General features: G+C 36.6%; 16 protein-coding genes and 2 non-coding genes across 19 annotated transcripts; 10 read left to right on the forward strand and 8 right to left on the reverse strand.

Moving 5' to 3' along the window:
- Positions 1-19523: 19523 nt before the first annotated feature.
- Positions 19524-25048, forward strand: LOC146157249 (COP9 signalosome complex subunit 5-like). The gene is made up of 10 exons (XM_083388308.1): positions 19524-19657; positions 20804-20903; positions 21180-21262; positions 21475-21583; positions 21817-21942; positions 22422-22500; positions 22572-22687; positions 23153-23350; positions 24025-24173; positions 24657-25048. Exons 1-10 carry the CDS (start codon positions 19611-19613, stop codon positions 24760-24762), a joined length of 1113 nt encoding a protein of 370 aa, XP_083244434.1. The 5' UTR covers positions 19524-19610; the 3' UTR covers positions 24763-25048.
- Positions 25049-27147: 2099 nt separating this feature from the next.
- LOC146157250 (signal peptide peptidase-like) lies at positions 27148-31918 on the forward strand. The gene is made up of 11 exons (XM_083388307.1): positions 27148-27393; positions 27470-27568; positions 27755-27837; positions 28015-28103; positions 28374-28459; positions 28536-28635; positions 29142-29225; positions 29307-29390; positions 29555-29591; positions 29749-29937; positions 31310-31918. Exons 1-11 carry the CDS (start codon positions 27193-27195, stop codon positions 31401-31403), a joined length of 1146 nt encoding a protein of 381 aa, XP_083244433.1. The 5' UTR covers positions 27148-27192; the 3' UTR covers positions 31404-31918.
- Positions 31919-34605: 2687 nt separating this feature from the next.
- On the reverse strand, positions 34606-41175 carry LOC146157251 (voltage-gated hydrogen channel 1-like). Its single transcript, XM_083387484.1, has 6 exons — positions 40626-41175; positions 39920-40125; positions 39260-39424; positions 38411-38588; positions 37741-37860; positions 34606-35113 (listed from the first exon to the last, which is right to left on the reverse strand). The coding sequence occupies exons 1-6, from the start codon at positions 40996-40998 to the stop codon at positions 34959-34961; spliced, it is 1197 nt and encodes a 398-aa protein (XP_083243610.1). The 5' UTR covers positions 40999-41175; the 3' UTR covers positions 34606-34958.
- A 1248-nt stretch (positions 41176-42423) lies between these two features.
- On the forward strand, positions 42424-47537 carry LOC146157252 (protein Cryzl2-like). Its single transcript, XM_083387567.1, has 11 exons — positions 42424-42589; positions 42694-42805; positions 42867-42954; positions 43375-43486; positions 43697-43809; positions 44057-44166; positions 44610-44768; positions 45470-45571; positions 46251-46397; positions 46864-46945; positions 47354-47537. The coding sequence occupies exons 1-11, from the start codon at positions 42514-42516 to the stop codon at positions 47420-47422; spliced, it is 1170 nt and encodes a 389-aa protein (XP_083243693.1). The 5' UTR covers positions 42424-42513; the 3' UTR covers positions 47423-47537.
- Positions 47538-48425: 888 nt separating this feature from the next.
- LOC146157253 (protein FAM91A1-like) lies at positions 48426-63153 on the reverse strand. The gene is made up of 18 exons (XM_083388145.1): positions 63012-63153; positions 62358-62535; positions 61620-61733; positions 60785-60981; positions 59936-60089; positions 59486-59631; positions 59082-59190; positions 58945-59020; positions 58693-58790; positions 57484-57653; positions 55978-56129; positions 54212-54380; positions 52889-53095; positions 51968-52081; positions 51165-51483; positions 50192-50315; positions 49386-49455; positions 48426-48611 (listed from the first exon to the last, which is right to left on the reverse strand). The coding sequence occupies exons 1-18, from the start codon at positions 63081-63083 to the stop codon at positions 48426-48428; spliced, it is 2655 nt and encodes an 884-aa protein (XP_083244271.1). The 5' UTR covers positions 63084-63153.
- Positions 63154-65320: 2167 nt separating this feature from the next.
- LOC146157254 (monoglyceride lipase-like) lies at positions 65321-70048 on the reverse strand. The gene is made up of 8 exons (XM_083387489.1): positions 69859-70048; positions 69416-69521; positions 69056-69162; positions 68449-68585; positions 68085-68192; positions 67644-67733; positions 67152-67367; positions 65321-66064 (listed from the first exon to the last, which is right to left on the reverse strand). The coding sequence occupies exons 1-8, from the start codon at positions 69875-69877 to the stop codon at positions 65966-65968; spliced, it is 882 nt and encodes a 293-aa protein (XP_083243615.1). The 5' UTR covers positions 69878-70048; the 3' UTR covers positions 65321-65965.
- Positions 70049-72593: 2545 nt separating this feature from the next.
- Positions 72594-97065, reverse strand: LOC146157255 (uncharacterized). The gene is made up of 14 exons (XM_083388146.1): positions 96819-97065; positions 96305-96379; positions 95885-95982; positions 91011-91174; positions 90410-90486; positions 90114-90184; positions 89579-89661; positions 87445-87497; positions 84588-84798; positions 83232-83405; positions 81891-82057; positions 81349-81471; positions 79208-79393; positions 72594-72754 (listed from the first exon to the last, which is right to left on the reverse strand). The coding sequence occupies exons 1-14, from the start codon at positions 96963-96965 to the stop codon at positions 72716-72718; spliced, it is 1668 nt and encodes a 555-aa protein (XP_083244272.1). The 5' UTR covers positions 96966-97065; the 3' UTR covers positions 72594-72715.
- Positions 97066-98473: 1408 nt separating this feature from the next.
- Positions 98474-100473, forward strand: LOC146157256 (uncharacterized). Its single transcript, XM_083388543.1, has one exon. It carries the CDS (start codon positions 98523-98525, stop codon positions 99993-99995), a length of 1473 nt encoding a protein of 490 aa, XP_083244669.1. The 5' UTR covers positions 98474-98522; the 3' UTR covers positions 99996-100473.
- Positions 100474-100495: 22 nt separating this feature from the next.
- Positions 100496-150422, forward strand: LOC146157257 (phosphatidylinositol 4-kinase alpha-like). The gene is made up of 44 exons (XM_083388147.1): positions 100496-100637; positions 101041-101157; positions 101731-101821; positions 102450-102638; positions 103011-103226; positions 104046-104191; positions 105057-105279; positions 106319-106446; positions 108568-108729; positions 109753-109915; positions 110233-110335; positions 110964-111059; positions 111950-112040; positions 112451-112546; positions 114534-114646; positions 116328-116411; positions 117303-117615; positions 118542-118650; positions 120807-120955; positions 122266-122399; positions 122796-122946; positions 123853-123953; positions 125167-125272; positions 127583-127756; positions 128347-128514; positions 129231-129338; positions 129824-129924; positions 130258-130495; positions 130837-130958; positions 131296-131436; positions 133440-133669; positions 134181-134326; positions 135894-136052; positions 136626-136769; positions 137340-137473; positions 138085-138192; positions 139754-139880; positions 140642-140836; positions 141815-141976; positions 142549-142683; positions 143079-143203; positions 144875-144995; positions 146831-147004; positions 147784-150422. The coding sequence occupies exons 1-44, from the start codon at positions 100560-100562 to the stop codon at positions 148051-148053; spliced, it is 6441 nt and encodes a 2146-aa protein (XP_083244273.1). The 5' UTR covers positions 100496-100559; the 3' UTR covers positions 148054-150422.
- Positions 150423-153067: 2645 nt separating this feature from the next.
- On the forward strand, positions 153068-165000 carry LOC146157258 (calpain-1 catalytic subunit-like). Its single transcript, XM_083388149.1, has 11 exons — positions 153068-153178; positions 155928-156074; positions 156929-157057; positions 157627-157835; positions 158787-158918; positions 159439-159559; positions 160285-160376; positions 161152-161325; positions 162199-162314; positions 162759-162904; positions 164773-165000. The coding sequence occupies exons 1-11, from the start codon at positions 153068-153070 to the stop codon at positions 164998-165000; spliced, it is 1605 nt and encodes a 534-aa protein (XP_083244275.1).
- A 1585-nt stretch (positions 165001-166585) lies between these two features.
- Positions 166586-170239, forward strand: LOC146157259 (neo-calmodulin-like). The gene is made up of 3 exons (XM_083387821.1): positions 166586-167570; positions 168325-168437; positions 169980-170239. Exons 1-3 carry the CDS (start codon positions 167406-167408, stop codon positions 170161-170163), a joined length of 462 nt encoding a protein of 153 aa, XP_083243947.1. The 5' UTR covers positions 166586-167405; the 3' UTR covers positions 170164-170239.
- Positions 170240-171549: 1310 nt separating this feature from the next.
- Positions 171550-180572, reverse strand: LOC146157260 (uncharacterized). Its single transcript, XM_083388150.1, has 10 exons — positions 180350-180572; positions 178404-178542; positions 177446-177633; positions 176863-176936; positions 176123-176219; positions 175415-175550; positions 174627-174750; positions 173770-173863; positions 173266-173480; positions 171550-172626 (listed from the first exon to the last, which is right to left on the reverse strand). The coding sequence occupies exons 1-10, from the start codon at positions 180570-180572 to the stop codon at positions 171550-171552; spliced, it is 2367 nt and encodes a 788-aa protein (XP_083244276.1).
- A 6136-nt stretch (positions 180573-186708) lies between these two features.
- Positions 186709-191377, reverse strand: LOC146157261 (protein saal1-like). Its single transcript, XM_083387561.1, has 9 exons — positions 191196-191377; positions 190765-190866; positions 190453-190536; positions 190260-190339; positions 190014-190192; positions 189573-189665; positions 189382-189507; positions 188498-188747; positions 186709-188018 (listed from the first exon to the last, which is right to left on the reverse strand). The coding sequence occupies exons 1-9, from the start codon at positions 191322-191324 to the stop codon at positions 187559-187561; spliced, it is 1503 nt and encodes a 500-aa protein (XP_083243687.1). The 5' UTR covers positions 191325-191377; the 3' UTR covers positions 186709-187558.
- Positions 191378-191994: 617 nt separating this feature from the next.
- Positions 191995-198580, forward strand: LOC146157262 (KH domain-containing, RNA-binding, signal transduction-associated protein 2-like). 2 transcript variants are annotated; one of them, XM_083387314.1, is made up of 11 exons: positions 191995-192045; positions 194585-194702; positions 194992-195245; positions 195329-195421; positions 195546-195688; positions 195821-195909; positions 196112-196230; positions 196610-196716; positions 196984-197036; positions 197105-197261; positions 198512-198580. In XM_083387314.1, exons 2-10 carry the CDS (start codon positions 194606-194608, stop codon positions 197215-197217), a joined length of 1068 nt encoding a protein of 355 aa, XP_083243440.1. In that variant the 5' UTR covers positions 191995-192045; positions 194585-194605; the 3' UTR covers positions 197218-197261; positions 198512-198580. The 2 variants fall into 2 exon arrangements, with proteins under 2 accessions (XP_083243440.1, XP_083243438.1); XM_083387312.1 differs by lacking the exon at positions 198512-198580 and having other exon boundaries at positions 197105-197491.
- A 795-nt stretch (positions 198581-199375) lies between these two features.
- Positions 199376-199465, forward strand: LOC146157263 (small nucleolar SNORD12/SNORD106). Its single transcript, XR_014495260.1, has one exon. It is a non-coding gene; the product is annotated as a small nucleolar SNORD12/SNORD106 (small nucleolar RNA).
- A 688-nt stretch (positions 199466-200153) lies between these two features.
- On the forward strand, positions 200154-200242 carry LOC146157264 (small nucleolar SNORD12/SNORD106). Its single transcript, XR_014495261.1, has one exon. It is a non-coding gene; the product is annotated as a small nucleolar SNORD12/SNORD106 (small nucleolar RNA).
- Positions 200243-203786: 3544 nt separating this feature from the next.
- Positions 203787-214115, reverse strand: LOC146157265 (lysosomal cobalamin transport escort protein LMBD1-like). The gene is made up of 16 exons (XM_083387584.1): positions 213989-214115; positions 213366-213539; positions 212855-212915; positions 212685-212779; positions 212543-212610; positions 212345-212436; positions 212156-212229; positions 211329-211454; positions 209597-209746; positions 209069-209133; positions 208524-208626; positions 207564-207668; positions 206594-206755; positions 205641-205695; positions 205201-205304; positions 203787-204001 (listed from the first exon to the last, which is right to left on the reverse strand). Exons 1-16 carry the CDS (start codon positions 214046-214048, stop codon positions 203891-203893), a joined length of 1605 nt encoding a protein of 534 aa, XP_083243710.1. The 5' UTR covers positions 214049-214115; the 3' UTR covers positions 203787-203890.
- Positions 214116-215286: 1171 nt separating this feature from the next.
- Positions 215287-217394, reverse strand: LOC146157266 (ras-related protein Rab-19-like). The gene is made up of 3 exons (XM_083387536.1): positions 217178-217394; positions 216347-216524; positions 215287-215613 (listed from the first exon to the last, which is right to left on the reverse strand). The coding sequence occupies exons 1-3, from the start codon at positions 217361-217363 to the stop codon at positions 215363-215365; spliced, it is 615 nt and encodes a 204-aa protein (XP_083243662.1). The 5' UTR covers positions 217364-217394; the 3' UTR covers positions 215287-215362.
- Positions 217395-225994: the final 8600 nt, after the last annotated feature.

The following is a 225994-nucleotide window of genomic DNA, read 5'->3' on the forward strand; positions in this document are numbered from 1 at the left end:
TGATAGGTAAAATACTCTTTAAATAAGGAATTACGCACATCTAAAGCTGGCTGCTTATAGTCGTATATGGTTGAAAAAGAGTATTCACAACCGTAACCATAAAATATTGCTGGCAGAGGCAATATCTGTTTTTTTTTTTTTTTAGAAAGACAAACCGGAGCGTCCGCACCAAGTAAGTGAGTTTTCGGAAAGCCCGAAATCTATTTTTGTGTCACCGTCTAACTCTAAGGTGTCGGTTGCTGATGTCGCTATCCGATGTTATCAATATAATTGTTTGAGCTAAAAACGCAAAAAAAACAACTTCAATGGAAATGAACTGATGCTTACCGTACATGGAAAGTTAATTCTCACCCTTAGCCTATGTTGGGTTATTTTTCCACTTATATTATAACGAAAAAAACGTTAGCGAAATATTGTATATTGCAGCAGAACATTGCATGTAATAGTTAATAGAAATTTAAGTAAAATGATAAAAGAATATACGTTAAACACATCCGCAAATCACAATCCCATAAATCTTAACTTTTTTTGTAGATCTTCAATTTAGTGACTTATTTAATGCAAATATCTTGCAAACTTTAATTGAAACACTTTTTTAGTATCGCAATAATCCTACTAAAACGCTCTTTTTGGATTAACTAGTTTAATAGCAGTTGCCTTGTAATATTGGTAGCTTTGTGCAAACCGCCTTCGGATCAACCGTACGAGCCTAACTCCAAATCGACGCGAGATTATTCGAGATGCGGAATCAAGGGTCTCCGAGAAGAGGAGTCCGACTTTCCCCAGGAGCGACCCGAACTTGACTTCTCGTCGCTAACTGAGTTTGTTGGAGACCATACCATCTGCGGGTAAGGCAGGCCAATAGGTTATTTTTCGATTAAAAGCCATATTGAGAACTGTTCTATGCAGGGGTCAAGTAGACTTATTTTTTTGAAATGCAAAAAACCTTATAAAGATGACGTTACCAAGTTACGTCATAAAGAATGTCAAAAACATGTTTTAACGTTATGCGTATACTTGCACAAATATCTTACCGGAAAGCCGTTTCGAACCGTCCCGACTCACAGTACTTTCACCACTGTCCTATGGAATTTGACTGGGAAATTAGCCTTGAAGTTACTTTAATCACTATTAGAAACTGAGTAAAGCTTAGTTGGTACAGTGTAACTATATACACATCTGGTTGCTTTTTAAACCAACCTTTGACTTTAGAAAAGCTCAGCCCAAATCAGTCATGCCTGAATGAACAGGGTTTGCTTGGTCGAGCTTAGCTGGCCTGAAATAGCTTAATTGGCCTAAATGATTTTGACTGGACTAAAACAGGATCAAATAAGCTAGATAGATCCTAATAGAGTTTGCTCGTTTTGCTGAGCTACACTAGTCTTAAACTATCGTGGCTTACTTAGCTTAAATGAGCTTGGTCTAAGGCAGGGGTCGGGAACCTATGGCTCGCGAGTATATGGCTCTTTTTGTGACACCCTATGGCTCTTTTGATAAAAAAATCTTGCTTGCAGAAAAATCTATCATTTCTCAGCATGATCTCAAATAAAACTGCACGCGGGGCTAGCTATTTCTACTTTATTTTTATTTTTTTTGAATCTCTTAATATCTAAAAGGCCCTATTCTTTCAACGGAAATGCGTAATCAAAGTTGCGCAAATTTAGCTTAGGCCTATTCATTTTAGGTGCATATCTCTCTTTTTTTTAAAAAAACTTCACAAACGGCCTTGCTCAATTTACTATTTTTTGCCAATTGCCAACCTATAACTAGATGTTAAAAAAGTATTATATAACTCTTATGGAAATACAACCAAGAAGTATATTCTTATGTGGCTCCCTTAGCTAAAAAGGTTCCCGACCCCTGGTCTAAGGAAATGAGTTTTATTTGCCGCGCATAAGGATAAGAACAAATAAGCAAGTATCGAACAAAAAAAAATAAATAAACTACATTCTTAACATGGCTGGCACAACAAGGGGTCTAAAAAGACATTCAGGTCAGCTGTGCCGTGAGAATTTTTGGCATTCATGATAGAACTAAAACCAAAAATAACCTAATGCGAATACGTCATAAAATGTAACCGATCTAACAAGGTAATAACTTTCTTTTGCAAAACAGGAGCGAAAACTCGGGCTGCAACTCCAACAATATGGAAACTGCAACGGTTTCGGACCCTCAGGTTACCCGCTGGCCTTACAGGCTGGAAGCACTCACTCGCGAGGATTCACCGTATAAGTCGGTGGTGGCGTCATGCAATGCAGATATCTTTCCACTGGCCAGTGGAAGTAAGTCTTTTTTGCTGAATATACATATTTAAATTCGCTTGCTGAATACCTAGTTTTATTATATGTGGATAAAATAATCTTTGTAAATAGCCGTATTTGTCTAATTCTAAAATAAATGAATCAGGTGGCACTGTATAAAGACAAATTGAATTTTTTTTTTTGTATTGAATTCTCGACAAGCGTTTCGCACCTTTCTTCATCAGGTCAAAGTGTGTCCACAAAATTCAATGCAAATTGTCTTTATATAGTGCCACCTGATTCATCTTTTTCTTGATAAAATCTGTACAAATAGAAAAGAATTCGAAACCGTGTTATTTTCTCTGGTAAAACACAGGAATTTTTAGTAAGTGTGGTCTGGACGTGATTTGCAATTGTTGCAAATAACTTGAGTTCAACTTAAGTTATTTCTCAAATAACTTGACCAGTAGGAGTAATTGGTCTTGGGTCATTTAAAAATTACTTGCTTACAGCACTGAAAAGGCGTCAGGTATTTTTATACTATGATTTGATTACGGTTGGTCACGGCGACGACGATATTTTCGATATGTCTTGCTAACGTTTTTACCGCCGTTGCGTTTCACAATTAAATACGGTTTTATATTTTATCGGCATACGGCATTCAAAATCTCCAAGTATCCCAAGCTGCAGAGCTTATTAAAATTTTGCTCATTGCGTTTTGTCCAATCAGGTTGGAGCACGTGAAAAAAGCATTATTTTGTCCAATCAGGTTGGAGCACGTGGTCTGACTGCAGCGATTCTTGTGGCGGAGGAACGCGTTCGCGGAGATTTCAGTGCTCCGGATCAAACGGTTGTACGGAAGGGAACGAAAGGCAAAGTTGCAACGATGAACTATGCCCGTGCGTATAACTGGCGTTGATATATACCTCAACTGGAAATCGATTTTTATTCAGAAATATTGACGTTGCTTTTGTTGGCGAAATATATTATATATCTTTTAAGATCTGTTAATTGTGTCTGACCTGAAGTATTTTGCTGTTACTGATCAGGAATTAAGGTCGACATTTATTTTGCAAGGGTCAAGGTGATTGCTATTATTACATACTTAGTGCAACATTGAAATCACTTAATCATTCATACACATATATACTACTGTGATTTAGTGTATCGGATGTCGCACTTTTGGCCTATGATAACCTCTCTCGTAGTCGTATCATATTTTTTTAAGCATAAATAATCAAGATTCCAAATCGCAATCTAAAGATAATAATATAGGCGAAATGTGCTTCTCCTTTTGTCAGGCTAACTTTACGTAGTGAATCTATCAAACTCATTATGTCGTTTTTTTATTGGTAAATGTAAAGGTTATCTTTATTAAAGAGCAAAAGGGTCAATGCCAAAACGAACTTTTAAAGTTTTCCAGTGTGGTAACGGATAAACTTTAGTGCCGATAAATCAGCCAATATGTCGAAGGTATTTGATATGTAACATAATACTACAAAATTACGCTGTTCAAATGTTTCGAGAAAAAAAGTTTTAGCTTTTAAGCAGTATATATTTGCTTCACCGGTCATTGTATCGATTCATTACAAAGCTAATATTTGTCCATCGTGATAATGTAGGCTCCAAGGAGTTATAGAGTTTAACAAAGTAATTTTATCTGTTGCAGAAACTGCCAGATCTCCTCTGCAACCAGAAAACCGTGCGCAGGCGGCACACAGGAACAGTGCAAGATGCTGTGAGTTTCAAACGTTAGGGCACTTTGTTACCCTGCAGACCGAGACCTGAGAGAAATGAGCGCGCCAAAGATTTTTATAGAGCAATATCTCCAAAAGTGGTGACGTTCCACAGTTGAATTTTTAACACAGTCCATGTATTGGCTACACCTTTCCAGCAAACACACTTTAGCAAATAATAATTTAACAAATAAATATTTATAATATGAATATTAATATTCAGAGATATCCACCCTTAACTGTCGAGCAACAAGCTCAAACTTCAACGATTAAACACAGGAGGCACCATCTTCAAACAAACCATATGTCAAGTTCAAATTCATTCCAAAGAAGTGTTTAATGTTTCTTCGAAAATTCATAACTGATAAAGTCTAAAAAAATGCCCTTCGCAATTAAAGTACCGGTATGCAAAAAGCAAGGCATCTTAGTTATTGAATTTATTTAAGCAAAGTCAACTATTTTTGTTCAATCCAAAACCGTCGACTGCATGTTTTGACTGTAAATCAAAACCAGGAATGTAATTAATCCCATACCGATACCGATACCCGATATTTTAGACAAAAAGTATCGCGATACGATTGGATCCGATACAAAATGTCGTCACAGCTATAATCCTTTAGCGAAAATATGGTTAACAGTAAAACGTGCGAGGTCATTTGTTCTGTTTTTTAGGCGAGAATTTACTTTATCATTTTGAAGTTTAATAATTTTAAGTTGGTAACCTATATTGTGTCATACATTTTTTTCTTTCAAAGTTGAATCACTGCATTGGACCATTATTGATGGCTAGAGTTGCTACACTTTATTAATTTGGTATCGGACCGGCCACGATACCGCCCTGGTATCGGACGAGTACCGATACTACCGCTTGACATCGGGTATTGGCTCCGATGCCATATTAGCTTCTATCCCAATCAAAACATACGACTTTTTTAATCTAACGAAAAATTTGCATCGAATTTAATTTTTTTTTTTCGAAATTTATTTTTCAGGGGTTGCTGTTACGACCAAGGAAACTGCTACCAAAGTGACGGTAGGCTGCTTTTTATTGGGTTGTGGAACGTTTACCGGCAAGCGTAATTCCAACTATATAATCTATGCAGGTTTTGTGTGCCGCTTAAACCCGGATAAATCTAAAGTTTTTAAAAATTGTTGCATAAAAATGTACCACTATCGTGGAAATATCCTGGAGATTGAAGCTCCTAAAATTGTATTCAATTTAAATTTGACGCTACAAATGGAAATTGGTCGCCAAAAGGTTTAAATACAGTAACCTGGTCATTTATAAAAAGAAATAGGTCTAACCAGTGTTGTAAAAAAGTCTCAGTCAAGTCATTTGTAACCCATGAGAACAGGCCAACTTTAAGTCATGCCATTGACATAACACATAAAAACCATAGACTATTACCGTAGATTAAACTCGTACGATTGTGATCAATAAGGTAACAAAAACTAATAAAAACGCAATATAAAACAAGCAAATTGTTTCACGTGCAAAAATAGTGATAAAAATCCAATTTTATTAAGAAATGCTTAATAAAAGCACCTAATTAAAACTTAAGTCAAGTCAAGTCAAGTCAAGTCAAGTCAAGTCATTTTGGTCAAAAGACTTGTATATTTCAACATTCGTTAGGGATGAACTGGTCAGTTAACGACCTTGGTAGACAGGATCTATACGGGAAAAGAAAATATACCAAAGAACGATTATGAACAGACAAGCAAACACATTATATATTACGCACTTAAGTGCGCTTAAGTCAAGGTATTGAGTAACTCATTACGAAACTACGTCTAACTTAAGACAATCTGCCCTACTGTAACCCAATTTAGAAACAAAACAACTATTTTTTTCACAACGCCCTTCTCTTCAGAGCCCCTCGAGATATCTCCGCGCAATTTCGTGCCCACAGTGAGACCCAACTTGGAATTCGGGGGAGATCCGGGCTCCACCGGAAATCGCATTTCGAGAACTTGTTCAGCCCTGCCCTGCGCTAACCCCCAGGCAAAAGACCAGTAAGACACTATAGGGAGTACAACTGTTCTTTGTTGTAAAGACACCAAACCGAGATCTTTTTTTGCAGGTCTTCCTGCGTTTATGCTGGATGCTGCTGGAGACCATTGGGCCTTGCTGGGAGGTGTAACAGATACGAATACAAATGTAAGCTTGGAGTGGTGATTTCCAAAGGTTGATCGGTGATCCATTGATTGTATGTGACGAGCCTAATGATAGAAAAATAGCAAAATCGATTATCTCTAGTTTTGTAAAATGAAAACTGATGATCGAACACAGCGAAAATCTTGTTTAGCTTTCAAACTGTAGGACCGCATTATGTTACATTTGGGAAGGTTTATCTGACTGGTTTATACTAGGTCGGGGGTGGGCAATTATTTTTGGCCGCGGGCCGCAAGAGAAACTTAAAATGTTGCTGCGGGCCGGGTCAAAAATAAGATCTGAAATACACGCAATATGACGTCATACTCTGACGGTATAAAACATATAAGCTAACGAATTTGTATTACTTGTGGAGTTGTGCGCAAATATGCAATTTACGTCGAATTGAAATAAGGCCACAAAACGTCGCGCGAAGCGCTAAAAATGTGACTATGTGCTTGTTTGAAAATTTAACCTTGAATTTAGATTTGGAGGGGGGGCGTGAAGCATTAAGGACAGAGGGGGACATGAAGCATTAAGGACAGAAAACAATGTACATTGCTAGATATATTGGCGTTTATCATTAAGTTGTGAGGCGCGTTGACCCAAAGTTTAAGATTAAAATACGTGAAAATTTCGTACAAAAAACTAACAATGTTTAGTAAAAGCTTTAAGTTACCGATCTGTTACTTGCTGAATAACGGCCATATTGCAAAGATGGTATAAATCGGGAGAACACACAACATAGCTAAATTAGGTTGACAAAGTTCATATTTTAAAGATGGAATACTTTTTCGACGCGCTAAAAATATATAAATATTAGGCTAAGTTTGTTAAACTTTCGTTGGAAAGAGTGCCACAGTGCAGAGAACGCTATTTATCTGTAAAGTTGTCAATAAATCGCGTGGAACATACGAGAAAGACAGAAGAAATTCGCGCGAAGCGCGAAAACTGTTTCCGTTTTACTATTTGAAACGGCTAAAAATCGATTTAGGTGGGGTCAGATCCGGCCCGTAATGAAAATAAGCCGCGGGCCAGATAAAACTGCTTGGCGGGCCGTATGTTGCCCAGGTCTGTTCTAGGTCCTAACAGCACCAAACCGTTATTCTACAGAAGGGGTTCTTAAACTGGGGTTTATGGACCCATTGGGGTCCGTCAGCTAGTTTTAGGGGATCCATAAAAGCCTAATTGAAACATTAGTGTATTTCTAAGAAGGAATCAATTTTTTAAAGAAAACGGTTTAATTGAAAAACACAGTTTTGCACTGAATGTAGTTAAACTCTATCTCACTTTTACATTTTTGGAACCGAAATTATCAGATTTATAAAGTCTATTTGTATGGTGACGTCATTTTTGAAAATTACTTGCCTACCGTAATGGTCCTACCGTAATGGCGAATCAAAAAAAATTAAGGTTCCGCGGTAAAAAAAGTTTAAGAACCCCTGTTCGAAATGAATACTGTTAATAAAAATAATCAAATCATTCTTTTTTCGCAGTTGTGTTTCAGCGAGTTACCTGTGGTGCCGGCCTGCAAAACCCTCCACGATGTGACGGTAAGCGTCTAGCGATTAACATACTTACATGCAGTGTTTTTTTTAAGGTGTTGGTACCGAAACGGTCCCCCAAATTTCTCCAGCGGTTTCCCAAATTTTGGACTTGCAACTTTTTGGTATTTAAATGAAAACACTTGCGGTCTCTTAAAACTACTTAGCGGTCATCCAAACCAAACCTTAAAAAAACCCTGCTTACATGGGTGCGCACCTAAAGGACAGACTTGAATATTATATACCATCTGAGCTGATTATATCGACGTAAGGAAGCCGAATTTTGATATAAATTTAAACGAAATGCAGACTTTAAATATAACTTGGCTTGTGGGTAAATTGTGTTCTTTAATTTGACTTCCAGTCAAATCTCTTATCAAAAAATGCTACATTAGACCAACGGCGATTTAGTCTTACGCGTTTTTGTTCGTGCGAGTTGATCATGGCAAAACTATAGTCAACAATTGTGTAAATCTTCGCTATTCTCAAATTTCGAAAATTATTATCGCAAATTTTGTATTTTGAAGAAGTAGGATAAACTTATTTGAAAGGCATTTATTTAATTTGAGCTCTCAGCCGAATTTTATTCTATCTTAAGAAACATAAAACAGTAAATTTCATGATAAAAATTCTGAAAAATTTACTTTATAGTCAATTATCTCAAGCTCTTTCTATGAAGGTTTTTAAGATATAGCAATATTTTGTTTACTTTGTGCAGATATTGACGAGTGCCTTTCGAACCCGTGTCCTCAGGGTTACACCTGCAACAACCTTTTTAACGCTTTCTCATGCTCATGTCCAAACTGCGACAGTGAGTAAACCTGCATCATTAAGACTTCATTGTTTTTTGCTTTGTCTTGACTGAATTTTTTGGGCGAAAAATTGCTTGACTTGATATAGGTCGTTTGGACAAATGACCCGACTTTTTCGGACAAATAACTTGGATGTATTTCATTTTTTTTCATAAAGTTAGGTTATCGTAATTTTTGCACATAAAACAATTTGCATGCGATATGTTGCGCTTTTGTGCTTTTTGCTATTAAGTTCTTCGTCATAATGGGACGACTTTACCATCTTTAATGTTTAACGCTTTTGTCATATCAATGACTTGGCTTGAGGTTGACTTACCCTAATTATGAATTTACTGCGACGTGAATGGACAACTGGTCACTTGTACTTGTTCTTGACTTGTCGTTTATTCAAACTTTGACTTTGACTTATGTTACTTTGCAAGCCACTTGACTGGGACTTGCGACATTTCAAAATGGCTTGTTTACAACACTGGGCATCGGGATCGGAAAAAAAGTAAAAGAATCATATCAGGCATATCTAGCTTTGATCCAGCTTGATTCTTGTCTCCCCGGCCAACTATCACCACATATATTCCACTTGTTTCAGCTGCTCAATCCACTAGCTGCGCCAACCCACCGCTAACTACAGGCGGGACGATAGCGCCCGGTCAGTTCCAGGATGGATCCATTGCCGAAATAACTTGCTCGCCTGGTTACCAGCTTATCTCGGCCGGCAGCTCGATGTGTACAGCGGGGTCTTGGAATCCAAGTTCGCTGGCTTGCTCACGTGAGTGTGTGGTTCGTGAAGTGTTTGAAAACTGAAAAAAAACGCGGTTTAATTGTAGCTTTAATAAAATGAATGTCAATGCTAAATAGATCAAGGAAATCGACATCATCTTGATAAAGACGTTGTTAGCAGTGAAATAAATATATTTTGTTTTTTTACTCATCTGTATTTTATCGCATTGTAAATTTTACAGCGCGTACCGAAAACGAATGCGCCGACCGCGATCATCAAAATAAAATCTTTAATTACTCAAAATTTGGCAATGTGTCGAATTTGGCAAAAGGCAAAGTAAGCCGGAACAGTTTCCAGTATAATTATTATTACCGGTACGCCGCAAAAACATTCTTTTTTGTCAGTTCAGTCTTGCCAACCACATAAATGTATTTCGACTAAAAAATAAGTCATAAATTTGTTCACGACATCGAACGTTAACCTAGTTTTAGGCTTCCTATAAGTTTACTTGTTTTAGACAGCCCGTTATGACGTTACTTTGTGACGTCAGTTCAGAAGAAAAAATTACATCTTACTTTGTTTTTCGTCATAGCTTTTGTAACATTGCACATGAGAACAACAATTTTCTTTGAACACGGGCGCCTGCAGGTACAACTTCTTTTTCTTACATTTAGCAATGTCGTGCCTTCAGCCACCGATGGTAGACGGTGGAACGGTTCCACCAGGGCCTTATGCCCACGGCACCACCGCCAGGATTACCTGCTTACCCGGCGGCGAAACTGGAACGAATACAGCCATCTGTCTGTTTGGGGTTTGGCGGCCGAACATTTTGGTTTGCCTTTCAGGTAAAGTAGTGCTTTTTATAACCAGATTTCCCGTTTAATTTGGTTGGGTTGCCGACTGCAGCAGTTTTACCTATTCTGATTTAAACTTTGACAAAATTTTGGCAACGGTACAACGAAATAAGGCTAACAATAAAAAACGGGCTTTTACAGTTTACCGCATATACGTCCGGTTAGTGATTGTTTTAGTTTTATTTTACCAAGTTTTGTCGCTTTGTTGTTAATTTACGTTTTGTGTCCTGGTTGTAGCGAAAAAGTTTTAGCCGTATGATTTCGCCTTTTTGTAAAACTGCGATGTCGAAGAAAGAGAAACTTTAAACAGTGTGCAAAGAAACCAGCGATGGGTAAGCCAAAAATAAACTAAAAAATAAACATATCAAATATTAAAACAAAGAAGAGACGAGTAACGGATCAGTCATCATTGGCAGCAACAAGTAATATTACGAAAAAAGCAATACTAATTAGGTGTTAATATAGCCTACATCAGTGGTTCTTAACCGCCGGTTCGCGTCAACTTTCCTGCCGGTCAGCCAAATATATTACAATTTTGTATCTCAATTGCGAAATGCAAGATGTTAAAGATCAAATTTAGAACTTCGACAGCTCTGTAATTTGTAGCTTTGTGACGTAACATAGAGATAATGCTTTACTCAGGACTTTATCGTACGTCACAATACTGAAGTGTTGTGCCCAACTGTTTAAAAGTAGGCTATACAATTTGTTTAGGTCGTAAACTTTAAGACCAGTTGTATGTGAAAAACTTCAATAGAACCACGTATAACACGTAAGTCATGGACAAATCTACTCGCCTTAGTTACAGGAAGTTATGTTTCTTTAGCATTTACTGGCTGCCCGAACGCGCCTTCACTGACAGGCGGTACGATTTCTCTCAATGCTCCCTTTCCAAATGGCGCCTCGGTGACAATAACTTGCACTGAAGGTTACCAAGCCAATGCGCCAAGTAGTTCTGAATGCACAGCTGGATCGTGGAATCCTGCTGGACTGTCATGCTCTCGTAAGTATGTATGTTGGAAATGTAATTGAAAACAGAGGTTTATGACTTCATGTATGCCATGATAGTTTACGCTTTTAGTATCAAAATAACTCACAAAAGCATGCAACAGTTATTGTACTTTTTTGAGAGTTGTCGGGCTTACGTGAGGGTATTTGAACTGAATAGTAAATGGATTTATATTAAAAAAATGCTTACACATCAAAAGTTACTTTAGCAAACTGTTGTCCTATAAGCGTAAAATGTTGCATTAAAAATACCTTGGAACAGGGCTGCCACTCTGATTTTCAATTTATCCCAAGGTTTCATGTCTAAAAATCCCAAGAATTGGAAAAAAATCCCAAGATTAAAAAAGCTGAAATATAAGAGACTGTGGCGGACTTTGTGGTATGCACCCATGTGTATTGAAGCTCTAACACAGGTTTTGGCAACCCTTTTTCTAGTCGCGGATCAATACCAAACTGATAAAGGTCTCTGCGGGCAGCACACAAAGTTAACGAAGAAGCGTGATATTAAAATGTTAGAACAACTGTGAATAAGGCGGGCCTCGATTTTTTTTTTGCACTTGAAGACGTGTTTGATTGCATTCAAGGAGGCAGTAAATTGTTTTTTCGAGTCCACACCTCGCCATACATACTACTAATGAAAAGTGTAATAAACCTACTTCGAAGAAACGCAATAACTTTATACCTCTAGCGAAGCGAGCTTGATTTTTTTTAAGGTAAACCGTGTTTTTTTTAGAAATTTCTTGTAAGTTTTTCATTACATTGCCAAAAATACAAAAATGTTGATATTTTTGAATCCGTTTTTAGTTTGTCCGCAACGCAATAGCCAGCCTTCCACGTCGCAACGGTAAAGAAGCGCTGAGTTCTATAGTTTAAAAGACAGCATCAAAGCATAAACAAACCGAATGCACAAAGATTATTCGCGCGAAGCGCGACACTTTTTTGCACTAACGTATAGTTAAAATAGTCAAAAAGTAAAATTGACTCGTGTCTAGTTTGTCAAATAGGCGGCGGGGCGGATGAATTACATTTGAGGGCCGGTTCCGGCGGTAGGTTGTCGACCCCTCTAATAGCTCTCATTATCATCGATGAATTAAAATTTCCAAGATATGGAACAGATATCCCCAGATCCCAAGATCTTGGCAAAAATCCCAAGGAGTGGCAGCCCTGCCTTGGAAGTTCTTGGAAACTATGCACTGTTCTATTAACACAGGGGTTTCCCTAACTTGGAGTATATCTAGTATAAACTTTTATTTGAGGATTGCTGTAACTTCTTACCCGGTTAAAAATATCAGAACTAATTAAACTACCGTTTAGTTGCTCCTGCTATCAAGAAAACGTAATTTTTTGTTTTCAACAAAACATTTGCCAAAGCGTTGTCGAGACGAAGATTTCCTTTACAGTTACAACTGTTATGTTTTTAGAAATACCTGGCTGCCTGAACGCGCCTTTGCTGACAGGCGGTACGATTTCTCTCAATGCTCCCTTTCCACATGGCGTCTCGGTGACAATAACTTGCACTGAAGGTTACCAAGCCAATGCGCCAAGTAGTTCTGAATGCACAGCTGGATCGTGGAATCCTGCTGGACTGTCATGCTCTCGTAAGTATGTTGAAAATGTAATTGAAAACAAATGTTTATACTTTCATGCATGTTAGTGAATGTTTTTATGCCATGCTAGTGTATGTTTTTGTTATCAAAATAACTCACAAAAGCATGGAGCAGTTGTTGTACTTTTTTGAGAGTTGTCGTGCTTTCGTTAGTGTGTTCTACTAAATTATAACCGGATTAAATTCAAAAAATGCTCGCACATCAAATGTTACTTTGACAAACTGTTGTCCATGCAAGAGTAAACTTTTACATTAAAAATACCTTGGAAGTTCTTAAAAACTATACACTGTTTTATAAATACAGGGGTTTCCCTAACTTGTAGTATGTCTAGTATAAACTTTTATTTGAGGATTGCTGTAACTTCTTACCCAGGTGAAAATATCAGAACCAATTAAACTACCGTTTAGTTCAGGGGTGACGAACAAGTGGCCCGCAAAATAATTTTGTGTGGCCCGCGAAGCATTCGGGTGAGGACAAGGCAGTCTTAAAGTTTCTTTGACCCGCTTCTACTCTTTGCGATGCCATATCAAAAGCTGATAGATAGATTAAATAATCAGCGGTTCTTAACCGGAGGGGCGCGCCCCCCTGGCCAAGCAATTCTTCAGGGGGCGCGAGCTTTACTTGATTATTTAATTTTCTTCCGTGATTTTAATGGTATCGTTTAGGTTAGGCACCATTTCTACAGATGTACAAACTCTGTTTTTTTTCCAACTTTACCTTTGAAACTGCCCAAAATTGTCGCGCTACGCGCGTAATTTAAATTATCTACTTTTTTTCTTTTTAAGTACAAATTCTCTTTGAGTGCCATTGCATGTTTTCTGTCTATATGTTATACATATATCATTGAAGATATAACGGCCTTATTTAATTTCAGTTTTGCTAACTAATAGATAACTGATAAAAGTTCCCTTTCGAAATATTTTTGTTCCATATTTTATATATGATAACAGGCTAGCAACAGGGGGACTCTTTTTTGCGCAAATCTATAACGTTCTTTGTAATATAGCCGTTGTATTGTGTGTCGTCACATCTTTTAAAAAACGAGAAAGTAATGTTTAATTTTTGCGCTTGACTTTTTGCGCTCGACATCACAGCCTTACAACTTGTGGAGTCAATTTCCTCACAACACGTTTTTCAAAATCAGCTCGATGAAAATCAATGTGTCGAGCATAGTAATTTGTTGTGTGCCCAATGCTAAAAGCCTCCTAAATTGCAATTACGCTCAACTATTTTCATATTGTCTCAGTGATATTAATCAATAAATGCCGAATTGCTTTTCGTAGGGCCATAGAAAAATTGCAAAAGGGGGCGCGGCTAAAAAAAGGTTAAGAACCACTGGCGTATATCATGCAGGGATCGTAGAAACTGTTGTGTAAATCCATACAGTAGTCCATCAATTCAGGATTCAACTGTTTATTCATTGTTGTGTCATAAAATATACTAATAATAATGAAATTTAACACCATGAGCCTGTTGATGCTTCACTTCAGTACATTGCAGTAGTAACTAGTTGAGTGTAAGCTTAGCTTGCCATTGAACATTTTTTTATGATTTTAACAGGTTTTATAGCATGAGTTAAAAGCTGTGTGGCCCGCTTACTCAGCGATAACTGACAAAGTGGCCCGCGACAGCAAATAGGTTCGTCACCCCTGGTTTAGTTGCCCATGGCTGTATATCGACGTTTTTAAACGTTGGATGAACCTTGAGGTAAGATTCTAGCTGGCCTTGCTTAACTTAACGCATACGTTGTCTGCTTTTTATTCAGTCATCGTCTGCATGCCATTTCAAGTGATCAACGGCGTTGGGCCTTCAGAGATTATCCCCTTCGATGGCGTGCTAACCGTAACATGTAACCCCGGCTATCAACTTTCTCATTTTACAACGGTGATTTGCGATGGAACTCGGGACGACAACTGGTCCAGTATGCCGCCGACTTGTCAAGGCATGTTCGATTCGATACTTCTCAATTTATTCCGATACCGATACTCAATGTTTTAGGCAAACATTACCCCGATCCGATACCAAATGACATCACTACTAGGCAGGGGCGCCCGCAGAAAATTTTCCAGGGGGGGGAAATCAGGGGCGTAACCAGAAAATCAAAAAAGGGGTCCTGAATTTTCAACTTAGGGAATTCCCCTATTTTTCGCCTGATGTTATTGAATAACACAGAATTTTTTTGCAAGGTAAATGGGCCACGAAAGAAAAAAGGTTGAGAACCACTGACCTAAACAAATAACGAAAGAGAAAAACTATCCAGCGTTTACGGTCGACCAAACTAAAGAAGAAAAACGGCGTTTTGCGCTCGATTTTGGCTTCGCTTTAGATCAAGGCGCGTTACCCAATTACTTAAAAAGCACGCCGCTTCGAACAGTTTGCTAAACCATGACAAAAACGAACCAAAAACGATAATATCACTTACAAAAAGGGGTGGTAAGAACTTCCGCCCCCACTGGATACGCCACTGGGGGCAATGGATAGTGTATATTATTTTTAACCTTCAACAGTAATACATATTACACTTGCAAATAATACTAATAATCACATTTTGAAATTCCATGGGGGGGGGGGGGCAAGTGCCCCCCCTTTCCCCCCCTGCGGGCGCCCATGCTACTAGGCTATATGCTGAAATAGCCATAATAGATACGACAGTTTTTTTTTTCGGTTTGTTGACCACAAGTTGCTGTACTGTAAAAAAGTTTAGTGACTTCCTATTATTCATTAACCTACTATTTTGTATTGAATTTACCTTTGAAGTTATATAATTACGACAGTGCAAATAAGTGCACTTAATTAAGTCACTGTTTTCAAATGACCGACCTGACTTAAATATATTTGTCAAAATGACTTAACTTGACTTAAATCGTTTGAACAAATGACTTGGGATGAAAAGAAGTGTTTTCGTCAAGCATTTTTTTATTTATAAAATTGGGGTATTTATCTCAATATTTACGTCGGACTCGGGACTCGGGTAGTTTTACACGGTCTTACTCGAGTCGCGAGTCCGACTCCGGCAAAACAAATCCGACTCCGCAGTCCTGATTAGAGAAAGTCAACACCAAGTCAAGTCATTGACATGAACATAAATCGCTTAATTTTTACAATTGATAAAATTGTCTGAATATGAGCACTAACTTAACTAAAAACTAAATAAAAAACAACAGCAAGCTACTAAATTTATGTGCAAAAATTTAAATAAATAATTCCAATAAAAAACTCTAGTCATTTGTCCGAATAGGTCAAGTTTACTTATTTCACCAAAATGACTCAAGTCAAGTGATTTGGAAATAGTGACGAAAGTGTACTTAAGTTAAGTCTTTAACTTAAGTCATTAGAACACTGATACACACGGTCGCCGTTACACGTATATAACTTTAAATTAAAGTGAAAAGTCTTCAGAAAACTGTTATAGCAAATTATGAAAGTCAGTAATTACATCAGCTTTTTAGGTACATTTCGATAGCCAGGACAAATCCAATCCTCTAATGAGCAAAGCATTATATCCTACTTTTTTTCAGCATTTACTGGATGTTTGGAACCTCCGCGAGCGACATGTGGTACATTTGCGCCTGGTCCCTACCAAAACTTAGCCAAGGCAATGATAACCTGCTTTCAAGGTTACAAAATCGCAGTGGGCACATCTACATTTTCCACTTGCACAGCTGGATCATGGAACCCAGCAGAACTTTCATGCGCATGTGAGATGTGTTTTATTTTAGATGTTCTCCATTTTTGTCGCTCGCGACATGATTGTCGATCCCTTTCTAAGCATAATTGTCGAACTTTTTCACAAATACCAAGTTAATTGGTGTAACAAATTTATTCTACAAATTGTAATGCAAGTGATGTGCCCGTTTTGAGAAACCAATCCACTTAAACTTGATTTTCCCAGTACCGTACAATATTTGTAATGCGAATGCCAAACAGGTTTTATTTTTGGAACATGGGGGATTTAGGTAAACGTATAGAGGAAATTCTAAAGCCCAATATTAAAGTGGGTAGCACTTTGAACGTTTAGAATAACTGTTGAAGTTGAATACAGAGATACGCGAAACGTCTAAAATGTTACTTATGTCTATATGGCTTTGATATTTAAAGTTTTTTTCAAAATAAAAAGTTTGCGGTGACACGTTTATCGATCAAGGCAAAAGTTTTAAGAATCGCTGTATATCGACCTTTTTAAACGTTGGATGGACCTTGAGGTAAGATTCTAGCTGGCCTTGCTTAACTTAACGTATACGTTGTCTGCTTTTTATTCAGTCATCGTCTGCATGCCATTTCAAGTGACCAACGGCGAGGGGCCTTCAGTGGTTATCCCCTTCGATGGCATGCTAACCTTAACTTGTAACCCCGGCTATCAACTTTCTCATTTTACAACGGTGATTTGCGATGGAACTCGGGACGACAACTGGTCCAGTATGCCGCCAACTTGTCAAGGCATGTTCAATTCGATACTTCTCAATTTGTTCCGATACCAATACTCAATATGTTTGGCAAAAATTACCCCAAAATGACATCACTGCTAGGCTATATGCTGAAATGGCCATAATAGATGCGACGGTATTTTTTCTCGGTCAGTTGATGACAAGTTGCTGTACTGTAAAGAAGTTTATAGTGACTTCCTATTGTTGACCTAGTACTATTTCATATTGAATTTACCTTTCAAGTTATATAATTACTACATTGCACATAAGTGCACTTAATTAAGTCACTGTTTACAAATCACCGACCTGACTTGAATATATTTGTCAAAAGGACTTGACTTAAATCGTTTGAACAAATGACTTGGGATGAAAAGAAGTGTTTCCGTCAAGCATTTTTTTTATAAAATTGGGGTATTTATCTTAATATTTGCACCTAACACCATATGTTTGTTTTTTGCTTTAATAATGACTTGACTTAATTGTTATTTATTAAGACGGAAGTTGTTTTGCAAATGACTTGACTGGGATTTGGGTAATTTTAAACGGCTTGTTTACAACACTGGTGCGTAGGATCACAAATTAGTGCTGAAATTCCAATATTAATTTGGTTTCGGATCGGTGCCGATACCACCCTATAGTATCGTACAACTACCGATAGCACTCGATATCGGGCATCTATGATGCAATTGTACCAGACGTCCCTCTTAAATGCCTCGCTTATCTTTGCAGACATCAACGAGTGCTTAATGCCCTGTCCCCTCATCAACCACGTTTGCGCCAATACGCCTGGCTCCTTCACTTGTACGCCGGTCTGGTCCGACTGGAGCCTGTGGGGCCCGTGCAGCGTGGCATGCGGCCCAGGTGGAACCGAGTCCAGGACCCGTATGTGCGGCAACGACCTCCCCCCTAGCATGTGTGGGGGCGGCGATGATACCGAGGACCGCCCTTGTACCGAAATCAACCCGTGTGGCATGTAGAGGAAACTGTTGTTTGGAAAGTCTTTCCAAACGAAACGCACGCTGCTTAGTTAAAGACGTTAATCGCCCCAAAATAAATCAACATACTGAAAGATGCTTTTGATATCTCTTGATACTGATTATAAACGTTCTATAACAGTGTTTCTCAACCTGGGTATTATTTCCCTAGGGTGCCGAGACATATTTGGGAATCACTTTTTTGTATTATTGGTTAGCATTACTGTAAACCAATTATTAAAAATTATTGTAGAGGTGCCGCAATACATTTATCATTTAATCGTTTGAATATTAGCAAATTCATTTATAATACCGCAAGCCATAAAAAGTTGGGAACCACTGTTCTGTATACTACTTTTAAAAACAACATATTTTAAGCGGAATTAATGCGCCTAAAATATATCACCCCACCTTTGCAAATAACACTAATTAAAATTAAATTTATAGTCATAAGTCACTGCTGTAAAATGAAAGATAAAGACGATGCTTTACATGACACTAGCTTTCAATACAATCTACTCATTTTTAATTAATCGCCCAAATGAGGTCAAAAGTGCTAAAATATTCTACTAAATTATGAAGACCCGCCGATAACCGCCGTATTGTGTGTTTCTATATAAAACAGAAAACGTATTTTTTATGTTTTTAAAGTTGCTGTCAAACTATTATGTTCCTAAGAAAAGCAAAATTAAATCAAAGTAGAATAAATACCTCGGTCTTCGGTAAAGCAAACACTATTAACTTTGTGCAATAAATTGCTTTCCGAGTTAACACAAAAAATGCGGCATATGGTGACGTAACAAAGTTAGATCTCAACGCCATGTATAAAGAAAACCCTTTATGACACGGCATAAACCGTTTTAGGTTGGAGAAGTGTTCTTTTCAATAAACAAAGATACCGGTACCTTACAAGACGCAGCTATTTGCGCGAAGCAAAAGAGAGCCTTGTATGGGTTTATAGTTGCAAAAATTCTCATTTTTGAGGGTGCAATCAGACGCACTGCGCATTTGGTCGAAAACGGAAGGACATTTTAGTCTAAATACGTGATAGAGTTAGTGAGAAGCGTACTTTGTTTTTGTATTTACGTCGGTAGAATAGGCAAAGCGCCTGTCCCTAAAAGTACATTCATCGTTTAACAATTATTGAGTGTCAAATCTATTTTTTATTTTAATTTTTGAAAGACAGCATACGAACTATGAAATGAAACGGATATATTGCCTAAGTTTCGACAGAAAATACAGTTTTACGGAGCCGTTACGTTGCACATGAACATTTATTATAAGCTAGTTGCCATCATGACCTGTTTGAATTTGTTTGATCAAAGCAAAAAGAATATAACCTTTTGGATCAAAGTATTTAAACATGACAGATCGGTTGTGCGATTTTTTTATGTTTGCATCATACGCTTGACTAAGCCTAATGACTTTTAACCCTTTTAGCTTTTCATGCGTGACCATCGTCAATACTGATTTCTCAATTAAGAAAGAGTGAGACTTCTGTTCTCATATTAAGTAAAGTTTAACCTAAGTAAACTCGAAGAATGTTCCAAGAACCAGAGAAAAGTGGAAATGGCGATGGCGCAGAGGGGTAAGTTAGCACTGCACAGTATCAAACAATGGATTAAATCTTGATTTTTTAATTTTATGGAAAGGTAACAGTTTAGTCAGAGTTATTGTAATCTGCTACTATAAAAAAGAAATTTTTTTCTAATCAATCTGTCTGGAAAGTATAGCAGATCTCAATGAGACTTTGCGGGTGCACAGCCGAAAAAAAAGTGTTACCGGGTGCACAAAAGTTTAAAAGTGCATTCGCTTTGTGTATAGCAGGGGTAGCCAACACGTCAATCAATCACCACATTTCACCTGGTCCATCGCATTGAATATATGTGTTACATCATTACAGTAGCGGTCGCACAGTGAAACAATAAAATGACTAATTGTGTTCTGGACAAGTGGAATAGAGCATTCTTTAACGTAACAAATTAAGCTCCATCGCTGGCTTGGAATGCAATGAAAGCTTAAAACGTATTATAAGAGTTCTTGTAATTTTTTTAGGGAATCGGTCGTAGGCGAGTCTCTAGAAATATTTCAATTGATTGCAATCAAACATAAGTTGGCTTCACCTAGGGTTCCTCTCCGGGAATGTTTCGAAGGGAAATTCCTGGGATTTCCCGCGAATAAACAATCCCGAATCCTAGGAAATTTTTTTTAAATCCCGGTTATTCAGCAACATAGCAAAGCTTAAAAAAAGTGTTGTTTATGACTGATATAAAGAAAAAATTATTACCAACCCTGTTAAAGTCGTTGCCTGCGTTGCTTTATTTGCGCTTACCAGTGGAAAAACTTAATTAAATTTATTCTACCAATAAAAATGCGTTTTTTTTAAATAAAAACAAATCAGGGTACTGACTTTAATACGAGAAGGTCTAGTAAGATTGCAGAAGCAAGACTACAGAACATAAATGAGCTTAATTAAATGTATGGAGCTAATATAAAATAATTTTGAATATTGACATAATTTTAAGAACAATTTTTTTGCGTGAATCCCGGTATTTCCGGGAATTTTAATTTTTCAATCCCATTTCCGGGGAGTGACAAAATGCAGGAAAAAGAGGAACCCTAGCAACACCTGACATATAGGAAATCGGACAGCTTATTTGATTTTGGGCGGTGCATTTTAGGTCGGTTAAAAACGAACTGTGGATGCACATAACCAGGGTTTATGTATTTCCAGCACCCCTGCCCAAAGTTCATCAACTGATGCAGAAGCTCCTGAAATGTCAGCTGGGTCGTCCATGGCAATGAAAACCTGGGAAATGGAAAACAATATTGAGGTGGTCGCCCTATTTCTTTACATAAAAATTTCCTTTTTTAAGGATCTAAATTGTAGTGAAGTTTTATGTAATTATCTATAAGTTTACTGATTTTTTTGCAAGATGGATAAATTATTTTAATATAAGATGCCTATATTGCTAATTAATATATTTTTTATAAACAAAATAAATTGTCTTAAACAGTGTTTGTATTTATGTTTTATAACCAAGAAGGTTTAATTACATCTTTAAATTATAATATACTGCTACACATAGTTAACATTTTTTTGTTTGTAGCCAATTTCCTCTATTGACGAAATGTACAAGTTTGACCCGCAAGGCCAACAAGACATGCTAACAGCCAAACCATGGGTGAAAGAGTAAGTATGAGCTTAATTAAGTGGTAAAAAAATGTTTTTGATATTTATTAACTGGGCTGAGAATTTCTAACTCACGGAAAATTGAACTGTGTTTAAAGAATTTAAGCCCTATATTTTCAACCTCCTGATTTACTAGTAAAGCTTTTTTAGCTCTGTATGTTAAGTAGTGTAGTAAGACTATTGCCGTTTAAAGTTTGTCTGTAATGTTTTAGCCCACACTACTTCAAGAACTGTAGAGTATCTGCACTTGCTTTACTGAAAATGGTCATGCATGCAAGATCTGGTGGAAACCTGGAAGTCATGGGACTGATGTTAGGAAAGGTAAACTAAAAAATCAAAAAAAAATAACGTTTTGGTATCATTTTTCATCCAGTAAAATAATATAACCTGGATACATCTTATTTCATTGTTTGGTCCAAATTATTGGTTAAATAATGACTTTTCTTCATATTTGTTTGTATGGTAAAACTTTGAAAGGCCTTTGCACCAAACATTGCTTTTGTACAAACTAAGAAGTCAAACATAGGTTAAAAATGTTGCTAATGTGTCTACAGGTGGACGGCGACAACATGATAGTCATGGATGCATTTGCTCTTCCTGTCGAAGGAACCGAAACCAGGGTGAATGCCCAAGCGGCTGCCTACGAGTACATGGCTGCGTATATCGAGAACGCTAAGGAGGTAAGGCTATCCATTCTAACTTGGTCATTATATTATTTGTTATAAAAACTTACTTCATTTATTAACATGATAGTCCATTAAAGTGAACTGCTTTACCAGACTGTACAGGCTTGCCAATGAGATGTTAAGCAGTCTTTGAAAGTCTTTTTACTATTTTGCATGTTAAAAAATGTCTTTTAAACCTCCACTCTTTCCAATAGTCTTTAAATTATTGTTTTGCAATAACTATTTGTTATTGTGTTGACCATGCCATTTTTGCTTTAGAATTATAATAAAAAAATTCCGGCGATCAATTTTCTTTTGAAAAAGTATTTTTTTTACCATTGCTAATTTGCTAGTACAGCAATATATTTTATGCTTGCCAAGTTTCAAACTTAATTATGCTATTTAGAGTTATGGTTAGGCATAAAAAACGACTCGTAATATTGGGGAATATTTATTCATTTTGGTATTCATTTTTGAAAACTAATCAATTGCAGGTGGGAAGAAAGGAAAATGCAATCGGGTGGTATCACAGTCATCCTGGTTACGGCTGCTGGCTTTCTGGGATAGACGTTGGTGTGTTTCTGTGCTTTTATTAGTGAAAAACAAACCAGCATGGCTTTAATTCATGTTTTTTGACTTCAAAGGTACACAACTTCTTCACCAGCAGTTTCAGGAACCTTTCCTTGCAATAGTAATCGACCCGACCAGAACGATTAGTGCCGGCAAAGTAAATATAGGAGCTTTTCGAACCTACCCAAAGGTGAGTCACCATTTTTTTGTCTGCTTTCAATGTAGTACTTTAAGTTATTATCTCTGTTGAATATATGTACACATAGTAGATTTATCATGGTAAATGTAAATTTGTCTGGCATTAGATGTTTTTTTTATTTAAAAAACTAATTGCATACACTTGTCACATAAAATATTAAAATTAGAGATACAAGCAGTTTGACACTTTTCCGGTTCAGGTTCAAGGATTTTTTCAATAGCCGGTTCCTTTCGGTGGAAATTAAAAGTTACCGTTAGAATTCGGTTCAACTCCCTGCAAATTAAATTACATACATTTATTTTTCTTTTTAAAATACAAAAACAACCAATAACATATATTTATTCTGTACATATCGAAGTTTTAGCCAGAAATTAACCCGTTAAAAATTTGTTTGCATAACTAATCCTAACATTTTTTACTTTTAGATGAACTTAGAAAACGATTTGTACGTTACAGGGCTACAAGCCACCAGACGATGGCCCGGACGAATACCAGACGATTCCGTTGAATAAGATAGAGGACTTTGGCGTCCACTGCAAGCAATATTACTCTCTCGAGATGTCCTATTTCAAGTCGTCGCTCGACCGAAGACTCCTCGCGTGTCTCTGGAACAAGTACTGGGTATCGACGCTGAGTTCGTCAAGTCTGCTCACTGTAAGTCAATAGACCTTTCTGGTGTCTCTGTTTTATTCGCCTATTTTTTCTGGTATGGCCGACGTGATTTTAACCTCACTGCAGGCAAGATTTTTTTCTTGCAACACAACCCTGATTAGGCCACCCGTTTCGGCAAAACTAATCCGAAAATATCACTATATTATGATGAGTATGTTGTAATTATTGGTTAGTACTACGTTTACAGTATGTACCCATGTAAATTTAATAACTCAATTTCACAAATTTCTTTTTTTTTCCTGCAGAAAAATGGATGTTTGCTAGATTAAAGGATTTAAGGAATATAAAAGTAAATAGCACTAACTGTAAATTGGTATGGGTTTGAGCCCATTTAAGGAAGATGTTACGATTTTAGGATAACTTGCCTCACGGGTACCTTGGGAAAAATAGGTTACCGAGAAGTTTGCGTAAAAAACAACAAAAAAGTTTACAACTTTAATCAAATAAATATTTTTAATTTTATCGGCTTATTTTGTACGGTTCGGCATAAGTGGCCGATAGAAACCTAATGGGTCTCTAATATATTATAATAAGTACTGTTAATTCCCCTTCTGTAGTTACACATGTCCACTATTTTCGGAGAGACTGTCGGAGAATAAGACCTTTTTGGCCCTTTTATAAATCCAAAAATCATCGTGTCTCCCTCCGTATTACAGAACGCAGAGTACATGACTGGCCAGGTGCTGGACTTATCGGAAAAGCTTGAACAGGCCGAAACGCAGCTGAGTCGGAGCGGCAGCGGCTACACTTTCGACGCACACGACAAAAAGTCCGAAGACAAACTCACCAAGGCGGCCAAAGACAGGCAAGGACATAACACGTCTAGCACTATATTTGTAAAACGTGGTTAACATTTTCACTTGCATATTAGATTTGAATTGCTTTCTATACCGTCAAAACAGACGAAGGCAAAAATAACCATAGTCTTTTGTCCCTTGTTATGTTAGGTAAAGATATCACGTTTTACCTTTAAAACTGATGTGTTTACGCCTGTCACACAGAGGAAATTCAAAGCGGTGTGATTTGACGCTTTGTAATAAAACTATTAAAGTATTCTGCGCTATTTGTTAACAAAAATATAAACATATACTCTCCTTTTGTTGACTAAACTCTCCCTAATAACTACAGTTGTCAGATCTGTTTCCACACAGGGTTCACATGTGCTTTATAGCCTCGCCTTGGTCCTTATGCCTAATTAAAGGCCACGCTATACTATTATGCTTTTTGTAATCCTGAAACACATTAGTTATAGTTGTACTAAAACTGAATCGTTTTACTTTTCCAACAGCAAAAAGCTTTCGATAGAGGCCATTCACGGACTGATGTCGCAAGTTATTAAGGACAGGCTATTCAACCATAGACCGAGCAACAACGAGCAAACGCAGCTCACCTGATCAAATGGACTGAGTAGCCTTCTGTGGCTGTTTAATCAAAACTATATATTCTCCTTGCGTCGTTTATTTTTCTATTCATGTTCCAGTGCGGAGATTTGTTTCAGCAGTTGAATTTTAGTGTCAACTCTCACCAATATTGTCCAAGGGGTGTGACAGTTCCCGATTTGGGCTCATTGTTTTTGTTATTTATTTTAGTTGATTGTGCAAAATATCGTACCCTCGATTTTTTTGACGGTTTATTCTACAAATGTGATTTGAAAACATGTCTTGATGGTCTTAAACAGAAGTATTTTGCCGTGTGGCTTTTTAAGTGTTTCAGCAGGTGAAAAAAGATTCGTCTGACTACAGATAATTTACGTTTTGAACAGGCCATTAAATATATCTCAAGCAATAATATTATGCTATTAAAAAAAGAGAAAAAAATGTTGTGAAAACTCGAGGGGATCGCCAAAAAACGATTCAGGTTTAGCCAATTGAAAATATTTTTTAGCAGGGCTAACATTTGGCAAAACTGCAGAAGTATTAAGAAAAACCGACGCTACATTATTACTATTGACGTTTATTGCTGAAAAAGCAAAATATTTGTCAAGTGCCTCTAGCGTCACCTTGTGGCATTAATAAAACATTGAGCAAATTCCTGAAAAGATCGTGAAAATAAAAATTATACAACCGTTTATCAAATACCAGGACCACAGTTACTGTCCGACGTGTCCGTTTACACTTGTCTGGTTTGGATTGCGACCATATGGCAGCAGAAGAAGCGGTCGCCGTTTTTAAGTTTCGTCGTATTTGCAATGATACATCCAAACCCTAATGCCTTTGTATGAAGTCAGCCGTAGCGCAGTTTGTAAATGTAATCTAAAAGTCTTTTTTCATTCTTATCACAATATTGTTATTTTAGTCGAATTACTTTCCGGGTAAACTAAACTTTAGGTCTTGGCAAGAACAAAATAATTAATTGGGATTTCAGACAAAAGCTACGGTCCAGCTATTTCTTTAAACTACTGTAGAGCTAGACGTTAATCGTGTCAACTCCTAAATATACAAACGGGAATTTTTCGCCACGTAGCGTAAAGCATCAGCAATGTGTTGTTTAAATGACTGTAGTATTATATGATGGGGAAAATGTAGTTCATTACAGGACTAAATTGTTTGGTATTAATTTACTGTTCATTGACTAGCGTGTTATTGGAAAGAATGGTCTCTTGTTGTTTGTTTTAAATGGGCTAAATGGATATCGTCCTGCGTTCATCGAATTTACCAAATAATGCATAATGTTGAGGGTGTATCGAAGAAGGTTAATTATATTGATATTTGAGTTTATGTTTAAGTTAGTATTTTAACTCAAATGTAATGTAAAATTTAGTAGGCGTTTAAGGTTGAAAATCGGCGCTAATCCCAGAATCCTAGGCCTATACCACTTTTGGGCGCTCTTTCACTATTGTACGTAAAAATGGGTAACACTAATTTACGGAATGATGAATGGTCGGAATGGTCGGAACGCTCACAGTATTATTATTAAATATAATAACACTTGACCCACCTTCACCCAAACGCTAACTCCCACCCTAACTCAAAAATTGTGTGTTGGTTTAATAATTGTTTTAACGGGGTAACACTTAAATTAGTGAGCGTTCCGACCATTCCGACCATTCCGACCATTCCGACCATTCGTCATTCCGTAAATTAGTATTACCCGTAAAAATTAATAAAAAAAAATTTTCTTCAAATGCCGCATACCACAACACATATTGTTTGGGTTAGGGTGTGGGTTAGCGTTTGGTTGAGGGTGGGTCAAGTTATTATTAATAATAAACAGAATATTACTTGACCCACCCTCACCCAAACGTTAACCCTAACCCAAACAATATGCGTTGTGGTATTATTGTTATTTTTTTTTTTGCATAACGTTTCACGTACAATAGTGAAAGAGCGCCCACTTTTGTTTTACTGTAACAAAAACTATAGTTGTCAACATTGAAACTACAAGAAATAAATAAATATAATGGGATAATTAATATAATAGTAATACTTCACCCAACCCAAATGCTAGCTCACACCCTAACCAAACTATGTTACCTTAACACAAAATTTTGTATGTTAGTCTTAAGCAAAATAATTAGATTCCTGACAATCATTGAAAATACATTTTACACAGTATTTTATATATATATGTCATATAATAATATTACATTAGTATAAAGTAAAGTTATGTAGCCTAAATCTACTTGCTTGGATTTAGTGTTATAACTTGACATCCCAACTGCTGGTAAAGTCAAAAGTAGTATGTGAATTTTATAAACAGGGACTGAAAAAGCAATCTATGGCCAGTTAGTAAAGTATGCATTACAGATGTTCATTGTTTTTTTTTTATTCTTAAAGGACTTTAATTCTTTCCAAATTTATTTAAAATAACAAAAAAATCAAAGCATGAGTGCCGATACTGCTTCAGATGCAACAGCCAAGATGGGCGAGGCTGTTGCCGAAATGGTCAATGAAACTTTAAAGAATCAAACTTTCACAGCAACTCCGGGCGGCAAAGCAATGGCTTACTCCAGTCTGATTTTAATGGCTGTCGTACCAATTGTGATTGGTTCCTTTAGATCGGTGAAATATTTGGAGGAACAACAGGTACATAATCTTCAGTTTTAATAGATAGTTATATTAAGTTATCTTCAAATAATTGTGTTTGTTTCTTTTTGTGTAGGTTAACGGAGAAAGGCCAGAAACAATCACTAAAAATGATGCAATGAAGTTCCCAATTATTGCAAGCGCAATGCTCTTGAGCATATATGTTTTTTTCAAGGTACTTGTGGCTATGTTCTTTAATGATAAGGGGTACTTTTTGCTTTTGAAGTAATATATTTCTTTTAAATTATTATAGAAGTGCAAAAATTGTTTGACTTCATATATCAATTCCATCTATTTACCCTTAAGTTATTTTTGTTATCATTTTCCTAGTTTTCAGATTTTGTTTATTTTAACTTTTCAGTTTTTCTCTCAAGAATATATTGACATTGCGATTGGCCTTTACTTCTTTGTGTTGGGCGTCTTTGCTATGGCACACATTGCTGGGTAAGTTACAGTTTAATTTTTAAATACTTAAAATACGTACTATTGATTCAGTTTTAAGTGTCAACTTACTAAAAATTGTTGTTGTGAAGTGAGATATACACTTATTAAGTCAAACCCATGATAACTTTCAACAAAATTAGACTATTTAAACAAAATTTTGACAACCTTTTTCACTAGACCTGTTTTGAAGCCATTCATTCCTTCTGTATTTCCCAACATTCCCTACCACATGCATTTGACAGAGGGTGAAGGAGACAACAAGACAGGTTAGAATTTAATGTTTTTTGTTGTTGTTTAAACTTTAAGGATTTTGTAACGGTCAACATTGTGAATGTTATGGCTAGCATTGTGAATATTTTTTTATTTTTTTAACATTAAAAGTAGTTTTTATTTATAAACTTAAAACATACATCTGACAACATGTCATTTTAAACGAACTTTGAAATTTGTTTGCTTCTAACTAGTAATGCTTTTAAAACACATTTACTTCCATTAACTTGGTTAAACTTGCTCAACTTTATCTAAATTTGGTTTAGATTTGATGGACTGGTCATTTGACAGAAAAGATCTGGTTACACTTGGTGGATGTGCTCTTATTGCTGCCTGGTATGGCTTGAAAAAGGTATAAATTAGGTTTATTAGAAAGCATTTTCTCACATAATCTGTTACTATATCGATGTGTATTTTGTTTGTTGTAGCACTGGATTGCAAACAATTTGATCGGACTTGCCTTTGCAGTTAATGGGGTTGAGCTTCTGCAGTTAAACAATGTATCAACTGGTTGTATTTTGCTCTGTGGTAAGTTTTACAAATATTAGAAGTTAATGTACGTATTTACATGGTTGTTTTTAGTGAACTTCATCAAAACTTGTTAGCATAGCATTATCAAAATATGCTACTGATTTCTTACCCTGTTCATCCTTATCTTCGAAAAAAGAAATATTTATGGCAGGGGTAGCCAACACGCTGATCCCGGTTGATCGCCAGATTTCACCTGGTCGATCGTGTTGAATATGTGTTACATCTTTACAGTAGCTGCCGCACACAAGTGACATTAAAATGACCAATTGTTGTCTGGACAAGCCTAATAAAGCGCAATTAACGCTCAAAATGTATTATAAGTGTTCTTGCAATTTTTTTACTGAACCAGTCGATCGAGAGTCTCTGAAAAATATTTTAGTCGATCGCAATCAAACATAAGTTGGCTACACCTGATAGATAGTAATTTAAATGTAGTCAACTTTTTATGATGTGAAATATACCAGTTTCTTAACCATTGAAATAAATCCTTTGAATTCTGCCAGGTCTCTTCTTTTATGATGTTTTCTGGGTGTTTGGAACCAATGTAATGGTGACAGTAGCAAAGAATTTCAATGCACCAATCAAAGGTTAGTTTGTGTAAGATGGCAATTTAAAATTGTTGGGCCAAAATGTTTTAAACTAATTTTATTTTACTTGTGTATTTTTAGTGGTGTTTCCTCAGGATTTCATTGAACATGGAGTTTTTGGAAAGCATTTTGCTATGCTTGGTCTTGGAGATATTGTGATTCCAGGTGCTATTCTCAATATTAAATAAACTATAGATAATTACAAAAGTTGTTTTACATATACTTTGTTTAATGAAATAATTTGGCTAAACTTACATCACTGTCCTTTTTTGTAAAACTTCCACTTTTACTTATTTAAGTAGTAGCATAATTATTGTGTTTTGTTTCAGGTATATTTCTTGCCCTTCTATTGCGTTTCGATGTAAGGTGAGTAAAGTTGTATTTTTGTATCTTCTTGGATTGAAAACAAACTGCCTCACAAATAATTTTTCTTAATTAATTTTCAATTAAAACTTGTTTGGATAATACTAAAAAAAATAGTTTTTGTGTGTTGATGTTTGATTTTTATTAATGTTTTTTATAGCTTGAAGCGTAACCAAAACACCTACTTCAACTCTGGCTTTCTTGCCTACTTCGCTGGTCTGGTTGCAACCATCGTTGTAATGGTTGTTTTCAACCACCCCCAACCAGCCCTCTTGTATCTGGTACCGGCTTGCATTGGTGTTCCACTGTTTGTTGCCTTTGTCAAGGGAGATTGGGACAAAATGTTCAAGTAAGTTGTGTAAGAATACAATTGATTAACTGTAAGAGTTAAATCCACGAAAGTGTTAAATTGCCCCTTTGGTGGTGTGGATTTTTTAGTATAGGTTAAGAACCCTGGGTTATTTCAATAAAAGTTCTCAGCTTTATTACATTTGTTTGCATTGCCAAAATATTTTGAAGCTGGTTGCATTGGCAAGTTATGCACAGGGGTTAAAATAATAAAATAAACAGATGCAAATACAGCCTTATAACAGCAGTATTTGCAATTGAACTATTATAAAGTTTTTGTTTATGTTTTATCACTATTATACCTTGGCACTTGGCAGCCTAATATTTTATGCCTGTTTTGTTTTCTTTTTATTGTTGTTTCACTGGTTTGTCATATATAGTTATTTCTTTTTCTTCTGTAGTTAGCACTCTGGGATAAAACATATTAAAAGACTATTTTATCGGGCAAATGCCGCTAAATATATCTAATGTCTGAAACGATTGTTTTACTTAACTAGTTCTAGTGATTACATTAAATCTACGTCCTTAAATCTAAACCAGCCATTAAAAGTGCAATTTCCTAGACGCTAATCTCAATCAGAAGAGGTTAGTGTAATCCCAATAAAACCTGACAGGAAATCCTGCCAAAGTTTATCTCAAGCGAATAATGCAGTTTGGCCCCATATGCTCTCACTAATTCCCATATTGCTGTGTGTCCAGAAAATCATGGTTTTGCAACATGTGGACCTAACTAGCTTTATGAAACTTGCCTAAAAAATTACTATTTCAAGCGTTTTCTTTTTACATATGCTTTACTAGATAAAAAACTTCTTCTCAAAACAACCATATGCTTTCAACAAACTGTTTTTCCTAATGTGTTACACTGTTTGAAACGTTAATATTTAGTGTGTTTAATCAAAACAGATAGAAAAGCATCACACCTATTTTTTTACGCTTTATTGCAGTGCTTCCCAAACTTTTTTGGCTCGCGGCACACTAAAGATATCTGAAATATTTCGCGGCACACTTTTAACAGAACAACAATAAGAGTCATTTTACAATCGCCCTTAACACACGCTAAATTATATATAAATGTCTCAATATTATTAACTTGCAATCGGTAGTGCGTGTTCAAGTCTAAAATGCTTTCGTGTATGCCTATTCGTAATACAGATACTCTATTTACCAAAATTACAAAAAGTTTCGCGGCACATTTGACAATCTCTCGAGGCACATTGTTTGGGAATCACTGCTTTTATTGTTTTATTGGATTTCATAGGTATAAACTGTTTCAGCTGGGTAAAAAGTGGCCCGGTAGATTCAACCAATTGTCCTATGTTATTACATTGGTTCTGGATTTTCTACCAGTATTTCAACTTACTTTCCTGTTCTAGGTATTCAGATGAACGCAAATGGGAACAAGAAACAAAGTCGAACGGCGAGAAAAAAGACGGCGAGAAAAAAGATGGCGAGAAAAAAGATGACTAGAAGATATCGCATTTCGGCCAGTAAAGTTCTGTAACCTGTTTTTTGGGGGTGTGACACGCTTTTTCTTCGTGGTCTTTGTTGCTTTTTTTTATCTTGTACACAAAAAGGATGGTTGCAAGTCGCAGCCAGAAACATTTTTTAAAACGCGTAATCGTTGCCAACCGTGCGGGTTTTTTCATATGTAAAAGATAAATGTCTCGCTGTAAAGTTATACCAGTGCTTCTCGGCCTTTTTCGCCACACCAAGCATTGGTAAAACAGCGAAATTCTTTTTTACTAAACTTTTCGTCAAGGAAGAAAACATACATCTATATCGTTTTTAATTAGAAATTAATTCGAATTAACTAATATAAACTATATCTTTATACTATTCTGCAGTTTACTCGTATTTCATTTCAATACATCTAATAGTGAACTATTGAAGTCAGCGACCCAAAATTTGAGAAGCACTGTCTTACAGCAATGCTAAAGCGAAAACACTGTTCATGTTTTTCCGTTACGAGTTTTGAGCGAAGTTATTTTGATTTTTTCCTTATTTACGTTCGCTATTTTCGGATTCAGAGCACCATTGTTGTGCCGTGATCTCGAGCTTTTTGGCTAGTGTTAGAAAAACTTCGACAGTTCAAACTGATGAGATTTCCTTCGCCTCTTTGGCAGGGAACACGTTTTTTTTCTATTTACTAAAATGTAAAATCTAGGCAATTTATAGTAGATTTGTAAATATACGAAACCGTTTGCTACTATTTAGCGTTAAGGATGAGAAAAACGGTTTTATGCATTTTAATATCTACTCTTAAATAGCGTCTCAAAATATGTAAATTTGAACATCACTATAGCATAAACCTTGTCATAGCAGTTGTGTTATATAGTTTTCTTACGCTGGTTGTGCTTTTTTCCGATCGTTGCAGCAAATATTTCCCAGCATGTTTAGAAAAAACTTTATATGGGGGCCAATTTCACAAAGGGACAAATTAAGTCGTAGGGATGTCCGATGCTTGACATTTTATTCCAAAACCAATATTTAAAAAAAAAAGTAACGCGATTCGACCCGATTTCAAATGACGTCATTACTATGCTTGAACAATCAAATTGATAAATTCGAAATGCATGAAAGCATTTTTTAAGCTGTTTAAACCCAAATTTGCTTTAAGAGTGTAAGAAGTGCCGTGAATTTAATGCCTAAATCCAATATTTATTTGGTATCGGATCGGCATCGATATAAAGTATCGGACGAGTACCGATACTACCACTTGGCACCTGGTATCAGCTCCGATCCGATATTATCGGACACCTTTCTCGTAATGTACTAACTTTTTTTTAAGTGTTTTTTTTAAATCGGTCTAAATTAAGCAAATCGGATTTGTTTTCAAGCGGCGACAAACTGTCAGTTGAGCTTCACACGAGCTCTATAAAGTCGAGCTGAACTGCTTAAACGATTGCTACCCTTGTGTTTTTTCGTGCAATGTTGTGGCCGTGGTATTGCAAACAAGAATGGCAGACTGAGTCGGTTTGTGGTTTACTTTCCGCTGGAAAACTTGAACGACACGAATTAAAAAAGCTTTAGTTTGGTATAAGATCTGAGCTAATATCACCAGTAGAGATAGACCGATATATCGGCATCTGGAAATGTAGGCCGATATTTTATTCCTGTACAACAAACAACTTAGGTATATAATCTAAAACGTTATTTGGTTTTTATTTTCAATTATTTCAAAGTTTGAACATTTCGTAGGAATATAAAAAAAATCGGTATCGGTCCAAAAAAATGATGTCGGTCGATCTCTAATCACCAGAGTATCGATACTACCACTTGCTATCGGCTCTGATCCGATAATATCGCACATACCTAACCTAACCTAGATATATACAACACCCAAAAAAGCTGATTTATCTGTTATCATGCCTGGCAGCAACAGTTAATACATTTGGAACAACGTGGTCGCACAGCAGTGAAGAATAGAGTTGGATAAAGGCAACGACGTGTTCGTTAAGAAGCAACCGAGTACTACAGGCAACGACGCAATTGCACTTGTAAGAAGAACGTGATAAAAGCGAAATGTGGACGACTGAGTAAAATGAAAAAAAACAGCAACAATTAAATCGAAGGTACAGGATGCATTAGGCGGGAAGAAGTGATTAGGAAATGAACGCGAAGGGAGATAACATCTTTGATAGCAACGTTCAAGTTTTTATAGTTCAAATGCGTTTAGGTTTAGCTTTTTACAAGCAAATGTTCAATTGCTATGTCAAATTAGGGATCAAACTAGTTTTTGCAATGATTAAATCGGATAATACTATGGTGAAATGTAATTATTTAAAAATCGAACAAGAAAAAATGGTGTAATTTAAGCAGTTAGGGATGTTCAACTATTTCAAATTCTGGCCAACTTGCAGGAATGACTTTGTTAAGTTCTTACTAAAAGAAGGGACATCACGGAATATATTCAAAAGGGTAATAATAATTATTTACTTTAATTACCAAAATAACGTCGTTCATCGCCCCTTTTAAGCATTTTAATAGCCAATTATGTTTTGAACATCCCTTAAAAGATCAATTGCTGCAATCGGTTAGAAACACAATAAAATAAATCACAGATTGATAAAACACACACTAAAATACATTATGAGCGGAAAATCATGAATGACTTGCAACAGCTAATAAGGGCAACTGTAGGCTAAAATGAAAAGCAAAAAAAAACACAACAACCTTAAGGCACATTTGTAGTCACCACAGAAAAAAAAAGCGTTGACGATTGTACTGCAAGATCTCATTAAAAGGTTAAGAAACACCTACCAGGAAAAAAAGGGACGCGTAAAAATACGTATTAGATCACAGTCACACCTGATTGGCCGCGACTTGGGCATAAAGTGCGTCACTTCCATAATACTGTCACATCGTTTAACCAAAACAAAACGAACATGAAAACAGGACTCTGTTCTGAATCGGTCGCAAAATTTTCGAGAAAAATTGGAATGAAATTTTCGGCCTGCCAGTGAGGCGCTATGTATTATGGACAAAGGGACAATTTCAAACAAAGACGATCTGTACATTTTTCTAGTGTTTAGTATTATAATTCCCGGAGTTAATGAAATAAAGGAGACAAGGCTTGGGTAAGAACACTTAAGAGCACGGGCGTTCACGAAGCATGATATTAACTTAAAAATATCGTTTAAACAATCAATGAACAACTTTGGCTACCAGCAGCCCTATGATGTACTATTTACTGCTGAAAAGCGGTTAAAAAAGCGAAATATTTGGAAAGGCTTTGTCATTTGAGGCATGAAATTGCGTCAATGGCGACTAAATATTTGGGAAATCACAAAATATTAAACAAAAAGATGGAAAATCGGCATTTTTTATCCACAGGCTTAACAAATGCTATTGTCAATTTCGAATTTACCTAAAATATTTCTAAAGTGAAAACTCAAACCCTTTCCAATCAGTGCCAATGCCCAAAATTAATTCCGTGCTTGGTGCCGGCCAACCGTTTTATACGTATATCAAACCAGACGACTGACATTTTAACATTCGAGGGTCAATTTCGAACCCGATAAGTCAAACGCTCAGCGATAATATTGGCTCCTTGTTTTCGAGTTGGATTTGAGCCCCGCTCGAGTTACTTTCGGTAGAGGAAGATTTGCGCGGCGCGAACAGACTCTCGTTGATTTCGATGCCGTTCTGCTCCAAAATTTCACGAAGGATCTTAATTTCTGCGACAGAAGATAGAAGTTACTTACCTGCGGATGACATAACTCAAACAAAACACCCGCAATTCAGAGAAAACGTAGAAAAATCACACACACCGGGAAATAAGACGGAGATCATGAATGTAGCAGTTAGCAATTACGTGCACAACATAAAACTACTGCGTTACTTGCTGTAAATGGTGCAACATCTAAATGTATTCTTCAGTCGTTATCGTTAGAATATACACTATACCAGGGGTGTTCAAATGATTTCTGCCATGATCCACCACAGTCAAACCTGACAACATGATGATCCACCAAATACGAATAGTAAACATATTGGACACGCTTTAATTTTTATATTGCTTTATTTATGTAAACGCGATAACTTTAACAGTTAATCTTGTTTAGTGTCTGTTAAGCTTTGTAAGTCAGGGCGCACGTGGCGAGCGAAGCGAGCGCGATTTTTTTAGGTATACCGGCATTTCTTTTGAATTTCGTGCAAGTTTTTATTACATTACCGAAAATATAAAATGTTAAAAAATATATGTCCAGTATTTTTTAATGCGTTTTCCATTAACGGTAACGAAGCGCTGATCTAGTTCAAAGGACCGCATCAAAACATAAACAAGCCGGACGTAAAAAGATGATTCGCGCTGGGTCGAATGAATTACATTGGCGGGGCGCATCCGGCCCGCGGGGCGCATCCGGCCCGCGGGCCGTAGGTTGCCGACCCCTGTTTTAGACTAGGTCGTACAATAGCACCGAATTGGGGCTTTCTGTCGCTGACTGATATCCTCAAACGCTCACAAAGATTAGCATTTGGGAGCCTCGTTCTATGCTTAATTTTTTACAAAATTCATTAACACTGACAATTGGTATTCACATGAAAACACTGTAGAAAGTTTATTTTTTTAAGACTACATTAGAAGATCCGCACAAAACGCTGAAAAGATCCGGATGCGGATCGCGATCCGCCATTTGAACATGACCGCACTATACAGTCAACTGACTGTCGTTGAATCAATAATAATGCAAAAAAATGTGGTAAACTTTTTTAAAGGGTGACGTAGCAACTTGTATTTTAAGAAGTATGGGCTTGCTGTTTGATCAAAAGGTACTATTGTGCTTCCAAATTTACCCAAAGCAAATTGAAAAGGCAAAGGATTGTTACAGAAAAACGAGGTTAATGTTATGTTAAACGATACTAAAGCGAAGCTTGTTTGTTCTCAATCAAAACTTTAAGCTGTTGGACTCACTGCTATTTATACAAAGGGCTTTCTTGGGCCACCTGTGTGAAGGTTGTCAAAAAAAAGTCAACATCATTTGTTAGCCGCTTTGCTTGTTCCGGCTACACCATTTCGGGCGGCTGGGTTATATTAAGTGCTAAAGTGCGTAAACATACCGATATTTCTAGGTAAAATGGCGGTGAAAATGACCACGTATACGACATAACAATGCAATTTTCGTTACAATATTGCGGGAGGTATGACATTTTTTCTGCAAATCTGAAATTTTGTGAAAATACTATGTTCAATATACTGCAACTTTCAGGCAATGGATCAATCATAAAAGTGTTCGCCCGACAACTTTTACGTTTTGTAATTAATTACCTGATTTAGGTAGTACTTTTTATTGAATTAATTCAAAGCAAGAAACATTTCATTCACAAAAAGCCTACTTTAAGTATTTGATCTGCACTAAAACAAGATTATGTAATAGGCTATGGTAGTAGCCACTAATAGTCGACAAACGTTTTGTTTTTTTATGGCCCTCATCCCTCATTATATTCGCCCAGCTTGATTACAAAACCTAATCACTATAATTAATATCAAGCCATTCAAATCACGATTATGGTGCAAAGGTCCGTAAAAAAAACTGCTTAAGAACTGATTAAAATAGACAAACTTGGCATTTCGCACTGATTGACAATTTTTGTGGGTGAGTGCAAACACTGAAATAAACGGACATCCCTTCAACGCTCTACGTACGACTGTTTGAAACCGCCAGCAATAGGCGTTAATTTGGATATCCTATTATCCACAATGTGTTGCCAGATTCAATCAACCGAAACCAAAACAGTCCTTTACGATATGAAAATGATGTCTCACGTTGAGTCAGGGATATTTAAACTGGGGGGCGTGCACCTTTTGGTGGCACGTGGATAAGTATTAGGGGGTCTATGAAGGCCTAAATAAAATATTTGTGTATAATTTAAAAAAACGAAATTAATTTTAAAAAAAGAGTTTGATTGAAAATACGAGCGCCTTCTCCTCAAATTTATTTAAATACATTTCAATTTCACATTTAATGGATTAAAAACAGAAGGTTTCTTGTGTCTACTTGTTTTATGACGTAATCTGAGTAATTTCAATCCAATCCTGTTCAACAGGAACCAATTTTTATTTATTCAGAGGGCCAGTTAAAAAAGTTTAAGAACCCTGTGTTAAGTATTCATTCTACTTCGGTCTTCGTGATATCAGAAAAACATTTCATTCCAACCCTACACATTGTCTTATTAATTGGCCGCTGAAACTACGCTAAGAAAGGCCGTTACCTTTGGCCACCGTTTGAAGCTTACTGTTTTTTACAGTAATAACGTGATTTGCGTAAAAGGAAATATAGTTAACACAAAAAATATGATTTTTTACCGTTCGCTTGCGTTTTGATAGTTTCCGTGTCGTCTTCGTGTTTTTTCTCCAGCTTTGCGTTCTGTGACTTGATTTGGTGGACACGTTCGTCCGCCTTTGTCTTCACAGTAAGAATGATACCTGTCAGAATTTACGGTTGATAAATATGGAGCCTGCTAATCAACAGTGCACAGAATGTGGTGCAAGTGACAAACGTGGCTTGAAATACGTAAGCAACGCGACAAATTGTAAATTTCTAAGAGTCGGTTAAACAACCGGTTTTAAAAATGATGTGAATGTGACAAATACACTGATGAGAATCAACATGTTCATTTAGATATAACTATTTTGGAAAAAATTAGCGGAAAAACCCAACAGCCAACCAAGTACAGTACCATTTATTAAAAACCTGGTATGATACCTGACGGATTTCAAGTTTGATTAATACAGTTCTGCCGGTCCAAGTAGCACAAAAATTAGGCATGAACAAGTTTTGAATACACAAACCATTTTTTAATTGTATGTTAAGTTAATATAACAAAGTTCTATTCGGCAACACCCCAATTAGTCCCATAAATTTGATAGCCGTCTATAAATTAAAAAAAACAGACAAAACATATATTTTTTCTACACACCTGCAAAGCATTTTAAAAACATTTTTTTTTATCCTAGCCCACATAAGTTGGCCTACCATTCACGATTCGAAACACTCTCCACAACCGCAGAATAACCAGAAGGCCAAGAGCTGCCAGGGCTTCACTGTCTTCGAAGAACACCAGCGCAACATCAATTGCAAACGATATGACTACGACGACAGCATCTAGCACTTCAATCTTGTGATGAATAAAGTGTACTGGGTCCGCATAAATCTGGATAATTAAACGGGTTCTTCTCAGACAAATTTTGCTAAATTTTTTAGAAAGCAGAATTCAATATGTTACAAACAACTCCTATAGAAAGCTACGCTACTAATGAATTAATTATTTGCACACATAGGAATGCATGTTGATTGCAGAATTAAACTACGCTTTAAGTTGAAAATAAAAAATTATTTGAATATGCATACCTCTGAGACACAGGTTTATTCTTATTTAATTGTTTTCTTGTAGACATGAAAAGAAAACTGCAGTGAACTTAACTAAAACTAAATTGTCACGCTGTCAGTAAAACCTAAAATGCCCAAGTAGTTGCATATCATTTTTAAGGGCAGAATTTAAATGGATATACAGCTAATCAAGGTGCTGACTTTAAACAAGGGCATATATATTGTTTAAATGTTTTGATCTGGCACATGAAATGGAAACTGCAGTAAACTAAAAATCTGCCTGATTGAAAATGTAACCTAAATCCAACTTTTAACATTGTTCGAAATTGTATGATTTTTTTTTTCATTTAAAAATGAGAAAACCTGGTATAAAAATGTAAACAGAAAATCTAAGTTTTGTGTAAAGATATATATAAATGTGTTGCATCCCTAGACCTGGGGATTTTTTGTGTATCATCAATCACAGAGCTAGCAGGACTGGCAGAATTCACTTACCTTTAGCGTAATTTCCACCATAAAGACACTAAGAATAGCTATTGAAAAGCCGTGCAAAATCCCAGGAACTGGACTGCCATGCTCAAACTGAATCGCTTGTACGTCGACCAGGAGTTCAAAAACCACCAGAATACAATCAATGATCACAAGAACAATAATAATGATCTGTGATAACAATATAGTAAGAAAGGTTATTTAAAGTTATAAGCATAAAGGTTTATATATCTAATTTAAAACACTGTGTATTTAAACAAAAAATAAAGCAGACTTGGCAATATTTACCTTCTAGATTATTACACGACAGAACAGAATACTTAGTGTTTATGATTAATAACCTGTTAAATATGTGATTTCCTGTTTAGCGTGTACGTAATGGCATCCACTAATATAGTTTTAGAAAACCAAACAGGTGATAAATGAGTTTAAAACAAATACAACCCATATTTCAACAGAAATCAAAGTGTGTTTTAACGTAAATAATTTAAAACTAATAGCTTATTATTTCGCAAAGATATTTTAGAAATCAAAAAACAAACTTCTCGCAATATTATAAATATTTTATCTTATATTATTGGCAGTCACGATTAGATAGTGGAATTTAAAAACGGACTTTCACCTTCAAACTGACCCCAGTCACCTCATAATATAAAAAAATCTTACGTGGATTGGCTTGGAATGCAGAATGTGCTTGAGCTTTTCTCTTCTTGTCAGTTCTCCGTGTTCCTCCGTGGAAGCCCCGTCGACTTCATCCTGCTCTTCTTCATCACGGACTTCCACCACCGCATCCGCATCCCCATCACTGCCCTTGTCACGCTCAAACTTCATGTACTGAAACATTCCCAGTCTTCGAATGCTCTCCTGCCTTTCTGCAATGTCATGCAATGCTCTTAACAGATCGGTGTATGATGTTTTAATTGTATTCAAATTAAAAAAACGAGTTGATTTTTTATGAATGGAGTCCTGTCCCTAAATATGCTGTTTATTTTGAAGACACTGCACCCTTGACTGTAAAATCAGCTGACAACTGCAAGTATGTAAAATATCATCAGAATGAAGGGAGACATTTTGTATTGAAATTAAAGTGCACATATGTTTAACTTTTAAACTCATTTGTTTCTAGATTGTAAAGTGCTAAAACTTTAAATGCAAATCATTTAAAAACTTTTACACACCTCATATAGAGTTATTCAACACTTAATTGTATCGATTTTTATAGCACAGTCTGTCACATATTTTTTTTTTAAATTAAGATTGTAAAAAAATTTTTAAAATCATGATTGCACAATTACTTTGTTATGTATTTAATATAGTATTTCATTAATTTAAAATCATTTAATTATAGAAAATCATGAGGTATTTTTTTTACCTGATATGGGTTTGGGATTGCGAGAATCAGTAGAATTATCCTTATTCGAAATCACTTTATCAGATTTTGTCTCAGATGTTATTTCATTATTGTGATTGTTATTTTGATTAATACAATGATCCTCATAAGAGAGGTTAGTTAACAGCAATGGTTGGTTACTGGTCGATTGAACATGATCATGAGATATTTCGTTCAGTTCACTTTCATTGCTCAAATTCATTTGGTGATCTTTTCGATTTGACCGCAGTTTGATCACGGAAGGCAAGGGTTGGGTACATCTTACGCTGGCGTAATTGGGGTTCAGCAATTGTGAGCTCTTGTTCTTTTTGCTTGGAGTAGAAGATTGCGTTTCCTTTATGATTGCACTATCCATTACCAAGATTTATTTTGAAAAATTAATAGCACTCATTGGTGTTAAGGAATTGTGAATTATCTACTCACTTTGGATTAACCATTTACCGATTTTTTGACCTTTTAAAGAAGTATTATTAATCACAACAATAATGACGATGATAGTGTCTAAAAAACCTAGACTTCCTTACAGTAATTTGAAAGTGATATGCTATACATTAAAAAAACATGCATATTTTTAGATTGCACATAAACCAAGTTACTTTATACAATCATAGCTTAGACACAAACAGTAAAATCAAATACTAAAATAACATTTGGTTGAATATTATATTAGTAATTGTAGAAGTGGTAAATCGACAATAGAATTACAAAAATTTTCAATTCAGAAACACAAATTACTTGCACATTATTTTTTTTAACTCATTGTAGATTAAAGACCACGTTCTAACCGAACAACTAGCCTGGCAAACCTGTTCTAACCCTTCTCTCTCTTGCTAAATTGCTGAACGTATCAAAGCGGGCACTTTCTCATAACTAAAAATACCGCAAGTCAGCTACCGAGGAAAGAGTAATATGCGACGCGTTCGTGCTACAGAAGTGCGACAAACGCAACAGAAGAGGCAGCTACTACTGTGTGTGGCATGTTCGGCGTACAATTAGTCAGCACTAAGGAGACAACGTTTCTACACCGGCCGGACACTGCGCCTATGTGTCGTATTAGTCGAAATTTGGCCTTGTGCGCCTGTTAAGTCTCCTGTCAACTAATCACACGCAATGCTATGCTTTAAATTACTCACGGCCTGTGCATGACCTTTTCGTTCAATCGTTTTTACCTAGCAGTTCAGTATTGGATTAGCGCATTGGCATGACTTTAATTTTCCACGTGCGCCTTTGTATACATATCATAGGCGGTGTATTGTGAATTAACAATAGACATGCAAATTAATTTCCATATTAGGGATTTCACTGGAATCACGTGGCTTTAACAATGGAACAACTTTTTCCAGCGCGGATATTCTCTATACCACCCACGCACCCAGCTGATTGAGAAACATTATGTTGTTTATAACAAAACATAACACTCACACGCGATTCGTTACGGCAATGTAATGCAATTCGCTGGTTTGCGATGTTTTACTGTGTAACATCTCCTGTTGTATTTGGGGCGCAATTTGTTGCGCGTGCAAATCTTTCAAACATTAACTAGAAAGGCTCGCGTTAAGTCGAACAGCTCTTTTGTACTTTTGTGCAAGCATGCTATAAAATTCTTGGCATATTTAAAACCTATTTGTACATTTTGTAGAGAACAATTATCCGGCAAAAATACTCGAGTTACTAAATTTAATAGGCTACTTTTTGAAAGTAAATTCTTCTGGCAAAATATATTTTTTATATGTAACCATTTATACATCTCTTATATGTAACCATTTTATACATCTTTTAGCATACACACTTGACGATCTGCATATATTGCAATTTTAAGCCTGCAAGTAATAAAACCTTGCTTTCTAGTATAGACCAAATTAATTACACAATGTTGAATAGAGTTGCAATACGGTGTCCTCCAGAAGTTATTCTTAGAGAAGCTGCAAAAAGATCTCTGTCGACCAGTTAGTATATTTGGAGATTTAATGTAGTATAAGCCACAATTTTAATGCACAGTGACTTTATCTTTGTATCTCCAAACTCTTACAATATTTTTGTTTGTTTCTAGGTTGTCTTCAAAAGCAAACCAGTATTTCTGGAGTTCCAAATTCTTCTCAGCAATTACCAAGAAACCTGAAGCAAAATGCTGTAAACGCTTTAAGTAATTCTGGACAACGGAGGTGTGTTTTATTTATAATAGAATGAAATATCGATAACTAATTATATATAAATTTATTGCAGATTTTTTAAAGCCGCTATATGTACAGAGCTTAAGAAACCAATGACAATTGGTGTCAAAGAATCTAAAATGGACCTGTCGGATGGAGAGGTATAAAAATTACTAGGAAAAGTAATTTTACTAAATACCTAAATTGCAATGTGTAAGGAATCAATCATGCAATGTAGAATTTTCCATTCTCTCAAAAAAATTCTCAAATTGTATGGCAATGTAATTTAAGCTTTTTTAATTTACTTATTACAAACATTGGAGCATAATGGTTGGAGATTCTAGTGAGAGGTAATAAAAATATAAAAGCCATACAGAAGTAGATATCATTTTCAACGTTTAATTACAAACAGTTGCATATACTTGGTGTAATAAAATATCTTGCTTCCTATAACACAATAAACTAAAGTAAATCTGACAATTTAAGTTTTAGTTTTCCTAAATACTAATGATTAGATACAAAGAATAATATATATATATATTTTTTTAATTTTTGTCAACCCATCAGCATTTATCAACTAGGTGCGAGTGAATGTGGCAGCAGCAGGTGTGAACTTTGGTGACCTCCTACAAATCCAGGGAACCTATCAAATAAAACTGCCTACACCTTTCACCCCAGGAACTGAATTTTCAGGTTACAAAGTTCAATTATTGTGTGCAGGGTATACACATTCATTGAATGTTTTACAATTAAAACAAAATAAGCTGAAGCCTTGACTTTTAAAGCATTTAGTTTTAAAACAAATTGTAGCTTGATGTGTTACCAGTTTATTTCATAATGGACTATTTTTTAAACTTTTTTGATTTACTTAATATACAAAATCCAACTTTTGCTGTGTTTCAGGGACTATCCTTGAAGTGAGCAAGAACATTACACACCTAAAACCGGGAATGAAAGTTCTCGGTCTGGCAAGTTCCTTCGGTGCATTTGCGGAAGAAGTGATCACAGATGTCAATGTAAGCTTTCCCATTATTGTTATACTTTGCAACCTCAGGGCAATCAAGGATTTATTTAAAACAAATCAAATACAAACTGTTTATTTAAAATAAAAATTAGCTTCACAATCAATTAAACACAAAAATATGTTATTTTTCAGTGCAAACCTTTTTATTTCGTAATTTGGCTGTTTTCGTTTAGAATATAGTAAAATACACATCACAAGCCTAAAAATAGTTTGTTTAAACTTGACGTTTTTGTTGATAGTCGGTTTGGGAAATGCCTGATAACATGTCATTTGCTGAGGCCGCTGGAGCCGTTGTTTCTTACGGAACTGCAATGCTTGGACTTACCAGGAGAGCCAATCTCAAGCCTGGGTAAACAGCAACAGCTATTTGCAATTATATTTTAGTAGCTAATTAATTTTGGAGTTTTTAAGCCTCACATTATAATGCATTGCTCAGTTACCAAGGTTGGTATTAATAACCTGTGATTTTATTTAATGTTTTTTGTGTGTGACTAATTGGATATATATATTTTGTGTAAGCCAAATTGAAAAAAGATTTTTGGGGAGTTTTTTTAACCTCAAATAATGCATTGCTCAGTTATCAAGGTTGGTGTTAATACCCAGTAAATTTATCTTATTTTTTTTTGTCTATTTTATGTGTAAGCCCAAATGAAAAAAAAATGGAAAGCACTGTTCAAATAAATTAATTAGTTTAGCACAACAATGAACCCTGATTTAAAACAGTTTGTACACTAAGAAAATTTGGTCTGATTTTTGAAACACTTGTACAATTTAAAACATTGTTTTTTACAGTGAGCATTTACTTGTGACCGCTGCAGCTGGTGGCGCTGGTTTGGCTGCCGTCGACATCGGGTCTAACGTGCTTGGGGCTAATGTCATCGGAGCGGCTGGCAGCGATGAAAAATGTGCCCTTGTCAAATCTTATGGAGCAGTGGGCACAATCAACTACAAGTATAAGATTATTATTTTTACCTTACCCAGTGATTTCAAACCATTATATTTACTTACTCCAGTGAGTAATGCTGCACCCTAGGAGAAATATTTCAAAATCTTTTTAATTCCACTTTTTTCCCTAACATTGAGGTTACTATTTCTGTTTTTTTATATGCGATTAAAGTGCAACCATCAAGACTGTTTTTTACACTGTGCACAATTGATGTATGCTGTTTCTAAGGATGCTGCATACTTTTTGTATTTACTGTAGGGTGCCAAAAACCAAAAAGGTTGGCAACCACTAACCTGAACCTTATTATTTACTTACTTTGCAAGATTACTACCATTCTATTACTTTCTACATCTACAACTATAAATTATATATTCAACGCAGTATAACAAAAAAAAAGTAACTAGTAATTTCACCAATTGAAGTAAAATTTTTTTATATAAGATTTTGTTTGATTTTTTGCAATGTCTTAAAATGTTGTTATTTTAAAGCATATCATTCTATCCTTAATGATTTTCCTTGATTGTCCTGACTAACTTTTTCTGTAAATTTACATTTAATGTTTTGAAGCAAATTTTTACAACAAAATATTACCTTCAAATCTACAATCCACCATACAATATTAATAAGACTGTGTTTGATATGCTGACCAGGTAATTTTGGGATGCTATGCACTCTTGTATTTGTGGTCATGTTAAATTGTTTGCAGAAATGAGAGTGTTCATGACAGAACGAAAGAGATATCTCCTGAAGGGGCAAATGTCGTTTTCGATACTGTTGGAGGAAAGATATTTAAAGATGCATTGAGAGCGTAAGTTCAACATTTTCTTGTCAATCCAGAAAATTTTTTTATTTACATTGCAACTGTTGTAAATTACATTCACTCAGGTATGCGAATACATTTTAATAGCAATTTAATTTTGTAGTTTTATTTTAATTTCAACTAATGCATTGCCCTGTTAGAAGGTTGGTATTAATAACTTTTTGTCTCAATTGCAATAAAAAATTCAACACAAAATTGTTAAAAATATTATTATGGTCGGTATTTAAATTGTGAATTTCGGTCAAGTTTTTTGAAATCTTTAAAAAGAAAGGATGATTTTACACATTTTTGCACTAGCCTTATTACTAACAGTTTAAAAAATGTAAAATATATTTGAAAAACATAGTGCTTCAGAAAGTGGCACTGTTAAAATTGGCAATTTGTGGGTCCTAGCTAAACCTAATATTTTTGATAAATATCAAAGCACCATTCTTGTGGCACTTCACCTCTGGTAACGTGACAATTGTTTTAACTAAAATCCAAAAAGTCAACTATAATAATATGTAGTAGGATATCCCCTATAGAACGAACATTTTTAACATTTCCAATATATCTTTATTCAGTTTCGACACAATTAGAGGACACTGATTCTATTGAAATATACTATGTCTAAAATTAAAGTGTCATTTCAATTTGTTTATTATTAAACAACTTCTGTGATGTGCAGCATTGCATGGGAAGGTCGACTTCTGGTTATAGGGTTTGCTTCAGGCGAAATTCCACAAATTCCTGCCAATCACCTTCTGGTGAAAAATGCAGCAGCGGTTGGGTTTTTCTGGGGTGCCTACAACATGTTCGACCAAGAAAATTTCAGGTAATTAAAAATTTACTGATGGCTAGGCTAAAAAAACAATTTTCGTTGTCCCTAATGAACTATTTTAAGAAGTTTCGGTATATGAAACATGCACAGTTGCACACATATGCGTGTTAACAACTGAGATCTAGCCCTTCTAAAGCCGCTGTTTTTTGACCAACGATTACGGCTTACGTATCATTAGTACACCGAAAGTCATTGCAGACTCACCGAATCTGTCGATCAATGAGGAAAGCAGGGCAGGCCAAAAAAATAATTAGCCTGCAATGAGGTTCGAACTCACGACCTCCGGTCAAGCCGGGACCGTCGCTCTACCAACTGAGCTATACAGGCTCAGAGAGGAGCGAGTTGAAAAACTAATTAAATATAAGTTTGGTTATATTTACTTATTTTTATTGAAACCAGTGTAACATACATATATTGTTTGGGATTGTTATTTTTTTATTAAGTTTATGTTGTACGTTAGGTGGAGCATAGACGAGTGCTTAAAGCAATATAAACTCGGAAAAATCCACCCCCACATTTGCAAGACGTTTGATCTAGCAAAGGTAAATCCGTAAATTTTTTTGATTTAAATTTATATCAATGCTTACTTAAATTCTAAAGCAACTATATCCACAAAAACATTTGGAGATAATTGGTTAAGTTTTGTCTATTTTATCAAGTCAATAATTGGGTCTAAATTTGAGAATGATGATTATGCAAAAAAATATAAAAATATTGCTGTTTGACTTCGATATGCAATTATTTACTGAGTCATCCCTACCAATCTAAACATGATTTTATTGATAGACTGGCGTTCAAATTATGTATACGTTTGTTATTAATTGTGTTAGTCACAACTCACAAAAACCATTACCCAAAAGTTATTCCAAAACCTGATATAAATAAGGTTTGCTTTAAGTCAATTTCCGAGGACAGTTATACCCAGCTGTAACTCGGTAACATATTTTTAGATAAACGAAGCCTTCGAATTCGTGCAATCACGCAAATCCACGGGAAAGGTGGTGGTCAATATCCGATAACGTTTTCCTGTGAATTAAATACCTCTTCTACCCAGCGATTTTGAAGCTTTTTATTAATTTAAATTATAACAGCCTTGTACTATGCACTTCTTTGATCAACCAATGTGTAATACAGTTAGCAACTTAAGACAAACTTTGTTTTGCTACTTAGGCTGTTAAGTCGTAATTTTAAGGTTAGGATTGTCCTGGTTGGGTTTTACGACCAGTGTCCACTGTCCAAGCAGTAGCAATCAAATACTCTTCGCAAAAGGCTGCATTAAATTTGTTGGTTGGTACCCAACCGACCCTTTCTTAGCTTTAGCGTTTGGAAGCTTAGATCCTTCGACTTTTAACTTAAAATTTTCCACTGTAATTCAGAAAACTCTACATAAGATCGCAAATTAGGTCTGAAACGCCTTTAGAAGTTGGTGTAGGATTGAAACCGGTACTACTAGGTTTTTGCTCTGTTGTTGTAATGTCGGGCATCTCTAATACATTTGGACATAAGAGGAACCGAGACATCACAGTCTGTTACTTCTTCTGCCTCCTAAATCAGTGCTTCTTAAACTTTTTTAGTTTTGTTCACCCCTAGCATCTATCTCCAGATTTCATTCACCCTTGTCTCATGATATGATAAAACTATCTCGTCTATATATAACAGAATAAATCAACTCAAGCTAACTTTTGCCTTTGGAAATCTACAATTTCCCAAGTCCAGAGATATAAAGCTACAAAAGCACAAAACACAACAGTCACTGGCTATCATCCGTTTCTGACGGTTCACCCTTATTCACGCCTTTTGGTTGGTTGACCCCTGCAAAAAAATTATTCACCCTGGGGTGAATAATTCGCCTGATCAAGAAACTAAATGACTGTTAAGCAGACGCGCAAACTGACATAACAAGGCGGTAAAATTTATTTTCATTAGTTTCTCCGCTGTGTGTTGGGAAACCACTGTAATCGCGAAAGCTTGGCGACAAATTACGGATGGAAAACAAACGGCTAAGATAACGAAAAGGAATTACTATTGCACTGTGGTGACGTCATCGGGCGTTTCGGGCAGCTTCATTTGAATAAGGGGAACACCCGACCGGCCGTCCCAGGCGCACAGGACCCCGCGGTCGAAGATAAGAAGGGTGTTGGGAAATTGCACTTGGTTGGGCTTGAGTTGCGAGAAGAAGGCGATTTGGGACGGGTGGCGGTGTTTTTGCTGCAACAAACAAAATAACAAAATAATTGTGATAGTCGTGAATTTACTTCATGGTGGCTTTAATCATGAGCATGTTAGGAGTTTTGGAAGTTTTTGGCTTGTGGGTGCAAAAATCTTTAGTTTAATTGTCGCCCGTGTATAGAGAAAATTATTTACCTTAAAAACATCTGAGTTTTAGTAAAACTTAGTAAACAAACTTTTAATGTACTAGCCTTAGCTTGTCGGCCATTTGCCACGTTTGCGATTTTTTTATAGGCGGTTTCAAAGGGCTTGTGCAAGACAATGGACTACTTTACACCTCGACGGGCAAATTGTACTTCTGCATCTGTTCAGCATTACTAAAAATATTTGTTTCCCCAATGGTCGATTTCTTGCAATGTCATTTCGCAGTATGGGCCTGTGGCATTTAAATTTACGACATGATTTAGCTGCACAGTCATTCTATCAAAACCCATGGCAGACCAGCGTAACGGCCCAAAAGTTTAGTTTTAACATGTTTCATACGCTAAGTTTAATCTGCCGTTTGCAGATGGTGAAAAACTCGATTCCTGTATTAAAAAAGGTAACTTGGCAAATATAAGTACATAGTGTACATTTACACATCTTAGCCCCATATCAGTTTTGTTAGACATTAAAATCAAATATATTCAACATCTAAATCGGATGATTTTACAACTGTTTTTTCCTTACCATACATATCGAAAAATAGGTAAATTTAAATATGGATGGCTGTAACAATTGGGGAAAAAACACTGCATAACGTCGCACATTTACCTGGTTAGTTTGCACAAATGAATTGACATCGTCGCGAAGTTTCTCGTTAAAAGACTTAAGCTGGGGCAACCTGTAAAACAACACAAAAGAACTTTCCGTAAAACTGGCAACAAACTACTAAACAAGTGTATGGAAGTGAATTATAGCTTCGATTTATTGCTTCTATATAAAAGTTAGTTTGATGCACATTTACAGTCGCCTTGCAGAAATCATATTCCGGTTGACGCGAAAAGGTCTTTAATTACATTCTGGCTATGACATCATAACACGTATTTGACATTATGAACTCTCATGTTTAATAAAGTGTTTGCTCATCTCACGCATTTTGCAATGTACCAATGCTAATTTGCATCTAAACAGCATTACGACCAGAATAATAGACCAAGATAGTGCTTCTTAACTGGTGCGGCACAGACATATGGAAACATTTGAAAAAAAATATTTGATTTTAAATTTTTTGGTTCGCTTAAATATTGTCATAATTTGCTTTTCAAACAAACTTGTGTTGTGTGTTTTTAGAGCTTAAAGTTATATTGAACAACATAGGGATTTTCGCCACGCAATTTCTTTACCGGTGCGCCGGAGTTAAAAAGGTGAAAAAACACTGGTCATTACCTATTTGGATAGAGAAATCTTTTTTGCCGTATTTGTCTAATTCTAAATCTTAAAATCAGGTGTTTGTCTAATTCTAAATCTTAAACTTAGGTGGCACTCGATAAATGTATAAAAATCTAACAACAAATGTATTAAATCGAAGTAGAAAACTACTGTGCTATTGTGATATAACACACATAGAGCTTGCGTACCTTTCTGGTGTGAATAGTTCGGACGATACGAGAGACTCGCAGACTTTCTGGTTCAAATCGGCGTCGAAAAGGGGAATTCCGAAGTTCACGTTCAACAGTTCGACGATAGGGGAAGCTAGAATCGCTGCAAGTAAATAAAAGGGGTGGTTAAGAAATTAGAAGTTGCACAACGATAATGAGTAAGAAACTTTCGTTGGTTGGAAACATGCAATTGTCTTGTTAACAGGTTTACAACTGAATTTAGAATCTACATCGAAGAGCGAATATTTTATATTACAGCGAAGTTCTCGAACCCAATTAAATTATCGCCGTTTATGTAAAGTCAGCTTCCTCAGATAATCGAAAATGAGAGAGCTTTAACATACACAACGCCTTGGACGCCCGGAAATCGAACTTATATACCAGTAAATGAAAAAAGAACGACGAAGGTATAAACTAGTACACCGAAAGCCATCGCAGACTCACCGAATCTGTCGATCAAGATGCAAGCAGAGCAGACTAGAAAACCACTAGCCTGCAGTGAGGTTCGAAACCACGACCTCCGGTCAAGCCGGGACCGTCGCTCTACCAACTGAGCTATGCAGGCTCAGAAGGGAACGAGACGAGAAACAACCATACGCCAATGCTTGCTCAATTTGTTAGTACAAGCAACCTCATTGAAGGGGATCCACAGTACCATATCATTTATTCAATGAAACATTCACACATATGTGTGTTCATAGCTGAGATCTAGCCCTTCGAAGCTGTATAGTAACGTAAGCCATAGTCGTTGGTCAAAAAGCAGCTTCGAAGGGCTAGATCTCAGCTATTAACACACATATGTGTGAATGTTTCATTGAATAAGGTATAAACTATTCGGACTTTTCAATAAGTAAATCAATTTAAGGACATTAAAAGATTTGTCTCCAGGATTTAAAGACTTTGTCTAAGCCCTAAATCCAATGGCATCGCAGTTTTTTATGCTATACCGTACCTTTTTGGTCGCCGTTCCCCTTTTCTTCAATCGCGGGCGTGGACACTAGGAGCGTTACATAGCCGCAAGTGCACTGCAGGTCTAAGGCTGCGCGTAGCTTGGTAACAACCTCGTGGCTCGACCAATCAGCGTCGAGATGCGGTTTTACGTCACCGTCAGCTGCGATGTCGTCGTTTCGCTGTAGCGAAGTTTGATCCACTACGGGTGTAGAGTGTTCGGTTTCTGGCGGATTTTCTTGATTCTGTGCGCTGCTATGTGCGCTCGCCATAGGAAAAGGAACGTGCACCGGCCGGGTTTCGAACCCGTGCCTCTGGTAACCCTGGAAGAAATCATTCAGGTTAAGGCAGCGGTTCTTAAAGTGGGGTCCGCGGACAAACTGGGAATTAGTCTTTAGGGACCAGAATGATAGTTAATTAATCTTTAGGTTTTTAAACATTAGACTTTAACGAATGTTTTTAAACACTAGTTTATGTTTTAAACAGTATCATCAGTCATCTTTGTAAGTCTTTATTTGTGCTTTTTTATTCGATAATACAGCATGTTTTATGATGTCTCTGGTGACATCGGGCAATACAGGGTTTAAAGTCCAAGCAGGACTCGGGACCCGAAGATGTAGGCAACTGTAGCCGAATTCGAGACTCGGCGAGTAAGTTATTTGACACAATGACTTCAGTCAAAGTCATTTTGCCAGAAAGAGTAGTAGTCATTTGAAAATATTGACTTAAGTGCACCTAAGTCAAGTTATTCACTTACGTCTTTATACCAGTGCACATTACAGCACGTCTTTATTCACATGTTATTACCTGTACAAAGACTGGTGAGTGAAGTAGTGCTTCATTGAGCATTACGAGCAGATTACTGACGCTCACTTCGCCTGGTTCGTGGCCCAAGGTTATCACAAGGACTTGCTCGTACTCCTGCAAACACGAGAACTTGTTACAGTTATCCACAACGCGATAGCTTTTAGTGTCATGTTACAAGTCTTTAGGGATTTCCGATTATATTGGAGTCGACGCCCGATACCAAGTGGTAGGGTGGTATCGTTGCCGATTCGATACCAAATTAATATAGGAATTTTAGCAATTATTTGCGAGCCAAGGCAGCGATTCTACCTTGAAAGGTGCATTTATCAAACACAGTAAAAAAGTAGTGATTTGAATGGGGCTGTTTATTTTATTCCTATTTGAAAAACAGGACATATTATTCATGATCAAAAACAGCTCCTCTGGTAATTGTAATTGTTAACCAACGTTTAGGCAACCATGCAAGTAGCCTTGTTCAGGGTGAATGACACTGAACGCATTAATTATTCTTATTATCCCTGTTGAAAAATGTTATATACAGGACACATTAAGCGCGAAAATATGCATTGTCTAAATTTACAAAACTTTGATTACGGAGTGACATGATACGAACAGTCTTTTTGGAGAATAAGAGATTTCGTTAAACGGACTAAGAACCACAAACAGAGAAACAGGATAACAAAATGCCAACAAAAGTAAGTGATTCAATGAAAAAAGCACGCAAGCTATACGCTGTTTATCACTGCCGTGTTCACATAACATGCTTTGCTCTGTTTTTTTCAAACACTTATTAAGATTTAGCAAATCGAACAAAAGCTTCAACCAGGAGTCTGACTTTACGCCTCTGTTTTAACGCATCCATTCCACACAACGCATACGCCTTAACGGTTAACCAATCAAATAAACAAAAAAATCTCTTGCCTCGAACACGGCTGGAAGAAAGCACACCCGTCGACCCCTGGGGACGAAAATGGTGGGCGGTCCACTCCCGGTGAGCTGGTAGAGGAAAAGGCGGAACCAGACGGAATTGACGGACGTGGAAGGCGGACCTACAAGGTGAAACGCGTCCGTGGAAGGAATTTCTTGCACTTCGCTCAGAGGTGACATGGCGACTGCTAGCGTGTACTTCTGTTGGCAAGAGAAGATGGCAATTGGCGTTTTTGTCTGATTTTTCGGGATGTGTTGTTGTGTAAACAATTTATTTTGAAATGACTCAAGTCTCCGTCAAGTCATTTGTGAAATAACTAAAGTAGAAGTGAAGCTGTTGTTTTTTACATAACAAATTAAGTCCCGGTCCAAGTCATTGATATAAAACAAAAACGTTGGTCTTGCAAAATTGGTAAACTCGTCCGATCATGAGCAATAACTTAACTAACAAAATAACAACAAAAACAACATTTAGCAATATAATCGTTTTACGTGCAAAAATGAAGATAAATAACTCATTTTTATAATAAAATGTTAAATGAAAATTCTTCACATCAACCCAAGTTGTTCTATTCAAAGACCTAACTCCCAACTCAAGTCATTTGTCCGAAACGACTCAAGTCCAACCAAGCCATTTAAAAGTTCACTAAGTCAAGTCATCACAACACTGCGTTGTCGTTTGGCAAGTGTTACTGATCGTTGCTGTTCGGGTTTTAATTAGTTAAAATACCTAAACGTGTCGTGTTTCCGTATAGTTTAAGCTTTAAATACAGCAGGGCATAACGGGGCATTTTATTTCCAAATTTTGGATTAACTTTCAAGTGAATGGTCGCGAAGATTGTAGAACACTTCAATCTATTTTTAAGCAAATAAGCTAAAGGCGTCTCTTTATTTCAGGTAGATTTCTAACCCGTTTCATTTCGATTAGAGATTATTCGAAAAATGAAGTGACTGGGCTTTTTTGTGATGAGAACAAAAACCTACTGTTATCAATGTTACGCCTTTCTTCCAAGTTACGAAAAACAGTATGTCGGCAAAACCCAAAATAGCTTTCGACAGTCCATTGAAGGATACACACACAAACGCATATGTTCATTGTTCAACAACTGTGATCTAGCCCCTTTGAAGCTGATTTCTGACCAACGATTACGGCTTACGTATCATTAGTACACTGAAATGATGCAGGCAGGGCAGGCTAGAAAAACAACTAGCCTGCAGTGAGGTTATAGAACTTACGACCTCCGGCCATATGAATTGATCGACAAATTCTCGAGCCTACGATGGCTTTCGGTGTACTAATCTTCCACAGCGTTTTACCTTGTCGAGTAACCGCCCAAGAGTTGCCGAGTCGAGTCCCTTAAGGCTTTCACACCGCAGAAGGTCGAGTCCGACGGCCGAGTTGTGATCCGCAGACTCGTCCTCGCTCCGAGTCGACTCGGAAATGTTCGAGAGCTGCTCATTGTGACGTAGGTGCCGGATAGTCGACCTTGAGTGAACAGACTCAAGGTCAACAATTGATAAGGCAGGCATTTTTTCACCCGAATTTGATAACTTTGCTAAACAACAGTGTAGGCTATTGGTGGTAGAGTTTCATTCACAGAGTTATTACACAATTTCATGAAAAAAATTACTCAAATACTTATCAATTTATTGAATTGAGCACTTTATTCAAATTCATTTTTTATTCAAATACATTAAGAAAAATTGTAGCTTTTTAAAGACCTAAAATAAATCGCTCGACGTTTTTTATTACTATTTGAAAACAAACAGTATAAATTGCATGATCGGCACAATGACAAATAGTAGAAAAATTGGTTTTGCTGTGGAACTTTCTAAATGTGTAGCTTTAGCTGAATAAATTCAAATGCTATTCAAAGACTTTTGGAAATCATTGAGGTTTTCAAAGACTTTTTAATACGCAAATAATTTTTTAAAAACTTCTAAGGATTTTAAAGACTTGTGCCCGTCCGGTTTTCCAGTATTGCCATTGTAGTCTTGAAAGATTTTGCATTGGTAAAAACACTCAGGTACCACGTTTTAGTCTTTTTTTAACAATACTTTTTTAGTTCTAAGACGTCCGAAGATTACCTATCCCGGAACCCTACAGCAACGCGATTTTTGGCTATTTTGTGTTTTTTTTGTCTTGAAAGTGGTAAGGAAACGTTGTCTACAACCATATGCATACAAAAATGGTCATTCTTTTCAGAAACTTGAGTTTCAAAACAAGTTCGTCACGAATCCGACTTAGTCGCTGGAAAGCCACAATTTTAAGCACCCTCAAACACAGAGTAAAGGACTCTGTTTACATAATAAAAACCATGTTTACATAGCGATGTGGAACGCAACCACACATATGAAGCGGATTGTATCGATTTTTACGATGTCAGATGAGCTCGTTTAAACTTCACGAGCACTAAATGTACGCTGTAACGAGAATATGACAAGATAACGAATGGACTGGAATTTAGTGGCTGTTGACATGACACTAGGCTCAAATATAAGGATGCGTTAAAGTCATAATTCTTGCGATATGGAAAGTTGTTCTTCATGTCAAAATAAACTCATCAAAGATAAAGTGCGCATTTTGCACCACAGCAAGGCCGAATTGTCCCTCTTTTTATAGTTAAAATATCGTTAAATTGGGATGGTGCTGCGTCTAAATTTCAGTGAACTATACTTTCTCTAATGTGTTACAATTGAACCTACTTCTAAACATAGCCAAACTTTTCCTGGCCCAAACTATTAAGCTAATCATCTAGTGAAGTAACCGTGGCGATCTAACCGTGTCCCAATTATCCACATATTTAAATGACGGTGCAAATCTTCCAGACCTATCTAAAAATAGTCATTAATTTTGGCGTGTTGAAAAAAGTTAATGTTAAATTGTTTGCAAAGATTTATTTTTTTAAGACAAAAAAAAAAAAAAATTTAGATCAGAGCAAAATTCAAAGACTTGAAAGTCAGAAATGTCCTTTGTTAGTTGTAAAACCCCGTTTATTAAAGGTCCAATTATAATTGTTATTTACACAAATCCTCTCCAGTTTAAAAAAAAGTTCCGGACAAAAATACAGCATGTTTCGTACCTCAGAGTGATCGCGTGTTCGAAGTAGCGATGTGCGTCTCCCTCGTATCCCTCCAACTGTTTGACCTTGTCCAGTTCCAGCAGAAAATTGTCCAGCGCCTCGTCGGTCAGCTTGCCCACCTCGAACAGCGTCACCGCGTGGTTCTTCAGACCCTGTTTATTTTTTTAATATTGAGTATTTGACCCGGTTGAGTGTGAGATAACGCAATGAATTTATACGGACTCGGTGTGAGCGCTTTTTCGTTAAGTTAAAGCTACGGATTAAGGCGGACATTCTTATAAATCAGGGGTCGGCAACCTCTTTCTAATCGCGGGCCAAAACCAAACTCAGAAAGGTCTCTGCGGGCCGCACAAAATGGTAACTAAGAATTGTGTTATTAACATTTTAGAACAACTGTGCATCAGGCGGGCCTCGGATCTTGTTTGCACTTAATACGTGTTTATTTAAATTTAAGGAATCTGTGTTGGCGCAAAGCGCAAAATAAGCGTTTGTTTGGTTCAAAATTCGAGTTCACACGTCGTCATCCATACTACTAATGGAAAGTGTAATAAAACTACTTTGGTGAACGCGATAACATTTAAGCTAGCTCAGTATTTGTAAAAGTTTTTAAGTGAAGACACCACTAGCGAGCGAAGCGAGCGCGACTTTTTTTTAAGCGAGCGCGAACCTCACTGCAGGCTAGTCGTTTTTCTAGCCTGTCCTGCTTGCATCATTGATCGTAAGATTAGGTGATTCTGCGATTGCTTTCAGTGTACTAATAATACGTAAGCCGTAATCGTTGGTAAAAAAGCAGCTTCAGAAGGGTTAGATCACAGTTGTTGAACACACATATGTGTGTATCTTTCATCAATTAGCGTAAGGAGTAAAATAAATGTGAGAACTCTATTAGCTTAACACGTTATGCGGTTTCTTGTTATGCATATTTAAATTGAAAATTTACTGATCACTTCATTATTGCGCTTGAACCAAAAATATGCAAAGGAATTATAACATCATAGCCTACTTAAAAAATAAAATCTAAAAATGTTTGGCACCAATTGAAGAAAACATTTAGACTTGAAAATTAAAACTTATTTGAAAATCGTGTTATTTTGGCAAATGCAAATGTGCGTCAAGGCCAGCTTAAAAGTTACTGGCGGATAAGTGACCTTTACCAAGCTTAGTAAATGAAAATGGTCTTAGGGTTGCAAACATGACAACTCGACTAATAAATAATGCCAACAAAATATCTTCACCACAACATCAGGCTGTAAAGTTAAAAACTGTACATTTTTTAATGTAATCTGAAGTAACAATAAAATAGCTTAGAAATACAGATAAAACACGCCGCCGGCAAATCGTAAAATATCGCTTTGTATATCCAATAACTAAAAAAAACAGATTAAATTATAAAGCTGTGCTAGGTCAATGTTGCTGGATAATAGAAGCTCAAAATCCAAACCAATCTAACTGTTTTTCCCTTGATACTCTGGCCTTCATTTATGTTTAGTTTTACGCCAGTCTTACCGTAGACAGGTTTCCCATCATGAGAAAAGCGGTGAGACTCGAGTCGAAGAGAAAGGCGATTCTCTTGCCAGGAGAGCAGCTTAGTTCGGACGCTTCGTGCATTGAGTGTTCCATTAGCACACCCGGGTGTTTCAAGGACTCAGATATACCGTCCTGGCTGCAACTGGTGCCTGTTATGCGGGAGATTATTTAGGTACAACTTGTCGTTATAGGTTCGTCGACTTACATTACGGTTTGAATGGGGACATGGCGATTGGCGACGATTTGCGAATTCAAACCTTGTGAGGTTGGCATTTATCATATGGTTGGATTACAGTATTGTTTATCAACCTATGGGCCGCCGTTTGATTTTGTTGGATGGCCGACATCTTAGTTCACATGTGTATTGTGTATATATTGCGATTAGTTCTGAGCAAAGATTTATCCAATCAAGTAAACCACGGAAACAATATGAATGCATGGCTCACTATAAATAAATTTGGGTTTATTCATGCTTATGTCTAATGGACGTTCGCTCAAAAAAGTTCATTGAAAAAATAATAACTTCGAAGAAAGATAATGATAATAACAACGTAGAAGGATAATAACTTCGTTCAGTGAAAGATAATAACTTCGTAAAACTTTGTATTTATAGCTGAGCTTCGCATTTGGGTTGCTGCAAAAAAGGTTGAGAAACAGTGGATTAAAGTCTATCCCGCCGTTTTTATCTAGGTATGAAAAACCAACTACTGCCACTTGAAGCTAGTAAAGTTAATAAAATTACATATTTTTTGTTGATTCCTAATGGCTTTACCGCTTGCTTCACAATGAAAATGATATAAAATTCGCGGTTGTCGGTTTCTTAACTAACTTTTCACAGTGAACAAAGGTCTTGCAAGTTTTCTTAACTTGGGGTTGCCATTTAGCATCAATTAGCGCTAAAAGTACAAAGTACACGGTTCACAGGGTCCTAAATTCGGCCCTTTAGCTATTGTTTCTCCTTAAAAAATCTTTGAAAATCGTTGTAATCAGCCTGTTGTACCTTGCAGTCAATGCGAAAACATGTCAGTGACCTACCTATGGCTTAAAATAGCTTTTTAACTGAAGTTTGGGATCTCGTTTACTGTTGCCGGTAATTGTTAAAATCAAGGAAATCGTTCCGGAATTTAAAATATGACTTTTAACATTTGGTTAGAACTAGTTTTTATCAGGATTTTTTCCTCCACCCACCTAATTCCTCCATAGTGAGCGGATCCATGGATAGGAGGTCATTAAGTTCATTTGTAGAGTCAGCCTCCGATACTGTGTCACTTGATATTCCTGGAATGCTACAAGAAACAACACAACTTGACTTAAAATACAATGCATCTTGTATTGCCCCTGGCCATTTTGTTTTTTTCTGTATTAGCGATACAATCATTATAAAAAAAGAAAGGACGTAAAATTTCGTAAACTTAACGCAAAGAAAATGCTTTTGTGAACCTGATAGAATCCTGGTTAAGATCAAAATCCAACAACGTCTTTCCCTCTGTCGGAGACTTTGGAGACCTTTTGGCTTCTAAAGGAACAAAGAAAACTGCATTTTCTTTGGAATGTCGGTTTCAACTGAAGGAACTTACCAGATAAGACGGTCTGCCATGAGGAATGCGTGTCATTGCTACTTTGTCTTATGTTGGCATTTGGCTTCATATGGGCAAAACCTAGGCGGCAAAATATGCCAACTGCATTCTGAAAAAAAGTAGGGGTGGGAGCCTTGTCAGTACGATTGCTTTATATTTTCAGTAAAATTAATTAGTCAAATTCTGTTGCACCATATCAATTTCAATAATAAAATTCCTACAAGTTGAAATTCTCCAATTAAAAGAAAAACTACCTACAATTAAAAAAATGCAAGTCAAATAGCAACAGTAAGTCAACAAATATAAATCATCTTTCTTAAGAGCATTTTGCTGCATGAATTATAGTTGTAAATTTTTATTTTTCGAAAACTGGTCACCAAAGGTAGTGAATTGGTATTGGGCACCTGTGCAGTAGGCAAGGGTATGTCAAGTACACTGGCAAGTTCTTCCACGGTTGTCCTCTCGTCTATTGACACGAATATCTTGTAGAGCAATGTCTCGAGATAATCGCCAGACACACGATTCATAACAAACCCCTCAAGAGGTGGAACTACAAAAAAAAGCGACAGAGTTACAGAAAAGTCAGAATAAAAGCAAAAAATTAAAAACTGTTTTATTATATATTAGTTTTATTTTTTTCTTAGAAATTACTTTATGAAATTAACAGCAGTATTGTTTTAATTATTTCAAGGGGATCATTATTAGTACTGAATGCTGAACTTTCAGTTTTGCAATAAATATAGTTTAGGCCGAATTTTGGAATGTCAAAACTAGACTGACGACTTGCACCATCAAATAAATGAGTCATACATTTTCCAAAACCAACAAAAATAGGCTGGAAACTATTTTGTTACCAGACACTCTGTCGTCTCCCTGTACAGGAATTTGTACGTAGATAAGCCCTCTGTTGTAGAGAAGCTGCAAGATTTCGTAATCTAACTTTCCAGCGCTGGTGGGTCCATCATTAATAAGCTGGTCGACGCAACTCTTCATCTCTGGGGAGCAGCGCTGTGGGTAGGGGGATTTTTGTTAGTGTAATTATTAAAGAGAGAGGGATATATTGATTTAACAATAAATTCCACTTCTATCGGTATATCAGTAAATTTAGACCAATATTTTTGCTGATATTTTACTAGGACTGTTAAATAGTGTTTACTTAAAAACAGACAAACTTTTTATTTTTTAATTTGCAATTTGTCATTTGCTTTCATTTTGATGGTTCACCGATTTAAAATAATGTTTGGTTTACTGTTTTCTGCATTACAAAAAAGTAATTACTGCATCTTAGGTATATATATAGCAAAATTGGTTATGATATTTGGTTGACAAAAACATAAAACAATCCATTATAATTATCTGTATCAGTTTAAAAAGTCATATCATTTGACCTCTAGCATTTAGTCAAAAAATGGCCAAGTAGATATTTTGGTGTTGGTACTGCGTTTTTATTGAAACAGAAATATAAGGTGGTTAAACAAATCAACTTGTATACACTTACCAGCTATTTTTCCAAAGATGGTTGTTTATTGTTTATCATTTTTTAAAACAACTATTAATTTGTTAAATTAAACGAAAAATTGTTTTTGAAATAGTTCAGGTTTAAATTAGACACTAAAACTTGACAGTAACAATCTCATCACAGATTAAAATGAAAAGCAGACACTAATTGTACATTTAAACACACAACAAAATAGAATATTTACCCTAATGTCCTCCTCCATAATAAATCCCACATGGACGGTCCACCACGGCTCAATATTTATCTTTATTGGCGTCTTCGGCAAGTGGTCTTTGACGCTTACAGGTTTTCGAAACGCAGCAAGTCTAAATTTCTTGCTTATTCTTGACTTATTCATAATAGCAATGTACTGGTTCCTTCCTATGCCAAGTAGCCTTAAAGCTAAATGCAAATAGAAGTATGTCTCATTAAAAATAATTTCTACCGAAAATGTTATATTTTATACTGGCCAAGTTTAAATTTAATTGGGTTTTAACTTTATAATTTGGCTTTTTCTAAAAATTGTCTTTACTAGAGTTCGGATATCACTTCTTTGGACCGATTTTATTACAATTTTGTCAACCAATACCCAATGCCGATTTTTTTTATATACCTAGGAAGGTGTTCAAAACTTGAATTAATTAAAAAGAAAATCCAACTAACATCTTAGTCTATATACCTTTATTAGAATTCAACCATTATTTTGCATACCAACTTGGCGTGATGCTAAAACACAATTTTTTTTACCAAAAAATGAGTTAGCTATTTGTTGTACAACAAAAATTAAATCATATTTTTGTGGTAAAATATCGGCCAAAGTATTGGCCTACATTTGCCGATACCAATATATCAGTAGAAGCAAAATATCGGCCGATATTATCCGTAAACCGATATATCAGTCTATCTCTAAATAGAAGTATATCTTAATAAAAATAATTTCTACAAAAAATAATATATATTATTTTTATACCAAAAATAATACATTTCATACTTAAAATTTGGAACTTTTTCCATAAAAATGTTTTTACACAGAAACTTACCATCAGCGGCAGTAAAGTTTGGTAACGAATCATAGCTTTTCTCATGGCCCATGATCTCTTCCAGCATGTTGAGATAATAAAGAAAAGGTGTCACGCGAAGTCCGAGCATTTTTTCTGAAAATAATTTAATGCATACAGAGACCAACTTACATTAAAATTTATAAATTAAATCCTTTTTTGTACAAAAACATAAATAAACTTGGTTACTGGATATTTAAAAAACTCTTTGAACAGAAAACAGTTTTTTAATAGGGTTGGTCATATTTTGTTTAGCAAATGTTTTAGTTGTGATATCAATAAATAAACGGTAGTAAACTTAGTCTTTTAATTTTCACATTTTTTGGTTGTAACCCATGGTCACTAAATCACTTCCTTATAAATTTTAAGTTTGGAGTAAAAAGCCCATACAATAAAACTAAAAAGTGGCTATTTGACCGGATCGTTCTTTCCTGCTTGCACCCATACATTATTATTTATAGATTTGGGTTAGCGATTGGCTGGTAGAAGTATGAGATTTAACACTCCGAGTTAAGCACAATTTTTTTTCGGAATTCATTTAAATTACTTTGTAAGCTGGGAAAATAGCCGCAGGAGGTCCCTACATAGCTATTTTACTGGACTGCTCTTTTACGTGTGCACCCGTTAGTGATTATATGTAGATTTGAACTACTTTGGTGTCTGGGTGAATAGCTTCTTTCTAAAACTAATATGCTTTATAATTACTTCTATGATGAATACCTTGGAGATGATACGGATACAGAAGAAGTTTTTGCCTGGAATACTCCAGTAGTCTTTCATAATATCTCCTCTCATTTTTGACAACATGGCGCACTGACGATGTTTTATACCTCAGTTGATTTTTTATACTATAATCGACTAAAGCTTCATTGTATTCAGTCGAAGAATTGTCAACAATCTAAAATAAACAATAGAAAGTTTAGATTTGGATCAACTGCAAAATGATAATTTGGCGCTGGTCTAGAATCATACCAAAAAACATTATTAGGGTTAGAGTTGGTTTTGGGGTAGGTTAGGCAATATTATTTATTAAATAATATTACTTGACCCCTTATTGCATTTCACTGCCTTCCCGCCAGAGATCTTTGGCGTGGAATACTTGCCCAAAACTAATATCGCCGGCCTGGTGAATTAACTAAGAAAAATAGCCGTTTTTGGCATATATATTGTCTTATTTTGGCGTAGGATTTCAGCCAAAACAAATTTTGGCGTATATCTTTGGAGGCCACAAGTTATGGAATGCAGTCAGGACTTGACCCACCCTCACCCAAACCGACAATCTAACCAGAAAAGATTGTGCGTTGCTTCAATAATTGTTTCAGAGCTGTGATAGGATTTTAGACTAGCACTGATAATTAATTTTGTTTGCCTTACCTTTTTAATGTTTTCTGGCAACTTGTTCCACGTGAAACCCTCCTTGATATGTTTTGCCACTTCAGCATTCATCGAGACCAGAATAGTTAAACAACGTTTGGTAATAAAATAATTTAAACTACATAACAAACAACTTCTACCATGCAACTTGATATTCTGAAAAAACACAAATCACATACAGGACAAAGTCATAGTAAGTGAAAAATCTTAAAAGTCATTTTGATATTAGGGAAAAAAAACTCGAAATCAATCAACACAAAATAATATCAATTTTGTTTCCAAGTTGAACCAGTGACATTTGCTGTGAAGTTTTCGTAAAGTAATCTGCCTAAATAATAATTATAATACGTTTTGTGTGTTGAGTTATCAGATATGTACTTTGAATGACGTGTTTACGCATTTTTTAGCCAAGTCTAAATTATTAAAGCAATATTATTTAAGTGTCTTTGAAACCTAAATCAGAACCACATTTCGAAACTCTTTAAAATTGAAAACAGTTCGTAAACGTTTTATGTATACAATGATCTCAAAATATTGTTTAACTTAGAACTATAACGATGGTAGTCTTATTTCAAGACTTTGTAAGAATGAATTTATTAAAAAATTCCTATTAAGAAAAAGCTGCAGTTTAGGCTTTTAAACATAAATTGGTGTTGTTTATGGGGAATACCCGATTCAATTTTTAACACAACAAACACGTTTCACCTTTTATAGTAAAACAAATAAAAGTTTACTAAAAATAAGGCTAGACTAACTTGACAAGCTTCTGAAAGAAATAAGAACATAGCCTACCATACAGTAACACTGATGGTATAGGATAGGCTAGGCGTACAAAACTCATAACTTTGCTTTATCAATGAGCCTTTTTAGATGTGAGGTTCTGTAGCCATTTTTCTGGCGCAATGTTTGCCATAACAATTAAGAAGGTAGGGCGGGTAGATCAATTTGTAGTAAAACCTGTTTTAAACCAGCAATTCAGCATGTTTCATGGCTACATTATTTTTTTGGAAATAAACACAACGTCTCGCCTAAAAGTATTGTTAAAAGTATATAAGTAAGTAACTCGAAATGCGAATAAGAAGACATTTAGACATTTTTTTTTTGAGCGTCCTCGGAGGACCATTCAGTTTTCTTTAGAAAAGAGGACATGGTAGGCCTACTAAACATCATATAACTTGTCAATTGCAAGAAATGCGTACGCATTATTTTTAAATCCTGCATATAAATTGAATATTTGCCCACCTAAAGTTTTGTTACTACACTGGTCGAATAAAAAGGAAAAAAAAACAGCGAAGTGCGATAATATTCTAAAGGTGAATTCTATGGTGTTGGGAAAAAAATAATACGCGTACACCTAATATTGAAATAAATAGCATTTCACAATAAATTAATAAAGGAACTCACGCCATTTAAAAATAAACGTGTTCTATTTTTTTATTTGTAATTTTCGACTTTCGGTGAAAGACAGGCCATGTTCAACAAAACAAACAAATTAGGCAATAAATATGTATATCAGAAATGTTCCTTGATAATAGATTGCAAGGCCCAAAAGGTTGAGTAGATCGACATCATCTTGATTAAGACGTTTCGATACGAGCTTGTATCATCTTCATAAAATGTGACATTAACTGAAAGATGATACAAGCTCGTATCGAAACGTCTTAATCAAGATGATGTCGATCTACTCGACCTTTTTGGCCTTGCAATTTATTATCAAGCTACATTACCGATCCGTGCATAATGTACCCAAGAAATGGTCCTGTTCTCAACAATAAAACAATAGATTAACGTTTGTTTGATAGGGCTAGGCTATACCCAGGATAATATAAGGTTCTAAAGACATGGATCGTTTTTTGTTTGACTGGAAAGAGGGAAATGTGCAACCTAAATGTATATTGGTTCACAATTTGCGCTTCTTGGGATTAACTCTTAAAATGTGTTTAGGCATGATTTTTGTTAGGTTTTTAAAGTAACTTGTATCACAAACTCGAAGTTTAATGTAGTTCTGTGATATTGTAGGAAAACGTGGGTTCGAATGCTGCTGTTTGTACGGTTCGGTTGTTTAATCGGAGAAGGACTCAGGTTGGGCAAATATTGCTACCGCTAGAGATGTAAATAGTCAGTAGTCAATACACTAGTGTCCACATTGTCGTGTCTAAAAATTTCCGTGCATTCTATCTATCTATAGCAAACAAAGGTCAATTATTTCAGTCGTGGGTAACAATGTTGTTTATTTTAAATAATTTGGGTTCAAATATGAGTAGCTGAAATAGACAGACAAACAGTGAACATAAAACTGAGCAATTTATTTCAACGACAAACTGCATAAACATGTACATATTACAAAAAATAATACATTAAGGAAGTACAAAGTCATAAAAAAAACATTTGAATCTTGTGTTATTCTAGTTGGAAGACACCACACGATTCAATTTAAAGGTTTACAAATTAGTTAAAAACAACCCAGTGCACCAAAATCAACCTACTATGCACATCCTCACATATATACGAAAAGTAAAAACAATGTATGAGTTGACATTAATATGGCAGGTATAGATAAAGCATAACTAAAGGTTTAAATAATTTAAATTGTTAAGTTCATATAAACAAAAAAACGTTTGGACAATCAGCAATACATAAGGCATTTATCGACAAAAAAAAATAAAAAAATCAGACAAGCTTTTAAAAAATCAACAGTACTATATAGAATTGTATCTTTAAATTTTTCATCTTTAAAAAAAACACATTAAAGACACAGAAAGAACATTTTTCTACATAGTTTTTCATTCACACAATAGTTTACTACAATGTGTATATACGTAAAAAAAAACCTTGTTCAAGAAATAACTTGAAAGGTTGAAAGAGAAGTAACGTTTTGAATCAAGAGTTTCAAAAAAACAACACATTTCTGTTTGTACATATATTACGGATCACGCAGTTAAAGTTTTTTTTTTTTACATTCGCTTCTCCAACCAGTTTCGGATGCAGGACAGAAACTCTTCAGAAGTTTGTTTTTCGTCATGAACAAGCTCGTGAAATCCACCGGGAAAAATCTGGCGTTTAAAAATAATGGTTTAGCGAGCTTTTGTTATGTCATTTGCACAGAGTAAAATCTCTTAAAAAATTATTAAACAAATTAGTTGCTTAGGAAAATAACTATTTTCTACTCCAAGGTACCGGCGGGTCATAAGAAATTAAAAGTTTAAAACTGATAATTTTGTTTAAATGTATAGTTTTAATTGCATTTTATTCCAATAACTGATAATCGGGGACTGACCAAGGTTTTTGGCATTTGGAAATCAGCTAATTAGCCTACATTTAAAAAAGCGTTGATTGTTGAAGCGTTTGTGCGAAGCGCGAAAAATGCGTTCGTGTTTGTTTGGATTAAAAGCGAGTCAGCGGGGGCCTTTAGGCTACAAAGAATTACTTGAAACGGACCAAGATTCGCCCGAAGAACGCAACATTTTTATATTCATGTAGTTAAAATAGACAAAAGAAGGGGGAAACGACCTCTTGTCTAGTTTGGAAAAGAGGTGGGGGGACTGGTGGGCCGGATGATTTACTTTGGCGGCCCGCGGGTCGTAGGTAAAATATTGAGTGAAGAAAACTTTCCACCGGGACGTGCAAAGTGTTTGGTCAATATCTTGTTGTAGTTAAATATTACGGATTATTAAATTAAGATCTTGGGTGTCAATCAGCACTTGACCGAATTGCACTCACATGGGCGAGTGGTGAGTGCAAAATCTAAACCCTCGATTAAAACGTAATAATGATGACCCCCCCCCCATGTTGGACAAAAAGTACTGCGATATAATACCAAAAATTTAATTACAACTTAAGTAGACAAAACTTTAATTTCAAGGTATATTAAAAGGCCAAAATTACTTTTACGGGAACCCTATTCATCTCTAATTTTAGATAATATATTTTTTTCTATATTTAAATTATACAAAACAGTATAATGGATTGCAAACCATGGCTGTAGTACGCAAATAAATTTGGTATCAGATGGGGACCTCTACCACCCCAGTATCAGATGAGTACCGATACTATACCTCGGCATCTAGTTTTGGGTCTGATGTAATATTATCGCAAAACTTCTACTAAAATTAATAATTGCAATAAAATTCTGTAACTTGCCTTGATTTCCTTGTCTGTGGACTTGGCTTGTGCGAACAGATTCTTGGATCCAGATACCTGACAGAGGCCATCAGCCTCGCCATGCAGAACAAGGAATGTAAACTTAATGTTTGGCATTACTTTTGTAGCCTCATTTATAATTAGGTAAAGCTGGTAACCTGTACGACAGAGTACACTGCCGTGGTAGTTCAACGGATCGGTGTTGTACCTGGCAACCTGCAAAGAAACAATTTTGGTATAAAACATGTTAACACCGACTTACTTACTGCAATGGCAATAAAACCTTGTTTCAACAATTTATTAAACAAAACTATATGTAGCCGGGATATAAAAATACACAAGGTAAATTTGTGTAAAGGAACACTCCGCAAATAGGATTTTCTAAAAATTTATTGGCTCGTGATTTAATAGCCCAGAGCACTGTCGCACATATATTCAATAAACATGGAAATACTGCCCGGAAGTAACAAAAACAATGCATTATCAACCAACCTCTTCTTTAACTCGTGAGATTGCACTTGTGTCCAAAGCTCCAACAGCAACACGTGGCATCACGGGTGACAGCCATTTTGCCATGAAAACCTAGACAAGTCATATTTTAAGGTACATGTTTAAATTTAATTTGTGATTAATCATTCTACTGTCCAGCTAAGCCTGTTTATTTGACGGTAAACATTCATCATATTTAGAATGTAAACACTTCAATTTACTGAGTCTTTGAATCCACATGAGTATGTACTGTGATCAGCCCTACTGGAGCTAACCACTTTATGACATGCACTTCTAAAAATATTTATACAAAGTTTTTTTTTCTGGATTATAATACATGTAGAATAAATGAGTGTAAGAATATCATATTTGAAAGTTGATTTTTTTGTATTAATTTATATACACTACCAAGAGAACAAGGTAAGGGAAAACAAAGCAGTTTACCTTGAAGGGAGTCATGGCTTCATCTGTTACCAGCATTGGTGAGGAAATAACAACTTTGTCTGTCACATCGGGATTTTGGTGAACAAACAATGCTGCAAGTGCACCACCCTATACAAACAAAAAAAGGTTAAACAAAAAATTACTGAGGTGTTTCTTTCAAGTATTTTTAGGGTTGAATAATTTCAGCAATTTAGGAAAACATTTTTTAAGTTTTGCTTTAATAGTTTTGTAGATTGTTAAAGTGAATTATTGCACCAGTTAAATGGGAATTTTACATTACAGCTACTATTTCAATGGAAAACAAACAAGGCATGAAAATTGTTAGCAGGGTATTTTTCATTACACATCTCAGAGAGACACTTACCATGGAATGTCCATATACAAACAAGGGCAACGATGGATGCTTCTCTTTCATAAGCTTGCAGTGCTGCAACATGTCGGCTAGATATTGCTTGTAATCGACCAGATCAAGGCGGTAACCTTCACTTTCACCGTGTCCAGCTAAATTAAGATGTGCATTTATATAAGTGTTTAATTTTAGCGGTATTTCATTTAAATTGATTCGTTCTAGTTATTTTGACAGGATATTATCTATAGCAGTGCTACCCAACCTTTTTTTTTTCATTGCAAGGCAATTTGATTTCCTTTTTAGTGTAACACATAAAATAAGCATATGTTAGACACATATAAACAAGCCATTTACTTTTAATGAGAAACTTGAGTTTGTATATTAAACATTAGAAACAATGCACACTTTAATCGCTGCATAGTTATTTTTTCATGAAAATGTAACATTGGCTCTTGCTAATAGGGATATCATTACTTGTAAAAACTATAACATTTACAAATGCATTGCAGCCCACCCAAATAGCTTAATGACCCACCAGTTGGCCGAAAGTCCCGCAACCCTCGGAAAGCACTAATTCATTGCCTTGAAAAACTGTAAGAAGTAAAAGACATTTTGGCCTTACCATGATCGTGACAGAAGACAAGTAATCCCATTTCTGTGAACATTTTTGCAATGATGGCATGACGGCCACTGTGCTCTCCAAATCCATGCACTATCATGATCATGGCTCTAAAGTTAAAATAGTTTGTTATTTAGAATAAAATTATGAATTACATAGTCTTCATTAAAACAACTTTAATGACATAGGAATAAAATGTATGACGGCAAATATCAAATACCCGATAAAACAAACAAACAACTATAAACAGCTACAAAACAATTAAATGGTTTAACAAAACTGTAAAACAATTATATATCTTAAAAAAACAGTTTATTTTTTCAAGGACAAAAAAGCAGTTGTTAATGGCAATATATCAGTTACTTCGGTTCACATTCTGGTTTCCAATATCTGCAGAAAATACATTGCCCTGATGAGTTGACAAAGTGGTCGACATCTGAAAACTTCTTTCCTGAAAATGTTTTCTTATCTGTGCAAAAAATGAAACATGTTAGAAATAGAAGTCATGCCAAAAACTTAAAAGTAGCAATTAAAATATTAAATTAATTCAAACTGCCTATTGCCTACTAATTAAGTTGTTTCATTGGTCTATTCTGTAATTACCTCACTTTAGATTGCTGCAAATATTTTGAAGTGTTGTGCAATAAATTTGCCTTAACTAGCTGCAGTTTAAAACAGGCTGCCCAAACTAAACAGGCTTTTCTTCAATGAGAGTGACAATGCACAAATTAAGTCAAGCTCCAATACAAATTAATCACTTCAATGCACAGTGTCTGCTCAGCAAGAGCAACCAAGTAAGTACCAACCTGACACTTTACTTTCCATGATTAGTTGTCCAAATAGTCCCTTCGAAAGTGGCAGCTTTAGTTCACCGCGTCGACTGACCTCCTCGATTTACAGTAAACAAAGCTGTACAAGTCTGCCTGAAACATGTATCGTATGTAGTGTATTGACATCAACAGCTGTTTTTATTCGCAGCGTCTTTTTATAACGGTCTTGTAAATACGCTGTAGTGTGTTAGGTTTAATGATTTCGTTGTTTTGCAATACTGCTCTAGTAAAAACTTGTTTTGTTTTTGTTTAATACTTGCTCTGCTAAATACACGCAATTCTGCTGAATTTTTGTAGACGCGTTTTACCCGAAAGGATGTCGTTAAGAATTGTGGTTTCCTGTTGCAATTTTGCGGCTTCTGTGGAATTTTGCGGCTTTAAACAACTTAAGCAGCTTTATATCTTGTAAGTTGAAGCTTTATATCTTGCAAGCTTATTTCTCTTACTAAATCCGCAAGTCTTATATCTAGTTAAACAGCAATTGATTTTGAAAAAAATGTACACAACAAATGATGCAAACAGATCGGTAGATAATGAAAACTCCAAACGTCTCAATCAGCGTTTAGGCTCAAGTACATCTCTCAATTTTTGCAGTTCTCATGGCCATTCTAAAGCCTGCGGTTTTGCATCGGGGCACAATTACAGGGCAAAAAAGAAATTTGCGATTCAGACAACAGGTAGTACAACAAATAGCTCCAAGTTTGAAGCCAGGGAGACCGCAACTATTTTTTTAATAAGACTGCCCGCAGGGCATATGACACTTAAGTTACAAGAGATGCAATAATGTGACTAGGTCCGGTATACTAATCCCACACAAGCCATAGTCGTATCGTGACAAAACTTTATTAGCTAGGCCCATATAACATAAGTAGACAAAACGAGAAAATAACACTTATTTTATAACAGTTAAATTAGTAGGCCGCCGGTTGGAAAGAATATATTTCAATATTCAACTTGTAGAAAGCGGGCATCTGTATTTGTTCCATATTTAACTTGTAGAAGGAGGGCATCACTATTTATTAGTATTTGACGTGTTTGTTTTGCGTGCGGCTTCGAAAAGTCTGTTTGAAATCGTTAGGGCTGTTTCCTTTTCCCGTTTGCATCCTGCCTACAGAGATCTTTAACTGGCCAGTTCACTGTTAAACCCTAAAGCACGCTTTTCGTTGACGTGAGTTTTTATTCAAATTCTACTGCAAACCAGACTCGACAGTTTGTTTTAGTTTCGATGTAGTGGAGTTCTGATAGCACGGTGGTCAATGTCTTTCCCTTGTGGTTACCAAATATGGACATTAATAGGTTTAGACTAGCAGTGGTGATATGGCCTCATTACTCACTTCAGCCTTAAATTGTAATAAATCACACATAATTTATTCTGGGCTCTGGCGTGATTACATTATGTCGTATAGACACAGTTGATTCGAGTTTACGGGTATAGTTATTCAAAATAAAACCTCGTACAATTACATTCCACGAGTGGCTCGCTTAACCTTTTGGGCCTCGACCCAAAATCGTATCTGCTGTGTCAGTTACATTTCGTGGCAACTCAATATGACCTAATAGGACATTACTAAACAAACTTAGAAGTGTAGCGATCATAGCGTTCGTAATTGCGTTTTTCACCCAACGTAAAATGCATCAATCGATTTTGATAACATGTCCTTCACAAAAATTAAATGGACTTGTAGTTCAGGATCATACTTGGCGAGTAAAACCGTCAAACTTTCATTTTCTATGGTGCGATAAGACACACGGCGACCGTTGGCCGAAAGACATTTATTTAACATGGATATTTTTAGAGATACAAGGAACCTTAAAAAAACCTGTTTCTGGTAAAAAATCGTAAACGTCCAGCAGAAAATAAGATCCGAGAGTGTGGTAGCCTACTTAGAAGTACGAAACACTCGTTTACTGTATTTTTGTTTAAACACCAATCAGGTTTGAATCTGTTCTAAAAATAAACCCTTAAAACCACTTAAAGCGACTACTAAGTTAATTAGGATTCGTACAAGGCGCTAGAAAATACATTGACGTTAAAAAATTATAAGGTCTTACTCAGTGCTTCCCAACCAGTGGGTCGCGAAGCATTTCTGAATGTTACCGTTTTCTGTTAGATCGGGAAGTTATTGCATTATGATTATTACGTAACATTTATGCAACAATGCAACAAATACGTAACAATTAGATGTGTCGTGTTGCATTACCCATTTCAGTACGTACGCCAGTAGTAAAGATGCACGTTTTATGTTATGGTCATATCTCATTGTGGGTCGCACAATAAAACTTGCATGAAAAAGTCGATTGGATTGTAATACATCGGGTTAACAATGTGAGCATATATTTGCATGTTTAACGCATATTTTATAAGCACAACGAAAGTATTTGGGTGGATATTTTGGTACAAACTAACGCATAAGTACCGAAAGTCATACATAACAATAAAACATTTACTGCGGATGGAAAAATACAAACTTCATTTACAAACTAATTAGGAAAAAACACAGGACGGATTAACGGTTGAAGTGCACGTTATTTGTGTAAAAAGCTAGAAAATTTATATGAAATCAACAATAAAACATTTACTGCGGATGGAAAAATACAAACTTCATTTACAAACTAATTAGGAAAAAACACAGGACGGATTAACGGTTGAAGTGCACGTTATTTGTGTAAAAAGCTAGAAAATTTATATGAAATTAAGAAAAAAACATAATAGGATGGAAGCAAAAAGGATGTACACAGTTCACAACTTAGCTACATGAAGTGCGAAGAATTGCAGATTTGTTGGAAAACCATTGATAAGTTCACTAGTGGTGATATAGGATGTCATGATGACTCACTGAGCAGTAAGCAACTCTTCAATCATGCCTTCAGCCTGTAATAAAATTGAATATTGATATACCGATCTGGCGGGATTTACATATAAGCATGGCAGACCATTGCTTGCGGCCCACTGGTCGAAGGCTTTATCACAATTACAGAGAAAATGGTAAAACTAATAAATGTAGGAAAAAAAAATTGCGATGTTTAACATTTGGGCATGTGTTATTGGATAGGGTGGTCCCAGGGCCGAATTAACGGTTACTGTGGGTCTAAAGCTATTTACCAGGGAAGGGCCTAATTTTGCAACGAAGCTACGAAAAGTAGTAAAAATACATACATGAAAAATTGAAGTTATTTACTGCAAATCAATACAAACAAAGCAAAAAGTACATGTAATAATGTAATTAAGTTTCATAGACTCATAGTTTAGGGGAGATATGGGACCAGTAGGTCACTTTTGACGTTTTTGCGTTTGCAGGTTTTATTTGCGTCGTAAAATAGGATTTAGAGCAGGGGTCGGCAAAATTTTTTTAGTCGCGGGCCAAAACCAAACTCAGAAAGGTCTCTGCGGGCCGCACAAAAGATAACTAAGAATTGTGGTATTGAAATGTTAGTCCAACTATGAATTATGCGGGCTTCGGATATTTTTGCACTTAAAAACGTGTTTAATTACATTTACAGAAGCAGTAAAGTCTTAACGCAAAGTGCGAAAGAAAGCGTTAGTTTGGTTTAAAATTCGAGTTCACACGTCGTCAACCATACTTCTTATGAAAAGTGTAATAAAACTACTTTGAGGGAACGCGATAACAATTAAAGTTAATCTAGCTCAGTGTCTGTTATCCGTTTTAAGTGAAGGGTCACCTGGCGAGCGAAGCGAGCTCGATTTTTTTTTGATATACCAATGTTTTTTGTAAATTTCTTGCAAGTTTTTATCACATTGCCGAAAATAAAAAAGTAAAAACTGTTGGAAAAAATGAAAAAAACTGTTGGAAAAATGTCCAATATTTTTTAATACGCTTTCCGTTTTTTCGCGACCTTTTCGCAATTACGTAGTTAAAATAGTCAAAAAGTATGTGAAATGGACTGGTGTCTAATTTGTCAAAAAAGGCGGCGGGCCGGATGAATTACATCGGCGGGCCGTAGGTTGCCGACCCCTGATTTAGAGGTTGTAACGTGAAGTTTAATCTACCCTTCAACATACCACAGCCTTTAACTCAAAATGTAAGAAGAGAAAAGTTGAATAAATGCACCTACTTTCTAAACTATTTAACAAATCAGTCATTTTCAATTAAACTAACTTAGTTAGTCATTGCAAAAGCTTGTTTTTGGACTCCGCCGGAGCATTTTTTGTATTTGACTCTGTTTTGTCTCTACATTCGCCGAGATGATTCCTAGATTTTTATTTTAATAATGCGTTACTATTATTTGCCTAATACGCTGTTCATAACCTAGCTGAACATTGGCCTAAAAGTTAACCTTAAGTAACCCCGTAACAAACCTTGCGCGTTTCACGATGGAATGTTTTTTTGCAAACTCTTCAAGGAAATGGGGAAATCTCTGCACCAGGCATTACAAGTTGGTTGCTTGCCCAACAGAATTTAACGGAAACTTAAAGATTAGGCCAGGGGTCGGCAAACTTTTTTGTCGCGGCCCAAAGTACTCTTTTCAGAGCTACTGAAGGCCCACTACGTAAACCACTACGAAACAGTTGCGGATTGAGGATATTTAATTTGAAGGTTAAATATTACACGGTTCCTTGATTCCCCAAACAGTGCCATGTCATAATGTAAATTGTAAAACATACTATAAAAAAAGGTTATAAAATTTTTCGTTTACGTATAGTTAAAGGCAAAAAATATAGTTCGATAGGCTCTCAGGGACATATTTGACACGGATAGGGCTTTCCAAGCTGAGCCAATTTAAAAAAATTCTATGCCACACCGACTTCTAAAATAAAGTGCAATGAATGTAGGAGTATCACGCGGCCCACAACTATATGATAACACTGAATTATCCCAAAGTAATCGCGGCCCAAAAATGGCTCTGCGGCCCACAGTTTGCCGACAGCTGGATTAGGCGAAGGTTTTCGTTAAGTAATTGGCTGCCTGAAAAAACGCTGACCCCTCACCGCATGGCTACATAAAAGCAGCACAGTAATTGTTTCGCCACAGCGACATGCTTTTATTCAATCTTGCCATTCGCAAAAGTATGATTAGGCGTGAAACTTCTCGATAAAACGTAACAATAGAATACAATATTCTACTTTGACATCCCTACTGGCGAGTAAATCAAAAAACGTGTCAGAAAAATGAGTTACAATACTCTACAAGAAAGGTCATAATTAAATGAACAAATTTAATTTAAGAGGCAAATTTTATAAATAAAGACACTTGTGTAGTTGGGTAACTACGACCGTGGGCCCCTTAATAAATGACCTCTCCAATATTATGATAAATTTAGGAAGCATTTTGACAGATGTAGGTCGTAATCAGACGATTTTGATCTTATTCTGTACTGGGAAGTAATCTATGTATTTGGCTTTAGTGTGTCATTGGTCTTAATACTATGGGTTTATAGATAGGTATTGTTGCTTTTTAGGTTTTATTGTTTATTTCCCTTAAAAATGATAGCACAGAACGTAAATAGTTCTTAACTCGTTTGCAGCATAAATGAAACGATTTATTTATCTACTCACACACAAGGCACATATTGACTCGACTTATAGTCATTAGTTTTTAAGCAAAAACTGTACTGTACTGATACTGGTTCTGTATCACTATCAGCCTTACAAAAATTTAACCTTAAAAAATTTAGGGCCGAATTTTTCCAGGGCCTAAGGCTATAGCCTTATTAGCCTATTGGTTAATCCGACCCTGGGTGGTCCAAACCCAGGCGTGCGGGCCAAATGTTAACCGCGACAGTAAATAAACATCTCTGAACTTTTAATCGCGTACTATTAGAGCAGCGGTTCCCAAACTGGGGTCCGTACAGCAGTTTCAGAGGTCCGCAATAAGAATTAGTCTATAAGTTTTTCAACATTACGCTTTAGCGAATGTTTTTTAAAAATTGGTATATGTTTTAAACATTAAATGTCATCATTATTAGTCTTTAGTTATGCTTTATTATTGGATAATATAGCGTGTTTTATGATGTCTCTTGTTTACACCATAAAGCATCTATTATTCTGTACTACCTGCTATTGTGAATCGATTGCATTTGTTAGAAGTGAATCGTTCGCATTAGTTAGAAAGTTGTTACATTAGACTATTAGAGAGAATCGTGACTGCACCAGTGTAAACAAGAAACATGGGTCAATTGACCCTTGAATTTTTATAGGGCCGCGAAATATCAAAATAATTGCAAACCCAGTCAGAAATTATCTTGGAGTTATCCCTGGGCCTTACTAGGCATGTTCGAATTAGCAGTGGCCTATCTTAGATAAATTAAGATAACTTATCTTAACGAAATTTAGTGTAAGATGTTGTGTAGTAGATGTTTTGATACATAAACGTTAGTTTTTTGTTGTAAATTCAAAAATTGCAAAGGTTTTTAACAGCTGTTTCTATGATATTCTATGATAGCCCACGGGTAAATCGAAGATTAGCCCATGATATTTCTTGCATGGTTTTTAAGCTCAAATAATTCACTTTAAACAAAGTAGAAAGATTTTTAGCGACAAAAAAGTAGTTTTTTATTGCAAGTGTAAAAATTGCTGAGGTTTTTGTTAACTGTTTCTATGATAACCCGCGGAAAAATCGAAGATAGGTCAATGGTATTTCCTGCATGTTTTTTAAGCCCACATCAATGACTTTAAACAAATTGAATATCCAATATTACTTGTTCATCACGGGTTCCATTTTTTAAGCTTCCTAAGTTTTACCAAATTGCGATGAGCTCAAAAGGGTGAGGATAAACTATTTTTTTTGGAAAACATGTGATATAACCAATGTGTGTTTTATGGATCAAGCGTGAAAATGTCATTGTACTAATAATACCAAACAAATTGGATACCTAAACTGTTCTTAATGAGACTCCGGCAGGAAATCGATTTTTAAATAAAAATCGACCGAGCGTAATGTAACACTTTATGTGTTGACTCTTTGCCACTACCAGGTGTAACATTTTTATTTATTTAAATGTTTTATAATCTTAAAACAAAAATTCGTCATTATAAAATTTAAAATTACCAGCAACACTTTTAAAATCACCGTTAACAAATTTAAAACTGTTAGCGGGAAACGTTACGTCACAATGACAACCATTGTTGCGGGTTGTTCAACAACGAAATTTACTATGCAGCTAAGGAAGGTTGTAGGCTCGATGCTACATTGTCTTTGAACAGAAAAAATGATGAAGAAATGTAAAGTCCATCTCAAACCAAATCCCCATATAGTAAGTCAAAATGTCTGTTGTTTTTGTTTTTTTTTAATGTTAAATTTGTATGTTAAAATGTTTAACTATAAAATATCCCAATACCACTTAAAACTATATTGTTTCATCGTATGAGTTTTAGCTAAATTATTATGTGTTGATTTTAAAGATTTTTTAACAGAAAAATACTAGGTATCCATAATGAAAGTTCATAAAAACTATGCCTATAAAATGAAGAAATAATTCTTACAAGGACCTCGTTTTAAGTTATAATTGAAGCAGTTTACACAAGGACAAGTATTTTACTTCTGTATAAAAATATTAGATATTTCATGTATTCATGTATTTATTTTCAGAAAATGGAATACTCTTTATAATTGAAAGCCAGAAAAAAGTATGAAAGGTACAAAAAGGTATGGTTTATTTTTTTGTTACTGTGAGGATTATTCCAAGTTTTGTTGTTTTATATCATTATATAAATACTTGATTGTCTCTACATACATAATATATTGTGTTAAATGTGTTTATTGAATTTTTTAGTTCAATATAACCTACTCTGGAAAGTATGGCATGTTTTGATGAGATCTCACAAGTGCACAAAATATTAAAATTCACCCACTTATCATAGGCAAATTGGGGTGCAGGTTAGGTCTACTAAAAAAAAATTGTGTGCACTTGCCACACTTTCCTGTATGCTATATTGTTAAATATGTGTTTTGTGTGATTATTTGGAGGGTACAACTACAACCACATCATTTTTATATAAATTGTAACAATTTAACTGTTTTTGTTTAGAACTTGAAGTGCACCACTTCAAAAAGTCATCTACAGACAAGCATTCCTGCAAGCACTATTTTGTTAATCAGGCTACATCCACACAGGGATGCAGAGATTACACGAATGCTATCAAAGAACAAAAATAAACTGCCAAGTTAAGGATTTTTTCTAAAATAAAGTGACTAACATAAATTTTAAATTATAATTACATGTTTTATGAATTATTTTTATTAAGAAAAAGGCTTTATTTGGTTTGTTGCTTTTGTAAACATAGTTAGTTTAAACGTTTTACTAGCACATAATTTTAATACATATATATATATATATATATATACACATGTATACACATACATTAACACTAATTATGTTATTACAGATGTTCCATATCCTCACTCAACACTCAATATTGTGTTTGTAACCACCAAGAAACAATTACAAGTGGATATGAAAACCAAAACTCAGGCATAAATTGCATTAATATGTGTTTACTTATGAGTATACTGTCAACAGTTACATTTAGCCATTTATTGTTTACGAACCTCTTGGTTAAGCATTCCATCAACTGTCAAAACTCTGTGAAAGAATTGGCCATAACTTATGATTTAATTGTTTAGTATTTTGCGGTTTGTAACTCGTGTGATGTCATAAGTTCTATCCATGTTTTTTTTATTACAGCAATGTTTATAATTCTTTTTTTCTATTTGTGTTTATATTTAATCATTCCTAAGTTATTCTTTTAAGCCGTTTTCTTCAATTGTTTTTAACATTTTTTTTAAATAACCGTTTGATATTTTTGTACGTGCTGTTATTGTGCATCTGTGCGCGGAAATTTAATGACAATAAATATTGATTGCTTCTATTTTAAAATTGGTGTAAAGCAGGATTATATTTGGCCAGGCTAGTTTCACGCTTGAACCATATGTGGGATGCCATGTATGGGAAATCAAAGAAAATCTAACATGGACCGATGTTACCTTTCCGGTCTCCCAGCTGGGATATATCTATGGGGTTTCTGTGGTAATCTGGTAATGGGCCATACTAACACCGATGATAGTTCGAGTAAGGCCCGCATTAAAATTTCCGACTGGGAAGGGTCCACCAGACGAATGTTTAGAAATGTTTAGAAATGTTTGGAAACGGCTGTACTAGATGGATTTACCGGGGATAAGCTTTTAAACTTTTCCCAACTGCTACTGGATCGATTGACCAGCAATCAAATGATTAGCCACTGTCTGTTAAACATCATCAACTGTATCGCGCCTAGCAAACCAAAGTATTTCACAAGAAAAGTTCGATAAACCCATATCAAGAAGCCTGAGACGCAAACATCATAAAGTAAAAAAAATCCCCGACTTACCCAAACGAAAAAGGTGGCCGCACCGGCGCTGACGTCACGAATCGATTCCAGGTCGGCGTCGCCGAGGATGCGGCGCGCCCTAGTGGCCACATCGGCGCCGATGTCGTTGATCTTGCACTGAAAGATGCGCCTCTTCAGTCCCTCCTTGCCCGACTTGCCCAACAGCGACTGGACCGAAGTCCATTTCTGCAAAAGCAGGTTTATACGGACGTTTTTTTCGCGGGTCTTTTGCAATTGTAATTTAGTTGCATAACATGTAGGAATACAGGCAGATGGGTTTTGAGGAAATGTGTCGCAATTATTTTTTTGTGTGTGGTTTCAATAGTGCGCCGCAAGCTGAAAAAGTTCAATGACCACTTATTTGGAATTTAAACGTATAACGTAGCAGCGCAATATGATACGCTTAAACCGTTTTAAAACTGGCATTTTTTTTCACAATTGACGCCTTATTATGAAATGCAAAGTCAAAATGGTCGAGTAGATAGACATCATCGTGATTAAGACGTTTCGATACGAGCCGTATCATCTTCAGTTAATGTGACTGAGAAGTAATTCAAGCATCACTTATAAAAGGTTCTGAGTTTATATCGTTGGGGAATTAATGTGTCGCAATTCAGGTGTAACTTGTTCCCTTACTTTGAAGTATCGGACGAGTATCGATATACCACTTTGCAATGGATAACGGCTGCGAATTGATATAATTAGTCATCCTTAAAAATATACTAAACAAGAGTTATTTTAGAAGCGTATAGTCAATTCCCATCTTTAGCGAAATCCATGTCACCTTTTTGCTCAACTCAAGTTATGTATAGCCACAACAAAACTCAAATCGAGACAGGTCTATGAAAACAGCAGTGTCTTATACAAACAGCCGATTACAATAATAACCTTTAAACAAGCAAACGACAGCTGGTTTACAGTAAAGTGGGTGGCGCAGCGTGCCATAATCTAAAAGTAGCAGAAGGAAAACAGAAATAGAGATGAAATGTAGAAGCGGAGGCAAAGCGGAAGTGGACAGGGTCAAGTAAGCAAGCAAGCAGTAAAGCAGGGGTCATTGAACTTTTTTAAGGTTCCGTGTTATCGCAAAGACTGGTGATCACAGACTGGATATAAAACTTTGCGTCGAGTAAAGTAAACTTTTAAAAATTGTCGTTTAATTTATTTTTCAATCGTATTTTGGTTTTAGAACTGCAAGGAACAAGGATGGCGGGCCGAAAATAAGACTATGTTTTGAACTTTATTGACTTGGATATATTATTAAACCTAGAAGACATAAAAACAATAAATATATAAATATATATGTAAGCTTTATAAAATTGTCGCCTAAAATGTTGTCAACTCTTGACTTTTATTTTAATCCGACAAAAATATTTTCAAATCCGACAAAACACTGTTAAACTTTACTATTACCCATATTTTAGCTCAACTAAGAAAAATAATATGCTACGAATCGAATAGATGAACTCTGTGGGTCATAGTTTGGCGACCCTTTGGAGACAGCAGCGCAGCACCCGATCAGTCAGAAATTAGTGCAGTTCTAAGCAAAAAGGTCTACGACAATTAGTGCATCAAACAGGTCAAAAAGTCCGACTTTTACACTTTAAGGTCAATGCACTAAACCTACACAACAGATCTGTATAAGAAGATTAAGTTTAATAATACTTGACCCTTCCTAACCCAAAACGCTAACCATCACCCCAGCCCAAACAATGTGCGTTGATTTAATAATTACATAAATGCTTAAGGCCCCAGTGCATCAATGTTTGACGTAACAATCCTATATACCCTGGACGAGAAATTATCTTATGCCCATCCGAGTTTGGGCTTTTTCCCCAGCGTTCAGATAATCATTAATTAACGCACATTACTTGGGTTGGGTTCGGGTTAGCGTCCGGGTTCTGGTGGGTCAGGTGTTATTAATTCTATCTGACATTTTTTGTTATCTTTTGTGAATATTCAGCAAATATTTTTATTTTATCCACGCTGAGAGTTTACCCAAAGTTCCAATTAAAGCATAGCCACGACCTCAAGGTCTAAAAGTCAGACTTTTGTGCCCTTGGATGCCCTAATTGTCGTATAGGCCTTTTTGCTTAAAAATGAAATATTTTCAAACGGATCGGTTGAGTGTAGTGCATACAAACCTTTGTATCCTTCTCAGCTACTCCTAGCAGAAGATAGGTGGCCGTCATCACCTTGTGGATGATAGGAATCGGCTTCTGGTAGCTTCTTATTTCAGCTATAGTACTCTGCTTTAGTTCCAGGACCTGGAATTTGAGAGTTAGACATATATAGGTATTAAAATCGGAAAAAACCTCCTTTGTATAAAAACATCATTTAGGAAGAACAAAAAACGGTCAACACCAAGTAAAACATGAAAAATATCACCAAACACTTTTTAGATTTCCGTTTTAATGACTATAACTCCAGGCGTGGGCTCTTTATTTCCTAAACAGGACGCTCGGTGATGAAAACGAGTTATGTTATCGTCGGTACACGAAACAAAGTTTTGTTCAGTTTAAACGGCAGGTCAGTTTAGATTGCAAAACATTGAAAAACTTGTCAACACGTGGTTTGAAAAGATTTTGCAGTTCAGTTTACAGGCGCAATTTCGATAGGGGGAACATTGCAAGAGCATGGCTAACTGTTGTGTCAAAAAGGGACAAAAACGCGCAAAACACAGTACCTCGGCGCGCAGACGTTCAAGCCGTTTGAGCCTCATCACGAGTTCGTCTGCTGCATCGCACTCACGCTCTAGTTCGTCCTCGGATTTGTGGAATCCCTGATCCTTGGCCCTCTTCAGGGCTTCCTCCAGCTCTTCAACAACGCGACGAGCGCTCGCGTCCTTCAGCTCTGTAAAAAATATACTAATGTATACACTATAGCAGTGGTTCTCGACCGGGCCGAATTGTCAAAAAAAAAACGAATTTGAACTAGCATTCGAACTTGAATTACATTTAATTATTCACAATCAATTTCATTGAAATCGCGAACTATTGTAATAAGAATGTGAATGGTGAATAAGTGTGTGCTAAGTTTTATGCCTGTTAGCATATTACATGCTTTTCAGACGGTAAAAATCACCTACAAGTCATTCCATCCAAAGAGTTTTAAATTCTTTGTTTTGACTGAGAGACTAAAAATATCGTTGGACAAAGTAGCATTTTTGGTAACCAATTAGATTAGAAATTAGAATTAGAATTAGAAAACTAAAATTAGCTAGTTGTCCAAGTCTGCTCTAGGGTGCCATTGTTAACGCTCCAGGGTGCCGAGAGATATTTCACATCCTTTATAGGATTCCAATTTTTGCTCTATTGGTGAGCTTGTTGATACATTTTTTGTGGACAAAAAAAGTACCAAAATTGACAGGTTTTATCAACCTTGTTGCACAGGTAATGTGCTGTTTCAATCTCGTTTACTGCAACGTTATAGTTAACCGCTCAGCAAAAATACGAGCAACGGCGCCGCAAACTATTTATAATTTCTTTAAGGTGCCGCAAGCCCAAAAAGATTGCGAAACACTGTCCTATACAGTGTTGTAATGACGTTTAAAGTCAATGACTTGACTTAAATGCACCTAATCACTATTTTCAAATGACTTTACTTGACAGAAGTCTTTGGGACATGGCTTGGGTTGAAATGAATTGTTTTATGAAACATTTTTTATAGAATTGGGTTATTTATTTCAGGTTTTTCACATGAAACAACTTACTTGCTATATGTTGCGTTTTGTGTTATATTTAGTTGAGATATTACTCATAATAATCGGACGTGTTTAACAATTTTAGTGGTTTACCGTCAACGCAACTAAAATATAACAAAAACGCAACATGTAGCAAGAAAATTGTTTTGTTTCCAAAAATTAAGACAAATAACCCAATTTTATAAAAAAAAACTTGCTGAATGAAAATAACATAGTAGTCAACCCGTTGACTCAAGTCAAGTCATTTGTCCATAGGACATAATCCAAGTCCAACCATTTAAAAACAGTCACTTAAAAGTCACTACAGCACTTTGCCCAACCCACCGTCTTTACTGTTAAGCATCTTGAGCAGTCGTTCTGCCCTCTGCAGCAGCTCGTCGGACGCCGGTTTGCTCACAACCCCCTTGTAAGCGTCCATGGCCGGCTCCAGCAGGTGGCGCTCTTGGGCGTCTACGGCGTCCTCCAAGTCGTAACGAAGCTTTTCCTTTTCTTCGGTCGCTGAATAGAGTAATAGCTTATAAGGATATAGCTTAATATCTTATTGGAGTAATAGCTTATTAGCTTATTCGAGCAATGCTTGTTAGCGTTTGCGCAGTAGCTAGGGCCCCAGTGGTCGGCAAACTTTTTTGTCGCAGCCCAAAATAGTCTTTCCAGAGCTATTAGAGGCCCACTACGTAAAACCACTACGACAACAGAGGAGAATCCAGGATTTTCGTTACGGTTGGGGGCATGGAATTTTTTAGAAGTATACGCGTTAATGTAGTTCTACTACTTTTGGACAGCTGCTCGAAAGTTGCTGCTCGAAACTGTTTGCTTTGTTATCTGTGTACGTTACGGCAGTTAATGCAATGACAAAAGCTAAACAAAAAAGTTCAAACTTTTTGCCCCCCCCCTCCTACGACTGTCAATTTAAGGTATAAACCAGGGGTCACCATACTATGGCTAGAGTTTTAAATCTTTCGGCCCGCAGCTCATTGCCCTAAAGAAGATAAATTGAAATGTTGTCGGTTGCAATTTCAAACTAATTTTTTATTAAATATTAAAATAAACGACAATTTCCTAAAGCTGATTACAGTTTTTTTTGTTGACTATATAGTTATATGGTTTAATGATAATCAAGTTGATGAAGTTAGAAACAAAATTTTATATCCGCCCGCGATCGTTAGACTAGTTAGGGATTATTTTCCCTTAGTAAAAAACAACAGTGCATTTGCACCGCATATAAAAGGAAAGTTTGGAAAACCAAATACGCTTAGACTTATATCACAGTCCAAAATAAATACGCGATTGGCGGATTCACGTTTTTTCAGGTGTTGTCAAACAATGTTATACGGTGGCAACAACAGCTTCCACACTGCAAAGTAAACGCCGACTTCATATCACTTAACATAATCACTTGAATAAAATATATTGGTTTATCACTTTTGTAAAGCCCCGCTTTTGTGTCTTTTTTAACATTTTGGTCAGTTCGTCGACCATTATCTTGGACGTGAAAAAACGACACAAAAACAGTTTAAAACCAGCCTTTTGCCTTCGCGGTGCAAATACAGTGGTAAAAAAGCTAGATCTGACTGTTTACAGTCCAACCAGGTAAAGCGGCGGAAAACACTAGCCCACGTTCGCATAAAGGCATCAAAAGCACCAGCGCCGCTGGAAATTAGCTGTTATCAAAACAAAAACCTTTCGCTTTCTTTTCGGCTCTCTCCGCTCTCCGCGCCTCCCTCTTCAACCGCTTCCGCTCTTCCCGACGGCTCCTGGCCGCCTCCTCCTCTTTTATCTTCCTCTCTTCTTCTTCCGCCTCTTCTTCTCTTCTCTTTCTCCCTTCTTCTTCCTTTTCTTCTCTTCTCTTTTTCTCTTCCTGCTTCTTGCGTTCCGCCGCCTCCGCAGCATCCTGTTCGCGAGGAAAACAACATCGCGCATGATGTGACGGTGACGTAATGGGCCGATGACGCATATTTGGTGGTTCGCAATTTCGAAAGCTCCACTTCCATGGATTGGATCGAAGGAGATAAAGATGAAAAACTCTTTTAAGGGAGTTTCAGGTTTAACTTGGAGAAGTTGAGCTGGGGTTGACACTTCCCTAACACGCCACGGAAATTTGGTCTAATTAGATTCAAGGAGGCGGCGCCAAAGTTTTTTTTATTAAACTCTTTTTTTTCAAACACTATATACGGATCTGTTCATAAGTTTAATGGTGAAAATAACGGCCCAAATAGACATAAAAAGCGTCAGTGATCACTGATGATGGCATGAGCATTTGCCGAAACGTTTGAATAATAAAGCATGTCGCTTTTTATGTCTATTTGGGCCGTTATTTTCACCATTATTTTTTTTTCAGTATATCAATATACACCAAGATTTTAATTAAGCCTTCATGATCCCGCTAAAACTAGTGTGCACGGCTGCCAAATTAAGAATCCCTGCTAAATATTTAGGCAGATTTGAGAATTCGCATGCACAGCAATTTCAAACCATCAGCCTATTACCGAGGCAACCCTAAAATTAACCGACTCATTTCTCGGTACTATGTCAGTGGTGCTTTTTTATACCGCCAAGGTAAAAAGTAGGCCAGGTCCTGTTACATTTTTCCAAGTGCTCATGCCTAAAATCGAGCGCGCAGAGCAGCGTAGGAAACCGTGGGCTATAGTCTGTGTTGATCATGCCTGCTTATAAACATATTCGTGCCAGCTGGTTGATTGTAAGCTTCCTGTGTACTTCAAATAAAGTCAAACTGTCACAATGTAGTGTTATTTAAGACACTTGTATTTTAGGGATACGCATCCATCCCACAACCATTTTTGAAAAATTGTCTCTGGTGTTCGCGAAGAAAATCAGGGGGAAGGTAAGACTTTTTTGCGGAAAACGCCTTTCAATTATTAGGAACAATGAAGATGTGTTTATGTGGTTGTACAACTTTGATATTTTGGGGCTTTATGCGTTTGCATTTAATCAAGTCATAACTAGGGATGCCGCATATTTTCCAAACTGAGTCCATCACTAAAGCAAAATATTAGCATTGGTACGCCTCCGATAGCGGGCCGATACAATACCACAATATTATGGGCATTTAAGCAATCATTTGCGAACCAACGCAACATTTTCTACATCGAAAATGCATTGTTTTAGAAAACAAAACAAATTAACAGTTAAAATTGATTTGTTGTCACAGTAATTACGTCATTTGGTATCGGATCAGAAAAAAGATCAGGTATCGCTATCCGAACGAAACACGGCGTTTAGGACATCCCCATAGTTACAAGGTATAACTGAAAGCAATAGGTTTTTGATTTACTTTAGTTAAGAGGAAGGGAACAGAGCAGTGTAGGAGGAAACCGTGGGATGGCGTACTTTAGTCATATGCGTAAAACAAATATAGATTCGTAGCAAACTGGTGATTTGGAGTTTCCTGGCGTACGTGTGAATCTCCTTAGTCTGACTTACGATTGAGCAGTGTTGTTAACAGGTCATTTTAAAATGACTTAAGTCGAAATCTACTTTATTTACATAATAAGTAAAATCCATGTCACCAGACCCAAGGCGCTAGTCATCTCCAAGTCAAATCACTGACATAAACAAACTAAAAACAACAAGTGGCAAGCTAACGGTTTTACTTAAAAATTTAGATAAATAACCCAATTTTATAATTAAAAAAACACTTAATTTTTAAGTGTATGGCCCAACAACTTAAGACCGAGTCAAGTCGTTTGTCCGAAAAACTTTAGTCAAGTCAAAGTATTTTAGCAAAACGACTTGAGTCAAGTCAAATCATTTGAAAACCGTGACTTAAGTGAACTTATGTCAAGTCATTGATTTAAATTAACTCAGTTTTTTTTCCAACAGGTTAAACTTGCTTAGTTTTCGGCGTCATTAATTAAATAAGCATAACCGGATTTAGCAAATTTCTCAATTTGTCTCACATAAGCTAAGAAAGTTTGGTCTAGTGGTTTAGCTGTTGGCAAAACAGTTACAGTAAAACAAAACATAACAGTAATTATACAAGGTAAGCATCATAAACATTTTGCGCCAAAATACCCTTTGCGAACAAGGTCGCCTTTTATGGGATAAATGGTGGACAGAAGTTTGCTCATTCCAGAAGGCTATTACATTGGTTTGATATCCTTTTAACACATTCCCGAACCTGGAGCCTTGGAGAGCAAAGTATGCGATTTTTGAACCTGTGCTACCCAGTACAAATGTAGTACATTTCTCTCGCTGATTGGATAAAGTAAACGACAAAACGCACTTTATCTTAATTCGATGCAGTGTTTGGGCACAACTAAAAGCAAACTACTTTGGCCAAGAATTGCCCCCAACGGCGTAAAAAGTGAGGTACACCTTATGTTCCCCATCCCTTAGTCGTTTGCAAGACCCCCGAATGCCCCTAACGATGGGCACACAAATACCGTTTTCCCGTAGTACTCCCTATAGCCATAACCACGTGTCATTACATGTATCCGTGCCTGAAAATTCAGCAAACGGCAGAATTAGGCGACGTGGCATTCCGCGCACAGGAAAACAAAGGTGCTTTTCTGCTTACCCGTCGTTCCAGTTCCGTCGGATCATCTTGCGCCACGTCAGCTCTGCCGATATCTGATAAACAACAAGTCGACACAATAAGCTGAATGTAGTACTAAACGCAGCAGCGTCTTATTGTTTTAAGATGAGACGCGGTGGCAACTCAACAAAGCGGTGCGACCGGTGTTAAAATATTGTTGGGTGCGTTTATCTTTGAAGATAAATCCGCGTTGGTTTGTTTTGTTGGATGAGTCATGCGTATTTCAAATAGGAATTAAATGAACTTGGCTATGTGGTGTATTGTGAAACGGGGCATTCATAATTACAGATAATGTTATTCATGCCATCTACGAAAAACGCTCCTCAACAGAGTATCAACTGTCAACATAAATTTGTATGCCTGGCAATTGTCAGGCAGAAATTTCTTCCAAGATCATTTAACAAATCTTAACCTTTGTAAAACGAATCATTTACGCTAACATAAGCTATTCATGACTTTGCCAGAATTCCTAAACACAATGAGTTATGTCGGCAATTTTTATATTTTAATGCAGTTTATTTAGCAAACTTAGCAATTTCGGGCATACAGTTTTTTCTGGTACGTTTAGCTGTGGAGGATTTTCAACAAAATATAGCAACAAAGGAAATGTTTCCAATACTACAAATCTATTTTTCTAACACCTTAGAGAGGGGTGAGATATTTAGGACAAGCTTTCCCGTTGACAATCCGGCAACATTTTCGCCCTACACTTAAACCGAAGTCGAGCATATGGCAAGTTGGAGCATAAATATTGTGGCAAAGACGGCGTGGGCTTTTAAAAAGGAAAGCAGCTATCCTACGACAAACCGTAGGCCGCACGCCACATGCTTCATATACAGTTCCCATTTTAAACAAGTTCCCATTTTAAAAGAAAAATACGATTCAGACCTCAGAATGTTGTTTAATTAAACTGGGATTATTTGGTTTACAAATATCCATCGGACCAATTCAGTTTCAAATGTGAAACATGCTAAACAAAGTGGTCCTCAAGATAAGTTGTTTTGGGTGTAACTTTATAGCTTAAAACATAATTATCATGGCAAATTAGGCCCCATCCTACAAAACACAAACATATTGCTATTGTGAAAAAAACCTAACGCCACCAGAAAACGCGACGCTAAAATAATTTGCCGTGGTTTCTTCGCCGGTGTACAGTACAGTGGCCTTACAAAATGGGGAGGAATTGTTTCTACCGTGAATACATTTTTTTATGATTAGCTTGGACTGAGGGTATCTGCAAGAACCACGGGCATCCCAAAACCAATGTCTCGAGCTAGAGTATTCAACATTTTAGTCTGCTACCCTTTAAAGCAGGGTTTTTCAACCCCTGGGGCGTCACCCAAAGTTTGGCCGCTGTTTGATATGGTTGGTTCGCTGACTGCAGTAAGTCACGTGGTTAGGTTTATTGAGATTTGTTCTGAGCAAGATTTCTCCAAAAATTAAACAAAATTGTGGCCAAGCAATGCGAAGAAACGAATCATATGAATTAAATTCGAATTTATTAATGCTTTAGTCGTCGTTGTGTTGTGTTTAAATCAAGCCTATAAAACATCAAGTAAAGAGAAATGGATCGCCAAAACTTAACTGCTGTACTTAAGTTTAGTATTTGGGTCGCAACAGGAAAAGGTTGAGAAAAACGGCTTTTATGCATTAAATAACTCCGCGTCCTTATAAAGGTTAAAGAATGAAGATAAACATATTCCTCGCTGCTTTCACAGATTTCCTAAAAGCAATGTGCAGCTGAGTGGGTTTTTGTTTAAATTGTTTTTTTTTGACATTTTAATATCTAAAATCAAATACGATTTTTTACAAAGGTAACAAATGACTTCCTAAAACTCGTCTTGTGACACCCCAAGTTTGGAAAGATGCAGCTACCAAACGGGCCTGATTACAGTGGGGCGAAAGGTAGCACGGCGTATGTGTTTTTGCGTGACACTATAACGCAGCAGCGGCGGGAAGCTGGAATCGCGTCACCTCCGATTGTACGGGGAGCGATCGTCGCTTCGGCGAAAAATCTTCGTTCCTTGACAGGACAATTGCAGTAGGCCCTTACCAGGAACGACTATTATCATAGCTGTGACAAGCCCTATGCGCGCAATCTGCCGCTAATACACACAGCCTGTGTTCTGCTGCTGCAAAGCACTGCTGCTACTGAGGCACTTTGGCCCGTGGTAAAACTTAGCAGCAGGGCGACTTAAACTTTTTTTCGCAAAGATAATTTTTTTTGGCAATATTGCCGTTGTTTTGCGTGTCGTCACATCTTTTGAAACACGATAACGCAATGTTTAATTTTTGCGCTTGACATTTTTATTTGGGCTCGACATCGCAGCCTTACAACTGTGGAGTAAATGTCATTACAACACGTTTGTCAATATCAGCTTAATGAAAATCAATGTGTCGAGCAGAGCAATTTGTTGTGTGCCCAATGCGAAAAGCCCCCTGAATTTACAGTTTAGCTTAGCGCAAATTAAACCAATTAAACTCATCTTTTTTCGCGCTTCACGCGATCGACAACACACTTCACTATTTTCAAATTTTCTTATTAATATTTAATTTCGCGGGGGGGGGGTAGGGGGTGCAAGGCATAGGAAAATTACCAAAGGGGGCACGGCTGAAAAAAGGTTAACAACTGGTCTAAAGGAAATTTTCACTGATCTAAAGGAAACGTACCGCTGTTGTTGCTTTGCTGTGTTTTAGTCTCCGGCGTCGAAGGTCGAATTTTCTGCAAAACATGATTTTCGCTGGAAAATAACGCATTTTCATCGCACACACATGTAGGTTTACATGTAATCTTTAGTTTATGTCCTAATTAGTGAAACAGAAAATCATTTTAAAAACATATTTTTTTTTATCTTTTTCACCCTTCGGATATTTATCATTTTAATTTTGAAGTAGTTTACGTTTTTTTCAATGCGTTTTGCGCGATATAAATTCAGCACACATATACCTTTTTGCTGGCTTGAAGCGCTGATGCAACAGGTTCGACTTTGACGGGTAACTGGACAACTCTGGAGACTTGCGAAACTATAAAGTAGGTGCGTTTTTTACTAACAATTCATTCAAAAGCTTTACAAGCAAGAAACAAAACAAGAACGGTTTTATAAGAAATAACAATGTGCTAAATTTTTCTTTCAACGCGTTTGATCGGCGTTCAGCTATTTTATCCTTTAATTATTTTATAGTTCTTGGGTTATTATAACAAACAGTTCGTACGTCAGATTCTTTACAATAAAACGGTGTTTTTAGGATGTTAGGCACACAATAGTACTTAAGTAAGAGGTTTGATTTTGGCAAACTGTTGATTTAATTACTTTGTTATAGTTCTTGAGTTGGAATAATAACTAGGTATGTCAGATTTCTTTAAAATTGAGGTAAAGCAAAGAAAACGTTGCTTTTAGTATGTTAGGTACACAATAACATCTATAATAAGAGGTGTGGTAACAGTAAAAGTAACTGCCCTTTATAACTGGCGTTAAAAACGATACGAAAGTACGTTTTATCGCTCCTTATTTCTGTCGATTCGGATTAAATTCCTAAAAAGTCCCAACCTGGGGCTTCGTATAGCTCCCACTCGTCGAGGTGGGGTCGGTTGCAGAGCTCCACCTCGATTTCGGGGAAACTTAGGGGGGCAAAGGGTACGGGACGCCCCCTCAGAAAGCGGTCCCACCTACGCTGAGAGAAGAGGGACCCGTGCACAGCTTGGAACAAGAACCTGGAATATTAAGAAAATACAAACAATTTTATCATAATAAATCGAGAAATTTCTTGTTGAAAATGCCATGTTGGATATGGAAGAAAGTGTTTGAAATAAGGTTGGATCGGGGGAAAAATGGTTAAAAATAGTTCGATAAAACGTTTTTTTTTTATTATATGAAAAAAAGCTTCTCAGTCACATCAACTGAAGATGATACAAGCTCGTATCGAAACGTCTTAATCAAGATGCTGTCGGTCTACTCGACCTTTTTGGCTTTGCAATTTATTATCAAGCTACATTACAGATCCGTGCATAGTGTATCCAAATATGAAAAAAACATGTTGAAAATACTGTTAGGTCGGGTATAAAACTTTTTCGTTGAAAATGCAACATTTAATCAGGGAAAAAGTTGTGTTTATAATACTGTATTATACCAAAATCAACATGTGTAAAAATCCTATGTTAAATTGGGCAAAAGTTTACATTAAAAATACTGTATAGAATTAGGGAAAAAAATCAACTTACAAATACTATTTAGCTGGTGTTTGAAAAACTGCCGTACTTTACTAAAGCAGAATTAAAAATTATTATTACAAAAATTACACGTAGAAATAACAAATAAAAAAACGACGCAATAATTACGAATAAACCCTCGCGCATAGAACTTGTTGTTCATGTAACAGTCGCTTTAAAAAAAACACAATTTTTTTTAAATATTTCTATACAAAGCATAGCTTGGGCTTTAATCATTAAAATGTTTGAAAACCCGATTGATGATCCTCGCATAGACATGCCAAAAACCTATAGGTTTCAAAAGCTAAACTAAAACGATAAGCAAAGGGTGGATACGGCATAAAGACGGAATCGCAGTATATTGTAAACTATAGCTTGAAATGACAAGCGCCCGTTAATTTGTTAAAGCATTTATCACGAGGAAATAATGGGATTGTACTGAATCGTCGGGGAACCAAAAATCAGATTGAGGCCTAGAATAAGACGAAACACGACAATACTCAATAGTTGTTCTGTGTTTTCGCAAAGCGCAATAGACGTTTTGCGATTTGTCAAATTGTTGACAGAAGTCCTGAATTAAAACGCGCAAAGGCGACAGGTCTAAATCAAACAAGAGGGGAGACGTTTCGGTGCGGATGCACGCCAGCCACTTCGTATAGAGCCAATTGTGGAGAGATTATTGTACCCAAACACATAAGAACAATACACACATAAGCGTATACAGTTATACGTGTGCTATACAGATTATAGAACGAACAGGGGCTGTTTTTTTTAGGGGGGGGGATGACGAAACAATGAAGATGTCTAAATGACAAACAAGTGTCGCGAATAGTGCGCGCGCGCCCCATCCGCTATCCGTCAAACAGTAATACGTCGAAAAGCGACCAATCAGACCAATTTACGCATCGCTATAGGATCTATACGAGTTTTAGTTTTAGGGTGAGCGAACAATGACGAAACAATAGAAATATCTGAATGGCAAACAAGCGTCGCGAATAGTGTGCGCGCGCTGCCGTGCATCCGATTATCCGCCAAACAGAAATACACAGAACTGATGGGCAAAACAAGGCGGCCTAAAAAAGATAGATTGAGGGCCTAACTTAGCTACAGAAGCAGCCAAGCCAGCGGCAGCAGCAGCTCCACCTGCGCGTTTCCGCCCGTGTGGGAGATATAACGCGGCGCCGGCGCCTGCAAGGGAGCATTGCACTGGCGGCAGTGCACCACGAAGGAGCAGCGGTCGTACAAAGGGGTCGTTGGTTATTGCGAAGATGGCTTCTGCGGTTGGATGAGCGACTTCCAAACCGGGACCGAACGGAGGTGAGTTTTGCATTTAGGCCTGAAACCTACGCCGGGCGCGTTTTAGGGCTCCGATGGGTCGCAAGCTTTACACTCGATAGTTAAGTCTGCCGCTTTTAAGTGCACCTTTCGGTTTGTAGTACTAGAGACGCTGCTAATGTAGCAAACGCAGCGTGATGTTACTTTGACGATTTTAATGCTACGCGTGGACGTATGAATCACGTACTAAATATAGATAATAATTATTCATGCATATATACGGAAATCAGGTGCCATATTGGGGTATTAGTATTTTCTTGTTAGACGTAGAAGGAATACCAAAGCCCATATGAAAGTAGGCAACAATTTGAACGTTTTGAATATGTCTATATATCCATCTTTAAAAAATGTATGTATGGCTACTAAGTATTTTATACCTTCGCGAAAAAAGCTTCGAAACGTATAGGTTAAGTGAGGAATCGCAACACTCTTGTGGTATAGTGTATAGATTTTCTACAGCGCACATAACTTGGTGGGAGGCAGCCGCTTTGGCTTCAATAAAAGTTGTTAAACGTGAAACCGGGCAGGGTTATAAATCTCACTGGAGGCCAGCACCTCCGCAGCTTTTGCTGCATTAGTTTCCCTCAACGGCCGTTGTTTTAAGCGGACGCGGGACTGTGCAACGTAATGCAACAAAACTGCGGTTATGCTGGATCCAAGACAAGCATCAAGCTATACTTTACATGGGCCGAATTTACTCTGATCGGGTGTAGCGTTTGCAATGCAGAACAGCGTAAGGAGGCAGGCTGGTTTGGGGATGCATATAAAGACAATGTATCGGTTTCTGGGATATCATATAACACAATGGGCCAGCGTAGGAACTAATGCTGTAGCCACGCGTTTATGCATTAGTTTGGGAAATAACGACACTTAAACTGTCTCTGATTATTGCGCTTATTCAAGTCTATAATATTGGTGTCACTGGTGCAACCGTAATCATTTGCCTAGTTTCCGTTATAACCAAACTATAGTACATAGAAGGGCTTAAAAAGTTAACAAGGCGAAAGCCAGTACAGCTAATTTAACTATAAGCGTTTCGTCCAGCATGTTTAAGGTTTCAAATGTAACCAGCTGTCGGGGACAATGCGTTAAAGTTGTAATTAATCGGTAAACGCGCATGTATTGCAGAACGGTGAATTCTGACGGGAAAGGAAATGTGGACGGACGAGCTTGACAACTCCATTGTGTGACCGACACCTAATGAGGGCACAAAAGGCGGCGAGGTAAGCGCATCTGGATTAACGAACATATTTTGCGGCCCTATGCAGCGAAAATTCCAACACTTTATAGTGATCACTGCAGTATTGTATAGTGCAGCAATGACCTAAATATCACCCGTAACCTAAAATATTGCTCTTGTTTTAAAATGGGTGCTAAAGTATTTTAAAATCTACATTAACCCTAACAAACCCGACGTAATTAAAGCTTGCTTTGTTCAGTGCTTGATTTTACGTGGGTAGTTTGAAAAATATTTTTCACATTTTTGCAGACGCAGTGCATTGGGGAGACGAAGTGTATACTTCAGCTGCGAAGCGGGAAAAAACGAATCGAGATGATCTCATTTTTGTCGGGCTTTATTCGCGCCGTTCGGCTCGGCTCACAGAAAATACAAACCACCGTTACCGAGAAGCGATGTATTGTTTTTTGTCTGACTGGAATCCGGGCGCGCACATAATATTCGGTTAAACGCATACGCTTGCCGCCGACGGCTGCTAATCAACCAACCCGTATAAAAAACGGCAGGAAACGCGAGCGACAAGTGGGCGCGGATTCAGTGTGTTGGCGGCGGGCTATAAACCGAACAAAAGGCAAGTGGGTCGAATAGAGCCTCTTCGTTGCGTTTTCAGGCTTAAAAATGCGAATCAATAAGCTTTTGGGTATTCCGAGCGCACGGCGTAGAATAGTGCTTCTCGACTTTTAATTAATAATGACCCATGTCTTCGTATTGCATCCGCACTATCCTCGACTTTTGAAAAAACAATTTTTCGAACCAATCTTAATATATCTAACCATATAAAACTACTGCAGTCGGCGACCCAACCAAATCAACCAGCGGCCCAATTTTGGGTCGCGACCCATTGACTGAGAAACACTAGTGTAGAACAATAAGCCGCCCGTTTGTGTCTTTTGCGCTTTATTGCGAGGCGAAGGCAGTCGACTTGTGGTCATATCGGGTTGGCAAACGGAGTTTATGATAGGGCGCCTTCATCACAGCGATTTCCGGTCGGTTTTTACGTGACAGATGCCAACCTTCACACAGTGTATTTCGGCTCGGGTAAGTTGGAACGAAATAACAGGAAATTAACAGAAATGTGTAGTACGATATGGTAAGTTTCCTTTACAACATTTACACACATGTAACTACATAAAATAGGCAACCACATTGAGAGTTTTTTTTTTGCACTCAATAAAAATTCAAATTCAATAATTGCACCACAACTACAACAAATTGATTGTTACATCAAATACCTGGACTAAAATCTAGTTAATTATGCCTCATGATAAACACCACAACTAATACATTGATCCACCTCAAAAGGCATATATATATTCATTATTTGGGCAATTTGTTCTTACTGTGATACATAATTGACATAATATCTATCACAATATATCAAGTTTATCTGTAAATTTTATGTTATTTACCAAATGTATTGTTTTAGAAGAAAATGGATTTATTGAAACGATTTTTTGTAACAATGGTATTTAAGTTGCAATTAAAGTTTGTTACTACAAGTTTGTTACTACGACCACCACCTATCAATAATTCAGGTAGACATACGTTTCCTAAAACAAGTAAAAGAGTTAATCAAAATGAGCAAAAAAAATACAATAAATATTTGGTTTGAAACATAACATTATTAGCTTTTATTGGCTTACTTTGCCTTATCAGGGGTGATGCTGCCGGTATGAAGGTTATCGAGCAGAGCAAATTCCCATTGAAGGTCTTGTACCAAGTAGTAACGGCGGTCCAGTTCCTGTTTAGTAAAAGAAAAAAAACACAAAATCTGTTGCGGTCAAGCAAATAAAAGCAAAAAGGTCAAGCAAATAAATTTTGTCATAAGTCGCCAAAAAGTTGGAGAAATTTTGCGATAACGAACAAGCCTCTAATCATTAGGTATCGCAAAATGTTTTTAAACTTGTTATTGCTCCCGTTTTTTTTCCTTTGTGTTTTGCCATACAGCGGTGACAGCGGTCAAGCAAATAAGTTTTTGGGTTTTAGATATAGGCCAAAAACAGTAAATTAAACAAATATTCTACTTCAAAAAAGAGTTTTAATATCTTTATAGTATTTCTCACCTCAATCAATTCCCTCAGATCTTCAAATCCAACAAAGTCACTATTCCCACAAACATATTCCATTGAAGCAGCAACCTAAAATTAATTTAGAGTAAAGCTAACAAAACAAACATACTTCATTATTATATTTGCCAGTTTAAATATTCTGAAGATTATGTAAAATTAATACACAAAAAGAAGTAAACAAATCAGCTTAAAAACTTTATTTTGTGCGTAGATTTTGATGTGAATGTAATTTGTTTTTAAAATTACAGAAGGCAATATTTGGTTTCACATACTGAATATTGGTACATAAACAATCTAATTCAAATATTAATGACTGCTGACTTACTTAATGCCTATTTTTATAAAAAAGTATTGGTACCGTAAGTCATCATTTAGTATGTCTTAAAAGCAACACAGCTGCACTAAGGTGCTTTAAAAAAATGGTAGTTTATAACTTATACAGAAACATTAAATCCTTTATGTCGACCATTAGTTAAGAATACGGTTGATAAACAAGATCATAACTTACCTGTGAAATACTTAAACTCCCGATTCGAACATCAGAATAGAGGCCTTGTACCTGGTGCATGTTTAAAAAGTAAACGCATTGGTCATCGTGAATTTTGAACAGCTCTTTCAGAAAGCCATCTCTGTCCGAATTAGCTACGGTCAACATGGTCGTTGGACTTCCAAACTCGCGAGAAGCACGTATGGTCTTATATAAACAAATTTGACGAAATGTTTGAAACAAATGAGTGAGAACTGACAACCATAAGTCAACCAACTTTGCATAAGTTTTTGCCCTTTAATGAATCAAAACAATTGACAAACAATGAAAATCACGGTACGAGTAAACGGATGTAACAAAGTCGGCAAACCATGACAAACCTTAAAATAATCTGTAAGTTTTATTGCCCTATTACAAATACAAAAGAAATTGACATACTAATTAACCATGCTAAATGTTAAGTGATACAGACTTTAATTAATCCAGAAAGCCGTACATGCTACATAGGAAAAAGTCATGCTTGACAATATTCCGCTCTTTACATTCTTCGTTTTATCGTCAACAAATAAAGCTTCCCTAGTTTCAATAAGTCACTAAGAAGCGCTAAAGGGTTATAAAAGTCCAAAGAATTTTATTTTAAATCTCGTTGATTCTAGTTAAAATATAAATTAGAAAACATCGGGAAAATTAGTTTGAAATAATGCGAAAAAGCTAAGGTTTTTGTCCTGTAGTTTGTCTTTTGTGCTAAATTTGTTCAATTTTGCAACTGAAAATAAAAGTGTATTATTCGATTTAAATTTAATAAAAAATGATTTTGATTAAAAATGGCGCTTATATATTCAAAGTTTTGTAACCAATTAGTTGGTTACTTATACAAATACAAAAATAGATTTTAAACTTTATTGGACCAGCCAGCGTCACGTAACTATATTGCAGAAAGTAATTAGGCATTCCAGCCTCCAAGATATTTTGGTGAGTTTTAAGTTTTAATAAACTATATCAGACAAAAAAAGCAAATGTTAAAGTGAAGAGTAGCTGTTGATTTAAAAAGTAAGTAACTTGATGTGCCATGTGCATATGAACTTCATTTGGCGCTCTTTCACTATTGTACGTAAAAAATAATAAAAAAATTTCTTTCTTCAAATGCCGCATACCACAACACATATTGTTTGGGTTAGGGTGCGCGTTAGCGTTTGGGTGAGGGTGGATCAAGTAATATTATGTTTATTATTAATAATAACTTGACCCACCCTCAACCAAACGCTAACCCAAACAATATGTGTTGTGGTAAGCGGCATTTGAAGAATTTTTTTTTTTATTAATTTTTACGTACAATAGTGAAAGAGCGCCCTTCATTTTTATGTCTAAGTAAATAGTCTTTTTGTCAGTCACTAGTTTTCTAGGCAGCAATGCATCAAAATCACAGTTATTATTACCTACAGTTGATACTTTTATGGAAGAAATAAGTGAAATATTATAGCAACGAAAAACTAATTTTTATCAATTGATAATAAAAGTTCATAAGCACGTCTTGTCAGTCATAACAGCTACAGTCCATCCAAAGTTAGCACAGACAGTGAGTCACGACACAGTGAAACATACCTACTAAAAAAAAAGTAAATACCAGTTTACGAGTTCAAAACTAAAAGTTCCATACTTGTCGCCACAGATAACAAACCGCCCTTAGTCCTTAACATCAATAGGCCTGAAAACCTAGGCTCCATTATGTCTGTAGACGACGACATCGGATTGGTGCTCTCCAGGTTTGTGAGCATGGAGCGAGATCGACAGGACCACTTACTTAAGCAAATTCTACTCAAGTGCAAGCCGCAGCAGCTGCAGATGCTGTATAACGACACCCGTCAACTGCTCGCGGTCGACTTTGTCACGTTTGTCCCTCGCGAGTTGGTCGATCGCATTTTTTCTTACCTCACGGCGCAGGAGCTGTCACGCGCCGCGTGCTGCAGCAGCCAGTGGCGCGAGCGAACGAGCTCGGATAACCTCTGGAAAGCGTTATGCCGCAAAAAACAGTGGCTTCATTTCGGCGAAGGGCCTTCGCAGTCCTTGGAGCTTTTTTCCGCAACGCCGTCGTCGTTATCTCCTCACACGAACCTCACCTCACCCACGTTTCACCCCACCTCGTCCAAAGACTTTCCTCCAATCGGTAAATGGAAGGACATCTACATTCGCGCCAGTCATCTACACTGCAATTGGGCCACAGGTCGATATGTTGTCATGCCGCCCATGAGAGGACATAAGGACCGCATTAATTGCATGGACTGCGTTGGAAACAAGCTCGCCTCGGGTAGTGACGATAAATATGCAGTGCTCTGGGATATCAGCAATGGGGAGATCCTTCATGTCTTTAACCAGCATTCTGACGCTGTTACTTGCCTCAAAATCCAAAACAACCTTCTTCTTACCGGCTGCAATGACGGCATCCTGCGAATTTTCAACATCAGCACTGGCAAATGTCTGGGGCACTTGTTTGTGGAAAACGAGGCAAAGTCGCCGATCCGTTGCCTGCACTTTGACGGTGCCAAGGCCATAGTTGGCTATGACAATAAGACTGTCAAGGTTTGGAATATCAAGAACGGAAAATGCCTGTACGTGATGTCCGGTCACTCTGACGAATTGGTAAGCATGAGCTGCTTTAAGAAGTACGCCGCTACAACTTCATGGGACGAATCTATTCGCGTGTGGGACATTGAGGCGGGAACTTGCATCAATACACTATTGGGCCATACTGAAGTAGTCCACTGCTGCAAGATCAACGATCAGTATGTTGTTAGCGGCGGTGGCGATAAGGTCATCAAGATTTGGCTTATGAGCACTGGGGAATGCTCACACACCCTTGTTGGTCACACTGACGATGTTTACTGCATAGATTTTAACGAGGAGTTTGTTACCTCTGGGTCGGCAGACAGTTCCGTGCGCATTTGGAATTGGCTTGGTGTTTGCATGCACACCCTACGTGAGCACATTGGCGTTGTGCGGTGCATGAAACTTCGCAGAGACATGTTAGTTTCAAGTGGCGACCAAAAGAAAATCATTGTTTGGAATGTAAAGAATGGCAAGCTGCTCAACGTTGTGCATAGAAACCCCACCCTGGTCAATACTATGCTTGTAAATGACACAAAATTGGTTGCAGTGTCCCCCGAGGCGCCTGGTGTAGTGACAGTGTTGAGCTATTGGTAGCCTGAATGCAGTACTGCTGTGCCCTTGTGTGCCATACTAACCGCTATTACTTTGTTTGCTGTAGTTTCATACTTTTACATATATCTGCTCTTTTATAGACAAAAACAATTTGTCAAAATGTGTAAGCACTTTTCGATAAATTGCGACACTGTATACAACAGACTTTATTATATTTGATAAAATTTCATTCTGTAGTAGACATTTATCTTTAAAGGCTTTACCATTTTAGTGTACAACTTTATTAGATTTTAGTGATTCTATCTTGTGCACACTTGCTAGAAATCCTATGCAGTGTTCACCACTAGAAAATGTGTGTATTGAAATTGAATTAATAGATTGACTAGACTTTCGTTGTTCACAATTTCAAGCTGTTCCTTTTTGGGTGCATTTCATGTTCCTTGTTGTTTACCAAAAGTTTTCCTTTTTTTAACTTTGTTGTCATCTGTTTTAAGATGGTCCACATGGACAGCTTGTTCACTGTGCCTTCTGTGTGTTTTTAGCCAAGACAGGTTAACTAAATATCTAGACATGTTTGTGTAAACTCGGATTTCTGACGCGCAAAATATGGACGATTTTTACTGGAAGTCAGTGAGACAACTAGCACGGAATCTGGCAAAAAAAGAAAATGCAAAAATCGATGAGGTGTGTATGATATCTCAAATTAAGGGGTTCAAAACTTTCCAGTGTTTTAATTAATCAAACATTTTGTCACTCTTTAGTTTGGCACATAAACTATAAAAATAAAACATTTTCCTCATTTAATCGACAACTTAGTTGTGGATTTTGTTTTACCTTGCATATTGAAAGTCAACTAAATATATATGGATATACCAGTCTGTTTGCAATTAATGTAATCCCAGTTGCAACTTCTTAAACTTGTTTCACAACTTCTAGTTTGCCTACCCCTTTCTGAGGTTATGTTTGTTTTAAACTGCTGAAAAATGTAAATTAGATTATGTCTGTGGTGTTTTGGCATAGACACCACACCAACACTAGTTTGTTTCTGTCTTATTAAGAAACCACATAACCACGATTTGTTTTGCAGATTAAACGCCTGCTGCACATGTGCCCCGTAGTGCATGGCGGCACCTATCAGCTTACCCCAAGAAAACACTATGCACTGGTCGCCCTTGGAACATACTTCCTAGAGTCCAACTTAAAGGTTTGCATGCTTACAAATAAATATTGTAACAATCTGAAATAGTAAACTTTTAAGTTACTTGCATTTTATTAGTTTCTTTCATAAACTGGTAGTAGTTTGTTTAACTAGACAATAAAAATACAGTCAATTGTTACTTTGCAAGGCTGCAATGCCACTTTTAATATCAGGAGCACTCAAAATATATATTTATTGTATTTGTCATCTAGGCGGAATAGCACTTCGGTCAATGAGTATTGCACTCAAACAAGTTGTCATGCCATTTATAGAAAATAGTTGTTTTAAAAAGTTACAAAAAAATTAAAAAAAAAACGTTTAGGATTAAAATATTCCTTGGCAGCCAGTGGTAAACATCAGTAATAATTTAACTGACAATTGCAGTTAAACTAGTTGGCGTACCATCCACTGAAATTGGTGATTGGATATGTGTTTTGAAACGCAACTGATGGTTAATTTTATGCCTACCAAAGTGTCTGTTTTTATTCAAATATCAAGCATTGCATGCAGTATAATTGCATATTCATGTGTGTTAAGTTACCAATCAGCCTGTTTTTTACTGGTTTGTAATGTTTTTAGCACCATTCAGTCATACTGCACTACTTACTTGAACTTTTGCGCAACCTGCCATCTGCAACATGGGAACTGGGAAGTCAATATTGCGATAAAAGTATGTATTGATTTTTACAAGCATTTCCTGTATTATGCAACATGAAGTCAAAATACAGCTTGTACACTTAACAAATGATCATGCATATAAAGGATTTAATATTGGGTTGTAAAAGCACACATTTTTTGTTTTTTATTGTTATTAAAAGTGCTACTATAGACATAACATTCCTCTTTTTAAATTCATCTTTTCCAATACAAATTCTTTATCAATATCATAAGGGTAAAATTGCCCAATTATTAAGACAAAGGGTGTTATCCAAAATTGGGATAGTCCATGGTTATTCTGCTTAAAAGTGGCCCTCTTATACTGAAACAACATGAGGCTGATAAGATAAAACAACTATATATATATATATATATATTTATATATAGGCTGATATCATGTAAACTCTTGTAAAAAAGCTAGGTGAATGTGATGCCAAATTCTATTCATTTAAAAATGTCCCCTTATGAATATGTTAGGCATAGCATTATGTATATGTTTGTCCACCATAGAACTTGAACAATCACCCTTTAATTAAATATTAGAAGCTAATATAGGTAAAAGTACAATTAAGTTTGTTTTGTGTGTAATAGTTTGTTTTTTAAGAACAAATTTTTTTCTTTTTTACTCTTTTGTTTAATAGAAGGAAAACCATTTCCGGAGTGTCATGCATACTTTTTGTCCCTGATCCTCAGCGACGTTATCGTTTTATCCTCTCGCCATGATGACAACCTCAATGGACTGTCTTCTTCCATCAATAAAATTGTGCCCACTTTTCTGGAGACCCTCATGTCTTACAGAAAAGCCTGTTTAAATCCAACTCTATCCAAAGGTAAATAGGAGAGAAGTTGACTATGGTTTTGTTTTCATACCATAACAACATAAGTTACATAACTACACTATTTTGTACATGTTTCTGTTACATGTTTCACACTGTTGGCCAATATTTTTTGTCTGTACATGTTTTTTACTATTGGTCTTCATATTGATTTTTTGTGTTGACACCAAAGTGGGCAAAAATAAGTAAAAAATACATTATTATTTTTTGGCAATTTTTTTTGTTAGTTACTAGATAAAAACAAACAGTTATATATATAGTGAAGTAAAATTAATATATCGCAAGCCAAAATATAAAACAATTATTTACACAGAACAAAGTGTTAAGAGGCTGCTTATTGAGTTACAAGTTTAACTTGTGTTTCAGAAACGCTGTGCGAAGTTGTTTTGCCTTCGCTTATTGGACTTGTACATGGGTTCGCTTACCGTCCCTTCGATTGTTTTCCACTGTTGACCTTTGTCTGCTTGGACGACACAATGGCAACTTCAACGAACATGAGAATGTCATCAGATAACTCGTATGTCGAGCTGCTGTCAAAGTCGCTTCAAAAAGTTGCCGATTTTTACTTGACAGAAAAGCAGGGTAAGCTTTATTTTCTTGTTTGCGCAAGTTATGAATGATACTTTTTGCCTTTTTTTAAAAAAAAATTCAAGTTGTTTATTTTGATATTTTATTGGTGGATGCCAGCAAGTCACTTTCGATTTATACCTGTGTTGTGATACTTTTTGCCTTTTTTTAAAAAAATGTTCATTTATTTTTTTATATTTTATTGGTGGATGTTAGCAATTAACTCTTAAATTACACCAGTGTATTTTCACCATTTTTTGCGATGACCCAAATATTAAGCATAAGTACAACAACAAGAAAGCTTTGGCGAATCAGTTTGAACTTCTTGTAAACGAACAGAATAATCAAGTGCGGATATAATAAATATGAGCCATGTCTGTATTTTAGTTTTGCAATTTTCTTACAAATTGAAAAAATCTTACTCAGAACCAAACTTAAAAAAAGCTAATCTAACCATATTAACTGCTGCAGTCAGTGACACAATTAAATCAACTAATTCAGGGTAATGGCCCATGGGTTGAGAAACACTGAATTTGACCATGACTTTGTATTCCACAAATATTATACACAATCCACCTGTTTACTACACTTGTTTCGCTTTTGGTAGTCACTTAGTCACTATTATTTGGACAAACACAAATTTGGTTCACCGACAAATTGACTTGTCACACGCAGGCTGAATTTTCTGGTTATTGCAAATTAATAAAAAAAGTTAATATGGTGGAATCAGATCACAATGATTGATTCTTTAGCGAGTGTTATTTTGTTTGTGATAAAATCCTTTATAATTAAAGCAAACTTAAATTACAAAATTGTTGCTTTTATATTTTGCAGAGAACCAGTTAATTTCTCAGGCTAGAAAGTGCCTTGATGACCAAAACTCATTTTCAAAACAGCCTCGCGCTGAACTTAGCTATGCAGACAGCAATGAGCAAAAAACCTGGTTTAATCCATCTCAAATAAAGGAATTACTTGACATAGTAAGTGCTTTATGTTCTATATGTTTATGCTGAATTATACCCCTAAGCCTCCTCTGTGTACCTACATTTAGGCAAGTTATACAAAATCAATTTTACCTCCTTGACAAGTCAAAGCATTTAGGAAGATTATAGCTTTCACCCTGTTATCTATGTTTAACCTAAAGCATTACATAATATACATATACACTGTGTGGTATTTATGATATGCTCTATACTTAGTACAATGTCTGTAGATTACCATGTGTATTTTCTCTTTGGTACACTATGCACATATCTCTAATGTAGCTGGAAAATTAATGTCAAAGGCAAATAGGTTTGGTAAATCAACATTATCTTCAAAAAGACATTTCTATACATCACAATGATTATATAAGTCCATACTGACGTCTTGTGATTAAGTCGATTTACTCAACCTACTTGGCTTCGACATTTATTTTTAAGCTATTTTCTCTTCATTTGTGATTAGATTGTTCTACTTTTTTTCTAATTTTTGATCCTGTGACTATTTTTACTTCGTACCAAAAATTTATGACATTTTCTATAATAATTTATTCCACCAAAATGTTTTTGTGTTTGTTTTTGCTAACTTAACATTGCATATATATTTAAAAACATATGCTTTTAAGTTCCACAAGTTGCCCAAAAATATATATATGTATTTTTTTTGGTTAATTAAATCTAATTATTGTCGGTTACACATGCAAGCCTTATATATGTAAGAAAAAAAGTTAATTGTACAAACTTGAAAGTGATCTGAAAGTAAGCGTCATCAATATCTTCAGTCATCTTATGACAAGCCACATCCTCAACTTTACATACAACAATAGTGCTTCCTGCCTAAAGAGAAATCCATCAACTTTGTCAGGTGACGCCGCTGCTTAAAGTAGAAGCCTTGCAGCAACTTGACGACATTGTGGCGTCATGGTTGAACGAGGGTGGCAAACGGAGACGCCAAATGCTGCTCTCTGCTGTCACCACTGGTTCGGCCACCGGAAGTTTGTCGATGGTGAATTCCTCAGTATCTGAGGTCATAGTGCTTGCTGTTGTTCGCTTTTGCAGGGATTCAATTGATTTTACCACATTAGACGGTAAGTACCCTTTGTTTCTCAGTCACACATTAACTGAAGATCATACAAACTCGTATTGAAATGTCTTAATCAAGATGATGTCAATCTACTCGACCTTTTTGGCTTTGCAATTTATTATTATCAAATACCCTTATTTTATTTACTAAGGATTTCAGAAAGATCAACATTTTTTTTGCTTTACTGATCCCCCTTTTATTAATAAACTTGACCCGCGTTTATACAGTTTTGTATTATACAAAATATGGCATATTTACAATAATGTTTTTCACTGTCATAAACTATATTTGACGTGTCTTAAAATTTGAAACCTCTATGAGCATGAGCTTGCATGATGATGTAACTTTAAATTTTTTAATCAAAATATCAATCATGCTTTATACATCTTATCAAGGAAAGTTGGCATAATAAAATACCTAAAAAAAAATTTAATCTTGTTTTTAGAAACTATATATTGGTCAGATCAAGAAAATATGGCATAACAAGATACCAAAAAAAAATTGTTTAATCTTGTTTTTATAAACTGTAGGTTAATTTGATGGGAAAAAAGTGTTCTTCTCTAAAATATCGAATTAAACTATATTCTACGTTAAGCTGCAGCCTTCAGCAAATGTGCTCCCAAGTTTATGTTGAGGTTTAGCCAGTTGTTGTTTAAAAAACTTTTTTTTTGGTAATTCTCATTAAAAATCACATATTTCATGAGGCACAGTGGCTCAGAATGTATGCATTATTATGTGTCTTGCAGTTGCATTGATCCTTGAAATCCTGCAGATAAGAAAATACCATTCCGCTGTAAAAGTCAATGCAGCACTTAAAGCGTGTAGACTGTAGACGTTCCAAAATAATAAAAAAAACACGTTGACTTTCACAGAATTACGCCAAGTCTGCACATATTTCTGTTTTTGAAGGACAAAAAAAAAAGTATTCAACAGAAGCCATAGCTCGGCACTAAAGATGCTGAGAACAAAGTAGTATTGATTCATACTATGTCAAAATAAATTAATTTAATTTTCAACGGAATAAAACGCACCTGTTTTTCTAGACACGTCATGCAAACAACTATCCACCCTTGTCGAGTCTTCCTTCACGCACGGATACAGCAACATCGGTGCGCTTCTGCAAGACAAGGAAGACCTACTGCAAAATCACCTGCACAAGTTTCTCATGCAGGTCTGTATTAAAAAGCTCACCGCAAATCACGTTCTGCTATCGTTAAATCCTTAATACCGCCGCACGAAAGCCTTGTGATATATGCAAAAATATGCACACACATATGTGTGTTAACAACTGTGATCTAGCCCTTCTGAAGCTACTTATTGACCAACGATTACGGCTTACGTATCATTAGTATACACTGCGATGGCTCTTCGGTGTAGTATTGTTGTGATATTCGTGTATTTAGGGCCAGAAACGTACAGTTGGTTCAGTTAAAAACAAAAAAGCCAATATACAAAAATTATGTATCTAAGCTATCTATTTTTGGATGTTTTAACCGTATTGGAGCATCACCCCTCAAAACCATTGGGGTGAATGTTTACAGTTTTACACATTTACGAAGGAAAAATCGACAGACCTTCAATTATCATTTTGCCTTTCATATATTTGAACAGCACACTATTATAACTATAAGGCGAGATTAGAAATTAAAAGTTTTCCAAAAGCACCGGTGTAATTTTGACAAGGATGCCGCTATCGTAGGCCACTACGCTTCATAAAGCCTATGTAATTTTTTTTAAACAAAAAAAAACGTTACAAGATAAATTGCGCAGGACACAGTTTACACATACATTTTGCCGAGCCAAGCGCTATACGCAGTTTAACATCCTCATTTACTGCGCTTTTACATGTCCGCATGTTTACTCATGCCTTGCCCAAGGTAACACCGCAGCATTTTAGCTGCAACTCACACACATTATACAGCAGTCAGCAACCCCAATGCCTTAGTGCTTGAACGCCATAACAAGGGTAAAGCGTGGTGGCCGCCAATTACAATACATTAGCGTCCAGTAGTCGAGTTACGTCCATTTCGATAGGGTCTCCCTTAGCGACGTCCCCCTGTCCACATTGCCGGGCATTAAGCTAGGCATAGTCCCATACAGAAATCAAACTCTTTACTACAAAGATCTAAATGTTAGTACCTTGACCGGAAGGGTTTTGAGCCCAAGGGGTAATGCGTTTTTTTAACAAACTAAGTCATACAGGTACCTGTTTAGTTTTTTTAAATTGCGATTTGAAAAAAACAAATTGCGATTGAAGACCTTTGCAGAAAATGAATAGTAACATGCGTTGCGTCTATTTCGCAGTTTACAGCCAAGTAAAAAGATGGCGAAAAATGTGGGACAGCCAAGATAAAAATAGTCCACAAAATGCCCGTGTGTTAATTGTGCGGCATAAAACATGTATGCCACAGACTGGAACATTTCGAGTCCTGGTTGTCCGCCGTACGGCTGTCAGTTCAATGCCCACTTTACCCAGTAATGTGGACATGGCAACGTCGCTAAGGGATACGCGATCGAAATATACGTCATCTATCTGCTGGTCGCTAATGCCGTATAATTGACGACGGCCGCTCTCCAAGCCAGCTATTTAACGTACATTGGCTGACTTCTAGAGCGGTCCTGTCCGTGTAACATTGCATTGGTGTCTTTGGAGGGTTTGGGAAAACATATGGATTGTAAAGGTTCAATAACCGAGGCCTTTAACACGCTTTTGCTTGCTAGTCTTCAATACGGTCTTGATTTTATTGAAATTTAGGGCGGTTTTAATAGATTTATAGGTTTTGCAGATCGTACACTTGCTTAAAGTTAACATTTTTCAGTACATTTTTTAAGCGGTGCTATATGTAATATTGTAGTAAATACATTTAATATTGCTGCTAGGTGTTTCAATTAGACGCACTTAACTTCAGATTGGTTATTATTTTGCTGTTTTAAAAGGTAGTTTAAATTATCTCCAATGATACATGAAGGGAACTCGATATTCATTAAACATCCCTTTTTTTGTTAAAAATCGATAAAATCTAAAAACGGCCAAAGTCTTGTGACCAATTAGTTAAGTCACTTATAGTTCCGGGAAAACACCGTAATTTCTGAGTTTCATAATACTTTGTAAAATCATAAACAGCTACGACGTCGTAGTTTTCCGAGAAAAAATGCCTAGATATTTTTTAAAATCATTAAATATAAAATAATATTCCGAAATGTATTTATACTAGTAAAAGTTCACCGTAAAAAATTATTACCGAAAAATTCAGATAAAAAGATAAAAAAAAAACGCCAAAATATTTTGCAGTGTCGCGCATGCGCAGTATGCGTGGACGCCATTCTGCTGACCAGCAGCGGCGAACATTCGGACATGCAGAAGATTTTCGTCAAGATGACCGGTCGGCTTATGAGCAGCGAATCAAGCCACATTTTTCTCGCACACGTGCCTTTGCTATACGCCAGCCTTAAGGTAAGACTCAGTAACACGCGTTGTATTTTCTTGCAGCGATGTTTAATTCTATTTGGATTGACCGCTTTTAAAAGGTTTGCCCTGTTTATGGTGAAATTATTTAATTGATTTGGAGCATAATGGTTGGAGGTTGTAGTAAGACGTATTAAGAATATTGAAGCCCATACACAAGTAGGTTTCATTTTGATCATGATGTTGAGAATAAATAGAGTTATTTGGAAACTTGTAAAGTGATACCTATACTTCTGTATGGGATTTGATATTCTTATTACGTCTTACTTAATTATTTTAAAAGTCGAGATGAAATTAATTTTTGCGGGCGTTTGGCTTTACTTTTAAGTTTTAATTATTGTTTATCCAATTTAATTATTGTTGTGTTAATTACATTTGTTCAAGCTATTTTATCAGAGCAAAGAAAAAAATTTCGCCATACGCTCTTAGAACGTTAAATTATTTTGAAATTTTTATTTCTTTATATTATTTTTAAACGCGTTTATTTTGTGTTGTTCGAAATATTTTAGCCCCCTAAAATGTTCAAATACCAACAATTTTATTAAAACCGTTACAATTTCGACTGCTTATACTTTTAGCCAGTCTTGTTTAATAATAAATTAAAACGTCAGTGTTCGTACGAAACACTGGCGTGTCACCCAATATCTAATAAAATAATGTCATATAATTCATTAAAAAAAATACTCGTAATACTTGAAAAAATCTTTGTTGGTAGCCGTATTTGTCTAATTTTTAATGTGGAAATCAGGTGGCACTGTTAAGCGACAAACTGTGTTGATCTTGACAAGCTTTTCGCATGCTTTATCAGGTCAAAGAAAAAATCATGATGAAACACGGTTGTGCGAAAGCTTGTCAAGATTTGAATACATTTGCTTTTATATACTGCCACCTGATTTCTTCTTTAAAAAAATGAGAGACTTGGTCGCACATTTTGGTAGTACTTTCAACTATAGCTTTACTGAACACACAATAAGAAACACGCCAGTTTATTATTTTTTTCATATTAAAAAGGGTCTCGGTGTGCTGGCCAAGTCGAGTCGGGGCCACGTCAGCCAAGTTCTCCACTCACTTCGCATATTTCTTCTCACGCCAGCCCCGGCCATACTCAAGCTCTACAAATTGGACGCGAACAGATTGCTGGGAAACGCAGCATCCATGGAGGGAAGCATTACGCGTAAGTTAGGTTTCAGGACAAATCCACAATTCCTAAGGAATGCGCCATCGTAAGCATTTATTGTTGACCCTTTTCCCCGTAGTTTTTTTATGCTTCGGGACATCTGAAATAAGTCCCATGACAATGGGTGTTGACTCCTAAGGTTTCAGTGTTTTAAAAATAGGTTGGGGACCTGTTTTTAACGGCCATAACTTTATATTTTACTGTCGCCTTTGTTAAAGGAAGATTGCTTGTAGCAAAAAATAGCCGCATGACGAAAATATACCTTTAGCAAATTAAAAAGCGCTGCGTTTCCACACCTTACATTTTCGTTTCAGTTGAAAAGAAGACTTCGCATTCGTCCATTGTTCAGTCGTTCGCCGAAAACGAACGGGATTCGTATCAGTACATAAAGACTGCAGCGATCGAAAGCATTTGCCAGTAAGTTTAAAAAACAAACAATCAGTAAGACTTATGCACGGATCTGTAATGTATAGCTTTATAATGAAAATCTATGGCAAAGGTTAAATTAACTAATGATGATACAAGTATATATCGAAACGTCTTTATCAAGGCGATCTCGAATTACTCGACGTATTTGGCTTTTACATTCATTATAGCAGTAAGGCTTTACAACATATCGTTTAAAGTCCTTGTACGGATTCGCAATTGAAATTTTTTTTTATAACCATTAGATCAGTTTACTAACACTAGGTTGGAAAGTAGTTTTTGTTCATTTATATTTTCCTGCTGATTTGGCATTTCCAATTCTTTTGTCGTATTTCTCAACAGTGCGAAACCCCGAAAAAAGTTTTTTGTTAGTTTGGGCTCTTTGGTTAATAAAATATTAATATTGTTATTTTTATTTGGGATCTAAGCCTGTTCCAACAATTCTAGTTGATCTTTTATCCATATGGTAAAATCCAAACAAAACCACAAAGGTTGCAAAAAACATCTAAAATAACCTTCTTCAAAGTTAATTGATTAAAGTTGTTTTAGATCTTTTAACAACCTTTGTGGATTTTGGCTCTTTGCTAAGCGAAAAATAATGACTTGTGATTTCTCGCAGAGCGCTTATAGTTGGGAGTGAGGATGACCCTGAATGCGTTCCTGCTTTTCTTTCTTCGCTTTCTAACGAACTGTTCTCAACAACGAAAGCAGAAAGGTAAAGGAGTTGCCTCAAAAACTGCATTTGTCGTGCAAATACGCCACCAGCAAATTAAACCTTATTCAAAACAACAAATGATTTAGTATATTTTTTCACGCAAGCCTTCTGTGTTTTTTTAGCAATTTACGACTTTGTTAGTTAAGTAGATATATACTAGCCGAAATAGTTTCAAATAAATTTATGTTATAGATTTGTTCCGAAAGATATCAGTTTAAATTTGTTCGTTGTGATTTTAAGTATTCTCCTAAATTTGTATTATGGTATACCAAGGTCTATTGCATATTACATAGGTTACCTTTCTCCAACCTTTTTACCAAATCGACAACAAGGGCGTCAATAAAACATTGCCCTCATATTTTTATTACCCACCCCGTTTCAGTTATTCCTTTTTTTCTAAAGAAACACCGACATGGCCTTTTTTCGTCACGCTTTGTCGACACACTCCGATTATAATTATCGTCCTTGTTTTCATGCAGCAGCACCTAAATTAAATCATACATGTTTTTCTTATGGTTTGTTTTTGCAATTAAAGGGTTCTCTGTGTATTTGAGTGATTACAATTTTGTTAGTTCGAGTAAAACTATAATTGTCAAACTTCAAGGGCGATTTTGCTTAGATACTGCTTTAAAACTGTTTGAAAAATACCAATAAATTATGTTTTTATTATTTGTGTTGTTACGATTTTCAATTACGTACGAAACCTTAAAATGTCGTTAAAACGAATTGTTGCTTATTAGAACGCTTTACTTGACCCTGTCTTTGTTACGAATCCCTGCAAAACCTGACCAAAAAAGAAACGCCCCATTTCATACACTTTGCTAAAGTGTGTTCCCCATAGTTCCCATCTCATTGAAATTATCCTTTTTTGTTTTTGTTTTCTTCAGTAGCACCAACATGCTTGTGATGAGCCACTGCGTCGAGATTATGACGCACATCGGGGTGGCCAAGGGAATTACCAACGATCAAGTTGTTCAACAGGTGATCCAAGAACCCAAAATTTATTTTTAATTATCAACAAATCCATATTTGCCCTGACCCTGATACAAGAAGGTGCCACAGTAAGGTTAGGGCCAGTCTGATCGTATTTCTTTTCCAGATGTATAAAACACTAAAAACGGATTTAATTTCTTTAAACCATAAAAGTGACAATACAGGTTTTTTTTGTTTTTAAATAAAATTTTTATTTTTTAAGTACAATTTTTTTTTTAATAAAAATTCCTGTTTCAAAGTATTCTTGATTGTTTCTAATTTTTTTTGCACTGTACTCATGTCAGCATAATTACAGAATTTATTAGTTTATCAATACAAATAAAATTTAACATTATAAAGATGCGTCGAACGTAAATAACAGTTTATTGACGAGTTTTAAGCAAGCGTGTTTTTTCCAGGTGGTTGGAATCCTCCAGCAGAGACTCAACACCCCTCCTTCACAACTGGACACTTTCATCATCTACCAGCTCTCAAACATCGCCATACTCGGACCGGTGGGTGCCCTACATACTAGCTTTAAATGCCCAAATTTAAATCAGTGGTCAATTAAAAAAAAAACGGGTGACAGTCTCATTATATATATCGGACTGATTTTAAAAACGAATCCAGCGAACGATTTTATTTTTTATTTTTTTATTATTTTTGCTTATTGATTTAACGACAATCAGGTGGCAGTCTTTACTAAAGAATACCCTTTTGTCGTGACCCCAATTACAACATATAACAATGGTTTACAGGAACAACGCGAAATAAATTAATAGTGTACACTAAGAAGGATTCTAAATCTACCAGAAGCTAACAAGTGATGCACAGCGTGAAATGAAGTTATAGATTCCGAGAAATTTAAATCGGGATGTCCGAACCGAATATAATTCAACAGAGTGGCACGAGACAAAAAAAAAAACAAGCAAACCTTTTGTATAATTAGAAAACAAAACAAAAAACATCAGGGGTGAAGTTAAACCGGAAAGGTCCGTATTTTTGCAGGTACGCCGTTTTCGTAAAGATGTTCAAATTGCTAAATAAATGTATTTTCAAAAGGCCACCAGGCCAACTCCTTGAATTTGTTTAAACAACGCTTTAAGTTGCATATTTGTTTTAAACGTCTCGTTTTGACGTAGCTTGGTGACTTTTCATACGTTCAAGTAAGATTTTTTTCTACTTTGGCCTCTGGTACACATGCATAATAATCAGGCATATATGATGCCGGCTGTTAGTAGGCTTTAATGTTGGACAGACAGGACGCCAAGTATCGATGGTAAATGTCATGGTCTATATTTTAGTAAAATCATCATTGACATATAACTTGACGACTTTGCCATAGCGGAACCTTGTGGTTTCTTAAATGGCTAGATACAGAAGAAACTACATTTTTAACAAGTTATTAGATACACAACTGCAAGTCTGTTGTGTATAGGAAATCCTAAGGCTCCCCTCAAGAATAAACGCTTATGGCTTTGAAAATCGCACTTTTTTGTTCCTCGTCGTTTTGAACAGAGAACAGCCAGTTTTGCTTCTGGGCATGCCCGCCAATTTGATGTCTAGAATACCCTTCATCTAGATATTTTATTTCGTAATACCAAAAATCCATTTTTCCAGGGGCATGCCGCCAATTTTAAGTCTACAAGAGCCTTAATGTTGATATTTTATTTCGAAATACCAATAATCCCCTTTCCTAATTGGACGAAACAAATTGATTGCCTTTCTCCCAAGGGAGACCTTGGCGTTCTCTTGGATTCTGGAAAACCATACGCAATAGCCTACATTATAGTAAACTGGTAATGTGCAGTACAAAAAAACAAGTCCCAAGTAACTCTTCGGCTTTTTTTTCATTTGAAAACAACAATCTTAAGAAGCTGGAACGTAATATAATTTTAAAACAAACTTATTAGCAGCAACGGGCAACGGGGTTTTGGGATCTCCAAAAGCGGTCCCGAATAGTTAAAGTTGACGAGCAACCGGCCTCTTTATTAATGCAGAATGTTTGGAATAATTACCGTGGTGTTATACGATTGGGTTCTCTAATTTTTGTTTGTTTGTTTGCAAACCATTACACTGTCATTCACCCTAAAGAAGGCGACTTTTCGTACAGGTTGTCGATACGTCGAAAAACAAAGTAAAATTCTCAAAGGATCTATTTTGACAAAATCTAGTAGATCGATATTAGTTTTACTGACCGAAACCGATTTCAGATTTTGTACATTTTCGCCAACCGATACCTGATACCGATACCGATGTTTTTAGTTACCGGAATTCTCCTCAAATTTTGAATTAATTGAAAATAAGTTTAAAATCAGATTTCAGTTGCTCTACCCATATTTATTCAATTCTTATTATGCCAAAATCAATTAAAAAAAAAAGTTTGTTTTTCAGGAAAATCTATATAATCTTTTTCTTGTTAAATATCATCAGCCGAAAGCCCTACACGTGGATGTTGTGGTAGAAACCGTTAGGCGTATTTGTAAACTCTGTCTATTACAGGCGAAGTTGCATCAAGAAATCCTCAACATGCTGCTTCAGATCTCGGTCAAAGCAAGCTCGGCAGTGTACGGGTCAAATAAGGTCAAGCCTAACGCGGACGCTGCCAATTTCAGGTGAAACTCGGCCTAAAAATTACCCTCTTTGTGAAACTTCAGCATAGGGCTTCACTGTCGATAGACCTTTGGTGTAATAAACGTGGATTTCAACCACTGGACAATAATTTTGTTAGTTTAGTCACTTATTTAGGATTAGAGTTGGGGTAGCTGTAAAATGAGAAATTGTATTTCTTTTAGTCCATATCTTACATTGTATTACGTTAACCTGTTGCATTTGTAACAATATATTCTGATAAATCGTAGTGGCCAAATTTGAACATATGTTTAACTTTTGAAGTTAAAGAAGTGCCTTCTAAGCATTTTTGTTGTTATTCGTCCCACCTTTTGCTGCTTACTTTTTCATCCTTTTGGACAGGCGTTTCAGCTAGACAGCATTTGTTTTTGGTGTTGTGAAGTTCACTTAGTTAACTTTGTATTGTAAAGAAAGAAATGACCTAAAATGCGACCAAACTGTAAATCTGTAGGTTTTTCTTTTTATCCGATTAATTCGACCCAATCAGCTTTTTAACGTAAAAGAAGTAAAGAACAAAGAGGGTCCTATTAGATTAAACAAGTAGCCCTCCAAAAACGCTGCGACGCCCTTTGTGAGCAAAGCGACAGCGAATCTTTTTTTGTATACCGATATTTCTCTTTATTTGCTTGTATTTTCTAATAAATAGGCCCGCGTATCTTAAATGCTGTTGGACTAATTAATGATTCAGACCGGACAAGAATGTAAAAAAATTATTGTTTTATATAAATCATATATATATATATATGCATGTAATGACTGTTGCTAACTAAGTCCTTTGCAAAATTTTGGGTGCTAAATGAGTCCCTTAGTTCAGTGTGCCGCAACCTTTTATCGCCGCGACCCAAACGCTAAGCGTAAGTATAATAGCAAAACCTTGGCGACCCAATTCTTTCATTAAACGTTTTGCAAGCTTTGTGAACAAATATAAATAGGACGGTCGAATCAATAACTTCGAATGTAAATTTAACCGTAAAAATCTACTTCAGCTGGCGACCCAAACAATTTGTGGACCATAGGTTGAGAAACACTGCCTTAGTGTACAGAAAGGTTCTCGCATGAAAGCGGCGCCCATAAGTGAACTGCATCGCCAAATTCAAAGTCTACCAGCTTCCGTTTTTTCAAACTTTGTAGCAGTGAGTAACAGTACAAAAGTATAGGAGCGGAAACGAGTCTTATAACGCGCTTATAAAAATCTCTAAAAATATTTGGAGCATAATGGTTGGAGGTTGTAGTAAGACGCAATAAGAATATCAAAGCCCATACAGAACTAGGTTGCATTTTGAACGTTTCGAATAAGTCTTTATTCATTTTCAACATCGTTGTTAAATGCTACCTACTTCTGTATGGGCTTTGATATTCTTATTACGTCTAAAAATATTGTTAACCATGTTTTCACTGCGTAGAAGCACATGACAGTCCATTCAAAAAATACATATTATTATAAAAATTAGATTTGATAAACTAGTTGTAACAACAAGTTTTAACAAAACTAATTATTATTAGTAGCTACAGTTTATATAAAACACATGTGCAAAGGTTATTAGATTAAAACTATGAAGTTAAAACAAGTATTTATAGAAATCAATATTAATAAGGTCTCAAAAATCAATGAATATTATTAAAATTTAAATTATTATGTTTGTAAAGCAATGAGTTTCCTTTCAGACACTGTTCCCTGGCTACAATAAACGCACTCGCAAACATAGCGTTGCACCTCGACGAACGACAACCTCACGAAGGGAGCATCTCGTTCAGTTTGGTGAGTTTGAAGGAATGTTATTCTGTTTTTGCACCTTAAACGAAAAAAAACTCTAAATCCAGCACGATACAATGCTCTTAGTTTACTTAGCATTTTATTAAGCAATGAAAAAAAACGTCATACTTTACTGGTATATTTAAATGCAGGGTTATTAAAATTAAAGAAAACTGGGGTTATTCAAATTTAATTGTAGTTTTCACTTTCGTTCAATTCTAATTACAATATAACTTAAAAACAAACTTTTTTTAATAAATTAAAAAAAGGATTGTCTATTTGGAAAATCTGAGTTCATCATAGCTTCCAAAAAACACCAGCTAAGGCAAAGTAACTTTAAACATTTTTGCTGAGGAAATTTGAGTTCAAGTACCCGTTTATCGAGTTCGTTTACCGAGTCGTAAATCCGAATATTTATTCGCAGGACACTAGAATATGAGTAAGAGTTCAAATACTCGTTTGTCTAGTTCGTTTACCCGAATCCTCAATACCGAGTCGTAAACCTGAGTATCTTATTCGCAGGATACCAAAATATATGAGTTCAACGACTCGTTTCGCGAGTTCGTTTGCCCGAGTCCGCAACACCGAGTCGTAAATCCGAATATTTATTCGCAGGACACTAGAATATGAGTAAGAGTTTAAATACTCGTTTGTCTAGTTCGTTTACCCGAATCCTCAATACCGAGTCGTAAACCCGAGTATCTTATTCACAGGGTACCAAAATATATGAGTTCAACGACTCGTTTCGCGAGTTCGTTTGCCCGAATCCGCAACACCGAGTCGTAAATCCGAGTATCTTACTCGCAGGTCACCCGAATATGAATATAAGTTCGTGGACTCATTTCGCTTATATAATAAATACGAGTATCTTACTCGCAGGACACCAGCGCCAAGGAATCGAGTTCGGACGACTCGCCGACCGCAGCGAGTAACGATCGCCCCTTTCCGAGTCCCACGCCCCCCGCTACCCAAACCCCAACCCAAGCCCCAGGGGCCGAGTCACAGTCCACGGGAACTCGACTAGAAGCGCTACTCGTCCGTCTACTCGAATTGTTCGTTCAGTTGGGACTCGAGGGCAAAAGAACGGCCGAAAAGCTGGCCAAGAAGCAAGTTGGGGGAGCTTATGGGGCCGTAGGGGGCATTCTGAAGGCGTCCAACAGCGCCGGGAACCTGGGCGTGCTTATACCCATCATCGCCGTGGTAAGTTTTTGCTGTTGTTTGTTTGTTTGTTGTTTGTTTGGCGATACTGATTTCGTTCAAGAACACAAAAATTAGGAAAGTTTGGAATAATATTAAAATATAAAGATTATAGGAAAATTTGTTTTCCAATAAATGGAACTGTGTTTTTGCAAGTTCTTAAAATAAAAGATCTAGGTTGAACAGTTATTCTATAGAAATAAACTAATTATAGAATTACATCCCCAAATCAGTTTCTTTTGATTTAAAAGAAAATGTATTTCGCTCCAATGTAGGCATCACCAATTATAAAACAGTACGGTCCGTTTTTAATTATGCGGATTTAAACAGGTGAAATGCTTCTAAAATTTGTTGCGTCAAAACATGAGCTATCGAACAGCCTTTTTAAGATTCGAACTTCTGTGTGGACACCAGATAGCACACAATCCCCGAATCAGGAGATAAAAGTATTTTATTGTACAGTACCGACATTTCAAGCAAAGCATACGGTAACCAGTGATACCAGTGACCTGAGTCATTTTGGTAAATTGACTTGACTTGATTTAAGTCATATGGGCACATAACTTAAATTGGGGCTATTTAGCTTAGTTTTTTCATTTAAAACAATTTACTAGCTATATCTTGTGTTTTTGTTATTTTTGACTTGAGTTAGTTTAAGAGTTAGTTTAACGTTTACTTTTTATGACAACAACTTGACTTGGGCAGCTGATGACTTGACTGGAACTTGTTGTTATTGTTTTAAAAAGACCAGACTCGGACTTTCGTTATATTACAAAATACCTCACTTGAACTTAATTCATATCAAAATGGCTTGTTTACAAGACTGGGAATTCTTCATGTTTCCATCGTCTCTCTAAAAATAACTGAGCCCCCTTATAACAGCTAGAATGACGTTATTTAGTTAACGACTTCTTCTTCTTTCCTCCCAGCTCGTACGACGTCTCCCTCCAGTCTTTTCCCCGTCTCCTCGCCTCCACAAACTATTCCGCGATTTCTGGCTCTACTGCGTCGTTTTCGGTTTCGCCACTGAGCGGGAAGGTAAGTAGAGTATTCATTCCAATCTTGGTTGATAACCGTATTTGTTTTGTTCGAATATTATTTAGACTTTCCTGTCTTAGCCAAATTCAGTCCCCCCCCCCCCAAAAAAAGGAAAAGTCTAAAGAATATTTGCTCCCATTGAAGTCGTTGTCGTCATTTACGTGTAAGGGCGAGGAGATATCTTCATATTTTACACATTCAGTTTGTCATTGTCTTACTCAAATATGAAAACAAGCGGCACTGTTGACAAATTGCGGTTCACTGTTGACCAGCTTTAGCACAAGCGTGCTTTATCTGGTCAGAGTAACAATTAAAACGGTGAAAACAAGCGAAGTAAAGGCGAAAGCGCACAGATTCAAAGGCGATAAAGGGTATATCCATAAAAATTAAAATCCTAGTCTGATCTGATAAATACGGTTTTGCGAAAGCTCGGTAGCAGTGAAGTACAACTTGTTAACAGTTCTACTTGTTTTCATATTGTTCTTTCACACAAGGTTAAAGCTGGATAGAATTGATTTTTATCCCGCTCAATTTATCAAACAAACGAGCCATAACTACTCATGTTTCTCAGGCCGACAAAAATATATAGTTAATATGAGTAATTTTCATCTGACAGACTAAAATAAATAAGTAAGCCTCCATATTTTATCAACGATTCAGAGGTTGACTAAAACACCAAAAAATACTATGTATTCAAGATAAAAATTTAAGGAAAAGCAAATTTCAAAGGCATACAATAATCAAAAGCAATTTTCGGAAGACAGACATTAGGCACCGAACAAAATGATGGTAGAACTATATTTTTAATAATAGATAGTTTTCCCAAAGTAGTATTTCGATGTCGATAGTTACTAAATTTTCTATTGTAAAGCATATCGTTTTATACTTGTTATCTTAGATTGTTACTTTCGTGTTTTTATGCGATTGGGTAATTGTTCTTAACGCGTTGTTTTGTGTTCGTAATGTTTTCATACGTATCGGGAGCTGCAATTCGCCTTCCGTAGATTACAATAACAAAACAATCGTGCAGTAATTGGTCAACACTCATTTCTATGCGAAAAAAAATCTTTAAGACTATCTCGTAGAAAAATTCACGCAATATTTACAAGCTTTCACTAAGGAGCTATGGTAGTTTCAAAAGCGCAAAAGCAAGTTACGCACTTAATCCGTTTTTTTTTTTTTGGTTTAACGATTCAACGTACAGCAAACCCAATTCTGCTGAAAACAGAACTATATTTTTTTTGTCGAAAATAAGGGTTCAGGTGGTGCAATTGTTCTAAGAATTTCACACCAAGAAAGGTTGGGAACCACTGCTAACACTTGTTCTTAAACTCTAGACTAGACGATAAACATTTAAACCTATATGCGACTGTATTTGTTTTAATCAAGCTGTCCCATACCAATCAAACCTGCCCCTTTTTGTTATCCTGATCTATACACATGTGTGAAATAAGTCGTTGCACTGCTTGTGAGGGTGTCTAACTTTACAGCTCACACACTCTTCACTGAATGCGCTAATTAATTAAGTTTTACTATTAATATCTAACTGGACTGACTAAACAACAACCTTAAATATTTTAAAGAAGTCTGTTCCAGGGGTGTCCAACATGAGGCCAAATGTGGCACGCGATCTAATAAAAAATGGCACGCAAGCCCTCCAAAAATGCAGCCAATTGTCAAATAAGCCAGCAATTACGACAACAAACAATTACTTCTGATATTATAACACTATTTTTATTTTTTGTATCAAAGCGCTTTTAATATTAGAAAAAAACTAGTTGCTAAACTTTGGCACGGGAAGAAGTTGTAAGATAAACATTGGAAAGTCGGCATATTTGAGTTGGACACCCCTGCTTTATACATTAGTATTTTTTTGTTATGCTGACTAAACAACAACCTTAAATCTTTTAAAGCCTACATTATTATTTTTTTAATTTTCTTATGTAACAAACCTATATCTGTCAAAGTTTCCTTTTTTGTTTTTTTTATGATACATAAAGGTTAAGTCTATAAAGAGACCATTGGCCGAGGCGCTGAGTCCATGCAAAACTTCAAATAGAAATAAGCGAAAATACATTTAATCTATTTTAACGTGTGTTCAATTAAGCTGTTCGCAATCCCCAGAAAACCCCAATCAAAGCCCCTTTCTTCTTCAGCGTCCACCCAGTCGTTCTGGCCCCCAGAGTGGCACAAGGGAACTTGTGAGATCGCCGTCAAATCACCGCTCCTCATCTTTCCAAGCGGCGACCCACTACGCAACGGACTTCGCTACAACAGCGCACTCAAGAACGACACCGTGACCCCCGTAAGCAAACCAGTTTAATCTTTAATTCAATTTAAGTATCAACAAACAGAAGTCATTATATGTCATAATTACATTAACTTATACCACAGCAACATATTGTGTAACCTAATTAGAATCAATATAAAACAATATTGTTGTATAAAACAAGTATATATAATAATAATATACATATTAGTACTGTAAGCAATTGCAACTGAGACAAAAGACTAGCAAGCGATAGTACTAAGGAAACTCCTTGCTATTTAACGTAGAAACACTGTGACATAGTGAAGGACAAACCAAGGTTAACACATGAATTAAACCACATGAGAGATATGAGAATTGAACCACATGAAAGATGTAGGAGAGCACTTAAACAATTCAGACAAATTAAACACTATACTTAAAAAAAAGCATTTATGTTACAAGTTAAACACATATACTGTAAATCAGTCATTAGGTCTCGTTTGTAACTTGACAATTAGAGCAAGTAGATAGTTTAGATCTTAATAAAATTTTGTCGAACTAGCTGCTTTGTCCATCTGTGTTTTACAGTTTTCCCGTACGATTTTGTTTTTTATTTCAAAAAATTTGGGTTTTGTGTAGAACGATCTGTGAATGGTAACTTTTTTGGTTCATACGTATAGCCCAGGTTTTTTTTAAGGTTTGATTTGGATGACCGCTAAGTAGTTTTAAGAGACCACAAGTGTTTCATTTAAATACCAAAAAATTGCAAGTCCAAAATTTGGGAAACCGCTGGAGAAATTTAAACACCTTAAAAAAACACTGCGTATAGCTTAAACAAAACTAGTTCGGGCACTTTTTTGAAAGTTTGGTAAAGTAAACATAGGGACCAAATGTGATATTTTTTTAAATCTTTTTTGAGCTCGCTTACAAAGCGTCAGTGAACAAAACTGTGTCGCCCAAACTTTCTTGTTACGCTTAGTATTTAGGCTGCCGCGAAAAACGGTTAAGAAAAACTGCTGTATACGGTATATTCAACACTGCTGTATAAAAACATTTGAGAAATACCTCTGTATAAACACGATGTACGTTTTTTTTAGTAATTTCAATAAAAATAATAAAACCATAATATTCACTTAAATTTTTACACCGATGCTGCCATGAGGTATTGCCGAAACGTTTCTAAACAACGAAATACCGATTTTATCGAATATTATTGCTTTATTATTTTTATTGAAACTATGTTTTTTATTTAGGATGCCTCGAAAATGTATTGAAAAACACTGCTGTGTATAGGATGTTATTGTCTATATCACTGGCTCGAGCGACGCAACAGGATGAGCTAATTGTTCCGTGTTTTTACACAGACGGAACTGAGCGACTTGCGCACTCTAGTGTCCAATCTGCTGGGCAACTCGGCCGAAGTTTCAGCGGTCATCCAACAAATGGACTTCGCCCTCTGCACTTACCTTATGTCCGTGTTTCGACTCGAGAAACTAAGGTGAGACTAGTACATTATGTACGGATATGTAATGTAGCTTGACTGCTTGATATTATAAATTGCAAATGATACAAGCTCATATCGAAACGTCTTAATTTAGATGATGTCGATCTACTCGACCTTTTTGAATTTGCATTTTATTATTAAGGTGAGATTGTTTGGGCGTTTTTTGGTCGTTGTTAAACTGACTGATCATGCAGTCATTTATGCTAACCTATTGTACAAACGCGCACGGGTTTTAGGGATGTCTTATACTTTGTATTTTATTTCGATAGCAGTACCCCCCAAAAAATTATCGTGTATTTGCTACGATCTGGCATTATCGGACATTCCCACGCGTGTATGTGCGTCACAAGTACCCCCAAGAGCAGTTTTAACCCACCTTTTTCTCAACAGGGTCCTGCACAGCCCCGACTACTCCCCAAGCACCCTCTTCCAGTACTTGGAGGACCGAGCCATCCAGAAGGACAAGTCGCAGATCTGGAAATGCGTGAGGGCGGCCTGCGATCGAATATTCCAGATGTTTCTTGATATTATCGCGTCAAAGGCAAGTGGTTGTAAGATTCTCGCTGTTTTTGCTTTTTTTATTGCGATATAATATAACCCGTAATTTTAACTTAAAAAAAATTGGAATGCCGACGTTTGAAATTCTCATTTAAATTTAAGTTAACATTATTGCTCCTAAGTGTTTGCCTATAGTTATCAGCGATTGCATTTTTTGTATTCAAAATATTGTTTTTTCAGCTTTAATTTAAGAGAGGCATTGTGGCGAATTCAAGTGTTTAAAATGAAATGAACTATTTTGCTCTCTAAACTAAAGTTGTTACATCGATTAAAGTGAGAAATCGTTTTCTTCGAACTTTAAATATGAGAAAGCAATGCTACGCGTTTTGTTGACTTAATACCAAAAACCGCTTAGATTATTATTGGATACTTTAAAAGCAGTGCTTTTCGACCCGTGTGAAGGTGCGCACTTGTGCGGATAAAAAAAATTTGATTCGAATGAAAAACGTCGTACGGATGAAAATGGCGCATATTATTGCTTTTTATTATGTGTGATACAGTAATCAAATGAGCTGGTGCGCCCACATATGTTACAGGTACAGTAATATAGTTTGGTAGTGCTTCATTACAGCTTAAGCTATCTATTTCATATCGGTTAAGGCTCGCGGTTTTAATACACAATTAGCTCATCCGTTCATTGTTATTTCACAAATAGGGAAATCTAAAAGTTGCAAACTTACTGTGCGTGTTTAGTGCGGATGAAAATTTCCGAAATAACAAAGTGCGAACGGTTCTTTTAAATTTGTAGGATGAAAAGCACTACTCTAAATTCTAAAAGCGTTTTAATCAGTTCACACGTATTTGGCCCCTCAACGCAATTCTTTTCAGGTCATTTTGCCCATGTGCAACTTCCGGCTCTCATAGACCTAACATTTGACTTGCCATTCAGGAAAGAAACGAAGCAACCGAATCCCTTCTGGCCGACCAAGCCTTGTTCCTTTTCATAAAATTCAACAGCGTTCAGAACCGAATCAGACAAGTGGCTGACATGTGGGTATTTTTGAAGTAAAAAAAAAACGGATGTTCTGGTGTTCTTTTGCAGTGTGAATTTTGTGGGGGTGTGTGAAGAGTGATGCGACTCTTAGCGGAAACTTACAATATGCCCTTCTATTTATTTGACCCGTGAAAATCGTTTAACTGTGATATACCGTTTTGTTACTTATAATTATATTATAATCAATCGAATATTATTTTTTAACCATTATTTCAAGTGGAGTAGTTGTGTAATAAGGCTGAGTAGCAAACCTTGATTCAATGGAAAGTCTTTTTCCATGTTGATTTGGTTTTACTAATTTTCCAAATCTCTCATATTTTTATACCAATTTAAATGCCTCTAGTATTTCTCGGTTTTTGATTTCATTCTACTATATTTCTATCTTTTTATTCCGATTGAAATTCGCTAAAAAATATGTCATGTCAACCAACCAACCCCTACTAGTGTACTGACTCAAGTTTCATGCTAGTTGTTCTATTCCAACCTTATTAATAACTCAATGGCTTAACTTATATCGATTCATATCTTAATTCGAAAGGATTTAATGCATACAGAACATTGTTTTTAAACAGAAACTGTGTTAATGTAACTTAAACATCATTCCGAAACACTTTCAACTGCCGTAAAGACAACTACAATGTTAAGCTTCCATTGCTCAGTTACCTTTGACCGCAAGTAATAGAATGCTTACACAATTAAATAAGCCATAAAACACGTACACTGAAATGCGCAAGATCAACACTACCAATGACAACCCAGTAGATTTATTTAAATATTTAACGCTCACAATAAAAAATTGCCTCAACGTGAAAGATTGGTTTCTGAAATGTCGCATTTTAAAAGTGTACGTATAATAAACATGTGTAAACCAAAAGCCATCGCAGACTCACCGAATCTATCGATGAAAGGTGGTTGTTTCTAGACTCGCTCCTTTCTGAGCCTGTGTAGCTCAGTTGGTAGAGAAACAGTCCCGGTATGATCGGATGTCGTGAGTTCGAACCTCACTGCAGACTAGTTGTTTTTCTAGCCATCCCTGCTCGCATCATTGATCGATAGATTCGGTGCGATGACTTTCGGTGTGCTAACGATACGCAATCTGTAATCGTTGGTTAAAAAGCAGCTTCAGAATGGATAGATCACAGTTGTTAACACACAATATGTGTGTGCATCTTTCATTGAATATAATAAGCATTTTCGATTACTTTCCAGTTACTTGTCGAACCTGGTCGATCGCTTCCCTCACATCTTGTGGAATTCTCGCGTCCTCTCTTCCATGTTAGACCTCCTTCACCTGCTCTCATCCACTTTGGACTCGGTACGTTCCACATGTTTTGCAACTTTTAAGTTATTACTGCTGTTGTCCACTATAGGAATTTATAATGCTTCGTAACTTGTAGCAATACCAAGCACAAAAATTTGACTGAAAATTACGTTTGTTCTATCCGGGTATCAAATGACGTCCAATGTTTTCAGAAAATTAAATTTGATTAGTGTTAAAAAGCCTATTTTCTTACTGACTGTGTATATTTGACGTTTTCCTATACATTTCCCATTTGAAAATAAAACTCGCTGCTTACGATCTCAAGTTTTGACTGTTTTTTTTTAATTATTTTATTTGTTTGGTACCGGATCGGCACAGACTATACGGTATCGATTGAGCAACAATACTATCACCTGGCATCGGCTATGGGAACCGATTGAACATTATCAGACTTTTTGCTTCATCTAATGCTTGTAACTAGTTTAAAAAGCCACTCCTCCATTTTTTTTTAATTTTAATGTGTTGTATTTAATTTACGTTTTAAATTTACTGGACAATGTTTAAAGTAAACAATACGATTCTAACGAAAATCAAAAGTAATAAAAGATCTATACTGCAGCTTAATTGCTTTATATAACTTTAACAATGTTTTACACAAGTCATTTTGAAAGTCCCAGTCAAGCCATTTGTGTACTACCTCCTGTCCAAGGTAACTCTTTTCAATAAAAACAAGTCAAGTCCCAATCAAGTTATTATAAGAGCAAGTCATCTCCAAGTCAAATCCTTGTCATGAAAATAAAACGTTAAAGCGTTAAAATTGACAAACTGTTTCCATTAAGAGCAATAAGTCATCATATAACAAGCAAATGTTTTATGGAAAAAATTAAGATAAATACTCATTTCATAAAACAATGTCCTAATGAAAACACCTCATTTCAACCAGAGTCATTTGTCCAAAAGACTTGATTGATTAAGTCAAGTCATTTGAAAACAGTGAATTAAGTGCACTAAAGTAAAAGTCATTACAACACCGTTTTTTACCCAACCCGAGCCGCTCAAAATTACCTTGGCTTCAGACTAAATGATTTAAATATACCATATAAGGCAGTGGTTCCCAACCTTTTATGGCTTGCGGCACCCCTAAAAGATTTTTCCGTAGGTAAATCAATCGAATGTCACAATAAATGGAACTGGGACAGCACACATCAACTCTATATAACGTAGGAAGTTATAATTGGATTTTTTCCACCCTAATCTTACACAAAAAGTTGTAGGAGCTGAAAAAAAATCGGATTCCTAAAGATTCCTAACTATCTCCCGGCACCCTTGAGCATTAGAAATGGCACCTCAGGGTTCCGCGGCACCCAGGTTGAGAACCACTGCTACAAGGCTTGTATTATGTGCCAAAAGCAAAGGCAATCTATGCCAATCGACCCTGAGAGTCGTTTGTAACAAAAAATCGATACTAGGCTTGTAATTTTCCAAACGCGTGTAATAGGTTTAGCCGCTATTCATTAATTGCCTTTTCGTAAATGGCCGTGCAAATCGAATTTATTTTTGTAATTGCATTGATTCTCAGTCGGAAACCTGATTAGCCTATTGTTTTTGTACATCCCTAAATGCCGTATAGTGTGTAGCACTGCCGTTTCCGCAATTAAATTATATTATACTCTTTTGAGATTTCTAGAAATAGATTTTAGAAAAGAAAACGTAAGAAATTTAAAAAAAATTCACAAGAACACTCATTAAACATTTTGAGAGTTATTTGCATTCCAAGCCAGCGATGGAGTTTAATTAAGTACGTCAAAGAATGCTTTATTAGGCTTGTCCAGACCACAATTTTAATGTCCCACTTGTGTTGGACAACTACTGTAATGACTAGGGCGAATATTTTTTGACATGTCAAAAAAAGTAAATTTTGTCAAAATATACACTTTAGGTCAAAATTTTTTCATGTTAAAATCACCTTTTTTATAGATTTTTATAGCTATTTTTCTTTTTGAAATGACAAAAACATCAATTAAGCATTTTTATGAATTTTGCGTAAACCTGAAAAAATAACTGATTTGTGTTCGACAAACATCAAAATTATGTGGTTGTCGACGCCAAGACACTGATGCAGTACTTCATACAACAATATGATGTTTAAATCAATGTATTTCTAATAGGTCAAAATTTGTTAAAAAAATGAATTTCAAGGTCAAAATTTGTCAAAATTCCAATTTTTTAGGTCAAAATTTCCAATTTTTTTGGTCAAAAAATATTCGCCCTAGTAATGACGTAACACATATTTGACGCGATCGACTAGGTGAAATGCGACGATCGACGTCTACAAAAAAACGCAAATCTTATTCTCCGTCCTAGGCTCCGTTCGCAGAGACGCCTCTCCTACTTGTTCCCGGCACTTCATACACGATGCAGCTGCAAGACTCGCGCAAACTGAGGGAAAAGATAGTTGAGGACTTCGCCAAGCACTGTCGCCACATCTTGCGTGAGGCGGTCAAGTGGGCGCCTGCCACTACCACAAGCCACCTGCAGGTATACCGCGGTTTCGAATCGGTGTTTTTTATTTTTGACGTGCCAAAGATTTAGGCTTTCTCTTTTTTCTAAGTTTAATACGATTTTTTTGTTTACAAGAGGAAATCTTTGTTTTTTCGGTGTAATTTTTATTTCCCGTTTTTTGTATCATTTCGATCCGTATAAAAACCCAAAAGATTCACGTGCCGAGTCTGACCAGTCGTGTTCATCTCGCTGCGTTCTTTACCTTTGCCGACGAAAATTTACCACTTTTGTATTTGTATCCCGTAACACAGTCATGTGGCTTTTCGTCATCTTCCAATAACCGGTGGCCGTTTTATCGTAAAATTTTACCATTTTCACCGTGTATCATTAAATTTCACCATTTTTAGCTTCCATCGCAAAATTTCAACATTTCAACCTTCTATGGCAAAATTTCACCATTTTTAGCTTTTATCGAAACTTTTAACCATGTTCACCTTTTAAAAGGTGTTTTTTTTTTTTTTTTTTTTTTTTTTAATTTTTTTTTTTTTTTTCGTAAGATTTTAGAAGTTTTAAGCTTTATGCGTAAAACATGACCAGTTTTACCTTTTATCGTTATACTCCACCAGGAATATCTGATCCGTGTCGAGGAAAGTATCGGTTGTCCTGACGACGACAGCGTCACTTGTCGTCACCTCGGGTTGGCCCTAGCAACGGAGGTGGCCCTGGCCGAATCACCGGCCAAAAAGTCCCGGCACATTTCCAAAATAAACCGGCGCAGTCAATACCTCGGCCAGGTAAACTTGCCTTGTTCCTAAAACCCCACATATAATCTTTTTAGCTAAAATAAATTTCTTGAAATTATTATTGCGGACAATTGGCTGTACGAGACTTTTTCCTGTTAGAAAGACTCTTTACCATTGTACTTCAGCCAGGTGGGCTTGCCTTGTTCCTAAAACCTCACAAATAATTTTGGAGCATAATTGTTGGAGGTGGTAGTAGGACGTAGAAGAATATCAAGGCCCATATATAAGTATAGGTATCATTTTGAACGCTTCGAATTACTCTTTATTCTGTTTCAACGTCTGTTGAGCTTTGATATCCTTATTGCGTCTCACATATAATGTTTTTAGCAAAAAAGAATTCCTTTAAAAATTTATTGCGCACAAATTGGCTGTAGGAGTCTTAGGAGGCGAAATTTTCTTGTTGGACAAATTCTTTACTATTGACTTTAAAGCGATAGCCTACTACAGTTTTTTATTTGCTGCGGTTTATTTCCGAATTTAAAATTTGCCATATAAAGATTTTTTAAGGGCAAAAATTGAGATCCTGTAGACTTTACGAAACCTGCGTAAACTACTGTTTTTTCGTCCTAAAATTCAGCTACATCCGCGACTATAAAGTGTAATAACTCCTGTATAATAAGGAAAGTTTATGTGCACCTGTTTCTCCAACACACGTCGATCATTGCGCGCGCATAAATTACAACTCAACTTTCCAACGTTTCTTTCAGATCCGAGGTATGCTCTTCATGTTGAAGGAAAGCAGCCAGGACTTGGGCGACATGATACTGACCGCCTACAAGAACGCACTCGCCGACGGCAATTGCCAAGAAACGCAGGTCAATGCTGGTGTTGTAGTGAGGGTGGTACCGGCGTATCTTTGCTAGTTTAACTAACAATAATAGGAACACCTGGATTCCGAACGTGTGGCTTAAGTGCAAAGCGTTAAATGGCACGATTTTAAGTTTGTGCCTGAAACCGTTTTTGTGATCACAATTCTCTCCATCTATATATAAACAATTTTGTATTGACCTTACTCTACTTAGAGAATGGCGGCCATATTGACAGATTAGTTAGGCGTCTATGTGCATTTTAGACAACTGAATATTTTCAGCTTTTAACCGAAATTACTTTTGTGGGCCTTTTGAGTTAAAAACACGAATAAACGATTATTTATAATTCCCCTTATACAGCCTATTTATCAAAGGCTTCCAGCGGCTTATGAGTGCCTGAAAAAATTCTCCCTACAGCGTACCACGGAAATCAGTACTGTGCTTTAACTTTAACTTTCTTTTTTTTCACGTTGACCTTCCAAACCTTGCAGAATTGCATCTTCAAGGCAACAGCGCTCCTGGTGGCAGAGGGACCAGGTTCGAAACGTGATTTTCGTGTCTTGCGTCTTATAACGTGGTGCTGCGTCGACAGGTAAGAAACCTGTGGAATATTTATCTAAAATATTGTACTTTATGTCGACTATGAGCGTCTGTTCTTTATATCGTGTTTTTTCTTTTTATTTATTATGCTGTTTTCACGCAAATCAGAGCAACATTAGAACATATGAATTCAAAGAATTGTTTTATATGCCGATCCGATACCAAATTAATATAAGAATCTCGGTCATGATTTGCCAACCAACGGAATGTTTTCTACCTGAAAAGATATATTTATCATAAAATATTTGGTTAACATCTGAAGGTAGCTAAACTTAATACTAAAGAAAATCTTGCCTTCCCCATTTAACCTTTGACCTCTCTTCAGCTTCACGGCGCCGATAGCGGAGTGCGCCACCGAGTGTTGGCAATGGCTGCTCTCGTCGCGCGATGACCTTCACGCGACCTTCATGGGGCAGATGACGTCAGCATGGCAGGCCACGGTCGGCAGGAAACTGGGACTGTTTTCGGATGAGAGGGACGAGGGTGACCCCCTGGCCGTGTCGGAAAACCACGTACCACAGCCCCTTCCGCCCCAAGTCACCCCTCACTCGCTCTGGATCAAGGTGGGTTTTAGGGGAATTCCACTTTCTAAAGGGTTTTTCTCTCTTAGCATTTTTGGGTCGAAATACAACCTTACTTTGATTTTATAAAATATCTTGATTTTTTATTGATTATTATAATTTGCCTGGTTTAAAAATTGTGGTTCGCCATTTTGGATAAATTTACTTTATTTTTTGTATAATAATATCTATAGAAGTTTTATATATGTAAGTACGTTTTAAAACACCTTTAAATTGCGCCTGACTATCTATTTCCGGTTAAAACCAGCTTCTTTAGACTCGTTTAACCAAACCACACTGTTGCAATTGTGACGTAACAGCTGTTGTTTTGGTTTGAAATTCAGTTCCTTCAGCATCGCTTCGACGTGGTGAAGTACAGCAGCGTAGAGCAGGCCAGGTTCATTCTGTCGCTAGTTACAAGAACGCTGCCACTGATAATGCCTGGAAAGCCAGGTCACATGACCCGGTTAGTGATTACGTCCATAGTTTTTTAAAGTTATTAAATAGTGTAAGGTTTATACTTATCATAATCACAATTTTAAAACCTTTTAAGTGGTCTCATGTTGAAATAAAGGTTTGTCTAAAAAATAGTTCGCCTTTACATTTCTACAACTTTTAGAAACATATTAATTTAAAAAAAATCAGTTAAACAATTTTTTTTTAGGTTTTTAACGTCCTAGCCAATAAATCAACTTTAAAGCGCCCTTTAAGCATACCTACAAATAGACATGTTTCGCCGTACATTTACATAAATATTACCCTTGAATATTACGTCACTAATCTTTTTGCTATGACGTCACCAGTCACGTGTCGGCGGTGGGAGCGCGCTTCGACCTACTTTCGCTTGCCTTCAGCATTCTGCACAGTGCTGAAGTGGGATGCTCTGTACTGGAGCTAAACTACTTAAGGGAAAGGATTTATGGCTCCGTTCTCGACTACTTCTGGTAAGTAAGGATCTGACTAGTGATTGCTTATCTTAAACCTTGGCAATGCTTATAAACCTGGGTCGTTAAACGTTCCTGAAAGTTGATGTCGTCTTTATCAGTTAACAGTCAATAAACACATTGATGGTTTTAAAAACTTATTTTCTTAATTCGAATGAATCACAATAGACAAAGGGTTACCAAAACTAAAAATTGATATAAAATAAATATAAAACTTAAACTTACAACGCAACAAAAGTAGTTGTTAACAGAAACACGGTCACGTCTGAAATGAAGGACACGAAGGAGACACGTTTCTGCTCGAGGCAAAACGCGCCACTAGGAGCAGTGTTTAATAAAATAAAACACTAAAAGGTTAATGTTCGTGAACCACCCCCTTGTAGTATTAGCGACTGAGCTACGCAGCCTTCGTGAAAGCTGGTCGAAAAACGACCATACCACCTTTAATTTTTTAATATTCATTTTAACGTTAGTTGTTCTTTCTCAGCTAAAAATACACAACCCTTTCCTGGGACAACTTGTCCGTACATACAACCTCATTTAAAGCGGATCAACACCACGTGTTAAGCCTGTATGGCTTAGTCGGTAAAGCGGCGTTCCCAGTTTGGCCGAGGTCGTGAGTTCGAACTTTACTCCTGATTAGGCCGACTGATTTTGTTACGGCTTTCCGAAGGCATCCGGCTTACCATATAATTGTAACGTTATCGTTGGTCATGCAATTGAGGCCCAATAACTTTGAAGAACTGGCCTTTATACTTTATCACCTTTATGGCCTGTAATTTGTGGTTAACAAAATGGAGGTTGTATTAGTAGCTGCTAAAATTTTTAAGTGAAAAAAGTGCTGAAAAGCGTCTCGTATATATCGTGATGATTTGCGCCCAGATTGTATAAATAGTTTTTTTTCCCGGAACGATGAAAATTTGTCTTAAAAGCTTAAAGCTCAGAGATGACGAGACGTCTCGAAGTAATCTTCGCCTTACTTTGACCACTGGATAAAATTCCCTGTTTTGTGCTCTGCTGAGCTTCCAGAATTCCCTGGCGGTGTAAGCCTCGTGTCGTGTGCGCATTCAAGTCCGACCCGACACAAAACTCCGTGTAAATCGATTAAGGGGCTTCAAAGGTAAACTGAAAATCGATGCAATGTCGTTGAGCAGCGGGCTTTTCATTAATTTATTATCGATTTTCCCCTTTTAAAAGAGTAGGGCAGTGACGCCCTATAGCGACAATGGTGGTCATATTTCAGATAACTTGGTAATGTTGTGCACACAACTTAATTTTCGGATCTCCTGATCTTGTAAGTTTTATTAAACGTTTTTGCAATTTTCTTAACCCCTTTTAAAATTTAATTTATATTTTGGTTTCTGAAATTAGTATCTAAATAGAAAGCATTTTTGCCAACTATTAACGCACAGTATTTAGCTACATAGGCTTGGAGGGGTTCGAGTCAAAAAACAAGAAACTTCAAATTTAAAATTTCCGGCGTATAATTGTTTTTCGACTAGCTCGGGATCCGAATAGCGACTGTTAGAACGGCGACCGTCAATAGAGCGACCTCACGATAGCGATTCATTAAAATCAGCGACTGTCGCAAAAGCGACATTACTACTTTACTTTTCCTTATTCACCCAACAATTTTAGCCATATTCCTTTCCAAACAACAGAAACATGGCCAGGAACACGCACACCACCAGTCAGGATATTCACCCTAACCAAACCCTAACACAAGAACAAACACGTTAATGCCAACAATTAAAACATAAGTCCTTGTGAGCATATCTCGTTGTTGCTATCGTGACGGTCGCTGTTTTAATGCTGTTACCATATATACCAGTCGCGATTTACACAGTCGCTTTACCAATGGCTTTTGTGGGTCGCTTTACTGACGGTCGCCGTTTTTACGGTCGTTATTCGGCCCGGATCGGCAAATTTGTTTGTTGGCGGACTCGATTTTTTTAAACCGACTTAACAACCCTGTTATAAACCACCGCCTCGTTTATTTCCAGTTGCCAGCGCCGTTTCCCATGCCAGTCGAGCACCCAACTTCGTTCCGACATCGACTCGGCAGTCAAGCTGTGGAACCTTGTACACACAGACAGGAAGTACATCGCCGCCAGGGGGCCAGGGAGCGGCCCCGGGTCGGCCAACAACCCCAGCGGGTCCCTGGGCGCCCTGGCGTCGGTGGGGTCAATGGGGACTGTGCTGGGGTCCGGAGCGTCCGTCAAGAATTTCCAAAGTATGTTTCTGGAACATGTTATGTAACTAGGTTATTTTGATGTTGGTTTTTATTCCGATAGCGATTTTCGATATTTTTTGTTAACCAGGTTTTTAAGCCAAGAAGTTTGTCTTTTCAGGTTTTTTTTTGTGATATATTTACATTTCTAGGTAAAACACTATGTCACGTTGGAGTTCTTGCCTTAGCTTGGCACACTTATTTTTGCATAAATAGCTGCGGATAATCAAATAATTAAATACTGTTTTTTTTTCATATTTTTTGTTTCATTTTGTAAAAGTTTTACACTACACTGACTTTGAAATAAATCAGAATCATTTTTTTTTCCAACTGCGTGATAGTCCTTCACTTATGGCTATGTACTGTTCCTTATGTTTATCACCTAACTTTTGACCACATTTTTGTCGCATTTTTTTTAAACATTTTTGTCGCATTTTTTAAAAACAAGAGGAGACAGCCATAAAACATTAGTTCAAATCCTATTTTGTATCTCAAAACCTGTAATTTTCTGCAGCTTCGGACACCCTCAGTCCAGACCTCGTATCCCTCTCCAGTCAATCTGTGCCAATGGGAAACACCGGTTGGTTCAACACCGTTTCCGGGAACCCCCGTCGCTCGACTTACTACGCCGCCAGCAAGCGCAGCTCAAAAAAGGGAAAGGTAGTTGGTTTGTTTATTATTTTTTTGGAAACCGGGCCTCGATGGTTTTAAAAAGGATGTAACAGTAATACCACAAATGGAGTATTTTTTTACTCTTTTTAGGTAACTAATTTGGCAATGATTTATGATCGTATTAAAAGAGTGTGCCCGGTCAGCTCTGGCAGAGCATGCGGTTGAACTCCGACACGGAATTGATTGGGATAATTGTAAAATTCTAGACTGGGAACCGCACTATTACAAAAGACGGTTCATTGAATCATTCCGGATCGACAAATCTCCTAACACCATGAATAAAAAGGATTCATGGTATCCGGCAATCTACTCGTCGTTGTAGCTATACGCAATAGCTGATAAACGCCCGTTGTCCGACGGCGCAGTTCTGCACCGGATGACTCCGACGCGTCACAGCTTATCGCATACTTCAGCGACGTCTAGAATTATTAATTTTAATCTACGTTTTTTTCAAATTTTTACTTCGCAGTATATAAGATGGCTAACTCACTCTCGGTTTAGTTATTAACCCTGATGAGGTCAGCTGGTATCTGCTGCCGAAACGTCGGTTTATACTTCGTTTACACCAGAAGAGCGATTTCTATCTATCTATAAATTAGGATTGTCCGATAATATAGGATCGGAGCCGATACCCAATGCCAAGTGGTGTTATCGGTACTTGGACGCTCCCAGGGTGTTACGTGGTATCGGTACCGATCCGATAACAAACTAATATCGGAATTTTTTGTTTAGCGATCCAAAGTAGCGATTCTACCTTGAAAGGTATTTTTACTTGAGCGAAAGCAAATTTCGGCCTAGTTTTTGGAAAAAAATACCTTGGAACGTTTCGATTTCTTCTAATTTGCTCCTTTGGGCATAGTAATGACGTCACTTGGTATCGGCTCTGTTTGTTTTTTTTGTTTTTTTTTGTAGTCTGTTTGAAATATTTATGTGTTAGTCCATGTATAACCACGACGTCATTTGGCGTCAGCTAACTGGAGGTTCGGGTTGAGGTATTTTCACTCCGGAACACTAAGTCTTCAATAGTCCTTGAATTAATTTACGTAATAAAAAGTCGTTGAAAAACTTGACGTTTTTCCAAAATCTTTGAATAGATAGTGGTCTTTAAACTTATTTTTATGTGTAAAAGTCGTGTGTTTAGAAGTGCTACTATAAAAAACACTAAAAAGCTATTTTTAATTGTGTTGACGAAGGCTTTTATACTGTTTTGTTTTCGAAATATATTTTAAAAACGTCAAGCGACCAAATTTTAGGTTTCTGAAAACGTAGAAACTTTTCTTGAAAAATCTTGGAAAAGTCTTTGATATTTTTTTTTATAAATTTGCATGACAACCCTGGTTTGGAACACAACACACGTTTTTGAGTAATTACAATAAAATACTGAAGCCATTATATTCGATAAGAAACGATAATTTTATCATTTTATCTTCAATTAAATTTTACACTGACAATGGCACGAGGTATTGCCGAAACGTTTGCAAACACCAAACTGACGTTTGTATCGAATCTAATGGCTTTAGCATCTTTATTGAAACCCTGGTTTGTTTCGTCACAGTCGGAAACGCGAGTGTCGCGCGAGTACCTGATGCGACGCAACCTCCTCATGCACCTTCTCACAGCTGAAGTCGAACTGCTGGTCAAGTGGTACAACCCTTCAGCCAATCCCGAGCTAGTCATCGAAGCCGAGGCTACAATCGCAGCCTGGAAGTCACAGGTGAACGTTTTTTTAATGCGTTTTTTTTTTGTTCGCCGGATCGCTAATGCTGTTCGCTAGAAATAACTGAATGCTCTTGTCGTATACTACGTCACAAGACAACATCGAACTACCTCCAAAGGCAGAACATCATTATTTCGATATGATAAATTCTCCAGTCTTGACTGTAATCTCAGTTAAATTTACAGTTGCTAACCCGAGCCATAAAAAAATCAGAAAACTATTTGACGAAATAAAGACTTCACAAAATTAATCTTTCAACAATTGAATTTTCAATCAATTGTCTAAAAATGTGTCTCTTAGTGAATTGACTATCCGTTTTAGAGAAGCATTTGGGTATAGGATAAAGATGGCTTGTGTTAGGGTAATGAAAGACACACACAAACATATGTGTTTAATAACATCTGTGATCTAGCCCCTCGGAAGTTGCTTTATGACCAACGATTACGGCTTTCGTATCAATAGTACAATTGATAACTTATTAACGCTGTTGCCTTGTTTGATGTTGAGTTAAAGCGAAAAAGCTTGAGAAACACTGTTTTAAATGATCGAACATCGCTCTTCTTTCTCCAGGAGATCACCGATCGTCAGCTGAAGGAGCTGGTGCGCACCTCCTGGGAGATCTCTCCTCTTCTCGCCGTCTTCCTAGCCGATCGACTTCGCAACTCAGAGGTTCTCGTCCGGGAAGTATCAAGGCTCCTCCGATCCAATCCGGAGGTAAGGGAGCTGTTTGTTGATGGAGAAATCGAGAGATTTTTACTGCTGTGCCACAATTACCTAGGCCAGTGCAGACATGGGCAAACTACGGCCCTCGGGACAGATACGGCATGTTTCGCCAAGTAATCTCCTCCTTTGTTTAGTTTTTTCTGCTGACACTTGAAGCTTGGCGGTTCCAGTTGAGTCGCTAAATTGTCTTTGGCTAGAGTAAAGCCAACTGTTTTGTAACTAAACGCATTATTTAACTTTTCTGTTCAATTCCGTCCCACCTTTTATAAGTGATGCTTAAATTGCTTCTCAGTCACATTAACTGAACATGATCCAAGCTTGTATCGAAACGTCTTAGTCAAGATGCTGTCCATCTACTCAACCTTTTCTTTTTGGCTTTGCAATTTATTAACAATTTACATTACAGATCCGTGCATAGTGTACCCTAACATCCTGCATTCTTATCGAAATAAATACGGAGCATCGCATATTTTGAATCAAGTAACTTTCGAATATTACCAGCGTGAAAGGGACAACAACCCTTGTTAAAACAACCCTTGTTAAATTACTTTTACTCGCCAGGCTGCCATGGTGTGCCCCGAAGCAGTCAAATACCTGGTTACCGCGCAAACCGTCGACTCTGATTCGTCGGAACTCAATCACGTGCTCACTTGGGCGCTGGGAACTCCAAGCACTGCGCTGTCCTACTTCTCAAGGTCAGTTGCCCTGTTTAGAAAGAACGTTGTGTGTGTGTTCAGTATAGTCTGTCGGTGTGAAATAATTTTACTTAAAAAAAGATCGTCTATTTTGGCTTTGCTAAGAAGTTACTTGAACCAATACGGTATTAGTGTAATTTATTGGATTGGGCCACACTTCTTTAACCGTGTCTTGAAAATAACATGTGAAACCAAACTAAAAGCTAAGCTATGAAACATCTACATATACTCTAAAAATCGCTTTTGTAGTTCTGAATGTGGAAAGCGTAAAATAAAAAAAAATAGTTCAGGATATTTCCAACTACCCACCTAACTTACCTTTGTTTTTGTAATACTTTTTTTTTTCTTGATACTTGGTGTAGTGGTTCCTATTAAATTTATCTGTACCATACTGATTGTTATTCACCAGGTCTCTTCCTATATAAATAACTTGAAAAGGAAAAAGGTCACTCTGCTTAGCACCGTAAAATAAAGCAAGTACAAAATTTAACTACTTTACATTCGTCAACTCCCTAAAACCATTGATTCACAAACTGCTGTATATCAATTGCAGAAAAGTTCATCAGCCATTCATGGTTTCATTTGTTTTAAATATCTGTTTATTTCCCCAGACTGTTCAGCCCTCACCCGCTGACCGCCCAGTACGCTGTGAAGGTTCTACGTCGCTTTCCACCTGAAGCAATTCTCTTCTACATTCCGCAACTTGTACAGTCGGTCAGGTGCGTTCTGCTCATATAGAAACTGACTTTGAAACCTTCGGATATGCATTGTTTTTTTTTTACAATTGCTGCGATAAAGTCTAAACTGTGCTTACCAAGCTCTGTTTTGTTTGAGGATTTGTCTTTTTAAATCATTATATATTATATTTTTAGGGCCGTTGTACATGAAATGAGCATAATTTTCTGTTTTCATTTTAATGTAATAAACGCAAATAACTGCGAAGGATTAAAAAACAATGTCCTGAGATGTATTAAGTTGCATTTAAATACGTCAAAAATGTAAACTAGGAAGACTGACATCATCAAAATTGCCCCATTTTGCGTCAAATTAGCCTTTTAAGGGTAAATTACCTACAGTTTTGGAACTCATTTTTTTTATTTATATTCTGTAATATCAAGCCGATTTTCAACGGTCGCTATAAAATCCGAACACTGATGTTTGTATTTAGGTTACCTTGCCGTATGACGCAACGTATTAGCCGTCAGACTTGGACAACTAGATAATTCTAGTTTTCTAATTCAAAGAATTAAAGCAAAATGCGACTAATTCTAATTCTAATCTTATTTGTGCATTGCTTGTATGTTCTAATTATATTATTTCCAATCTAATTCAGATTTTACCAAAAATGCTACTTTTTGTCCAACGGCATATTTAGTCTCTTAGTCAAGGCAAAGAATTTAAATTCAAACTCTTTGGTTGGAACTTAATTTTAACGGACTAAAATCATATGCTATGCTAAAATGCTTAAAAATTAGCACACACATAATTGACATGCACATTCCTATTAAAATACTTCTCGATTTAAATGTAATTGATTGTGAATAGTAAAATGTAATTTTAGTTTAAATTCTAGTTCAAATTCGTTTTTTTTAAGAATTTGGTAATTCTAATTTAATTTGAGAAAACTCAAAATGATCTAATTCTAATTCTAATTTAATTTGGAAAAACTGAAATGCTCTAATTTTAATTCTAATCTAATTTTAAAAAGCTAAAATAAGTCTAGTTGTCCAATTCTGTTAGCCGTTATACCGCATTTTGTGAGGTTGGAAAAATACGTTGTTGAATGCAGTTGTGCTTTTGTGTAAAATGGAAAACCTTTGTTGACTTGCTTCTAAAAAATTGTAACTGACTATAACGACCGTTTTTCATTACGATTTAGCAAAATCAGTAGCGTACGTCAGTAATTCTCAACCTTGTATGGCTTGCGGCACCCCTCAAAATAATAAATAGACTTTCGGCACCCCGACTGGTATTTCCGTGTTACTGAAATGTCAGTATAAATACAAGTGGAAAAACACAATAAATTTAAAACATGCGGGAAAATGTCATTTGGTATAATGGTCTTTAATCGTACACACATAGTTTTACAAATTAAGCAAAAGTCAGATTCTTGAAAATTTCCAAATACCTATCTGCACCCTTAAGCATTAGAAATGGCACACCAGGGCGCGGCGGCACCCCGGTTAAGAGCCACTGACATACGTCATGTTTTTTTGGGACCCCGCTACGCAATTGTAACTATTCGACAGAAGAAAAAAATGCAACTGCGTAACGCTTTAGGTACGATACGATGGGATACGTACAGGAATACCTTGTGTGGGCTGCAAGAAAGTCGCAGCTCTTGGCGCACCAGATGATTTGGAACATGAAGACCAATGTTTATACAGACGAGGAGGCCACCAACAAGGTATATTTAACAAGGAAAATAAAGAATAATTTTAATTTCAACTAAATGTTTTCAAAATCATTTCACACAAAACTGTTATTTTGTGAAAAAAGACAACAAAGAATTTTAACGCCGACATTTCATATCCATATTTACTGACTCTGTCCGCAGCAGGATAAATTCTATTACACTTCAAGGCTTTTAAGCAATTCGAAATCATACCAACTTACGAATCAAACTTAATCCGGAAAAAACGAAAATAAGTTTTACTTAACCCAACCTTTTTAATAATTCCATATTTAACCCAATTTCTAGCCACACGGATTATACACCCAAAAGTCACTCAGGGTAAACATTCCAGTGTCTAAACAGCGGCACGAAAAAGTCGTTGCCACTTTGCGATTTGGCACTCATTCTGGCGAATATTGGTTTTATTTCGTAGTAGATGTTATTCACCAGTTGTTTTCATTGCGTCGTTGTTCCAGTACGATAAGGTGCGCTACAGACATTTAACATCTTACTGTGTGTTATAAACCTTAGGGCAGTGTTTCTCAACATTTTTCCGCGGTAAGCTTAAATACCGGGCATAAGAATAACAGCTAAGCTTCGGCGACCCAATTTTCTTCACTATTAATTGGCATTAGTAGTTTAAATGTTTAAACAAAGTTAACCGTGTGAACTAATGCAGTCGGCGACCCAAGCAAATTAAACAGCGACCCAATTTTGTGCCGAAACACTGCATTAAGCTATCGACTAATATCAACATAAACCCCGCTTTGAAGGACCCGGAGATCGGCACCAAGTTAAACAACTTGATCGACACGATCGTGTCCAATTTGAACGGACCCGCCAAGGACTTCTACCGGCGGGAGTTCGAGTTTTTTGATGACGTCACCAACGTGTCTGGCATCATCAAGCCCTTCCCCAAAGGACCCGAACGGACCGCGGCCTGCCTGAAGGCCCTGGCCGACATAAAGGTAATGCTTTTGTAACAAAAAAATGCTTTTGTAACATTTTTTGTTGTTGTGATTTTTGAAAGAAAATTTAAATTTTGCAAGTCTTACCGAGATTTTATTCTTTTGATTTGTCTGGGAGGTATTTTTATACTCTTTTTATTCGATTGCCCCAATATTTTTTTTAAAACTCCCCAACAAGTTATTTAAACGCAACTTAATCGCTAAAATAATTTGACCTGTAATGTTTTGACTTTTTTGAGGTTGGTACTTTCATGTTGTTCTTAAAAGATAAACTGTTTTTTTTTTTTACTTAATTTCTACTTTTGAATATTTTTTGGCTGTATAGCCCTAATATTTTTTTACGTCACGGCCAATTTTGGTTAATAAAGCTTGGCAAGAAAAAGTATTTAAGTATTGTTTTTAGTAAGTAGCGTTTTTTTGGGGAAAGCCGTTTTTTGTGTTATTTTTTTAACCTTTTAGTAACCTTTTTTAAGTGTTTAAAATTCCAATCGACTTTTAGCTGAACGATTCGCTTACGCTTAATTTAAACTGTCTTATAAAAACAAGTGCACACCAGCTGGAAAAATCGCACGACAGTTGTTGTTGAAAAACTCTAATTTACCACCACAGCTTTTCAACAAATTCCCCCCCCCCCCCAAATTTACCCCTTTTTCACCCAGGACCCTCGCCCCTAAATTTTACCCCTTTTAACCCGGAAACTCGGCTCCAAAATACACCCCTTTTTCACTGAGGGCCCTCGGCCCCAAAATATACCCATTTTTCACCCAGGACGCTCGCCCCCAAATTTTACCCCTTTTAACCCGGAAACTCGGCCCCAAAAAACACCTCTTTTTCACTGAGGGCCCTCGGCCCCAAAATATACTCATTTTTCACCCAGGACGCTCGCCCCCAAATTTACCCCTTTTAACCGGGGACCCTCGGCGCACCCATATGAACGATCGGCCCCAAACTGACCCCGTTTTTCTTCCACCCATGCAGGTTCGACCCGGCTGCTACCTTCCCAGCAGCCCCGAGTCACTGGTGACGGACATTGACCGAAAAATGGCGATTCCCCTGCAGAGTGCTGCCAAGGCGCCCTACCTGACCCGCTTTAGCGTGCATAAGTGCGGCATCGCTGAGGTGGAGCGACTTGGAAGCAAGGTGCGCTAACTCCAGTGTTTTTGTTTTGTTGTTCAGTAAAAAAAAAATAGTCATCCGCTTTTTGTGTTTGTGGTGGGCTGGTGGCCGAATTCGTCAACAGCTTTCTGCTGCTTTTGCTATGTGCTTTTTGGAAGTTTTTTAAGAAAAAGTAAAAAATGTGTTTTTTAAAAAACGAAAAAAGTTTGTACTGGAATCAGTTGGACCCAAAGTGTCTAATGCTATATTTAATATAATATGCCCTTTTTTTTGTTAATTACTTTCAAGCTGAAGTATAAATGTTTATAGATAGAAATGGCTCTTCCGGTGTAAAAAAAGTTATAAACCGACATTTCGGTAGCATAGATCAGCTGAAACGTCGGTTAATAACTCGTTTACACCAGTGTAGCGATTTCTGTCCAATAATATGTTGCCTGGTGAAGCAAATTCTATTTATAAATGTTTACTCTTACGAGGCTAAAAACGCAATCAATAGCACGTTTTCTTTGTGGCATACACCCTAATATGAAGATCTGTTTTTACTTAATCTCATATTTTGCCGTCATTATCTCTTTTTGTATTTAATACAATCGCAGTCGGCTAGCGAATTCACCCTACCCTCTGCGGAGAGCCTGACCTGGCAAGCTGTGATCTTCAAGGTTGGAGACGACTGTAGGCAAGATATGCTCGCCCTGCAGATCATTCAACTCTTCCACAACATCTTCAAGCAGGTATTTACATTTTTGTCGTTTTTATTAAATGATAATGTTCAGTTCATGTTTAATCGGGCATGCGAAATGGTAAAATCAAGAGACCAACGTGATGTTGCCTTACCAGATAAGTGGGAAAAGCTTCACACATTTATTTAAAACAACATCTACTTTTTCCATTTTGATTTAAGAGATTTGTTTTTTGTAATGTCTGAAATTACCTCCCCAATTCGTTTTTCTTGATATTAAAAATGAGCTGATTATTACGAAAAAATGATATAAAACTTTATTTACCCAAAGAGAACGTTTTGCATCCATTTTAGATGGCGGAGTTAACTCTATGTAGAACCTTCCCTATAGTGCTAACTGTGCTAAAACTTGAACCTCACTATAAAGCTGTATTTTGTTTCTGGCAGGTGGGCCTCGACTTGTACCTGTTCCCCTATCGTGTGGTTGCAAGTTCACCGGGATGCGGCGTCATAGAGTGCATACCCGACTCGAGGTCACGTGATCAACTCGGCCGACAGACCGCCATCGGAATGTGAGTTTGTGAGAAAATTACTCGGAATTAAAAGTTTCGATTTTATTAAAAATATATCTTATACTTTCGTAATTGGGATCACTTCGATCAGTCTTACTCTTTGCTTAAACTTTAGAGCAGTGATTGCCAAATTGGGATCCGTTCGAAGGTTTGAAGGGGTCCACACAACATTTCTTATTTGAAAAGGCTAAAAAGTTATGTTGGGGAAAGAATTTTCTTATTAAACTTTATCGATAGCAAATATTTTGACATCTCGTGTCCAGTACGTGTAGTACTTTTAATGAGCCTCGAATTGAACGTTACGAGAATTTTTTTTTTATTAAAATTTTCGCTGTTTAAACATTAAACGGATCCGCCATTATTTTAAGGAAACGCAAGGCGTCGGCGAGGTGAAAAGTTAAGATCTGTTGCTTTAGATTAGAATAGCAATATGGAAATAAAAAAAAAATAATCAGACATCCCTTCTCAGTACTATTGAAACGTTTTTCAGTTTTGTTGGTCGGTAAAAATGCTGAAGGGTTAGATCAGGGATGTCCAACCTTTTCTACAAAGGGCCGCATTGCAACTTCAAATATTTTAATGGGCCGCACAACCTATTAAATTAAATTTCACGAACAATGACTATTAGTGTAAACGGTCCTTTATAGTTATATATATGTATATATTTACCCCTACTATACTATTACTGCGCCCCTAAAAGCTGTCTGGTACACTTTAATCGGGCAAAGATTCAAAGTTTAACATACTCACAAAAAAAATCAGGCGGGCCGCATTGTGGCCCGCGGGCCTCAGGTTGGACATCACTGGGTTAGATAAAGGTTGTACGCACATGTCTTGTAAATTTCTCAAATTGTAAAAATGGTGGCCTTATGCAACTGAAGTTTACACACAACATATTAATATCTAGCTGTTTATCTCGGTTTAATCAACAACACCAAAATCGCGCCAACAGTTTCTTGCACGGTTTATTTTAATCCCGACCACCTGCATCAAATGATGCGCAGCTTTGCAAAAAAAATCAGCATATTCGCACGATTTTTGAAAACAGGACGACCACCTGCATCAAATGATGCGCAGCTTTGCAAAAAGAATCAGCATATTCGCACGATTTTTGAAAACAGGACTTCCTAACGAGTGCTAGAATAACTACTAGCTTAGCAATGTTTATATTTAACATATTAAATTCTGTACATGTTTATCTTTTTTTAGAATCCCTGAAATCATTTAATAATGTTTTATTGAAATCATGTAATGTAACAATATATGGAAACTTCTTACAAAAGTGTTTATTGAAGTTATTTTGTATTTTGAGCTTTGTAATAGACTAAATGGCGACTTGCCTATATTATAATCCTGTTAATAAAGCAAAGATATATAATATACTTGTATATGGCTCAAACAAGCGGAACTAAACCAAAAAAATAAATCGTTTTCGAAAGCTGTCCAAAACTATAAACAGATGAGAATTCAATAAAACACTGTAGAATTGATACTTTTAAGCTGCCAAAATAAACTAGAAAAGCATTGCATAGATATAATTAGAGTGGTGCTTAGAGTGAATTATCAACGTTATCATGAAAAATCAGAGTACTTGGATATAAATTGTCTTAAATATATTGATGCCACTCATAGTTCGTATTTTTACCGCTTTTCGCCGCCATTTTTTGTCAGGTACGAGTACTTTCGCAACAAGTACGGTGACGAGAATTCGCCGAAGTTCCAGGACGCCAGACGAAACTTCATCAGGAGCATGGCGGCCTACAGCGTGGTTCTCTTCATTCTACAGATCAAGGTAAGGCTTCCGTTAACAAAAAAAATTAATTTAATTTTTTTTTATTGAAATAAAATATTAAACTAGGGTACACTATGCACAGATCTGTAACTATAGTTCGATAATGAATTGCAAAGCCAAAAAGTTTGATCGACATTGTCTTGATTAAGACGTTTTGATACTTGTTAAATCTATTTTGGACGAAGGCCTAGTTCCGTAATGTCCCAAAGCCAGTTCATTATCTCCTGAAGACCATTTTTTTTTAAAACGCTAGAACTAGATCATATTAACTAAACAGCTATTTTAGCGCACTGTATTGTCATTTATTGCCGCTTTTGGCTTTTTTTATTCAACATTACTAAAACATTTGCGGTAAAATTTAAACTTGGCTTGGCCGTTTAATTTTAATATATCATTGCACTGTTTGATACGATTAATTTTTAATGGCTAAAGTAAAGTCATTGCCATCTATTTTTACGTAGGTAGTCCCTTTAAAACCGCAAGTCATAGACTTAAAAATAAACATATTTTAAGACTATTATGATCAGTCTAATTATCGCTAAGCCCAGTCGTTCTTCCGAAAGAACAAAATAAGTTAAATACACTGACTCATGGGAATTTAAACGGCTGATTTAGTGCACTTTTTAATCGAGTACTTAATTGTTATTTCAAAGACCATTTATTTTCAATCGTTTCCGCGAATACATTTAGGTTAGCTAAAGTTGGCTCTGCCACTTGTTTTTTTAAAGGAGCCGACAAAACCAATAACGAAAAGCGGCTGCAAAAATTACGCGCGATTGCGTGAAACCGGTACACCAAATAAGCCATGAACTGCTGTCCATCAATTAGCTGCTAAAATAAACATCTAAACAGCCCAGAATCGCAAATCGTGCGCTTGCAATAACCGCGATTGCTAACAACGCTTGGTGGTCGGCATAACTTTGCCAGCAAATCTCTTAAACCTGAACTCGCTCACTTGGTTTTGCTGCCAAGTTATTTTAAGCTATAATCCGCTATCTGGCACTTTAAAAGATTAAAATCGTTCACGAGGTTGGCTTGCAATGATGGTGTATTTTTTCTGCTATATATTTTACCAAACGTATTTGGAGATTTTTAAAAGGAAACTTATCGACAGGGTTTTTTAAGGTTTGGTTTGGGTGACCGCTAAGTAGTTTTAAGAGACCGCAAGTGTTTTATTTAAATACCAAAAAGTTGCAAGTCCAAAATTTGAGAAACCGCTGGAGAAATTTGGGGAACCGTTTCGGTCCCCCAAAACACCTTAAAAAAACACTGCTTATCGATATTAGGTATTAGGCCTTCATAGACCCCCTATAAACTATCTATTTTGAAAGGGACCACGGACCCAGTTTAAGAGCCCCTGCAGTACTGTACATACATTTCAACCTGATTTTAGCATAAAATTATTCTAGAAAAAAAAGCAATAAGGTTTACTTTTATGTGTAGCGCCGCACGTACAGCTGTGAAATATAGTTAGTGTTGTATAATTGCTTTGCGAAATAATACTCGAAATAGTAGAGTTCATTATTTTTCAAATATAATATTATTTATTTGTATAACTGACTTAAACTGACCTGGACTTGTCTTGTCAATCGTTAGGATATGACTTGGTCAAAAAATATTTTAACTTACCACTTGACCTACTATTTGTTTAAAAATAATTGCGCTAAACTTCATTTTACATTTGAATTAGCTTAGAAACATTTTTTTAACCTAATTTGTTCACACGGATCAGCAATCTCCGTTAAGAGCCACTTCTATCTTGTTTCTCTCCTCGCATGCATTAACAATTGACATGTTGCGCACTGTTACGTAACAAGGGCGCTTGTGTTTATTAGGATCGGCACAACGGCAACATCATGCTGGACCAAGCAGGTCATCTGATCCACATTGACTTCGGCTTCCTGTTTGAGAGCAGTCCCGGGGGAAACTTGGGATGGGAGCCGGACATCAAACTCACGGAGGAGATGGTGATGATCATGGGAGGAAAGATGGAGGCGCCGCCATTCAAGGTGAGAAAAAAATGTGCCATTTTTTGCCGTTTTTTGCGATGCTTCTTGAAATTAGGTTTTAAACCTGAAAAGGTTAAAAATTGTTCTACCTATATAGTTCTGTATCGCACCGGAAAACGACTTTTTAAGTTGTATTTGTTTTTGTCTGAAGCCGCAATTAAAAAAATGTAGTTTTGAGTGTTAAATGGCGTTTTTAGTGTTTTTTTCACAATTTATGTGGAATTATTTATACTTTTTTTTACTTTAAGATAGACAAAAAACTTTGTATTTGTTTATTTTTTGTTTTGTTTTTCTGCTTGTTTTTTTGTTCTGTTTTGCAGAAAAAGTTTTTTAATATTACCATTTATTCAATGGTTTACGAAGCTTAATTTAATTAAAGCAGCCAAAGCAGCCAAACCAGCTTTCAAATTAGGGTTATCCCATTCATTTTTCCAAAGCAGGGGTGGACAATTAGTTTTGACAGTGGCACTCATAAGACGCAAAAAAGGGTCTTAAAAGATGATAATTAAAAAATGAATCTGACAAACACATAATATAAAGGTTGATTCCTATTGAGACAGCTGTCAACATTTTTGACAATTTGGTAAGAGTAGGAATAGGAGGATGCCTTATAAGTTATTAGTATTTTTTTAACCCAGAAGCCTAATTTTGCTTGAAAAGTTTAATGAAAGTCGATCCAGGGGCCGAATAAATTCACTTTACGGCCGTAACGCTCTAAAGCCACCAAAGTGATAAAACACGATTCGTTATCCACCTCATTTTTTTTTGTTTTCACCCAGTGGTTCATGGAGTTGTGCGTGCAAGGTTACATGGCAATCCGACCCTACCAGGAGGACATCGTCGCTCTGGTGGCTCTCATGCTCGACACAGGACTCCCCTGTTTCCGTGGCAACACCATCAAGTCGCTCCGATCTCGCTTCCAGCCCTCCGCTTCTTCCAAGGAGGCTGCGCAGTACATGGTGCGCATCATCCGCGACTGCTTTTTGAGCAAGTGGAGTCGCACTTACGACATGATCCAGTACTACCAGAACCAGATTCCCTACTACTGAGCGGCCGGCGAAATTACGCGGCCCGGCGCCGTGCTGTAGAGCCCTATACCGGCCCGGTAATTTTTGCGAGTCGTTTAGGGCTGTTGTGACTAGTCACTACTACCAGAACCAGATTCCCTACTACTGAACGGCCGGCGAAATTACACGGCCCGGTGCTGTGCTGTAGAGCCCTGTGCCGGCCCGGTAATTTTTGCGAGGAAAGAGATCTATAACCTACCGAAAAAAAATTTTCTTTATTATTTTATAGTCACCAAGTTTTTTAAATAATGCGTATGGGTGCCATGTAGATCTCATCTATTCGCAATTTACAAGGCCCGACTTGCTTGCAATGAGTGTCTTCACCGACCTGGCAATTTGCATCTGTAAAGCGGCGTTTTTCGATTGACCAATTTTGCCGCAAGTAAAGCACATACCTCGAATTTTTAACTCACTCACACTGTCGCAATGACAGTTTATTCCCTCAAATGGCCGTTGCTACAGGCACCGGCGACCGGCGTATTTGCCAATAAACTGCCCGATTTTCTTTCCGTAGAGCGCTGGCCGCTGTTACGAAAATCGAATTGTGTTGTGACCAGGGCTGCGAACTCGTTTAAAAAGCCCGAGTACACGAGTCTGACTCCGCAGCCCTGTTTGTGACTAGAGTGGTTCGATAATATCGGTCGGTCGATACCCGATACCCAATGGTAGTAACGGTACTTGTCCGTTGCTGATCCGATACCAAATTAATATGTCCATCATGGTTTACGACCCAACTATACATTTTTTTGCCTTAGAAGGTAAATTGCTCAGAAAACGTACTTTTTAATTAATTTGACCAGTTTTCCTTATTTGAGCATGGCAATGACGCCATTTGGTATCAAATCGAACAGTTGTACTTTTTGCCGAAATTTCTTGAATGGGTCGGAATAAAAAACAAGTATCGGACATCCCCAGTCGCTATACACGCTTTGGCATTTTCCTTGGCGTTCATTTGCAACGACTACACACGCTTTGGTATTTTTCTTGGTGTTCATTTGCAACGACTAAGAGCTAATCCACAAAGTTTTTTTTCGTTGACATCTTTGCCGCTTTTTTTTTCTTTATATCGGGCCCCTGCCAGCTGCGTATTAGTGTTTGCATTGTGAAACGCCACATATACAAAGTTAATTCTATTTGTGCCGCATTCAATCGCTTGGTGTGATATTCAATACGAGTTGACCTTTCCGTATAAATGTTCGTTTTTGTTCTAATTTCAGACGCTTAACTGTACAATCATGCAAGCACTGCTTTGTAGCTATCACACAATCAAACGCCTGTCCCTACCATACGTAGAAAAATATGTGTGACACGACATTCCGACGTAACATGTGTTGCCCCACACAAACCGTTGGTCCGTCACGCTTTACTTTCTCAGTTATTGGGCATCGCATATGAGTATACCCACCTGTTTTTTTCAGAGATGTTTAATACTTTAATTTAAGTGTTCGGTCCACTTTTCGCGCTTTATTATTAGCTTCGAGACGTTCGACTGATGTTTTCTGTTTTTTGAAAGGCTGGTTTTATATGTCCCAAAAAGGTAGTGCTTTGTGGACGTTTGTACAGAGTTGCCAGATAGTCTTTGAAACTTTAAAATATTTGAATAGATTTACGCATTAAAGTCTTTAAAAACAACCCTATGTTTTTCCGAACGTATTTGAAGTCTTTAATTTTATTTCCGACTTAAGTTGGGTGTTTAGAAAATGCCATTAAGAAAAAAACTCATATTAATCGTGATGTATGGCATCGGGCGATCCCAGTTTAGGTTTTCGAAAACCTACTAATTTTCATGTCAAAAATCTATGACAACCCTTTAGTAGCTTTAATTGTATTTATACCATGCACCCTATTCGTTTAATTAGCCAAAGAAACGAACCTATATATCGCTTTAGCAGTATGACTCATATTGTGGTTGTTGTAGTTTTGAGACCCTGTAGTCCCGACATCGTTTGAATGCACTGTGCTAGTCGCCACTTTTTCTAAGGAAAGCAATTTGTCTTTTGGGCAACCAACCTATACGCTTTTAGCAGATGCAATATTTCTCTTTGTGGCTTGTGTTTCGCCAGTGGTGGTTTATTTTGTGGCATTATCTAGGGTTATATAAAATGCTCTTAGATTCTCTACTATCTGTCAAGAAATAAGTGCAAGGCAATTCCAGTACCATGTTAATTTCTATAAAAATTAACTTTGCAGCAAACGGTTTAAATTTCCGAAAAGCTGTCGTAAATATATTGACAATTTGTCTGCAGTTTTATCGTTTTGTCAGATTAATACAAATTTACACTCTAAGTTAAACAAATTGAAGTAAATATTAGGGCTTTTTCTCTCTCATACTCGAAGTAAACCTAGTTCTATTAAGTCAACCTAGTTCTATTATTTTTTTTTTCAGTTTTTTAAAAATTATAATTTTTTTTTGGTTTTTTAATGTATTGTATAACGATGTTTGCAACCCTATTAAGGTTTCCCCCATTTCTTTTTCAATGACCTGGAAAAATAACCTTGTAATTTATTTCATGGAGCAGACGATAAGAATAGCACTTGCTTATTACTGTTTTCTTTCTGACTCTGACCTACGCATTTTCCGCATTCCTTCGCTTTCGTTTCTTTCTTTCGCTGTATTTAATTATAATCTTAAAATTTCGTCGGCAAAAGTCAACCCGTATACGTTTTCTTTAGGCTTCCATGAAAATTTATCACCGCCAAAAACAAAAATAACAAAAGAAACAATGTACTTGCTATAGGCTGTGTATTAAAACAGCCTTTTGTTTGGCCACAAGAAAATCACAATTCCTGTTTTTCGTGATTTTAAATTGTTATTTATCTGTAGATGTCAATGCTTAGCGTATTTTGTCTTGTTCAAATATGTTCGTCTTCGTTTTAACTTTCTATGCGATTTTATATTTTCGCACTTCGGTGTAAAGAAACAAACGAACAACAGAACTGTTTTAGTTGAACCTAGAAAAATTGTTTTGGGTAGGCAAAAAGCTATTCGCAATTGCGATTCGTGTCTAGACATGTTGATTTGCATTTATTTGCCGGTTAGTAATTCCCAGAAAATTCTGGACAATCGCCAACCTTAGTTAGCACTAGTCAGAAATCGGTTATCATTTTGCAGGTTTTGCCAAAACGTGTTCAATTTTTCCGGCAATATGTTTCGCTTTTAAAATCTGGTTTGAGTGTGAAATTGCATCAAAGGTAAAAGTAACACGCGACATGACTTAAACATTTTTTCTCGGTCTATATGTAGGGGTGTAGGTGTAGGACGGTTTTGGCTTTATGGAAAGCGTTTGTCGTACAAAAGTGTCTGCAAACCCTTCAAAAAAATGGTGATTGAAATTCCGAATATTGTTGGTATTTTTTGTGTGTTACAAATGGGACAAAAATGCGAATTGTAATGTTGGTACCTAAGCCCTGTGTTAAATGGCTTACGAGCCTCGCAAAGTTACAAAACGAAAAAAATACCATTGTTTTCTAATTGATAGACTTTCCAAACATTTTAGCCGTCTCTAGTTTTCAGTAAAATATCAATGCACACAGCTATTCTATATGCAGTAAAGTCAAGGTATTCCTGTTTATTTTATTAAAGGTGTAAAGACTAATCTAATTAAAAGCTACAATTTTTTTACACCTCATTGTCTATTGTATCTCTCCTTGACCGAAAGATTTTCAGCCAGTTAGTTCAGGATTGGATTTAAGAGTATAAAAACAGCTTATTAGTGAGAAATTTCAAGAAAAACTGCGAAATTGAATATCACCACAGGCCAGGAATAAACTGCTACTTTGTTGTACGGCTTGTGTCGCATCCGTTTAAATATCTCACGGACTGTTTGATCGCAGATGTTCGCCCGTCACAAGTATTTAATTAAACCTCTGATATTAGTTTTCCTGTTTCAGCGAATTTTGGCCAATCGTAATCCGCTTGGCCTGGCCCAAGGCTACATAGTTAATCACCGAAGCTTTAAGGTTGTTTACAAATTTTACACCGCGCCTATAAATACTTGGGCCTCTGCCGAAGCGACTTTGGAGTTTGAGCGTTGAGCCTAAAATACTCGTAGCTTCTTAAATTAGGGCTGGTAATTATATCTGTTTTCAATGTAGCACCAATGTCCACTGTGTCGCGCTTATAAAAGGCAGTTCGTTGTAACTTTGAGTTTTAGTGCGCCTCTGTCAAAGTTGTAACTGAGTGGTTGTAGAGAAATCAGGTTTGCAGCAGTTTTGCATTTTTGTCAAATTTTTAAAAATCTGCGTAAAAATGTGTGGTTATACACCTCTCCGAAGATAGCCGAAATCCTAAGTAGGCCTACACTAAACACAAAATTATGACAGCTGAGCATAGGGTCCACTCCAATTATTCTAACAGATTTGGATGAGCAAATTGTGGGCCTAAAATGAGAAAGTTGTAAAACAGAAGATTTAAGCGTTTATTGACAAGCTAAATCATTTACCACACAATTACCCGAAAAATATTTATTAAACGTTTAATGTATGCTATGCTTCACGCAAACTACGAGCCAAGTTATGCTTTGATCTTACAACCAGCTAAAAGTTAGATCAGTGTTCCCCAACCTTTTATAGATTATGCCAACCCCCAGAAAAAATAAACAGATAGCGGCAACACTACTAGAAATTTTGTTCTGTGGTTTACTCTAATTTCACATTAAACGAAAGTGGAACAAAAATCAAGTTTAAAACAATATAGGTAATTGTATGTTGATTTATTGTTCTATAATAGTACACAAAGAGTTGTATGAAAAGGCTTAACAAAAACAGCAGACTTCAAATGCCGTAAGCGTACCTAAAAGATTCCCAAATACCTGGCGACACACTTGAGCATTAGAAATGGCGGCCGTTTTTGCCGCGGCACCGGTAGGGAGCCACTGAGTTACATCATCAAGCAGCCTGGTTCGTAAACAATAAAGAGCCACACTTACAAGCCGAAACCTTGTGTGTTTACCGACAAGCAGGTTTGACAATAGAGTGAGCGTTACAGCATTACAATATGAGTATTGTCGAGGCACCGGCACCAACCACGTTGGAAACGAGAATCGAGTGCGATGTGGCACCCAATATGATCCGCTCCGAAAACAACTTCTTCATGGGATTGGAAGTGGTAAGGAATCATGCGCGCGGTTTTATTGATGTTGATCTAAAAGCAAGGCAATATTCTATGAAAATGTTTAAGAGTGCCCTTCAATAATAATTCAGGGAGATTGAAGGCTAAAATGCATTTAATACTGAACTGCGAGATAAGATAATGTGAATTATATTTAGAACCATATTGTTCAAAACCGGTTATGTTTTGGGGGGTTAATACACTTGGCTATACTTTTGTTTTATAAAATACTTTAGCTTTATGAACATAACTTGCATATAAAAAAACAAAAAAATATTTCAATATGTTTTGCAATTTCATTCGGCGTCTATCAGCTGATTGGCAAAATTCACTTGCACAAAATGGATTACGTAAGCAGTTTGGTATCAATTCGGTGTTATACTCTCATATACAATAAATTTTATTCTAACACACACAATACAGCAATGGCATTTCAGAGATGTAAAGTATATTTTTTTTGTTTATTCTTGGCTGTATTTGCCATGTGCTGTTCAGCCAACAATGGACCGGATGCGGAGTGATCGATTAAGCTGATAAAATGGTTGTTGACACTTCGTTATCACGTTTAATCGTCGTGTAAATTACCGCGTGCAATAACCATCACGTCCGCACGTGTTTAAGTGATTTATTGTTGTATTTACAAGTATTTGTTGGGTTTTGGCTGATACAGGAAGAAACATTATCCCAAAAGCTTTAAGACTAGTGATAGTTGCTTAATGAACTCCTGGTAAACAAATACAAGATACGGATTTAACTGCCTTTTTCAACCATTTTTGTTCAGGCAATCAGGTTTTTTAACCTAATACGTAGCAAAGCCGAAGTTTTTGATTTCCTCTAAAACAGTGATTCCCAACATGAGGGTCGCAAGGGCTGTCTGGGGTAGGGTCACCATCGGGCCATCAGGGGCACATGCAAGGGCGGGGAGCACGTGGCCATGGCCCCACCTAAACTGACTATGACCACTAAATAACATTTTTTGTAGGTAAAATCTGTAAAAAAAACTTCGAATCTAAATATGTAGCTAGAAATCATTTTATTTTTATACTTTTTTACCCTAAAGGCGTCATACGTCCTATCGTAACATCGAAAATTAAGTTTGGGCAACTTAAACGTTATAAAAGTATTTTGTTCTTCGAGCGAATCAGTTACATCGTTTTAGCTTTTGTATTGACAGTATAACAGCTGTTCATCTTCATTCAAAAAAACGAAATATTATGTTCATAATGTTGTACTTTTGATAACGTCACGTATAGGCGTAACTTTGTGATGTCATATTTTGAGGTTGTGACGTCAATGTATGATGTAACTATGTGACGTCATCTCTAAAAAAAATTGTCATGCCAAACCTAAACAAAATTTTTAGATCCGCGCCTGGCCCCTAATAGCATTCGATTAAGCAAAGATTGACAAGAAAAAACAGTATGAAGTAAATGCTTATAGCAGTAGCCCAACGACAGTCGTAAAAATGTGTTCAGGTGTTATTTTCTTCAGTGAGCCAGTTATGTTTTTAACCCCATCATTACGCCCGTTTCCAATCAATGAATATAGTATAATCTACAGTCAAACAGTTTTGCTAATAAAATTGTAATGCTACGAATGGAGGCCTAAACTGTAACTTTAGCTTGTTGTGCATACTTTTGGTCACGTTTCGAAACACTTAGTCTAGAAGTGCAAAGATTTTGATGATTTGAATGTGATTTTGATTGTGGTTTTTGTGTTTCATACACCAAAATTGGGGGGGAAGTTTTGGAAAACTAAAATGGGAGTCTCAAGAACAAAAAGGTTTGGAACCACTGCTCGAAGACATCTAGAAGTGGCCAACAACATAATCCCTAAAAACATTGGATTCTGTCACTAATTTGGATCGCTTTATTGCCTACTATAAGTCAAATATAGCCTATAGCTTTTGGTTCGACAACCAGACTGTGACGGCCAGCAATATAGGTCATACTCAAGAATAGCAGTATTCAATCACCGGTTCGTTGGAGCTTGTAGTAAGGTTTACAAAACACGGGATTTAGGTTTTCCAACGTAAACGTTTCGTAGTTTCTGCCGCAATCTTAATTGTAATGTATTTTTGCCTTAAGCAGGCTTGAACAAGGCTAAAATACCATTGAGCAGTGTAATAACGTAGGCCAATATAAACAAGCAAACAATATGATCACAAGAGTTTTTATTTGGAAAATAACTTTAATTGTTGAGTTTAACGGAGTTTCACCGCTTTTTTGTTTTGCTTTTTATTTCGAACTTTACGTTTTGCCTTGACGGCCGAAAATTGAGCTTTTCGAAATTTTTTGGGGAGAGAACTAGTTTCGAATCGATTTTTAAGTTTGGAGGTAAGTTGCAAATTCCTCGTTGTTGATATATACTGATGGCTTCAAATAGGGCATTTTAAAATAAACGTTTGACATGTTTTCACCAACACAAACTCGTTTTATATGGTCATTTGAGAGTCGCGATTGCACTGAAAATGTTAAATAGAGTATAATCACTCAATATTCAGCCAAATAACTTAAAGTATTTAGAGTGTAACCAATCGCATGAATAAAAACGCACCAGGTGACGGAAAATTAGTTAAAAACTAATCACCGAGTTCTACAAAATTCATAAACTCCAAATGCAATTCGAAATCTACTGGGCCGGACAAACTGAACCAGGCTAAAACCCACTGTATACGCAGGAGTAACATCAAACCTACTCTGTCGCCCATTCATGCACTTATTGGCATAAAAATTTGTTCTTTCAGAAATTCACGGTCGAATTTGCAAAAGTTAACCAGAAACAGGAGGAGGATCCGAAGTATCTCTTCACCGACAAAGAGTTTCCTCCGGACGACAATTCTCTCGTCTTCAAGAACAAAGCTCCGGCCGGAGTGGTCTGGAAACGACCTCATGTGAGTTGACCAAGTCCCGATTGCAGTGTTGTAATGACTTAAGTCAATGACGTGACTTAATTGCACTTAAGTCACTGTTTTCAAATGACTTGACTTGACTTAAGTCTTTGGGAAAATGACTTGACTTGACTTGACTTAAGTCTTCGGGACAGATGACTTGAGTTAAAGTAAAGTGTTTTCATTAAACATTTCTTTGTAAAATTGGGTTATTTATCCTAATATTTGCACGTAAAACAATTTGATTGCCCAATTACAAAACAATATTAGAAGCGCAATATTTAATAGAACATAGTCATTTCCTTTGAGAATTTTTAAAGTGATAAATATTTTGTTTTAGAAAGAGTGATTATTTTTTTAATTGGCTGAAATTTCGTGATAATATTAGTTTATTTGTGAATAGGTTTTCAGCAGATTTACAAAAATACGTACAAGGAATTCACTTTTAAGAATATCAAAGCCCATACAGAAGTAGGACATCAGATGTTGAAAATGAATAAAGAGTTATTCGAAACGTTCAAAATGATACCTACTTCTGTATGGGCTTTGATATCCTTATTAGGTCTTACTACAACCTCCAACCATTATGCTCCAAAGAATTCACTTTTATTTTAAAGAATTTTTTTTTATTACACTTAATTTTTTCTAGGTCTCTAGAAAGGGTTTATTGTAGGATGTCCGTAAGATAACACACGTGTTTACAACACGATATTAGCTGGTTAACAAAAGGTGCTCAAATATTTATCTTTTACGATTTTTGTAAATTTACCTTTGGTCAGTACCACACATAGGGTACCACTGTAAACACCCTATGTCTCTACCTTGGTCTTGTCTTAACTGATGTTTTTCTGCTTCAGGAATTCGTGAACGATGCTGTTTTAGTACACGGCTTCGGCAAAAACGACGTTGCCCAGGGTGACCTCGGAGATTGCTATTTCCTTGCCGCAGCAGCTGCGCTTGCGACAACTCCTAAGCTCCTGACCAAAGTATGCTTGCAGTTGTAAAACTGTATAATTAAATAACAAGATAAATTTTAGTTGACAGACGTATTTTTCCTATTTTGACCCTGATACACGGTTGTGCGAAAGCTCATCAAAAGTAAAATGCTATATAAACACTGCCACTTGTTTTCAATTAACAAATGAAAGCTATGAACGACGGTTTATAATTTTATTTAAAGCAAAGCAATAACAAACCACTGAAGTGCACTTGGGCACTGTTTTTAAATGACTTGACATGGAAAAAATAGCTTTTGGATTGATCGTTTTGTGCACATGACTTGACTTAAGTCCTTGTGTCAAATTACTTGGGTTGAAATTACAAGTGTTTTTGTAAAATATTTCTTCGCAAAATTGTTTATTTTCATCTCAGTTTTTGGCACGAAAGCAATCAGCTTGCTATGTTGCGATGTCGTTATTTTTTAGTTGAACTATTTCTCATACATGGACGGTAAAAACTCGACTTGAACCCAAGTCATTTCAAAATGACTTGGATTATCTTCTGTTATCTCTTATTTTTAATTAAACAACAAACTTATTTTCCTCTCGTTTTTCAGCTGATCCCTTCCAACCAAAAGCTGACCAAGGACGGCAAGGCTCCGGAGTACAACGGGATGCTGCAGTTCCGCTTCTGGCGCTTCGGACGCTGGGTGGAGGTTGTGGTGGACGACTACCTGCCCACCATGGCCGGCTACGGACTCATCTACGGCAGGAGCACAGACCCCCGGGAGTTCTGGGTCTCGATGGCCGAAAAGGCCTACGCCAAGTAAGTCGATGTTGCTTGGATACTATTGGGTTGTCCAATAATATTGTTTGGGAGCCAATATCCGATCCCAAGTGACGGTATTGATACGCCACCGATATTAGAGTGGTATTGCCGACATGATACCAAATTTATGTAGGAATTTCGGCAATGATTTGCGATTCAGCGCAATGATTTTCTAAGGTAATTTTTTTTTTATGTTTTAATAACAACTAAATGTAACTCAACCTCTTTACGCTAAGGTAAATTTTGCCATGAAAATCTGGAAAATCGCTTTGAACGTTTCAATCGCTTCTTGTTTGCTGCATCTTAATGACGTCATTTAGTATCGGATCTCGATGCTTTTTGTTCAAAATATCGTGTCTCGGTATTGAATTAAAATGTTAAGCGGATATTAATTGGATACTTACTTCTCGGGTGAAGTACAACTTTATGACACCTCACGTTTTCCTCGTTTGAATGTAGTCAGAAGACAATGTTTATATAAGTTAGAGGGTTTGGGTGAAATTAGTTTATTTTATAAGTGGGAATAGATCCATTGCTTACACATTTATTACGACGCATTTATTAGCTTAACTATTTCTGAAAAAGCGACCAGGGTAATTTTAAGCGAAGTGTTACTTTTCGCGAATAATAATTAGTGACTTTTTGATGTTGCTGTACATAAACGTACCATGGATTTTCTAAAAAGACATTCCGAGATTAAATAAATGGAATAGTTACCAAATATTTTTAGTGTAGCTCTAACGAGTGTTGAATTGATTTTTACTGACTTGACTTTTGCAAGAAACTTTCATTTTTTGCAGGGCAAACAGCGTTTTGTGATTAAGTGTAAGCCCCCCTTTTTGTATTGTTTTTTTAATTGTAAACGAATCTCAGTAAGTTCTTTGATGTTTTATCGAGATGGCAATGAAACAGATAACTGATTTGTGATGCTATAACCTGACGTTGCAGGTTAAATGGGTCGTATGAGGCGCTGAACGGAGGACAGAACACAGAGACCCTCGAAGACATGACAGGAGGCCTGGCGATTCAGTACATGATCAATAAGTCGGACAAGAACACCGTTTACAAGCGGATTGCAATGTTCGTGCTAATCTACCGCAGTACTCGATAAAAAACGTAAAATATTTTTTTAGCTGGACTAGATTTCTTTTCAGGCGATTAAAGAACGGGCTGATCATCCAAACCCAGTAGTCACAATCATTGTAATTTCAAAAAAGATGGAAATCCTTAACTGTACAGTAAAACAACAACCCCTGTTAAAATAGTAGCAAATTTATTTTACCAGAAACTATTTATTTAATCGTAGGCTGTTGAATAAATATCGGTCAATATCTACTAGATTAACTAGTACCTTTCGAAAATCTAAAAAGTGCCTTATATAGGCTTATACTGATGTTACAAAAACAGTCATATACAGAATAAACAACTAAATTAAAAAAGACAAATATTTGTTTTTTTAATCGGCATCGCCAGTTTCTAAAGTTAAATTTGGTAAAAGCAATTCAATCGTGGTTTGCAATCCGCTTTCCGTATAGATTGTAATTGATCCTTGCGCACAGATTAAATGTGAAACAAATAACTTTTTTATTTCACATTACAGGGCTAGACGCCATCACAGCTTCGTGTGTGCGAGTTTATTCGCCTTTGGAACGAAGGCAAAGGAGGTGGAAGGCAAGGGATTGGTGGCAAACCACGCCTACACAGTCACCGGAAACGCCGTTGTAAGTTTACAGTTGGCCCAGTCGCTCTGTAAGGACCGATATTTTCATGATTTGTTTTGTTGTGTTTACCTTTTCTCGGCTTATTCACAAACAAAGATGCGCTAATTCCTTAACAAATGTTTGGTTCCACCTCTTGTGTGAAGCTAAAATTTGCACAGAAACGCAAATGTGATTGTTGGTCGGCCAGTTAGGTTATCAACACTCCAGTGTAAAGGACAGAATTTCTCTTTCCGTGGCGATTTCGTGATTTTTCCGTGGCGATTTTCATGATTGTTTTTACACATGTACCTACTACGAAAGTAAGCCGATTGATTTTCAATGTTTAAATGAGAAAAGGGGCTAATGCCGAGGCCAGTAATAACTAGACTCTAGTTTGATTAAATTTTGCAGCCACTGAAACGACGTAATGAGGGTTTTTTTCACCAACTATCTCTGTTTTGACTATTTCACTATCTCTTTTTATTAAAATGCTATCGTCTTGACATCTCGCAATGTAAATGTGCCTGTTAGAAAAATAAACAACTCCCACTTATGCAAACCTAAGTGCCGGCACCCGAATCATTTTTCGTTGAACTATCCAATAAATCATGACATTGATTGTTGTGACAAGAAACGCGGAAAATCACACAAACCATTAAAGCCTGCTTTTCTAACTACCATTGGGCCGACACAATTTTCGATCCAGTTGATAAGTTTCCGTATGTAACTTGCTGTTTTTGCCGCAGGTAAAACTAAGCACAGGCGAGTCGGTGAAAATTTTGCGCGTTCGAAACCCTTGGGGCACCAACAAGGAGTGGACAGGCTCTTTCAGTGACAAGTAAGTCAAAAACGAGTTTCCTATTTTAAAAGTTAGGATATTTTTGGTTTATTTTGAACTGATTTGTCCTTAAGATGGAGGCAACATTTGCACTTTTAATAACTCTTCACTAGCCTTGGCTATTCACAGAATTACGACATTTCTAATACTTTGCTTTCATTCTTTCTAAATCTAAACAATAATGTCAAAGCCGGACTACTGTACTTTTTCCGCAATGCACTACATTGATATTAATTTATTATTTGCCCAACATTCATGAACAAGGCCAAACATGCAGCAATTATAACCCATAAGTACATTATGCCAGTTTTGAACACTATTACCACACTTGTTATATGTGCTACACATTTTTGTTTTGTTGAGTCCGCAAGTTAGAACAACGTCCATGTTTTATTGATTTTTGTGTACCGTCTTTAATTTAGTTTATATAAGAACACAGCGAAACAATGGCGACAAAAAGGAGACGAGATAAAACACAATATTAGCGAGGGACGATTTAGCAAGAAGAAAACAAAAGATCGCTGGGTATTCGGGACTTGGATTCAATAGAGCACTGTCCACTTGCAAAGAACGTTATTCATTTTATTATTCTTAGTAAGGATAAGACGTTCCGATTTCGGGACCGATTTGATCATTCTGAGAAACTTGTTTAAATTCAGGACGGATTCCTTACAACGGTAAATACATACGTTCACACAAGAAAAAACAATTCAACAGGGTTTCAAATTAATCCGCCTCTATACCAAACCACACATAAATACGCTCTGTTTCCCAGGTCAGAAATCTGGGAGAAGGTAAGCGACGCCACCAAGCAGGCGCTCGATTTCAAGGTGAAGGGCGACTCCGAGTGGTGGATGTCGCTGGAGGACTTCTGGTCCAACTTCTCGTCGATTACCATTTGCACATTGGGGCCTGATTTTAACGAGGACGGCGACCTTTCGCACGTCAGGTATACCATAAAGATACAAAATGGCGGCCGAAATACACCGGTTGCTCGATTGTTAGCTGAACGCCCCGTCGCCAGCTAATTTTTAGTTTTAACTTTTTTTCGTATACGCCAGGGGTAGCCAACACTTCGATCGCGATCGACCGTTCGATCGTCACGTCATTAGAGTAGCTGCCGCGCATAAGCCGAACATTATAATAACCACTTTCTGTCTGGACGCGCCTATAAAAAGCGTTCTTTGACGTAATGAGTTCACCTCTCGTTAAATTTACGCCGCAGGCTTGGAATGCAATAAACGCTCGAAATGTTCAATAAGTGTTCTTGCGACTTTTTGACTGAACCAGTCGATCACCAGTCTTTAAAAAATATTTCAGTTGATGGCAATCAAACGTAAGTTGGCTTTACACCTTCACTATACGCTATTACAATTGCGTTGGTTCAAAAAAAAATAACCATTTCTGTCCCTGGCATTGGAGTTAACTTGAAAAACTGAAGAGTTAGGATATTTGTCTATTTTTATGATACGCTGCATTAATCTTTTCACAGAATAGCTTTTTGTTTTTTCTGCGTTGCATTCTGTTCCATAATGCAAAACGTCTTGCAAAATACATTCCAGGGTTTAAGTGTGGCCGACATGCTCAGATGTTTTTAATTATGTGCAAACTGGTACCACAATTTAAAACTTTTTTCGGCGACCTATATTTAAAAAAAGGAGTTGAAAAATAATAAAAATAACCATAATAGACAAACAAAAATCATATTTGTATTTTTAGCGACAGCGCAAACAAAACCTATTTATCTCTAAATACTGTGTCCTGGTTGTTGCAGTTCCCAAATAAAAAATCTTCTATTTTACCAACATAACCTTGTTTTCAGTTGGCATCTTTCTACTGTACGTGGTCAGTGGCTGGAAGGAAAATCAGCTGGTGGATCGAGAAACAACCCGACGTTTGACACAAATCCGCAGTTTCTAATGCATGTTCTTGAACCGGGTACGTTTTTTTTTCACGCTTTGGAGGCAATACGCGCTAAACTAGAATATCGCAAACTTTCTTCTGGGTTCCGATATTATTGGGATGTTTGTGTTCAACAACAACAATTTGAGGAAAAAAGTTTAAGGTGCAACTCGTCCGATAGCCTACTAGGGTGGTTTCGGTGCCGATTCGATATTTCTGTAGGAGCCATTATTTGCAATCAAACCAAGCGATTTCTGCCGTAAAAGGTCAATTTACCAAAAAGCAGTAGGTTAACCACTTATCAGAAGACCACCTTAACCACTGCTGGGATTAATTAAATTTCCTAACTCTAAGGCAAACTAAGCCTAATTACCTAAAAAAAATTATGTATTAATTTAAACGTTTTAATCGATCGGAAGGATCAACATATAACTTTTTCAATTAACCAAGAAAAATAGAGATAAAAATGTGCTCTTTTAGACGATCCTGTTGAAGAAGAGACCGAGGAGGGAGAAGAAGATATGACCAAGATGAGCTACGTCCAGGTGGGATTAATGCAGGAACACAGGAGAGTCGACAAGAAGACAGTCGTGCCCACCTACGGAATTGGGATGACCATCTTCAAGGTATTTTCACAGGAGACGACTTTCGTGGTTCCCAAAAAGGGAGGCCCAAAACATGGGTCGTTGCTGCGGCTCACTGGGGTACCATTTTTAGTTCTCAAGGGCGCCGAGAAGTATTTGGGAATCTTTAAAGGTTACTGATTTGATAACTTATGATCCTATTGAAACACTCTTCGTGTAAGATTAGTGTACAATAAATAAAAGTTGTTGATTGTACTGTCCCAGTAGTGTTTACTGTGATCATACAGTAAAGCCTTTATGGTAGGGGTGCCGCAATCTATTAATTATTTACGGTTGGTGCCGCAAGCCATAAAAGGTTGGGACCACTGTCCGAGCCAACATGTAGTGTGGAGAAGCTTTTTCGGTGTTCTGTTATTGCGTCGTTTATTAACTGTTTTCCATACTAAATATAGCTTTTTGTAGAAGCTCAGTTCATTATATTACAGATAAAGCTGAAATCGTTTATCACTTTTTGTTAGCAGAATCTAGAATAATTTTATACAAAATGATATAAAAAATTTCCTTCAAAATTTGGATTGTTATTTATATAAAAAAAAATTGGACAACAAGAGCCCACCACTGTGGTAAAACTTTTTTAGCATTAGATAACACGAGCATTTGGGGAATAATGGTAGGAGCTAGGAGGTTATAGTAAGACGTAGAAAGAACACCAAAGCCCATATAGAGGCATAGGTACGATTTGAAGCGTTTCGATTAAATCTTTATTTATTTTCAACTTCCTTAATTCACTTCGATGTTGAAAGTAAATAAAGAGAAACGTTAAAAAGTCTACCTATATAACAGGGGTGGTCAACCTACGGCCCGCGGGCCAGATCCGGCCCGCCAACGCAAATCAGAAGGCATTCTTCGTATTTTCTGCTTATTTTAATTACCTAAAAGCATTTTTTTGTGCTTAGTTTAAATCTTGTTCCTCCATTAATTGTAAATCGCAAAATACCCTAGTTTTAACTCTGCTTAACAGTCGTTGCGGTTGTTATAATAAGATGCGTACGGTCTACACTCTACAGAGTTGAAAGTTAACGGCCCGCAGAGACCTTTCTGGGTTTGATTTTGGCCCGCGACCAGAAAAATGTTGCCCACCCTTGCAATATAGCAGGGATGGCGAACCACTGTCCCGCGGATCACGAAGTGATCCACCACACATTTTTATTGACCCACTTGTATCTCTAGAAATATCGAAATGTTATTAATCATTTTCAGAAAAGTATAAATAAAAGAAATCAATTCTTTGTTAGATATCACTGTACTGTTTAAATCAGGGCTACCTAATCTGTGGGTTGTGCAAAAGTGTCCTAGGGGTAGAGGTATATTAACTGCACTTCAACAAATGCGTGCAGAAAAGCAGACAACTAAAAGCATTTTGTTTATCGCTGAAAAAGGGTGGCGATCCTGTAGAAAAATATAGAGCTCGCAGACTAAAAATTATGAAAAACCTGGCTAAACCATGCTTGAAAAGCTTTCTGCCGAACTCCTCCAATTCCATAAAAAATGGTTAAGCATTTGTTAACTATTTAGGTTCGTATTATCCGTGGGAATCCGAATTTGGAAATCGTCCAAAAACCTTAAATTACTAGCCCAAGCAATAACACTAAAACGACGCAGCAGCAAAGTTTTGCGTAAAATTAGAATATAGTTAAATATATGACCCACTTGTGCATTTTGTAAGAATTAAGGTCGTGTTTGTGATCCGTGCGATGAAAAGGTACGCGATCCCTGCTATATAGCCTACTTCTTTATATAGACTTTGCTATTCTTACTCCGCATGACAAGATATGTTTTAAACGCTTATATAAAAAAAACATACAAAGGCGTGAAATACAGTACCAACACCTTCTTAAAATCTTTTTCAGCTGAATGCGAAGCGGGATACCAAACTGAATGCAACCGAGGTCCTTACAATCCCAACCGCCGCCGAAAACCGCTCGTTCGTTCAAACTCGTGAAGTTACTCTCACCGCTTCCGTCGAACCCGGATATTACGTCATCGTACCCGCCACCTTCAGCGCCGGAAAGTCGAGTTCATTTTTCCTGCGCGTCTTCACCGAGAAGCCGATCGAACTTACAGAGTTAAAAGGATAGGAACTCGCTACTCGACTTTAGTTTGCTACTTGAAATTAGTTTCTAACTGCGCTTTAATTAATAGTTTAACAATCGCGTATTTAGAAGTTTTGACTGTTTATGGAGCCGTAACACGTAGCAGTTGGTGTAGTATTTAGAACTCCTTTGTTTTTATAGCCAACACAGGGGTGGAACCTACAGCCCCTTGCCTATAACACTTGTTTTTGCCAAAAAAAACGATCGAACTAACTCAGCGAGTTAAAGAGCGACGAACTCGTTTCTATACTTGATTGTTTAAGTATCCTCAATAAGCTTTGTTTAATTGTTTAACAGCTGTTCAAGCTCAACTCTTGAATAGTTTTGTATTCTTTTATACACGAACTCGGCACGAGCATTGAATTTCGAGTACTTTTTGTATTTAATTTCGTAAATTGAGGTTTAGAAAAATACTTTGGCTATTGGTTTAATTAAGTCGATCGTGGAAAGTTTGACTGTTTGTGAGGAACCGCATATCCTTATGGCGTATTATAAAGATTATCTTATTACTATTATACAAAAACAAGCCTATCGCTTTCTCATATAGTAAACGCATGATATCATGCTTAAGTATAACTTTATTTAATCTGCCCTTATCTTCGAAGCTTAAATAACTTTAAAAATTGCAATACTGCAATACCTATATGCCACAAAAATTAGGGTGTCTTAAACATAATACGATAAGTTTTACAAACTTATTGCTTAAGCTGAAAAAGTTCTTGTTATTTTGATATTTCTCGATATAGAGTGTTGGACACAGTTCAAAACTACAGAATAGGTTGTGTATAGAACAGAATAAATTGCACATTTGCATTACTTCGATAGCAAATTTATTTTAATCCAAATTCGAATTTCCAATAATGTTTAATGCGGTCTATGTGTCTGCAATTTCAATTTTTGCAGGGCGTTATTTCATGTTATATACTCATTTGAATAAACTAACAACTTGTAATATTTGCAACCCCCTATTAATATTTATCGCCAAATCCACATAACATTTTTGGGGCGGAAGTTTGTTAAGCTGAACGCTTTCTGCAGTGCCCAACGTTTTTAACCCTTCCTATGCCCCAACAACATTACTTCGGAAACTATTTGTACACGATGCGCGATGTTTATTGCCAATATTAAACGCTCGTATTCGCACATTTATTTGTCCTTACGCTACCGCAGTCGAAGACAACAAGACAAATCGGTGAAATTCCACACCGCTGTTGTTCTTTGTCTCGTGGAAACGACATCAGAGAGTTGAGAAGGCTGAATAGGCAAACCAACGGTCACAAGTGGATGGCTGATGCGACTGGCTAAAACCGAGTGACGGGCCGGTTAACTGGATTAAGTGGAGTGCGACTGTTTACACCTGCTACTGACAAACTCTCTTCAACTACTGTAGAGTAGCCTCGATAGTAGATGACCCCAGTTAGCGGCCCGTTTGGTCATTTTACTATGTGACAGCCTCTGTCAGAACAAAAGGGTTGTGTAGATGTATATAGAGGTCGCTTTAGATGTCGATTAGAATGGTGTAGATGCTAATCCCTTGCACCAGGTTACATTTTAATGAAGTTAGGCAAGAAGGACGGTAAGCCTAGTTTTTACTGGCCTTAACCCAACCTAAACGAAATTTGAAATAAATCCACGAGTCAAAAAACTGCTTTATTTTGTTGCTAAAATGCAAGAAAGGTCGGGAAATATAAACAGTTTAAACTAATACGTAACGTGTATATCATATTTGATCCAATTCTATTATTGTGCTACATTTACGGACATAAGAGCCCGAACTAAATGTCTGCATTTGCTACGATCTCACTATTGTCGCATTGTATAACTATAATAAGTGACCTGTTATTTTTTTACAACTGTTGTACAGTTTGTTTTGTAACCAAATTTAGCCTGGAGAGCTATCACAGCAACATGGTCACAAAGAGTCGCGTCGGGCTCTGGACCGGGATGTACATAGACCTTTACAGAGAAACATAGTTTGAAATTAAATATTTAAGCAAAAATTGCAGTGTACACAATTTTGCGACGAAATAGCTGGCAATAGACTATTTCTCGTAGCGAAAGTTGCAAAGTTTATTAGGATTTTATTTAAAAATTTATTAGGATTTTATCTGATCTACTATACATTTTAAGTCAATTTGAATAGGTCCAAGTCCCAGAAACTATTCCTGTATAGCCTACCTATTCACTTCGCTGTTCATTTTTTAAGTCTCCAGTGAATATATTCTGCGCAGCGGTTATATAAGTTACAGGGCCATAGCTAAGAAACTTACCTGGACTATCTCAATAGCGTGTTACGTTTTAAAACAATTTGCCAGCAAACAATTTATTTTCTGTACAACAGCTCCCTCGCTAGTAGATTCGTAAGCAGGCATTTCAACTTCTTAAAAACCATGACCACCGACAAGTTAAGCGAAGAGGAACAGGTGATGTTTCGGGAGGCCTTTAAGAAGTTCGACAAGGATGGAAGTGACGTAGTGAGCACTGATGACGTAGGAGCAGTGCTAAGAGCGGCCGGACAAGCACCAACCGAATCGGAGTGTGACGACTATAAAAAGGTAAGGCACAAGTGTAGCAGGGTCTGACGTTAGCACTATTTTTTTACTTGTTTTTGTTTGTTTTACAAAATAAAAGCGTTAAGGTGTAATTATTTTACCGTGCTTTATAAAGAGTGCAAAATGATTGAAAAAACACATTTTTCTACTATAAAATTCTTAACATTTGTAGTTTAATTCTGCAATGGTAAAGCGTGTTTTAATCGTTATTTTGCTTTCAAAATTCATATGGTTTAGAAAGCACAGGAAAATATTCTTTTCTAGCTATAATTATGAGGTGTTCTTGCGTAGTGTAAGAAAATGTTTTATAGGTGCAATTTGACTTGCTCGAAATTACAAAACCATAATTTAAAGTATATTGCAGCCCTAAAAGAATCTTTTGCAATTCACGCCAAGTTTGACGTTTAGATTTTTGTTTTCTGCACCAATTTGACAGTCGTAATCAAGCGTGCTAAAAATACAGAAGCTCGTACAAGTAAATTATGGCCAAAATATAACTATGAGGTTAGTTTTTATGTTAATTTGCGCTTGGTGTTGACAAATATCAGGATCTATCGAGAAAACCGTCATAATGTTATACGTGACTTTTCTGGAGTTGGAAGTTATTATCAAAAGACATATCGGCAACAGCCGCAGACTATGAATACGTCAGTCTTCTACCGACATTTTGAACACCCGCATTTCCTGCTGCTTTATAAAAAGTTAAACCAGCTTCATTTACACACTAAGGTCTATTGAATTATCCTTGCGTTTTCAGGAGTTGGACCCCAAGGATTCTGGCGATGTGGAATACAAGGACTTGCTCGATTTGTATTCTCGCATTATGAAATCAACCTACGAGATGGACGACGAACTTACAGAAGCCTTCAAGTGAGTATATGTTCTAACTTTATATATGGCCGTATTTGTCTAATTCTAAATAGAGGAATCAGGTGGAACTGTATAAAGACAAATTGTAAACTTTGACCTGATGAAGCACGGCTGTACGAAAGCTGCTCGAGAATTAAATACAATTTGTCTTTATACAGTGCCACCTGATTCCTCCATGCTCTAACTCAGTGCTTCTCGACCTATTGGTCGCGACCCAAAATTGGGTTGCTGTTAGATTTGGTTGGGTCGCCGACCGCAGCAATCACATGTTTATACTAATTGAGATTGGTTCTGAGAAGGATTTCTCAATTAAGAAAATTAAAGAAGCAATACAAATAATGTCTTATAATTAATTATTAAAATGTGAAATTCTTTATGATAATGCCTATTTTTTGTTCGCTTACAAGAAGCTAGTTTTTAGTTCGCTTACAAGAAAAAACAATTGGGTCGCCAAAGCTTAGTCGTCATACTTACGCCTAATATTTGGGTTGCCGCGAAAAAAGGTTGAGAAGCACTGCTCTAACTGATGCACTTCAGCAAAACTACTGTAACGTTTTGCATTAACATTTGTAAAAGTTACACCTAAAGCTAAATGCGAATTTCAACCCCTGAACTTTTCTATCTAGTGTTTGAGCCGCATAGCGCCTGGTATAGGTTACCATGGGCACATTTGTTCTAACACTCTTTTATATGCTTGGTTTCTGCTTTAGGTAAGCCTTTTATTAATGTCCTGTTCTAAGTGATAGTTAAATTTTAGGTATTTTCTATGGCCTTTATTTTTTTCTGTTACATGCCAAATAAATAGGCCCAGTCCTATTTTGGCTTTTTTAATATTGTATTGAATTATACTATTTGCGTTTAAAATGTCCAAACTTTGAAACCTGTTTGAATTTTAACAACATTAAAAGCCGTTTCTAGAAATGAAAGATTTGTACACATGTACAAGGTGATCGAGCCATTTTGAAGTCATTTTTGATTGACGACAACGGCTTACGTACCATATAAGCCTTTGACAAATTAACCTAATCTGTCCATCAAGATGCAAGAAAGACAGTGTAGAAAAACTTATAGGCTGTGGTGAGGTTCGAACTCATGACCTCCGGCCATACCGGGACCGTAATTCTACCGATAACTGCGTTCCACAGGCACAAAATGGAGCGAGTCGCACGTCGTGAAACACCCATGACACCATTGCTTGCCGCATCCTGGTATCAAAAACAACAACTTCTAGAAACTAAGTTAATTAAACGTTACAGACTTGTAAGTTCTTCCCTAAGAGTCTCTTTTTTACGATTCCCCCAGAGTTTTGCTTGATCCAATTCTCAAGTCCGGTAGTAAATCAATAACAAGCTTTTAGCAAAAAATGAAACGACTCTCATCAACCTTCGTTTTTTTATACTTTAAATCAAGGGTTTCCAACCTTTTTTACACCGTGAAAAGTTTGATAAACCAATTCCCCCCAACCTAAAACCCCTTGGGGGTCATGGCCCACAGGTTGAGAACCCCTGCTTTAAATCGATATCTAAACCGCAAAAACGTCAGGGTTTTCGACAAGAACTTCGACGGTTACATCACAGCGGCCGATTTGCGTAAGCACATGACCACACTGGGAGAGAAGCTTTCTCAGGAAGAAGTTGAGGAAATGATAAAAGACGCCGATCCAAACGGCGAGGGAAAGATCAATTACACCGAGTTCAGCTACGCAATTATACACGACAACACGTGAGAGCGCTCGCTGTCGATTTTTTATTCACGTCGGGGTGTTTTATATTGCGTTATCCTTTTGTGCTGTTGTGATATATTGTTGAAATTATTTTTATACATTACATACTGTGAGCCTTCTACGGCAAATCTGACACTTTATTTTTCTATAGCAAATAGTGACGTTTGTTTTTTCGGCATTTTTATTGCAATGCTACATTGTATTGAAGAACAGGGCTGAATGCACTTTTAGTTCCACCGAAATATAAACGTTAGACACAAACTTAACATATTGCTAAATATTTACAAAGGTACAAGATTTCAATATACCATGCAAGTTGCTTTCCATCTATAAGTACAGAAGCATTATTCAATTAATGTGTATACGTCAAATGGTAATATAACATCTTCTGGTTTGATTCTAATAGGTTATTGCAACAAAGTTTAGTAAAGTATAGTCATCAATATACGGATGTAGGCTTACAAAACATATAGTACGCAACAAGGGGAATCAGTTCAAAAGGAAAGACTATGATTCTTGGATTTCGTTGCAATGCATTTTGTGCAAATAAGCAAATATCGACAAAAACATATAAAAAGCAAACGGCGATTGTAGAAGTTTACAGGTTTGTTTCTCGCAAGCGTACCATGTACAAATGGGTGTTTTTTCTTCTGTAGCCCGTCAGTAACGCATATCAAACACAGAGTAATATGCAAGTTCTTTTAAACTTGAGTACCTACTAAATGAGCTGTCGAAGAGGTTCGGGTTTACAATGTTGTACCGTCCTTAATAAGATTGTCGCCCGGAGCCCACCATCTGCGTTCACAGGACACAGCAGAACGCGCAAAATAGTTCATGTCCTTGACCGCAAACAAATCAGTCGAAAAGTTGTATTTTTTGGTATTGACTAGCATTCGGATAAACACCAGTTTAGTCGTCATGGCTTTGATTTGTTTTCACAAAAAATGCAGACCAAAACAACAATCCTGTCGTTCAGAACATCAGCCGGTAAAATAGCAGTAGCCTACCTTTGTTGGCGTTTGTGGTCAGTTCTTAGGTCAAACCATTAACTGTTTTAAAATAATAAAGTTTCTATTAAAAATACATAGGCCTACATAAAGGTTATAAAAGTTCACATGTCCGTAATCATAGAAAAATTAGATAAGGCGATTGATATTATACGAAATGGAACAATAAGCCTGTCGTTAGCCAGAGAAATACCAGTGCGTTTATAGCGTTTGTTGTAAGTTAAGCCAAACCATTAACTGAAAGACTTCCTTAAAAGAAATAAGCAATGTTTCCGCCAAAAACATACTTAGTGTCTACTGTGGCGCCTACAAACAATATCCATAATCAAGGCCCATCAGAGACGGCCTTATGTGCAAAACAGTTCATAAACACTTAAAAAAATCAGTCAAAAAGCGACAGTTTTCCTCCGTTAGCAACCTGCCCGTTCGGTTCCTTTTCCGACGCCTGCTTAAAGTTGGCAATATCCTCCATCGTGATGTCGAATCCGCTCTCGTAGGTTCCACCGAGTTTCGGCTCGTTGTCCGAGTTCAGTTTCATGGCGCCGTCGTACTCGACCGAGTAGCGTGGCGCGTACGAGTCGGAATCAGGCTGACCCCTTCCGTACCCGTCCTCCATGCCGTGGTCGTAGAACTCGACTATCCCGGACGGGACTCGGTCGCTGGCCTCCGACTGCGACTCCTCGTTGATAGTTGCTAGGGCTGGATCAATGGGATGACGATCGTAGCGATCCGGGGAGGACCTGTCTTCAATCTCGTAGTTTTCTCCTTCGTAGTCTTCCGAAACCGGGAGCTGGTTGAGTTTGGCGTAGAGGTCATCCTCTTGGAAGTCGGCAGAGGAAGCTTCGACCTCGTCAATCGCATCCAGATGATCTTCTTTGTCGTGGTGATTTGATCCACGGAGGTCATCCTCGATAAGCTTCTTGTCGTCATCCTTGTAGTATCCAACTTCCACTTCTTCAACTCCGTTGGTTCCATAGTATTTTTCCGCATCTTTTTGAGCATAATCCCGGAGTCCCTCATCTTCGTTATCTTTGCCTGGTTGATACCCAAGGTCGTCTTTTAGTGCTTCATTTGTGTTTTTGATTTCCGTGTGGTCATACCCGTACCCCTGGTTATCATCGTCGTCATTTACTTGTCGTTGGTCATTCACAGTTATACCCTCTATTTTATTCTCTTCCCCCATTTTTGCATCATCAAGAGGCAAATCCTCATGGATCAGGCTGCTTCGGCTCCCCGAGATCGTTGAAGAAGTCTCGCTTTCTGATGCATCTTTCTCCTCATATTTAAAAGCCGAGTACTCTTCCTTATTTTCATTTGGGCTGTCATCGTGTATCATCAGTTCTTCTTCGGTCCCAGAACTGCTCCTTGATCCTGCGTCCGAATCCTGGTTTACACCGATTGTTCTCGGGACTCTTTCGAGTTCGATTTCCGTTGATGAGATTCGATTTGGCTTCGAAGGCTGATGAAGAATAGGTAATTGTTAATTTTTAAGTTGGATTTTTTTACTTATGCATTTTTGAGCAACATAGCCCGACCTTTTGTCGTAACTGATTACCTTCTTGAGATTTATTGAACTTATCACTGTGTTTAATGTAATGTGACGACTTCAAAATTGTAGAGACCTATACTGCAGGTTATACACTCAACAAACGCGATACTAACAAAATTAACTATTAATAGATAAAGTAAAACTTTAAATTTAATATAAGCCTAAATTTAGAATTTGTAGACTAGAAAAGTTTTAACAAATACCACGAACCTTTATTATAACAAAACGGATATATAATTTGATAAATGTTGGTATTAAATTTCTATTTTATAACTAAAATTTATACCACCGATTTAAAGTATCTTGATCTCGCTGAGATATTTTAGACCAAATAACCGAATGACAAAGTTTTGGTTTTAAACTTTTTGTTGTACACTACACATATATTTGTTCATTTTTGTCGCTTTTAGTTTTGTCATGTAAAATACTGTTCGCAGTACTATTTTATTATTTCTCGGTCGTATGATTTGAACCAAAAGCACTTGCAATTTGTGGATAATAATGTTAGCTTTGATACCAAACCACCAACAAATTTTAGCGATAACGCACCTTGAAAGAGATAGGCCGACTCATCTCCCTTGACAACTTAAACCTCAGGGCCATGATCCCGTTGGGTCTGGATGCTAGCTCCCGGAGGCACTTCCACTTGTTCCTCCCCTCCAGGCACATTCCGCTGAAAGCAGGACTCGTGGCCGAGTTGACGGAGAACGTGGGAGAGTTGAGTCCGCTCGAATCCAACATCCAGGGAGCGCAGAACAACACGCCTGTTGGAAAATCCAAGCTAATATTGAAGAAGGTGGCATTTTGAACGTTATAGTTTTCGTTCTAAATACTACCTACTTATCTTTAATTAACCTACTAATTTCAGTTCATCTGCCCTAAGTTGAACCACATAGAAAGTTACCACAGGTTTTGCGCTACGACTTTTTTCTAACAATGCCGCCCCAATATTAAACACAATAAATACTCTATTTAGTTGTGCAGTCCTGTTTGAAAGTAGGCCTATACAATAACCAAAACCTCCAAATATGTAGCACAGTAAACTTTGCTCACCTGGCAATTCGACTGAGATGTCGAAATCGAAGTTGAACTTTTCCAAATCCAGTTCCGGTGTTTGTTCTGTATCATTGGTGGGAGTTATTTGCACCTACACAATCAAGAAGTTATATATGAAGAATCACAAAATAATTCCCAAATATTATTTTTTTAGTAAAGGGAGCAAATATCGACTTTTATTCAACGGTAAAACACCTACTAAATTCATTGTACCACTGATGCTGTGATAAATGATTTGTAAAATCGGGTATTGTAAATAACAAGATGTTATAAATTAAAGCAACAACTGGCGTGCTGTCTAGGTCAGTGGTTCTCAACCGCCGGTCCGCGTCCACATTCCTGTCGGCCCGCCAAATATATTACAATTTTATATCTGCAAAATTCAGGATGTTAAAGGCTTATCCATCAAATTTAACTTCCCCAGCTCCGTAATTTGCAGCTTTATGATGTAACATAGAGTTAATGGTCTACTTTGAACTTTATCGTACGTCACAATGCAAGTGTTGTTCCCAACTGTTTAAATGTAGCTACAACAAGTTTAAGTCTTAAACTTTAAGACCAGTTGTGTGTGAAAGCTAAAAAGTGTTAGTTGCATACTGTTGCGTTATTAAATTTTGGGTTGATTTTGATTCTCAAAAGTCCACCGGTCCGCAAAATTTGTTTTAAAATTTTACCGGTCCGAATGCTAAAAAGGTTGAGAACCACTGGTCGAGAACCACTGGTCTAGGTTAAAATCAGTGATGAAGTATATTTTATATGTTTATATTGTGCGAGTATAAATTAGAAGTTTTTTTGTGGTTTCTGCTGGACATTTCAGTTATGTCGAAATGACCATTTGAAGCATATTCCATTACCTCGAGTTTGGTTCCGTAGGGCACCGACTGAGGGGGGATTACAATGTCGGAATCGTTGGGCAAGTGAATGACTCCGTCGCCACCAGAACCCTTCCATTGCTTGTTGAAGTCGTGTCGGTTAAATCTACGAAAATACGCAATAATATCTCGTAAATTGGGCAACGACGTAATGTCCTCATTTTGCAGAGATTGTTCTATTTTAATATTATCATCTGAAGACATTAAATCATTTAACCACAAATATGTGTTCTAATTTAAGAGTAAATCTGCAAACTGAGAAGGGACAATCGTAAAACTTGTCCCTTTTCGGATAATAAAAATGAAATCAATAAACATGACAAACGATTACTTGTAATGCGGTTTATATAATTTTACACAAACAAACCGTAGTTTTTCAGAAACAATCCATATAAGGCAATTAAATGACAAATTTATAATTTAAGCATAATGGTTGGAGGTTGTAGTAAGACTTAATAAGAATATCAAAGCCCATACAGAAGTAGGTATCATTGATGTTGAAAATGAATAAAAGAGTTATTCGAAACGTCCAAAAGAATACCTACTTCTGTATGGGCTTTGATATTCTTATTACGTCTTATAATTTAACGTTTGACATTTTTTTTAAATCCTCGTAATTCGCGTATTAAATTAGTCTAGAAAAATGATCACTCACGGTGAGTGCAACTATGAAGAAGGATTATTTATGTGCAGCATTGACCGTTCATTTTAGACTTATGCTTTTTTAAATACATTCAATAATTTCAGTAAAGTGTGCAATGTGTTGTTACCCGTCGACATCCGTGTTGTAATTGTTGAAAGGGTTTCCTCCGTAAAAACTGTTTCCTCCTTCTGAGAACATCGAGAGTCTCGAAGATGCGCGTGACGTCATATATTGTTGCGAGGCTTCGGAACGGATCGTTCTCTCTGTTTGCAAAAAAAAACACATCAAGGATAAGGTGGAAAATAGATGTTTTTAACTTTGATAAAGTTTTTAACTTTGATAAAGTATGTCGCAATTTACTGACAAGAACGGGTACAAAGTGTGGCTGTCTAAAATCATGGACGTGTTTAAACACATATTTATAGTGAACTGGTATCGTACTTAACAAACACACGTAATAAGGGGAACAAATTTAGATTATTAGTGTTTAATTATGAAGAAAACTAGAAATATTTTACTTAAAACAGGGCCCTGTACAATGTTAAAATAGTTTGACAATTTTTAATTTTTTCTTAATAAAATCTCCATTACTAATTCGTGTTTGAATTAACATTGAACTAAAAAACAATTCCTGACAGGTAGAACATGACAGCCAAGTCCACGATGTTACGTATTTTTGCTAAATGCATAGCAGTTGTATTTGATGGGCAAAACAACGCAGCACATTGCCTATTACATTGGTAACAAACAGCATTCGCCGTATTTAACGATCAGTATATCGAGTTTCAAATCTAATTAGAGCACAGCGCCGAATGTTCCGGTAGCACTCTTATACCTTCAAGCTGTTTTTCCTCCCATAACAGAATACCCCTGATCTCTTCAGTGGCAGCAACATCACTCGGTTTTCGTCCCTCCTTGTCACGTAAGCGAACCTGGAGAAAGGCTTGCTTTAGTGTCGTGTTGACAATTTCGAAGCACCCATAAACTTGGACTAAATCGCTCCCTAGAGTCGTTATTGCGCTGCGTCATTTTAGGGTGGAACAAACCGCATTCCATATTTGCCAAGTGCAAACGGAGAACGGCTACACGGGGCCACCTTTTTAGAATTGGATAGAATAATATACATATAGACAGAGATCCAATATTGTAATGACTTAAAAGTGCAGTTAAGTCACTGTTTTCAAATGACGTTTTAAAAATGACTGCTTACTATGTGTTGCACTTTAGGTACGTTATTGCTCGTAATTGTATAGTTACTAATTTTAGAAGTTTGACGTTTAATGTTTATAACAAGGACTTGACTTGCTATAATTATGACTGACTCTGACATCACGATTTATTGAAAACGACTTGGACTTGAGTTAGTTAACAAATGACATGACTGGGTCTTAAGTTTTCAAAATGACTGCTTTACAACACTGCAGAGTTCTAAGAGGATAACAGTTCGCCACTTCACTCATAAACATTTAGTACCATACCCTGATTTTGTGACTCGGGGAATGACAGACTGGGTTTCTAGTGCAAACGATTAGTGTGTTAATCGTACCTCGATTACTTCGATTACAACGGCCTTACCTTAGCGTGAAACTTTAAAAGAAGAAGAACGGATTTGTTTCCCGACCTAGAAGCAACGTGCAAGGCCGTTTCACCTGCAAAAACACAATTTGTTAAATTTTATGACGCGCCACCGTGAACGGTAATCCGGTCCCACACAGTACAAACACCCGATCCGACTAACTGCTTAATTGGAAGCCTTCAAGTCGGGTTAAAATATTACTTATTCATCCTTTAAGCCGATAATTAAATATCTGCTAATCGACTTATTTAGATGATAAGGCCTAATGCGATCCTTTAATTATTCTCGACTTACTTGTGCTTATTTATTCGGCAATAAGGTAATGTTGCTCATGCATGGACACGAGTGTAAATTTGATGTTTCATGCGCAGTAAAAATAACGCATCACATAAAGTGATTTGTTTTATAGCCTACACTCCTTATATTACGTCCATGCTTAAAACAAACGGAATGTTTCTTCATTGGTATATTTGAACACATTAACACTGCAAGGTCAAGCAAAATCAAAAAGTATGTCACATATACTAGGCCTATATCGGCAGCGAAATCTTCATCCGTTACTTTAGAAAAAAATAACAGTACCTTTTTCGTTCTTCAAATTGGGGTTTCCCCCGAACCGCAGCAGTATGCCGGGGATCATGGGGTCGACCCCCCTGAAAGCGGCGCACAAGTGGAGTGCGGTGTCCCCCTCGAAATCGGGGATATTCGGGTCGGAGTCGGCAAGCAGAAGTGCCTCGATTATTTTCAGGTCGCTGCCGCCTTTTATTGCACTGCACAGAAACGCGATTTAAATTAGGCCATATAACTTTTGTAGTAAAAAAAGTGAATCAAGAGAATGATTAGGTTTAAATTTTAAATACTAAAAGAAATGCAATAAATAGTCATTAAAATTCATGCTAGAGATGTCCCATATTTCGTATTTTATCGTTTTACCTATACCCGATATTTTGTACTATAGGCCTACAAGCGACCGTGCAAAATTTCATCAAATTGAAAACTTGTAAATGCTTTAGGGTTGTTAAGCAAAACAATGCTTTATAACGGGGAAACTTAGTTATCTTTATTGTATTAGATTTCATGAAACCGCCCAGTTAGATTGCGATGACTGAAATGCTTAAATTAACTATAGTTATCGGGTAAGCCACCCTACAGTTTAAGACGTTCGTACGAGTACCGCAATCCACTTGATTTCGGGTATCAAATATTATCGGAAATCCCCAATTCATACTATGACTTTTAGAAGGAAACGTTGAATGACTTAATATACTGGTGAATAAATAACGGTAACCAGTATAGAACAGCCACAAAAAGTCATATAATAGACACTATATTTTTTAGCTTAAATACACTGTGAGGACTAATGCAACACGTGGCGTCAATAAAAGTCAAAATGTATATATTTTTAAAATGTAATGGAGTTGCATTCGGGTTCTTTAAAAATGGTACAACAAGTTTTCTTAGTTTAGTGCATTAATTTTTAACGAAAACTTAAAAGTAAGAAACGTTCGTTTTCTGTATGCTAAGCGATGCTGGATGGTACCTGTGAAGAGCGGTTTGCCCTCTGCTGTTCTGGATCTTACAGTTGGGACCGGCATGTAATAAAGTCTGTACAACCCCTACGTTGTTGTAATAACCGGCGGCGAGGTGCAGTGCTGTGTTACCATCCTCGTCCGTGGCATCTGCACAGAAACAAGCATTATTATACAGGGTGGGCCAAAAGTAGACTTACAGTTATTCCACAGCGTTGGCTTGGAAGAAGAGGTAGCATTAAATGGCCACGACGCTCACCTGACCTGACACCAGTGGATTTCTTTTTGGGGGGTGTTATAAAGAACAAGGTGTATGAGAAGAACCCCAAAACAATAAATTTACTTTTAGACCCAACCCCTACTTTTTATAACTGTAAGCCTACTTTTTGCCCACTCTGTATATAATAGGTGGATAATGTTAACTTTATTACCTCTCAGAATGGAACGTTTTTGCCGATGCTGAGGTCTAAACTTTGCTATATAACTGGGTAGGCAGGCGTTTTATCTTGAAAGCAAGTAGTGTGCCGGCGACGGCCGTTCGTTAATTTTTTTTTACATTTGATCTGTTTATCATTCCTAAATTCTACAAAATCTACGAAACACATATAGAGTAAATAATACGAATCGCAACAAAATTTAGGATATATCTTTAAGGGAGTAAACGGCCAAACATAAAAGTTGATTAACTAGGTTTTATAAGACGAAAAATCGCTTACATCAACGATCATATACGTTAGGTAAAACTCGACTCAACGTTAGTAGAAAGTATTTTTGATACAAGGTTGTCGGTGATCGTCGGTGGTCATAATAACATCACTACCAAAGCCTAATAGGTCGAGCTTTTTAACATTGTTTTTGTATGTAGGTTTGGATACATAGTTGTATTATAACTGATAAATACAAGTACGTATTGAAACGTTTTTTTTAAGATCACTTCGACTTACTCGAGGCTTTGGTATTCAGTTTTAAAGTGGTCGTTTTTTTCAAGACAAGACACTTGAAAACAAGCTTGTTACTCAAAGCATGTTGTTGTTTTCTGTAACACTGCTTTTTCAAATGTCGATATAACAAACTTGCATCTAATCTAAACTGTTGACATCGGTTTATATTTTCCCGGGTTATATCCTGATCCTGAGGTCCGGAGTTTAATTTTACGCATATAAACTGACGGGTATTTTAGATTGCTCAGATTTTAGAATACTCAGGGGTCAGCAAACTTTTTTATAAAGAGCCGGTTAACTGTAAGGCCTGGCGATTGCGGGCCGGATAATTTTTCGTGTCAAGCTTTATTAACTTAATTATCGTTAAACGAATGGAATTACAACCGCAAAAATTCCAACTTATTTTATTTTTATCAAGAAAAAGGGTAGCGGACCGGCAGAGTTTTTTTTAAGGTTTGGTTTGGGTGACCGCTAAGTAGTTTTAAGAGACCGCAAGGGTTTCATTTAAATACCAAAAAGTTGCAAGTCCAAAATTTGGGAAACCGCTGGAGAAATTTGGGGGACCGTTTTTTCAAAACACCTTAAAAAAACACTGCGGACCGGTGGAATTAACTCTACGGGCATTCTTACATGATATTACGACGAGGCAATCTGTGACGTCATTTATGAAAAATCCAAAGCCCCCAACAAATCCCTGAACCCGCCTTTGTCATAACATAACCAATATTTCGCCTTTTTTACTCTTTTTTTTATGTTTGTGTTATTCGAAACGTACAAAAACGCTGCCCCGAACTTTGATATTCTTACTACTTCAAACTACAACCTCCAGCCATTATCTTAAGATTTATTCGAAACTTAAAAAAATGCTGCCTAGGGCCCTAAGCTACTTCTGTATGAACTTCGATATTCTTACTAAGTCAAAACTGTGGCGCACGCTGGCCATAGTTTGGCGACCCCGGTTTAGCTTCAAACGTAAATCTGACTAGGACAACAAACAAAATCCTCCATTCACTCACCGACGTCCTTCACGTAATCCAGCAGCTTGGTTAGCACGTCCACGTTGTTCTTGGTCTTGGCCGCCTGATGGAGCGACGTGCGCGACTTACGACCCCCCTGGGACAGGGGTCGGTTGGGGTTAGCCCCCTCTTTCAGCAGGTTACCCACTTCGGTCGCCTTCCCCTCCTCGGCCGCGTCGCTAAGCGCCTCATCGCGCTGTTCCTCGCTTATCTTGTTGCCCATCTTTTATCTTTTCAGGGTTCGGGTCGTTTCAAAAACGCGCCTACTGCACATGACGCCGTGAAAATCTGCGGCGTGAAACAATGTTTTTTTTTTATCAAGGTATAATCGCGTTGTTTTTTTGCGGTACAATGACTGACTCGGCGCCTCGGGTTATTGAACTTTTGAGTTCACATATTTGGCCATGGTAGGCCACATTTAGCTCGCATAGTATTTTTATACGAACAATAATAATTAATAATTTAACCAAGCGTAATGATTTGTTATCAATTGGGTGGTTTAAAATAAATATTAACTTCTTACGATGAACGTTATATATTAAAAAGCATTCAAAGATCCTCCCAAATCTGCTTCAGAAATATAAATATAATATAAAAAGCTTTCAGGAATATATAATATATTTTTGTTCAATAAAAGGATGTCGGACTTTGTGTGGTCCATTTGCTTATTTCGTTTTAAAAAAAGGTCCCGGCCCCGGGCTATTGCATATTTGGGTGTATATATATTCCGGTTTACTAAGTCAAATTGAAAAGGTAAAACATTTCTATGAGAACTGGAAAATTTCCAACATAACATCAGCAAGACAATACAATGAAATATCATAATATTCGGAACATTCACAACACGTAATAACGAAACAAGTTTAATCCAATCAAGTTGTGTTTTAAAAGGTTTACTCATACCGTTTCTAATTGTCGCATGTCACACTATAACGTCAGTAGCCTACGTCACGTTTAAGTATTTACCGTACACTTTTCCAGTTTTAAAGTTTATTAAAAAAATTATGGGCTGAAAACTGGGGCACAGGTCAGCTATTTCGATTATGACGCTTCATTACTGATTTAAACGACAGGAGTCATTCTTGAATTCTGAAGCGATTTTTGTTTGTCAATCGTCTCGCTGTCCGACTACCACTCGCTAATCTGGGTCATAAAATATATTGAAAACTCATATTGAGAAGTAACAGGCATAAGTCTCGTTATTAGAAAGCAGTGCTGCGGCCTTGAAAGCTGCATATATGTGCAGGCTAAAAAACTGTCTGAATCGCAAAAACTGCTTAAACTTTTGACCTGAAATGAACATTGTTAAGGTTTGAATTTCACGATTTGGACATGAATGTACTGTTTCCCAATAAAATTTCACTTGTTCCAGACGAAACTTATACATATCATTCAAAACTGGATTGACCATCAGGCAAATCCTTTCATTAAAGTTTTACAGCGAATTTCGCTCCCTTGACAAAGATTATTAAAGCAACACGACATTCTGTTGAAATTCTAAGTTTTAATTTTATACATTGCTATTGAAATACGATTTCTTGACTTCTTATCCCCCTTAACACAGCTTTGGCGAAATGAGTTTCCCCATATCCGTTGAGGTTATACTCAAGGTATATGGGTTGTCACGCGCTGACTGTGAAAAGGAAATGAAACTAATTGCGTCGTAAAGTATTTAACCGTTGCCGCCGTTTCACGCCGGGTTCACAAGAAAGCACTTTCTCTTTTACAGGATTAACGTAACTTTCAAAAACGTCGTACGACTTTGACGCACGGACGCGTTTATCAACAAGACGAATCAGAAATATTTAGAATCAATCGAGGCACGAAAGCGTTAACCAACGCAAAACAATTTGGAACTTGGAAGGTGTTGTTGACTTTTACGTCTGAGTTAAAAGGCGTTAAAAGCCTACCGTCTTGGTAGTTTAATTTTCCAACTTTCTATTCTCTTTTTAAGAATGTGCGACATTTATATCGTTACTTCATTTTGTCAAAAATAGCGGTCTGTACAGCTGTCAGCGCAATATGGTTCCTCATATGACTACAAAAAAACACTTGAGGAGTCCTGTTTTTGCCGTGATATATCAGTTCGCTAAACTCAACAGCGCTAATACCTATTTGCGGACATAAAAAAACAAAGCTTTCTGGAAACGAAAATTTTCTTTTGGCACCATTCGAGTGTAGACTCTTTTAGCCTTCCTGATCTGTTTACATACAGCCCCATGTGAATTCCTGTTTTCGCTATAAGCCTGTCTTCGGTTCGCCAAACTCAACAGCGCTAATACCCAATTGCGGCCATAAAAACAATGCTTTCTTGAAACAATCACTGTCTACTGGCAAGTGTTGTGTTTATCTTATTTTAGCCTTTCTGATCTGTTGTCAAGAAAACCACGTTTTAAATCCTGTTTTCGCCATAGGCCTGCCTTCGGTTCGCCAAACTCAACAGCGCTAATACCCAATCGCGACCATAAAAATCCAGCGTCTTGTGGAAAGAAAAATTGTCTCCCGGCATGCCTGTGGCAAAACGCAAATAAACGAGGCGCTTTGGAGAGAGCCTGGCTAAGTTTGACTAGGAGGTGTGGTTATATTTCGCTCTTCTACGCTAAGTACACATGAATAGAAGGAATTGGTACAGGTGCGAGCCTATCTGAGCTGCTCATGGGTTTATAGCCGTAAACCTAACCCAGAAACAATTACTAAATCCCCTTAACTCGTTAAGACAGTAGCAAAGTTTTAGCACGCAGCTTTAATGATAGTAACGTGTTTCATTTTTGTTTTGTATCTCACCAATTACAAAAACATAACAAATAATTGCGCATGTGCTGCGATGTCCACTAACACTGCCTTAAGCACAACTTACTCTAAATTTTACTCTTGTCTTTTGCCAATGAATTACTTACTATTCGTCATATTGAAATCTGATTTGATTTTGAGAGATTTACGTGTAAAAGTAGTAACATTTTTTTTTAACCGCGTCTACTGTTTTAGGAGTTAAACCTTTTCGACTACTATTGAATGGAATAAAGCCGACACAGTCGAAGTTAATCAGGTTGTCAATGACATTTCTTGGCCTAAATCTCATTAGTCTAATTTACAGACAACGTTCCTACCAACTTTTTTTACAAACAACCCTTCATCGTTCCAGTGAAAAGACCACATTCCAACCCAAGTCATTTGTCCGAAAGACTTAAGTCATGGCAAGTCGTTTGTCCAAAAACTTTAGTTAAGGCAAGTCAGTTTACCAAATATATATTAAGTCAAGTTAAGTCATTACCTTAAGTCAGGGGTTCTTAAACTGGGGTCCATGGACCACTTGGTGGTACGTGAACTAGTTTTAGGGGGTCCACGAAGGCCTAATTAAAATATTAGTGTATGTATTCAAAAAATAAACAATTTTTTAATGAAAAAGGTTTAATTAAAAATATAACGTATTTGAACTGTGTATATTTAGAGATCATTTCACTTCTACATATTTTTAACGAAAACAGTACACTTCTAAAGTTATTTGTTATTTCTCTCAAAGCTTCTTGCCTGTCCTGGTCCACGAGTAGCAAATAATTTTTTAAGGGGTCTGCGGTTAAAAAAAAATAAGAACCTCTGCCTTAAATCATTACAACAATGATTCGCTCAACTCCTTTGGCACACATTACCGAACAATGCCGAAATATTCTAAACGCGTTGAGAACAAAAACGCCGATTTTTAGGTTCCTTTACATCAGCGGTTCCCAAACTTTTCTAAACATTTTGCCTGGCGGACCCGTTGCAATTATTTTGATATTTCGCGGCCCTATCAAATTTAAAAGGTCAGTTGACCCATATTTATTGTAATACACTAGAGCAGTCACAATTCTTTCTAATGTAACAACCTTCTAACTCAGGGTGGTCCACGGTTGACTGCATCGCGGGCCACAATATTTCTTGCATGTTCTTTGCGAGCCACATAAAGTAGGCTAAATGCGTACCAGGAGCGGATCAACGTTTTTCGTTTGGTCGAGGCATGAAATGTTTAAAGATAACCTCACAAAGTAATATCGAAAGACAGATACGCCCCAGAAACTTGCTTCTTTCGTCGAACTTGTGCGCAAACAAAATGGAATGTTATGAGACCGGGAAAACTGGTGTGCGCGAAGCGCGAAAAATTTGCGTATTTGACAAAAAAATTAATTAGAAGACTGCATTTTATAAGCGTGTAATGTTCGCGTAAAAGAGATGTTGCATACTCCCCAATCGCTAAATTACAAAGACGTTATCATTTCGCGCAAAAAGGTTTAATTAACCAGATCAATTTGGCTGAAATTGCAACTGGGTTTGGACCACCTGTTCTAACTAATACAAACGATTCGCTGATAGCAGGTAGTATAGCATAATAGATGCTTTATGATGTCACAATAGACATCATAAAACACGCTCTGATTGAATAATAAAGCATAACTAAAGACAACAAAGATGACAGATAATGTTTAATACATAGTCAAAGACTAATGTTTAAAAACATAAAAGACTAATTCTCCTTGTTGACCCTCTGAAACTGCTGTACGGACAACATTTGGTCCGCGGACCCCAGGTTGGGAACCGCTGCGTTACATAATCGAGTAAGCAGAATAACTTATAGTGCACCAAAACATACGAAGCAAACATCTTATCACGTTGCATTTTTTCAAATTCTAAACATTCGCCAGTACAAAAGCGCAATGTGCAGTATTGCCAATTGGCAATTACAGTCAGTGTGAGGAAACGTCAATCAAACAACATATTTTCCAGTCCTATGTAAGCAGATGATTTAATTTGACCTAGGTCAATTGCAAATAATACTGCAACTTTCCTCTCTCTCTCTCTCTCTCTCTCTCTCTCTCTCTCTCTCTCTCTCTTTATATATATATATATATTACGTCTCTGTTTACTTCAATAAACAGCAAGCTGCGAACATGGCGCCTATAGGCCTAAATATGTTTAAACGGTTAGCGAAAAAAGGCTGTCTTATCGCATAACGTTCTATGGCTATTTGATTTGATTATCAAATATAAATCAGAGCATACTTTTTCCATTTAACAGGTGTGATAAATCTATGACATTTAGCGGGACCTCAATTGTTTAAAAATAATATTAAACGATGAACTGTCGTCTACGTGAATCACAGTATTAGATTAGCATCGACAAATTATAGGTAGGCCCTACGATGTATTACGTAGCGATCGAATACCACAGTGGTCGGCAAACTGTGGGCCGCAGAGCCATTTTTAGTGGGCCGTGAGTTACTTTTGAATAGCTTAGTGTTATCACATGTAGTTGTGAGCCGCGTGATGGCCGTACAATCGTACATTCATTGAACTTTATTTTAAAAGTTTGTGTGACAAAGAATTTTTATATTTTCTCAGCGAGGTGCAGACTCAAGTGTCAAATGTGGTCCTGACAGCCTGTCCAACTAATTTTTTTTGCCAACTTTAACCATATGTTAGTGAAACATTTTTCGAGGTTCGCACGTATACTTTTTGTTTTTTTGTTTTACATTATGGCATGGCAGTGTTTTGCGCATCGAGGCGCCGAGTAACATTTCACCTCAGAAACAAATATCCTGAATCCATCACTGTTTTCGTAGACGTTTTGCATAGTGGGCCTTCAAAAGCTTCGAAAAAGTTTGCCGATGCACTGGTATACCACACTGTACATCATATTTTCATTTCCTTGCCGAATAACGACGCTCTATTTGCCTAATTCTGCGCTACGCCTTTCCAGTCAGGCAATTCTGAATTTGCAAAAACTATAGATACATCATGTATTAACTTAAGATCTCGTTCCCCATCTTGTGGTTATTTTAACGAAAACCTTGGGCGAGTTAACGAAATCCAATGCTCAATGGCTTACTATACTAAGGGGCCTTTGCTGTCCGATTGGCCACCAATGGCATTAGTTGGTGAACCTAAAATGAGAACGGCGACCAGATTAGAACGAGCAATCGGTTGAAATAGGATTCACACTTCCTTTCGGGCGATTTGTTTGCTTAAAAATGTGCATCATTCTAGCTTTCCAGAGTGGCCTGTTGGCGTTATGTTACCAACAACAAAAATTGCAGGCTACGTTTTTTAGAGCTTGTTTAAAACTGGCTGTAAATAGCCACAGCCAGTTTTAAACAAGCTCTAAAAAACGATATGAAAATTGGAAATATGTTGGCCATGGTAATTATAATCGGAATTTTGACAGTTTATCTAACAACCAACATACTGTTAGCCCTACGACTTTAACCAGACTGGCTATAAGTCCACAATGTTTTGGCAATTCGATGGCTAATTAAAAATATGTGGTACCTAATTGAGTGACTGCAGTAATAACAGCAATTTTTTCAGACACTCTTGTAGCGCGTAGCTCATTATTTATTTATTCAATAGCATGTAATATATGACGATCGTGTCATATTAAAACAAAAATATGACCTGAAACTTCACTAGTTCTTATTTCAACGACATCTTACATCAGATATCAACAGGTTATTTTAATTTTATTAAATAATCGAAATTTGTTTAATATTACCATGAATCTTAGAATAGAAAATTGCCGCCAACCAATCACAAGCTATCATTTTTTAAACTTGCAATTCGATGCTTATTTTCGAAATGGTGGGGTTTCTAGCTACAAATAGCATTAAAGATGTGTTCATATCGATTTTTTTGGGCGAGTAAAAGTTTATCGCGATGCTGACAACACGGCAGCCGTGAGCAGTTATTGAAACATGGAAAAAAATAAGAAAAACAATTGGCACGATGAACGATCGGGTAGGCACGATACAGCAAGTTCAAAATTAGTAAGCACTAAAGTAACAAGCGGTAAAGATCACTGTTTTTTTGGATAAGTTCCACATAAATTCACATAATTTCCAATATTGAGGAGGTAGGTTGAACCCCTTTTTATTGGTACAGCGTATGGTTTGTACTTTACCCCAAAGCGTTGTACAAATATTATAAACATCCCGCGGCTTGCTGGAGTCTAGTCAAAACCCACAAGGCATCGCCCAACTGCAGTAGCCTTAGATAAACTGTTGCTACTAGACATAGAAATACAAATAAAAAAAACGGCTCCTCTGCCTCTGGTAATTGTTATTCTGTACCAACCTATGCTAGTCTCCTTGGTAAAAGGTTGGCAAAGAACTACAATTACCAGAGGAGCTGCTTTTTGATTTGCAGTAGCTTTACATCTTAGCCGAGGCAAAAATGGACAGGACTATTTTTCGGGTAGGGTTGGCGATTGGCCGTTTTCGTTCCTACAAGCCGCTTCACTAGAAGAGATATCAGCAGCCTGAAGCAGTTCCTTCGCCAAAGAACACAAAACAACGGCCGGACTCTCTTCTCTCCAGCTGCCGTCGCCAACCACAACAGCTCTAGATTTTTTAACGGGCGAAGTCCTGGGAGAACCACCAGGGGGCGTTGCGTCGTCGTCCCTGGCCTTGACCACTTCCGGGGTCCCGTCCGGCGTCGCCACGGTCACGGTGTCGGTCTTAGGGGTGTCCCCGGACGTTTTGGCGCACTCTGGCGCCAGCGGCGTGGCGTTCAGCGGCGAGCCTTTGAATGGGTGAAGCGGGGTCTTGAAGAGCTGACTGTCTTCCTGGTTGCTTGTGGAGAGCGAAGATACGACCGTGATGGCAGAGAGGACGCCTTTGGCTGAAAGGATACAGCGCGCGAACCTGCGGATTAAATAAGTTTTAGAATGGTTAACGCTGAACTTGTTAGGGGTGGATCTTTTTTTTTCTGGTGCTTGATTTGGCTAAGTAACGGGTATCACATAGTGATTCGCCGCGTACATCGTTGACGATTGCGAGCTATCTACTTTTTTGATCTGTGCAGCACAATTTTGAGGTTTTACTTATCAAATAAAATTCATTTAGTCTTACTTTGGAATGAAAACGCTATTTTGACAATATATACCACTGATGTTAACCAGCCATCTAGGATTTCAACGTACAACGGCCAGTTATAATACATACGTCAAGTCTTGAGTACTCTGAAAAATATTTTCTCTTTTAAAGTACATATAAAAATGGATTGAAATCATTTAAAGAGACCATATTTTTCTGTGCCTCTTGTTTTACCATACAATTTACGTAACAGATTTTTAGGTCACCAATCTTTTCCAGTATATATTTTAAACAAAATCAAAACTAACTTGAGGATGAGTTCTTTTTCTTCGTCATCAATTTCCAGGACGATTTGTTCGACATCTCCATTTCCATTTGGTTCGTTGCCGTTAGCAGCTTTGCTTTGCAACACAACTGTTGCAACTGACAGACAGCAGGAAACTGAAACTTCACTGGACGACATTTCACTTGAACTGCTGTAGTCCACCTTAGGGTGGGAGGTCATCCAATAAAGGCATAAGGAAGATAGCAGGGAAACAGTGGCTCTTCTCATTGAAGCTATTGACCAAAATGGAAGTGTTTTAATGAAATTCTTGAAGAGTATAAAATGTAAATAAACTCAAAATACAGTTAACACCAAGCAAGAAAGTAGCTGATAAAAAAGAGCTAGCCAGGTTTAATAATGTGTTTAACAGGAAAAATATTAGTATTTGTGCTTTGATACTTTGGCCGTGATAAACATGAGTAACACACCAAATCTAGAATATATTAAAATTAATGAAAAAAAAAAGATGTGCATAATATAACGTCAAAACCTAAAAAAAAAATCAAGATACTTAACATCGTATTGGTTTAAACTGTGATTTAAACAGGTCTAATTACATGTTACACTTTTTTTTGGGGCAAGATCTTTAGGCAACCGGTGTATCATTATAATAGGTATGTAGTTATTGAAGGTTAGTAAAACAGCAGATGCGCTGGATTACATATGTATGATAAATAATTTAGATATTAGATAATTTAGATATAAGTTTTTATTAAAGCTGACTGTGGCAAGTGACAGTTAAATACAACAGTATACCTCTGGTGTGCTCAACACAAACACACAGTACACACTTAACAAAATGAACACAATTAAGGGTTAAGACTATGCATATCTTGCTGGATACTGCTGGTTGTTCAAAATTCTTACCTAAAACAGCCTTTCCTTTATCCAGCTCTGCAATGTTGTGAAGTGCATGGAGAGAATGGCTAAGGAGGTGCAGGGTGTCTGCTGAACTGTCCTTATTTACCTGGGCAATGCCTTCCAGTAACGCTCCTAAAAGGAAGATTGTTTTTAGTGATTTAAAACCACTTTTACGGAATGAAACTCAGCGCACCTACCAACAAACTCTTTCGTACAGGAGTCTTTTGCAAAAGTTTCACTTGCTTCAAAAATCTGATCAAAAACTTCAGATAAACTTCGCAGTAGACCACCTAAAGATATTCAAATTATCATGTTATGATCTTACTAAGTTTTATGCTTAATTGTAGTATTGTCACTCATGCTAAACTAGGGCAGTATTGTAATCCTATAGCAAACTAATATAAGCATTTCAGTGATGGTTTGCAGTTTTTACCAAAGTAAATTTTTAGAAAATAGTGTATTCACAACAAAGGGTAATTAACTTTCTGAAGTTTAAGCGAATTTTGGCCAAATATCTAGAAAAACGTCATTTCACATTGGATGGTCAAACTTTTTTTTTTTAAATATTGTGTATCAGTACCACAAGCACAAATGATCACATATCTAGTGATCAGGCAAAGTAACATTGTATTACTTACTGTTTGTTGAGCTATTAAAAATAAACTGAGCGTTTTCCATTACTTCTGATTGGTTCCCCTCGAAAGACTTGATCCAAACATCATTAAACTTTTTGCTATTCAGACACACCCTAAATAACCTGACTAGTTCAATTAAGGTCTGCGTATCAGGTGTGGCCAACAAAGCCAGAAGAACTGATCTAAAAAATAAAAACAATTGTAGATTATTATTTTGGCAAAAGAGCATACATGCAAAAGTATTATTACCTTAAAGGCTCTTTATCGGTGATTGCTTCGCAAGCTTTTTCACTGCACGCCATGTTGCCGAGAATTCCTACAGATATTTCCTAAATTTCAGGTCTGTTAAAGTAAACCACTCACAAAGCTATGCCATACATTATATACGGATGATAGCAGAATACAATAAATGTTTTAATGCCTGTTTAAAGATTGCACTTACTGTAATTCTTGGTGATTTGCTCTTAACGATGACACCATACAGAATATCAACAATGTCAAAGTCTAATAGGAATACTGCAACATCCTGTTAAATTAAGGAACTTAAGACACATAGCTTTTAAGTACACGCCATTCAACATCGTTAATTTGTACAATCAAAGAGTTTTACAGAGATTGCTAAACAACAAATTAGCAGATATTAACACGAAATTAAAATTTCAACATTATAACAATACCATTACATAAATTTATTTAGGGTTAAGTACATAGTAGAAAGTAAGATAGTTGCTAAGCAAAGATAGGTCAGCAATACCTGGTCAACACAAATGTCCCATAGTTTGCAGGCAGAGTCTTGAAGGTCATCGCTCACATCCACAGGGTCATCTTCGGGACTGCTCGCATGTCTATCCACTTCCTATTTAGTGATTATTTAATAGGTCAGTGTTATGCATAGTATATAGTACAAAATATCTATATATCGCAATATAGGTTCATAGAAACAAATTAACATTGAACTTGCAATGCTTGTTTTATATTTTCTTAACCATTTGATGTGTTATCAATATGTAATAAAAAATTATGGCAAAATGGATTATATTTGTAATGTAACACTTGTATTCATCACCATGAAATTAAAATTACTGCGAAATGGATTATATTTTTAATGCAAGACTTGTATTACGGCTGAGGATGCATATAAGTTTAGATTGTAAAAATCACAAATCTAACTGGTAAGTTACCAACATTTATTATTTCCATCAATGTTGCAAGGACCCACTTCTTGCTTATAACAGTGTTTCCGACATTGTCAGCTCGGTAAAGGTCAGGGTCTGTCTCAACCTCCGGAGGTGGAGATGGATTTCGGTTCTCCATAACAACTCTATGTGGTCATGTTTTTCTTAATTTCATTTCACTTTTGGTTTAAATTAATAGATACCTTTTTGTGTAAATATGAAATAAATGAGAGAGTTTTTTGTAGGTATTTGTTAATCGTATATATTTGTTACCCAGGAATATAATATTGTATGCAAATGTACAGTTTTAAGGGATTAATTGAAAAACAGGGTATTTTATTATGTAGAATTTAAGTCTCGTTAAATTGAAATGATTTTTTTGACAGATATCGTTGATTTCGAAAACTCCGTTAAAATTTGAAAGCCATGCAAAAAACGTGTAAAACCAGAAGGACAAAACACCTTAATTTTATCACACAAAATCATTTACGCTCCATTTTCCCGATTATAGTGTACGTTTCCAGCAAAGCGTGTTCAAACACGAGAAAAAGGCAAATCGCAAGACCCGCCAACATGGCGGAGCTTTTAAAAACTTCTCTTGTTTGTTTATTTTGTTGATATTACCATTGATTTCAAAAGTTTAAACACAGTTTTAATTCTTAAATTAATATTAAAAAAAAATTCGCAAAACTGGCAACAATAGAATCGAAAACTACACAAATATTGACGCCGTATTTGAATTGCATTTAGCGGATGAATCTGGAGTTTGACACGTGACTTCGATCGGCGTGCTTTCGGCTTCCCAAATCTAAGAAACCATTTTCCTTCGACGATCGAATCACTCGTTTATTTCCGAATCGGTAAGTGATTTTATTAGCTTTTAAAGTGTTCGTTGTCGAAGTTTTTTGTTTCTAATACATTAAGAACTTGGGAAGTGATTTCCTTTTTCGATCATTTAAATTTTAACTAGGTGTATAAATTGTTCGTATTGCCTTCGCTTATATTATCTAGTTTGCCCATAGGAGATCTGGGGGCGCTGGTCTAGAATCCTACCACAGTTCTAAAATCAACGCACAAAATTTGAGTTAGGGTGCGGGTTAGCGTTCGGTTGTGGGTGGGTCAAGTATTATTATATTCTTTGTTTAATAATAATACTTGACCCACCTCAACCCAAACGCTAACCCTAACCCAAATGGTGTTTCGTTGTGGTAGGATTCTAGACCAGCGCCGATCTGGGCGCTGGTCTAGAATCCCGTCAAATTTTTGTCTGGGGGTTTATATTACTAACATTGTTTGGTTCATGTTGGGTCAAGTGTTACTTTATATATTACCCTATATTTATTTGTTTTTTGCAATTTCATTTTTGACAACTCGTTTTCGTTAAAAAAGAAGTGACCAGCGCCACTCGTTTTGTTATTTCTGAAATAAATGTAGTAGGATTCTAGACCAGTGCTGTCAAGTGTCAGTAGCACCTCGCCAACTAGTTGGTTTAACTATAATTTTGTGGTGGGGCCCTGGTCTAGAATTGTACCACAACGAACATTTAAGGGTGGCGGTTTGTTTGGGTAGGCTAAGCAATATTATTAATTAATAAACCAACACTCAAACCCAAATAATGTGCCTTGCTTTAATAATTGTATCAATGCTATGGTAGGATTCTAGTACAGCGTGTCCGGGATAGTTCCCGTCAGCCATGAGATAGTAGTTTTGCCAAGGTTGTCAAATTTCCTTTTCACATAAAAAAATACAAACGTCTTAAATATTGGGCAGTGTCAATTAGTACTAGACGGGGGTGCGGTTGTTGTATATTTTGTCAGGGCTTAGTGTTTATTTTCAATTTTTACTTTATTTTTTTTTAATATTTTGTATTGTGTACTTTATATTATATATTTTGTTTTTTATTTTCCTTAACTTGTTTCTGCAAGCAAAAACAGATATGGGCCGAAAACTTCCCCACTTAACTTATGCCTTTGATGCGAAAGGGGTTCAAATATGGCGTAGAATTTGGGGAATGATCGAAACATATATTTGATAAATAGAATTTACGTAGATAATGCGTATCGTCATTTTATTAAATTTTGACCAGCTTACGTGTTTGAAAAGCAAATATTATGATTCTCTTAAAGACTAAAAATTGTTTAACGCCTATGGTTTGCTATACTTTTGCAAACTTTTACTCGGTAATTTTTTACCATGGCTTGGGCCGAGCAATCACTGTTAAAACAGGCTTTAAATCTGTAGTTTTAAACAATATGAAAAACATTATTATGTTCTCAATACGCAAACTATTAAATCGAAAGTTTTGCTAGATGTTTAGGCCTGATGTTGGTAGTATGCTGGTTGGAGCAAGATGCACGACAGGTGCTAACAGAGAGGCGTAGACTGCCTTAAGATTTCGCATTAAACTTGCGGCGGTAAATACACCCTATTGACACTTAATTATTAGGCGAAGACTATCGCAAAGTAATTGGTCGCCCGAAAAAAAACTAACGCCGCATTGAAAGCAAGCATTATTAATGAGTCGCTGCTTTGAACATCTCTACTCGCAATGCTTCCCTCCGTTAATTGTACGGTGGGTGAAACTTTATTCACGGCCTTACCTCTTTGTGTATTACCGCGACAATACGATGAAATACGATTTGGAGAATATTGGAAAAATCGTATTTGGAGAATATTTGCTATTTGCACCTGTATAGTATGTTACTCCAATCCAACATATCAACACACAATTTTAAGTTGTGTAGGCCTGGTGTTGATATGTTGGATTAGAGTTGCCACCAGATTTCGCATTTAAATTTGCGGCGGTAAAATAAGTTGTTTCTTAACAGCATTAAGTAATTTTACTAAAGAGAAGCCTCGTTTTAAAATGCAAGTCGCACGAGCTCAGTTTAGGACGTGCCACTTCGCACAATGAAAGTCTCACGCGCGGGACAATAAAGCCCAGCAGGCGGTCAGTCGCTTCGTCACTTCACAAGCTGAACAAAGCAAGCGAATATGAACGAATTCTGTATGAAAGTTTTTCTGCTGCTAGTTGGCAGTCGTTAGCTACAAAGTGCTAAAACGCAATGTTTCAGGTTTTTACCCCCCAAGCAAAGGCCCCTGGGGGTGCAGCCTCATAAACTTTTACAAAGCACCTACATACCACTCTACGCCATGTCTGAAAATTTAAAGGTTCTACGATGTCTACTTTTTCTATAAAGCTTCGGACAAAAATCGGTCTGAAACATACCATAGGAAACCAAAAAAGAATAGCGGCAAAAACAAGATATGTCCCGAAAATAAATTTTCGGCCCATATAATTAAGCAATGAGTTTATAATTGAATGATTAATTCTTGTACTTCCCGGATGATTATATTGAGCATGCCATTTTCATATAATCTCTACTCTTTGTTGTTTAGTGAAAAAATAACCTACTTGCAATGGAGAAGCACGAAGCTACATACTTGCCAGAATTAATGGCAGAAAAAGACAGTATTGACCCATCTTTTGTTCATGCTGTCCGCCTTATTTCAAGTGGTGAGCAGTTATTTTCTTTTACAAAAAGTAATTTTTTGCACCGCAGCTTTTAAGGCATGTTTAAAAACTTTCCTAGTTGTGTGTTTGCCCTAACACCACTTCAAACGTTAGCGTCACAAGTAGAGACTTTGTTGTGTAGCCGACAGCTTTTAACATTGAATTTTCATTAAATGAGATAAACACCCCAGGCAGGCCTTTATTTCTAATATCTTTGCTAAATGTATAGAGTTGAGTCTTACTTGTATAGTTTGTATCAGGATGAAATTACTGACAAAATTTCTTTATTTAGAAATTGAAAAAATCAAGAACCCACAAAAAGAAAGACAGGCCAACAAAACCGACAAAGAAGACTTTCACAATGTGCACGATACCAAATATCCTAAAATTGAATGTAGCATTAAAGTCCCAACAGATCTATACCCCCGAATAAACTTTGTTGGAAGGCTTATTGGCCCCGGTGGTTCAACGTTAAAGGGAATTCAAGAGGTGACACGCACTCGTATTGCAATCCTTGGAAAAGGATCGATCAGGGACAAGAAACGAGTAAGTAGCAGTCACATATTGGCCCCATTTAATAAAAATGTTAAGAATAATAATGAGATGTTAAACCACGGTTTATTTTTTAGCAAGAGGAAATTGCTTCTGGAAATGAAGAAAAGTTAGCGCACCTTAAATTACCCCTCCATGTCAAGATTACATGTGTAGCACCAGTAGAACAGGTAAAACACTTTTTTAAGCCATTGTCCTAAATTTTCAATTGTGGAGTTGTAAACCACTAGAATTGCTAAAGAATGTATTTTAGGTGAACTATTGCTTATTAACAATTGTGTTTTCTGTTTCCAGGCTTACATGAATGTTGGCAGAGCCTGCAGTGAAATTACTAAACTTCTTCATGTTGACGATGAAGAGGCAGCAATGATGAACATGGAAGCCCCTTCACAGCGTGGAGGATTTTCAGGCCGCGGTGGAAGTGGCAGAGGCGGAAGGTAATTCAAAACCAACTGAGTTGAATGTTGAAGCATCCTGCTAAGTTTTATCCTTTTGGCCTGCGTTTTGTTTATCGCATAAACATAATTACATCGGAGTCCCTTGTTAAAATAGTTTTTTTCCGCTTGCAGAGGGCGAGGCCGTGGTAACCTCTCAAGTGGGGGAAGGGGTTCTGGAAGAGGGTCGAGAGGATCTGGCAGAGGTTCTACTGGTGGAAGAGGTAAAGAGCCTTGATAAATAATGTTTTGTCCGGTTTCAATGATGACAATTGCAATCACGGAAGGGTGGTTTACTGCCTTGCTGATGGTTTGGGAAATAATCTGAGAAACCATTTAAGCAAACAGAAATGTTCTCCTACTTTAGTACTGATTCAAGTCTTGTAACCATAAATTTAAACTCTTTTGCATTGCATTGCATTACAGGCCAGGCAACTGCTCGAATGAACACCCGTGGAAGAGGGGGTACTGGTGGAGCCAGGGCAGCAAAAACATCGATGCTTCAACAGGCACAAGATCCATATGCAGCACAAGTTGATGAATATGTAAGCATTTACAAAACTTTTTTATACCAAACCCAGATTAGACTTTTAATTTGTTGTTGGCATGATTTATGGACACTGTTTGGGGGTGCTTCTAGTAGAAATTTAGGTACTCCGTCCCTCTAAATAATAATAATAAATCTTACAGTAATTTCATTTGATCGACTCTCCAACAGTAAGTCAAAGACTACTAATTCAGTGAAATACCTGCCTAGCAAATAAAATAATTAAGCATTTAAAAAACTGAATACCAAAAGATTAATATGTCGTACACAACTTCTATTTTGACCTTGACTTTAGCAGTAGATTTCGAATGAAAGATAAGTTGGCGTCTATGGCGTGATTTGTAGCTGAATTTAAATTATTGTTTGTTTTTTTGTAGGGTTATGAATATGATGGGTCATATGATGGCTACGGAGCTGAATATGCCGAAGCCGGTTACGAACAGGGATACGGTGAAGCTGCCTATGCTGAAGCTTATGATGATGGGTGAGTTGTGTAATATAAATAGATGGTGGTTCTTAAACTGAGACCGTGCAGCAGTTCTAAATACACCATTTAAGCTCTGGTTAGAGCAATTGACTTTAGTAGTACTGATTTAAATGTGCTGCTATGTCCTACAGTAATTGTTTTTTAACTTCTAGTTATACTTTAATTTGCTTTGTCTTAAGAAAAAAGTTCCACTGGGACTAACAAAATATTTCTTTGTTGTCTGCCAAACTGTGATTGACTTTTTCACCCTTTAAATGTTTTTAGATCCTACGGTACCGCAGAGTCCTATGATGCCTATTCCTATGGTGATGGATATGGTAAGCAACATGAAAGAAACCATAACTGATCACTTACAAAATCTCACAACTCTTGTTTTGTATTTTAGATGCATACGGCAACGGAGCTACTGATGCTTCTTATGGAGTTGCAGCAACCAAAAGTTTCCGTGGAAAGATGAGAGGTGGCACTGGAAGGGGTCGTGCCTCAAAGCCTTACTGATTTCCTGTTGCTTACTGATGGTGATGCAGCCTTACACATTTGAGGTGTGCATTGCAGGAAATCACATAAGGAACTACAAAAACTTGGGCGCAAACTTAAACTACAAAACTCCCTTTAGCGCTAAAGACTGAATCACCAACAAACTATAGTGTTAGTCCTTTTGGACTACTAAACACAGGCTGTTTGGCCAGTCGTAAAAATGCGCTTTTAATCAGTGTAATTATGATCAACTTAAACCATTTTTTCAAAGTAAGATCTCCCCAAACTGTTGATTTGAAAATTAACCACTTGTGTGATCTCAACTTTGCTAACTTTTTTATTGAAACAACGCAAATTAATTCCACAAATGATAGTGGTAAACTTTAAACAAACTGTGCCCGCTAACTTCTTTTTCTTTCTTTTACAGTTACAAACCAGACTTTTAACAACATTCAATGCTAAATGTCTATTTGTTTTTCTTTTTTGTAAATAAATCCTTGCGAACAATTTAAAGTAAACACCACTTCTAGTTATAACATTGTATAGCTAAAAATTTTAATGCTTCAATTGTGTAGTGATTTCAAAAAGCTTTAATGCATTCAATGCTCAAAAAATATAAACAGTCAATGTATCACTTTTTTGTAACTTTTGTCTTTCAAAATATTTTTAATAAAAGTGAATCTAAAATACTGACAAAACGTTATTATTACGATGTAGCTGAAATTGGCAAGTAATAAGTCTTAATGAAAATGCGCAAATACCAAGGTACTGTAATAAAAATCCAAATTTAAGTGATTGGTTTGTTGCAAATTTAAGTGAACAAAACATGCAAGTGAATAATAATGTGAAAGCAAAAAAAGTGTTAGATCTGAATTCCTTGAAATAAAGGCATGAATTTGCAATTTGTGCCAAAAATACAAAATCGCCAACAAACATCGTGAAAAAGAACGAAACTTTTCAAGAGACGGCTGTGATAAATCTCAACAAACGAAAGGATAAGTTTTAAATGATGAAAAAAACAATATCCCAACTAAAAAGTAAACCAACCAAAGGTAAAGTAAAACTGTTTTTCGCTCTTTGCAACTAAACTGCTTAGGTTGAACTAAAAATATCTGCATCAAAATTTTAAACGTGCGTAAAAAAATCTTTAGTAAGAAATAGAATTTTTAACTAGGTAAAAAAGAGTTTTTGTATCTAGTAAAACTTGTTTAAGGTTTTTTAAATGGAGCCTATGATAAATCGTTTTTTTTTTCTGTATAATCTATGAATGTACTGTGTGAACCTCATTTCCTGACTTTTATAAAACGTTCTTTAGATCACTGGTGAAGTCGTTTCAATTGCTTTCCACCTCGAGCAGCTTTTAAAAGGTAAAAAGTTAACACAATATGTAAATTTTTATTTATGGCAAGCCTATGATGAAAAAACTTCTTTCCCCATCATATGTATTGTGATGAAATTTATCTATAAGCTCAACTAAACTGAGGTTGCTGCCTAAACAGTATTTATTTGTATGTTTAGCAATTTTTTTTTCAGCAAAACCATAACCCTATTTAATTTGTTTCAGGGGATAAAGATTTTAAGAAAACAATTGAAAGATTTATCATTTTTGGTAAGTTAAGGTGTTTTAAACCTATTTTAAGTTTTTAAAAAGCCTTAAAATTTTCCAGAAGTCTTTTAAATTTATAATGGTGAAAGATGATATGGGTTTAGAAAACATTTTTACACTGATTTGGTACTGTGTTGAACCATTTCTATTACTATTAATACTGTTATGTATTCAAAGTTTAGAGCAATCCAATTTTGTTGATGAAAAGTGTTGCAAACCATGTTAGGTTCCATCTAAAATCTGGAGTGATTAATAAAAAAAACCTAACCTAATCTATTGCAAAATGCACACACGGATTCCATATTCCCTGTTTTTGTGGTGATGTGGCCAGAATGTATGCAAGAATAAAATGTCTTTCTGAACCATTGTCTGGCGATTGCCATTTGCCATCCATACTGATCTGAAAGAAACACTTAACTTAATGCCAAACAGTCTTGCTTTTATTTCACATTGTGGGATGTTTAATGTTACTTAAATCATATTTTTCTTAAGGTCAACATTACTGCCTCCATGAAGAATATAAAGCAACTAGCAAGGTAGATCTATTATTATTATCGCAGAATGTTCTAAAACGTTTTAACCAATGATGAAAAAACTTCTTTCCCCATCATATTTATTGTGATGAAATTATCTATATAAGCTCAACTTGACTGAGGTTAAATCTTGGAAATTATAACTGTTAAAAAAATTAATAAAGGCGCTAAAAAAAACTCTTAACCTACAGATCAGATGGAGGACCTCAATCTTGGAATCCTCTCATTGCATCATGAAGAGTAGGTTCATCCAGTAATTGTAAAGTCTTCATGGTCAATTCCACATTCGTGAGATTATATTTTTGTTTCCAGTACTGCCAAAATTTATGTTGACTAGTTTTTTTTCTATTCACTTGTATTATAATTATTTACAAGTAATTGTGTGCATGTGCACATTTGTCTGACTTAACAAAATCTTTTGGAAACTGTTTTGATTAAATTTTAATAAACCTTATAACTTTATGCTGTTAATATAAGTAACTAAGGCCATATCTTGGGTTATTTCCATAAAGCCACTTCTAATGCAAAATGCACACACGGATTCCATATTCCCTGTTTTTGTGGTGATGTGGCCAGAATGTATGCAATAATAAAATGTCTTTCTGAACCATTGTGTGGCGATTGCCATTTGCCATCCATACTGATCTGAAAGAAACATTTCAACTTAAGCCAAATAGTCTTGCTTTTATTTCACATTGTGGGATGTTTAATGTTACTTAAATCATATTTTTCTTAAGGTCAACATTACTGCCTCCATGAAGAATATAAAGCAACTAGCAAGGTAGATATATTTTTATTATCGCAGGATATTCAAAAACATTTCAACCTATGATGAAAAAACTTCTTTCCCCATCATATTTATTGTGATGAAATTATCTATATAAGCTCAACTAGACTGAGGTTAAATCTTTGATTATAACTGTTAATAAAATTATGTAAGGTACTAATAAAAACTTTTTACAGATCACATGGATGACCTGAATCTTCGAATATTCTTATCATTGCACTCTAACACTGCATTATAAAGAGTAAGTTAGCGTGTATAATTTAAGGCATGCGAAGGCGCTTAGCAAACATCTATAACTGTCACCTGGCCATTTTAAAGTCAATTTCATTTTCGTGAGATTATATACTAGTACTGCCAAAATTTATAACAGGTTTTATATAGACCATTTTTTCCCCCCCTTTACTTGTATCCCGAATATTTACAACTAATTATGTGCCGTTACACCTTTGACTGACTCACACAATGTTTTCCCAGTGTTATTTCCATTTAAGTCACTTCTTGGTGAACAAAAATTAGAAAGTCTTTTTATGTAACCAAAGATAGTGACGTCTAAAGCAAAATGCACACACGGATTCCATATCCCCTGTTTTTGTGGTGATGTGGCCAGAATGTATGCTAGAATAAAATATCCTTCTGAACCATTGTGTGGCGATTGCCATTTGCCATCCTTACTGATCTGAATGAAACATTTTACCTATTGTGAGATCCATTTTATAATAAGACTGTTTTCAAACCATATAGGTTTTTAATGGTACACTACTATTACTTTGAACTTTCAGGTTAAAGTTTTTCTTCATTACGAAAATCCTCTACAGAACTTGACTGGTGAGTTTTTAATTTAGTTTATTAAATCATAGTGTGCTAATTATGATGAAAACTTAACTCTCTCTCTGAATACAATGAAGATGACTAGAGTCTCTGAAAAAATTGGCACAAAAGGCATCCTATTGTAACATACTAAAATAAATGTATCCCGTGACTGTTGATTGTTTTGTTTTATCAGGAATGCTTCCATCTGAATGAATTTCACAACGATTTTAAGCAGGTAAATTATGCTGACAGCACTTTTTGTAGTTACTTGTCGCAATGATGCCTAAGCTCAACAGGACAGAAACAATTTTGTTGATAACAATTCTTCATTCTGAGCGACTCTTCTGAACATTTCTGATTTTTTTTTTGCAAAACTACAAGTAATTACAAAATTTTTTTAACTTGCAGATTCTCCTCGCTTGCCGCTGTCTTGAAAGGTAGGTATATTATTGTTTTTAAAGGTGGGTATATTATTGAAGTATTTAACAATAATATACCTACCTTTAATAAACTTAAATAAAGCAAAGGTTACTATGATGAAATTGACTTGCCCTGTCCGATGGTTGCTGACGATATGTTTATTGATACTCTACTGAGTAACCTTTGAAATTAAACTATTGTTATTAAAGATTATTGCTAAAACTGCTTTTTATAAAGCGTTCCTTTCGTGTAGGTACTTCGATGTGCTACTCCTGATTTAAATTCAATAAAAATTATATTTCTTGGAATTGCTCGTTTTCGTGTTAGTAAAGATTTGTTTTTACTTGCAGATTCTCCTCGCTCGCCGCTTTCATGAAGGCAAGTATTCAACAATAATATACCAACCTATATAAATATATAAATAATGGCAAAGGTTACTATGATGAAATTGACTTGCCCTGTCCGATGGTTGCTGACGATATGTTTATTGATACTCTACTGAGTAACCTTAAAACAACTATTGTTTTTAAAAGATTATTGGTAAAACTGCTTTTTAATAAAGCGTTCCTTTCTTGTAGGTACTTCGATGTGCTACTCCTGGTTTAAATTCAATAAAATTTATATTTCTTGGAATTGCTCGTTTTTTCGTTACTTGTAAGAGAAGTCATGTCTGTACTGTGAGGCGAGGATGTGAAAGTTATAAGTAGGGCCATTTAACGAAATTGCTTGTTGCGCAAAACTTTTTTTTTTTGCTGACGAAGAAGTTTCTTATTGGGGTGAAGAAAAAGCAGAGAAGGATAGTTATATATTTAGAATTTTTTTAAACTAGTTCAGTGGTAATCAACCTCTTTTCTTTCGTGGCCCATTTTCGCAAAAAAATTGTGGCCCAATAAATTTTTATGAAAGGACAACTTACAAAAAAGGTTAGAACAAACTATCAACAGTGCGCACTAGTGAGGTACTTGCTTCTGTACAGCAAATGTACAGGCGCGATCGTTCTCGTCCTTGTTTTAGCTTAGCTTCTGTATTTTTTAGAAAAATAAGCCGTGGGCCGTATGTTGCCCAGGTCTGCCCTGAAAGGACGGTGTGTGTTTACAGATAAGGCGCCAACAAAACTTACGTTTATGCCGATGCAATCCTATCGCCCAGTGGAGCCATGTAAGACATTAAACTGGCTGGCCGACATCCGCCCTCAAACCTAGCCCGGGATTTTGTAGATCTCGGCTGAAACAAAACCAGGTGTAAAATGAAAAAAATATGTTTTTACTTTTGGTCTTTTAGAAAATTTCTCCGAACAAAGAATATTTTGTTTTAATTTAATCGGCCAATTAATATTTTTAGTTATTAAATTGTGTCGGACATTCAAAACTGATGACGTCAACTTAACATAAAAACCGCAAAGTGCAGTTTAGCAGCACATACCAAACCGCGATGGCAAAAAAAAATTATTGGTAACCTGCTTGTTTTTCGTCTTTGTTTAAAATTGACAGTTAAATTTTTTCTCTGATGCTATCAAAAAAAGTAAACGGTTCTCCAATGAGTCCTGGCGAAATAATATAACACCTTGTTCTTCTGAGATCTGTTGTATTTTCATTTTTTTTTAATATTTAACCTGACAGAAAAATTATATAATTGCGTATTTCGATCTATGCTGAAATTAGTTTAATAGTCCCTCTCTGGTACGGTAGTACGTCAGTTTAGTGCTCTCTAAGATGTGTTTTGCTATTTGGCAAAGGTTGTAAACCAGTGGTCTAGCTGCCTTTCCTCTGGTACAGCAACAAAGAAAAGTTTTGCTGTGTGCCTGCAATTTACGCAGAGGTCAAAGTAGAATAATTTTCTTACCGAAACGTATAAAAAAATTAGAGATGACGTCAAAAAGTTACGTCACGGCGGGACGTCTAAAACAAGTTACCTTAGAAAACCCGAGGTTATCGTTCGACGTCGTATACAAATTAGCATAATCTTAAATTTACTACATCAAATAAGATGGCGGAATAGCCTGGTTAATAAGGCAAACAAGCAACTTAAGAAACCTGAGGTTATCGCTCAAAGTTGTGTGCACCAACATGCAACTGAAAATCTAGTTTAAATATATTCAACAGATTGCAAGATATTCTGCTATAGACGGGTAAAACGTAGCACTGCATATGTAATAGTGGAAATCACCTTGACCGTTGCAAGATAAATGTCGACCTTTATAGATTGTATTTGAAATATATATACTAACGATGTCTTTGCTGGCGAAATATATTTGTATCTTTTAACATCTATAAAAAGTGTCTGACCTAAATTACTTTTCTGCTTTTAGCCTGGCAAAAATCGGACACGACTTGAACATTTTGTAACGATCGAAAAAAAATAGCCTAATCTATAGACGCATGGATGACTTTGCTGCTTTCTTACCAAACAATTAATTACATTACTCAAGTTGAAATAATACCATAAAACATTGTATTAAAACGCTGCAGCAGGTCACGTGTTTGTACAAAAAGGAACCCTTGGAACGCACAGTGAAACAGATTCTGGTTAAAAAGGAAGTCACAGCAGTCTCAGCTGGTCTTCAGCGGTCTCTTGATGGTCGCTGGTAACCATCTGAGCGATGGTCTTTCGGTTTCGGACTACAGCCACCACGAAGGCGACCACAAATACCTGCCAGAAATAATCGAGTAAATTTCGTTAGAAAGGATGTCCAAAAGTACTGTTTTGCTATGCCATTTAACTATGGACGTCCCCTCTGAGCACTTAAGAACGCCCCACCCCCCCAAAATAACTAGGGGTGTCCGATTTATTTTTACTCCGATACTTTAGACAAAAATAAACGCGATTTGATCCGATACCAAACTACGCCATTAATTTGCTAAAACAAGAAAATAATATGAAATTTAAACGTTCAGAGTTTTAGTTTAAAGCCCTAGTTTTGCTTTAGCACGAATAAGTTTAGAAACCTGCAGTTGTAACTTGTAAACCGACTGTTTTTGGGGAAATTCACCTATAAAAACAGAATACTTTGCACTGGTTTGCAAATCACAGCGTATTGATTTGATATCGGACGAGTACCGATACTAGCATTACAGTTGTAGGCTAAATAAGCCACGGAATCCACAAGATCACACTGTATACTATAGTGTATTTTGTAAAGTAAATCCATTAATAATTTTGTGTCGCAATTGGTATTAAATCGGTCGGTCGGTCGGTCGGTCGTTTTAAAGAACTGGGTAGTAAATAAACATTATGAATCCATTGGTATGTCGCCTTAGACTAATTTAATTGGAGGTTCACATTGTAGCAATTTACTTCTTTTAAATAAAAGTTAATTTGGTATTGAATCTCAAAGCCAAAAAGGTGGAGTGAATAGACAATAAGATTAACTAATGATGAAACAAGTAAGTATCGAAACATCTTTATCAAGATGATGTCGATTTACTCTTTACTCGTTGATATTTTTTCTTTTTTTTGTCACCTGAATTTGTTCAACCTAAGGGGCAACTGACTCAATAACCATTGCATGGTTTTTAGTAGGTTATTTGCTACTGTGTTTGCATTTGTGGCGACAAATGAACAGTTATCGTGTCTTCCTCGACTTTTTTGTTTTAGATTCATTATCAAGCTACAGATATTCATTATCAAGCTACAGATATTCATTATCAATTGCATAAAAATTTGTTAGAAAAATAGGATTACTGGCAGACGTACTACTATACAAAACTTCGACAATTTAGTTTTCAACCGAATAGATATACCTATCGAAGTTGCTTAAACATTTAAGGACCACCTCGCATACATACTGACGAGCCTTCCGATCGGATCAACTTTCATTTAATGTCATACTAATTGTTAAAAGAACGTACCAAGATAAAAATCCAGCTGCACCAAAAATAGGCGACGCCGAAAAACCACATCCGATAAAACAACCTGGTCTGAAGGGCCATCAACCTCGTCATAATGCAAAGCTCTGTGAAAACAAAAGACGTGTCACCTTTGTCGAGTATGTCGCAGTTTTTCTTTTGGGATCAATTTTGCAATGGAGAGTTCTGCTAGTTTTTAACCAAGAACGCAAATGAACTATCTCACCGTGTTGTAGAAAATTCATTTTCAAACGACTAAATCCTAGTCAAGTCATTTAAAAAAGTCCAACTCGCAACATCGTCTCTAAAGAAGGGTAATCCTTGACATCCAGTCTGTTTACATTGAAATTTAGACTGTTGTTTATTACATATTTAACTAAAAATTGCGAGGAGAAAAATATACAACAAACAAACGTAAATAAATATTTTTGCTCAGCACAAACCTGCAGGAGCGTCTGCCGAACAAGGTACCGGCGAAATTTTCTCCATGTTCAGTGTCTATATTAATGTAAAGGTCATTACTTGTTACACCTTAGCTCAACGAGATGAAATAATTAGAAAACATGTCAAGTTAAGTTACAAATACTGGTATAATTGTTTACAATTCTCACCAGATACAATAAGAGCAGATTATATAACTTACATATCCAAAATACAACAACGTTATTTTACCACAATTATATGACGGTGCTAAACGGCAAACTTCCTTCAGGTTTCACATAAATGCGATTCGTCAGGTTAAGCATAATTTTTCAATTAGTCGAAAAGCGCCATGCATTTCCGGCAACTAACTTATGATTTTTGAGCAAATAAAAGCCATTTTAAATATTAGCAATTAAGCCAAGTCAAGTCGTAGGTGTCCAAAAATAATCTTATAAAGTATTATTCTAACGGACCACTGATTCTATTCCGAACCATATTTCAAAAATAAAACTAACAGCACGCAAACTTTTCACATTTTAAAATTGATTAAACTAACCCAACTTGGCCAAACTGTATTACGTTAGAACTCTTTAACTCAGGTACATCAAGTATCCACTTATTGATGCGACTAAATTTAGAAAGGATCAACTTAGTCCTTAACTTAAGTCATTACAACACTTAGCAACTCAACTATAGGGCTCCTGGCATTTTTTCCTTTATTTCTCAAGATTCTGTACCTCCAAACAAAATATGACTTGCGTGAGCACTCACTTACGAGCGCTTACGCAAGTCATTGACTTGAGCCTAGGGATATCCCATTATATCGAATAGCAGTCGATACCCGATGTCAAGTAGTATCGGTGCCGATCCTATACGAATTTGATCTTATCGGATCGCGATACTTTTTGTCGAAATAATCGTGTACCGGTATCGGTCATCCCTACTCGGGACATCAAAACAGTAATCAACTTACCGTATTGTCAGGAGGCAAGCGATACATCTGCGTTCCATAGGTAACATACTGTGGAGCGAGCGAGTAGGCGAGTACAGCCGAGTAGAGGGTGACCAGTGCCAGGATTAGAGTGCAGAAAAGCAGAGCCCGGCCTGAGGTCTTGTTTGCCCGCAGACGGTGAATCTGGATACGATTGTGCAAGTCAAATAATTGAGAATCAATAAGTTTAAAGAAGGGGTTCTTAAACTGGGGTCTATAAGGACCCCTTGGAGGTATGTGAACTAGTTTTAGGAGTTCCGTGAAAGCCTATTTGAAAAATTAGTGTATAATTTGAAATGTTATACATTTTTTTTTTAAAGAAAAGAGTTTAATCAAACAAAAAACGTTTTTATATTGAATGTATTTCGCCTTTTTTGGAGTTTTTCAAACAATTTTTGGAGTTTTTCCAACAAAAACGTTTTTTTAAGTCTATTTGTATTATGACGTCAACTATGACGTCATCTCTAGAAATTTCATGCAGACCCAGGTCCAATCAAGCTAAAAACCTTTTAGGGTCAGCGTTTAATAGGTTTCAGTGTGTTAAGTTAGAGCAAGACGTGTATGAAAGAGATTAACATTGACGTCAACAAACAAAACAAAACAAACAATGTAATTTTGCAATCAGTTGCGTAACGTGACCGTCGTAATTAAATTAAGTACATAATCGACTTTATAACCATTAAATGTCGTTTATTACGACTTTAGAAATAGCTAAGTTCCATACATGAATGGGCAACTTTTTGTTACCACACAGCTGACGCCGAATAAATACGTTCGATTCACTGTTCGCAATTGTCTATTTTTCCAAATTAAAACGTCACTAAAAATTACGAAGCTTACACGACAATAAACCTACATATTTAAGCACTAATGCCAAGGTGAAAAGTGTGCCTATGCTATCCCAGAAACACTTAAGGGTGCAAGAATATTTTTAACGTAAACCAAATCGTACCTTTATCCAGAAGAGCCACATTCCCATGTGCTGAACTCCCGATATTGAGCTGCATGTGAAGTAACCAATCACAATGCCCAGGACAAGGTAGTCAAGGGGAAATACCTACAAAGTTCAAGGGTCAACTTCATTACGATTGTACTGGCATGAATCACATTTAAAATACTATTGCACACTCGACGAAGTTGATCAAACCTAAATTTGTGAAGCGACATGCATTGCCTTTTGATTCCTCTGGTGTAATATTGGGATGTCTGATACTTGACATAATGACGCATTTCGGTAATTCGGATCGCAAACCATCGTTGAACGTCCTATATTAATTTGGTATCGGATCGGCACCGATACCATCCTAGTATCGGACGAGTACCGATACGACTACTTGATATTGGGTATCGGTTCCATCCGATATTATCGGACATTCCTTGCGTCGAGCGAACAAAAATAGAAACCTTATAGATGTACCAAAAATCTGCTGCAAACGAGAGTCGGTGCCAATCAGCAAGCAAAAGTTTATCTGGCACAGCTTTAAAAACGAAATTAGCGGATATAAAATACATTTAATAGTGTTTGACAAATACCTATTGAAATTTATAGCGGTTAATTTCATATTAAACCCTGTATGATTTTCTGTATATTTATTACCTATCCCAGCGGTTCTCCAACTTTTGTTGGCATCGCGAAGCACAATGCGAGAGTAATATATTATTTTATTGATTTATTCAGTGTGCCTGGAAAAAAAGAATAATTGGTGCATTTTTTTTCTAAACAATATAATTTTAAACGTACATGTCAAGGGATAATAATTTCCGCAGGTATTTTTTGCGCACTTGGTTTAGATACGAAAACTAAATTGTTGTGCGAAGCCGTGGAAAATTATTACGAGAGACACACAGTTTGAGAACCGCTGACAAATCTAAAAACGCGTTCGACCTAAACTATTTTAGCGTCTGAACTTACTTGATGAGCAATCATGAGCAAAGAGTTGAGCGGATTGAGAACGGTTTGATTCCAGAGCAGATACCCGGTGTGCATTCCGTGGTTGGAAATCACTCGGTTCGTACTGAAACGTGAAATAGACATCAAGATTTTAAAAAGACGTTCATATATGACAATTATGGCAAAGATCAACCATTCGCATCTTATTTTGATGCCGATACTATACATATTTTAAGTAAAAAATACGGTGGCCTCATCCGATATACATTAGGTCAATAATTTTGTAGAAATACCTTACTTCGTTAAAACTAAAACGGGAAAGGCCATGTTGACCAGCTAATTTAGCTAAATATAGTTTTAGTGAGTTTTAGTTACAAATTTATTAATTGCAATTTCAATAAAAAACCTACGCTGCGTTGACCCGCCAACTAGGGCTAAAATAACTATATCAATTTGTTATAGAATTGACACTAATACCGCCCTTGTATCGGTTGATAAGCGACGTTATAACATACTATCAAGTGTCAGCTATACGCTTCGGCGTTTTCATAATTTTGGTAACTTACTTTGATATGGCAATCGTGATAATAAAGAACCAGGCAAGCAGCAGTACGATGATGCCGAATATTACCTGAAATCAAAACAGGTAGTCACTTAAAGTAGAAAAACAATACTATAAATATATTACAGTGCTTAACCAGGCAAGAAAAATGAGTGAGTCGAACCCAGGCCCGTAGCTTAATGCAGCCAATGCTCTTAAGAGTCAGTCATTGGAAGGATTGCGCATTATTTTTTTAGCCGGAGTCGTACTCGGGTTGTACTTACCGACTCCGCAGCCCTGTCTCAGACCATGGCTAAACTTTTTCAATTAATTTGATATCAAATACACATTGGAGCATAATGGTTGGAGGTTGTAGTAAGACGTAATAAGAATATTAAGCCCATACAGAAGTAGGTTGCATTTTGAACGTTTCGAATAATTCTTTATTCATTTCAACATTAGTTTTCAAAGAGTACCGTTACTACCAATTGGCATCGGTGTCGACATCGATCCGACATTATCGGCCACCCTTTCTTGTAGTTATCCTCCTTACCTCCACAGGTCGAGTAAGGCACGTTATGTTGGAGAAACACGAGTAGGTTCGGTGACGGAACGAGTCGCTTTCCGACTCCAAGTTAGAGAGATGCTGCGAGTAACGAGTCAACTTCTGTCGGTCGCTCTCGCTGAGGGGTTGTGCGTTCGCCTGGGTCAGAAATAAAACAACTAAATGTTTCATTGGTGCAAGTTTACAATAAATGTCCCTTAGGTGCAAGTTTATTATTTAAGGAGGTTTTTTATTTCCAGGCGTTAAAAAGGAGCAAATGTGTTCTTATCATCTTTTGCTTCTTCCCTGCCATGTAACGGCTCGGCGCCGAGTTGTCATGGCGACACATGCTGGTGGTGACGTGGGGAGGGCTGATTTTAATTATGGGAGACTTGCTATATACTGTTTTGCTATCCAAAAAAGATTACCATAATTTGAATAATAACGTCTAATAGATCCAGTAAATCAACATCATCTTTATGAAGACGTTTCGGTAAGTATATCATCGTTAGTTAAAAGTTAATGCAAATACGCATCAAACGTCTTCGTAAAAATAATATCGATTTGCTTCATCTATTTGGTCTCTTATGTTTATTCATTTTCAAGCTACATTACAGATCCGCCGTGCATAGTGTACCCAGTAACCCAGAATTACATACGTTTGTGAAGTTTTTAGGCAAAGCGCATACGTTTCTTAATAACTTAAATTAGGCCATTTTACAAATAACACTATACGTAGCGATAGGGAATACTCAAAGTTTTATTTAAAAAAAAAATTTTTACTAAATTTATCAGAAATTACTTGTATCTTGCCTCGGGAAAATATACAACCTTCAGATTTTCGGATGTCGCTACTCTTTAAACAAGTCTAAAAGTTTTCACTAGCTAATAAAATATAGCAATTTAGCCAGCCACCGCATTGACGGGCCAACAGCGAAAGCAAGAGTCAATAAAACCGACGATTAAACTAACACGGCGAGCAGCGTGCTATCAAGCGTTTGTGTGGTCGGGATATCCTGTCCAACACAAGCAGGTTTATTTCAAATTGCTTAGGACGCGATAGAACACTTTCGTCCATTCACAGCAAACACGCAGTAGTTGAGCAAACAGTTTAACGACCGTGTGAGGTTTTTTTTACATTGGCTAAGAACGGGTTGGCAGGGTTGGCAGATTTGGTGCAAAGTGCGGTTAAAAGTGGCAAATTTGGACCTTTAAGAGATGTTTTAAAGGCGTGGTTTTCAACCAAATTTCGCATCGCGAAACTTTAAACGTTTTTCCATGTCGCGACCAACTTTTACTAACTTTTACCAACTTTTACTTTTTTAACTTGTAGCCTATTTTCACTGAACCTTTGTGGCCTAGCTTTATAGTTTTTGCCTGAAGTCATATTTCAGAGGCCGCTTTAGGAATTTACGGCAAAACAAATAACAAATCAAACTCAATCGTAGTAAGAAACCGGTAGATGTTTAACACTAACAAAATTCTAAAATGAAGAAAAAAACATATCAAATCGCATAACATAAGTAAATAAAATTGTATGTTTTTTTTGTGAACAAAATTCGAAAGATGGGTAATTCAAGTTCATATTCACCTTATAAATCTCTAACCAGTTAGGAAAGGCTGTTTTAACTACAAATGTGTTTTAAATGCCAATTTAAGAAAAATTTAACCCAATTTGATTTTGGTTTTAAAATGGGTTTTCAATACCAACAAATTAACCAATAATTATTCCACTGTAAACCTGGTCCAACAGCTCCTGTATGTTATGCTTTAGTTCGGCAATTGTCGAGTCGAAATCCTCCAACTGCCGTTCTTCTGGAGGCTGCCCCTTCATCATGTTTACAGGCAGAATCACCATTCCATAAGCCTGTGTTACAACAAGTTTTAAAAGACCAATTAAACACAAACTTTTTGTCTAAATAGAATAAATGTGAATTACTTAAACTTTTATATTTCAAGTGTAATCATGTTTTTAGTGGAATAATAAAATGTGAAAACAAAACCCTTTTAAGTAGTTTCGGTTATCAAACAAGATTACAGTTATTATCATTTATTAAAACAAAACATTGGACCATTGAAGGGCATTTACTAACATGTAAGAGAGGTCGGCGTCTATGATTAGAAGTAAAAAAATTGACATACCTTAAACAAGACAAACAGATTGGTGTTAAAAATTTACATAACCACACTTACGAAGGTTAAAAAATCCGAGATAATTTACTTAATTTATATTGGTTTAAATTCTATGCCATTGCCAAATTACATTGCACTTAACACTTAGATTAATGTTTAACTTTTTAAAGGACAGTGACACAGTTATGACAAACAGTAAGGGCAAACCTGACTTTTACTCTTTGTATTTAATTTATTTTTGTATATTATATAATTGAATTTTTGACTGGCATATTACTTATGTTTAAGATCTTTTAATATCAGTATATACATGCAATTTTAATTTTTTAGATAAAGCTGGGAAAAATAGATATACAACTAAACGATTTATTTTAAATTCTGCTTGATAAAGTTTATTGTAGTGGTAAATAAACAAACATGGTTTTTAAAACTTACTGTATATATGATTGCGCAGAGCATTCCAACAAGGCCACAACAATTGATAGCAAACACCAGGGCATTCTCTATGACTGCAAAAAGGCTATACATTGATTCAACGGCATTTGAACATTGAAGGGTTAACTTTGATTTTTGCAATACCTTACTTTATCCAAATTATACAAAAGTAAAATGCTCAAAACTTACTGTCTTGCATATAAGTTACATCGGTCACATATTTCAGTTGACTGCACAATGTGCTGTTTTTATCTGGCATTTTCCCCATTGGTACTACTCCACTAAAAAACAAAGAAGCATAGTGTGACACATTGCAACTACACTTTTTATTTAGAGTATATTAACAAAATAAGTGAAATCGATTTTTAGTACATTTTCAGTACTTACCCGATAACAAGCATAATGGAAATAATAAAAAATCCAGCTATCATTGCCTTCAAGCCACGTAGCCATTCCTTAATCGAAAAAAAAAAAACATATGTTAAATTTGCTTAAAATGCACATATTTTCATGTTTTAAAACCACTTACCAAACTGAGAGTCTGTGTTTCTGAATCTGGATGATTGGCAAAATAGGAAAACGGAAAAATTATAAAAATGATAAGCAGCATCATACCAAAAATGCCTGTAACAAAAGAAAATATTTTTTTTTTGTATGTTTTAAAAATATTTACATGATATTTTTAAAAAGGTTGCCTACCATAGTATCCATATAATACATCTCTTTCCATTTCAATTATGGTGTTGTTATCGGCCCAATCCTTGATGTATAAAGAAAAAATACTCATTAGACCCTATTTCTTACATAAAACAAGACTATACAGAAAGTTTGCGAATCTGCTTCAAAATGCTACAAATAATTTAGCAAACAACTCAATTTTTATAGAATGTGTCCCTATTCCTACCTACCTATACAGAGTTGCCACATATTTTATGAAATGAATTTAAAACAGTCATTTTTAAAAAAGTTTTTAAAGAAGAAATGCTTTGTAGAAATGCTGACACATTGACTCTAGATATAAAGGCGTAAAAACAATCAACTTACAACATGTAATATAAGAATTACTGGTAATATTAATAGATTCAATATAAAGTTACCAACCAAGTGTTACCAACCTAGCAAAATACCATGCCACCACAAGAAAATATGATCCATAAGCAAGATTCAAACTTATAAATGACAATGTTAGATATTAAACTACAGTACTCACAAAAGGTGTGCCATTAGAGTTTTTGGTAGACGACACAAGATAAACATCAACTGGAATCAGTATCAGGAAAATGATTGAGATCACAAACAACGTTACAGAAACCAGTGCAGAGGAACACTCCAAACAGTTGGCTTTGTAGTAGGAAAAGTATAAAATGACAAAGACCACTGCAATCTAAAACAAGAAAACTAATGTAGATTTCTTTATTTTATTCTTAGATTTACCAAAGGCCCTGAACTACTGTAATGCAAAAGCATTGTATGAAACATATGACAGATTTTGTGGTATGGAAACCAAAAATGCAGGGGTGGTGGGGTGCACCAACCGTAAAACGTGCACGTTTGTTTAATGTATCAGAAATATTGGTGCATATTTATTTTTTACAGAAAGATAAAGGTCGGTTGGTGATAAAATCTCCCAGGTATACATTGCCACTTTCAATTAGTGAAAAAAAGACTAGCCAATGAACAATAACTTTTCTATACTATTTCAAGAGCAAACTGTAATTTTTAATTAACACTTTACAAAACAATAATTATCTTTACACTAATATTTGAATATATTGGTTAAATTAAAAAATATATGTATATTTTTTTTTTATAATTTTGTTATTATTGACTCACCAAAGATGCAATTGGAAACGGTATCCAGGCTGCGAGGGCTACATTCCACGGGATTCCCATTATTTGTACTATCTATCCATTAATTACGACGAAAACAAGCACTGCAGTTCAGTGCAGTACAAACCTGCGTCAATTTATAAACAAATACCGTCACTAGTGATGGGTCTTGGCAAATATCAGCTTGTTGTTTTACATGTCGCGTACATACATCTACATGTTACAGTGTTCCGCTTAACGTTAAGCTAGTTAGAAATATATTGAGAGATTGGCTAAGGTAAATCTATCTTTAGTTAAGCAGTGAGCATATTTCACACTGTTAGGTTGAACAGATTTGCAAAAATGCTGACTTCAACAAAATGACGTCACTCACATTTGAAAGGAAGTGGTAAACTGGGAAAATACCCTAAATACAAACCACTTTGTTAACTTTCGTAATCATTACTTCGGTTTTAAAATTAAACTTGACAAAATAAACAAGAAAACACATTTAAATACTCTGTTTGGTGTACGAATTCTACTGGTGCTGTTTAAACTCCAAAAAAGTTATACATATTTTGGAATTTTTATTATAATCTATGTTGATTTATTGATGGAAGTATTATAACGCATTTTAAGGCATTACCTTATTTGAACTGGAAATTGGCCAGTGGGCTTTTCACCTTATACAGACTGTGCTCGGCCCATTATTTGGGAGTGGCACTTTCTAACCAAATAGACCAACACTATGCAGTATTCTAATGAAGTGCTTTTATTACGCAACGTCACACTATACTAGAACATACGGCTGGCAGGGATGGCGCAACTTTTTGTACAAAAACACGTCATGCAACAAAACATGCAAATATCTTAAGGCACATAGTACGGCATATAATGACAAAAAATTGTGTACTTCCTAAATATATTGCTAACAGTGTAATTTAACGATTTTAAAGGCAGTACATACATCAAAGAGGTACTGAAAGTACTATTTTCAAAATTATAGCTTACCAAAATGATACTAAAGACTTAGCATTGCAACAGAAAATTCAAACACATGTTAATATAAAAAAATTGGCAACAGTTAATGTAAAAATATCGACCTGTCATGATATATCAATCATTCAGACACAAAAATAAATTTATAACCGCGATATTGCTATTCACCTTTCTAAATATATTGCAATATTTTCTACCTCTTTAATAAACAGGCATAAAAACTTAAAACTATTGTGCACACCAAAAGTAAAAACTAGAATGATTATGCAAAAAACATCGACAAAAATAACACTGTTGGCAGCTTGATATGCAGATTGTTTCAAAGAGAGAAGGTAGTATGTGTGAGCAGACCAAACATTATGGAATGACCATGCTACATATAAGGAAGTATTGAGCCTTCTAGCCAAAACAACAAGAAGAATTCACTGATTTCGTTTTTCTATCCATCATTCCTGATGTAATGGTATCGTCAACCATTTTAGTGTTGCCTCTTTGCATCAATTTTCCTGCCATTTTAAGAAACGAATCTTCAATGTTTGTATTTTCTTTTGCAGAGGTTTCCAGATATTCGAGGGCTCCAAAATTGGCGGCCTGTGCCAATGCAGCTTCACGTGTTACTCTTCTTTCACTTGTCATATCACATTTATTACCTAAAAAGGTTTTCTAGTTTAAATAAATTAAAAGACTTACAACTACTGTGAACATAATTAAATGCGAAAGTAAATTTAAAACAAGCTTGTGTAAACAAATTCGGAAACTACTGAACTAACTTATATTGTATGATGGTTTATTATAAAAATCACCGCTTTGAAAAACAACTAATGGGTTAGAAATCTTTCACTGCATGTTTCAATGCACGAAACACCAAGTTTTATACTTAAAACCTCAAGACTTATATCAAACTGAGTGTTTTGTTAAGTAACATTATTACAAAAGAAATAATAAAACAAAGCAAGTAGTCTTTAACTTTATCAAATTTATTTATTTTGAGTGGTTGTCTTTTAATTAATATCCAGTTTTTAATTTGATAGTTGTGTACAACTTTTAATGAATTCGAAACTATTGTTTCGGCAACCATTTAACTAATATTAAATCATTGATGAAACTTTTATTATATTTCTTGACGACATGACTTATTGGTCTAGTAGTAAAATATATTTTTACATGAACAAATTAATTCAGCAGTAGTGTGGCCCTTGATATCCATTTTAGCCTCACAACTGTTTAGTATTTATCATAGACAATGCCTTATATAAGACTACAGTTTATTTATTAAAAACAAAAATAAAAAATGCTGCAGTTTAAGTTACTGTACCTGATAAACATATGAACTAAAACCCAATTTCTATTTTGTCACAGTAGTATAATATATTTTTCACTTACCTACTAACAGTGACACCACATTTTTGGAGCAGTATCTTGACACATCCTCCATCCACTGCGCAACATTGTCGAACGTACTCGGTCTTGTCAAATCAAATGCACAAATTACTCCATCAGCACTTCTGTAGTATGCCTGTGTTATAGTTCGGAACCTCTCTTGACCGGCAGTATCCCAAACCTTAAAAAATAATTATACAACTGATGAATACCTTTACACAATTACTAAGACATTATAATAGAGGCAAAGTTTTTTTTAAGGTTTGGTTTGGGTGACCGCTAAGTAGTTTTAAGAGACCGCAAGTGTTTCATTTAAATACCAAAAAGTTGCAAGTCCAAAATTTGGGAAACCGCTAGAGAAATTTGACACCTTAAACAAAAACACTGAATAGAGGTATTTAATTTTATAAGTGGGGACTGAAAAATGTATATGTGAAAAGTAGAAAAATTAGATCAATAAACTTACCCCAAAATAGTATTATATCTTACAAATAGGAGCAACTACAGTAAAAGTATAAGGTAAGGCAAATCAATCTGTCAAAAATAATCGACAAAAACAAAATATTGCCTAAACTTTAAATTAAAATTTATTCAAAATATTATATACCAAAAAGTCATTGACATTGTCTGTTAATTACCAGTACAATATTTTAACAATACAATTCTCACAAAACATAATTTATTAAACTATGCGAGAGTGACATCATTGCTATCTAAAAACTCATAATTTGTTGAAATATGAGAGAGTAAACATACAGCTACCTATAAACTCTAAGAATTTTACAATACAAAACTGACTAAACAAGTGTGTTGTACATACACTTATTCTTATACCTGCAGTTTAACTTGCTTGCCGTCCAGTTCACAGGTCTTTAAGCAAAAATCGACACCGATTGTGCTGGCCTGTGACTCAAACCATGAGCCGGTTTTGAAACGTTGGACAATGCAGGTTTTTCCAACCCCGGCGTCGCCGATTAGAATTATCTTGAACAAATAATCGAAGCCTTCGTCCTTATTCATAGTTTTCACGGTTATAAACAGAAAGCTTCAGAATTCTGAATTGATAAGGTACATATGTAACAGCTTTATGTACAAGTCGAAATGGACTGTTACGGGCGCGAAACTACGGCGTTTTAAACCGGTTCGAATCAGTTTTTATATTGGGAGTTTCCTAAGCCACGCAAAACTGGGAATAGCGAATAGACGCGAAAATTTTGCAGCGCAAAAGTCTGTTACGTGGCGGTTTCGTTTCCAAAACCAGATGTCGCAACTGGCAAGCAACCTACTGTCTTAAAACGGAAATGACCTAATCGGTTTACCTGGTCACCTTAGCTGTCGCTTTCTAAGCCAGCCGATCGGTCAGAATATAACCTCGGTTATGGACAAACGGAGGAGCACCTTTTGTTTACACTCCGTCTTTCGATGCATGACGTATCTGTCGTGCTCTGCTGCGCAATAAATCACCCCGTAGCGCCACTTGGAGGGTTAATAAAGTGTTGTACATTTTTGCTTGGTGGCGCTTCGTAATAAAGTTACGTTTTAATATTCTCCGTTTAATTGGAAAAATGTAGACTTTGTCGACTAATATTGTTTTCGGTCTAAACAATTATTAAAGATTTATCTTTGCTATTGCCGCCTAATTTCGGTTAAAGTTCATCCTGTGATCTCAGAAAAAATATTTTATCGTATAATGTTTTGTAACGATCTAATGGCCATTAACTATTTTGCCTTTAATATTAGGTGTTTTTTAATAATTTATATGTCCTTCTCTACGTTTGTAGTTGTGGACGAGTTGTAATTGTGTTAGTTATTTTCTTCGACCTTGGTTAACTTTTCATATTTCATCCAGACGATTTTACTCGACTTTCCCTTTAAAGCCTAATATTCCACACAAAAAACTAAAACCGTGACGGTGCTAAAAATACAGATGAGGAAAAATCCGGGCTCCCTATTCGATGTGGCGCCATCGCCTAGGCAGAACACGTGCAAGTCGATATGGGGTTTCAGCGAGGAAATGGTGCAAATAATCGCCTCTGTTTTATCGTCCGGCAAAAAAGCGAAGTGCACGCGGGAATAAGAGCGTCTCTGAAGGCAGCGGATAATATTTCCCCGCGTTCCCAGCGGTATCCTGTTCAACGTGAAGCGTTAAACGGCCGTGAGAAAGTAAGAGCAAATATTTCCATTGCCGTTACATATCGACCGCAACCGCTCCCGCTATTGCGAAACACGCCGGATTCAAGCTGCTAATCGCTGGTATTAAAATCCCGCAGTTGGGAGTTATGCTGACGTTACACAGACGGTTGTTGTGTTTTTGGCTTTCGTTTTTTTACACTTTGTACCCTTGCCCTTTACAGAGAGTTCATCCATCAGCCAACGCATGAATGAAGTTGAGAGCCCTCGCTTTGATTTGCCGCTGTCCGAGTTGGACTTCACTTTTTTGCATTTCTACTCTTTACCAGTGACTGTGAAGATTATATCAACTCAGCTCTGTTGTGGGTAGTTTGAAAGCGGTTGGCACAGAGAGTGCAGTGAATGGCAATATGGAACAAATCAAACTAATTTCTAATCAATAGTTGTGAGCATCAGGTCCAATCTGTCTTCAAGTACAGTGCCCTGTCGCTTATCAAGTTGACTGAAAGCACTGACCCGTCCATAGTTAAGCCTATAGATTGTGCTGCGAGCTGATTAGCTGAAGGGCCACTCGCGGAGATTCGATATTATAATGGACAGTGGAGAGTCGCGTGGCTTTATGACGCCGCCACGTCAAGTACAACTTAGCCTTATCAAGGATTAATTGCAAAGCGGGACACGATTGGATCTGGCATATAGTGGAACAGTTGATCTATTTTAGGAGAATCATAAGGGCAAGTTACTCTCAAACGAGAACTAAGTAAAATTTTGATTCGTCAAAGGTTTCTGAAAGATGTCGTAACTTTTTGTTCTTGTAAGGTTTATAAATATTTTGCGTCTGAGTGTCAAAAGTATTTAGAATAATAAGCAGTGAAACACTTTACGAAAGCGTTCTCGATTTAAAACCGTATCAAATAATGTATTTGCTATTAAGTTTAAAAGCATCAGGTACAATTTGTTTTCCTTGTATTAGGTGGCTCGAATGTTTCTAAAACAAGTTACCATGGAAAAATGTTAACTTTCATATGGTAATCGTTTCCTGTGTGGATTATTATGGACAACAATATATACCGGCGATTCTTTAATTGTGTTGCCGCGGATTTTTTAGTGGTTTTGGAAAATAAACTATTTGTGTTTCAAAATATTCAAGGAAGCCATGCATGTGAGACTTGATTGTACACTATCCATGAGATAACTAAAACTTTTATGAGGTTTACCGATTGCTTTCCGTGTAGTAAGAGTGAATTTTATTTGTATGGTTTGGCAAAAAGCGGACCGCAATTATTTAGTTAATGTGTTGAAAAAGTTTGATAACCGCTGATTAATAACCATTTGTTTTTATTTCGAAACCATTTCGAGAAAGGTGTTATGCTTATAACCACCGTGTCGTTATCATCACGCTTAAATTCATGAAAATTTAATTCATTACTTTGACGGATAGGTATACCTTCTACGCACATCGTTTTGATTAAGTAACTCTTCTATTGGCCGAGCGTATTTTGTTTTCCCAGTGGACTTTACCGATTGACGTAGGAGGCGGCTCGATCTGCGTAAGCGAATAGAATCAAGCGTGATTTTTCAAGCGCGCCGTTTTTTTGTCTTTGCCTGTATAGTCGGCAACTCTAAGCGGGCACTTCAGTTTTGATAGGTCAAATCCGTCGGGATCTGACATTTTAATATCGTCAATTCCCCGTTGTTTTTCGAGTCGACTGTTTAGGTGCCACCTGAGGCCATTAATGCCCGGGTTTGGCCACAGGGGTATTGAAAAAACTTTTACTTTCACTGCTACGCATTTTTGACAAATTATGCCGTTACTCAGATGGCGCCAAACTATGATATCGTGTGTCGTGTTCCGAAAGGCAAGGCTCTGTAAGAGTTTCGTTTACCTACTGGGATGTTTTTCGTTCTTATATTTAGATAAACGAGCATAAAGTGATCATATATGCTTAGAAAATAAATTTTAAGATCGCCAAATAAAAACGTAAATTAATATTGGAGATCTATACTTAACTAAACAGTAAATAATTGATTGTTTAGGAGGCCGTAGGTAAACTCATCTTTCAGTTAGCTTGCCAATGATTTTCGTTGTGCCATATACCAGTGTTTTAATGACTTTAGTCGGCTCGCAAAACAATAATTTGACTCAAGTACCTTTTTTTTCGTTTTAAATTATTGTTTTTGGTACAATTTGGTAAGTTTTCACCCCAATTTCTGTGTGTTAATCAGTTGGCCCCCTAAATGTCCCGATTTTATTGTTTGCCAAACAAAATATCGCTTAGGATCGGACAAGTTTTAAACATTTGATTTTGAGGCAAAATTGCTCGACTTGAATTAACTTATTAGTTTTACCAAAAAAAAAAAGAAATATTCGATGTGCCGGACATGTTGCTATTGAAGTTTTTCTATTTTATTTTAACTCTCAACCTGTAAAATACATCTGCCGCTGCACGATATCAACTGTTTGAATATTAGCGGCAAACTTCCAACGTCGACATACTTATCGGAAATGCGATAGGACAAGTAAATATTGACCTACAAATTTCCGTACATTTCCTATGTCGATATTTACGACAGTGTTGTTATGACTTAAGTCAATGACAACTTGACTTAGCTGCTGTTTTCACATGACTTTACTTTAAAAGTTTTAGGTAAAATTACTTAACTTGACTTAAGTCTATTGAAAAATGACTTGACTTAGACTTAAATCATTGAGTGAAATGACTTAGGTCGAACCCAAGTGTTTTCATTTGATATTTTATGACAAAATTTAGCTATTTATCGCATAAAACGATTAGATTGCTTCATGACGTTTTTTGGTATTTTTTAGTTTGAGTTCACATGTTTTAACTTTCAATCGTTTATCGTTTTATTTGAATAGTAGTGATTCGACTTGTAGTTGACTGGGACAAATAATGAGTTGAACTTGACTTGTTGACTTAAAATTAAGTTTTTTTCAAAATAACTTGCTTACAGCACTGAGTAACGATAGCTCGTGCTTTTTTTACTAGAATTAAATTCGCACGAAATGGCTTTGAACGATAATCCGCCCACTGTTAAATTTTAGCTGGATCGCGGCCAAAGTCGCACCTGTATCACCGCAGCCAAGTTTCAGACGCCCGAAGAGGCGTCAAAAGCGACTTTCTCCCAACCTATTGTTTGCCAGGTGACTCTCAAACTGGCCCGAGCCTAAGCGGAAAATTTTCAGCGCTTAGGCTCAGAGTGATTCACTTGGTCGCCGCGATTGTATCAATGAGCAGTGTAATGTAAAGTGATACGAGCTGCTTGAAAGAATTGATTAAACCCTTTAGGGCTGGAATTAGTTCAGGCGAGTGACGGATCAAATGTTTTGAAAGAGATAATTACTCGCGTTAGGGGTAATTCGTTTTTTTCGTTGAATAAATTGCTAGAATTCAGGTTGTTTTGAGTGTTGGTCAGTAAATATTACCAAAACAACCATAACCTACTGAGGAAAGGTGCTAAGCTTCATTGATGACAAATCTGATGTTGTGTTTAGTTAAAAAACTAGGTAGTTATTTTCAAAATATAAATCAAATTAATCTTTTAACAATTTAACGTTAGTTTTAGCAACAAAGGATTTTCGTTACGTTACATTTTGCGTCGTTCACGGTTTAATGAAGTGATTCCTAATCGGTAAGAATGTAGTTTTGACAATAACTTGATATTTTTTAATTTTAACGCTCCGTAGCAAAAAGCACCTTCAATTATTTCAATTTTTAATGTTAATTTTAACGCAAAAGTTAGTGTCATTCTCATGATGTTTATTCTTTAATTATGTCCAAGACATCTATTTAGGAGTTTTTAAAAAACGATATTTATTAGGTGCTTTTTAGGGGTGATGACACTAAAAGTAAGCTATGCTGGTTAAAAGCATCGGAGACGAATCGGCTCAGAGTACAGAGCAACGTGTACAATACATTAATCGACGCCGCAAGCTCGGCTGTATGTTATCTCACATCTCGCAGCCCTTGAAGCACACGGCGAGTCCTGATAGCCAGGTCGTCGAACTTAACGCTCAAACGCGACCGCAAGTTATCGCTATCCGCAACCTTCTGTGGGGTTTGGTGACTGGCGAAGCGTTAAGCCCGTCGAGTTGCTAGCAGTTGCACCTCAAGCCTAAATAACGGGATTTTCATGCGAAAAAGCGAGAGCCAGTCAGTGAACCGAACAGCGTAGCCCCAAGACAAATTCTTGCCAGACGAATTTTTTTGCGGAACCTGCTTTTTGTTTTGGGGCTGTGTCAGTCACGAAGGCATAAGCGTTGGTGTGAGTGTCTCTCGTCGGCCGTAGAGATAGGGCGACGGTAAATTGCACCACTTCGGAATGTGACTGTCTTTAACGGGTTGGGAATATCAGGCTTAGTTTGAAATTTAAGTAAAGTACCTGTTGGATTTCGACACGAAGCTGACTTTAAATACAGTTTCAGTGTAAGTTGTTGAACTTAAGCCGACAGACAAAAGCAGAGCATATATCTCTCCCAGTCCCAATAAATTGAGATATGCAGCGATATATGCTATTGATCTGATGGAACGTATAGGCAAGATGAGTAGACCGCAAGTGGCCTATAGATGGGTTGTCATTTCAATATTCCAATGTGCGTTATGACTATGTGTTTAAGGCTATGTTGTTCAACCGAGTTTTGATTCTTAATAATTTGAATGACATCGATATACCCGGGTAACTTGAGTAAACCAACGTAGAAGTGTGAAATCAATAAGATATGTATCGAGAAATGTATTGTGAAGGCACAATAATTTTATTTTTCAAAACATAGGAATTTGAGTATTGGCGAAAAGGTATGAGTAATCATCTCTTTTCAACGTCGTGTATAACTAGTCAAGCGCGTTGAACAAATGATGTCAATCCAATGTCGTTAAAATAAGGCGCGTAGGTTACGCTTGAACGACTGTAAATGCCCACTGGCCTTTTGCCCGATATCAATTATTCAAGCATTTACTAATTCACACAAACGCAGTCAACTAAGTCGAAATTATAAAAAAAAAATTAACTTAACCTACTAAGTTGCTGTAAGCTGCTAGGGAACTAAAGCAATTAATTTCAAACAAATAATTTACGGGCTGGTAGCGAAATTGAATTTTTCTCGAATTAGTTATTGGCGTTTTAACACTGAACACAGTCAATCTGGTTACTCCTTCAACACTAGTTTAGATTCAAGTTTGTCTAACAAGACAAAACATGTCTATTTAAACAGGTATATATTGTTTTTAGGAAGTTAAAAAAAAACACATCACACAAAACTAAATTACGTTCTCAACTAAACGTTCATGTTCCCAAAGCCATGACTTGAGTAGTAAATTTTAGCACGAAATTCACGATAGCCGTATAAAAGCAAAACACAGGAGGCTTGTATGCATTTACTAGTTTCATATTGCAAACATTCAGCTTGGTAAATGTAAGTGAAAATTTAAATTTTCTATGATTCGTGTGGAGAAATTTAAAGTTCCGATGATTTGTGTGGAGTTAGGCTTGTAACTTTAGATCATGTGACAAAAAAAAGCATTTCCGTGTCTTGTTTAATACCACCAGTTTCCAAAATTTGACCACATCAGTTCGGCAAGGGTCTGTTTACAGGCGGCCAAACCGAAGGGTCGTTGACACACAGCGTGTTCATATATATATACATGTGGAGTTTGAGTGAAGTGTCGTCGCTCTTGTGTTTGTGACGTGACGCCGCATGACGTAATGGAAAGATTGTCAGCGGGGCTGGGAGATGTCCACGGTGCCTGGAAGCGTAACTTTATAGCCGACAGCTTGCTATTCCAAACAGAACGACGTTGTGCTAAAGTACTACTTCTGTTATTGGTTTTTGCTGGGATAAGTGTAGTTATTATAGGCCGTTACAGCTCAGACAAACGCCATATATTATTTTGAGCTGAGAACGGCAAAAGTATTCATGGATTAAAATTAATCACCGCAATAAGTATCTCTTTTAAAATATACTACATATCTGTAAAGCTCCTAAAATGTATTTAGGTATGATAAAGCCAAAGGTTGCCCCAATTCTTCAGTAGGTCGTGTTTTTGGCCTAATAAATCGAGCTTGACCAATTGAAAAGCAATTCAACCGGTCCAAACTTCATTGCCACCTTTTTCTGGATTTTTACCCAATGTTGCTTCCAGCTTATTTGTTTTATTCTGTTAATTCCGATTGCCGTATATTTATTCATTCGACCTTTGCTGAACATTTTTTTATTAGGGAAACTGGGTATTTCCTAGTCCCCTATATTTCGGCCGAACATTGCTTTCCAAAAACGGCACCTTGTACAGCGGTTTCGGAGTACGAGTTTTCCTTCTGTGGCTGCCACGTCCACCTGCCTCAAATTTTCCGAATGTTGCTTCCTGGATTTGGCTTTTTTGTCTCATGTATTTAGATTCCGATTGTCCTAATATTCGTTCAGATTTTTGTTACCATTTTGACCAGAGAAACTAGATATTTACCAGCCCCAAATTTTGAGTTAACATAACCTTTGTACAGTGGTATATTAGTACGAGTTCTCCTTTTGTGGCTGTCATGTCCACCTGCCTCAAATTTGACCGTTTCTCCAAGGATTTGTCTCATAGATTCCGACTGTCCTATATTTATTCATTCGGCATTTTGTTAACATTTTTGACCAGAGAAGCTATGTATTTTCTAGCCCCAAATTTTAAGTAAACAACGGCTTTCTAAAGTGGTTTCTGTGTACGAGTTCTCCTTTTGTGTCTGCCAAGTCCACCTGCCTCAATTTTACCGAATGTTGCTTCAAGGATTTAGCTTTATTGTCTCATATATTTACATTCCGGTTGCCCTATATAATTCGACCAGACAAACTATGTATTTTGATCCCCAAATTTTGGTTGAACGTAGCCTTTGTAAAGTGGTTTCTAAGTACGAGTCCTGTTTTTTGTATTTTACCGAAACATGCGGGCGACTCTTTGTTTCCCAACAACAAAGCAACGTTCGACGCTCGGCGGTTTGCCAGCTCGCCGTAATTACGGGTTTCCTGGTGAAATGCGCCTTACCGTGAAGCACTGGCCGGAGTTAGCTTTCGTGCGTCATACAATAGCCGGCCTATGTTCTCCACAGCTTGGCTATAGCTTTTTAGCGGATTGAGCCAGAATGCATGCGCCTCGAAATGCCGACTCTTCTTTTTGGTCGGCTGAGCGCGCCCGGGGATTACCATATACGGAAGCAGTGCTGGTATAACGCGTTCTTGCTTCATTTTGCTTAAAACGGCGGAAAACGTGAGTGATCTTGTGCGTAAAACCGAAACATTTCTTTTAAAAAAGGGTATACATTATACAAGTAAAGCGTAACTAGGTTGAATACAATGTTTTCCAGATTATCTGGCTGCCTGATTCTCTCTATTTTGACCTGATAGTGATAACCTATAAATCCCACTTCATAGCACTTAAAAAGGCCGAATAGAGTTTTCAAGTTCTGTTTAAATCGTGGGCCAAAATCAGTCTTAACCTTCTATGTACCCTGGATTCGATCTTTGGGGCA

This window comes from Ascidiella aspersa, chromosome 4, assembly GCF_963924565.1.
Source record: "Ascidiella aspersa chromosome 4, kaAscAspe10.2, whole genome shotgun sequence".
Lineage (NCBI taxonomy): Eukaryota > Metazoa > Chordata > Ascidiacea > Phlebobranchia > Ascidiidae > Ascidiella > Ascidiella aspersa.

Excerpts from the sequence above, each read along its gene's own strand:
- LOC146157249 (XM_083388308.1), top strand. The coding sequence starts at position 19,611 with ATGTTCCAAGAACCAGAGAAAAGTGGAAATGGCGATGGCGCAGAGGG. Across the intron at positions 21,584-21,816 it reads TGGGACTGATGTTAGGAAAG|GTGGACGGCGACAACATGAT; the intron begins GTAAACTAAAAA and ends ATGTGTCTACAG. Across the intron at positions 24,174-24,656 it reads ACCAAGGCGGCCAAAGACAG|CAAAAAGCTTTCGATAGAGG; the intron begins GCAAGGACATAA and ends CTTTTCCAACAG.
- LOC146157250 (XM_083388307.1), top strand. The coding sequence starts at position 27,193 with ATGAGTGCCGATACTGCTTCAGATGCAACAGCCAAGATGGGCGAGGCT. Across the intron at positions 28,104-28,373 it reads TGAAGGAGACAACAAGACAG|ATTTGATGGACTGGTCATTT; the intron begins GTTAGAATTTAA and ends AATTTGGTTTAG. Across the intron at positions 29,391-29,554 it reads TGGAGATATTGTGATTCCAG|GTATATTTCTTGCCCTTCTA; the intron begins GTGCTATTCTCA and ends GTTTTGTTTCAG.
- LOC146157251 (XM_083387484.1), bottom strand. The coding sequence starts at position 40,998 with ATGGATAGTGCAATCATAAAGGAAACGCAATCTTCTACTCCAAGCAAA. Across the intron at positions 39,425-39,919 it reads TGCATTCCAAGCCAATCCAC|ATCATTATTATTGTTCTTGT; the intron begins GTAAGATTTTTT and ends TTGTTATCACAG. Across the intron at positions 35,114-37,740 it reads TATCAAAACGCAAGCGAACG|AAATTAAGATCCTTCGTGAA; the intron begins GTAAAAAATCAT and ends CTTCTGTCGCAG.
- LOC146157252 (XM_083387567.1), top strand. The coding sequence starts at position 42,514 with ATGTTGAATAGAGTTGCAATACGGTGTCCTCCAGAAGTTATTCTTAGA. Across the intron at positions 42,806-42,866 it reads AGTAATTCTGGACAACGGAG|ATTTTTTAAAGCCGCTATAT; the intron begins GTGTGTTTTATT and ends AATTTATTGCAG. Across the intron at positions 46,398-46,863 it reads TTCGACCAAGAAAATTTCAG|GTGGAGCATAGACGAGTGCT; the intron begins GTAATTAAAAAT and ends GTTGTACGTTAG.
- LOC146157253 (XM_083388145.1), bottom strand. The coding sequence starts at position 63,083 with ATGAATGCTGAAGTGGCAAAACATATCAAGGAGGGTTTCACGTGGAAC. Across the intron at positions 62,536-63,011 it reads TGCCAGAAAACATTAAAAAG|ATTGTTGACAATTCTTCGAC; the intron begins GTAAGGCAAACA and ends TGTTTATTTTAG. Across the intron at positions 50,316-51,164 it reads GGGGAACGGCGACCAAAAAG|CGATTCTAGCTTCCCCTATC; the intron begins GTACGGTATAGC and ends ATTTACTTGCAG.
- LOC146157254 (XM_083387489.1), bottom strand. Across the intron at positions 68,193-68,448 it reads TTGTATATGGACATTCCATG|GGTGGTGCACTTGCAGCATT; the intron begins GTAAGTGTCTCT and ends TTGTTTGTATAG. Across the intron at positions 67,734-68,084 it reads AAGCCATGACTCCCTTCAAG|GTTTTCATGGCAAAATGGCT; the intron begins GTAAACTGCTTT and ends TGACTTGTCTAG.
- LOC146157255 (XM_083388146.1), bottom strand. The coding sequence starts at position 96,965 with ATGTTGACCGTAGCTAATTCGGACAGAGATGGCTTTCTGAAAGAGCTG. Across the intron at positions 96,380-96,818 it reads GGAGTTTAAGTATTTCACAG|GTTGCTGCTTCAATGGAATA; the intron begins GTAAGTTATGAT and ends AATTAATTTTAG. Across the intron at positions 72,755-79,207 it reads CGGCCACCTTTTTCGTTTGG|GCTGAAGGCATGATTGAAGA; the intron begins GTAAGTCGGGGA and ends ATTTTATTACAG.
- LOC146157256 (XM_083388543.1), top strand. The coding sequence starts at position 98,523 with ATGTCTGTAGACGACGACATCGGATTGGTGCTCTCCAGGTTTGTGAGC.
- LOC146157257 (XM_083388147.1), top strand. The coding sequence starts at position 100,560 with ATGGACGATTTTTACTGGAAGTCAGTGAGACAACTAGCACGGAATCTG. Across the intron at positions 100,638-101,040 it reads AAAATGCAAAAATCGATGAG|ATTAAACGCCTGCTGCACAT; the intron begins GTGTGTATGATA and ends TTTGTTTTGCAG. Across the intron at positions 125,273-127,582 it reads TCTCATCCACTTTGGACTCG|GCTCCGTTCGCAGAGACGCC; the intron begins GTACGTTCCACA and ends TCTCCGTCCTAG.
- LOC146157258 (XM_083388149.1), top strand. The coding sequence starts at position 153,068 with ATGAGTATTGTCGAGGCACCGGCACCAACCACGTTGGAAACGAGAATC. Across the intron at positions 156,075-156,928 it reads TGGTCTGGAAACGACCTCAT|GAATTCGTGAACGATGCTGT; the intron begins GTGAGTTGACCA and ends TTTCTGCTTCAG. Across the intron at positions 159,560-160,284 it reads CAGTCACCGGAAACGCCGTT|GTAAAACTAAGCACAGGCGA; the intron begins GTAAGTTTACAG and ends TTTTTGCCGCAG.
- LOC146157259 (XM_083387821.1), top strand. The coding sequence starts at position 167,406 with ATGACCACCGACAAGTTAAGCGAAGAGGAACAGGTGATGTTTCGGGAG. Across the intron at positions 167,571-168,324 it reads AGTGTGACGACTATAAAAAG|GAGTTGGACCCCAAGGATTC; the intron begins GTAAGGCACAAG and ends TTGCGTTTTCAG. Across the intron at positions 168,438-169,979 it reads GAACTTACAGAAGCCTTCAA|GGTTTTCGACAAGAACTTCG; the intron begins GTGAGTATATGT and ends CAAAAACGTCAG.
- LOC146157260 (XM_083388150.1), bottom strand. The coding sequence starts at position 180,572 with ATGGGCAACAAGATAAGCGAGGAACAGCGCGATGAGGCGCTTAGCGAC. Across the intron at positions 173,864-174,626 it reads CCTACGGAACCAAACTCGAG|GTGCAAATAACTCCCACCAA; the intron begins GTAATGGAATAT and ends TTGATTGTGTAG. Across the intron at positions 173,481-173,769 it reads CATCTCAGTCGAATTGCCAG|GCGTGTTGTTCTGCGCTCCC; the intron begins GTGAGCAAAGTT and ends ATTTTCCAACAG.
- LOC146157261 (XM_083387561.1), bottom strand. The coding sequence starts at position 191,324 with ATGGAGAACCGAAATCCATCTCCACCTCCGGAGGTTGAGACAGACCCT. Across the intron at positions 189,666-190,013 it reads TTTTAATAGCTCAACAAACA|GTGGTCTACTGCGAAGTTTA; the intron begins GTAAGTAATACA and ends GAATATCTTTAG. Across the intron at positions 188,748-189,381 it reads TAAAGGAAAGGCTGTTTTAG|CTTCAATGAGAAGAGCCACT; the intron begins GTAAGAATTTTG and ends TTTGGTCAATAG.
- LOC146157262 (XM_083387314.1), top strand. The coding sequence starts at position 194,606 with ATGGAGAAGCACGAAGCTACATACTTGCCAGAATTAATGGCAGAAAAA. Across the intron at positions 194,703-194,991 it reads TGTCCGCCTTATTTCAAGTG|AAATTGAAAAAATCAAGAAC; the intron begins GTGAGCAGTTAT and ends TTCTTTATTTAG. Across the intron at positions 196,231-196,609 it reads CAGCACAAGTTGATGAATAT|GGTTATGAATATGATGGGTC; the intron begins GTAAGCATTTAC and ends GTTTTTTTGTAG.
- LOC146157265 (XM_083387584.1), bottom strand. The coding sequence starts at position 214,048 with ATGGGAATCCCGTGGAATGTAGCCCTCGCAGCCTGGATACCGTTTCCA. Across the intron at positions 212,611-212,684 it reads AAACACAGACTCTCAGTTTG|GAATGGCTACGTGGCTTGAA; the intron begins GTAAGTGGTTTT and ends TTTTCGATTAAG. Across the intron at positions 205,696-206,593 it reads GCTTGCCTCCTGACAATACG|ACACTGAACATGGAGAAAAT; the intron begins GTAAGTTGATTA and ends ACATTAATATAG.
- LOC146157266 (XM_083387536.1), bottom strand. The coding sequence starts at position 217,363 with ATGAATAAGGACGAAGGCTTCGATTATTTGTTCAAGATAATTCTAATC. Across the intron at positions 216,525-217,177 it reads GCAAGCAAGTTAAACTGCAG|GTTTGGGATACTGCCGGTCA; the intron begins GTATAAGAATAA and ends TTATTTTTTAAG. Across the intron at positions 215,614-216,346 it reads TGTGGTGTCACTGTTAGTAG|GTAATAAATGTGATATGACA; the intron begins GTAAGTGAAAAA and ends AAACCTTTTTAG.